The 229,010-nt window shown below is 41.3% G+C and overlaps 9 protein-coding genes and 1 long non-coding RNA gene across 15 annotated transcripts; 7 read left to right on the top strand and 3 right to left on the bottom strand.

Moving 5' to 3' along the window:
• Nucleotides 1–12,538: 12,538 nt before the first annotated feature.
• Nucleotides 12,539–50,994, bottom strand: EPRS1 (glutamyl-prolyl-tRNA synthetase 1). Of its 3 annotated transcripts, XM_058836146.1 has the most exons (34): nt 50,280–50,994; nt 47,892–47,976; nt 43,381–43,480; nt 41,497–41,653; nt 40,236–40,375; nt 39,511–39,611; nt 38,119–38,245; nt 37,727–37,919; nt 37,176–37,347; nt 36,432–36,665; nt 35,321–35,405; nt 34,913–34,972; nt 32,395–32,505; nt 30,740–30,876; nt 29,837–30,044; nt 29,245–29,357; nt 28,503–28,620; nt 28,030–28,401; nt 26,958–27,188; nt 26,037–26,285; nt 25,224–25,454; nt 24,617–24,882; nt 23,573–23,624; nt 22,532–22,741; nt 22,318–22,390; nt 21,479–21,558; nt 21,048–21,149; nt 20,270–20,425; nt 19,954–20,151; nt 19,429–19,602; nt 17,047–17,207; nt 15,537–15,615; nt 13,191–13,255; nt 12,539–12,912 (listed from the first exon to the last, which is right to left on the bottom strand). In XM_058836146.1, exons 1-34 carry the CDS (start codon nt 50,323–50,325, stop codon nt 12,762–12,764), a joined length of 5,037 nt encoding a protein of 1,678 aa, XP_058692129.1. In that variant the 5' UTR covers nt 50,326–50,994; the 3' UTR covers nt 12,539–12,761. The 3 variants fall into 3 exon arrangements, with proteins under 3 accessions (XP_058692129.1, XP_058692130.1, XP_058692131.1); XM_058836147.1 differs by lacking the exon at nt 26,037–26,285 and having other exon boundaries at nt 50,280–50,992; XM_058836148.1 differs by lacking the exons at nt 26,037–26,285; nt 26,958–27,188 and having other exon boundaries at nt 50,280–50,448.
• Nucleotides 50,995–53,613: 2,619 nt separating this feature from the next.
• Nucleotides 53,614–65,205, bottom strand: BPNT1 (3'(2'), 5'-bisphosphate nucleotidase 1). Its single transcript, XM_058836154.1, has 9 exons — nt 65,072–65,205; nt 61,787–61,911; nt 59,601–59,705; nt 59,238–59,345; nt 58,650–58,698; nt 57,564–57,655; nt 56,386–56,583; nt 55,417–55,522; nt 53,614–54,250 (listed from the first exon to the last, which is right to left on the bottom strand). The coding sequence occupies exons 2-9, from the start codon at nt 61,901–61,903 to the stop codon at nt 54,102–54,104; spliced, it is 924 nt and encodes a 307-aa protein (XP_058692137.1). The 5' UTR covers nt 61,904–61,911; nt 65,072–65,205; the 3' UTR covers nt 53,614–54,101.
• A 211-nt stretch (nt 65,206–65,416) lies between these two features.
• On the top strand, nt 65,417–91,853 carry IARS2 (isoleucyl-tRNA synthetase 2, mitochondrial). Its single transcript, XM_058836153.1, has 23 exons — nt 65,417–65,625; nt 66,105–66,227; nt 67,050–67,206; nt 68,182–68,330; nt 68,418–68,467; nt 68,564–68,673; nt 68,759–68,849; nt 69,185–69,300; nt 70,351–70,520; nt 71,272–71,362; nt 71,569–71,720; nt 72,665–72,825; nt 80,022–80,124; nt 80,696–80,789; nt 86,096–86,204; nt 86,989–87,091; nt 88,073–88,198; nt 88,565–88,696; nt 89,269–89,375; nt 90,167–90,312; nt 90,467–90,657; nt 91,232–91,376; nt 91,489–91,853. The coding sequence occupies exons 1-23, from the start codon at nt 65,422–65,424 to the stop codon at nt 91,641–91,643; spliced, it is 2,985 nt and encodes a 994-aa protein (XP_058692136.1). The 5' UTR covers nt 65,417–65,421; the 3' UTR covers nt 91,644–91,853.
• A 201-nt stretch (nt 91,854–92,054) lies between these two features.
• RAB3GAP2 (RAB3 GTPase activating non-catalytic protein subunit 2) lies at nt 92,055–134,339 on the bottom strand. Of its 4 annotated transcripts, none has more exons than XM_058836150.1 (35): nt 134,170–134,339; nt 125,400–125,464; nt 122,041–122,164; nt 120,422–120,503; nt 118,422–118,469; nt 118,245–118,320; nt 117,998–118,099; nt 116,831–116,930; nt 115,106–115,204; nt 114,154–114,302; nt 113,134–113,213; nt 112,930–113,019; nt 112,329–112,468; nt 111,950–112,166; nt 111,513–111,656; nt 111,198–111,280; nt 110,820–110,884; nt 110,394–110,484; nt 108,475–108,602; nt 107,535–107,748; nt 105,196–105,293; nt 104,532–104,637; nt 103,458–103,618; nt 101,475–101,691; nt 100,934–101,107; nt 100,709–100,815; nt 99,655–99,721; nt 98,958–99,028; nt 97,595–97,630; nt 96,950–97,024; nt 96,493–96,711; nt 95,309–95,398; nt 95,006–95,224; nt 94,200–94,358; nt 92,055–93,909 (listed from the first exon to the last, which is right to left on the bottom strand). In XM_058836150.1, exons 1-35 carry the CDS (start codon nt 134,276–134,278, stop codon nt 93,763–93,765), a joined length of 4,152 nt encoding a protein of 1,383 aa, XP_058692133.1. In that variant the 5' UTR covers nt 134,279–134,339; the 3' UTR covers nt 92,055–93,762. The 4 variants fall into 4 exon arrangements, with proteins under 4 accessions (XP_058692133.1, XP_058692134.1, XP_058692132.1 ...); XM_058836151.1 differs by having other exon boundaries at nt 115,106–115,198; nt 125,400–125,467; XM_058836149.1 differs by having other exon boundaries at nt 125,400–125,467.
• A 73-nt stretch (nt 134,340–134,412) lies between these two features.
• Nucleotides 134,413–136,412, top strand: LOC131578101 (uncharacterized). Its single transcript, XR_009277376.1, has 3 exons — nt 134,413–134,518; nt 135,893–136,004; nt 136,238–136,412. It is a non-coding gene; the product is annotated as an uncharacterized LOC131578101 (long non-coding RNA).
• A 2,501-nt stretch (nt 136,413–138,913) lies between these two features.
• On the top strand, nt 138,914–141,135 carry LOC131577691 (acrosin-like). The gene is made up of 5 exons (XM_058835736.1): nt 138,914–138,984; nt 139,264–139,479; nt 139,794–140,059; nt 140,338–140,483; nt 140,950–141,135. Exons 1-5 carry the CDS (start codon nt 138,914–138,916, stop codon nt 141,133–141,135), a joined length of 885 nt encoding a protein of 294 aa, XP_058691719.1.
• Nucleotides 141,136–142,839: 1,704 nt separating this feature from the next.
• LOC131577692 (acrosin-like) lies at nt 142,840–145,054 on the top strand. Its single transcript, XM_058835738.1, has 5 exons — nt 142,840–142,910; nt 143,190–143,411; nt 143,720–143,985; nt 144,257–144,402; nt 144,869–145,054. The coding sequence occupies exons 1-5, from the start codon at nt 142,840–142,842 to the stop codon at nt 145,052–145,054; spliced, it is 891 nt and encodes a 296-aa protein (XP_058691721.1).
• An 11,243-nt stretch (nt 145,055–156,297) lies between these two features.
• Nucleotides 156,298–158,497, top strand: LOC131577693 (acrosin-like). Its single transcript, XM_058835739.1, has 5 exons — nt 156,298–156,368; nt 156,648–156,869; nt 157,162–157,433; nt 157,700–157,845; nt 158,312–158,497. The coding sequence occupies exons 1-5, from the start codon at nt 156,298–156,300 to the stop codon at nt 158,495–158,497; spliced, it is 897 nt and encodes a 298-aa protein (XP_058691722.1).
• A 4,449-nt stretch (nt 158,498–162,946) lies between these two features.
• On the top strand, nt 162,947–165,154 carry LOC131577694 (acrosin-like). The gene is made up of 5 exons (XM_058835740.1): nt 162,947–163,017; nt 163,297–163,515; nt 163,829–164,094; nt 164,361–164,506; nt 164,969–165,154. Exons 1-5 carry the CDS (start codon nt 162,947–162,949, stop codon nt 165,152–165,154), a joined length of 888 nt encoding a protein of 295 aa, XP_058691723.1.
• A 5,809-nt stretch (nt 165,155–170,963) lies between these two features.
• LOC131577695 (acrosin-like) lies at nt 170,964–173,428 on the top strand. The gene is made up of 5 exons (XM_058835741.1): nt 170,964–171,034; nt 171,320–171,556; nt 171,868–172,133; nt 172,397–172,542; nt 173,009–173,428. Exons 1-5 carry the CDS (start codon nt 170,964–170,966, stop codon nt 173,426–173,428), a joined length of 1,140 nt encoding a protein of 379 aa, XP_058691724.1.
• Nucleotides 173,429–229,010: the final 55,582 nt, after the last annotated feature.

Genomic DNA, 229,010 nt, shown 5'->3' on the forward strand with positions numbered 1-229,010 from the left:
CACAGTCTTTAAAAGGCAGGGCAGATGCAGAGGAACAGGAGATACACAGATACACTGGCACAGAGGAGCAGCAAAAGTCCTGACTGTCTCCTTTGCCGGTGTGGTCTCACATTTGATTCACTTTTCTGTTCTGAACATTTAGCACACATTTTTATGGAACTAATCACTCGCTCCTGCTTTCTGCTTTCTCATCTTCTGTCACAATTTAAACCCAGCTGGCAACTCTGCCTGCCACTCAGCAACTTGGTCTCCCCCACCCCAGGGGGATGGGGAGAAGAATCAGAAAAAAAAAATTAAAAAAACTTATGGGTTGAGATAAGAACAGTTCAATATTTGAAACAAAGTAAAAACAAATTCAGAGAACCAAAACCAAACCAAAAATAAGCCAAAGAAACAAGTGATGGACAAACAGTTGCTCACCATCCTCTCCATCCTCTGACTGATGTCCAGCTGTAATCAATGACTTCTGACCAACTTCTCTCAGTTTATGTCCTGAGAATGACTCTGTGGTACAGAATACCCCTTTGACCAATTCAAGTCCTGCCTGTTCTGGCTGTGCTCCTTCTCAGCTTCTTAGGCAGCTCCTCGCTGGCAGAGCACGGAAAACTGAAAAGTCTTTGACTTAGAGTAAGCGCCACTCATCAACAACTAAAACACCAGAGTGCTAGCAATTCTTTTCTTATGCTGAATCCAAAATACAGTGCTATACCAGTTTCTATGAAGAAAATTAACTATCCCAGCCAAAACCAGGACATCTTCTGACCAGGTCTTCATCTATGCAAGGACTTTTGCACTATGGCTGCTTAAAATCCTCCTCAAAATCCAAGCTTTTGCTCTTCTCATTATGCATTCCTGTCCCTCTTCATCCAGGTGCCACAATCATTTCAAGACAAATGACACCTAAAACTGCCAGGTGAGTAAAGATACCCTAATCATTCTCATTCAATAAGTTGTTGCTTTCAATAACAATAATAATTAATTCAGGTGAATATCCAGAATAAAGTGTGTGTTATCCCTGCAGTTCTTTTGCACCTTGACCTCCTTCCACATAGTCCAAAAGAAAGCCATAATCATGAACATAGGAGTCACTGACCCCATTACCAGTGTTTTCACTCAGGATCTTCCCACTTTCTGGCACTTCCATTCTACAAGCACCAATCCCCCTGCGGTATCAGAGCATTTGGTCTCAAACCCTTTTAGAAAGGAACCTTGTGTATGATTGCTCTGCAGTGTGCTTGGCATCTGCCTGTGTTTCACACTGACTGGACATTCAACAGTAGAATATTATGATTTCACTTGCTCATCCAGTCCTGAGATGGCCTGAACAAGCTACGTATTATTAAACAAAGAAGAGGCTTAAATATGGAGTTTTCCTCCCTAATTTGCCCTAAACGATGACACCCAGGCTCTCCATTTCTGACTATGCTGAGTTGGAACAAGTTCTTAGGAGGTACAGAAAAGGTTGTCCAGCACCTCAGCACCATTTCCAGGTAGCATGGCACATTGCAAGAACATGACAATGAGAAAGCCACTCACTGATTTCACCACTGTAAATTGCATTGAGTCCTACTGCAAAAGCTTCATTTTCTATATCAGCGGCATTTATAGACTGAAACTGGTACCAGACTTATGCCTGTGTCAAACTGTCTGCAGAATGTCCAAATAAAGCAATTGCAGTTAATGTATACAACATGTCAGCCTTCATCACTCTATTGTATTGAAACAGTTTATGACTTTGAACTCAGTCATCTTGGAGTCCTTTTATTTCCTTACAGCTCACCCCAGATATATCACTCCTGTTATGTAACTCAGAGTCTGTCCATGCCCTTACTAAGAAATTGGTTCAAGGTTGAGAGTGAATGTAGGCACCCAAAGTTCAGCAGCGCTAGCACTGTTGGAATCTAGGTTCAGAGAGTTTAATATCACCTTTACGGTGTTGCATAAAACATCCAGGGATGCTTTGCTTGCTTTACCCAGAGACTTCACTTTTTCATTCTACACTTTCCATTCTGGACACAACATAGCCCTAAAACATTTCATTTTAATCACTTTGATGCACGTTTTTCTCATTGACAACTAGTCCTCAGATTCTCTTCTGAAATTTCTTTGAAGAGCACTCAAAATTCTGAAGGAAATTTAGTGAAGAACATTGCTAAATAAACTTTCACAGCTCTTGTCTTTTCTTTTTTTAAAGACTTTGTGTTAGAGCTGCACTGAATTTAAGTTAACACAAATCTGGTTACCTTTGCAGAGGCTGCTCAGAAAAGCTTTGGAAAATTTTGGTGAGCACTATTTGCCACACTATTAAACTAAAGAAGATCTTCAGATCAATATGTGTTCAGTCTTAGGCATTTGATAAACACTTAAAAATACTTTGAGAGTGTCCTTTGGCCTTTTTATTCCATTTGAGAGGACTACATCCAGCAAAGCCATAAAAGCTAAATATTTTGTTACAGTAGGCTCTGTTTATCTGCACATCAACACATTAACACCTCTGGGATTTATGGAAATAAATGCACAAAGAATACATTCCTTCATTTATGCATAACATAAATTTAGGAGTTGGATGTCACAGTGCACTACAAAGACAACATAAATCCTGTGGAAGAGGATGCACTGTGTGACAGAACTGTCTTTAGGCAAACTCTGGTGCTGTGCATTCTGCAATCATCTGTACGAATGCAGCCAGGGAATGAATCGGCATGAAGGGTTTCGTGGAGGGTTTGTGCTTTCAGGGAAAATAAAATCAACCTGATGAAAATACACTCAAAAGAGAGGAAGCACAGAATGATGCTGATCTCGAGGAAAGGATTTTAGGCTTTTCAGGTGTGAAAAGCAAAGCCAAAGAACAAAGAGTTTTGCTGTTACAGGTATTGCTTCTAGTTCCTTTGAAGGTGTCTGAGTCACCATCACCTGGCAAAGTCTGTCACACTTTCAGCAGTGCATTTGAGAAAGAAAGTTATTCCAAAGAGGGAGCTTATTTTGCTCTTTTAAATGGGGTTAAATTAAGAACAACTTAATTTAACAACTTAAGAAACTGAAATCCTTTGCCCTGGAAATTTAATTCCCAGGCCATTTTCGCCACCTGCAGTATGCATTTTTGCAACCGTTGAATCAGAGAGCACAGCTACAAGTACAATTGTTTTTTGATACCTGTACATTTTAGCTTGCCAGGTCTCCACAGGGAAGGTCTGTGACATTAAGATACAGATTAAGCAGCCATTTATTAACTTATTTTGTTCTATAAATGTTCTCTTTTCCCCTGCGATCCGCATGTTTTCACCAACAGATGTGAATATTTAGTTCAGAATACTACAGCAACAAAACCTTCCCAAATCACCCAGCCAGTAAGGGTGAGTAACTCTCTTCATTCACACGTCTGCCCCCAAATCTTTCCTACTTACAAAGCCTGGAAAAAAGATTTACCTCACAGCAATAATATACCTCAGCAATAATTTACCTCAGAATAAACAAACTCACTCTGCATAGGTCTGGAAGGAGAAAAGAAGGGATGTTTTCCACTTATGTGACTTCTAGCTTACTTTCCAGCTCTTATCTGAGAGGCAGGCTGCTGGTGCACACTGAAAGAGGAAAATCAAGATCCAGCAGTGATGCCACACCAAAAGCTCACATACCTGCTAAATTGCACAAATAGGGACATTAAAAGCAAAAGGCATTTGGTTGCTAACACAGAACGTGTTTTATTTAATGAGTTATGCAAAGGCCATGAGGTCTTTCATGAGAAGATGAGAGCTGTTTCTCCCAGTCTGAGACATTTTGTGAGTGGCTCAGTGTCAGGTGGGTTAGGCTGGGTGACATCTTTATTTCCTACTTCCCTCCCCACCTCCCTGTACAGATCACAAGACAACAGAACAAACGTTTTCTCCAGGTTAAACCTTTATTCATTTTCTCAAGACGAACAAGAGAGAATTACTATGATCAGACTAATATGGTGTTTTTTCAAACTTTGGTTCCTGTAACAGTTTAAAACTGTGTATAAATGAGCAGAAGAGACAATTGCACTGACCTAGATAGACTAATTGGGTCTCTGTGTGCAGTAAAACAGGCTTCTGTATTTTTATGACTGATTGTAAGGTGTATGGCCGGTATTAAAATTGTCTGGTATTTATTATGAGCGCATGATGGGTTTTTATTTTCATGTTTGTTACTCAGTCACGTTCTTCATCTTTGTGCCAGAACTTTCTGCATAAGATACAAGACCTCAAAAGTGTCAGAAAACCCTAGCTGAAGGTGCTGTTGGTTGTCCAACAACAACAGCAGGAAAAGTCTTCTGTGAATTTCAGTTTCTGGGAAAAGCTTCAATATTTCTGTGTTTTAACAAGAATTTCCTGGATTTTAAGCCAAAGCCCCAATTAGTCCATGATCCCCTTTGCCTTGGGTGGCCCAGCTGGCTCAAGCTCCCCTACACAGCACTTCCTTTAGAGGGTATAGAAATACTTTTATACCTGTAGTAGCTGGTCTGGGCCAGCATCAAAAGAAAGAACAGGGGCACAGGGGCAGGTTCTCCCTGTTCTCTTGCTGACCTCTCCTCTTAGTCCTGACTTGGTGTGGGGAACTGCACTTGTCTGAATCAAGTGCAAGGATGGGCCTAGAGGACAGAAAGACCTTAATTCAACCTGGTGGGAAGAGGGAGGTGTTTACAGCTGGGTAGCTGTAATTTGAACAACTGAGAGAGAAGCAAAGGGGAATGGCAGCAGAAGAAGACTTAGGGGGTAGGACACAGAGCAAAAGCGTAGCAAAAAACAGAAAAATGAAGGGTAAGGGATTGAAGAGTTAGGGGTGAGAAACAAGCCTAGAAAATGGGTGAAGGAGGAATATGGATCTGTCTGGGTAAGGAAGGATGGTAACTTGGAAAAAATAAATTTATACTTGCTCAACAAGAATATTCACAGTAAGATGAGCACTTGGGCGGTGGATGTTGCAATGAGTTAAATGGGGGGTACAGCTGTAAAGAAAGGGAAAACATGGAGAGCTGAGTTGGTCCCTGTAAACAGCACCTCCCTCAGAGTCCACTGGGCTCATTACAGACACATCTCACTCTGCCCCTGCTGTCAGCAGCACCCAGGAAACCCACCAGCTAATTTTTCCATCCCTGATGGTAGGACTTGCAACAGAGGAATGAGATGAGCTGCTGCCTGTGGTGATGAGTTGTGGCACTAATCCACACAGAAGAATTTGCTTCAGTGGATTCAGATGCTCCCATTGCCCTCAGCACACACAGTTCAGCACTGGAGCATGGATCCGCTCTCTTCAATTTTTGCTTTGGTTTTTTCAAAGTGGTGCAAACAAAGGAGAAGAGGGTGGTTTAAATCCATTCCCTACATGGGGAACAGAGATGTGAAGGCAATTATCCCCTTTCCCTAGAAAGCTTAAGAGGTAGAGAGCTACTCTACAGACCTTTACCTTCCAGCAAACCATAACTGGTGTCAGGAACCTGCCCAGGTGTCTCCAAAGGTGTTGCCTGTGGACAGCTGGAGAGCACCAGCAGCATGCAGAGACCATGTCCATCTGCTTGAATTTCTGCTAGTGGTGCTGACACACTGAAAAGTTCACCTTGCCTCCCAGCTCCAGGAAAGAGCATATTTTCCTCATGTGCAGGATGACAAGAGGCAGAGAGACGGAATCCCTCTTTTTTCATGTTTTTTAATATATCCTTAAAATACATGTAAAACATACAAGTATGCTTTTCAGACTACAGCTATCTGCTCTTTCTTTTGAAAGAAATGTTATAAAAATCCCACTCATGTTCAATTTAGAGAGGATTAGAGGAAATAAATGTGAAATTTTACCCAAGTGGGAATTGCAAAATTAAATCCAGAAGAAAAGAACATTCCCTCTACTGTATAAAAGAGCATTATCTTGCCTGCAGGCACTACTGGAAGCAGAGGAGTTTCACTGTACCAGAAACAGAGAGGCAAAACCACCAGAAAATCTACACCCTATATTTATGGGATAGTACAAAATTCTCCCCTGGCTCATGCAACTTAAATTCAGTTGAAAACAAAGTTGAGTTGCCAGGTCTTTGGACATGAGTCTATTGGAGGGAGAGGAATGGCTGTGTTGTCCCAGAAAGTCATTAGGTGCAGGATCCTGGAAATTGTCAGATCATCATTTAGCTACACAATTGCCATTAATTTTGGTTAATTCCTTTGTAAGTGCTGATGTGTTCCTCCCCTCTAACTTCACTCGGAAACACAATTTCAGAAGCTGCCTCCCGAGAAGTCATCATAGAGACTTTGTCAGGAGTTGCTGACAGTTCCCAGCACAAAAGCCAATCAAATCCCCCAGAAAATTACATATCACCAGAAATTCAGACTAAGAGCAGCTTCAGTTTTAAACAGGGAAGCATATAAACAAGCAGGCACCAAAATCAGTTATGCATCTGGCTTTAATGTTAAACTGCAATGAAGTTAAAGCTTCAATATGATCTGGAGATACCTTTAATAATGAACAGAAATATTTTCCAGTTTAAAAGTCCATCAGAAAATACATTAAACACTATAACAGAAACTAACAAAATTTTAATTTTTAGTTCCAAAGCCCTGTCCAGCCTGAAAGTCAAACACAAGACTTACCTCACCTAGAGCAGTATGTAACAGCAGCTGCTTTTTCAGACAGGCTCTCAGCTTCCCCCCCCAGCACATTCAGTTAACACTTTGCAAATACCTGGCTCCTATCTCAACTGAAATATTTCTAATTTTAAGAAATGCATTTGTATGTGTATATAAAAACATTCAGAGAGAGAAAAAGGCTTCACATGTATCTTACATCAAATAAAGAGAGTTTCTCCAGGAATAAAAAATCAGTCCCCGTCTCTCCTCCCAAATGTAGAAATTTTAAAATACTATGCTAAGAAAAATAAAGTGAAAGGTAAAAACTCTATGCATTGAAGAGAACCTCCTGCAAAATGTTTCTGTGGTCAAGTATGCCCATTTCTCCTCTGCATGCTCTCCCAAGCACGAGTTAATAAACATTAAAGAATTCTCAGCACTGTAGTCACAGGTTTTTTCAGTCAAATATTTTCACAACATATTCCCAAATCAAGAAAGGGTGAGACTCTCCTTTTGCCCTTACCAATTCTTTTTTCTCCTGCAAACAGTGAAGATAACCTGCTCTAAAGATAACCACGTCTCCGATAAAATTACAGCAGAATTACTAAAATATTGGGAGGTGGAGATTGGGGATGACTGGTATTTCAGGATTAGGTATTTCATAGCAAGTATCTCCTTAGGGTGGTAGCACACTTAGCCCTGTTTTTGGCCAGCCAGTGGATTAGGGAGGAAATTTCCCTTGAAGATCACTGTGTGCTTTTGGAAAGACAACACTTAAAATGCTTGGCAGTTACTTACTGATAAACCTCTGTGGCCATAGCTGGAAACATGCACAGGCTCAGGCATAAAATCCATCACCTTTGCTGACAAAAGAGTGAAGAAAACTACATTTCCTCGCCCATACCAGAGAAGCAGTAAAAAGTCTCTATAACCCAGCAGAAGTGTCGAGGGGCAGAGCAGCCACATGAGGTTATTTACCTGTTCCGGTGTCTCTGGGGGGTGCACGGCAATAGCAGCACTCCATGAAGATAACATAGTTCAACAGGTTGAAGAACAGACCTGCAACCCCAATAATGAGGACGAGCAGCGCTTTCTCAGTCTTCTGAGGGTTGATGAACCTCTTGACAGCCTCCACGAAGATGCTGAACATCAGCGCGGTGGCAAAGACAGAGTTGCCGAAAGCCCCCAGCACGTCTGCCCGGCTGAAGCCGAAGGTGCTGGCCTTGTGCCACCTGACGCGGCTGAAGCGGACGCCGAACAGCCCGATGATCATGGACACCAAGTGGGAGAGAACGGCGAAGGCGTCTGAGGCCAAGGAGAGAGAATTGCCCACGTAGGCAACCGAGATCTCAACGGCGAAAATGGCGAGGCTCAGCACGCACATGAGGACGAGGCGGCTGCTGCGGCCCGAGTAGCGGCCCATTCCTGCAGCTCCCTGCTCCTTGCTCCCGGGATCTGGGGAGACAGTGAGGAGCAGCTCCCTGCCCACGATCCTGCCCTTCAGCTGTCACTGCTGCTCACATGTGGGAGCCACTTTTATAGGAAGCAGTAAAACAATAAATCAGTTTAAAGGGCAGTTCAGCGAGATTTGTCATGTGAAGACACTGTGAGGGCTCCAGTCCTGCAGGTGTCCCACCCTCAGGAGGCATTTTTTCCCACAAAACACACAAAAATAAACCGAGGAAGACTACTGGGAGCAGCAGCACTTGCTACTCTACTCAGTGTCCTAAAAAACTGGATAAAGCCCAGACAGGAGAGCGTAAGAAGGTTGCTCAGAATTTTAAGTGATTAGAAAAGACCTCTCTTTTGCAAAAAGCTCTCCTCTCATGTCTGTTCCTGCCATTTGTTGCCAGTAATTTTAATACTGAAAAAAATCCTACTATATACCTGTGGAAAAAGCCATTTGAAATCCATGGGTGGACGTGATTTTTAAGAGCACAATCAACATGTACTGCTTGAAAGAGTCACTGAAGATGTTGTCTATAGAAAAAGCTTCAAAGATAACTGAATTGATCTTCCATTTTAGCAACTTCAAAACAACTGTACAACAACTTCTTGTAATTTTGGCACATTTTAACTCTGCTCATAGAAATGGAGAAAATTTGGAGGCCATTTTCTAAACAAACTGCCAGTAGACAAGGAAGCTGAGCCTTAGCAATAAACCCAAAGTACATTGTTTATTTGCCATTTTGAAAACCCTGTCTCAAAATCTCAAAGTAATTCTTATAGGCTTGCACATAAAAGTCAGAGTTGAGGAGAGCACAACAGGAAGTTCAAGCTGCTGAAGTCCTAGCTTGTACTTTGTGCCATTTCTGGAAAATGGATCCTGAATCAGTAACATTTTTTGTCACTCATTGCAGCACCTGTTGAGCTCTGAGTGTCCCCATAATTAACACAAACTCACAAAATACCGCTAATGGCACACCAGGCAGCACGGGTGTCTTCCTGGAAAAATTGATGATCCAGCTTTTTATTTAAAGTGCCCATCTGTGTACATAGATGCACACAGTTAGTTATGAGATAGGACAGAAGGAAATTACGTGCAATACAGCAATGGAGAGATAAGATAATATTGATAACCCGAGCTGACCAATTGTCCCTGCTGGCCTTAGGCTTCCCAAGGTGAATTAACTTTAGGTTAAAAACAAACACCGATCCCAACTTTTCATCTGGATTTTTGCTCACAGGGTTTCAACAGCCAAAATATTTATGTTTAAAGTCCAGTTTGCTAGAAGCCTTGCCTGCCAACATATATAATCTTTAACATTTGGTCATTTGCCTACCTACACACTGCAGCTGCAACTCAAGAGCTCCTCTCCTCCTGCCATTTTAACAACACCATTTAGCCTGGAAGGGTGGATTGCTTCAACTAATTACAACACTGAAAACACTTCTATCCCAGCTATTTCTACAGTGCTTTTTTGCTTCCTGAATTTAAGTGATGTTGAACTACTTATTTTAGTACCTGAACTACGGAGCATGAAAGATGAGAATTATTTTTCAAGTTATTCTCCTTTCAATGGGTACAAACCAAGGTCAAACTTCAGCGGTCTCAAAAGCCCTGCCTTACACAAGGTTGTGATTACCAAAACAATGGTAAATAAATTAAGCACTCCCTGTACAGCAGAGCTAAAATGTTCACCTGTGCTCTGTTTCCAATAAGGAGCTGCTAGCATGATGTTAAGGCACTTCCCTTATACCCCCCTTACAATTCAACCCAAATCTATCAGTATACAAGAACTAAAGAACACCAGGAAGTTTGCAGTGCATTATTCCAATTCATATGCCTATTTTTCTAACAGACAGAATCTACTCAGGGTCTGTAAGTTTTTTCTATATTGCTTCACAGATAGCTCAGATTGTGCTTTTGGCAAAAGGATGGCATGGATGTTGTCTCTCCCAGGCAAACATTAGCCTCTTTGTGGAAGATCATCACAGGGATATCTGCATGTGAGGTATTAATATTTCAGACCCTTCAAGCCTTATTATGACCAGTAAGAAATATGTTCAGGAAAAGTAAGAGATAAAAAAAAAAAAGAAAAAAATACGGCTGGCCTTCTGTGAAATCTGTTTTCAAACAAACCCATTTACAGGCTCAGAGCAACTCATTTCTAAGAAGTGTGTCAACATGTTTACTCGAGGATTTGATCCAGTCAACTGGTTGAAGGTTGGCTGTTTGTTCATACTGATAAGGTCAGAGGCTGCATTTAGTTTTGCCTTTCCTTTGTTCCGAGTACTAACAGCTTCCACATCTCATTTTTAAAATATGGGTGTTGTAGAGCATTTCAGTGGGAGCTGACAGTGCTCATCTATTCTTAAAAATCTGGTTTGCTCTGCCAAAAAATCTGGGCATGTTTCTGCCTCTTATATCTGAGGACATTGAAGCTGCTGGTTGCTGCTTTTCCCCTTCCCCAGCACCAGAGAGGTGCCATGGCCAATCCATCTCCAGACTACTCTTAGTCACCCACCATTTCAGGCTGTGAAAACATCACTCTGTTATTGCTCACCCTCCTTCTCAAAGTATAATCCCAGCCAGCATTAGAAGCAGCACACCAGGACAGAGACCTTAGGGCTGCTCATCTGGTTTGTCAGCTGAAGCCAAAGATAAATTCATGCACAGACACATCCTTCCCTAAATCCTTTGCTCATTACAGCACCTGAGAAAATACCTAAACAAATGCAAGATAGATGATTTTAAAATGCATTTGAAGCAACCCCTTCAGGACTAACCATAATCTAAAGAATATTACAGAGAATTTCCAAGTTTCAAGTATTCTGAGCATGCTGATCTGAAATATTTAATAATTTTTGCACTTTTCTGTGGAAAAACTGGGGTCTTATCAAAAGGTACATGATCCTAAACTGGATAGGCCAGGTTCAAATTTTAATGTTCAAAATTTTGACTAGGAAGGCTGACCATAGGAATCTGAGGAAAAGCAAACATTCTGCATGCCTTTGAAAAGCAGAGATCTGGCAATAGCACTCTAAGTCTTCTGCATACTTAAGACTATGGCTGCTATATAAAACCAGATTTTTGGGAACAGGCAGACATGTAGTGTTGGCCCAGGAAAAGTTTGGAGAGGATCTTACTGGTCCAACTTTTTAATTGCCAAGTTTTTACTATACTCTTTTCAGGGAAAGGTGTTCATGCAGACAGCCTTCAAACATACAGGAGGAAAAAAAATAAATAAATCAAGTGTACGTCATCTAACCACTGTTTTGCGCCAGGGCCACCTCTTTATTTTTTAAAGCCAATCTTGCACTCAGAGTGGAAGTAATGTTATTTTTAAAATGATTTCACAACTCTGTAACATCCATCCTCCTCTGCTAGAGCAACACTTAGTAGGTGTAGGAAAAGCAAAAAAGGTTTTATGAAACATGCTGTAGATATAACCAGAGGCTAAAATCTCTAGCACTGAGCTTAACCCTCTTCAGATTGCCTTTGCATTACTCACTGCAATATCACTGCCAGACACCCATAAAGGCCCGTTTGCAAAATATGAAAAACGGAACTTGGCAAAATAGCTGCAAAAACTGACCACCACCTGCACCTTGCTACAATGTAGCATTTAATCTTTCAAACTTGCTTTACAAGGGGGTGAAAATCTGGGAAGTGATTCCTTCCCTCTAGGTCTGCTCCGTGAGACTGGAGTGCTGCATCCAGCTCTGGGGCTATCAATGTAAGAACAACGTAGAGCTATTGGAATGAGTCCAGAGAAGGGTGATAAAGAGGCTCAGGGGGCTGCAGCACCTCTCCTGTGCAGACAGGCTGAGAGCTGGGGTTGCTCAGCCTGGAGCAGAGAAGGCTTCAGGGAGACCTTGGAGCACCTTCCAGTACCTAAAGGAGCCTACGAGAAACCTTAGAGGGACTTACAAGGGCAGGCAGTGATAGGACACGGGGGAATGGCTTTACAGTGGCAGAGGGCAGGTTCAGGTGAGATCTTAGGAGGAAGCTCTTGGCTGTGAGAGTGGTGAGGCACTGGAACAGATTGTCCTGGGAAGTTGTGGATCCTCCATACCTGGAAGTGTTTTAGGACAGGTTGGATGGGGCTCTGAGCAACCTGGTGTAGTGGAAGGTGTCCCTGTCATGACAGGGGAGCTGGAACGAGACGATCTTTAAGGTCTCTTCCAACCCTTCCAAGCTATTTATGGTTTTATGAAAATATTCCTTGAAAGACTGGGCTTCAGAGGGGAGTTTTCTAAAGGTAGTAATTGCTACACCTACAGGTTACCAGCAAGTTTCTACTGAAAAACTTGAAGGCAAAATTAAAAGCGGATGTTTTATCTAGAAAGTATATGTGAGCACACTAAAGTGTACTGTAGTTTTTATGACATTGTCTCCAATTTTTCAGGCATTTTCTCAATATACAAGGAAATACATGCACCAAATCAGAAAAAAAAGACATAAGCAAAGGATACCCATTCCTCCCTACTGAGCAATATGGAAAAAAACCCACCACAGCATGTTACAGCTCACAATACATCTTTATTATTGGAGATGTTTACAGAAAAGTCTGTGAATTACTGCTAGCCTAAGACTGACCATTGGGGAGCCAGGTTATGGTTTATGGCTTTGTCTTTGAATTATTTAAAAAGGTCACAAAACTGATTGAAATTTAAGGGGCTATTTCAGTCTTATTAAAAAAAGTTCAATTCACAGATAAAGGAGAAGGTTCTTTCACTAGTGATTTAGTAACTACGACCAAAGAGGGTGTAGAACTTGGCAGGGTTTTTGCCGCACACACATCTTGCTCCAGGCTGGAGTTCACGGAGAGGCTGGAAAGGTATGCAGAGGCTTTTTGCTCCCATGGATGGGGCACCAGGCTCAAGATCTTGATCCCTGAAATAAAAGGATATTAATAAATAAATATATTCATACCTAAATATTTCTATTAAAAAAATAAAAGCAAGATAAAATGTACTATACATGAAATTTCAAAACAGCATTAATTACTCTGAAAGTTCCAGAGCTAAGGGAAGTAAATATATTGAATTATGTAGGAGAGCAAGAGTCTGTAAGTAAGTGTTATACCCAAAGGCACATTGCATTCCTATTTTATATTCAAAGCATTTTGATTTTGATCTTGGTAAATACTCTCCAGTTCAGTTATATTTTACCTGGCAGTGGTCTTCTTGATCCAATCTTCACACTCAATTTCCCCACAGAAAGGGATTTGTACAATCTGAAGGGAGGGGAGGAGGGGAGAGAGAAAAACCCAACAGTTACACAACTAAAAAAATCATCTTTGTCTTTGGAAGTCTCCTAAACCTTCAGATCTCATATATAGATCTCAAATTGGGAAAAGTTCCAATTGCTCCAATTGAATTTCAATAGCTCTTTTTCATCAGACAAATACATAAGCACAGTCCATTCCTCCACAGTGCAGTATGGAAAATTCTACACAAACCCAAAGCAGCATTTAAATTTAAATAATTTTTTTTTAACCAAATACACCTTTCTTCTGTGTGAAGTATAAACACTGTTTTCTCATTATATGTTCTGTTCTTCAGGAAAAGTTTAAAATTTTCAAACTACTGAGCAAATGCTCACCTTACACACTGCAAGACAGTGCCCTAATTAAGTTCCCATTTTAATATTATTACTATGAATTTTCATTTTTTCTTAGCATACATTATTTTAAGAAAACAGAACTGCCAACAGCACATTTTTCGGGGGGCGTGAGGGTGGGTGTGCAGCCTCCTGCTGTTTCCTTCTCTTAACTGAAGAAAATTGAGAGAACAAGGCTGAAAAGATAATGTCACACAGTCCTCTCTGTACTACTCTTAGCCATTGCAGCAGATCTCTTGCCCCTAGTTTTATATTCAATTTTACTGACTTTTTTTTGTTTGTTTGTTTTTTAATGGAGTTCCACAAAGAAAATCCAGTTTGATACCAAGAGGTAGCATTACTGTTAAAAAGACACCCCCTACACACATTAGAACACTCATGAAATGCTGATGGCTGAGGGCAACCTCACCTACTAAATTCAGCCTTCATTCATTTTAATTCTATCCAAACTGTGAATAAGGTTTACTCAGTGCATCTTTCTTTCACCTAATTTACATTCTTACTGCAAAATTCTCCATTTTCAATTAACTGGAGCACACCTTTATTACACTTCTCTTCATAGCTTCACTTTCTTGCAACTGAAAAAAGGAACTATTACCACTCTACTACGCCATTCTTGCATTAATCTTTTGTAAGTGAAACAAAAAACAGTCCACATTTTTAAACAGCTAAGAGTCTGCAAATCCATTAAGGGAAAAACAGCAGCAGGAATTAAACAGGAGCACTTACTTAATCTTAAAAATATTCTTCTTAAACAGCAGTCAGTGCTAGCAGAGTGTAATTTCAAGTAATTCAGAATACATATGCTATAAAATTATGTTAATACAGCAAAAATAGGTAGAGTGAAACAAACACAAAATGGCATATTTTTTTCATTTTTTTTCAATTCAGATATGCAGCTCATAATAAATTCATACAACCTAAGTACCAAAACACTGGAAGTATCCAATGTGGAATGTAAAATTACTTGTTCACATTTCCAACCTTAACTACATTTTGATTACATTAGAATTCTAAGCATTATAAAACAGCCTAATTCTCTTTGTCATATCTAGAATCTAGCTGCACACAACAGTGAGTGCTGGACATTATTAAATCAGTCCCTCCTCTGAAGTTCATCATTATTCCTTTAAATTTTGTTCTAAATTGAATTTAAGTGCAATAGAAATACAAGAAAATAGCATAATGGAAGGTCAAGCCTAACCAGGAATAACTTAAAATTATTTTTGAAGTTTAACAGAATATTTATAGATTCTTGGCTCTTGTACATTTTTTGTCAGGAATCTTGAAATTTTCTGAGTGGATCTAATTGGTACACAACCCCCCAGTCTCTCTCTATAAAATACACAACCTTGCTAATTAAAGTTGGGGATCCTCTCTCTTGAACACACCAATCCAAACACATAAACAAGTTCCCAACCTGATCTGTGACAGAATTTCAGGGTTAAAAAATTCTGTCACCATTCTTTGTAAAAGAAACAGCAGCTCAATTCTGTGCTGAAGGCTTAATTTCTCATCAAAACTTCCATGTTTTTTCACAGATGTTGAGATCAGTAGAGCTCACTCATTCACATGATGGATTATTGTTACTATAAATCCAGGGAGGTTTCTGACTTGCAGTAATTCTTAATGAACCCAATGGCTTCTACTCTGGTCATAAAGGTAAAACTTCCTTGACGTAAATAGCTTGTACTTTAAACTCTTACCTGGACCTTTATATGAGACTTAATAAGTGTTTTGTCACTGCTTGCATTAGAATAATGACAGTGAGGTTATTGTAACCTGAATTAAATGTTTACATCACTCTCTCTTAAAAGCATTTCCTGATAAAACCATTATGTGTAAGGGATAAAAAGGGTGTGAAGCACAAGAATAGAAGTAGTAAATTCCCTCACCTTTCCTGAATCAAGCTCTTTTTGAAAGTCCTCCATATTACTGGCCACCACCATATGACTTTTTAGGTCCTCGGATGCTCTAAGAAAAGGAAAAAAAAAAATCAGCCAGGGCAGATTTATTCACATAAACTCACTGGCCCAATGAGCTGAGTTTTCAGAGCCAGTCAAAACAAAACATTACCAAAAGAACTATATATTCATTAGCATCTTCCTAATCAGGTTATGTCCTTCTACCACTGATCCTCATGGAGGTGAAACTTTGATTAATGGCTGAAGGGGTGTTCTCCAGGTTGCTGCACATTTCACCATGTTCATTCACCCTGTTGTGCTAAACACTGACCCAAAGCAGACAGAAATAAATACTACAGATGTATACTTTTCTTTTTAAATTATCCTCTAAATCTAAATCACAAGATGCTTTTGAACTAAATATTCTGCCTGTAAACAATTTCGATCACCAGAGAAGGAAGTAGAAAAGCTCATCTGCCACAGGGCTGTGCCAACACCCTGTTCTTGCTGGATTTATGAGCAACAATCTGCAGTGACAGACCTGTGAGGGATTTTGGTATTTGCAGTAAGGGCAAAAAACAGTTTCAAAAGTATTTGATTGCTTACAAGAAAACAATCCTATGAAGGTCAACAGGGTCTTAAAATACACTTCTGAACACAGAACTCCAGCTGCTGAAGTTTCTTGGACAGCTTTGTGTCTTTTAAAATTCTGCACCAAAAGCATCTTTCACAAATGAGTCCTGTACATAGGATCATGGAATTATTTAGGCTGGAGAAGACTTCAAAGATCATTGACTCCATCCACGAAGCCAATGCTGCCAGGCCCACCACTAAACCATGTCCATAAGCACAGTTATATGTTTTCTGAACACTTCCATGGATAGGTATTCCACTGCTGTGCTGGGCAGCCTGTTTCAATGCTCGACCACACCTGCAGTGAAGAAATTTTTTCCAATGTTCAATCTAAACTTCCCCTGGCTCAATCTGAGATAATTTCCTCTTATCCTGTCACTTGTTGCATGAGAGAGGACACCAACTCTCACCTGGCTCCAGCCTCCTTTCAGGCAGTTGTAGAGTGATAAGGTCTCCCCTGGGCTTCCTTTTTTCCAGGATAAATATCCCCTGCTCCCTCAGCCACTCCTCACAGGACTTGTGCTCTACACCCTTCACGAGCTCTGCTGCCCTTCCTTGGGCAGTGTTAAGGTCATTGGGATCTATTTACAGTGTGTCTATGGTGTATTTATTTATTAATAATACATGTGAACTCACTGAAGTATTTTTTAAAATAAGTTCACAACCTTTTACTTTCCATTTCACAAGAACAGGCAGCTTCTATTGCTGTACGTGAAGGAGTTTAAGAGGCAGAAAATTACATGACACAAACAGGAAGATAAGCCTAACCTGTCTTTCTCCACAGATAAACCATTAATGTGAGAAGTTCTTCTGACAGGAAAAGGGCCTCTGTGATTAGCAGAGCCATTTACTGCAACTCTCAGTTTACCTGCTGTAAAGGTTTGCATGGATCTCCTCCAAGATCTGCTTAAGTTTCTCTTCTGCTTCATGTTCAGACAATGTCAGCTTCTGCCCTGTGTCTCTTCTAACAGCTACAAACTGTTGGCTCTTCATGTCTCGTGGTCCCACTTCAACCCTGACTGGGACACCCTTAATGGAAAAAAAAATTTAGAAGTTATGATGAAGAAGTAATTCTCAGAAGAGTTCATTTTCTCTCTCTCTCTGGCATTTTGTTTGTTTTAAAGTCCAGTCTTAATATAGATTCTCTTTCTACATTTAAGTTTCTTGGAAAAAAAATCACCATAGATTCCAAATCTTTTATGCATTTCTGTGTTTCCCATCCACATTCTCTTCACTTGTGCTTTCCACCTTACTTCACTAGCTTGGAGACTGCATCAGTGCCCACACGCAAGTAATACTGAGGCACTGCTGAAACTGCACTAAGTTATCCCACATACTGCAAATCAGATTTTTTATGTCTGAATAATTAAGACTTCTATAGCAATTATGACATTCTAGTTCACCCAATAATCTATTTAATTCTGTTTTAACAGAATGTTTTCAATATCATTCAACAGGTATTGTTTTAAAGTTCTGTTAAATACAACCCTAATATCAAAATTAATTGCATAGGATATTTTGACTACAAACAGCTAGTTGCTTTAGCAAAGCTTTTATGCTTTATAAACTTTGGTGATAATATGTAATTTCTCATCCTCCCCATATACCATCAGACAAAAAGATTTTACATGTTACTGAAAAGAGTCAGTTAAGAGTCTACTGTGTAACATAATTTCTCTACATCCTAACATGTATCCCAGAGTGAACACATACACAGGAAATGAAACGAGCGAATGCAAATACATTTTGGAGGATTTCTTCCCCTCACTCCCAAGGAAATTGAATCAGTAACTTTATAAGCTAAAACCATTCCACAATGTTCAAGAGACAAAATTAAGAGAATTAAAACCTGTACCCAAGCTTTCTATGCATTGTGTACTCTGGGATCTCCTCAACTTCACAGCTTTCAAATGATTCCCTACACTCCCTCTGCCCTCACTACCTTAATTATGCTAAAAAGATATAATAATACCTTTTAATAATACAGTAAAATCCACCTGATCAATGAACTATTACTGCTGCAAAGTTACATAAAAAGCTATTCAAAACTGTTATTAACAAGCAATTCAAACTGAACATTCCAGTATATGACCCACAAAACATTGTCTCCATAATAAAAACTTGAGAGTATCCAGTACTTCTAGCTGTAATACTACTAAGTGAAAGAATACCTCATGGTCCCTCAGGAACATTTCCCAAGAAAGCAATGGAACTAATACCAGACAATACAAAAGAAGTACCAGTGACTTGTTTATTTTAGGAAATAACATCAGGAATCTGCTACACTGAAAAGTACATAAGGCAAAATATTTTCCAGTTAATTCTTGTACTTCTTATTCCAGCACCTTTGTATTTTTTACCCTATGAAATTCCGTATATACTCAATAAAAGGAGTGTATTGTTCCTGCAATGAGCCTGAAGATGCAGCTTAGGTATTATGCTGGACACATTAGTAAATTTTATGAAAAACATCAAGTTTACCCCATGCTGTGTGCCTCCTAGAAAAACCTAATTTTATTTAGGAAATTTTCCAACATGGCTTCATGTTACTAGAGCTCCATTTAAAAAAAAAAAAAAGGTTACACAAAGGGAAGAGAACTTTGAGACACTGGGAACTTTGAACAATCTGGGTCACTTTTATCGTGTTACTTTGAAGATTAACATATTGAAACTGATTTTAAATTCAGACTAAAAATATGATTCCATAGCAACACTCAACAAATCATTCAATTTTTAATTACCATTATTACCATTGTTCCATTCTGCTCACTATTTTTGTTTTATAAAAGCCTCTTATATTAGAGGAAGCAGAACTGTTCCTCTCAAGTGCTATATGAGGGGAACATGGAAATTTTGAAACAATAAAATCGCTCCTTTCTTTACTGACACTGCAGGTTTATCTTCTCTGTTCTGCTGTATGCACAGAAGGGTGTGTTGTGAGTCAGGACACACTGGAGTATTACTACATATTTTTAAAAATGCAAGTAATTTATGCTCCTAATTTAAATTTCTAGGTATATAAGTAGAGCCCTGGAGGTTTAAAAATCCCTAATGACATGCAAATCCTAGCAAACAGAACAAGTCTTGGAAAACATCTTTTCTTCATTTATTCACGAAAGTGATCGCTGATTATCAGGCAGCAATTCGTAATTTACAGAACACATTTGCCTTCAGAACACAGGGCACACATAGTATACCTCATATATACCCCTCACCTAGGCTTCAAAAATCCTCCTGGAAAGAAAAGTACCTTAAGTTCCCAGTGGTTGAACTTCCAGCCAGGTGAGTAGTTGTCTCTTAAATCAGCCCGGACACGGATGCTGACAGCAAGCAGCCTGCTACGATACTCATTACATTTCTTCAGTAGAGCCTCTCTGTCCTCTTCAGAAAGGGAGTTTGTGATACCACAGGGAATAATTACAACCTGCAATAGAACAGGACATGTACTTTATGCTGCAAAAAAAATTAGCTTACAGTTGTAAAAAACTTAAAACCGATATTGTGGCCCTATATTCAGGTAATTTCTTTCATGCTCTCAGAAATGAAGGACACGTTTCCCTTTTCATACTAATGACACAGGTAACATTACTTCAAATGGATGAAATAGCAAAAGGGTCTTGTCCACCACAAATATCCTAATGATTTGTATTAACACAGCTACGCTGTAACTAGACACCTCCATCCTATATTAAGTCTTCCAGCTGCCTGATATGAAATGCTCATGAATTCCAAGACAAGAAAGGAAACTAAGGCAGCTTAAGGCATTTTCACACACCTGAATACAGGCCACACGAGGTGGGAGTACCAATCCCATGTTATCTCCGTGAATCATTGTCATTACACCAATAGTCCGAGTTGTAATGCCCCAGGAATTCTGATAAGCAAACTGTTTTTCTCCTGGCTTCTTGGGATCTTCAAACACAATTTCAAACATCTTTGAGAAATTCTGCCCCAGATGATGTGATGTTGCTCCCTGAAAGAGATGCACACAGAAAATTCTATCAAATAGAAAGCTAATTCTATGAAGCATCAGTTTAAATATTCCATCTTGCTACATTCAATGAAAAATAATTATTTTAATAGGTAAATACCTGGATAGCTCTTCCACTGGCAGATATAAATGCCTCTAAAGTGGTTGTATAATCCCCCCCAGCAAACTTCTCCTTCTCTGTCTTCCTTCCTTTCACAACAGGTATTGCCAAGAGATCTTCATACACCCGAGCATAGAGATCAAGTATCTGCAGGACCTATGATGAACAAACTGTCTTCAGAATTACTCAGTATTTTTCATTTTTACCTGACAGAGTCTGAAATCTTAAAAATTGAATACTTTAACAAGATTTTGTTTAGAAACTAAGATTTCTTCAATTACTTTAAACTTTGGATGTTATTTTCTCTGAATCAAAAAGCAACAACTGTAAGTCATGAAAGAAAACAAGAGTTGCAGCAAAAATGACAGGCCAAGAGCTATATTGACTTCTAAATTCCACCTAAAAGTCTGAACATCTGCTACATAAATAAAGATATGCCACAACACTCAATGAAACATCTGCCTCGTGGGCAAAGAAAGTTTTAAAACTTCTAGCAGTAAACACGTGAATGCATTATTTAAATTTTTAAGAAAAAAAATTTTAAGGAAAGTACATCCTGTGTATCACACTCTGCAAACTCCACATATTGTTTGTAGAGACTGAAGCCTCAGAAATGAGTTACCTCTGACAAAAATGTGTGTTCTAATAAACTTGGCATTTTTCACAGAGGCTCCAAAAAACCCACATTTTTACGAGGTTTCAGTACAAAGATTTGTTTGTGCTGCTATGGAGTAAGGTAACTTCCTGAAAGGAGAAACACCAGTGCATTTGTTTTTACCTCCTCTGCTGCTTCTTCATATGTTGCAAATGCTGTGTGACCCTCTTGCCAAAGGAACTCACGAGTGCGAAGGAAAGGCTGGGGATGTTTGAACTCCCAGCGCTGGGGGGGCAGAAGTACAAAAATTTAACACTATGAAGTGTCAAATTATTGTTAAAAATAATGTTTATAAGCAACTATAAGAAAATTCTCAATAAAGATTAAAAAAGCCAACTATTCACAGATTTCTACTTCATAGAATCAACCACATACACATTGATAAAGAATGTTTTATTAGAAACACTGATAAAAACATACCATATAAACCATGGTAATAATTTTGCCTTGAAATATGTGCTGTGATCAGTATGATCATGCCAAGTCCACAGAGAATAACTGTCTTACACTGCACTTGTGATAAGAAGAGGTACTTAGAAATTATGTACACATACCACAACACTGCACCACTGATTAAGTTTGATTGGAAGATCCCTGTGTGACTGCACCCACTTTGCATAGGAAGGATACATGACTGTAAAAAGAAAGCAGCTTTGAGTCTCCACACAATAAAGACATTTATGGCAAACTTTTTTTTTGTTACATATAAGCTTAACATTCTCTGCTGTGACAATTATGCTTTTATGTTTAATTTCCTTTAAAATACATTTTTTGTCTTAACACATAATATTTTCACCAGAGTACTTCCACTTCATCCTGAGTCTCTGCAAAACAGCTTGGTTGCTGCTGGTCAAAATACAATCCAAAGCTTATTATTTAATGACACTGTGAGTCACTGGCTTACAGAATGGTAAATACACCTTGGAATAGGAATTCACTGACCTCAAGATTTCAGGATGCTGTACTAGACCTGACTCAATTAAAAACTTATCCAGCCTTAGGTCTTAAAATGATTATTTAAATTACACAGAGGAACAGTTACAGTCAAAACACATGCAAAACTGAAGTGAATTATGAGTTGAAAAAGATTTCTTATAAACACTATAACCAAATAAACAAATGTGTTTTTAGACAAAATAAGTTAGTCTTCAGGATATTAATGAAAAAAAATTACTAAAGTCTGCATTTCCTAAAAGTGTCTATTTAAGGAAACATATAATGTGAGATTTGCTATGAGCAGCAGCAAAATTAGGAAGTTTTCCTAAGGAGTTACAGAAAACATTCTGAAAAATGAGGGCTTCCGCTTTTCAGAAGGGACTCCTGTCTATCAGCTACACTATACGTAAAACTTCCCATAAAAGTTTACACCCAAACTACATGAAAAGAGGCCCACCTGTTTCACTTGTGGGACGTATAGCAATTGGTTCAGCCAGTTCTGTTTTCCCAGATCTTGTAACCCAAGCAACCTAAAAGAAGGAGAAAAGGGAAAAAAAAATCAAACAAAACAAGTTTGGAAAAAAATCCTCCAACCCCACACTTACTTTCACACCCAGCTGCAGTGGTTGGGTTTTGTCACAGTCAGATTAAAATAAAATTTTGAAGTGTACCTCAGGAGCAAAGTCAGCAATATGAGACTTCTCTGTCTCTAGGGCAGCCTGGGAAACAAACATGGGGAAGTAGCAGTTTTCCACTCCAAGTTTCTTGATCTCTGCATCGAAGAAGTCTTTGATGGCTTCCCAAATAGCGTGAGCCCAAGGACGAAGAATATAACAGCCACTCACATCATAGTATTCAATCATCTCTGACTTTGTGATCACCTTGCAAAAGAGTAATCAGATGCTGAAGTTTCAGTTTGAACACAGAGAACATTCAGTAATTCAAGTGTGTGTCATGCAATTCAAGAGAAGTCTCCTACTTAAAACTGCTCAAATTGTTAGCAGCTAAGATGTACTTTAGGGTCACTTGTGCTACCTAGAGAAGGTTAAACGGGAACAGTAAGTTTAATAATAGTTCTGAATAACATAAACAGTTAACTAAAATTGAATTTCATGAACTCAAGTAAGAGACTATAGCTATTTTCCAGGAACAAAAAAAAACTGCACTTCTGTAAGAAATGTATCTAGATAATGTCAGAAGAGACTTATATTTCTTAGAGTGCAGGCAAAAATTATACTACTGACAGGAAATGTACACCACTAACAGCTACTTACAGTCTCTCATAACACGACTAATCTAAACTAATCGTCTCTATTCGGGTTGTTTTCAGTCTCACAAGCCAGCAAAATTGTTCAGTATCAATAGATATTTACTTCTGTTATGCATCACCTTGAGGTGAAATAAAACTCTCAAGTCTGTGAAATTCCTATAATTTCAATTAAGTTTTGTACTCTTAACAAAAGAGGAATCCATGTATAACCCATGTCAACCACGGGTGGTTGACACTCATCTTTTTTACAGCTTTGTAAATTTATTCAGCTCTTTACTCCAAGGCACTTTTATTTAAGACTATGGTAACAACATAAGACATAAAAAGAGCCAATGCTTTGCTTTGTATAAAAAAAAAAAACTCAAACAGAAAGATGTAAATCCCAAACAGACATTGATTTATAACAGAATGAAACAATTAAATCAAACTGATGTACACTTACCTGAGAGAACCACTCTGACAGATTTTCTTCTTTTTTAGCTTCTAGACCCAGCCTATGGTATGACAAAAAACACAGATTTGTGCTGTTCAGCATTTAGCAATGAAACTTATCCTAACCCTTTTCTTCTCTTTTATTTTGGGGCAGGAGGTATGACATAATAAGGTGGAAGAGAATGTGTTTGTTTTACATCAAAAGTCTAAGTCTTGGCTGGTGGGTGTTGCTGGTATTCCTTTACCTTAACAAGAATATTTGATAATAACAGCTCTAATTTTTTAGTATGGTTTGAACCCTTCTAATTCTCACTATGGCTGTATGGAAGAACCTCACAACGACACATTAAAAAACCCAACCAGTAACCAGTCCAGTAAGAACCTAAGATTAACCAGACCTGTGTGTAGGCCATTTTACTCTTTATTTTAAACATTTCCTACCTAGCCAGTAGCTTCAATTTCAGGAAAGACAAGCAACTCGAATTCACCATTCATGTGAATGTCAGTCACATTGTTGGAGACAGAAAACTGACCCTACCTTAAAATAAAGATAACCAATAAAATGACAAGATTCTAAAGAAGGTTAAACATACTAAACTCAAATGACAGAACTCAAAAGCAAAGGTTTTACCTCTACAGAGAAGTTTTAAAGGTGGGAAATACATTTTTTCTGGCAATATTTCTATACAAAATAAACACATCTCTGTCTTTAATATATGATTTATGTATATGAAACAGGAAATACATAGTGCTGCATAGTACAGGCTGTAAAAAGACCTCTAAACTTTCAGCAAGACACAGCAGCAGATTTGCAGAAGCAAATAATAAGCACAAAAACTTCTCAGTGACAGTAATAATACAGGATGATGAAGTACAACTGACACTAAAACTCTGGTAACTTGCTTTTGGCTCAATCCTGAATATGAAAGTCAACACAGTTATTTTGCAAATGTCCACGCTTTCAAGTGAAATGGGACATGTATCATACTCTAAATCTGAACAGAGGTAGACAGTTGACATTTCTATACAGTAAGATTAAAGATTGCATCTTTACCTGGTTTGTTTCTTAGGGCCTTGGCCCTCTCCTGATCCATTTGAGGAGCGCTCATTACCACTCTGTCCTTGGAAGGGTTCTTTTTTGGGGCCATCATTTTGCTTCTGTTGCTTACTCTGCTTTTCAGACTTGTTCTCCTTCTCTTTCTTCTTTTTGTCTTTGTCATCTACACCACTATCAGACACTGGTTTATAGTCAACTCCTGTAAAAGACTTATACTGGGCCTTCAACTGAAGAAGTTCTTTAACAGCCACATCTATCTTTTCCTTGAAGAACAAAAAGAAAAAAAAATAAAAAGTAAATGTATAGAGAAATCACTGGAATAATATGGCTCTATAAAAAAAAATCTATATGGCATTATGGACATTCACAGACTGCTGGCAGAAAAATCTGCATAAGCCAGTATTTAACTTTAATGTGCTAACATTTTAAAGGACCATACCTGACAGTACATCTAATTTTAAAAGTATGTTTCAGATCTCAGAATTCAAATGCTGCCTATTCTATAGGTACATTTTTAATTTCCATAATCACATTGAATTTCAAAGAGATTTTTACATTTAAATACATATATTACATTTTTACACTACAGTGTATATGCAATTACCTTGTCTGCTTTTTCTGCTTTTAATTTCCTAACTTCATCTCCTTGAAGAGCTACTTTGCTAAACAGGGCTTTAGCTTCAGGAGTGTCTGGACCGCTGGGTTCTGTGTTTGATGCCTGAGGCAAAGCCCCCTGAGCTGCTGGTGGGTGTCCTGGCTTGTACTCCTGCCCAGTCTTCTCCTTGTAGTCAGCTTTTAAAGAAAGGAGGAGTTTTACTGCTTCATCTATTTGATCCTGTATGGAGGACAAATAGCAAGATTTACTGGTGAGAATTAAAGAGAGACCTGGCCAGAAGCATTGATTATCAGGCTACAAAACCAACCTAACCAACCAACAAAAAGTCCCCCAAAAAACAACCCAACACAAAACCAATTTTGCAAGGTAGAAATACAGGAAGAAAAAAACCAACCCAGAAGAACCTAAAAAGCTGCAGGTTTGTCTTGTGTTCTTTTCCACAACCATCACTGAATCTGTCTAGTTTTGAAAAAGTCTTGCTATTGCTGCAGCATACTAGATACTTAAACAGTCACTTGCCCCAAATAGAGCAAGAGATAGTAAAATACATTAAACACTTCTGCAACATCGACATCTTTCATGCTCATGCCTATTCACCTAGATATGAGAGGTTAAGTTTGACTTCATATATCTGAGTCAAGAGAGTATCCAGCACCAGAACGGTTTTGTTTGGCATTATCAGAGCATGCATGACCTGGACACAGGGGAGTTTGATCACTACTTGGTAAAAGATTTTCCCCCAGTGGCAAAATGTGGTCAGATTTACAATTGCTCACTCTATTGTACCTATGCCTATTGTACCTTGGAAGCTTTCTCTGCCTTGAGTCTGCGTACCACTTCCCCTTGCTCAGCTACAGTATGATAAAGTGCTTTGCCATCCACTAAGCCACAGCTTGCCAAGTTGCTGCAGCAGACAGGAGATGGAAGTGCAGCAGAAGATAGACAAGGAGGGGTTGAGGGTGGATTTCCAGGCTTGTACTCTTGACCTGTCTTTTGTTTATATTCTGCTTTTAGGCTTAAAAGAATTTTCACAGCCTCATCTATTTGTTCCTGAAGCAAGAGAGAAAAAACAGCCATTGCAGATAAGGGTAGAAATAACAGAGGTGTAACACAATAGCTGAGATAACACAAGTTTTACTAGAATGACACTAACACAGCTGTTGTAATAAAACTTCTAGAGCTATCCTGTTAGTATAAGTTGTTATCATTATTGAGTTATGTGGTAAAACTTTTTAGCCAGAATACCTACAAGTTGTACACCAAAGGACCAAATCAGGTAGTATAGGTAAGGGCTGATTTCTGTGCCACAAAAGCCTCCCATTTAGGTGGCTTAGCCCCCTCCAGTAATAGCAGTCCATGAGTTGCATGCTGGAGAACAGCAGCAAATACATAGACTCTGAATAAATAATGGCTCTTTTGTCATGATCAGGTAACTCCCAAATTCATTACTGCCAATCTGGCTCCAAGTTAAAGCTCTTCTTTCAAGTTACTGCCTATACTCTGCTTTGCTTATCTTGTGTGACTAAAAAAAGAACTTATTTATTTTCCATGCACTAATACAGAATTCATGCAGTCAGCCTATCATCAGCTCAAGAGAATTTGGGAAAGCACTTCATGGAACTTGCTCATGTTAGGCTGCTCAAATTTCACAAAACCTGCCATTGGGTTTTAGCCTAAACTGAAGACAACCATTCCACTCAGAAGTATCCTTTGATAGAACACCTTTGAAGCTTTCTCCGATTTGAGCTTGCGGACCACTTCTCCTTGTTGAGCTACTTTGCTGTACAGAGCCTTGCTGTCTACTGGACATGGGGATGGAGAAGTGGCAACAGGAGAACACTGAGGAGGGACAAAGACCACAGGTGGGCTTCCAGGCTTGTACTCCTGGCCTGTCTGTCGCTTATATTCTGCCTTTAGGGATAAAAGGACTTCCACAGCAGTACCTATCTCATCCTGAAAGAAGAAAGGGACAGAAAGAGGGAGGAACAAAGATATAGAGACATAAGACTCTCAAGAGTACCATAAATACTTTCATAAAAAGACCCACAGTCGATGTGCACCTATTCAATTTTCCTAAGTACTTAGTACAGTTATTCAGAGAAGTTTTCTCTACTACTTTCCTATTTTAACAAAGTAACTCCTCTTAAGGGATATACAACCCTAACTGTCCGAAGTAAAATTATAACAATAAATTAATTTAGATCTTCCCATTTATTTTGATTTTATGATGCCATCAAGACACTACTACTATCAACATTATTTAACCACCAGGAAAGCTATGTTATTTTCCCTCTCTTCTTGTTCTGCATTAGAAAGAAAGGAAATAACACAGCTAATAGTAGCTATGTTTGCTGTGTACAGTTACAGAGAGGAAGAAGTCTCAGAAACATCTGTGGTTTTTGGATCTTTCCTTTCTGGTTTTGGGGCTTTGGCAGCAATTCAAACCTATGAAGTCACATAATTTGACCATACTGAGTTAAACAAATGAAAAAACTTCCAGGGCATTTTAATCTCGACTTGATTTGGATACTTAATCAACTCTTGCTGTTGGGTTAATTCTGTCCATGTTTCAGAGCATCAGCCTAAGAAATACAGGAATTCACCAACACAAACTTGGCCATACAAATCTAACTAAAGAAGTATTGTAAAACACAAGTTTTGACAGAACAGAGCCCAGTCCAAATGATGAGCACTATAAAAACCCTGGATCCATAAGCACTCATTCACCTCCACAGACAGAGAACAATGGGCTATGCATACCCACACAAAACCAAAGGATTATTTTAATCATCACCTTAGATGCTTTCTCAGCTTTCAGTTTTCGGACCACTTCTCCTTGTGCTGCTACTTTATCATACAGAGCTTTACTATCCAGAGTACCAGAGGTCTCAAGCTTTGATGACTGTGCAGTTCCAGATACTGGAGGATTTCCTGGCTTATACTCCTGGCCTGTCTTGTCTTTGTATTCTGCTTTCAAGGCCAGCAGTTGTTTCACAGCTTTATCAATATCTTCCTTTGCTGCCTTCTTAGCCTTCAAGTCACGAACTACATCACCCTGTGCAGCCACCTTGTTGTAGATGATCAGGTGACCTTCAGATACAGTACAGGCTGGAGCAGAGGCATGACCAACAACTGGAGCAGATTTTCCTTTTACAGCTGAACTAGCCTTAAAATAAAATTTAAAAAAAAGCCAAGTATTCAACATGTAATCTTGGTACAGAAATAGATGCATACATTTTATGGTACTTCCCTAAACCACCAGTTTACCTCCTTCTTTGCAGTTTCAGCTTTGGTCTTCTCTTTTGACCCAGATGTTGGCATTTCTTTAGTGTGTCCATCAGGGATGTAAATCAAAATGCATGGGGCATCTTTGCAGCTGTAAGGACTATAAAAAGATTTATGGAAAACACAACAGTAAAGGAAATACAAGAGAAATATCAAACATTTATTGAAACAGACAAGCTACTCTTTCTAAAAGATGCTCTCACACAACTGCAGGTTCATCTTTGTACACAGCTGAAATTACCTAATTTTACATAATTGGGGGTCTGAAATTATTCGCCTTACATGCAAGTTTTACTTTTTTTATAGTATTTATATGTTTATGTTAAATTGTACATGGATGTTTTGTTAGCTTGCTAAAGAAGTGTTACAAACAAGTAGTATGTGCACACTCTAATTGGAAAAATGCCTGTTTTATTCTGTAGCACTGCTCCTTAATTTCTATACTTCAAATCACAATGAAGCCACGGCCTCACTACCAAGTCCAGGTTAGCTGGGATGCACTTCAAGTGCCATATACTTGGCTTAAGACAGTTTGAAGAGGCAGGAACACGCAAAATAAAAGCCATGCCAGTCCACAGAGATATTCCTCAGAAAGATAATGGTAAGGGGGAAAATATTTGCAGATGACATTATTTGTGCCAATGTGTGTGTGTGTGAAAACTAAAACACAGCAAGTTAGAGCAAATTCTGTGAAGTCTGTTTAGGCCATTCTCGGGTAACTTACCTCACTGGCTCATAGGGCTGATCACAAATAAAGAATCCTCTCCTCTGAAGTTGTATGATGTCTCCTTTTTTTAACTCCTTAAGGCACGGATCACCCAGCATCAGTTCTTCTTGCTGTAAGTGTTAAAAGAAATCATCCCATGTCTAACAGAGCAAAGGAACAGTAAGAAATAGAGCACAGATGTAGAAGGATAGTGGTGATTTTCTCCTTTTCAAAGTGTCAGAATGTTACTTAATTCCAGCAGCAGCAGAACAAGTACTAGAAAGAAGATGCCATACCATAAGAATGTATCAAGACAAAATCTTAAACTATTGGTCTCAGACATGTAAAAGCCTGAAAACAACTGACAATAAACAAGAGTCATATTTTAATTTTGAGACTATGACAGGTTACATGGAAATATGGAAACTAGATACACCAGCACAATTTATCTGTTTGACAAAAAAAAAAATTAAATTTTAAAAAGAGCAACTAGAAACAGTGAATATTAAAAAAAACCAAAAAAACCCAAACAAACAAAAAAATAAAACCCCAAATCAAACCAAGCAATACTAAGTTTTGTGAAATTAAAGGGGACAAAAATATAACTCACCTTGCTATTTCGGTTGATATATTGCTTGAAGTCTTCATCTTTACCTAGAACTGGCTTCGTGATCAGATGCTCATAATTAACACAGACAGTTGGGATGAGGGGTGCACGTGGAGTTTCTGCCAACCAAGTGATCTTAGTAGTTTTTTTGAAGTCCTTATTATCTAAGTTCAACTTGGCATTGATGGACACAATTTTTCCACTTGAACTTCTACAGGAAAACAGAAATTATAACGGTATAGCCTAAATGATCATTTCTGATTCAATACCACAAGAACAAATGTTCAGAGTTCATTTTTCAATTATGAATCCTAGAAAATGAAAGAGTGCATTCACTCCTGTTGAAGTTCTCCATTAATTTTGTTGTCTTAAATAAAATGCATGGGGAAAAAATCTTTGCATATTTATGTTCTCTATCAGAGCTCACCCCATTCTGGCACTACCTCAACACAACCACTTCAAAGATATTATGATGACATTAAATGGTCTCCTTCCCCACCTCAACAGCTGTGCAACTGAAACTGTGACAGGTTTAGTTTCTCAGTATGCAAAAGCAGTATTTTTTATGGGGTGAAACCTGTTAAAATTCCAGGTGATTTTTTTCTATCTGAAAAAGCTGTTTTACAGGGGCAATATTACCAAAGAATCATGGAGAGCACTGGATGAGAGAGACATGCAGTATCAGGACTGACTAATTATTTCAAACCTGAATATACACTAAAATACACTCTATGCTAAAATGCAGTTCCATGGCATATTTCAAAGTAGATTTATGAATACAGAATCATAGAAATGACATATATGGCCAACCATCAATTCTTTACAGTTACAAGCTTCCTGTTAAAAGAAAAAGCAACAAAAAGCTGAAAAGCAAAATTTAATCTCATCTGCCACTAAAAAGGTTACCTGTTTAATTTGGTTATGATGATATTGCCCCAATTTATGAATGTAACCACCTCTCCCTCCGCCAGGGTCTCTGCATCTGCGCCCTCGATGAGGACTCTGGAGCTGTACCACACAGGCTTCAACCCAACATCAGCATTCTGTGAATAATGGTTTACATTTCAAAGAAAACAGATGAAGACAGAAGATGGACAATGCACAGAAATGCAAAGCTACAATTTTTCCTCATCTCTCTCTAGCTTCTTGTTCACAGGTGTTGCCCATATTCCCCTGACAGTACACTCAAAAAATCCACTGACAGCATATTCCATTTCCTTAAGGTCCATATGTCTTTAAGATCCCACAGGTAAATATGAAGTTTTTCTCAAGTTTCCATTTTGCTATGCTAATTCTCTTCAAAACTAATTTCAGAACTCTCATTTTTGTTTTTTTATAAAGCTATTATGGAAATATATATGGAGCTTCTTTCAGCTACATAGATATATAAAAACAGAAACCAGAACTACATCACTTAAAAAATACTCAGCTTTAAAGAATCTCAAAAAGTTGAGATAAACTTTTATTTTCTAAAAAAGGCTGACAGCTGTGAGTTCAGACTTTTTCAGCTGGTCAGGAGTTTTCAATTTGTTTCTTCTGGTTGGTATTTATTTGATTACATATTGGAGGCAGTATTTACTGGTACTACCAATGTTTTAATATGCTGGCTTGTATCTGACCTAATTTCAGACTTTCTGAGCCTAGAAGAGTCACAATTCTCACTTGCATCTGCTCAAAACCTGTTTGCTCATCCTCAGCCAGGGGGATGAGGGGAAACCAAATTTCCACCTCTCACTTACAAGAAACAGCTATGGGAACACTCAGAACAACAAAATCAAAACAAAGAAATGAAGCAAAGTCTCAGCAATATTCACCCATTTCTCAGTGAAGTGTATGTAAGTATAATTAAGGGATGCTTTCTGTGAAGTTTAAGCACAATTTTAGACATCATACTCAAAGGAAAGCATCTTTGTTAATTGTAGAACCAAGAAAAGAGTTGTATCAGTAAAACACTCCCCTTTAAGGGATATTGCTCTGTTTACTGGATACTAAAAGTACCAAATCAGCAAGTTCTTAGCTTTTGATAAGAACTATTTGCTGTACAAATTTAAAAGGTGTATTAAAAATCCAGAGATTGACAGAATCAACAGGTTAATATTATCTCTCCACATAAAACCTGATTTTATAAACCACTTAAAAAAACACTTCACTGTTAATGGATAGAGTGTCTACTGTATTATAGCCATAAAGCTTGAATAAAATTTAATATTTAACTTCTCTGTGAAAGTTAGCATCAAACAATAGGAAAACCAGCTTGAGCAGCACTCCAGGCTTGTAATGCCTCACCTCTTCTGAACAATCGCAAAGAGGCCTTTTAGGGCACCTTTTATATGCACTCCATATATTTACAAAAACAGTTCCCTCTTAAAAAAACAAACATGTTTAGTAGTTGCACAGTTTTTGACAATTCTGAGGCAAAAAAAAAGGTATCCCTTGGATAGATCTCATGCTATCTTGAGAAAGCTAAAAGCAGAACTTTCCTTCCTGACTGTTTCATGCCAAGGTACTTCCCAACCTTACTGAGCTGCAGTACAAGAATATTAAGAGAGTAAAGCAAGAACCTTTGGATGTTTAGCCACTTCTTTCATCTCCTCTTGAGCTTCAGGAATATTTACTGGGACCACTGCATCTTTCAGTAAAGCAGTGTACCGAGGTGCTACTGGGTCTATAACCTACAGAAAACAAATGAGGTGAATCATGAATATATGCCACTGACAGACAAATAAGATGCTTTTACAAAACAATAACCACAAAAAAAAAAAAGAAGAAATATTAACTGGTATTCTTTATGTTACTGCATTTTTTCAAAATTTGCTTTAATGTCACTTTCATCCAAAGCTACAGGATAGAGAAAATAGTGGTAATACTTCACAATTTCCAATCTGTACTAAAATACTCTGACTAAAAAGTGGATTGGGTACTACTGACAGCAGAAGTAACTAAATTATGACCCAACGCCTTATAGGGAAGACACAAAAATGTAATCTGATACAGTTTTACTGTGCACATAGGCTATTACATCTGAACTGCTTTTTCTCTAGTTAACTAAATTTAAAGCAATAATTTTTAAGTGGAATTTGTTCTTTTTCCAGCAGCACAAGACCTGATCTCATTTTCCAGGCCAGTACTCCAGCAGAATCAGTGACAGAAGTGGCTGTAGAAGAGGCACCAGTAAGTCTGCAATTTTACTACAGACACATTAGATACTATAATAAGGCAATACCATAACATTGACTTCATTAGGATTTCTACAACATGAGTTTGGCAAGAAAAAGTTCTCTAATTTTAAAAAAAAATCTCTAATCTAAAAAAACATCACTAGGATGTCTTCCTGTATTTTTATTGCATATTAGGAAACTAAGCTACTTTAGTTTTTCACAGCATTTTTTATACTTTAAATACTGGTTTGTCAAACTGTTCAAGAGACACTTAAATACATATTTCAAGTAAAGCAGTCATCTAAGGCCAAAAGGAATATCCAAGATCTACCAGGTTAAGTGGAAACTAACACAAAGGAAAACACCTGCTTTTATTAATATAAAGTGACCTTTGCTCTCCTGGGTCTATTCCTGCTCAAGTGAAAAGCTACACAGCTATATATGTCTGTATTTTTGAGAAAAGTATTTAGCTTCTAATTGCTTGACAATAGCTAATAAAGTGATATGATGATATACTTTTAAGAAGACACAGTTCTAAAAGTTAGTAGCCACAGACTCCTAAATGTTAGACATACAATTTGAAAAAAGACTTGTGTATGTATCTCAAAATGTAGGGGTATTATATGATTTAATATCATAATTTTGTTAATTAAATGACCAGATTTTATAGTGTTGTTATAGTGTTATAGGCTCTTTATTTTATTCATTAAAACTCACAATCCCTCGTCAGGTGCTAAAAGTTACAGGATCATGTATAAAATATGAGGTGTCACACTGATAAAATCTTTGAGCTCAGAACTACCTGTAAGCAGCCAATTGGTTTTGCTCATATTGCAGATAGCTTACAATCCACACAGCCACACATAAACAAAATTGGCTAATAAATTTGGTGCTGTACAAGGAGCTGAGTCAGAGGTCTAAGAAACTCAGTTTAAAAGACAATTTTAAAAAATGAGCCTTGACAGTCTGTTGTGGATTCTTCCCCTCAAACCAGCTGTTAGTCATAAATACGTTTATGCAGCAACAGAAAGAACCAATTCATAAACCTACATGTATGTAGCAAATCAAATGCAAAATACATGAAGAAATACAAAACACATGCCAGACAAGCAAAAACTATTTAAATGAACAAATCTGGGTACTATCTAAGCAAAACCAAGCAGGAATCCCAATGCAAAATAACAGGTGTTTCCACAATCACACAAAATATGCAATCCTTATGAAAATAAATCGCCTTATTATAGTGTCCAAGCATCTGCTGCCAAAAAGCAACTCATCATGTCAAGATGCAATATTCCTGATTTGCCATTCAGTCAGAAACTCCAGCAGTGCTGGCTTGATCTCCCCAGGCAGAGCACGCAGTGCGTTCGTCCTTTTGCCACAGAAAGGAAAAGCGGCCAATGTGAACCAAATTGGGGAAAAATTTGTGTTTATGTTGACAAATCAGCCAAACCAGAGGTGGGCAGCCTTTGAAAACTAGGAATAATGCATTTTCAGTGGGTTTGTAGAGCTCCTGTTATACAAGCAAGTGTGACTGTGCTATGAAGCTGCAAAATGATAGCTATGCTTACAGCACTGTAAGCTATATGCTAAGGTAAAAAGCATTAAGTAATACCTTCTTACAGATAGCTCGCAGCTTGAAAGCAGAAAAATGAAATGCAGTTTTCAGATCAGGTTTACAGCAAATACCATTATCTTTTCCTACTAAGGAAGGCAAGTAAGTACTGGTATAGGAGAATCAATAGGATTAGTGCTTCTTCAGGTTAGAAGGGGGGGACATTCCATTTTCCTGAGTGTGCCAAATGATGCAGCATACTGCAACTGCTACTTGTTGTGATAAGCACTCCAATGAACGCTGGATTCTCTACATATCCTAGAAAGAGGATATCAGGAGTAGCATCAAATCCGAGTAAGCACATACCTTTTTGTTAAAGGACCAGATTTTATCCCACTCCATATTCACAACAGATCGAGAGGAGCCCTGGGGGGGGTGGAAAAAAAAAAGCCTGAAGCAACACCACATTAATATAAATATTCTAGCTCTTAGGCTAATTTCAAACGAAGTTCTTTAAACTGAAAACCCTCTATGGTTTGCTTTTATCAAAAACAGTTTTTGAGCTTGCAAAATAAATGCTTTGCAAGTAAGAAACCTGCAAGTCCATTTTGCCAACACCTACTCACAGGTGATACCATTGTTGAAGCAATACACCTCCAAGTAGCAAAGCTTCAAAAGAAGAAACCTCCCAGTGACAAGTACATTAACTGAAGCTTCACAAAAACTTGCGAAACTTATCGAGGGAGATTCAGAGAATCAGAAGAAAACACCCACCTGAGCAGCAATGAACTGTTTTAGCCCTTCAACTGTCATGCCTCTTCTCAGGACACCACGCACAGTGGGAAATCTTGGGTCATCCCTAGTGGAAAAAGGTATTCCATTAGTGTCATATACACTAAATTTTCTAAATCCTACACAGATCAAGAACTTTACTAATACTGGTACACATGAAAGGCACAGGCTCAGTGTATTTTACCTTGTAAACTCACAGCTAGGTGAGACATCTAACAGAGAAGACTGAGCTCTTATCCATACAAAATGTTTGGTGAAGGTTAGGTCTCTCAAAAACTAGAAAGTCAAAAATTATGTCTCTATTCATTATTTCCTTTCCAAGGGCACCCAGAAAATGTTACTGGAAAGAAGTGACAATGCTACCTTTTGATATAAGCGATAGAGTTCTATGATTTTTTTTTTTTTTTTTCTCTTACGAAAGAAATACAAAGGCCTCATCTGCAATGTAACATTTGAGTTTGGAATATGAATCAAACCCTGCTGAGGACCTAACAGGAGGCTTAGGGAAGGGAAAGTCTTCATAAGACCAGCTACACCTTTAGGGTTAAAAAAGACAGGCAGGGCAGGAAAGGATAAATTTGGCTCTAGCTAAGTGGCTCCACGCATAAACTAGGAATTTAAGCTTCCCACTAAATTGACAGCTAGTCCACCAAAAACTGTCTGCAGAAATCAAATTATCTGAAAAAAATTAACAGAAAGAAGGAGGGAGATGGAAGGTGGAAGAGAAGTGGGATGGATTTGACTAGATGGACAGGACCAGAAACACTTCGATCCAGGCCCTCTTCTGGTATTGTTTAGGAATGACTCCAATGACAACAACCCATGACTCAAGAGCGGAAAATGTGTAAATGCCACCCACAGCAAGAGCCAAAGTCCAAGAATAAGCTGCCTCATGTTTATTACAGGACATTAACATGTATGTACACAGCTACTGTAGAGTAAGAAAAAGACAAATTGTACATGCAGAAGCGAGTGTAATTAATCTATATTCTTTAATATTGTTTAAATATTCATTCAAACTGTCCTGAAACAAAAAAAGTGCCAGCTATGAGGATCTTAGGGAACAGTGCTGACCTACAGCCATGGAACATACCATCCATCCACAAGGCCTTCGTTGACAAACCACGTGAGTTTTCTCTTGGAGAGCACAGTGTTGTTGAGGTTTAGCCTGCTATACTCCCATATATAAGGTTTCCTTATGCCCAGAGCCTCAATTATCCAATAGAATTGTTCATCTCTGTCATGGTATTCAGTTGTTCTCAGTGCATGTGTGACACCTTCAATACTATCAACAATGGGGCAGGCAAAGTCGTACGTGGGATAAACCCTGACAAAAAAGATCTTTAATTAGCAGGGCAGAACAAAACACTTTTCTCCCACCTAAACATTTAAACTCAGAGTAGTTTATATTCATTTATTATAAATATTTATAACCTATGATCCTGAAAACTTTCAGATCAAATCTGAAATAAAGCATACACAACAAATTGTCTGTAAAAAGATCCAGAGGGCAATACATTTTTAAGACAAAGAAAGCCTTCAAGAAATTAACTGATCACAGCCTTAATATTCAAGCCTAAAAAAACAACCCTACACTGCTAATGTTTTTTCAAACACATCTAAGGACCAAAACTGAAATAATTTTCACTGTTGACCATGATGGCCATATCACAGGTTTTAAAAGCCATTTGCACAAGTTTCAGAAAGTCAAGAGACTCATTACATAATCTTGAAAAATGCTAGCAGGTTCCAAGTACTAGAAGAAATTTACTAAGGAATTGTAAAAGCCCTGAAAAGAGCAAAAGCTACAGGCCACACAAGAAGAAAGTGGACATACTTGTAGGTACTTCCAGTCCGAGGGTGAGGCTGGTTTTTACAACGATAAAGAGTTGGATCCCTCATACATCCATTATTACTACTCATATCTATTTTTGCTCGTAGACAACAAGTTTGTCCGTATTCTGTTCCCTTTTTCATTTCTTCCCACATTTGTAGATTCTTATTAACACCTAAGAACAATAAAAATAAACCATTTTCTAAGGTGTTACGAAGCTGATACAGAATCATGTTTTATTACTGCAGTAAGAAAAATCAGTGTCACCCCTCTCTTTGGACACTGGAATTCATTTTCACACATTTTACATTTTGAATTTTTTAAGTGGTAATGAATGGTGATGAATTCATACCTACACAAGTTCTCTGCCCTGGTCTAAATGTATGCTTAATCCATCCAGCCTTGTAGAAAAAAGCACTAAACACTTTCAAGTCCCTATAAGGACCTTGAACAGATGGAATTTAGTAATCTCACTCATGTTCATTGACAAAAATCAAGTTTTGATGCCAAATCAAAAAGGTAAGACAGCAAGACAAAAGCTTAAAACATCTTACAGTTATTTCTGTGCTTAGATTCCACTCTTTGCTCACGCTCTGCTTTCATTTGTTCCGCAGGAGTATCATCCACATACGCCTTCCCTTCTTGAATAAGCTTCTCAGCATATTTCATTATTGTTTCAAAGTGATCTGAGGTATATGTAAATTGATCTGGTTTGATGTGCAGCATGGCAACGTCTTCAAGAATAACCTGTAAAGTGTGAAAACGTACACTCTAATATTCAGGAAAGGTAGTTTTCTTACATCTTTATCCTCTTCATGTCAGATGTGGTGTCTTTAACGCTCCATTGTCCAGGAAGGATAAGCCATAAGAATAGGCATGAAAGAAAAGAGAGGCATGCACTTATCATTCTTTCACAGCCTATAATCACTCTGCTATCCTATCATACCTTTTCAAAGTCCTCTTTCTCTTTTTCTGGATTTGTGTCATCAAATCTCATAATAAGTTTTCCTTTGAAGTTAACTTGGTAGTGCTGATTTAGCAGGGCAGCTTTGGCATGACCAATATGCAGATATCTAAAAATGAAATTAAAAAATAAATATATACACCAGAACTACTTCAGCTAGACTTATTTATTTGTGAGGGAAGGAGAAAGAATGGAAAGCAAAGCCTAAGTGTAACAAACAAACAAACCTAGGATATTTGTTGAAATACTATGTTTATTAAATTTGATTATGTTTCTTCTACTACAAATTTAGCAGTTAACTGTTAAAAATATCTAAATCTGTAAATTGGAGTGTTGTTATGGATATAATGATTAGACTGCAGTTATCTCCATTTTTACAGACTAACTTAAACCAACTGTTGATGATATCCAGTAGCAGCTACCAGATAATCTGAACCTACCACATTTACAAGAGTGGAATTTTCTGATTGCTGTGTATTTTTTAATATAAGCTATAAAGGTACTGACATTTTAAACTAAATATAAATCCCCAAATCCATAGAATTAAAATCTCTTACAAAAAGAGAGTAACATGTCCCTGAAGACCAGTGTTTTAAAACACCAGGATTAAGACACTAAAAACTACTAAAGTAAGTTGAGAATCTATGTCACAGATGTACATGTACATAATATATTATTTACAATATTTGAGTAACAGTTTATATTGGACCAATAGAGTAAGAAAATAACTACAGAAGTCATGTGATGCTGAACAGCCAGTTTAATGAACAAATGCAATCATGGATATTTTATAGGTCATCAGTCAACTCCAAAAAAAAAAAAAGAAAATGAAAAGCAGGCTGAAAATTGTGTTTATTATACTGCCTCATCACATCTCCTGTCTGTGGTCTTTCTGGAGTATGTGCCTTGGTATTCCACACAATCTGGACCCTCGAGCCTCCATCATACATCTGGTGTCAAGCTTCCCCAAGGAAGGCTATGCCATACATCTTTCCTTTGTCAAACCTAAGCTTCCTTGGGAAGCACCAAGTCCCTTGACCCAATTCATTAGGACTGCACGTCCACACTATAGCCCCTGGCATGGCACACACATCCATTATCCATGCAAATGCCATCCTCATGCTTCTCCTCATCCCACTGCTGAGCAGCACAACATCACCTCACAAGTAAACTCCCTCCCTATTCCAAGTTCAGGCAACAGTGCAATGAAGTACAGAGGAGAAATGAACAAACAGCTCTAGTGGAGACAAAACTTTAAACTCATTTGGTTTAACAGCCTTGTCTGATAAGCTGATTAACACCCTCATCAAAGCACTTTTTTTTTTTAAGACAAAACACAAATAGAATTTTTCTCAAAGTATTCATGTTTCTTACCCACTTGCTTCAGGAGGAAACCTCACAATGACCTTTCCCATTTCTGCGCCAGGAAGTTCAACAAACTTCCCAACATCCGCTTTCTTTTCTTTTTCTGTTGCCTTGAAAAGAGACATAATTACAGATTGTATGAGCTGTAAAATCAGATCTAAAACTCTAGACAATAACTGTTGTATCAAAGTCTCCTTTCAAACCTACAAACTGCCATACTGGACCCCAAATTAATCTCTTCACAACTTTCATATTACTCAAGGCACTCCAAAACAAGATTAATTCTAGAGTTTTAAGTTATTTTGTCTTCGATTCTGGTCCAAGACTGAAAAGTCCCACCAAGTTGTCTAATTTATTCCACAGAAGAAAATAATTTCTAATTAAGGTTTTGTATCTTACTGTTCTTAACCTGAACATGATCAACAAATTCAGTCAGCTGAATAGAGCAATCTTTGCAGGTCTATCAGGATCTCAAACTCTCCTTAGAAAAAGGAAACAATATATCTAAAGCGCAGTGCTGATTAAAAGAAGAGGTTCCATATTTCCATGAAACAACTCATGCCTCTGTAAACTTGAAAGCAACAGCTTTAGCTGTAAACAAGAGTTTACAAAAGTTTAGTTCACTGTATGACTTCTTACTTTTAGTTTTTAACTCTCTAATTAAAAAAAAATAATTCTTGCAGTGTATTTGCAGAAAAAACCTACTCTCTCCAGAAGATCTGAGTAAATCTTACCATTTTAACTTTTGGTGTACCGGCAGCCCACTTGGCTCCTACTGACTGGAAAGCACGTTGTACCCCAAGGAAGCTGTACCATCGCTTTGCATGCACAGGAGCTTTGTTTTGTTCTAACTGCTCTTGCCAAGAGCTATTATCTGTTAGAAAACAAAGAAGTTTTAAGAAGTTAAGAAATTATTCAATTATAAAAATAAAATTATCAATGACTGCTTTTTAAGACTAAGAAAAGTTTATTTTAAAAATCTACTCTCTCTTCTAAAAAGATTTATTCATGGGGACACAAGCCATTCAAAAGCGAATTTAATAAGCAAATTCCCTTCAAACCCAAAACATACTGCATTCCTTCTTGGATTTATCAAGGCAGAAGGTAAGGGGGAACAATCAACATACATTTTTTCTGGTATCATCCACCTCAAAATTAGTAGCAACTTTGTCTCAAGACAGAAATATAGGATATCCTTTTATTGTGTTTACATTTGATGTTTTCTGAGATTTATCATAAGTGAAACATGTTTCAATATCCCCCTTTATTTCTGAGGGGCTGTTTTCCCACAATCTAATTTCCAAGGAACCCAACTCCACTAGAAAGATTCTGACAGAGAAAAGGAGAAAAAAAAAACAAAAAAGGACACTCCCTTCAGATTGCTCTTAAGAGCAACAACTTTGAAAAAATACCAAAACCTTGCTAGCTTTTAATTTTAATTATGCCCTTTCCTTTCAAGTGGAATTGGATTATACTGATTGCCACATATCCCTTTTAGATATAGAGCTAGGAGAAAATAAAAACCAAATCCATAAAAACTGATCATCAAAGCTTCTTTAACTTCTAAAGATGCTGAGTAACATCTACCTCTTTTAGTAATTCAAAATAAACACTGAAGAAATTTCCTCTGCTAAGATAATGTCACAAAAAGATCTGTGCATATAATATTACATTGCACATTTTCATATTGAGGTAGCATGTAATAAAAGATGTTCTTACAATTATTAATACAAAAGAAGTCAGAAAAAAACTCCACCTAGGTATTAAAGCTCATAAATTTCCAAATGCAACAATTTAAAAAAAAAAAACAAACCTAGGATTTCCTAAGTTATACTGTTGCCATCACAAGTGATGCACAGGTCACAGCATGTGCATGACAGTACTCAGTCTGTCATACAGTTAGGAGTCACTACTAGAATCCACAAAAAAGAAAAACTGGGGCTTCCTGCTGTATACTGGTTGCAAGCCAATGAAACAGAGAACATAAACCAATACCTTTTAGTACAGCCCAGACACACAAGTCTGCGAGACTCAGAGAGTTTCCCACCAAGTAGGTCCTTAGAGACAGACAGTGGTTGAGTTCTTGGATGGCTGAAGGGAATTGGCTGGCAGTGGATAACTTTGTAGCACTAAACTCCAGCCAATGATCAATCTTGTTTGAAAGGACAAAAGATAGTTAAAGTTACTAAAGAAATGAAAATAAAGCTTGTTAAATAATTGAATAATACACAATCAATCTATTAGCTGAACAGAAAATAGTAACAGGAACATTAGAATTAAATATATCAGATTGTAATATATCTTGAAGGAATATTTAAAACAAATCATTCTGAAAAATTCGCCCAGAACTATACTAAATGATGACATTTCATTTCTTCCTTCAGCAAGAATTCAAACTGCAGAAAACACCAACTTTAATGAAGTTATTCCCATTGGTAAAATAATAAGCAGTTCTTAGATACTTATCACATACTCTTCCTGGTGTTGATACTGGTTAGTATGCCATTTTCCCCTCAGTCCCTATCTTTTCTTCCTCATCTCCTTTTAGATTTGAAGAAATCAAACCCCTGCCCTTCACAAGCCCTATTCCGCTCTCCTGCAAAAGTCTCTTCCTGCAACTTGGCACATAAACATACCAAAAAAAATGTTAAGAATTAGGCTGGTTAATAATGTAGCCCTGTCTATAAACAGAATCCCTCAACCCTGCAAGAAACTAAGTGTCTCTTCTACTCCTCTGGTCCTGTTTCATGTGTAAGTGTTCTGCTGACTGCAGTGGGAATCCTTCCAACATTCAAGCCAACGTGGCAGAAACAGATGTAATTACAACTACCACAGAATTCAGTTCAGTCATTTGCAGTTGCACTCCAAAATATGTGCACCACAAACGCAGCTGTCCCTGTGCTTCTCCAAGTACAGTACTATTTCTGAAAGAAGCAGGAGTGAAAAGAAGTATTGTACCAGAAATAGCAGCCTTAAAAGTGTGTTTGCTGAGGTCTGGGCTTAACTTAAAAACAAGGAATTTGGACAGAAATTTTAGATAGCCACACGATAACTTACAACTTTTTAATGCCTCACAGGTACAGTACTAAGCCAACACTTCCCTTGAGACCAGCTATGAGGGTTGTAGAGTGATTGAAGAGTGATAACCACTGGCTTCAAGAAGAAAAGACCTGAATCAAGTCCTTCAGTCCCTCCCCAGATTTCAGAGGAAATAAATTTAAATTTGTCTGCTAGTTTCAGTTATCAATTTAAAATTCATCATATGATTGATTATTCTGGCCTAGAGCCAGGAAGAAACTAGGGTCAGGGTTTTGTCTATCATATACAGGAAGAACTACTGTAGGATTTCAATGCCACACAGTATTCCTTGGTGTTATACTGAAGTGTTACAAGATAGCAACTGATGGCAACAGAGCTGAGGAAAACGAGGAGGGAAAATCCCAGGTATATCACCTCCCAACCTGAATTACTTTATATTAGTGAGGCACCAGCTTATGAGTTGCTGTTGCAGGGGTGGACAAGGGCAACCCTTTCAAACCTCAGACTTTATATGAGGGAGGAAGCTTAGCAAAACAAAACCCTCAGCATTGCACATAGCTGGAACCTCAGTCTAACAGTAAAATGCAGAACAATGGACACAAGATAAAAAAAAAAAAACCAAACCCCCCTCCCCCCCCTCCCCCAAACTTAGAACAGACCAAAAGAGAAAAAGGGAAAAGAAAAAAAAAACAAACCAAGAGACAAGAATGTGATTCAAGGCCAAGGTGGATGGGGCTTTGAGCAACCTTGTTTAGTGGAAAGTATTCCTACCCATGGGAAATAGATGGTCTTTAAGGTCCCTTCATACCCAAACCATTTTATGATTCTGTGATTCCTCACCTCAGTGTGTTCCAACAGATTTGAGCCATACAACCCAGCAGAGGCAGCAACTCGAGCCAGGTACCGAGCTATTGTATTCACATCGGTAAATGAAACTTGCCTAAAAACAGAAAGAGGCAAGACAAAGGTATAGTAAATTACTACCTCCAGTCAGTTCGACTTTAATTGCACACACATAGTTGAAACATGTGCAAAGCAAACACAAAATAGATTCCGGGTGAACCAACAGGTACTAGGTCACCAGAAGGAAAAAAAACCCCAACAAACCAAAAACAAAACAAACAAAAAACCCCAACAACTAGCACAAGAAAAAATAAGTCCTTGCTTTTCTATCACCAGATGGAATAATAAGCTTCTAAATGTGAAAGAATTTTGGTTAGGCTGAAAATAAGAAAATAAGACTCTGATTATTCTTTCAAACACTAAAACTCTCTCTACATCTGACAGAATTCCCAAGTATAACCTGAGCTACAGATTTCCAGATTATAAGGAGCTAATCAATATTTGTTTTCTTTTCATAAAAGAAGGATGACTTTGAAGAGGATTCCCAGTGAATCAACAGAAGAATTGAGAGATCTTCATCATAGTTTTAAGGGATAGCATCAGGGGAAAAATCCTATTCATTTGTTAGTCACTTTATTCAATTCACACTTCACAGAGACCATCCCCAGTGAACAAACTTGCCTGCCTGTATTTGTTTTTTCACCCAGTCTTCTCCAGATAACACTAATTTGAATTTGTCCCCATTCCACTTATGAAAGTTCTCAATAGACCTGCAGAAGAAAGGCTCTCCAAAGGGAGTATTTTTTTCTTTGTTTTTGTGTCTCTTTTCTACAGTATATACAGTATCAAAAAGATAAATTAATATTTATCTGGTAAATAAAGAGCTTTGGAAGGAAGGTGCATCAGAAGCATCAGTTCTCCAGGTAATAGTCTTCCTACTCTACAGTCCCACAGAGATTGCAAAAACAGAGCTCCAATTGCTTCCAAATCAAGCATTGATATCAACAAAAAGAGTCCCTGTAAGTGCCCTTTTTATCATTTATTCACTTTAATGGACTGAATGCTACACTCCAGCTTGTCCAACCAAGGTTCCACTTCTGTCCTGTCATTGTTCTCTATTTCTTTTTTTACCTACTGTGTCCTCTATAAAATTAAAAGAATTCTGATAGCCCTCAAGCCTTGCAAACAACAACGAAAGTTCTGAAAATTATACGGAATGCACTTGATATATCAACAATTAGAATGTGTCCCATTTTTAGTACAAATGGACCAGCCAGCCTCATTAGCTTAATTGGAGTAAAATCTAAGGAATATAGTTCACTGGGAGTTTTTTTTGTTAGCTTGTTCTTAATTTTGCTTGCTTTCCAAGCATCTAGGGTCCAGTATATATATAGAATATCCATAAAATATAACTAAAACCAAAAGTCACAGTAGGGTGTTTGAATTATACAAAGTATAATTCTATTCTAATTTTCCACTATCAGATTTTAAGGAAGCTATTTTAAACTGAGAAAAAAAAATGAAAACATTTCAAATACATTTTAAATTGAAAAATCTGTGAAATGCACTTTTATTGTTTTCACTACTTCATACCAAAACAAATACCCCTTGATTACTCAAGCAAATGTTGGGGAAAATTGGAAAATGTTACTCTGAGTACTATCTTACTTCATGCTTTAAAAGTTGCTATTTTCTTCAGGAAAAGCAAAATACTCCCACCCAAACATCACTAATTGACCTCTTTGGAAAAGTTATAAAAGGCTCTTTGCAGCCAGTGCTTCCTAACTCCAGGGCTAAGGAAGGAAGAATTAAGAGAGACAATGTAATGTTACAGGCAAAGAGTGGCTATTAAAAGTGAAATTAAATGCCACATAATTAAACACCAGGGCAAATACTCAAGAAGACAAGATGGGAAAAACGGAAAAAAAAAAAAAAAACCAGCAAATACAAAATACAAAAGAAAGCCCCAAAACGCAAATTATTTCCAATCATAATAAATCTATATTAAATTGATTTGTAAAAAGCTTTGCAGAATGGTTGGATTGATCTGCCTAGGAGGAATAACTACTCTGAAATGTGCATGTGCTCACCACACAAAATACACAAGTTGTACTGCAGGTTGTTTTCTGACAAGACACAGGTACACCAAAACTCTCCATAAAGCCATCAGCACTTGGCAGAGTGGTTTGCTTAGGAGCTATTACTACGTGAAGTTTTGAAGCTAAGGCTTCAAAAATAACCTTTAAAATGAAATTCATCATCTTAAATGAGCGATAAACCTTTCAGGTAGCTAGCTGACAGCTCAGTTTCAGCTAGTTAGCTGAAAATTTTGTCACCAGTTTTTAACTGAGCTTCAAAACAAAACCTAGAAGAATCATACATAAAATGTTCTTTCTTATTCAACTGAAGTCATTAGAACTAATGCATTTAAAAAAAAAAAAAAATCTAAATCTGAGACATCCCAAGTGATTTTCATATCATGCCAATACAAGATGCTTCAGCAGAACTGATGCCATGAAATCCATTTACCAAAAGCATTAGTTGAGATACGAGTTCAGCTGATGCCTCTCACATTGCAGATATACTTTTAACAGACTTTAAGACAGAGAATCAATTTTTTAAATGATTGTACAACAAAGCAAGGGAAAATTAATGCAATAGTGAGGTCTGGAATAACTTCTTGAACATAAGCCAATGCCAGAGATGAGAGGACACTAACACAAAAATTTCCATCTGATGGGACCATGATTCTAGATATTATCTACCTGGGGCCAAAGTGCAGAAGAAGAGTGTTTGCTCAACATTTCTGACAAGCTGTATTACAACCAAAATTAGTGGTGGTTTTGCAACATAGTAGGAAGAAGGCATGGTAACATTAAATTATTTAATGAAATAAATATTATTTCAAAGCCAACTATATACATTTAAAATATTGCAAGATTGTTTCCATGTGTGTTCACATACACTCACAGGAGTGTATTCATATATTTTAATATATACACCCATACACTGCCTAAACTGTCAAAGTACAACAAAAACTAAATCTGACTAAGGCTACTTAAGGGGAAAACTTTCTTCTGCAACTAAAAAATATTCAATTAACTTTCTGTTATATAAGCTGTATCCCATTCGTGCAAATCCCACTGAAGATTATTAAAGCTGTACCAATTAAATCCCAATACAACATGTCACATTTCCCTTGCTTTAATTCAAAACCACAAATTCAATGCCATCACCAGGGATAGCAAAAGACAATATGCAATATCAAATTATGCAAGAACTCCTGAGTTCAGGTCTAACATTTTAAGCAGAAAGCAATGTTTGCAACCAGTAAAACAACCATGACTGAAGACTGTGAATCTTCCTGTGCTTTGATTTTCTGCAAATATATGTACATAGTGACAAACTCTTTATGTAAGGTTAGAAGACATGGAAATGCTCAGTTGGTGTTAATTCATGAGGAGCAAGTCAGTAACTGCAATGCAAGATGAAATATGCTGCTTCTATAGCCATTCTACAGCAGGTATTCCAGTTTATGATGCACTGGTGACTTTAATAGCATCTTCTACTGAATTAGCTCACAAATTGAGTTTGTCAGCAAGTCTGTGAACAATAGATTTCCCCTGATCTTAAAAAAAAAATATTTAAAAAAACTACAGTTATAATCAGTAATTCTAAATTCATCATGGTGTTACTATACTTCAAGTTACAACTGCAAAGCTCATGTGTACACATATGCTCCTTACTGTAGATACTAAATGCCAGAGTTTCCACTGGTCAGACAGAAGGATCTCTCCTCTTGATATATCCAGATGTCTTAACTGATATGGAATCGAAGACGACAATTCAGCTTCCCAAAACTAACAGTGTTAGTCCTGCATTTCTGATAGGCAATTGAACTTTCTCAGATTGTAAAAACCATTTTCGTGTCCCAAACTTGAAATTATCCATTCCAATGACAGAGTATTTTTAGAAGGACAGACAATAGATTACTACAAAAAATTCCAATATTCTTTTTACAGTGTGCAGATGGATACACTGGATAGCACAGCACATTTAATTAGCACTTTCCTGAGATAACATCATGCCTTTGCTTATACACACACAGGAAGGAGACTAAAATAATGTCATCTGAACATTCAAATTTCAGCCCACCACACATGTACAAGCTCAAGGAATCTTAAATATTGAACCTCTCTAATATAGAATGGCCTTGATGTTGGTGACCACAGCACCACAAAAAGTGCTAAACAGTAAAGTGACTGGTAAAGCATGAGTGATTACACATAGGTACACATAAATAAACAGAGTTTTTTCCATAAAGATCTAGTTCAGAATATACTGTAAATGTTTTGCCTGTGCTACAGAGACATCAGTAATGCAGTGATAAATAAAACTGTATTTTTCTTCTCTCCCTCCTACCTCAAAAGGTTACTGTCAATGTTACAACCATGTGATTTTTAAAACTGCTGACCCAAAGGTAGAAGGAGAGATGCAAAGTCACTTACTCAGACACAGAGAGGATGGTTTCTTTGCCTTCTTGCACTGAAATTTCAACATCATTCTTCACATGCTCCAGAGTCAGCAGAGCTCCTTAAAAAAACAAGAGAAAAAGATACTGAACTTCCTTCCAGAAGAGACACCTTTCACAGTCACAACCAACCAGTTACATCTCCTATCCACTAGGACCAGGTGACTGAACCAGCTCCTTCAAGTAAGAAAGCCCAGGGAAGCAAAAAATCAATGTTCAGTCTCACATGCAAGAGGTTTCTTCTTGGCAACCCTTACAGCTTCAAATTGATAATGTCCAGCACACAGTGATCTGCAGTCAGCTCAGCAAGTGTCAGCTGTAATGCATCTTTGCTTCCTAAGGGTGTGGTAGAAATTAGTCCTGTCCCCCAGTATATGAGGAGAATGTAATCAAAAAGCTCTTAATTATTGAACAGTATTACTAATGTACTTCATCCCAGCCCTGACACATGTATCAAAGGAGATCAATTACTGAATATACCAGCACTTTCTGAACAAGGATGAGACTATTTTTAACCTGATTTAAAGTTTATGAAAAGATCAGCCACTCAAAACCAAGAATCTTTATCCATGTAAAAGCGCAGGAAGCTTACACTGGGTTTTCAAAGTTGTCCACCAGTGACAGTGAAAAATGGTCTCCAGAAAGAAAAGAATTATTGAAGTTTTTAGGCTACACCATTGACTAGAGGACAGCTCTGCCCACATTCAAAGAGGATTGATGCAAACCTGCTGTGATCTCGAGGCTCTACAGCACAACACAGCAGCTCAAACAAAGCACCGAGCTCACTTGGCTGCGTTTCTGCACTGGCTCTGCTCCAGAGTCAGCCTGCTGAGCATTAGCAGAGGAGCTTGTGTTCTTCAACTTTGCTCAGAAGCACGTACAAAGGCAGCAAGCTTTTGCATAGGCAAACCAGCCAAAGGACGGTACTCTAGGTCTAGAAAGGCACCTAACCTGTTACAGCCTCCATAGCGTGCTGTGCACTTTATCTGCCCTAGGACAACGCTCCAGCTACTGAGGCAGATGATACTAAAGCTATTAATACACTGGCCTAAATACAAACCACTGGAGCTAGGAATTCCCTAGCTCTCACCTCTGCTCAGCTGAAAACCCTTCTGTGGAATTAAGAATAAGTCAAGGTTCTTCTTCTCATCCCTCAGCTATCCATCTGTGAAATTCAGCATGACATCCCTAATGCAATACGTTAGTAAGACACTTAAGTATTTTAATAACATGCATGGAAATGCTTTGAAAATGACAAGTATTATGTGCAACAAGCTATGTAATTAATACTGATGACATTCAAAACTACTACCCTTTTCCCACTGCACAGCAGACATGATGAAGAGTATGAAGTAGGGATGAGTAAGATGAGTAGAATTGTCTCCTTGATATAAATGTTTCATCTCTGTAATATGCAATGTTTCCAACGCAATCATGCACTCTCCTGAAATAAACCTCCAGTGCCACTCACCAGCTGTCAAAGAAAGTAAGTCCCCAAAGCCCCTAAACCTGATGTTAATCGTGATTCATATTGCATCATATTTTTTTTCTGGCAAGTCAGTATAAACAAGTATCAGGAGAAATTTTATTTAAAACTTCTATGTTTTTATACCTTGAATCAGTAGTCATACAAGTGGTATTCAACTCTGAAATGCATTTGGGAATAACAGCGAGAAAAAGAAATCAATAAAGTACGATGAAAAATAGGAAGAAAATTTATTTTGAAAAGCTATAACGAAATGGAGAAATTCTATGGAACGCATACAAAAGATTGGTTCCAGATGGGTGGAAGTGCAATGAAAGAGGTTCTCACATTTTTAAAAGCAAAATAATATCGAAGGGCAGCGAGCAACTGAGAAAGCAAGATTTCACAGCGCAACTTCGAGCCAGCTCCCCCCAGAGAGGAATTTTAGCAGCAAATTAGAACTGAAAATGAAAGATAGCAACACAGCGGCAGAGCTCACGAACAGGCAGTGTGAACTAGGGCTGCCTTGAACACTCAGCCTCAACGTGCCAAGTCACCCGAGGCTGCACCCGTGCCCGAGTCCCTGCAGCCCGAGTTATGCCCAGCGCCGGCCGCTCCGCCACGGCCCCAGCAGCTGCCCAGAGGGCCCCGCAGCGGGCACACGGCCCCGGGAAAGGCGGCAGGGATGGGAAGGACGGCAGGAACGGGAAGGGCGGCAGGAACGAGAAGGACGGACACGGGCCCCGGTGCCGCCTCGCCCGGCCCCGCACGCGGGCACGGCCGGCGCCGCATGATGCAACACGGGCGGGAGGGATGGAGGGAGGGAGGCAGGGAGGGCACAGAGCCCCGCCGGCAGAGAGGGAGCGGGGCGGCGCGGGGCGAGGCCTGGCCCGCACTTACCGAGCGGAGGGCTGCCCGCGTCCACGGTGAGGCTCAGCGCCGCCATTCCCGCCGCCAGCGCCGGAACCGAGGGAGGCAGCGGGGCGGGGCGCGCGGCGCTGCCAGCTCGGCAGGGGCCGGCGCGGCCCGGGCGGCCCGGCAGGACCCGCCCCGGGGCGGGGAAACCGTCCGTCACTTCCGCGGGAGAAGCGGTGGAGGCGGCGGAGCGGGAGGCGAGGGTGCCCGGTGGGTCTCTTCCCCGCTGGTTAGTGCCGCTGCCGCCGCCTGGAGCTGCTCGGAGGAGGCGGCGGGGCCCTCCCGGCCGCGCCGGTGGAGCCCTGGGGAGCCGGCCGGGATGAGGGGAGGGTGCTGGCTGAGGGCTGCCCTGCCCCTCAGCAAACCGGGCACCGGTGCTTCCCTTCTCACGGCTCCTCCGGCTGAGCCTGGCACAGGGCTTTGCGGGCGCTGCCTGCCGAAGACCTCAGCTGTAGCAGCAGCCGTGGAATGCCTCCAGCCCCTCTTCTAAGGGTGATGATCCAAATAAATCGGGCAGCGCAACACGCACCGACACGTTTGGGTCCGGTGGTTTCACTCCTGGTACTGTAGGATGGCGCTTGTTAAACTCCTGACAAACGTGCGGGTCAGCGTGCAGAGGGTCAAAAGAGTCCTAGAATATCCCGAGTGGGAAGGGACCCGCAAGGATCATTGAGTCCAACTCCTGGCCCTGCACACAGTGATCCAAATGCTTTTGAACTCTGGCAGGCTTGGCACTGTGACCACTTCACTGGAGAGCCTGTCCCAGTGCCCAGCCACCTTCTGGAGCCTTGGTATGAATTCCAAAATGCTGCGTCACCGAGTTTTTCACAGGAGACTGGCTCAAATTCACTTTGTTTCAAGGACAATGCAGTGTCACTGTGATTTTTATTTTTTTATTCCCCATCTATTTTATAGCTGTTACTGTAGCTCCTAATGTGCTAACAGAGACATTAGCAAATGCTTGATTGGTGAACCAGTGCTTTTTATGCAGTGGAGGTAGTGGTATAGCCAGAGCATGACTGCACATTACGTGCTGGTTCTTATGCTTGATTCTTGCTGCTGGATTTAATCTCAACTTTCCTTACTCTCCTCCTGTGTTAGCAGTTCTACAGTTTCTGTAAGAATGGAAAGCATTTTCACATGTTTCCCTACATAAGTATCTTTAAACATCATGCAGAAGCTGATACATGCTGTGTGTTCTACTCCCATTCAAGTAACTAAATGAGCAGACAGAAATTACAGTATGATTAGAGGCTTATGCTGAAGAGACTTTCAAACCTATTTCAAGTTTCAGATGAAAGTAAGGTTATAGAGTATAGTATAATATTACTAACAGTGACTTCTGTCCTTTGTTTTTTAATGATTGCATGGAAAGAATGATTAAAGCAGGCCTTTGTGTTGCCTGAGTTGTTTTACATTTTATCTTAGCATGTTTTGCAAATTCACATGCAGATTTTGATGGGAATGCTACAGCATGTATATCAAAGAATTCTGTATAAGATAAAAGTGAAAATTATGTCTAGCAAGCAGTGAAATCACTGTACTTCATATGTGGTTCAAAGTTCAGTCACAATCAGTACGTGGAGTGACTAAACTTATAATGGGCCAAAATATGAAGAAGGTTCTAATTAAAGCAGGCTGAATCTGCCTTGCATGCTCTTACCAGTTATGCAATTGAGGAAAGAGAAAAAGGTAGGCTTTAGATCAAAGGATTAGAAGCACACATTGTTCCTATATATGCAGCTCTAATCCAGTGTCATGATAGAATGAGGTAAATGCTAATCTTGCTAATTTATCTGTAAATGTTAGGCAATGACCTCACTAAGGAAGAGATCCCTTAGATTCTGTTCCACGTGTGCACATGGAGAAACAGGAACACTTTTGCAGGAGTTGCCTTGTTCATATCTTTTGGTAGCAAGATGTTCCTGCTTGTGGGAAATAGAGTCAGCTTTAAGCCAGTGAAGTCATATTGGTGGTACTCTACTGTGAGGAAAGGATCTATTCTAAGCACTCTAAATGAAGTAGAGTTGTTGAATATCTTGTGTGATGATAGGAGAAAGAAGTAACTTGAACACACCTTACAAAACTGAATTTCAAAACTTTCTTCTGTATGGAAAACAACTTTTTGTACTTTGAGGCACTCATTTAAAGATAATTTGTGTGGATGAAGAATGTAGTTATTTAGAAGACCTAATCCTGTGGGCAGAGAGGAGATGAGAAAGGGTGCAGTGCATCCTCTTGCAGGCTACTTTGGCATTCTTGGTGCCAGCAGAGGGTAAGGAAAAAAAATCATGTGGGAGAGCTTAGGGATTCAGTCTTTATGTAAGCAAGCAGCTGTGTTCAGACACCCTCCCTGCCACCACCTGAGAACCTGACATATGCCACTCTTTTGTCCACATGAAGAACAGAAAGAAAAGCAAACCTGTGTTGTCTGTTGAAACTGGCATCTCTCCATGGCATGCCTCAGTAGTGTCACATTGTTAGGGAAAAGGAGGCCCTAGGACTCCTTCATTTGAGAGTAAGGGGCTTGAGTCACAACATCTGGAGAAAAGAAGGGGCACAGATGCCTCACTGGTTCAGGAGTGTAATTCCAAAATCCTAAATTCAGCTTGAAGAGACTTCAAAAGAGTGTGGCTAAGTTTCCAATTTTATCTAGTTGTACATACTTTACTGCTGGTTCTCTTTTGTGTTCAAGTGGACTGGGAAGTTGAATCCTGCTTTCCTAACAGCCACTCCTATGGGAAAGCTGACTGAAACTGGATCTCCAGTTTAAAAGTCAATTTTAGGTGATCTTGGCCCCTAATTTTAGGTTAATTTTAGTAATTTTAGGTGATCTGTTCTCTCCCCTCCTCTAATATGCCTGTGTTCCACAGGAGGGGGAAGTGGTACGGTCAACATCCTCAACTCTGGGGCTGTTGGAAAGGTACCTGGTTTATCTCAGAATCTGGACATGGAAAATTTCAAGGTCTGGCATTTCTGTTATTCCCAAGTATGCCAAAGTGACCTTGACTTTGGATGCCCAAAGCGCTCCAAGACTGCAGTGGCATAAACCCTGACAAAGGCATTTCAAATCATCATAGAGGTGCTAGGAACTCCTGCCCCTGTCATGCTTCCTTGGGTTCCCACCTAAGCTGTCCTGAACCCAGCTGTATGTACACTTCGCTGATTCTCAATGAATCCAGTGATCCACGAACCCTTATTTGAGATTTCCAGGCCCAGCTGCATTGTGTCCCGCCTCTTGCAAAACTCAGACAATCCAACAAATAGCAGTCTTATCTATCCCAAAACTCAGTGCAGACCCAAAAAAATTCAGATGCTCTTCTAAGAATCAAAACTGGCAACTTTATAACAAATAGGCTCATCCACCCAGGCAAATCCTTAGTCCATTTGTATTTAACACAATAACCCTTATTGAAAATAAAAACCATTGAGCAAGATCAGGTACAAGACTAAACATGATTTTGTGCCCAGAATATGAAGATGATTTTTGGTCTGTACTGTCATGATTAGCAATATATGACACACAGTCATGAGGAAAGAAAACTCCCAAAGAATATAGAAAACAACTACTGAAGAAACGTGACTGCTTTGATGTCAAACACTCAACTGCTCAACACAGCCAAATAATCTGATCCAACTGATACTTGGAGATTCCGTATAATTTTGAAATTATTGAACACCTTACTGAAAGAATTCAGTTCAGATTCTATGAAACAGAATTTCAAGCTCAGTCATCTTCTTCCGTTTTTTTTTTTTTCCAAGTTCATTTTCTCAGCCTTCCAGACTAAGTGAAGATTCTTCTCTGCTTTAAGGCACAAGAGATTCTTTCACAGTGTTTGGAATACGACTGGCATAGTAGTCATAATTTCTCAAAGTTGCAAGGACTCCAGCCGAATTCATGTGTTTCACCTCCTTGTTATACTGAAATGAATTTCCGCGGATATCAGTTATCTTGCCTGCAAAACAAAGAAGAAAAGAAAAAAAATACTGCAGCAAAAAGGAGTTGGAATGTATTAGTTCAAGTGAAATAACTAAAAGCAGTCTTCACATGCCTGTCTTCAGATGTGAAGTATCTTTGCTTCCAGTTTAAGTACAACAGCTTTTATATTGACTGAAATCAAATAGCTAGTGAGTTTATTTCTTTGTTTTCAACAATACTTAGATTCTTTGTGTCTCAGAAAAAGGAAAACATCTCTCTTATGGATTACTTAAAATGCTTCCTGAGTAGCTTTTACATTGGCCATTGACAAGCAGCAAAGAAAAATCCTCAGTTCAAGTAAAAACCAGGGTATGTCTATACCACAAGCTCTAACATAATGTAGAAACACCCCAGCTGGTTTTAAATGAGATTTTAGAAATCACTTAGCAAGAGCAACACAGATCTTTACTCAAGCTAATTTAACTAGGAGATTCTTACCTACCAAAGAGGCTAAATACAGCACTGTGCTGCCCCAGATTGGTTGGGCTGCTTTGTGCTTGAGCTAACCCTGTTCAAAATTATCCCAGTTATGAACACTACAGGCTGCAAAGGAACTCAATAGTGTCATTATGAAGCTTATCCTTGCTTAACAAAATTTAGGAATCAAATCCCATAATTCTAGCATATGGTGGTAAAAGGCCAATTGTGAAAAGAAGAATTAAAAAAATTAATACTACTTCAAATCCTTGGTAGTGAGTCTTTTCATAACTTTTCAACCCCTTAGCCCCTACATAAGTGAAATGTCTCATGTTGGCTGGAGACCACTAATTCTATTGAATTACATGAATTACTCAATTTTGGAGTTTGTACACCCAGAGAACAAGTGCATGATTTGACCTGGTTTTGTTTGTTTAAAGAATTCAATGTCCACATATTACATAACATGTTACTAATAATAAACTACTATACTCAGTTAGTAGGACAGCAGATTTTACTGTGAGATAGTAGGCACCAGAAAAAAAATAAGAGCATTTGTTTTGAAAATATTAAAATGAATATACCCCAAATTTGGGGATTTGTCTTTTTTAATTATGTGACAATTATTGACACATGTATTGTCATTTTTCTTTCAATGGAAAGCATAACTAACTTCAAATTGATGCAGTTTGACTTATCCTGGAACTTTGAATGCTATGAACTTACCTCCCACAGCATGTAGGATAGCTTCAGGTGCACATGTATCCCACTTCTTGCACCCAGGACTGGCAAATACATAAGCAGATGCTTTGCCTTCTATGAGTTGAATGATCTGTTAAGAATACAGTTGCAATCATTGTAAAGGATCTAGACATTTAGAAATGGGTAGAAATAACACCAGGAAGTGGGGATTAAATCTGTTTATTTAAGTACTGATAGTCAGGAAAGGAACACCAGTCATTTCCTAATTGATATTACAAGTAATGTTATTAAGATTTAGAAGCTATACTGTATCACCATTCCCAATTCACTATTTTTGATTGTTATAAATACAGTCTATAAGATGAAAGTCTGCTCACAGTTTCAGAAACAAGAATCCACTTCTTGTGCAAGTACTAAAAGAATAAAGTGGAAATTATATACATATTGTGTTAGTGCTATTTTGGGCCTTGCCCATATTGGAGAAAAGAGATGAGAGGGTGTGGTTTTGACAGCTATGATAAAACTAAGATTTAAAACCTGTGTCAAATGAGTGTTCCCTGTACACAGAGAAATTTCTCAAAGGAAATATCACTGTGTGCTTATATTTTTATCCTTTCAAATGCTCTGCTGGATAATTGGAACAAAAACTGTATTACAAACAGGAGGACATGTCTAATAATTGAGATTAAACTGAATTTCCATTTAGTCTTTCTGGTCTTACAACCTTTTATTTTCACCCCTAAAAACAGAATACTGGGCAAGACAGACCTCAGCCATGATCAGCATGGCCACTGGTACAAATACACCTGTGCCAAATTCTCTCAACCTCACAGTAGACTGAATGCTAGGAAAAGAAGTTCTGCTGGAGAAGGTGGAGGAAGTCACTCTTGTATATTCATGCAAGTAAGCAAATGATTTCTTTAAAAAGACTTTTTGTTTTTTTTCCAAAGGTGCCACCTCCCAGTAAAAACAGAAGATTTGGGCTTTTCATACCTTGTTTCCTGCTCCTCCAACTCTGATGACATGGTCTGGGTTCAAGGCAGTGATGCACTCATTCACCAGGGCACTGCTGTGGGAGCGGGTGGTAATGACAATGTGTTTGCCAGCAGGTGCTTCTGTCAGCTGAAAGCCAAAGGCACCCATGCCCAGCACTCCCCAGATTGTCCTGCCCAGCACAGCATTAGCTCCTGCCTACAAAAAAGGCACAGAGTGATGGTTAATCACACTGATCAGCAGTTAAAGCATAAAGGTCTAAGGGTACCTAGAAGCATCTTGGCATATCAGAGAGTATACTATTAATATTGGGCTGTGCATTTAAACAGTGGCACTCAAAAAGAACTACTTGAGAGCCCAGAGTGAGAAATTGGCTCTCTTTCCCTCTAAGGCAATGACATCATTGACCCTTTTCTTATCTGTGACATTGTGGTGGTGCATTACATCCTGCTTCCAGTGACTGGCAGATTAATATTTGTATATTTCTGTACTTGGGGCACAATCTGTAATTGAACATATCTTGTAATTTGAAATATTTTGTGATACATGTCACACAGAACATGATAGCATTACATCAGCTCAAGGGCTTTTTCTTTAAACTCCAATAAGTTTAATTAATCAGGCTGTATCATGAGTTCCCCCCAATAATACTGAAATAATCTCCAAATGTGTAAATGCCTGTAGGTTGGCCATCCTGACTTTTACCTGCAGCCTGGCATGATACACTCTAACCCAGCTGTCACTGACAATTTATGCTTGGTTTATTTAGGACTGCAGATTTATGGCAGTTATCATGCATTACAAATGCACCCACTGCATAGATTTACTAAAGAATTTCTAGCAAAGACTGCAGCACCACTGATCTGTACTTGTTTTAAAGTAGGCACTTCATAAGGACTGTAGTAATTTGCACAGTATGTATGTAATATATCCTGTATTAGTGAAGTAACACCAGCCTCAGGATTCAGTATGGTTGTTAGTATGTTCCTGACATTCAGTCCCTGGAATCCAATGTTTAACATTATGTATATTTAATTAAAAAAGCCCAATACCTTACATTACAACATTAACTCCACTACACATCATTTTTCAGTTGAAAGTGTGCTAACTGAAATGGCTTAAGAGTCTTAGGATTTAAAAATCACACAATGCTTCTAAATAAATAAATGATTTAATACCTCGTAGTTGTAATATGGCTGGTTAATAACTCCTGCTATTGCTTTCCCTCCATAGGCAATTCCAATAAGAACCGTTACGTGGTCAAGGAGACCTGGACAGAAAAATCAGGAATGTAGTTATGCTTGAAAAAGAGAAAGATCTTAATAAAAACATAAATCCTCAGTAAAAGTCCACAAATCAATATGCAGGGTGCTATCTTAAAAATGCAAATACTAATCAGGATTTTCAGATGTTGATACAATCTTTTAGTCATTTAGCCTTGAGGTCTGCTAAAAAATGCCCCAGATAGAGTTCTTTTTATAGAGCTACGTTATAATTAACACATTATAAGGAAGTTTAAAGATACAACTACACAGCAGTATATAGTGACAGTCTTCTGTAATTGTGGTGTGAGTTCTTTAACACCACAAAAAACTAGCAGTTTGTTGACAGTTGTACATCTCTTTCCCCAAAAGGGGAAAAATCTCCCTAAAAGGTTTTACATTAATCAACTAAAAGATGCATTAGGAGGCAAAAGTGAGGTTTCAGCATATTGTTTCTTGGAAGCTTATCTTTTTCTTTTTTTCTTTTCTTTCATTTTAGGGTCTATTTCTATGGATAGAAATTAGGCTTGGCTGAAAACAGTTTCTTCCCACAACTGAGGAATTGTGGTTTATGGGAGGATGTCTGTTTTATTTTGAAAGGGCTACAAGGAAAGCTGCGGTATTTGGGTTGTTTGAGAGGAGTATGTAAACATAATCAAGCATATTCCCGTGTGAAGGGCAGATTTAGTCAGTTAATTCAAAGACATGCAAAACTGTAAATTTTACTAAAAACTTAAGACAACCTGCCAGCAGTCAAAGGCAGCTTTTTGCACTCTGAAATGATAAAAACTGGTCAACACTCAGTAGCCCACCAGGAATATTCAGTACTGGTAAGAACTGAATGGAATGAACAAATACATTCCAAGCACTCAAAAAGTACAGAAATATCAGCCTTATGAAACCATATTGTAAGTAGCTTTTATGATAAAACTATCTATATGTATATGCTACTTTACTAGATTGCTATATTTTTTTATCAACAGAATTAAAAGAAAATCCAACCTTCAGTGTACTCCTTGGTTCCATCCAAGGGATCAACCCATATTACAAGCTTTAAGAATAAAAAAATAAGAAAAATTAACAAATACAAATCATGTAAATTACCACACAAAGTATATATTTTACTTTAGTGCTTTTATTTCATTGTGGCAGTAAGGAAACAAAGAGATCCAAAGTTTTAACATTACTATATGACTGAAGCTTATAGTAGTATTTTACACATACAGACACCAAAAAAACCCCAAAAAACTGACTGAAATGTCTCAGTAAATCTCTTAATGGAAGTGTGAAGGATTAAACTCAACATGGAAATGAGATTACTTTCTTATGTCCAAACTAGATTCCTGCCAAAGTAATTTGAATCACAAATTGTGAGAAGCCAATTTCCATTTCCCGTTACTGGACACAGGAGCATGCAGTGTTTCCAGCTCTGGAGGTGTGATTCTCATGACTACACTTCAGTTTTCAAACAGAAAATAAAAGTTGGCAACATTGAGAAAACCTTTCTCCCTTATATACTCTTAACTAAAATCAGAAAATAGTACAGATATTGTAAAATATGAAGACATAGGCCTAACGTTACCACATTACCTCTTCCTCTTTGATTCCTGTGTACTGAGCAGGACAAGGTTTCTTCAGTATTTCTTCACAGTGACCATCTTCAATTAAATCCTCAGTTACATCATTAGCGGGCAGTTCCTAACAAAAAAAATCATAGAATTGTTAGAAAAATGTTTTGGGCTTACCTCAGTTTGCCTTAGAGCTGTGTAATTGACAGCAGCTTGATAAAGCTAATTAAATGAAAATGTGAAATGGGATGGAAATACCTTTGTTTGTTGCTTTTTGGGTTGTTTTTTTAATTAAAACCAATGTTTTCTTAAACCCAGCCAAAGTAAATTCTAGCACAAGCTACAGCAAGATCAACTGTTAGCATGAAATTGAGCAGGTACTTACTTCTTCTCCTATGATTGTCACCTTGGGAAACTTCCGTGCCAGGGAAGCACAAATGCTCATTTGTACCAATCGGTCAGCTTTGGTCTGCAAGTCATTGGGTCCAGCCTGTCCAGGAGTGGATAGGAATTTGTGTAATAAAAAAATACACCAGCACAGTGGCCCATACAGCACTCTGAATATATCTACTTGTAATGAAAAGGAAGTCTAATTTGGTAAATCTTCAACCCAGTAAGTGACCTTGCGAGAGGCAAGCTAAAAACTGCAAGAAGCAGAGTTTTCCTGTGTACTCCAGAGCTAAGACAGACTGGTCTGACAATAGAACAGTGCATTTGGTGCCCCAAGATGATATCAAAAAATGACTGCCAGCCTTCCCAATGTTGTGTAGCCAAACATACATTGCTACATGTGTTACAGTAATTTCTTAAATGTTTATAACCTGCTACATGTGAAAGTAGGTAGCTTAGCAACACTTTTTTAACCCTTTAGTCCAGAGACAGAATCCCAGTAAGAAATAATTCTGTTAGTGTTGGAATTTAGAAAGACAGTTCATCTAAGATTTGCATCTTAGTTGAATCAAACAAAAATTTTATCTGCTTGTGTCTTATTTGCTGACAATGTGAGAAATGTTTTATTCAGCTACAGAAATTAGCCATTGGAATGGGATATTCCATTTAGAACCATGTTATGGGTTAATTTTTGCATGCTCAAAACTAGTCTATCCCTTAGCCAAGTGCAAATTTTATGAAACTTGATATTTTTCTTTGAAATTTCCCTCTCATCCCCTAATTAATTTGGTTGAAATTGGTCCTGACTCAGTAAGGACTCGGTAAGACTACCTACTGAGTTTAGACTCAGTAAGTATATTGCAAAGAATGTCCTTTGTTCCAGGACATGAACCCAATAACACAGTATAAATAGTACTTCAGTGTAAGAATGGGTGGACAAGTGTCTGCTTACCGAGTGGGGGGAAAAAAAGTACAAGCACAAAGAGAAGCAATATAAATGGAGAGCTTAGAGCTGACTCAGGTGAAGAAAACTCTGGATATCAGGAGAGGAGATGGCTAAAAACTCAGCTGTCCTTGAACTAGATAAATGGATGGAAGGTCACTATGTTGAGGGAAAAGGTGTAAACACTGCCTTTCCAGATGTTCTAAAGCTTTCAGTAAGGCCAGTTGCAATTGGTCTTGGTTTTTGCTGGCTGCAGAAAGAGGATGAATGAAGAGTAGCAGCACTTTTGTTCTTTTCTGTTCTACATCTCTTCAGACTGCAAAACAGAGGGACAGGCAGAGGTTCTCTTGCATTCTTCCTCTTTCTTCAGCAACCACCTTTGGCAAGAAGCTTGTAAGAATTTCAAGATCTCTAGTCCCTCAAACAGGAACCTCTTCTGTTTGTCCTTGCTTTTGACCTAATATTGTGTGTTTGTAGTATTCATTCCTCAAAAAATTTCGATGTATAACTAGGTTTATTTAGAACCAATATCACCTGTTACTTTTGATCATTTTTAAATAATTTAAAACACCTCCAGTACAGTCAATATAAAGACCAAAAATGATATATATATTTAACAAAGCCCATAATATTGTTACGTGTCTGTAAAGCTAGAATTAACTTCAAAATTTAATTTCACCCATTCCAGTACTGTAGTCAAAACAAAGATCCTGGCTCATCAGTGCAACTTAATAAACTACAGCAAATTAAGAGTTTTAATACCTGTTTTCCTTTTAGAATTAAATATGAAGCTCTGAATTTCTTTTGAAAGCTGTGATTTACAATAAAATCTGAAATTCTTTTTTGTTTTAGGAAATCAAACACTGATTTATTGTAATCCAAAATTCATCAAGAGCACAGTATTTTAAGGAAGTTAGAACATAGGTATAGAAATTAACAGGAAATATACCTTATGAATTTTGAGGTGCTATGCAAACCTTGTGTTTTGTGAGGGAAATCAGGACAAAATTATGGTGTTTCTTTTCAATGTACAAATGTTGTTTAGAAGTACTGGTCAAAAGACACTTCTCTAGTACTGTTTTAATCCTTTAAAAGGAATATTTGTTGTAGGTGGTAGTGAGGGAAGTGAGAGCTGGATTTCATCCCACAGTTGCTGATTTTTAAGAATATCGCTTTGACTTGTATCTAACTCAAGATGAACAAGTGAAATTAAACTGGAACAAAGTAAAAGGTAATACCTTCTCCACTATGCCCAGATCTCCTGTAGACATCACATTTCTAACAATTGTTGCAGCTTTTTCTGCAACAGAATATGCCGAGGCCACCACACGCATGAGGAGAGCTGGAGAAGCCATGCTAAATGCTGAAAATAAACAAAAAGCAAACTTGAACATTTCTTTCTTCAAGAGAAGAAAAAAGCCTAAGTATTTTATCTAAGATTTCAAAGAGATACCATTTAAACTGAGTAGAAAGGGGAAAGTGGGTTACTGCCAGTGAGCGATAATGAGGTGAGCTTTGGCTTTTTTTTAAAAATACAAACACAAAGATGTAAAGCTATTGTAGACAAAACCTTGCAAATACACAAGTTCTGCCTGACAGTGAATCTGGTTCTCACTGAAATAGAATAACATTAAAAAAGAACAAAGGCAGCAGCAGAAACTCTTATCATAAGTATTAGGAAAAAGAAGAGTCTACACACAGTACTCATTTTTTGCACACTTTGAACATAAGTTCATTTTTTCAGAACCGAACCTGCAGTTGTTTGTACCCAGAACTCAAGCATAAGCATAAGACTACCAGACAGGATGACATCAGCAACTTCACTTACTATTCCCCCTTTGTTTAGCTATAAAATAGGGGTTTGTAGCTGGCCAATTGTGTACATAAAGTGGGTTAATGATACACAGATACTGCAAACTTGTATGCAGAAGTTAAATTTAAGCATCTGAATTTAGCCCTTTCTGTATTTAATTTCTCCTTATTTCTTTAAGGAAATCAATTTACATCTTCCTGCCTCTCCTCACTACTCCATCACCTGTCATTCTTCCTATTGCATTGTCTTCCTCATCTGTTCCTCAGCACAAACCAGTGCAATTCACTGGGTCTTCAGTTACCAAGTAGAATAACTATCACCCTTGGAAAGGCTGACACTCCTTCCAGCTTTTCTTTAACTCAGGAAAAAGAACTATTGATAACCACATTGCATTTTTTAAAATGCAAAGCTAATTGCTTTTTATGTTTTCCTATCAGTTGTTTCTGTCTGTGTAGATGACACACTTTTTGGCTTGGCCTCACATGTATGACACACTTCCAAGGAAACACTTGAGCACAGAGCCACAACAAAACACAGAGGAACTCACTGATCACCACACAGAAGAAGATATATTATGGGGGAAGTGTAATATGACAATCATATCATAAATATGGCAATTGTAGCAAGTACTGCTTAAGTAGCAATAGGTCATTATACATCACCTTTCATTTCTTCCTTGACAAATCAAGTTCATGGCTGTTCACAAAACAGCAATGTCAGAGGTATCAGAATCTCCAAGTTATTGATTTCTTGATTTAAGAGCTTTTTCAGCACTTTACTAACACCATACCTGTGCCAGTAAAGTCAGAAGCACTCTAAGGCTGAAAGAGTAACTGTGCAAGCATATTCAAAAAGCACAGTTGCTAAGGTTAATTAAGGTTAATTATTATTTCCAGCTGCTGGACGGGAACAAAGTGCTCTAGAGTTCTGTGAAACAGCCAAGGTCCATACCCAAAGTAACCCTGGACAGATAGCAATGGCTACAGAGGAAATTTTGGAAATGCAACCTGTGACAAAAAGCAGCTCTCAAACAATTGAAAGTTGCAGAGCAAATAAGTATAACACATGGAAAGCCACATACTATTTTAAGTCTATGCCATTGTGTGAAACAAATTAACAGGAAGGAATATAGTTAATTCCACAATAAAAATATTTGGAATATGAGAATTTCTGAGAAATGGTTAAAAAGTAGAATATTAGATGGGAAGCTTGGATTAAAGAATTGAATTATCAGATGAACATAATTAACATTTTTTATTCAGCTTCTCATAAAAAAGTCATTTGACCTTTTGCTGTACAGTTGATCCTGCTTCATAAAATGAGATGAAAACTTAAGTGTTTTAAAGTCTTGACTTACTTTATGTTTGCATAAAGTTTCAAAAGACTCAGAAAACAATACAGAAATACTATCTTGCATTCTTGAAGCCTGGCTCAAGGTGTTTCTTGGGTACATTTTTCTTGGCTATACTTAAGGCAAACAAATATACTTGCTGTGGGATACCCAGAGCCTCCTGACAAACCTTAATATTAAAATATTTTTATGAAAAAATAAGGTTTATTAAAGGAAACTGAAATGAGAGGTTCAACACTCCCCCTCCTCATGACTCTGGAGTAATTACCTGATGAATTTCAAAGTATTTTATTAGTGCAAAGGTACCTTAAATTTTTACAGGGCTGGATTTCCTGTGTGGCACATCTTCTGGTGTATTGGACCTTTTTGATTCAATAAGTGAGTGCAGTAGTTGCCTCTGAGTTCTTCACCTCTGTAACCTTTCAATCTCAAATTAACTTATTTATACATTTATGGCACATTCTTTCTGATGAGGGCAATGTCTAATGTATACTTTCCATAAGGCACTTAAGAATATCTTGATTGCTTTAGATAAAAATAGTTTGACTCCTGGAAAACTGTGCAGTTTACAAATACTGCTCAGCAATTATCCCTCAAGCTAAATTGGTATAATTTTCAAAACACACTTTGTCCTCTAAAGACTTTCCCTCCTTTCTTTTAGCCCAGCAACCAAACTGTTGAATGGTCTTGACAAATAAGCCTATTTTGGTACCTACTAAAACTAATGAAGTTCTCCAGTTCTTGTTCTACTTTTAAATTCTGATGTACGTAAGTACTACAGGCTGACAACAATTAGTTTGTCAAAGCACACTTGACAGATCTGTTGACCGTTCCCATTCAGTCTTTTTTTACGCACACTTCCATTTTCCAAATTTATGATTCTGCCTGATGAAAGGAGAAAGCGGACATCACACAGAGCATGTCCTTAAAACCAAGTGCTAAACCATGACTTTTTTCTTGGAACTCTTCTAGGACATCTTGGAATGTCTAAGCGACCAGAGCTCCTCATTTCTTTACAATAAACTTCGGCCCACACCTATTGAAAGATAAACTTTCCATTATGTAAAGGAGCAATATTTACCAGAATATTTAGCAGAAGCAGGCTAGGATTCGGGGTTGGGAATCCCACTGCTGTTCACCTACAGACTTCCAAGTGGGAAAGGGCTGCGCTACCTCATTTCACCAAAGAGAAAGAAAAGGGAAGCTTGGTCCCGATTCTCTTGCCGTGAGTATTCCGGGAGGCGAAGTGCCTGCAGGGCAGCGCAGTGCCTGCGAATGCACCCAGCGGAGCGTGGCCAGGCACACCGCGGGCGATCGGCGATGGCAGGAGCAGCTCTGCCGGCCCGCTAGCCAACTCACCGTGTCCAGCCTGGCTTTTCCCCGGATCTCCGCCGGCCCCCGCGGCCCGGCACCGATGTCCGGCAGCGGGCGGTGTGCTCCGAGTCGTCCGCGCCCGTCCCCTTGCCAAGGAGGGACCCGCGCCCCAGCACCGCCGCTCACCGAGGCCTCCGCGCCGGCTCCTTTAGGGAGGATCCGCCACCCCTATAAAACCACCTCGGAACGCCCCGAATCCTTCCGGCTCCGGGCGGGGCCCAAGCTCTCGCCCGGCCCGCCGGGAGCGCCGAGCAGCCTCCGTGCCGCCGTCCGGCGCGGCGTGTCCCCTGCCGCGGCCCGTCGTGCCGGCGGAAGCGCTGCCGCAGCCCGCGAGGATGCTTCGGGCCTGGCGGGCGCCGCCGCTGGCGCGGGCCCGGGCCGGCGCCGCCCGGGGCTGGGCGCGCTCCGCCGCCTCGGAGGCCGCGGCCGAGAGCCGGGAGGATTCTCGGTACCGGCACACGGTGCTGCTGCCGCGCAGCCGCTTCCCCGCGCAGCTCCCGGGGCGGCTGCAGCCCGAGACGGAGCTGGAGACGCAGCAGGTGCGGCCGGGGCCGGGCCGGTTCCCCGGGCGCGAGTCCCGGGAGGGACGTGGGGCTGCCCCGGGCGCTGCGAGCCCTGGGCCGCCAGGAGGGCGGGGGTGGCCGGCTGGCTTTGTGTTCGGTCCCGCCGCGCAGGGAGAACTTCTGGCGAGTCTGGGCTCTCGCCTGGCCCGGCCGTCCGAGGTCTTTTCTAGAAAAGCTCGGGCTCTTGATGTATTTACAGCTTGGATAGTCATAACTTTGATAGAGTTTATTTTGGAGGAGTGTAAAGACCGTCGGGATAGCGTAGTGCTAGTGCTTATAATCTTAGGACTAGTATTTCACCCTCTTCCGGCTTTTACGTACTTAAAACCCACTAAATGCCTTCTCTTGCAGAGTTGGAAAAGTGTATTTGTTTGTCTGTCTGCTTTATTTGTTAATTTTAAATCCAGACATTTTGGAAGTGCAGAGACTTGTGATGGTTTTGGTCTTTTCTACAGAAATGTGGTTTTTCAGAACTGTACTCATGGCAAAGGCAAAGGAAGACAAAACAGGAATTTTGTCTGCATGACGGACCACCCTATGCCAACGGAGACCCTCATGTTGGCCATGCATTAAACAAAGTAAGTATTTACTTATTCCTATTTTATTCTTGTGAAGTGGTAAAAACTTTACTGTCATGTGCTCTCCATTCCCATTTAAATCAATAACACTTTAAAGTGTTTGGGGTTTTGGTAGTTTGGGCTTTTAAAAATCAGTGTTGGGGTTATGTGGATGCCATATTTTGCCATGTTGATATAGATACCATACCCCAATATAAATACTGTGTACTGAATGCTCAGTGTTCATTTTGATTCAGCCCTGAGATTTACAACATTACACTGGCCACAAAGTGAGAAAGACTCAAATTGTGAGCTGTCACCCACAGCTTCTCAGAGTCCCAGTGAGAGATGCAGAGCTTGGTCTGCAGCAGTGTGCTCTAGGCCAGTGCTGTAAGTCCAGCTCAGTGTTTTAAAAGTGAGAGCAAGTCAGACTTGTTGACTTCAGGTCTTGTATCTCTCAGCTGCACTGGTTGTGAGCTCCTTGGATCAGAGGACCTCTAAGGTTCTGCCAATGTACAAAATTATAGGCAAAAAAAATTAAAAAATGCAGGGTCTTTGGATCACAGAGTGGTTTGAGTTGGAAGGGACCCTAAAGATGATGTAGTTCCAAACCCTCTGCCATGGGCAGGGACACTTTCCATTAGACCAGGTTGCTCAAAGCCTCATCCAGCCTGGCCTTGAACACTTCCAAGGATGAGGCACCCAGAGCTTCTCTGGTCTTAAATATAAATTTATCCTGCAGCTTTTTATATTTGCATTTTTTAAACAGGAGGAGCTTAATTACAATTGTGTCTGTTCCACATGGGGGAGCTAAAGTGATAACAGACCCTTATGGCTTTTCAGATTTTGAAAGACATCACCAATCGCTTCCATGTGATGAGAGGTTATAAAGTGCATTATGTGCCAGGGTGGGATTGCCATGGACTGCCAATTGAGTTGAAGGCACTGTCAGAAGTCAAAGGAGGTGAAAATCTTTCACCAATGGAAATTCGGCAGAGAGGTAAATAAAGGCTTTTAGGCTTTATTGTGGCCTTTTCTATTAGTTATTGGTGACATTTTCTGTGATCACTGGGTGTATTTGGCAAGCAGAGTAGAATGGAATCTGATGAAATGGGATAATTTCACATAGGCTTAATTTGTTGCTGTAATGGGCATGCAGAGCATTGACCCTCAGTTTAAAAAAACCAAAAGGAGGACAGGGGATTTAGATGTCTGCTTTGATTAACTGTATAGTGGCAGGAAGCTACCATTTATCAGATCAGCAGCCTTTTGGTTTTTAGAGGCTGAATTTGATTAGGAACTGAAAACATATGTGTAGAAGTCAGGCTCCTTCAGGGCAGCTTGGCTCAGTATCACAAGTAAAAATGTATTCGTTGACTGTTTTTAACAGCCCTACAAAACTATAGGGGGAATCCTTTTGAAGAAAGTCTGCATTATATGGAAACTTTTTTTACGAAATAATTTCAAATACAATATGTGTTGAAAGGCATCATCGTTCAACTGCGAAGCTTTTGTAATGAGCAATTGAAACTGCTTTAATTTGAAATTGTGGTAATGAAATGGACTAACTTATTTTCAAGTGTATTTACTTTGAAAATTTTGGATCAGCATCAATAGAGGGAGTTTACTTTCACTGTTACTAGTTTTATATTGAGAACTTATTTTGAGAAATTTTTCTACCTAACAAAACGTATTTCTCCCCCTTTCTTAAAAAGAAAATTTATAGCCTAAAGACTTGTGTCTACTGTTCCTGTGTTAGTGAAAAAGTGCCACTCCTGGATCTGTTTGTTCTTTGCAGTCATTTTTTGTAGCAACCAATCTGAAATATATGTATTTTGAACCATAATAATTAGGGCATAGGTTCACTACATTCAGCTCCGGCTTTTACTAAAAAAAAATCAATAGTGCATTTTAAGTGGTATTTTATTGATCTCAGTGTGCTAAACCATGTGCTTAATGGAACCTTTCCCTTCAGCCAGAGCATTTGCAGAAAGAGCAATTGAGAAACAGAAAACCGCCTTCATTCGTTGGGGTGTAATGGCAGATTGGGCTAACTGCTACCTTACATTTGATCCAAAGTATGAAGCAAACCAGCTGAGAGTCTTCTCCAAGATGTATGATAAGGTACTGTATTTCTGTGGATGTCTGTATTGATTTTTCATGAGTTTTGTTTCTCCTAACTTTCTCTTTTCTCCTCACTGTCTTTTCTAGGGTTTAATTTATCGGGACTATAAACCTGTGTTCTGGTCCCCTTCAACAAAGTAAGAACCAGCTTACTATTTTGTCTTCAAAATTTTAGCAAGGGTGCTAATAGCTTTTGGTGTTGCAGCATGTAACTTGTGTTTGATGTGTACCAGAACAGCCTTGGCTGAGGCAGAACTTGAGTACAACGAGCAGCACGTCAGTCGCTCTGTGTATGTGAAATTTCCGCTGCTGAAGTCACCACCTAAACTGGCTTCTGTGATAGGTACGACTTCTCTGTAGCTTTAGAGACTGACAGCTTTGATTTCTGTTATGATTGTGAGTAAAGTACTTCTAATTTATGTCTGTAGATGGATCATCCCCTGCTAATGTGCTAGTCTGGACCACGCAACCTTGGACTGTGCCAGCCAATCAAGCAGTTTGTTACATACCAGACTCAACGTAGGTGTCTTTCACTTGGTTCAGTTGTCTTTGTCAGCCCTTACTGGTATTTAGCAGCAAAATTACAACATTCTGGACTGCCATTACAGTTTACTTAAGGCATCTTTTTTGGGTTTTGTAAGCTTTGTTCTATATCTACAAATACATTAATTTCTGCCTAAATTTTTATTGAATTATTTCATGAGGCAAGGTTACCTTGAAACTTTTGAGATTTATGAGTGAATTGGGCAAGTAAAACATACTTGTCTGTCTTTTAGAGATGAAACATCTCACAGATTGATAGCTTTGTGGTGTTTGTAATTATTTAATATCACAAATGCACATTTCCATTGCAGATACTCAATTGTAAAATGTGCAACAACTGGACAACGCTTCATCCTTGCAGCAGATAGAGTTGAATCTACAGCTGCTGTTCTGGACACACAGTTTGAGGTTATATCAACATGTAAAGGTATATTTTAATATTGTTAATCTTAAATTGCTTAGAAATCTGTTGGTAGGTGTCTGAAAACCAGTTTTGATGGATTAAATGTGTTCATAATCTGAGAATTTGATTCACTAAAATAATACAAAGAGGAGGAGGTGTCTGTCAGATTTACTGTTGGTGCACTGGAGCTCAAATTATCATCCAGAGATTTCAAATGAATTTTTAAAATCTGGATTTATGCTTGGAAAAATTAAATGTAGAGTGAAAGTCTGTTCAGTATCAAAATCTTAATTACACTGAGTGCAGTTTTTCTTTCCATCTATTGTTGATGACAAGAGGTGGCTAATTACAAGTGAGACTGGTTGAGGCATTGCAGGTGGCTGTTGTCTGTCTGGACAAACTAAAGCAGTTGAGTTGACATCCTAACAAACTGCATAGTGGCATTTCCTAACAAGCAGGCTTGGGATTCAGAGTCATGAGTTGGGATTTAGTGTGTCATTTGTGAGCTTTGTTCATTTGCCTCTGTCGGTGATTCAGTGCTGGAAATACGCATTTGTGATAGAGGTGAGGAATGTGTTTCTATGACTTTTTGTTTTTCGGGGTTTTTTATGTCTTTCCGTGCCTTCTCTTTCAGAGGAAATCTTGGTTTTACCTAATGGTGAATTACTGTGTTTTTTCTCACAGCTTCCACCTTTTTGAATCATGTGATTTATAGATAACATCCAAGAGTAGTAGAATTGAACCTTCTTAAAAAGATATTTTGTATGGAACATGTTCTTTTGAACTTCCCATATATTCAGTAATTAAATGTATTTGTTACTTTTCTGTGTTTGTGTACATAACTGTGTGATGGCAGTTCTTAAACATGTTCCTTCTGGAGAAAATCATTCTGTGAACACCATTTTGTCATATGGCATATTTCTCAAGCTCTGTGATTCTTGACTTTCAGCAAGGCTTTAATAATAATATTTCTTCTGTGTGTTTTTTAACCATTTGTTCTTTTTCTGCTCTCTGGTAAAAGAAGCTGAATGCATGAATTGTTTTTCTATTTTATCTTTTGTTTGTATTTTTCAGGTGCAGATTTGGCAGATGGTTCTTGTGCTCATCCCACCATTCCTGGGAGAGTCTCTCCCCTGTTACCTGCAAATCATGTGACAATGACAAAAGGGACAGGATTAGTTCACACAGCCCCAGCTCATGGTATGGAAGATTACAACGTAGCTTCCCACCATCAGCTACCCACGGTACTTTATCTTTTCAGCTGTTGCTCTTGATTGCCTGCAACTGATTGACTGTGTGCCCCTAAAATGATTTGTTTTAATTTATGCATAAAACTTGAAAATGTTTTGAAGCATTCACAGAAGGGTGAGTATCACTAATGGCCTGCAGAAATGCAAAATTAATCTTAAAGAAATGTGTATCAGGAAAAAAGAATGAAGATTCCTTCTGCTAATTAAAACTTACAGGGAGGTGTTAGATTTTTCTGCTCTTTGTGTAGCTTTGTTTTTTAAAGGTGAGCACAGAGAATATTTGTCAGATACTGACTCTTGCTACTCAGAATTGTCTTAGATGCACATCAGTAAGTCCCCAGTTATGTAGGCTTTTCAGCAAAACTTGTTTCAAAACATACATAAATACAACTCATTTATGCATGGGCAGTTTGTGATTGATGAGAGTGAAGATTCAGGATATGGGGCATAGAGAGGGTTAGGTTTTGCACTGTTTATTTGAAAACTCACTGACATACCTGTGACTGTGATGTATGATAGTTGTGGTATGTGTGCAAATGCAATGGTGCCCATTTCTTCACCTAAAATTCACTTACCTGGTAGATTACTAAACTGCAGTTCTCTAAATCTGAAGTGTACTTAAATATTTTGTTACTCATCAGAAAATGAGTCACCCAGTAGAGTATTTAACACACTTTTGAATACCAAAAAGTTAATTAATTGTCACATGGTATTTTGTTGACATGACTAATTTATTTACTTTCAGGATTGCCTTGTGGATGAAAGTGGGTGTTTTACAGAAGCAGCAGGTCCTGAGCTTAAAAACAAGAATGTCCTTGAAGAAGGGAATGAAGCTGGTGAGCATTTGATGTTTGACCACTTGTTACTTCAACAGTTACAGTCCTGCAGGTATATTTCGAGAGTTTGTGTGAACTGGCCGCATTTCAAATATGGATGAGGTACAGGCATTTCTTGCTAAGTGTTGATAGAAAGGGCTGAGTTGAGGTTAACAGCAACCATATGTCCAAATTGAAATTTAATCTTGCTTCATTTTTTCTCTCAGTCATTAAGATGCTTCAAGCAGCTGGGAGTTTGTTAAAAGAGGAGAAATACGTGCACAGTTACCCCTATGACTGGAGGTCTAAAAAACCAATGATTATTCGTGCCAGCAAACAGTGGTTTGTAAACACAGCAGATGTGAAGGCTGCAGCACAGGTATGTAATTCTGCTTTCTTACATGACACTTGAAGACAACTGATGCTGTTTGGAATCAGCAAAAATACTCTTGCTGTAGCTCCCTCCAGGATATGTTCTTCCCTAGGGTTTATGAACAGTAGTTGAAAAGTGTTAATTACTTGTTGAAGTGAAATATGTTGTCAATTTTTTTGTCAATGTTGATATAATCCAGGGTAGCTACACTGACTGGTATATTTTCTCATTGTATTTACAGATGTAGAAGTTTCTTAGAGCTACTGATTTTTTTTCCCTAGAATATTTTTAAAAACATGATGTTTCAAGGAATTAAATTAGAAGAGAAAATTTTATCACTGTTAAATTTACCTTTTTTGTTAGGCTAGCCTCATGTGGCCAGACATCTTTGTTTGCTGCCCTGTTAATTTTGTCACAGTCCTATCTTAAATAACTTTAAAGCTTGGGGTCTTTTGCTCTTCGAAGTTATTTAAATTTTGTCACAGAAAATTCAGACCAGCACCTTAGAGTAACAGTGATTTTATTCTAACTAGGGCATGAGGTGTATATTCCATATTCATCTTTATCTAGGATGGATGAAAATGTTGTGGTTACTCAGCAGGGCTGGGTGTGAGTGGTAGCCCACTACGGTCAGTTTGTATCAAGGTGGGTTTTCAAAGCAGACAACAGTACAAGTTGCAGTTAGCTTTTAAACTTCAGATTAAGTCACTGATGCAATTTTTAACTCATTTTTAGGGTGTGTCTGCTAAAGAATCAGAGAACTGGGGTTTGGTCAGGAAATACACAGTATATGCAGTGTTCACATGAGTTACGGAGGAGCAGCAGGCAGTTGTCTGAAAATGTGTTGTTTTATACTGCAAGTGGGAGAGTAGATCTGTACCATATTTTACTGGCAAAAAACATTGTGGGCAAGCTGAAGCAAGTTCAGCAGTTCACTGTCTCCTTTCTAGGATGTGCTGAAGAAAGTGAAAGTGATCCCTACGTCTGCTGTGAACAGGATGCTGGAGATGCTGGATAGAAGGACATTCTGGTGCATATCACGGCAAAGATGCTGGGGCGTCCCAATTCCTGCTTTTTATCAGAAGAGCACAGGAGAATGCTTGATGAACAGGTACCTGTCTAGCCTTAGACACTGAGAAGTGACAGAAGGAGCACTGTCTATTGTGCTGCAGTTAATGGTATTATAAAACTCATTATTTCAAGTCGGAATACGTGCTTTTACTTGTAGTTTTTTATACACAGATCTAATTTACCTGTAAGTTATAACAATCAAAAACTTGTTGCTGGAAGTGACTTGTATGTAAATAATAGGAATCAATTTACTTAAACACTTAAGTTACCTAAAAACTCCACTTGAGATTAATTGCTGCTTTCATCCCTTGCCTTCAGTGAGTTGACAGTCATGATTGGCCTTTCCATTTAAGCAAGAAGTGAAAGAAGTGTTAGAACAGACAGTAGTTGTAATTGTAGCACTTTTTATTGAACATGCCAGGTACTGTGTCAAAATAGCTTTTTGGACTTAAGTGACAGTGAGATCTGAAGTGGAATAACCACACTGGTTACAGAATAAGTAAGTGCATTTTGTTTCAAAACAAAATTAGAGTGGTTTTGAAGACCAGCCTCAAGTGTAACTGACCTTAGCTATATGATTTGGTATATCCGGATCTTCAGATGCTAGCCTTATTCTGCTGTCTTTTGGTTAATAGTATCCAGATATTGCAAACAATGCATTTCAGGAATTCTAGACAACAAACATAATGCAGAGGAAATCCAAGCTATGCTTTAAAACAAAGAAGCTCAACCAAATATGATCCTTTTCTGTCCTGTAAGGACTAATAGAGTTCTGCTTTTACTTCTTTGAGGAAGAGTTTTCCAGTTGTGAATGCCCTCTAAGAGGTGATTTCATAAAAAGAGTATTGTGGAGTTCCACATTCATTGAATTAGTTCCATAATATTTTCTGCCTTGAGGTAAGCTGATGTTACTCTGTTTTGTACACCTTAACCTTACGACCTTTTGTGAAAATTCATTATAAGTTTTCACAGTTGGAGATGAACTTAAATCTGTTGCACAACTTTTTTTTTATCCTGATGTTGAATAAATGTGCTGGAGGAGTCCAGCATGTTTTCCAGAGGCTGTACTGAGCACACAAGCTGTAGATAGTAGACAGTAGTAGGTGAGGCTCAGGGTGTGGAGAGCAGGGAATGGACTTTAGACAGGTAGTCCTTAGCTTCACCTGGTGTGACTGGGTGTGTAGGTGCAGAGAGATGTACTTTGGCTCTCTCACTGTAGGCAATAACTGTGAGAAAAGACCACAATAGCCACAATGTCGTTTATAGTGCCTGGATAATGCTGGCACACATCAGGAAATAAATGTGGGGCGTAAAACCATTTTACCTGCAAAAAAGGATGTGTGTGTCTCTATAAAAAAATTACCATTTCTGAGGAATACTTTTTATGTTCCGGTTGAAGAGTAGGTTTGAGAATGTGTGTGTTGCTTAATAATTGTTAAATATGTAGTTTAACAAGAAAAAAAGTGTAATGAAAACCAGTCCAGCAGCGGGCACTCAAAAGTGAAGGGCACCATGAAGCAAAAGCTCCTTCTGAACACTGAGGAGCTGGGACAGAAAGCATTTGAAAGGAGGGATGTGTGGGAATTCCTTCAGGTTCTAGTAAAATCACCTTGAAAGGCAGTGGCCTGTATTAAAGCCCCTGCCTTTTGTGAGTGCTGGAGCTGTGTGATTATTCCTGGAATTGTGCAAAATGGGGCAGTTGTGGCATTTTGATGGGGTAAACTCTGCCATAGCTATAACACCTCCACCTTTGTGTATAGGTGTTGGCCCAGCAGTCAGACTTGTAGGGAGTGAACAAAGGGACAGCATGGCATGTTTGGGTAGAATTGATTTGGGGAATAAAGAGGAATGTTTGGGAAGAAACCAGACATACTCAATATGCTTGAAAAAAAATATTTATTTCATTTGACTCACAGCTTCAAACACGCATTTATAGCCAGTACTCTTTACTTCTAACTTTACTTACTCTAGGTGGAATTTTCAAAGGAAAGTGTAATAAAGCAGTCATTAAATATTCGAAAGTTAACTGGAGGATACTTCTGTAACTGGAGTAGGAGAGGTGCACAGAATATTGGCCTATAGAAATGACAGGCAAATTTAGAAGACAGTCTGTCAATTCATAGGTCATTTTCCTGGACACCAGTTCTTATTGAAATAAGCAGCTAAACCTGATTGTTTTGTTACATTTGCATTATAATTTTGAAAATTGTATTACAACAGGTTGCTGACGTATTTTTTATGGAGTTTCATACTTAGACGGTGTGAATAATAAAATTTAAACCCCAGTAAATAACTTGCATTTCAGAACATGAGCTGTTTTTAACTTGAATGCTGGATAAAAAACGTTTCAGTAGCAGCTGCTGTGGCGTTTTTGAGTGACTATCAAAAGTAACAGCATCTCCACTGGAAGTCAGTGTAGTCCACATGGAGTTGCTGTTACATATGAGAGCACCAGTGGTCGATCTTGAGTGATCCTGTTCATGTATCACCTGTAAAAAACTTCTAAAAAGAAGAAAAAAGGCCCTAAAATGAACTGCTCCCTCTGAGAGCTGCCCCTGAATTTATCACAGGGAAAAATGCTGAAACCCCTTCTTTCAAGGTGGAACTGCTTTCTCTAACAGTGTTTTTGCAATCCAGTCTTTCTAACTTAAAAGCCAAGAGGTAGTTGGTAATGTTTGATGCAGAATCTCCATGAGTCTCCCTGCTGCTGTGGCCTCTCCATAACACTAAAAGGTATTTGATTCAATGACATTGTCATTTATGATTAGAAATTTAACATACCAATGATGTTTAAATTCTTTTATGCAGAACATTCTGCATCATATTGTGACCAGGAGTATAAAAATTATTATTAAAAACCCCTTATAGGAGAGAAAAGAGCGAGCACAAGGACTTTTTTGTTATTACCATTTTCAGTAAGAATACAGAAGTGAGATTCTGTGGGATTTTTCTGCACAAATGGAAAAAAGGACTTTAAATAATTTAGAGTACATACACAAATAGATGCTTACGCTGCGTGACAGCTTTCAACATTTAATAGATTTCAAGAGAAGACATTCTAGGAAACTCTGTAACTCATGGTAAAGAAGAAAGAGCTCCAAAACTATGAGAGTTGTATTTCAGCCCAGATAATAAATGTGAGATACATACTTTAATCTGACTTCACGTAGTAACTGCTTTAAAAATTCGCTGTTCAGATATACAATATCTATATATTATATATCTGTATATATATCTGTATATATATCTGTAATAAATAGTAGTATTGCAAAGATTGTTCTAATGCCTCACAACTTTTATCCCCTTCCCTTTGACTTTGATTAACATGTAAATTAAATTTCTGAAAAACTCCACATGTTGTTGAAGGGGGTCTGTCCTGTGCTCTAATTTGTTTTTTAAAACAATAAGACATTTCAGTGAATTGCAATTAATAGCAGCTTACCATCCCCTGAATACTTACCACTGTAGTATCGACGTTCTTGTAAAGCAGAAGATAACTTTCCCTCTTTGTCACTGTTGGAAAGGAGATGGAGAGAACATCAGGCTCTGTATTCTGCTCCTGACTGTATCTTAATGCTGCCTAATTTCTGTTAACAGATTAAATAAGTGTGCAGCATAATCAATATCAGGCTCCCGGGTGATTGGCTGGAGCCGTGGTAGCGTGAATCGCCGTGGGGCTGTCAGAGCGTAGCAGGGACACGTAATGCAAGTTCTTCCAGATAGCCTCTGAATACAGGGCAAAGTTTTACAATGGCCTTTATGGCTCACTCGGGGAATTATCATGCTCACCTTGAAGGCTGCAGATTATAAAGTGATGAGTAGTTATTTGAGCAAGGTGGTTTTCACTTGCACCTTACAGAAAAGTACTTTGCAAAAATCCTGTTCCTTACAGTGCAGATACCTTAAATAAAGTTATTTCACTCTCGTAGTAAAATTAATCATAAAGATCCTGTGAGAAGAACAGAGACAAGTGCAGGGGCTGTGTTTGTTTGTCTTGTGTTTTTCAAACTGTAGGAGGAAAAAAGATTTGTTGACAAGGTACTCTGGATATTTTTCATCTAAACTACCTCCTCTTAAAAAATGCTTGTTAATGTTAATTTATATTCTATAGGGAAACACTGTATAGTGAAAAAAACTTGCACTGCTAAAATGTTATATTTTTTTAAAATGTGATTTGAAACTATTATAGAATTTTGAGAATATTGGTCAATAAAAAGTTGACTTCACAGTCCTTGACTCCTTATTTCTTCCTAAATGATTGATAACACAAATCTGACCTTCATTTACTTATCTGAAAACTTTTATCTGTAGCATAATTGTACCTGTTGGTTCTTGTGCAACAAAAATGTCTCTAAAAAACACAAAAGTGTAATCTTTACATTGAATAGCAATATACTCGATAAAAGGTTAGCCCATAGTATGTTTTGTGGGAATGGTGTATCTTCAAGGGTACACAACTCTTGTGTGATATTGGCAATACTTACTTTAAATGAAGGCAGGCATTGTATTATGGTTTCCCAAGGGAGAGTAATAGCAAGGTTTTATTTCCTTCTTGTCTCTCCCTTCCCCCACCTCTCATGGAAAGGAAAAAAATGTGTCTATTTCTATATGTTGTCCAAGATAGTTTTGGTCTATAGCTGGATTTATCACTTTTTATAAATCTCTCCAAATATTGGTATTGTGAAATACCTGTAGAATATTTTAAAAATGTTTAGGTTGAAAATTAATCACTGGAGTTTGTCTCTCCACTGAAGTGTATTTGCAATATGAAATAGTTATGTGGATGACAGGCTTAGTTCCTGTTTAAATTTTCTGCTTTACAGGATGCGTTGGTAGCTTTTCTGCACTAATTGTGGGTATGATTCCTGATCAGAGAATTTTTCTGGCTCTCATTGAGGCCATTGAGAGCCATTAGCTGAGCACTGGATTACTTCTTGCATGAATGACTCAACATACACAAGTATTTTACGTGGTAATAAACACATTTCAGGGTAAATAATCCTCTTTAATTTAGCTACTCTTGTCTTCTGCTGGTGACTTTCATGGGTAAGACTCGGCTAGTGAGAGGAAGGCATTGAAATTGTGGAGAGAGCTCTTGAAATCCTCAGGTGAAGACATGGTTATCTGTAACTGTCTTTGTATTTTACACTGATAGTGTAATGGAGAAGAATCCAAGGTAGAAAATTCTGTTGGCAAAGAGTGAAAAATAATATTGTGTATTGTTTTTTCTAAAATGTTCCTGGGTGCTGCAGTATCATCAGTAAAAGTCAAGATGTAAATCCAGCTTTGTCAGTGGAAGATATTGATCCTGCAAAAGACAAATTCAGTGGAAAAGTTTAGTCCAGGCTGATGCAGATTTCTTTTTTGTTTTTCTTGCAAGCTTCCTGAATTTGAAGATTTAGGGGTAAAGGAGGCAAGCCATAAGGGTTACACATCATCAGCTATCTGCCAGGAATTGTACCAGGACTGGGGTTGTTTGCTTTTGTCTTGGAGAAATTATACTCTGTCAACTGGAAGTATAGCCAAACAGGCCTCTGTGCAAATATTTCTGGAAAGAAGTGGTACCATTCAGAACTGGAGCTCCTCAGTGTTGTTCTAGCAAGATAAATGTTAGCAGATACATTACAAAGCCATAAATTGTGTCCTACCAGCATTTAAGTGGAAGGTGAAGGATGCCTGTACTGGTTTGAAAGGGGCAGAATGGTGGTGGTGCCAGCTGGATGTCCGTGTGTGAATGTTGCTGCTTAATGGCCTTTCCCTTCAGAGAACATGCTGGGATGTTCTACAGGAATTTATTTTGAGAAGTAAATTGATTGATTGATGGATTGATACAGAATTGATGTTCTGTCATTGCAAATTGAACAGTTGAGCAAAACTGCATTCTTTTTTCTTGCCGTTGCAGCTCATGTCATGAACTGAAGCCATTTGTTCTAAAGCTTCTTGGAGAACAAGCTTTTGTGCTTAAAGCCTGTGTGTAAGAGTCCATTAAGTGTTTTAGTGATGTAGCTCAGCTCATTAGCACTGCAGTAAAATACTGTGCTGAAAACCAAACACAAAACCGAGTGATGACTGAAGAAGATCATTTGCCTTCTGTGTTTTCAAGATAAATATGCCAGTGCCAGATCATCATTTTACTTTTTCCCCTTTTGCAATACTGCGTCAAGAAATTAGTTAACTGATGAAATCTTCATTTATCAACTTACAAACAAATCTCTGGTGGCCTGGGTAACACAGCAGGATTAGTTTGAAGTTGGCAGGTTATGATGATCTGCTGTACTCCTTAAATACAGCAGATGTCTTAAAAATCACCTCTTCAAGTGCTCTGTGAGTCAGCAAGACAAAGTGTGTGGGGTTCCTCTTTGGTTTTTTAATATACCTTAATTTATGTCTAGACTTGGCATTAAGCAATATTAAAAATCAATTCCTCGTAGCCTTACCTACTGGGGCCAAGGATTGAATGTGTCATAAATAGTGCACAGAACTGCACACCTTGAGGTTGCCTTATCTGTTCAGATCAGAAAAAACCGCTTAGGTAACTTCTTAATTTTTCTTATTTCCATAATATCTGTTTATTTCAGGACCTTTGTTCTGGCTGGTGCTATGTGTTATGAGCTCGTAGATTGCCTTCACAGTGTACATTGAATGGTTCATTATCACTTCTCTACTGGGTGCAGAATTTTCAGTTTCTTTCATTATTTGGATTAATATATTTCTATTTATTACAATTTTAAAAATATGTTGCTAAAATGGGGGAATTCAGGCAACTGGAAGCCTAATATACTTGAAAAGCTGTCATTTCATCACTCCTTTTCACATGAGTTCTCAAGATCTCTATATCCAGTAGGAAAAATAAATCTGTTGTCAAAAGAGGAGATATTTTAAGGGGAAATAGTTGTGTATTTTCTTTAAGTAAATAAATAGCAAATAAAATGGATTTTAGAAGTTTTCAAGCTTCTGGTATCTTTCCTGAGTGTCCCAATTATGGAGTATTTGCAGAAGAAGATATCTGGAATCCATGTGGGTTTTTATATGTTGTACAAATCCTCACATCTTGGAAGGCAAAAATAGAAAATCTCTAATGCAGGCAGGAAACCGAAGTCTTGCCTGGATTAGAAGCTGGAAAGTCACAGGTTCTAAATGGCTTGGTCTGTGTGTGACATCTCACTGCTTTGGGTCTGGGAAAGGTGTGATTAATTCCTCCATTCATAAGCCCCTTTTTTCTTTCTTCTAACCCAGTGAAACTATCGCAGATGTCATCAAAATAGTGGAGCAGCAAGGGACAGATGCATGGTGGGCCCTCCCTACCGAACAACTCCTGTCCAAAGAGGCTGTAGCAAAGGTAAACTTCTGACTTTAGGTACAGCAGGTGTTCAAGACAGTTGAGTGATGGGAAATAATAGAAAAACTTTGTTTATTCCTATGATCCTCTTTAGTCTTGTACCCTCATGAGAAGATATCTTGTGAAAGGAGTATTCAAAAAGTGAGATCTGAGTGGGGCAGTATACAAATGGATTTGGATCAGAAGGAAAGTGACATCCGAATTAACCAAATTATGCACCCAAATATGTATTAGGTTTTAGTCATTAAGATGGATTAGAATTTTTATTTAGTTTTTCCTAATTTTTTATTGTTCTTTAACAATACCTAAGATAGCACAAAGCTGTAATGTTTCTGTGCCATCTGAGGCTTTCTTTGTAATTTTTCCTTGCCCTACATTGGGTTTCCATCAGTAATTATCTGAAAACTCTCGTCAAAAATTATCTACATTATTCTGTGTTCACTCAGAAAGTTGGTAACAGAACCTATACAAAACTGGTCCAGAAACCAAATTTGCTTTATTTCTAGCTTTGAAAAGCATTGGTGGTATAGAGTATTCTATTTGCATTATTTAATAATTATTCTCTCAATAGGCTGGTGGTCATGATGTTTCGGATTATGTCAAGGGACAAGATATCCTAGACATTTGGTTTGACAGTGGAACTTCCTGGGCTCATGTTTTGGAAGGTAAAGAATTCCTACATGTTGATCCTTCTTTTAAAATACTTTGAGAACAAAATGTAACTGTTGTGTGTAACAGTGTTTGTGTCAGCAAAACTGAGGCAGATTATGCCAGCAGCAGTCTGGCTGTGACTTGTAGAGCTGCTTTTGCTTGTAAAGATAAGGATTTAATGTTGGCAGACTCATTTTCAGCATAATTAAAGTTCAGGTTTTTCTAATATTCTGCTCTAATGATTCTGCCATGTGTAGCAGTACTGTGTAACTGCTAATCACATGCTGCTTGTTTTGAGTGGAGAAGTGTCATGGCACAGACAGCCCAGGTACAGTGTTGCTAGTTGGTAACACTGAAATTGTTTTTCGTTAACAAATTTCAGTTTGTGCTCATCTGTGCTATTTGAAGCAGAACAAGACTAAGATCAGCTGCTGAGTCTAAGTTTTATAATTTAAAAGTGTAGGTGTGCTTTTTCACTTTTGATTACTTTCAGTAACCAAAGCAGTATATTGTGGCTTAAAATATTTATTCTTGCTATATGCTGTTTATGGTTCCTACTGCCAGTAGTTGCTACTCAGCAGGTAGCAGTTAGATATTTGTATAAAAAGATGTAAAATATACACTGTTTGCCTGGAGGATAGTGCAAAGTCAGGAGCTCTTTTTAAAGGAGGAGTCTGGTCCCATACATCAAGTCTGTTGGACTTTAAACTCTCTGTACACAATTGCATGATAACAATCTTGTTGAATTATAAAACACGTTAGTACCAGAGTTTTATTTCTTAGCAACGCGGTCAGGCTGCAGTACCATCAGCAAACATTAATTTTCTAGAAGACTTTTACATATATTGAGATTTATGCTCTTTAAAAATATTTCTGGCTTGATTTTGAAAGGTCTAACAAAGTAGCGGTATTTTATGCAGTTACAAACTTGCATTGTGTAAGGGCTGAACACCTCAGCCCTCTAATCCTGTGTAAAGGAGATAACTTTTCATAAGGAATAGCAGAATCAAGACTCTGGATTTTGTTGTTAATTTGTGTTAAGCTCCCATATGGATTCTATAGTGTCTAATAAATGTTTGGGTTATCACAGTACAGACTTATTCCTTCATGGAACAAGTTCCTCTTCTGTACCTAGTCCTCTCTTTTCATGAAATTTGCTGGAGCTTGGTGTGTGTAAGGCATCTTCTGCTGTGTGACACAACTGGAATGGCCCCACTGCTGTACAAGGTGGGGATTGGCTCACCAGCAGTGTAACCTGCTAACCCTGTTTATTCTCAGAAATGACACAAAAATTGCATTACCTTTTTTCTGTGTAATTGGGCCTTCCAGCCACTGCCACAAGAGAAGTACAGTCTGTGATTCATATCAAGCTGCTAGTTTAATTCACCTTTTATGAAACTTTGCAAGAGAAGTTGTTGAATTAAGCGTTTTGACATCTATTTCCCAAATACGCTCCAGTTTTTAAAGCTTTTTGCAGAACTTCTTCCAATATCAATGATAATCAGCAAGGTTTATAGACAGGGTAATGGGGTGAGGTTTTTACCAAAGTAAACTTGGAGAATAAAAAGATTAAATTAATGGAGAAATCAAAGATTGCTTGAAGAATGTCATAATGGGAAGAGGAACTAATTTTGTGGTAGGAGGTAAGTGATAGCAGATGTTGTTGCTGCCTTCTAATGTCAGTGCTGGTGGCAGAGGTTCTCAGAAGAAAGCAGGATTTACTTTCAGGGCAACTGCAGGATATAAAAGATGGCTAAAACGGAGACTAATGTTTGTTTCACTCAACCCTGAACTCAAGTTATTGAAAATTCTAAATCAATAATCTGTTAGTAACCAGCAGGAATAACAGATATTACAGATTTCCCTGTCAGTTCCAATCTTGTGAAAGTAATTCCTTCTCTCCAGCATTTCTGTGACTCAGGGAACTTGGGCCTGAGTTTTCAGTGCACTTGACCCAGCTGCGTCTGAGTTTACCAAAGGAGATGCAACTGTTACAAAATTAATCCCTTTAGCTGATGGCCACACAGATTGCTGTTGGGAAGGGGGTGAAGAGGGCCAAGAAGAGAGATTCTGCTGAATGAGGTTAAGGGAATTGTTCATTGACAGCCAAGCCCAATGTGTAAATCATAGGTTGCATTACCTTTTGCCCTTGCATAGTCCTATTTCTAATGCTTGCCCTGCTGCATCTCATTCCAGGGACTGGGCCTCTTTCTGATGGACATGGCTTAAAGTTACTCTTGTTCCATTAAATTATGGTTGGCTTCCTTTTTCCAGCCTGGGTGTGCCTCAGGTACCACTTGTAGCTAAATGACTGATTAACCAAACCGTTCTACATCAGCAGTGTGGCAGGTAGGAAGGTGCAACCCACACACTAAAATCAGAGATTTGGCTACTAGATTTGTAGTCACAAACCCAAAATTGTACAGATACAAGTAGACTGTGTGAAATAAACTGGCACCCTGGCACTGGCATCACTGAGAGCAGATCCACAAGTGCAACGTTCTCTGAAATCCCGCTGCCCCTAAAGTTTCCTGGGGATGCTGTTTGCTTTGTTAATGCTCTGTTTGCCTAACACTGTTTTCACTCAACAGTTTATTGTTGTGCCCTCTCATCCTGTTTGTTTCTTGCTACACATGCCTTAAATATTTTTTTTTTTTTTTGGAAGAGCTGTTCTATGCAATGTTAAAATTTAAGTCCAAATGCTTCATACTGCATTTTCACAAAATGCTGTGAGGTAGAAGAGTGTTAATCCACTGCTTTCAAAAAGAAAGTGGGGTAAAAGCAACATTTGGTTCAAAAGCATGTGCTGATTTTAAATACTTAATGCTGTGGTGCCTAGCACTTTTTCTGTTCTTTTGCTTTGAAGTTCAACCTTTTGACAGAGCTCATTTCAGTAGCTCCTTCTGGAGCATCCATTTAAGAGAACTCTTTAATGTCTTAAAATTCTCCTACGTTTTCCTCATGGGCAGAGTGCCATATTCACTACAACCCTGAGATAATTATTTTTTAATATTTCATCTAAATATTTTTAATATTTCATATAAAAATGCACACTGGGCTTTACTGTGATGTGATTTGCCACTGGTAAAAGTCACACAGCTTTTTACCCACAGTTTTGTGGGTATTGCAATGATGGTAGTTTTCAACATCGTAACTTTTTTTCCCTATCTTATTGGCTAATGTTTAACCAAATGAATGTGATTATTTTACAGCTTGACTATCTAAGTGTTTAAACTTTTGTGCTGACTGAGAGGTTTGAATTTATCTTAGCTGGTTCATTCCTGGCATTAAAATACAATACGTTTAATCTAAAAGTCAAAGTCTGTAAGATCAAAGATATGGAATCTTGAAATCCAAATCAGAAGGATCATAAATTATAATTCTCTTCAATGACCTATGTACTATACCTCAGTTAAAATAAACAACAGAAAAGTCTCTTTGGGATTGTTGGACATACTTCTCAATTGACCAAAAAAAAAAAAAAAAAAAAAAGCACTGTTGTATTTAATTTTTATATATATATATAATAATCACAACTTTAACAAAACTGAGGAAGGCGAGCTACTTATAAGGCAGGTTTTGCATATGCAAACCTCATGTTTGTATTTTACAGATAAAATGTTCAGGCCTCTGTTAACTTTGCAAGCACCAGTAGCCAACTTGCCAGATGTACTAGTTCCTGTCAGAAAAGCCCAATCCAGTTTGCTCTTTGCAATCAGTTGTTTGTTGAAATTCTTCTCTAACCACTGGCATTTCCATGAAAAGTTTCTCTAAAACCAGTGGCTAGTAAACTAGTTGTAAGTAACAAATGTGTTGTTACATATTTTCTAATGTTACTGTCTTCCTTACCACAAATATTCTTATTTTATCTTGTCCTCACAAGTATTTTTGCAGTCTCTTAATACAAAGGCTGCTCCTTACTTACTGTACTTCTAAACCCCAGACTCTTGGCAGGTTTCCTTGAATGAATAAGCAAATGTGTAAAAACTGTGATATCCACCCACACATTTTTCCTGTGCTACCTGGATCTGTGTGGCCTTGACCTTTGTAATGTTGAACTTCCCTTTATTGCAGGATGGATCTAAATATCGAAACTCCCATTAAGTTAGACAAATAAATCAAGTGTGTCAGTGGCAGAAAGAAGCATTGTCTAAGGGGTCCTAGGAAGAGTTAAAAAGGAGATAGTGAATAAAACTTGAGTAGAGGAACTTCTGTCCAAATACTGAGAAAGCAACACTATCAACTTGTAGAATCAAAACTGAATTCCTGACAAATATGTGTATGGTTTTGCACCTTTGTCAGCTTTAACTTGCATGTTCTTCTGTGTTCCACATTATTCTGTTCTCACTCTGGTGACCTGTCTGGGACTGCTTAGGACAAGGAGGAGCTTCTTGAGTCAACAAGTTTTGTACCTTTTTGTACAGTGACTGAATTCCACCAGTAAAGCCATTTAAACTGTGCTGTCCTCTCTCAACCCTGTGGAATAGCTGGCTTTGCTCTTCTGATTTTAATGTGTAGCTAATACCCTGTCTGCCTTGTAGCCCAATTTTCCTCTACAGTACTCATTAGCTCCACTTGCTCTTCCCTAGCATTCCTCTTTTTCTCCTGTGTGTGTATTTACAGGGAATAATATCTCTACTCAGCCTTCACAAAAATAAACTAAACAAACCAGGCTTTTCCAGATGCCTCTGTCCCCAACAAGCATTCTTGTTTCCCATGTTGTCCTAACTCTTTCCTGAAGTTTTTAATCTTCCTGGAACACCAGTGACCAAAGATGTAATTTCTGTCACAGATGAGCACTGGTCACTGCCAAAGCTTCCTGCTCTCCTCTGTAAATGCCTTTCATGAGCTGGTTGAGCACCTTACCTCTGTAAGGTGCCTTGTGCCCTGAGTAATTCCAAATGGGAAGGCTCCAGATGGTGGCATAGATTTCATTAATTCCAAAGTATATGAACTTTTCTTGGGTTTTCCAGTTTGTTTAGGAGTACTTGGAAAGTATTCTGAGAACTCTTGTGAAGCAATCTGAGCGTGACAGCTTCTTTTCATAATTTATTATTTAGTTTGGGAGAGAGCAAGCTTATTTGTTAAATTCTGGAGTGGAGCAAGTTTTGGATTATTTTAAAAATTGTGATACTAATGAATCCCTTGTATCATGGTTAAGTAACTATACACCATTTTGAAAATGAATGAATGAAAGAAAACTTACCTACTGAGTTTAAAAAGCAGAATAAATGTTACTAATCACTTTCAGAGATTTTGTGTGTTAATTGTTTTAAGATACAAGGTCTGATATTTCAAATAAAATGTTCTGGTTTTAAAGGTGCAGAGCAAAGAGCAGACACATACCTTGAAGGAAAAGACCAGCTGGGAGGTTGGTTTCAGTCCTCTCTCTTAACCAGTGTGGCAGCAAGGAAAAAGGCACCATACAAGTAAGTGTGTAGATTGCAAACACGTTTCTAGTCCATTTATTGAATGCTGGGCTTTTGGAAGTGTGCATAAAGTAGTGTATAAACAAGAGAAATCAAACCAGTGCCAAGTGTCTGAGATATGTTCTTATATTTTCAGTATAAAGTTTTTTTCATATTAGATAGTAATTAATTTACTGTTTAACTTTTTTCTGTCATAATTCTCATAATGTTTTCATTCTTAGTTATTTAGGAATTGCATTATCAGATACAAGTCTGGCTTTTTGCAATCTTTCCCACTCCCATAATTAAAGAAATTCTTTGGGAAGTGCAGTGTGCAAATCTCCCAAGATCGACTTGTGAATTCAACAGTAGGCTGTAGGGAATTTGGAATAGCTGTGTGCTTGTGTTCTGCTGGAGCTGTGGCACACCATTTATCTCCTGGAAGATGGAGAGCATAGGGAAGGGGAATGTCGCTCAGCTGCAAAGAGGCTGTGCAATTTTGGGAAATGTATCGGCTTAAAAAGTAAATAACACTTTAGTCTTTAATTAATCTGAAATACACGGGGATATCTAAACAATCTGTTGCTTGCACAACAAAATTAAATAAGGAAAATAAAATTGTTTGCTCTCTTTGGATGATAGTACAGGGCATATTCATGGTTGGTTGAACTTGGGGGATGAAGCCTCAGGCTCATCAAAACAGGGGGTTTCTGTCTGCTTTGTCTTAAGAGCATCCTCATTAGAAATCTATTCTTAGCACGGATTTTTCCCTGAGATTTTGTTTTCACTAAAATCTTTCCTGCAGGACTCTGGTGGTTCATGGCTTTACTCTTGGCGAGAAAGGGGAGAAGATGTCCAAATCTATTGGCAACGTGGTTGACCCTGATGTCGTCATCAATGGAGGCGAAGTAGGTCAAGCTCCTGAGTTTCTCAGAGCTGCCACTTACAACCTTTCACTGCCAGATTCTGCAGCTGTCTTGTGGCAGAACTCTGCCAGCAACAAGTACAGGCTCTTGGCTGTACTGAAGTTCCATTTGGCTGGACTGAAAACCTTGAGTTGTGTTGTTTCTGCTGTAGTGCAAGAAAAGCCCTCACCTTTCTTCTCTGCTAAGAGAAAAGAAAATTATGCAGAGGGTGTAGAATGGTTCTTTTTTACCAGTGTTGATGGAGTAATGGAGAAGAGGAATAATAAAAAACAAAAAAAGATTAAAATCATGAACCTGTGCTGTCAAAATGACTGAAGCCTACCATGTGTGGCTGGGAGTGGAGCAGTCAGATGTAGCAATTGCATCTCAACAATCTCTGCTCTCAGGCTGTTATTGACTCTGGAAACTTCATTCCATGGTCAGGGAGGTTACACTGCTGGTGCTTCTCTGAATTTCCTTTCCCCCCCCAAGTCCTGCTCTTGCTCTTTCTGAGGCTGCTGAGATGATTTTGCAACTCACTAGACAAAAGAATCAGTTCTTGAATGACTTTCTTACCTGATGAATTACAACACAAAATTGTTTCTCTTCTTTCAAAAGGAGAAAAGCTGTTTTCAGAGTTGAAAACAGTCTGAAGGGGAAGAAAAACCGATACAGTTTTAGATATTAACATTGCTATTTTGATGATAAGCATTCAAAGGATTTAAGACTGCAGATGAGCTTCTCTCAGCTTAACTGGGTTCTAGCACTGCCTGTACACAGAGTGCTGCAGGTGTGGGTTGTAGCCCTGCTCAGCAGTAACCCCTGCTAAAAGAGGGGGAAGCCTCCAACCACAGCGGCCTCTGGGCACATGGGACAGAGTTTTAAGTAGTCCTGCGAGGAGCAGGGAGTTGGACTGCATGATCCCTATGAATCCCTTCCAGCTGGAGATATTCTGCATCTCTGTGCTTTTCTGTCTGTCCTCAGGATCACACCAAGGATCCTCCATACGGTGCTGACGTTCTCCGCTGGTGGGTGGCAGAATCCAATGTTTTCACGGAGGTGCTGATTGGGCCTGTGGTGCTCAGCGCTGCCAGAGATGACATCAACAAGGTAAGAGCCACCAGTGCAAACACTGTTCATCCCAACAACGGGTCCTCTGTGTACTGCCTGCAAAGCTTTCCAGTCTTTAGACTAAAGAGAGCTTTTCCAAGCTTATTTTGGGATGTACTACTGCTTTTTACACCTGTGGGTCAAAAAACGTGCTGAGAAAAAGACTCATTTTGGAGATTTGTGTTCTGGTAACAGCCAGTCTTTCTTTTTCTGTAGGTCCTTTTGCCATGTGCTCTTCATGGTGCCTTTGTAAAAATTCAGTCATTTTGAAAAGTAGTTAGTTTTAGTTAATGATGGAATTATGAGCATTTTGTGTTTCATCTAAAGCATAGGCTAATAATGTTTAATTGCTCTGGGTTGTCCTAGCTCCGGAATACGTTACGTTTCATGCTGGGAAACGTGGAGGGCTTCAATCCAGAGACAGATTCCATCCCCCCTGCAGAGATGTACGTAGTGGATCAATACATGCTGCATTTACTGCACGAATATGGCAGCAAGGTAAGGGAGAATTGTGTTTAGATGAATATGTGTGTAATGTTTTCCTTTGGTTATATTTTCGTCAGGTGTGTGAGTAAAGTGTGTTTGTGTGTGTCAAGCAGGCACATTACAACCACAAAGGATCCTTCAATGCAATGTGCACTCCCTTAAGCCCATCTCAATTTTTGAGGAAAACTTTAACATTCTTAACTTGGTTTTCCCACTAACTGCCCAAGGCCTCAAATTAGAAGTCGTTAAAAATAGATATTAAAAGAAACAAACCCAAAAACTAGAGCTTTGAAAATTTTCTATTGTACAGAACTTTGTAATTTCTGTCACTCAGAACCATTTTGTTGAAACCATGGGCATAGTTTCTGGCGTTTCCCCTTTTCTTTCCACTCAAACTTGAATGGAAACTATTTCTTTGGCCTAACTATTAACTGACTTAACTTTTTTTCCCTCCAACAAACTTTCAAAGTTTCTGCCAGACTTTGTGCCACTCATTCCATTTTCTGTAAGTTTAGTTTATCAGGGGCTGTCATTGTACGCTGTGTGATGCAAACCAATGCACTGTTCTTACCTCCCTTTCCCAGGTTACAGAAGCTTACAAACAATATGATTATAGCAAAGTTGTTCGACTGCTGCAAGCATTCTGTTCCAGAAGTTTGTCTAACTTCTATTTCAGCATGATCAAGGACAGGTGAGTTCCTTCCTACTGCCTTTAAAAGGGAAGGAAGAAAGGACTGGGGCTGAAATGGAGGTAATAAGGTTCCAGGTGAATGCTGAGTGAACACAGGTGTCTCAGAGACCTGTCAGTGCATTCAGCTCTGTGGTTGTCATTGTTGTGCTCTCTTCTGTCCACTGGCGGTACTGAACACTAAAAGGTCATCAAACAAGCACAGTTAAAACCAAATAAATATTTAAAAACAGAGTCCTGGATCTATATTTCTATCTAGAAAGGGTGTGCATCTGAATTTGGAAGAGGAGGAAGGGCTTTGAGCAGTTAGCTGTGCAACTAAGTGTATTTATTTGTTTTTTTTAGATCAGTAAAAGAATCCCAAGGCTGTGACAGATACCTGTGCAAATGTACAAGGGCTGTTTCATGGGGCAGGAGGGGTGGGGGTTATGCTGATCTTTAGTTCCCAAAACATGAGTAAAGGAGGAGTGGGGCAAGAGAAAGAAGCCCTAATGCTAAGGTTTACAGATAACCAGAGCAAAGAGCTGACAGCTGCAGGCTCAGCTCCCTGAGGACAGATTCTCTCCCCAAATTAATATGTAGAGAATCTCCCTTCCTGTGACAAACTCCTGTGGCTGCAGATGGTCCTGCCTGTAGGCCACTGTGCTTGCCTAGGGAAGGGCACTCCAGAAAAGCTTTCCTGAGAAAGGCTGGCTGGGTCAGACTCCTGTACATCCAGTAGCAGTCCCAAGTGTGGCTGTTGAGCAGAAACTTCAACATAGAAATACTTTCCAGCTTTCCCTGCTGTCTTGCAGGCTCTACTGCGAAGAAGCAAAGGATCCTAAGCGTCGTTCATGTCAAACCGTGTTGGCAGAAGCTCTGGACATCGTAGTGCGCTCCTTTGCACCCATCCTGCCCCACTTGGCAGAGGAGGTTTTCCAGTACATCCCTTACAAGAAAGGTAAAGCACATACCACTGCTAAGCAACTCCTTTAGTGCACTGTTGAATTGCACAATTACAGGGAATGCAATTACAGAAATATGACATTCTTTTTTATTAATTTTATAGATACTCAAATAGACTAAAATAAGAATTATTTTGTTTTGCTTTCAAGATGCAGAGGGTGTGTTTCGTACTGGCTGGATTAATGCAAGCTCAGCATGGAAGAAGCCTGGCATTGAGGAAGCAATAGAAGGTGCATGTGCAATGAGAGATTCCTTCCTTGGGTCCATCTCTGGCAAGAACGCTTTGGAATATGAAGTCATCATTGTAATTGAGCCTGGATTGCTGTTTGAATTAATGGAGGTAAAAAATACAACTAAGAGTAGTGTTGTCTGTATGAAAACTTTCTTCTGCTTTGTACTTACCAGAGCATCACAGAACAGGGTGGAAGGCACTGCTGGAGCCTGTACAGCACAGCCCCGTGCTCAGGCAGGCTTAGCTAGAACAAGTTGTCCAGGCCTCTGTCCAGTTGGTTTTTGGATACTTCTGAGGATGGAGACCCTACCAGCTCTCTGGGCTACTTGTGCCAGTGTTTGACCACCCTGAAAATAAAAAATCAGCTTTGTGTTTTCTTGGAGAAGGATCACCATCACCCTGCTGTCAATGCTCTAATACAGCATCATATGGTGGGATCCTGCTGGCCTTGTCCCTTGGGAGAGCAGAACACTGGCTCATGGGCAGCTGCTTGGCCATCAGGCCCCTTTCTCTTGGACACTGCAGCTCAAGTCTGTCCTCCTGCTCCTGGCAGGAGTAAATCAGACTCTTGGTTCAAACCATCCACTCTGACTAGGAACCACAGTTCATTATTTATTTCATAGAATGGACAGTTCTGAGAAATAAAACCAAGTCCTGAGTCTGAAAGTTCTCTGTCCCCCAGGCCCTGCAGGCTGAAGAAACTTCCAGTGTTTCCCAGTTGAACGAGATAATGATGGCTTCCCAGACAACCCTGCTGAGTGAGCTCCCCAAAGAAACACCTTCAGATGCAAACATCATCAAAGGGACCTTTCTGATTAACTTGGAAGGTAAGATAACCATTGCAGACAGGCTCCTGCACTACAACACAGGGTTGTTTCATGGCTTGAGTCTTAGCTACAGCTCCAGCCTCTCTCTCAACAATGACACTTTCTTTGACAGGTGGTGACATCTGTGAACAATGTTCATACAAAGTTATAGCCAGACCCATTGCCAAAGCAAAATGCCCTCGCTGCAGGCGATACACAGCCGAGTCCTCAAGCACTCCCTGCCCACGGTGCCTCCAAGTCCTTGCTGCTGGAAAGGGGAGCACGTGAAGAAAAAATGCCTATGCAAAAGCTGCTCCAAAGTGGCTGAAGCAGCAGGTCTGCATACTGGAACCTGTAGAAGCAGATGCTTAAGCCCCAGCCTGAGCAGGAGTATCATATATTTTGGGGAACCTTATGTGTATGTATATATATACATATATATATACACTACTTCTGTATATCACTTTTCAGCTTAATAAAAAGGGTGGTTAAAAATAATTGACTGGTTTACTTGTTCTTAGCAACCTGTGTTTGTGGAAGTTCACTTCCATATAAGAGAAAATCCCCAGTGAAACAGCTCATGTTTAGTTTTTATACCGGCAGCTGGTAGTTCAGCATAACCCCAGAGAACCAATCCTCTCTACAAAACAGAAGAGAAAGCGATGACCACCATTCCCTAAAAGGAAGGAAAAGACGCAATGAAACCTCAAATTTTATTTAATCAATTTACACTGATCCACAGCAAGTTAAACACAAAATAGCACTATATACAGAGTATTACTTACAATACATTACAGATTTGATTGGTGTAGTGTGTCAGCTCTGACATGATACTCAGTTACAGTAAATTCCTTTACACAGCTGTACCAGGATAGAGGAATGTAATGCAGCTAAGGAACACTCAGCTTTCCTCAGGTTCCATGATGACCAAATTTCAAGCTCACTCATTTCTGCAGAAGTGTGAGGTGCTGTCAGGCAAGCTGGTCATGGCACCTGTATGATCCATTTCTCCTTTACAGCTGCTTTAACCTCAGTTATGGATGTCAATAGAGAAGTAGAATAGAACACAGACCAGGGTGTTTTACAAATTCTGACTATTCTTTGCTCCATCTGTAGGAAGTCAAACATTGAATATCAAAGCAGGAATCCCTCATCACCTGCCTTGGAGTGCAGGGATCAGGAACTGGGGCTGCAGAGCAGATGGAGGCTGTGTGGAGCAAGCCACCTGCATAATCTTTTTGGGGGGGGAAGTCAAACCCTTCAATGACAGCAGCACATACTTCAGAAAGACTCAATTCTAAATTCTGTCTCCAGCAAGGCAGAATGTTACAAATGTTTCTTACATATAATGCAGGAGGAGCAGGTTACAGGATGGAGCTGGTAATTTCAGCTGACAAAGATAAAAAGTGTACACCAGTTTAATTTTTCTCTCCTGGCTTCCTTCAGACAGGAGTCACCAATGCCAGTTAACCACGTTCAACACCATTCCAATAGTCAAGATACTCGCTATAGGATTCCCTGTAGGTACCATCAATAAAGTGGGAGTTTTAAGGCTAAAGTACTCAGTACTATTGATCTTCAGAGAGTTGGATAAACTTTTTAAGCATTTTTGACTACAAGTTAACATGTGCAGAGATTCATAGCATACTACATCTCCTACAGTGATAAGATGGAGGAACAATCTTACAGTAAGACATTCCTTGACCTGCTTAGATTCCTTGACTCTACTCAGCAGAGCTTAGTAATAATGGAGAGGGATGTAAATCCAGTTGTGGCTGAAGTCCAGCACCTCAGAGACAGCACGGGGAAGCTGGATTAAAAGTCCATACTCATGTCTGGAGAGTTGGGTTCTCCTTCCCAGACTATTCTCCTATTGCGTAAGACCCCAGCACATTTCATCCTACATTGAGTGCAGTTGTCATTGTCACATAATGCAGTTACAAGGCGTGAGCCCAACACCAGCTTGAGCTTCAGAAAAAGCAGTATTGGCTTTACATGGTAACTTCAGAGACTGAAGTTCCTCTTGGGTCTAATTCTATAGTTGCTTTTGGAAAACAAATTGTACGTGGAACATTGAAAGTGCAGCAGTTACTGCCAGCATGAAATACAGAATTTCACAAGATGTCATTGTGTTGAGAGACTAAAACTGCTGTCAACTATACCCAACTTAAACAACTGCATAAAGCACTCAAGTCAGAAATAAATAACGAAGTTCAGATACTGACAAGTGTACTAGAAACTAAACATATTCTTACTAGTGCAGAATTTAAAATATACTCCAATTTAAAATTACCTTCTGAAATTCTGGGATGGGGAGCACTGTTCTGTTTCTTAACCAGAGCCCCGTGGAATTTTCTTCTCATTAAGTTCAGGCTCTGTGTGAGAGCCTGCGCTGCTCTGCAAGTGCTCAGGCCGGGATGGCCTCGACAGCCTCGATGAGGTTGAGGGCCAGGCTGTACTGCCCGTGGTTCTCGGGCAGGTGCTCAATCACCTTGCTCACCAGCCGGGCTGTTGTTGCAATTGGCACTTCCACGTTCTGCACTTCCCGGGGGTCCTGCGTGAAACAACAAACTCAGCATCTCAGTCATTTCACAGGTAAGCCCTCCAGAACCTTTGTAAGGCAGATTGCTAATGTTTATGAACACAATCAGGCTGATGCATTGACCCATGGAACTGCTTTTCCCTCCATGAAACAAAACTACATTGAAGAAAAATGGGGGGCGGGGGGAGGGGGAAGGAATCTTACTTCCAGGAGTAAGAAAGGGCCATTCAGATGTAGTCTCTGCCTTGGTGAACAGAAGACTCCGAAAATCAAACTGTTTTCCAAACTGGAGCTTAACTTACCATAGCTTTGAGCCAAGTGCTCAGTGTTGGAGGAAGTCTGGTGAGGAGTTCCATGCCATCCTTGATCTGTCCGTGGAGCAGAGTGAAGGCCAGCCTCTGTCCAGCCAGCATGAGCAGCTGGGATGCCAACACTTCTTTGTCAGCCACCTGCAGGAATGCCTGAAAGCAGAGAAACCCAAGGGACTAGAAACAGTTTCAATGTGACACAGCTCGCTTACCTGGAAGCCTGAGCAGCTCTAACAAAAAAAATTTCTCAGTACTAAAAGGACAAATAGTCTTTGAGACTGTTTCTTGTATTACTTATTTACTGTAACAAAGCAGAGTATTGGGAGCATCAGAGAAGCACAAGGCAGAGAATTACTCTGTACTTGACAGTGATTAGCAGGAGCACAAGATCTGTCTTACAGTCCAGCAACATAATCCCCCCTCAAGAAAGGGAAGGGGTTCTTTTGTCCTGCTTTTTTTTTTTTTTTCATTCCTTAAAAACATCACAGGCAAGAGAAGCCAATTCCTGAAATAATCAAATATAAGAAAATTTAAAAGGCCATGCTAGTTATACCAGTACTTTAACTCCCTGTCACGTTGCCACTAGTTGCAATACACAGATTCTTACTGGGAAAATGGAAAAATAAAGGTAACTGTTAGTCCTGAAAAGGTTCTTTCATAATCTCTGACTTTTTAGCCTGGGGAATTTTTGAGCTTGATAAATCTTGCCTAACCCTTCCAGGCATCTTAAGTGGTAAGTAATTTTAGCAGAATACATGACAGTGTTGTATGGACTAAAAAACGTTAAAAGCTGTTCTTACCTCTTCACCAAGATGATCCATCCCATAACTGTACAGTTCACAGACATAATGCCTTCTGACCAGATCCTCAGAGATCTGAAGATATTGAGCCAGGTCTGCAGCCAAAGTTGGCCAATTCTTCCCCTTTTCAAAAGGAAAATATTCTTCTTCCGAGATTTCTCTGTCCTTCTGTGATGAACACAGTGTTTGAACCGCTGCACTCACAACTTTGAGCAAGAACTTTGAAGGAAAAATGACAGGTTACCTCAGGATTATCTGTAACTTCAGACGTTTAAGAACTTTCAGTACAAAACTCCTGCCTACCTGCTGTCGTACGGATAACACGTTTGGATCCATATCCCCACTAGGTAGCAGCTGAATTGATGTAAGGTCTTTGAAAAATGCATTTTTGCCCTAAAATTGAGAACCAAGGACAGGCCTCAGGAAACAGGGCAATACAATAAATCCACTCTGATCCAATACTAAGCAGCCCATTTATTTCTTAAACTTATTTTGTACTGCATCTTCTATTCTGCTCACAGAGCAAATTGGGACCTTGAGTAAATGAAGCAAAAAAAGAGTGGCTAATAGTAATAGTATGTACCTAAAAGAAATAGTAATAGTGTGTATGTAAAAGAATGGAGACACAGGAATAGGATCTGATTATACTCAAGACATCATATGCACTCTTAAATGCCAAAAGGTAGTATAATGCTTTCTGCTAACAGAAAAACCAATGGAATTTGATCTCTGGTAAAATGCTAAAATCAAATGCTTGATGAGAGGTTGCAGACAAGAGCCTACATCAAAAGAAAAGTAATATTTCTACATTTATAACATTCCAGTAAATAATTTAGAAAAAATCTGAACAGTGTTACAGCACAAAATTATTTTCTCCACAGCAGGAATTAAACCACAGTCTATACCAGTAGTTTGTGTTTAAATTCTCTTAGAATTGAAGTGTGGTTATGATAGGAGGAAGAAAGCTCAATTTCTGGTATCAGGATCAATCTCTGATTCTATTATACTGCATTTTAAATGCAATGACTTTTTAAAGTGGCTTATATAGGTTGAATAACAAATTGTTTATTCTTTTTTGAGATGCTGACAATTCTGGAATAATCATCAGCAATAATGGATACAACAATGACACTAACAACATTTCTAACCTTTAAATATTTATGGTCTGGCACTTCTCAACGTGACTAGAAAAACCTGTCATCCAGTGTTCTGACCATGCAGTATTTTCAGGCCAGCTAATAATTAAAGAGCTGATCTTCATGCAACTGAGGTCACTACTAATCTTTTATTCATAAGGAAGCTCACCAAGTTTGAGTCTCTGCCTGAATTTTGGTGAAAGTTTCGTTAATGCACCAGAGTGGACAAAAGGCTTTCATAAAATCATGCAGGAACGGTTTAAAGTGTGAAAGCCAGCAAATATCTCAAATGCCAAGAGGAAGGGAGTATTAATTAAGGTGATATTTCATTATCTGCTTCCAAAGCTATACCTTGCTGTCAAACAGTGACAGTGGCTTCACACTCTTGAGGGAGAGCCTCATGATGGCATAGAGGACGGTGCAGAGCACAAACTGGTGCTCCACCAGTGGGTAGTGGATGCGCTTCTGCTCCAGGGCCAGCTCCACGATGGACACCGGGCCTTCCACTGACACCCAGGCGTCCTCAGTGTCCAGCACAGGGGCCTGCATCTCATCACTGCTCACGTCTGCCTGCCAAGCAACACACGAGAGCAGTCACACACTGAATAGCTCCTGCACTGGCCTGCTCTGCAAAGCCTTCAGCCACAAGTGCTCTGCAGCGAAATGAAAAAGAAAACTCCATGTTGTTTACAGTATCATTAACATTTTTTCTGAACTGAACAGTACAGAAATTAGTATAACCACAATCTTCAGAAATAGATTTTAACCCATCAGTTCCTTATTTTCAATGGGAAAAATAAAAATATACCTCTAGCAAAGTTTGCAGAAGTTCTGAACAGCAGCCAAGAAAAGCTGTCATTGCTGTGTCACTCATTCCTACATCCTGGTAACAAACAGTAAGATTTAAATTGTTTCAGCTGGAATTGAAACAGGGTTTTATTAGCTCTTTATGTTTTAGAAGACAGTTGTTGACATAAAATATACAGTTCAGCTCAGTTTCTTAATATGTTATATTTAAATGTAAACAAATACTCACTGAAGTACAACAAAGAATTAACAGGAAAATTTGGAATAAAGTAAATGTAGCCATTTACAATACTGTATCTTCAATGAAGACTGAATCAAGTAATTCCACCTAGTAAATTTAATTTTCTGATCATATCAGTTGTCTTCCAAAAAAGTTTTAACTAATGACATTATGTATGAAAAATAATAGTAATTTGTCATCTTACAGTCTCAAAGCTACACCCTATATATTTGAAGTTATACTACTGTTCTAATCTGCTTTTTCATATAAAAAATAGTTTATACTTCTTAAAATTTACAACATTTTCTCTAGGGCTACATTTTCAATTTCTATTTTTAAACTTTCAAAAATAAATCACAAACCAGTATTAAATTTAAGGCATTTATAATTATTTCTTCCCACTCAGACAAAAGTAGTATTACTTGCCCGTCTGCATAATCTGTCCTTTGGAGCTTTTCCAACCTGTTTTTACAAAAAAAAGGTAAAATGTATCACAACTAAATAATTTTCATTATGATATCTGTTACCCACATTTTAACCTTTTATTACTATTTTTCCCCATATAAAATGAAAAAATAGCTCAATTACAGCTACATGATGCAGCACATTGCATATCTTGCTTTCAAAAAAAGACTTGATACAGTTTGTAGAGGAATGAACATCACTGATGCCCATATTTAGTTCATCCTTCTTAAAGCTTAGGATTAGAAATAAGGCCCCAAGGTCCTCATTCAAATCTCAGAGACAGGTGAGAAATTTCCAGTGATCTCTAGAATGCAGAACTAAAGCTGTAACACCAAGCATGATATTAGGAAGAAAACAGTTAATAAAAATCTTTCTCTCTGCTCCTGCATGTGTTAACTCAGGTAGAAGAGTTATGGTGAAGGATTTGCATAGATGCATGCAGGAAAACTGGAAAAGCATTTTTTGCAGAAGCAACACCTACTACAGCGTACACAACTGAGCCTATTTGCAGAAAGGAACAGGGAAGAAGATATTCTCCAGTTCTTAGAGAGCTAAACAAAAAGCAAAGGCAGAAAATGAGAGGAGCAAAGGAGAAGGAAGAGAAGACAGGAGAGCAAATTCTTGTAGGCTTTGTGTTGGAATTTTATTCTTTAAGTCACTATCCACTTACTAGGGGCACTCTTCCTAAACTGTCTTCCAGTAAACAGCCCTGCTGCACAGTTATAAGCCCAAAAAAACCCTGAAGCTTAGCAGGGACAAAAGACTGCTCAAATTCAAAGCGGACAGGCTAAATACTAAATCAAAAGATAATTTACAATAGTAGCAATAGTTAAAAGTGCTCAACAACACCCACAAAATCTTCTGTATTTTACAGAATAAGAGTTCATGTATAACAAATTTGGACTTGTGGTAGATCCTTGGTAATAACTTAGCAGGAAACAGGCACAGGCACTTTAAGATAGTTATTGCTTTCTAACTAAGTTTTATAAACACACACATAGATAGTTTAAAACTGTTTCATAAATAGTTCTTATTTAGCAATTACAAGCTAAAACTGCACTTAAGTCTTCAGAACACATCACCCAGTGTTGATCAGCTGCCTCTAGTTAGTCATCCAACAGATTTGATATTTTGAAATATGCACTCCATCATAATTTCCAAAAGTTAGCTATATAATAAGCCAAATAAACAGTGGTGATTTGCATAGTTAAATTAAAGATATTCCAAATACTTTTTAAGACAAAAAAATGAAATTAAATTGTTTATACATACTGGTTTCACTTTTCAGTTAGTAACAAAAGCAGCCTGAAGACACTGCACTCACCTTGTCCATAAGATATGTGGCAGAAGAAAGCCTTTTTACTATGAATGTATTCCACATCATCAGAGCAATACCTAGAACAATCAGAGACTTGTAAACTCCAGGTGAATAGAAAAGGAATCTTACAAGATGCTGAACAAAACAAAAAGAAATTGTGAGTTATCCTCACTGCTTTATATCTGGAGTTTAGATTTCTCAGGAGACTACACTGGTGATCAAATACAGACAAATGCAATTAATAACTAGTTAAAAATATTCTATTATGCAGACTGGGTTAAACGTTTTAAGCACACATCAAGAGAGCAACTTACTTACATACATAAACAGTCAACAAAAAAGAAAACGGTCATCACCTCCATAGAAACAGAGTATCAAGAAATGTATGAAAAGTAGTTGACTGAAATTGATGTTCCAATATTTAAATACAAGTAAAAAATAATTTCAGAGCAATTTTATTTTAAAATGCTTTTAGTTAAACACATCAACTTTATCTAACTTATTTTCACAGCTGTGATGGAAACTCAGTTTCACCATGGAAGAGAGAAGTGTGGATGTCAGCAGAAAGTTTTGGGGTGGTTTGATGGTTTTAAGACAAAATGGCCATCACTATTATGAACAGCATTCATTGATTTTAGTCAACAAACATCCATTCTGTTTTACAGTTTCAACAAAGAATTTTAACTAAGAGCTTTGTACTTACCATGCTGAATGTGAGAGTTGATAATGCATCTTAGATGATCTATAGACCTATTGAGAAAACATGCTTCCTTATGGGAAAAAAAAAAAAGTACAAGTTAATACATAATTCAAAACTTCAAACACAAATTACTAATTCTTAAAGGGCCCAGGTAGATTATCTTAAAGCTTCTACTTTGACAGTTGTAAAACTTAGGTTATTCTGCTGTTGCAATCTTCTCTACCAGTATCTGACAAACACACATGTGCATGGCAAAGTTTTTTTCAGTCATGAAACCAACTGTAGTTTCAGGAGTTTTTTTAGTATAAGTACTGCTAACATACTCTTTGCTGAAAGGCACCTTCACTGACTACAGTAATTTCTCAAATAAAAAATTAATTTCTGATAGAAAGAGTAATTTTTACTCAATTTTGCTATGATGGAGTGAGTTTTTGACAACCTCAGAGGAACCTTCTATTCTACATCAAGTTATGTGGCACAGCTCTAAAGACTGCTAATTTAAATTTTAACTTAGGAGAACATTTCCATTAGAGAAAATAAAGAACAGGAGAGGAAAAAAAGAATTTTTTTTTCTTTCTTTCTTATAGAAAGACTCCCAGCAGTGGCCAGGGAATCTGAGAACATTCAAGAAATCCCTCTTTCCTCCCATAATGGAATGAGTTCTAGTCTAAAAAATTTAGTATTGTGATTTGTTTAAGCATATTTAGAACAGAGAAAAATACACCTCTGTTTTGGAGTATTGAAACTGTTTTGTATCTGCAGTGCAAACAGCAAAAAGCCTTTTTCAAACTGAACCCAGTTTCCACACTCCCAGTATTGAGAATCTGATAGCTTTGAAATGTAGTCCTGGCCTTGTGAGGTGTCATTCAGCCTCAGGATATACTCTCATTTTCTCAATTCAATGTCCACTTGCCACTTATCACAGAAAAATTGCACCTAGTAACTGCTTTCAAAGTCAGTTTATTAACTGATGTTTTGATGAGCTACCAGAAACTTGTGAAGCTGCTTCTGTTGAGTTGGTCTTAACCATTATTCCCTGCAAAAGACATTTTCCTACCTCTGGGTCCTTATTCCACTGCACTACACATTCCCAAGAGCAATGTGCATGGAGTACATCCACTTCAAGACTACATGGAAATTGTTGATATGCTACTTGCAGCAGCTCTAGAAAAACAAAATCTCAAGTTAGAAGACAGACCTCTTCCCACTACAATTTCTGCTACTTCACCACAACAATCTCTGCAGACTTTTATAATTCAAAATATTCACATTATTTTCTTACCTAGGATTCTTTCCAAGCCTGTAGCTGCTTCTGGTTCCTCAAGAAAGAGATTATTATGCATTTCTGCAGATTCTTCAGTACTGTCTGTATTGTTTTTGTACTGGGCGACATTCAGTATAATTGGACTGAAGCCTTGCCTAAAAACCCATTTTGCAACAGTGTCAGCAATACCTCCTAGGATGTTGGAAAGAAAAGTATGAGGTAGAGTCAATGTATTACAGATTATTTATGGTTCACAATCTAAGGACAAGAAATAATACAGGGGTCTTAACTACTACCTTTAATTACATACAAGTAACTACCAATTAAAAAACTTCCTAATCAACTGATCAGAAGCTTACAACGCAGTCTTTAGCTTTTAACAATTTTAAAACACTGTCCTATATGATTTGCATTGGTTTTTAAATTAAGAATAGTGTCCAGCAAAACAATTTCCAGTGCAGAGTACACTACACAGTACTTAATTATTAAATAGGTTAGAATGGTTTAGAAGTCTGTTAAAAAGAAAATCAACAATGTCTCCAAGAAAAAAAATATGTACCTTTTCCAGCTTCAAGCAATTTCTTAACAGACAGTCTGCCCAAAGGCTCAGTCTGGAGTGATGAAACTCTTCTGGTTCTTTTGGCCACTTTGCTATGCAGTAGTGTTTGAAGTATCAGGCAATCCTCTAACTGTTTCAGCAGAAGTTTCCAGTATTCAGTATCAAGGGAAAGTGCTTCCCAAGATTCTGTGTCTGAACCTACAATTATTTGGGAAAACTAACAGAAGATATGAACTGGTTTAGGTCTGTTCATTTTAAAGCACCACAATTTTGTTAATAAAACATGCATAGCATTAAAATTCAAAGCTGTATCCCAAGAACTACTGCATTTTAAAGAATAGTTTACTTCAAAGTATTCATTAACTATTATGCAAAGATCATTTAATATCCCACACTGCTCACAAATTACACAGATCCTTAAATAAAAGCCTAAAGGAACTAAAAGGACCTGAAGGATCATATTACAGTCCCATTTTTAAGTCCATATTTAGCTGAAAAGTGGATTAGAATGCCTTAAAAATATTTAATTTTAAATCCTCCATGATACACATCTTCCCCAAATATATGATTAACCCACCTACATTTCCGTTTCCTATCATATTAAAAAATATGTACCCAGAAATACTGGATCACACCACATGGCAGTTCTGTGCAATATTTTGATAATTCTCATGTCTATCAGCAAATGCTCTTCCAGGAAGCCCAACAATCTTTCCAGATTAGTAGGGGAAAAAAAGAACGGGGAAAGATACATGGATTTATGGAAGCAAAATTCTGAAGGAAATAAATGTAACTTTTTTTTTTTAAAGCCGAACACAAGAAAAAGGGCCAAAGAGAGCACGTAAGTAAAGGATAATATGTTGCAACATATGAACATCTCTATTTTGCAACACTGACAATTTTGATAAACAATTGCAATAGTTAAGGTGAGTGTGCAAAAATAGTAAAACATTTCCTGGTGTTCTAGTTAAAATTTATAAGGCAGACATGATTAGGGGGCTGGAGCACCTCTCCTGTGAAGAGAGGCTGATAGAGTTGAGATTGCTCAGCCAGGAGGAGAAAAGGCTCCAGGGTGCCCTTACTGCAGCCTTCCCGAACCTAAAAGGGGTCTACAGGACAGGGACTTTTTACAAGGGCAGGTAGAGATAGGACACGAGAGAACAGCTTTAAAGACAAATAAGGAAGTTTAGACTGGCTATTAGGAAGAAATTCTTTACTGTGAGGGTAGTAGGCACAGACTGCCTGGAGAAGTTGTGGATTCCCCTTCTCTGTAAATGATCAGGGCCAGAATAATGATGCTCTTGAGCAACCTGGTCTAGTGGAAGGGATCTCTGCTCATGGCAGCAGGGGCTGAAATCAGACCATCTTTAAAGTGTCTTCCAAGCAAAACCATGTTCTGGTTCTATTTACAAGACTGAACATCTCTTACATCCCATCTAATCTGTTCAGATATATCTGCATGCTGCTATTTGGAAATGGAGTAATGTTTTCCATGTTGAATTGCAATGCTGTATGCAGTTTCACTGCCTTAATCATAACTTGGTAAAGGTATTTATTGCCAAGAAAACAAGCATCCATCAGGTTAAGAAGGGATAGTAACATAGGTACTACAAAAATTCAAGGGTATACTTGAGAAAAAAAATTGCAACTATGTTAAAACAGGTTTACCGTCCAAAGCTCAGTGGACTTCTCAAATTTATGTGGAAGGTATGTAGGCATTAAGTTTGTCAACACCACTTGCTATCGAGAGAGAAACTCAATGTACAGTTTCCATATTTAAATACATTCAGTAAATAATCCTGCCATATCATTAATTCATCTCAGCATAACATTCTTCAAATCTGAGTGCAAATTTTCAGGGTTGCAGGACGTCAGGCTTGTGCACAGGTTGGAATAAGGATAAATGCTGAGGATGTTACTGTTACCAGGACAGTTGCACGTAAGTGACACAGTAACTAGAAAGGGAGGTGCGGGATGAGTTACCTTTTTCTCGGTCACGCTGTCGATTATCTGCGCGGTGACAGAGTGTCCCACGTGAGCGGACAGCAGGGCAGCCGCGTTGTTCTCGGACTGAACGCAGGCCGTGCGCATCTGCTGCCACCAGGGGGACACCGACTGCGTGTCCCACGACTCGTCTATAGCGACTGGAGGCAAAGGGAGAGCGGGAGACTCAGCTTGGCTCACTGTGCAGGAGCAACCCCGGAACTAGCACGTGTGAACACAGTTTGTCCACGAAGAGCAATTTCTGATTACTCTCAGATGTGATCCTTTTCCAGATATTTAGCACATAGGTTCCGGATTGTAACTCAAGTTTAAAACAGAATGTGAATTACTCATTCTCAAAATTCATTTGTAGCAAACAGACAATAGATCTGAATCACCAGGTAGCAAACCTGCTGCACCCTTGAAAGATCTATGGGATGTTACACTTTACAGAGCAGACAGATTCATTTCTGATTTCAAGATGCCACACATATTCAATGCCCTCAAGCTATCTCCCTTCAGGCTACCCTGTGCTCAGCAGCATTAATTTACTCAGCAGCAGTAGTTTATTCAAGCTTCCTGTTTCAAGCTCAAAATGCTGCTCTGTGGTGAAGTAGACGATATGGGAACCTGGCACAGATTCATCCATAGCAGCTGTATGTAAGGTAGAATAATCAGCATTTATTCATATGTACAACATATGTACAACCTACTCATGATTATGGCAAACTGACTTTACGGAGTACTCAAGGTACAAATGCTGCTAAAGTAACAGTAGAGTAAAGGATGTCTGAGAACCAGTCAGCACAAATTAAAGAGATTGGACTACACATTCGAAAAACGTAAAGAAAGCAAGCTGGACAGCCACGTTCTGGTGCCAAATAGGAGTTGTGTCAACTTAGTGTAGAATAAGAGTGAAAACATGGCATGATTAGTTAGTCCATAAACATGCAGCATTAAGTTTTGCTGCATAATTTGTGAGGGGGGAAAACCCAAAGTGATAACTCTAGTCAGAGCAGCAAATTTCTAATAACAAAAACAGTTGCCTTCAATTATTTCAAATGCACATCTCACCTTTCATTTTGCTCAGAAGTAACAGCATAGTATGAAGGCAACTGACAGAATCTGGTTTGTCTACAATATCTTTTTCCTTGGAAAGCCATAAATTGAGAAGGAGTGACTGTAAAAAAAGACAATATGGAATTGAAGCAGCAAAATGAAAATCTAATATCTCAAGACACATAATGCAAACAGTTTCTCAAACCAGTTTTGTGTCACAGAGTAAAAATGTTATATCCATGAACCATTATACTAACAATGAGAATTAAAAATATACAGCACAAGCACTCTATGACAGATATTGAAATTAAATAATACAGTCAGTACATTTGATTAGGAAGATAGCCAGAAAACACTCCCTTTTGAAGGCTCAACTTGGTAAACATTAGGAGTTATTAATATTATAGTTGAAAACTTTACAACACTTATATTTCTTAATTAATGTTCTAGATATTCCCACTAGAACACCCACATTTTCTACTAGAATATTTTCTTTTTTCTCTGATATCTCTGAACTCGGAAATTAAAATACGAGCAACTAAAGAACTGAATATAGGGGTATTTGAACACAGCCTGAATACAGCAGTAATCCAAAGGTCAACATGCAGAAATTTTCTTTTCAACATTTTGTTTTCAAAATACTAAATCAAAGTTTTGAAGCATGTAGTAAACAACTTACCAACAAGGTTTGTGGGCTGAAACCTGCTGATTCCAATGCATGGCACATTTCCTCTGTGGAACTCTCCCCACACAAACACTTCCAAAAGAAAAAGCTGCCTGAAGCAAGAATTAGTTGACATCATGAATGGTATCTAAAACCACAATCCCTCTCCTTACCCTTAGACATAACACAATTTATTGATCAGGTCCCAGCAAGTGCAATACAAAAGAACAAGTTACATTCAGGACCACCTGGTGTTCACCCTCCTGCCAGGTTAAACCACCACAGTCTTTTCTGATGCCCAGCAAAGGGTACAGAGGGTTGAGATAATGACAGATCTAGCCAGAGCATGTTAAAACAAATTTGTCATAAGCATTCTCTACATTACTTTAATAGCTGGTGGTCACAAAGCTGACGGATTTGCTGCCAGAGCTGTGTTAAGTGATGTGTAAATTGCTGTAAACATTTTCTGTTGTGCTCTATCGCCCCTGGGGGTTTGGTTCGGGCTATCATGTCCCGTGTAACGCTGGCCAGCTCCGGCTCTTGGGCCCCGTGCAGTGGATACGATTCGCAATTACACCTTTGCTCCTTGAAGGGCCCATCCAGAGGGAAATGCCTTCCTTCACCTGCCCCTTCTCCAGCCGAATTACAATCGCTCTGCTCAGTACAGTCAAAGGGAAGAGAAGGCCTCTGGATCTGATGGCAAAGTGACAGGCACTGTGGCTACTCCAAGCCCAGCAACTGGCACCGTGGCTGAGCTACAGAACCACCCTGACACTGAACCACTGGCAACTCTACACAAGAAATACTGGAAGTGAAAGTCAGCTCACTCAGAAGGAGGAACAGGAGAAGGAGGTGGACGAGGCAGGCTACTCCAGAGCAAGGCCAGCATGAGAGCAGTAGAAAGAGGTGGTGACTACTCAGGAAGGAAGAAGAGTTTGTAAACAAGGCAGTAACCAAAAAATCCCTATCCCTGAGGAAGCTGTGAGATATCTGTGAAGATTTCAGCCAAAATCCAGGTGAGTATGCTGTCATTCAGCTACTCTTATGTTGGGATAACAGGGCCAGCAGCCTGAAATGTGAGGGTAAGGAAGCCAAAGAGCTGGGATCCCTTTCTAGGGAAGGGCATTGACAACAGAATTGGAAATCGGGCACAAATCCTCAGCCTCTAGAGGCAACTCCTCCCAGCTGTGAAGAGAAGGAATCCATTTAAGGAATGTATTACATGTCACCCAGGCAAGTGGACTGATCCAGACGGCACAAAACAGGGTGAAGCCAGCACTTGGGAAGACTGAAAGATGCAATGGGCTTTTAAAGGCTACATGGAATGCAGTGGGTGCTGGGACATTCAAACATTGGGATACAGAGGTAGCTAAGGTCACTTGGTTGCTCAGCACTATGGGATCTGCCAACCAGACTACCCCTGCCCAATCAAAACTCTACTGAACAACAGAAAGGATAAAAATACACTGGGGAACAGTTTATGTTATTCCTGCCTCAGGCAAAAGCAAGCCCATTTGTGGAACTGCTTTTGCTAAGGGACCTGGATGCACTTGGGGAAGTCTGACGTATACCTCAAGGGGATATGATTCTGGGTGAGAACAGCCAATGATTTGAATTGTATGTTAACTGCTATATAACATTGTATGGCATCACTACTACACATGCTACATGCCATAGCAATGGTATTACAATAAAAATTACCCAAAATAATGAGAATTTAATTTTGATGAATCTGGCAAAGTGCAGTGATGCTATAACATGACAAGCACAGCAATGATGGAACCAGAACTTGTTTCAGCATGCAACAATCCAACACACACACTTCTGCCCTAGAGGACTACTATGACAGAAGGAGCCCACAGACATGGATTAAATGAAATCAATGGACATTTTAGAGGGACCCTGTTGCAAACCTCAGCTCCACAAATTAGGGGTCCTTGTTGCCTTCCCTAATACCCTTGTGCTGCCTCTGGTCAGCTCCCCCACCTCTGCAGCTAAGTCAGTCCTGCCATTAACTCAATCTTTAAGGTGCTGCGACCATGAAAGAAACAGCAGGGTACACCTGCTCTGTCAAATATCCAGTTACCACTGCCCAATTTAGTGGTGCTAATATATGGATGAAGTGGTTACATGGCTTCAAGGTAATTGCATCCAGAGATGCAGTTCACTTGTATAAATATTCATTCAAGTATAAAGACTTGTCCCCCAGCTAAAGGTAAGAGTCTAAAAGGAGCAGTTAGATACTACTTCAAGGCAAGACAGGTTGCTAAGGCCCTCAAATTAAGGCTAAAAAATTTATACCATCTTAGAGTAAAACCAGTCTGAGTAATGTGACAGAGCTCAACAGCTCTTACCTAAAGCCACATATTCTCCATCTTCCAAATTTTTTACAGTAATCACATCCTTTTCATATTCCAGATATTCTAAGAACATTTTCACAGACAACACGTCATCCTTCTCATCAGTCAACTGAGTGGTAGTTTGAGTGTTTTCATTCTTGTAGTTCTCCAGTAAAATTTCAAGTCTATGAAAATCTCTTTCTTCAAGACGAAGCAGTTTAGCCAAGTCCTTAAAAACAAAAAAAAATTCTCATCTCACAAGACTTATACAAGCAGATAGTTTCCAAAACATAGCAAAAATGAAAAAAGTCATAAGAGTCAAAATATTCTATTTCGAACACTAAAAATGTCTTTAAGAAGGGCCAAAATGATCTCCAAATCAGTTTTTCACATTGCTCAAATGAAGAGCTTGTCTAGCTTCCTTTTCAAGGACCAGAACAGATGCATTTCCCATTTTTAGATTCTGCCCATTGCATAACAATTGCCCATCAAGTAAACAAGCCTATAAAATACCAGTTCGGTTTTGTAAATGTAGAAGCAGCTTTACAAATTATAGCAAAAGTAAGCCAAATTATGCTGCTATGCAAGCATCAAATTTTTTAACTTCTACAGCTCCCAAAATATCCCTCTAAAACCAAAGTTAAGAACATGCTATGTATTTTGAATAAAGGATTCAAAACAGGAGATTATGGCTTTCTTTTCATTTGTATCACAACTTCATGTGTCTATTACATCTATTACTTAGATGTCTATTCATCTATTACATAGATGAATTGCCAGACACTTGTATGAGCCTGGAGGGAAGGTATTATAAACAAGTAGTTCATTAAAAGCTGCAGGCCACAAAAATGGTAACTTCCTTACCTACTTATTTTATTTGAGGCTTTGAAAACATATTTTTATGCTTAAATCATCGCTTGAATTTAAAAGACAAATGGATTTTGAATTTACTCACAATATCTGAAGGTGAAGGCTCTTTCTGTATGCTCTGGGAATTTAGTTTGCTAACCAGTTCATAAAGATGCAACAGCTTTAACTTGTTTGTACAGAACTGCAGCAGTCCTTCGTCCACACACTCCAGCTCTGAGGAGAAATAAAATTACATTTGAGCTTGAATTATGTAGCCTGGAATAGTGAAACACACACACACAGAACTGGAGGATTTCTGAAACTCACTGTTTTTTTGATGCACTGCTGTTTGCAAGGATTACATTCAATTCAGAGCAGCATAAAATGTAAAGGAATTATTTTTACAAGAGGTACTGTAGGTATTAAGAAAGCTATCATATCAGGCTTTTTTTAAAGCTGCAGGTTGACAACATGGAACTGAACAAAGATAAATCTATTGTCTTCTCTGGGTTTAAGGCCAAACCAAATACTGTCAAAAACTGAAATACATCAAGAATAACAAGCTATAATATTTTATTCATTCTGACAACACTTTAAGCATATTCCTCTCATCTGAAGAAGGCTTGATAACTACTGACATGAATTAAATTTCACCTCAGCAGGACACTGCCTTCTGTATTTTTGCAATTTTAGTCTCAGAAATTTCCTACCTATTGACATTCAAATTCTGGTAACAATTAAAGCAAACAATATAGGACACTAACACCACCATGTCCAAAAAAAACCTTCTACTCCGATTTATTAGTCTTTAAAGAAAGCTGTTTTGAGAGATTCTAAAACAACCTTTTTATACAAAAGATTCCTCTGAATACATAATTTTCACCTGAAGCTACTTCTAAACGTGATTCTCACTTACAAACCCTTAAATACTTTTGATACAGTGCTATTATAATCCCACCAAAAAAAGAGAAAAACACAGAGAGCTTGTCACAGAACCACTTGACCTTGAATTCACAACCACAGCACTCTCAGAGCCCAGGATCTGCTTCATACTATCTTTTGCCTACTAGAGAGAAGAGGAGGAATATTACACTACTCTTGTGAAATTAGAAGGCTGGAACATCAGTCAGCTTTGCTGTACATTGTGACTGAGGGGAAATAATGTTATGTTTGACAAGAGATTAATGATGAAAAATGTACAAACACACAGACCTTAGGAAATATACTACTCTGTAAATTTCTCTTCAGAATTAAAAGTCATGTTTCTGTTTTCCTCTGGATGTTTGAGGAGTTCTAACAGAAATGGATAATACTATTGATTTAGAATGAGGTTGAGAATTTAGGTAGAGAACTGCATGTGTGAAGGTCTCAATCTCCTCTATGCACTTCAAGAAAACCATAAAAAAGTTTACACTGATAGAAATGAAGGAGAGATTTCTTTGATTCTCAGCAACAAGATTTTGAATTGGCAATGGCATTTCCTGAAATAAGCTCTGAAATCTCTACCAAAATATGAAGTATTTGGTAAATTTCAGCAAAGTTTACTGAAAAAAGATACTCAACGTGGTCACAGCTCAGATTCCCAGATTTTGTGCTTCAATTACATTAAAATTCACAGATCATGCCACTTCCTCCTTTAGAGAGAGAATAAATTAAAACATCTACAGGCAAAAGCCTATTAATCTTCTTAACACAATTAATTAAAAGCCTATTAATTTTCTGGACACAAGTATCCAGAGCAGTTGTTGGTAAGTTTATTTTCTTGTTTTTTGTTTTTTTTTTAAATATAATCACAAGTTACTAGGCACACAGAAAGCTTAGCCAAGCATATTTATTAGCAAGCTATTTGTAGTCTGCATTAAAGACATGGAAAAGCAACATCCTGTGATATCTATCACTGAAACTAAGCAAACCAAGCCTGGTCTCCCTGTGGAACAGAATATTTCTGCAACAGTCTTACTGTTGTCTGCACTACAGACGAAGTGCAAATGCCTCTCTATATTTGCAAAATAAATATACACCTACCCTGTTTTTTTAAATCATCCATTAATGTCTGAGTGATGTTTGTGAGAGATGAAAGTGGCACACGTTCACTTGTCAATATACTTTCCAAAGCCTGTTAAGCAGATATTCCAGAGAATTAAACATTCATTTAATCTCATTGTAAAAACAAGCAAGTTAAGCCAACAATAGCGCAACTGTGACCACGATTTTTCATCTGTATTTCACCTTTACATATACTTGTGGCATAATTTGTTCCTACAGAAAGGTCTTTTTATTATTCATAGACAATACCTTGGGGAAGTCACAAGTTCATTCTAGTCAATATATTAAAAAAACTACCCAGAAAAAAACCACACAGAAACCCTACACAGCTCAATTATTTGCTTCAAGTAATTCTAGGAAAAAAATAACTTATTTTGAAAGATTTAGCATACTCTAAATGTTCACCTGTTTTTTTGTAGCAGGATATTTGATATCAAGTATTAATTCCTTTGCTTCAGCTTCAATTAAATCTGCAAACAAAGACAATGACAATTTGAATTCATATTTCTCAAATGTCTTCTGAAGAGCAGGTCAACCTGCACCACAGTTAAGGTGCATATGGGTTCATGCTAAAGATGAAGACACTGTTGCAGAAGCTGCCAAAATAAGGTTCAGGAAAATGAAATAAAATTACAGAAACCCTGAGCTAGTGAAAGATCATAGCTCATAGCACATACGGCTGCTAGAATGCACCACAATCATACTTGTAGTTGCATACTTACAACACAGATAATCCAAGAACTCTTTGATAACAATCTTAAGAAATTTTACAAGAGAACCTACCTGGATCTGAAGTTTTGGCTTTGAGTAAAGCATTTAACTTCTTCACTAGATGCATATCCTTTGCTCGTTCACTCTTTTTATCACTGAAGGAAAATTTTAAATTGTATGAGTGAAGAAAACTAAAAGTAATGATTCAATAGAACTGAATTTTAAAAATTACTTATGCTACTTTAAGGTAACATCCCAATAATGAAAATCATGTTAAGCCATACAAACCAATGATACTATTATAGAGTACTACTACTCAGCTTGAAAAGGAATACTAAAAACAATAATGAAATTAATTCACTTAAACAGAGCAGAAAAAGCCCTTACCTCAGTGATAAATGGAAAGGTACATGGACAGTTTTTACACTTCCAGAGACTGGATCAAGAAGGCAGATCTGGTAGGTCTGGGGCTGCCACCCCTGACTGGTCACATTGTTTAGACCCATTATTTTATAACCAGGATACAACAACCTGAAATTTTAAAAAATGGCCAAAATTAGGAATCTTCCTGGACCACACACAAAATGAAAAGGCAACAAGTTTTATGAAGCTAAGGTTTAAGAACTGCTAAACACCTTCATCAGAAAAGACTGTAGAGTGATGAAATATTATAAAATCCCTACTTCTAGAACAACAAGCTGCATTCAGTGGAAACACTGGGCAGCACATGAAGTGCACCACTAGCACTTTTAGCCCTGGCATAGCCATATATCACTTTTTTGCAGCAGCACAGCCACCATGCCTATCTGCTACCTGTTTCTTACCTGCAGTATTTCCCCACATTGAAGGCTCCAACCCGAGGTCCTTGCTGTGTGCTCCACACTTCCAGAATGCCTCTTCTTGGAGCATAAATCACGAGGAACTGAGCTACTCTGCTTGGACCCTGTGCATTTCCAAAAGGAGAAGAATCCATCTTTTCTGTTTCCCTCTCCTGAAGGTCCTCTACAGTCTGTATCCAACCAATTTCTGCGTCACGGTATCCTTTGTAAGAGAAGACAGAAGGTCATTAGTGTGCAGAAATTAATACAGGATTAGCACATTAGTAAAGCTGTAATTTTTAGCTTTGTTTCAAATTGTGCAACTCCTGGCTCCTGTAGACTGCTTTGAAGAATATTATTTGCTATACTAATGTCACTACCATACCTTTCCACATGCGAACTGCAAGTCCTCTTGTAACATCCAGCAAAATAACCCTTCCAAATTCATCTGTTACTGCTGCCAAAGTGTTACATGGAGAAAGACATATCCTTTCACCATGGCGCCGGGAGTCGGGAAGTCCAAACCTAAGAAAAATAATGAAGCAAAGCCATTAGACACATCCTTTTCTTCAGAAATAGTTAGATTTTCTTCTAAGATTTCTTTTTTTAAGGTAACAGAAGGTATGGGTAAAATTAAGAGCAAATCATGAAAAATGTTACTGTTCTTTCTACCAAGATATATCATAGCTCTGCCTAGGTCCTACTGAAAAAGCAAAGTTCAGGAAGTAGGATATGTGATTGCTTTGTCATGTACTGTCAGGCAATAACTGTACAGTAACAATGAACCCATGCACTGGAAGAGAAAGATGAATAATTATTTGTCCAGAATGATAAAATGAAATGAAACAAAGCTTAAAACAAATGATATGCAAACTGCCATTACTGCTTAAAGTCACATGTTCATCAATTATACACCTTTCAAAATAATTTAAATAATTAAAAACACCAGACATCCAGAACAACTGACAATGAAAAAATCAACTTACCTCACTGCCAATGGGGTTGCAGGTTCCACTTTTGGTTTCTGTTTTTGGACAGGTTCTTCTTCATGTTTACTCTTCCAACCAAGCCAGCCACTTGAAACAGAAGAACATAACAAGAATTACACAATGGTCCTAAAAGATGCAAAATATTATGCAGCTACTAAAAAAAAGAAAAAAAAAAAAAAGACTTTTTTCAAATTTTATTACCTGGCAGCATTAAATAATGCTGAAGTCAGTTTGCTTGCAACTGCTAAGGCAACATGAGACAACAGGGGCTGTGAACTACCCTGAAATACAGGAATAAAGTGTTTAGAAAGTCAAGAAATAGTCAGCTGTGAACCACCCTAAAATGAAAGAACAAAGCCTTTAGAGAGTCAAGAAAGAGTTCTTACACTGAACTCAACTGCAGAATAGTTTCTCAGACTTCCTATGGACTTTCAGCTCAGAAAGCACAGCTTTAAGACTGCAAAATTTTAATTCATTGCCCCCAGAAAAGCCATTCTGACATCTCTTTACCATTTCAAAATCCTCCTGCGAGGCACTGGTGTGTTTGTCTGCAACAGAAGTTAAAAAAACCCTGTGTATGACATATCACAGAGAGCTGCCTGGCGTGTGGCTTTGGCACCCTTGCAAATACCAACGTAAGAAGTTTTTTTACAAACCTATTGGAAAGCAAGTACAAAAATCAAAATTCCAATTCTAGCATTTTCAATTAACTTTCGATCCTGGTAAGGACAGCATACAGGTAGGGTCTGAATGTACAGACACAGCTACACTGACATCCTTTTCCTCCCATACAAAAAAGATGATGTAAATATGCTACAGTTAAGCAAAAATTGCAGTTTTCTCCTACAAGAACTCACTACAATGTACTTAGGTGTACATCAAATCAAAGGCCAAAGACCTCCAAAAATCCGTAAGATGCATGTTTACACAATAACATAATTTTTCAAAAACATTATTAATTAATATAATAAATTAACAAATTCAAAAATTTTAAAAAAATACTTATCACATTCAATTTAAGATAGTAATGTCTAGCATGGGTTCCTGCTAATGAGAAATTTCATTTTCTACCACATCCACTCCAAATCATTCCAGTTCCAGAAGATCAAGAAGCGGAAATGTAAACAGAAAATGAATGTAAGAATACTTCAGAAATACTCATACAGAAAAAAGAATGGTTAATTATTCCAAGTTTCAGCAAGTCAGCTTTGTAGTACATACCTCCAGGGCAAAAAAGAATCCAGTGAAAGGATTGGCTCCAACAGTAACATACTGGGACATGGCAGGTGGACTGCTTTTTATGGCTGCATTATATCCTCCTATATTGGAGGCAGTCTTCATTTGATCAAAAGGACACAGTGTCATGATGCCTAACAAAAACATTAAAGTGAATGTCTTACACATTCAGAACAGAGGCATGCAATTAGTCTAAAAGTGTAAATATATTCCTGCCTTCTTGACTGGCTAGCCAGCATTCAGGGGAAAGGAAAAAGGAACAGCTTTAACCACAGAAATGCCAAACAACACGGCAGAAATAACCTATTGCACTCGGGTTAATTATAAAGCACACCTGTTTGTTCAGAAGAAAAAAAACTCAGCAGAGTTCAGCAGCAAAAATACATGTACTAAACTCACTTCACCTGCCTTGATAACAGTGTTCTGACCTCCTAGCTGCTTTTGTAGAAAGGGTGGACTGTCCCTCAGATATGCCTCTCAGACAAGATCTGAGGCTTCTGCAAACTCCTAACAGGTAAAAGTCTTTGAGAACCAATGAGTCAGTTTGTCCTTTTTGGAAAGGAACCATTTCAAATTTAATTTTCCTTATGTGCTAGATGCAGGAAAGACCCACACCAGTCTTTACCTGCCTGCCAGACAGTTCTTTCACCTGAGCAAAATGGGAATAACTGCATCTGATCTGGTCTCTCTCAGCTGTTTCTTACCAAGCAACAAAGAACAAGACAGCTACAGCTGCAAGAGGGAAGACTCAATCAGACTAGATAAGGAAGTAAAATATATTTTTGATAGTGGTTAGTGAGATCATTCACTATGACAGCCTTCTCTCACTATTTATTCTATCCAACCAGTATCAGTACGTCCTCTCAACCAGAATTTAAGTGCACAAAAACATTACTTTCATTTTCTTAAATATTTGAAATTAAACAGAAATGCTTACCAATACTAGCATGATCAACAATCGTATCCACATCTTGCAAACCCCATTTCTTATAAGCTAATGGTGGAGGCTGAACATTCTCATTGCCAGATGCTGCAGCTGACAAAAGTTGATAAAGCACAAAAAAATTTATACTGAGTCAAAGACAAAGGAATAGCATAACAGAGAAAGAAAAAAACACCTGATGCAATCTGAAGCCACAAAATAACCTAGTTTTTAGTTAACATGCATTAAAACATCTGTTAAAATGGCCTTTTGAAATATTTACCATCATCAAATTAAGAATTTTTTTTAAATTAACTGAATAGAGCTGCACATGATATTCCCTCATAAATACATTTTGTACTTGTAGATAGTGTATTCACTAGCTATTACGGTATAATATTCTGTACAGTTTTTAGAAGCTACTACCATTGATTTCTGTGGTTTGGGCATGTTTAAGTGGAAACTTTTCCACCCAAGTGCTTGCAAAGTCATTACAATCACTAGATATGTAACAGTGGGAGGTAAGAACAGTGGTAAGACTAAACCAGCAAGTGACATTTTTAAAATATCTATTACCCCAAATACAGAGAATCAAGAAGGAAGGAAGATACAGCACTCCAGCTGCAGATATTGCAACAAGCTTTGAGTCCTTCTCAACACCATCCTTGTGCCATCTATCACACAGTACTGTCACATAATTCTCCTCTACCCCTTGGAAACTGAGCTTGTTCCCAAATTAGAGTATGAACAGGCACCGTACTAAAGGAACAGGACCAAAGTCTGCACAATCAAACAAGGTATGAAAAGCTTTTAGATACCAACAAAAAGAGCAGTGACCACCTGTGCTATCATCACAGCACTACCACTTCCCATATAGTCTTTATTGGGAAGAAGAACATTCCACTGTCAATGACATGCTAAGAATCACCTTAGCAGTACGCAGTGGCTTAATGCCAGAGGGCAGCTGACCACAACACAGCAGCTCACTCACTCACTACTAGTGGGATGGGGAAGAGAGGCAGAAGAGTGAAAGTGGGAACATTTGTGGGCTGAGATAAAGACAGCATGCAAACAACAAAAAATAATGTATTTTCTTCACTACTTCACATCAGTGAGCAGGTATTTAGCTACTTCCAGGAATGCAGGGCTCTATCACTTGTAACAGCTACTTGGGAAGTCAAATGCTACAACTCTGAAGATTCCTCCTTCCTCCTTTTCTCTTCCCAGCTTTTATTTCCAGGAGTATCAAGATATGGCACAGGACATCTCTTTGGTCAGCTGGAGTCAGCTGTCCCAGCTGTGTCCTGCCCTATTTCTGGGAACCCCCAGCCTGCTCACCATCACAGCAGTGTGAAAAACAAAAAAAGCCTTAACTCTGAGCAAACACTGTTCCACAGCAGCTAAAACATTAGCATGCTATCAGTGTTGTTTTCATCACAAACCCAAAACAGCCCCATACCAGCTACTACAAAAAAAACTAACTCTATCCCAGGCAAAACCAGCGTACAGTATTATGGGGAGCACGTAGAAGACAGTCAATACTCCTTGGACAACTTGGGCTCTTAGAACATTTTCTGTAAAGGAAAAAACATCCCTGAATGCAGTAGGTGTCAATATATCAATGAACAAGCAAGGGAGATCTAAATTCCACCTTGATTTGATATTTAATCTAAGTAAATTTCCTAAATAGTAAAGAATTATTAACAGATTGAAAAAATAAACATTTCCCCTTACACATACCTCTTGCTACCTGATTGCGACATGCACGAAGGGACTGGAAGAGGCTGAAGCCATCAATTGTCACAATTGCTGCTGGGTACAAGATACTTAGTTCCTCATTCTGGGGAAAAAATAAGAAGGGGGAGACAGAAAACAGATCACTGCTACTGTTAGCACAGCTTATTTTCTGGCTTTTTATACTATTAACTACACAAAGATGAGGATTATATCCAGAGAGTTAATATCGAACAAGCACAGGCAACAGACTAAGGCAAAACTACAGAAATTCAGTATTAAACTGTCCCAAAAATTATTTTAGCCATATGGTTTTATATTTTTATCTTTTTTTAATAACTTCTTTGTTTGCTTAATATATCTTAAGGCTTATGAAAAAAATACATAAGTTGCAGAAGCTTTTGAAGGTGACAGAAAAACAGGTTCATCTAGAATGTAAATACCACGGTTTTAGGAAGTCAAATTCTGAAACTGGATTAATGCCTGCCTGAATTACCACTTGGGCACATAAATGCTAATCTGGTGATACAAACTCAAGACTCAAATTCCTTCATGCTTCTGTATTTCAAAACTGATTCCAAAAATGTCATACTAAATCACGAGTATTTCTACAAAGAAAACTTGAAAATTTCTGTGATTTTGTTCATTTTTCACATAAAGCTTGCCAACTCAGCCAAAAGCAAGGAAAGCTGCCTTCTTTCCTAAACAGTTCTGCAGAGTCTCCTCTGCAATAAATACTCATAATGACATGTAGGTTCCTAGCCCTATAAATATTCTTTTAACTTCCAGCTATCTTCTCTGTGAAATAATTAAGGTAAGTTCTTATGAATGAGTATGAATAGCTCTTGGCACCTGTCAAGTTACATTTTCTCCCTTCATCAATGCATTATCATGTTCTTTGCACGCAAATGAATAAACAAAAAATGAATGAACTATTCCTTTGCAAAAAGAGAAAAATAGAACAAATCTATAGAGCTAAAACTCCAAAAGACATTCTGAATCCTCAAACTATATAGGCATGAATAGATCTAGAACAAGAAATCAAGGGTCTCTTGTTCTAAGGAATCGTCCATCCCATCAAAAACTGGTAAAGGACACAGAGGATTCACAGAGGAGACTCCCTTCCATACCCCATAACACTGGCACTTCGCTTTTGAAATAATCTGACAAAACCTGTTCTGTGACACCAGGATGCCTGGGAATTTCATAGGTTCTGCACTTTAGCTGTAGGACAGGATCTTCATTCAAAAGCTGTGCAAGAAGCAGTACTCCACTCTGGAAGAGAAAGGATAAGAAGCATTAACATTTCCATCCATTTTCTTAGGGAAGACAAAAAGCACAATCTGTAGAGAATGGAAGTTTAAAACACCCAGATGTTTATGCCAAGAGCTCCCTTGCCCTGCCCTGCTGAGAGACGCACCTCAGTGTAAAACCGAACGTAGCCAGAGGTGAAGCCAACCACGATGCACGTCCAGTCAGGGCGGCCTGTGGAGCTCCTGTTTCACAAAGAGACACTCATTAAAAACAACTCCCATTCTAAGCTAGAGACACAGAAAAGTGTCATGTAAGGACATTAGTGATGCATATACATCCTTACCTCTTCTGACTTGCCAGTGGAATACACAATACACTACTCACACATTCACTAGAAACAGAAACACAAAATTAGTGGTTTTCTCTAGTTGTGAAATTTTACTGCATGCAAGAGAACTTGACATGTCAGAACTTTCAAAGTTTTAGTAATTTAATAATTTATTAATGCAGCACATCAAATTCACAGTAAGAATCAAAAAAAGTCTCTTCATTTTAAAGACATTTTCAATTACAAGTTCAAGAATGCCCAAACAGACCTTTTGTACTTGTTAATGCTGTCTTTCATAAATCACAGACTGATTATTCTGTCAGTACTGTTCAGCAGATTCAAGTTAAATTTCAGATGCCTACAGGCAAATGATTTTCTTCTGATCTATAATGATATGCCATGAACAACCCTTTTTTTTTTTTTTTTTAAGGAGCCAACTGAACCATACATATCAAAATAATTTTTTGAAATACGCAATTAGGTAGATTTTACATCCACTGCCTTTCAGCGCCTCATAATTTGAGAGCAATATGGTCTTCCCAGTTAATGCAATAACTGAGCATGCTCAATGACAGGCAAAGCATGCAAAGGGCAAGCAGATGAGCAGACCTCAATATCTCACATCAGAAGTTATTTAACTGTTACCATGATACAAAGTTTTACACTGTCTGGGGAAACAGAAGGAGTACAAAGGTTTTATGAGATAGCATAGAATTCAAGATGACATGGCAAACAGCACTCAAAGCATAAATGCCAGCAGTACTGTTTATTATTTACATTTCAGGTCACTTCCGTTTCCCAAAGAGTGACTAAATAAGCAAGGTAGACAATTAGTGAAGGAAAGCTTTCTAAATGCAAGGTTGAGAGGAGTTGTAATTTCATTACATCCTCAAAGAAACATTAAATATCTCAGTCACATCTCAACTTCCAATAGCAAAGCTTAGCCACCACAGAACATTTTCAGTTGAAGGCAACTTTGGGGAAAGAAAAAAAATCTAAAAACCACCAAAACCACTCAAATATTTTTATAATCTGACAGTAATTTACATATTAATACCTCCACAGAATAAAAAACCAAAATACATCAAAATGTATTGAATATATTAAATCTAATATATTCTAATCTGAATCTAATCTGCCCCTATCTAAACAGAGCTACCTGTTTCATAGGATACCATCCTTCAGGGCTGTAACAGTAGTACGAAACAAATCTCAAACAGAATTTCTCTCTTTTTTTTTAACAAAAGATATCAGGGTAGTATCAAATGCACAGCGACAGTAGTTTTATAAAAGGATTATGATTTTTACAGAAAAGCTGATGAAGTCAACACCTCCTGCAGCAAACAGAAGGCTGAAGGCAATAGGGAGCATATTCAAAGGCAGACAGCAACTTAAGGCTGCAAATGTAACAGCAAAGTGCAATATCTTATTCCATATGGGAGATTCAAAAAAAGCATCTGTCTGGTTATTTGAAGACAGATGAAGCAAAAACATTGTATAAATACCAAATGTATGACCAAAGCAAATTTTCCAAGTCCCCAAGTGACTCAGAGCCCGAAACCATATTTTGATCAGAGACAACTTTATGCTTGTTTGAATGAGGTTTTGAAAATTAAGTATATCTAGAACAGCTTCCTACATTTCCAATTGCAACATTCCCTAAGAAAGTTTCATCTTTACTACAAAAGATTTCTCAAAACAATACTTTTTTTTTCCCCCTTCTAGAACAAGATCTTATAAAAAGCATGTCTAAATTACACACAAATACACTGACTAGCCGAGAACCATTTTGTTCATTTGTAAGAACTTGTTCTGTGATAGCACACGATACACAGGAGTGAGATTTGCAGATACTGTTTCTCATCACCCATGTTAATCTATTTGTATCCAACACTAACATACATAAAACCACAAATGCACTCAGAAGAAAGGAAAACGAGCACAAGTAAAAAGCAGGTTATTAATTGCTAAACATGAAAATAACATCTAAATCACAGCTGCATTTCAACACCTACCCCTCTTCAACATTCAGAGAGCCACTCCAGCCAACAGCATATTGCATTTCCTCCTTTCCCTTGTCACTGTGCTTCCATTTAGCTGCCAAGAAGAATAAAGACACCATCTATAAAACTCCAATGTTTTGCATCTCACAAATGTAGCTCTATTTCTAATTTTCCTCTTTGGTACAATACATCCTGCCACACTAAGATTAAATGCCAATTACAAACTTTGAAGATCATAAAAATAAAAATATATTCTTAGTGACTTTTCTAAAGGACTCACATGTTTTCTTAGAAATTTACATGGAACAAGATTTTAAAACTAAAATTTTAAAGTCACTAGTTTTGTTTAAAAATATTTATACATTAATCCATCAAATTTTAAAAGGCTCAATTCAGGAAACAGGGATCCTTAGAAAATAATTATTAACCAAGGAAAAACTTCTGGGAATACTACTGAACATGAGCTATAATGAACAGAAAATTTTAATTTTAACTGCCAAGAAGCACACAAGTACTCACACTAATCTGACAATCTTTAATCAGTGCATCAGAATTCAAGGTTAGGAGACACCATACTTTGCTATTCACAGGGTGCTGTTACGGCTGGCACTTAATGGTTGAATCACCTTCCAGGTGTCAATGGATAACCCAAACTAAGTTAGTTCTGTGTGCCATTTGTCTGACACCTAAAACCTGAGGCACAGGGACACTTCCGCCCAGTGTGGGACAGTTGTCACTGTGCAGTTCATCAGAGGCAGCTCTCCAGCAGTGATTTAAACCACTTCTTTATGCTTGATCCAATAAGAACTTTATGAGGAGTACTGCTGTTTTTCCAGTTTTGATGACAAATTACCAACTGGTCTACAGCAGGTTTGGAATACACAGCTTTGCAGGGAATGACAAAGCAGTACAACAACTCAATACAATCTGCCCAATTACACAAATCTGAGTTTCAACACTCTGATTTTTAAAATGCCATAATAGTCCCCTTATCAGGATGCTTCCCTTCGTCTTCCTCACGTCACCCACTGCAGCCATCAAAAGACCAGAAGCCCAAACAAAAGCACATCTATAAACAGCAGTTGGCTGATCAGTGTTCATATATTACTAGTGAAAGCTTTAAAAGTTCCCAGAGCCCTACTTTGGAGTAAAATACAAAGCCACTCATTGTTCAAGATGGTATTCACCCATTATTCAAGAATTTTCTATCAAAGGGGAAATTTCAAGAAAAATTCACATTAATACTCATTTCGTAGAGTGATACTGGCTCAGGTAATTTTTTAAGGGAAAAGAAAACTAAGTTCAAGCATTTCTTAATGGCTAAAATAAATTCAAAACTTCTAATTTTCTTACTGAGAAAAAATAATGTCAATATCTCTGAGATTTTAAAACACAGTAGTTATAACACATATCCATTTTATGACCACAGGTCAAAACACAGCTGAGAAGTAAAGACAAAGCAATTTACTTGACAAGCAGCACCTAGAAAACACATGATATGTACTACAAAACACTTCAAAATTCTTGAAGGTATGACTTGGGGGATAAACAGAAGGGAGTGGGGCAAACAAATCTTGTTTTAGTTACTATAAAATGTCCTGGCACAAACACTCAGTGGAACATATACTTACGCACTAAAAAGACTGCTTTCTGTTCATTAGCTATTACCATCAGGTCATTGGTTGGTGACAAGGATAACACACAGTCCTGAAGCCAGTAATTTCGCTGGTTCTTGGAATTAGATTCCTCTTCTTCCTACAAGTAAAGCTTTAGTCAATGTATGCAACATTTTTTAGACACAGCAGAACTTGCAAGACTGATGAGAACAATCTGGCTTGCCCTCCATAGCAGGGCTAAATGGACTTTTTATTACTGACCACATCACTTCAGCTCCAACTTGCATGAAAAGCCCTGAGAAATGCATCAGCCTTGCACTAATTGTGTGTTTACAAAACAGAAAACAAAGAGGTACTCATCACTAGCTCTACTCAAAATCATCTCCATTTAAAGAGACACTAGGAGAATGAGATTTAAAGTTTTAAAATCATTGATTAGAGAGTGGAGAGAATCTCTTTAGCTATTCTCATTACAATCCATACTCAAAATGAAGAATTTATCCAAACTCATACGCTGACCAAGGTAAAGCAAATAACAGCACATAGGAAGAAAGTAACTAAGTTGGTATTCACTTGGCAACAAGTATCAGGTGCCTTTCCACAAAGTAACTTCACAATGAAACAATTCCAAACTAAGTGGTGCCAAGTTTAAGGGTATAAAGATGGGTAAGTAAAAACTTCGACACCATCCTCATGTATAAGAGTGAGAAATTTACATCTTTTTTCCTTGGGGCAACAAGCCAAGTATTTTATTGTGGCACACACGAAGTAGTTCCTGCTAATCATAGTTCAAAGTCAGGAAGGAACAGCCTCGGAATGAACTGCTGCAAAGTCTCAGAGTTGATATTCCTGGTTAGTTAGACCCATACTCTTATCCAATCACAGCAACACACTTTCCCTAGTCCACAGACTCCATTTGCACTTCCATATCCGACCCTACCTCCTTTTAGCACTCAAAAATATTACTCCATCCTCTAACATCTCAAAGCAGCTATGCACAAATAAAAAACCCAACAACTTCAGTGTGATCATTTTCTGATTCATTCTATTTATTCTGTTACAGTAAAGTTGCATCCGCTTGAAAATCTGCCCATTTACTCCCAGCAGAAAAACAAGCACTAAACTGTAGGAAGAATTTGCATATCATGCTCTTCATCAACTATTCATTGTATTTATTTCCTTGCATAAGCTTGTACCATAAAAATGGTCGCTGTGCACATAGCAATACACAGTGTACCCATGATAAAGTCTATATTAGCACAATACAAACATTGTGTGGACAACAGTAGTTAACAATCTCCTAATTTGTGTAAGAACCTATTTTCATGTGATTTTTGTCTGTTGATGGATGCCGAATTGTTTAGCAACAATTTTCCCCTATTTACTGGCACTTTTCAAGACTTCACAACAAGACAATGAAGTTATGAGATATTCATGACAATTTTAATTTCTCATGACAGAGATAAATGTGTCATGCAAAAACACTTAAGCAAAAGCCAAAGAAAAACCCTGTACTAATTTTTAACGTCATGATTTTCAGACTGAGGAAAAAGAAACTGAAATTAAAGGCTTATCAGAAGATTAAAAGGAATTACAACAGTATTTCAGGCAGAAAATTTAAAATTATCTATAACCATGAACAAAGAACTTGAAATACAAAGATATAAAACACGACGATTTCATATTAGCTACAAAAATGAGCTAAGGGTTAAAACAGGAAAAGCACTGAACTTGCCAAAACAAACTTAAGGGTAAAATACAGAATTATTAAAATCTGCATTTAAGAAAAGACATCATCCCTACAAAACAACTAATCAGATCCATAAAAGGGCACCTTATAAAAAACTGAACTTTTTATTTGTTTTCAATGCCTTCTCAGAAATTGCTATGTTCCATGAAATAGATATTTGTCCAGGGCACAAGTAATTCCAAGAAACAATTAATTTTTCACTATAATACAAATAATGAGTTAAAATCTTTAACGAGGGAATTGATTGTTATATTTTACTAATAACTCTCACTTCTGTGATTGACTCACGCACTCATTTTGCTGTGCCTTCAGACACACAGACTCCTGCATTTATATGCTCCTACACAGAACAACCTCTTTGCTGAGTATGACAGCAAACCCTTTCTGAAGTCTGGCCTGGAATCACTAGAAACTTTAGAGGAAAACATACAAGTAGAGGATGCAAAAAGGATGTAAACCACCTGGGAGAAAAATGTGACATTTTAAAGAAGAGAGTGAAAAATTAAACTATTTCAATTTAGAAATCCCTGCTGGTTCTATCAAATTACAACAAAAGTAGAAAAACAAATATTTGTTCCACTCATTCAGGAAGTTATAAACATTACAGCACATCTAATGAAGATGTGGCCTGGGAAACACACTCATTTCATGACAATTATAGTGGAGCTGAATACCCATCCTATTTAAAAGGTTTTATACCCTGTCATCCCTGACAGTGTCAGTGATTCATCCCTGGGAGACACCATGTTCATTTCAATTTGTCTGTCACCTCAGCTGAAAAATCTGTTTCTCTGCAGAATAGTCACAAAGATACTGTCCAATAACTTGGGCATCCTTCCTACACACCGAGAAAAAGATGGCAGATAAGGGGTTTGTTGGTAAGGTGAGGGTCTGGATTCCTCAGAACTGATTCTGTTGAGGTGATGCATTCAGGTGCAAAGGATTTCTACAAGTAGCCTCATTGACATCTCATCAAGTCAGCTGTCAGCTAGAAGGCTCAGCCTTACAAACAATTAACAGACCAGCTCTGCTATTCGCAGCTGAACGAGTTGTGCAGAGGAATGTTTTTCCTCCTTTAAAGGGCAACGGTGCTGTTCCATCCCATGCAGGTAGTTTAAATCCTCCTGTAACACCATCTACACATGACAACATAAAAGGAACACTAGTGACCCGTAGGAAGATGTCTATGCCAGTAATTCATGACTTAGGATTTTTTGATTTATATCAATTTATGATAATTATAACTTCACTGCCACGCCCTACTGTTCCTGACTAGCTACAGGACAAAAAGGATGCCCCCAGGTGTAGCAGCACAGGAAGATGTGTGTATACTTTGGTGAGAAAAGACCTACAGAACATAAGAATATGAGCAATTACCACAATAGGTAACATCCAAGTTATATTTAGAAAAAACTACAGGAGCAAGGGACAAAAGAGCAATCACATTTAAAACACAGGTCAAGACCTTTCTTGCCCAGGTGACAGTTATATAGGAGGAAAAAACCAAAACACCACACACATAAACTAGTGGAAAAGTCTTCTACAATAGGGAAGTTAGCAATATACATATATATACACATATAGATATAGATATATATATATATATATACACATACGAACTTACAGGTCCTTGTAATTCAGCATCATCCCAGGCTCCCCAGCCACCATCTTCCCAGCTTGTTGATTTACCTGCTTTAAATGAAATAAGACTTGTCACAGGAATATAGCATAGGCAACAAAATTATCATTTTCCTTTCCCCACTAATGCGTTACAACTTTTTTATGACACATACTACAAGAGGTCTACTGAAAGAACCCTGAAGTGTCTTATTTTTCTGTATTTTATTTACTTCCATTTCCAACACTATGGAAAAGTATTAAGAGAAGATGTACCCGACATACAAAAGGCAACAATAGTACATGGGAATTAATCTGTGATCACAAAGCATCTGAGCCCAGAATAATGCAGATCCCACCAGCAAAGCAGAAGCTGACAGTTTGGCCTCTGAGGAGAAAATGAGCACAAGGACCTTGGTCATTCACATCTTTTCAAGACAACAGAGAGGAAAATTAATGAGACACTGATCAGTTTCAATTATGTCATTCAGAAACCTCAGAGTAACCACAAGCTCACAAAATACCTCAAACACCTGAGAAACAGATTAGATTTGTAGAGACAGACCTACTTCTTTAGTTGTAAGAGTGAATGTGGAAGTTCTTTTTTTACCTAAAAATACAGAACTTGATATATAAATTGAAAAGCCACAGGCGTTTAGTACTAGCAGATGTACGACACTACCACCAACTGGGACTCTCGATAAATCAATAAACATCGTTGTAATTCAGTAGAAAAGCCAAGGACTGACTTCCATCCAAGCATGTACTAGAGTGAAATCTGAAGCAGTAACATCAATAAGACTTCAAGAGTTTTCCAAGGATTTCTTTCAAGATTTTCCATTAACTGCTGTCATGGCAAATTTGACCTTCAGAAGTAGTTAAAAAATTGTGCCTCAAATGAGTTTAAATGTAGTTTCAAGCAAGCAAGATTATGCCAAACAGTACATACAAGAAGGTTTTGTATCAAGAACAATTTTATTTGGTCTAAAAACTTGTAGTTCTGTTACCACCAAGCAAGGAAAGGCTGAACAATAAAACAGAAGTCTGTAATCTCTCTGTTTAGTTACATTTTAAACCTTCTGTATGGCTAATGAAGACAAAAACCTTCAAAAAAAATATTTTCATTTAAAATATAATTTTTTCCCCAATGCTGTTGAGAAGGTATTTTAGGAGAATGTAGAAGACAAAATGCTCACTCCATTTTACCTCTGTAAAATGCAAAGGTCTGTGTCATCTGCAAAATGGGCAAGTCAAACAGTTTTACTGCATCGTCATCAATGCAGATATAACTGCACAGTTATTTCGGACAACACTACAACAAGCTTCCATGGGTCACAGTCTCATCTTGTATTTGAGGTCAAAAATTTTGCAGTGTACAAACATAAAGGAAAATTATGGCACATACTGTTGAATAGAGTAACCACAAGAAGAAAACAATGTTTATTGTTCAGATTAAGATAACTAACAAAAATCTACTTTTGTTTGCATTTTATTATCTCAAAAGATAAAAAAAAAATCTCCTTCCTATAAAATTCATGGAGGAATGAAATCTGTCCATGTGCCATGGTCCGGAGAGAAACAGTACCATACCTAAGAAACACAGCTGGGGCTAATGCCTTCCCTGCAGCACAGAGCAGACCAACCTTCCTAAGAAACCTCAGCCACTTCAATTCTGAGACTGAACGCCCACAGTACAAAACTGCAGCTGTGAGGATTCTTGCTGCCTCTGTGAATAGCCACAATTTCATGGTAGCTGTCATCATGCTGGGATGATACTAGATAAATGAAAAAAGATGGGAAAATGATGTAATGGTGAGTCACCATTCCACTGACGAAACTGCAGAGATCCTTTAGAACTGTGGCCTGCTCTGCAAAGCCAGCACCTTCTCCAGCTGACACGCATTTACATGCCTGCTCTTTTCATATCCATCCTCCACACTGGATAGATCATCCCAGGATGTGCTATCATATGCATTTATCAAGGCCTGCATCCATCTTGCCTTTCTTCCACTCATTGTTTCTTTTTTTAAGAAAAAATGGAATTAAAACTGTTTTCTTATTCACATCATTCTTATAAATTTAGACATTTCACCTATGCAATGAATAGTGAAACAAGGCATTAAACAACAGACAACAACGCCTGGAACAACATACAGAGGACACACTCTCAAAGTAACTCAAAGCACCAGCTATTCACCTGTGCAAAAGAATTATAAAGTATTCCATGGAGGCTGCCAGCTTGCACAGCTTTTCCCATCCACCGTAACTTGATAAGGTTGGTCAAGTGAGAGTCCAAGTCCACAGGGTCCAAGCTGTGTTATGATGAAGATTTTAAGAAATCCCCCACCATTTCCTTTAGCAACATTACAGATCAGAACCAGCAACTGTGGAATGTAACAAATTCACTAGTAACTAATACCTAAGCAAGCCTAAACAGCAGCAACACGATCATTTTTTCCATACCTCTTAAGGAAAAAAAAAAAAAATAAAAAAAAAATCAAGCTTTCCTGCACAAACCTCTGTTTCCATTCAAACAGTTCTCCTTACTTGGATAAAACAGCAGCAAAATTCCAGATTTTGCTTAACTACGGAGATTGCAAAAATAAAAGTTCATCAACTGGATTTACATGAACCACTTAATTCTTTAATTTGAAGCATATAGCATCAGCACATTTGAAACTTTAGAGCTGGTTTAAATGCTGCACATGTGCAACACTGGTGTTAATGCATAAGAAAATTAATTTAAGCACAGTTATCATTAAACAAAACACCCACAAGAACAATTTCTACCTCTAAACATGTTTTGTTTAAAAGACAAGAGCAGAGAAGAGAGAAAAAATAGCAACAGATCTAGACCACTGAGGTCTAACCAGCATTTAACAGGTCAAATTCAATATGAAAGATGTTTTTACTCACTTCTCATAGTACAGAATAGACATTTGAGCACAGAGGATTGTCACTGCCCTTGCCTCCAGAGCAGCACTATGACCTGGGGCAGGCCGCTGAAGCCTTTCCTTCCTGCCCTCACATTTACATTCCAAATCTTCAAATGCAGGAGGTTATTGAAGGATGAGCTTAGACAGATGCAATGAAGTCCCATCCATGCTTTATGAATATAAAACATTACTAGATAATAGTGCACAAAACAACTGCTTAAGTGTGAGAGCTGTAGATTTTCTTCTATGCATGTTTACTGCAATTCTGATACCACTGGACTGCACATTTATGAAAGAAATAATCTCTCCAGGCCAAGGAATTTTAGAAATAGCTTAGAATCTTCTTGTTGTTCAGGAATCATAGGGCATTTATTCCCAAAGCTCCTCCAACATGAGGACTGACAAATATATAAGGCTAGTTTGCCAACACTACTAGGAAGCCTCTCTTGAGGCTATTTTTATATTTGCTCTCTCTTCTCACTTCAGGCATCCTTTAGTGGGGGGAAAAAAAACCTAAAGCACAACTAAGTTAGTCTCCTAATCACAAAAATAACCACTTGAGCATTTTTTCTCCCTTAAGGAGGTCACAATTGCTTTTGACAAACTAAAAGATAACCAAATTTAAAATAATCCAGGTACTACATAGATTTTTTTTTAAATTAATAGTGCAAAGTTCCATGGCCTACAATTATAACTTAACCCCAAAACCAAAATTTGAAATACCAGAGGAAAAAAAAAAAAAACAAAGGCCATAGGAAAAAAATGAAACAATCACATGCAAAACATAGTATTCCATAGTTTTCCTCAGATGCAAGTGAAGCCATAAATTAGAGCAAGAAAGAATGAAGGCTATGATGTAAAGGAGGTGTTGAAGCAGCAACAAAACTCAGGTGAGAAGAAAATTTGGATGAAGTATTCTGACAGCATTCTGTCACGTATGCTGAGAGCGTGTCATTTACTCTTCCCCATATCTGAAGTGTATTAACTGCTACAGATGTAACCCAATTCAGGCAGAGCGCGTATTTTAATGACACTTTACAGGAAAACTGAAAGAAAGGGATACTAAACATAAATACTACAATCTGGAAAGAGAGGATCTGATTAAAGAGGCAATGAAAAAGAGCTTGTCAGAAGAATATTCAATAAGAATATAACTGATTCAATAAGATTGATACAGAAGCAGTTAACAACCCTAATGCTAAAAGCAATCTAGAATTTTATTTTGTAATGTATTTTTTTCTTTGTAATCTTGTTGACCACTCTGAAATAAAAAGCCTGGCCCTCTGTATTTCTGAACTAAATCAGCCGATCCAAATAAAGCAAAGTGTACAAGTCCAAAGATGCTGTTTAGAGGAAATAAGATGGAGAACTTTTCAGGCTGCTGTTAATGTAACAGGGTGGGATTTTGGAAAGGAGTTTCTCTGACAGGCTTAAGCTACCACTTTTACTGCAAAAAGAAGCAGTAAAGTGATACCTCATAACTCTGAGGAAGTCCTCAGGTCAGGGGATCAATTTTTTTCTTCCCCTGAATAAGAACAAACTCACTATCATAACTGGAGATATCATTGATTGTGAACTCTGAAGGTCAAGTTTGGGTTTGTTGGCTTTTTTCCTTATTAAATTCATTTAGGTAACAGGAGATGAACACACCTGGGAACTAAAAATATCTGCACATCAAGAAAGTACTTATTTTTTTGTTTCACCTTAACACCCCCCCAGTTTATCTAGCAGAAGTCCTACCTGGCTATACCACTGAATTGCTGTCATCAAACCTATAAAATGTTTTAAAACACAGTTCAAGCTCTGTTTTGAGTGTACTAGAAGAACAGAAACACACCTTGCTCTAAATAAATTGCAGTTAAATTCTTCAATTTATAAAGGTTGTAGGAAATGTTATCTATCTTGCCCTACTTTCTGCTAAGGTAAACATCCATTAATTAATTTCTGAATGCTAAAATTCTGTCATGCTTGCAAAGCTTTATCACATATAGCAAATAAGATGGATTTTTTTACTTCATATGCATGCCTTTATTTTAGACAGCTTTATATGAGAGTTAACTGTTACAGCTGTTTTCTGATCCAGCCAACAGCAGCCCACAACCTCTTCAACACAGCAAGATGTCAAATTAAATGTGATGCAAACACTTCCTATTCCCAGTATTTGCACAGTTAGAACAGCAGTTTTCAGAGCCACTTAGACACCACTAGGCTCAGGCTCCACAGAGGATCTGTGCCTCATTAGCAGCATCGTTTTTCCCCAAGACTCTAAAATTCTCATGCTTAAGTTTTCCTCCTTAAAATATGAAAAGGCACTCAAGGCTTTTTTTTTTTCTCCTAAGAATAAAGATATAGCAACTCCATATGAAGCATCTTTAACCAGCTCACTCAGTAATACCAGGTTAATTTACTTAAAGCACATGAGCCAAGATCCAACCCTACACCTGTTATTCTATTCCAATACGGACAATAAAAAGTGGCTGTATTTTGCTTCACGGCAGATCAATGGTCAGCTCAAGCAGTCTATGAACATATCTTAAATTATTCCAGCATGGCATCAGTGGCAATTTTAACAGATGATTGCACAACACAAACACGAAGCACATGAACCCTTCCTTCCAGTGTTGACTAAGCCAGCAGGAAACAGGCTCATGCAGAAGTGACTTCACACAAGGCTCAGAGGAGGACAGCCTTCTCTTCCTCCCCCGTTTACCAGACAAGTGCATCCTTTGCACAAACAAGACAACCTGTTGGGCTACAGGAAAAACTTAAGTGAAGTTGTAGTTGATATGATGCTTTCCTTTATCTTGTTCTACTGCTGAATGTGTTTAAATGTTTACCTGTACAACGAAAGGGGAAAAAAAAAAAATCAAGTCCGCTTGGAATAAAAATCCAGACTTTTTTTTTTTTTAATTTACCTACACCTGTATTTTTAATATATGCAACACTTTGCTAAGCCTTTTCAAGTTCAATTTGAAATTGACAACCTAGATTAACTTTTATATAAACAAAATATACTATTTTAAATACAAGGTGACAAGCTACAGTTTTTTTACTCAAAGACAACTAACTTCAAAGCTGGATTAAAGCAATAGTATCACATTGTGATTTAGAAATGTATACTGCTTGCATTTTCTCAAGCATGCAAATTCTCTTCATTTAAAACATTACTTCAAAAATGCTTTTACAATAATAACGCTAGATTTTATTGCAGCAAATACACTCACAGAAAATATTTTGGTTAGTTCTGTTAGATTTAAAATATGGCCAAAGTTAAATAGCACTAAAAACTTCTTTGCTCTATAACAAGGAAACAAAGAAGACAGGGCCTATATCCTCCACTAAAAATCCTAAACCCCACACATCGAAGATGCCAGAGGCACCTTGCCAAAAGCCTTTGTTATCCAAAACCCGACAGAAATTCTTGAAAATTCTACTAAACATTAAGTTATGACTAAAATAATTAGTTAACTCAAATGTGCTTTGTTAAATGAAAATATTTAATACTTATTTCCTCAAGATAGCCATCATTTTAAACTACAATCTTTTAATACTAGCAAGAGTTTTCAGACAAATGAAGCATAGCTTTAAAAAAAGAAAGTAAATTAAAGGTTTTTATCCTCATGTTAAAAAAAAAATACTTAAGAGTTTTGATATGTGTTTGCTGCTATTTATATAACTGTCTGCATAAAAATTAAGACAGTTTAAGTTTAGCATTAAAGTTTGATTTGAGAGTAAATTAACATCTTCTCTGTTGAACTTATTAGTAAAAAAACCCTTTTTTTTCCTTACAGAGTAAAAATATTAAAACAGAGTAAAATCTAAGTAAAGATGCAACCTTATTAAACTGCTGTTTTAAAACAGTACATTTTACAACAGAAGAGTTTTTAGCAAAGCATTCCCTGATAAAAAGCACAATTTACTTCTAATTTAAGATACCTCCACAAGTCATAGCAAAACTTCTCCTTTGTCAAACACAAATGCACCAAGAATTTCGGCTTCAAAATCACTAAGTTACAATCTTATGTCTAAACCACTTTGGGAACTCTCACTAAACCACTTTGGGAACTCATTTATACTTATTTATCCTGAACCATGAAAACAGCTGTGGTAGAAAAAAATTACAGGCACAAATCCAAAAAATTTCAATGAATCTAAATGAGCATTATTTTGACAAACACTTGCTTCTGCCTCAATGACTGAATAAGCAAATATAAAAATAGTCCAGAAGACAGCCCACTCATTAAAATGGAACAGCAGCACATTTTGGAATATGCATCTTCTCTCCTTCTATTATTTTGGTAGTTTTACAACATACTAAATATTTTCTCTTTATGGCTGCCATTTGATAAATCCACTCCAATAAAATATTCAAGTTATTTTACACAAACACCTCTCATGTACCATCAAATTAGAAAAAAATATTTTCATTTCTTTCAACACCTACTTTTAGAAACACAAACAAACACATTTCAATCCTTCACTTCTATCTTCAGAATTCAAGAGATACTAACAGAAGCCGTCTCCCTCCAGAATCCCTCCTTTAGATACAGAAGATGCCAAAGAAAAGCCATGTGGATCTTGTTACGTCTTTTTCAAAACCTATTAGAGTTACAGAACAAGCAGCAGCAGAAAACTTTTCTACCAAAAGTTTTGCACACAGAAGTTTTTGTGGCAAAATTAACTAGCTGAATATATAACGTACTTTTAAACGTTTTTAACAATAGTTGTGTCATATTTTTAACAGGACAAGGACCAATGGTTTTAAAAAGGGAATGGATTTATATTGTATATTAGGAAGAATTATTTTTTTTTAATAATGAAGAAGATGAGGCACTAGAACAGGTTGCTCAGAGAAGCTGTGGATGCCCCATCTCTGGAAGTGTTCACAGACAGGCTAGATGGGACTTTGAGCAATCTGGTCTGGTGAAAAGTGTCCCTGCTCAAGGCAGGGGAGTTGGACTAGATTAGATTAACTTAAAAGTCACTTCAAACACAAACCATCCTATGATCTCCCTTCTTCTAATTCCCCCACAGGCATTTTAAGCTTTTAAAATAAGCACCGTGATGTTTTCTCTTAAAGCTTTGTCCACAGCTGTGAGGATTTTTACAAGCACCCTCATTAACCTCTTCAAACACTTTCCTTCCCTATTGTTGCCAGAAACCAAAAATCATCAGCCAGATATAGTCTGTATATACTGGGGGGTTTATATCTACATACACGCAGTGTAAATTTAACACAGCATGCAGTGACAAATACAAAACAGGGCTTCAATTCCCTGTGATTTCTTTCCTGGGCATAGATCTGTTCAGGACGCAGCTTCAGTGTCAGGCAGCCCAGCCTGCACTGTGCACTGCCTCACACGGCAGACACCTGGTCCGCAGCTTCACACTGTAATTGCTTTAAAATATGTTGTCTTTTCATTTAAGCTGCCAAGCTAAACCTTTAGTAGACTTTCAGCACGTTCTGCATCCCTAGATAACATTGCACGCACAATGTGTGATGTCTTTATGAGAGCGTCTTCAGACGACTACACTCCCAGCAAGAAACCTACAAACTTTTAAAGTTTGGGGCAAACAGGGTCAGTGGCCAAAGAACTTCACCTCCACACTACGAGGTAAGGAGTGACACCTGCGAACAGCTGGGCACCTGAAACTTCTGAACGCCAGGAAAGTCTGCCTTGGAAGGTGAAGATGTGGTAGCTACGGCCAGACACCCACCCCGCACCACAGGAGCGCCCCCGAGCACTCGGCTGGCACGGTCAGCGGGCAGGGGGGTGGCAGCGCGGCGCCCAGCGAGCGCAGGGCCCGCAGGGACAGCCCCGCACCGGGGGCCGGACTCACCGCTCTCCTTGCCGGCCGCGGCGCTGCCCTGGCGGCGGTGCGGGCTCAGGAAGTCGCGGGCTAATTCCAGGTCCTGGAAGTGGGCGAAGGGGACGAGGGCGCAGGACATACTCCCGGTGCCGGTGGTGCCGCCGCCACCCAACCCGGAAACGCTCGGGCACTTCCCTCAGGCCCGGAGCTGCCCCGCGCATGGCGCATGCGCCGCTCCCGCGGCACGGGGGGGGACGGCGGGCCGGGGCCGGGCCTGAAGGGGCGGTGCTGAGGAGGGAGCGCTGAATGCACCGCCCTCCTGGGCAGCCCGAAGGTAGTGTTTAATCTCGCTTTCTGTGAATTCCTCCCAATGTCCAACGTAAGTCTCCCCTGATGCAGCTTCAGGTTATTTACTCTTATCCTGTCGCTAGCTGCCCGGGGAAAGAGGCCATCGCCCACCTTCCCACAAGCTCCCCTCAGGTAGCTGCAGAGAACTATAAGGTCACCCCTGAACCTCCATTTTTCCAGGCTAAATAACCCCAGCTCCCTCAGCTGGATTTCATCATCCAGGCCTAATGAAAAACAGGCACGGCCCAAAATCCTCATGTTATGTTGATGAATAGAAAACACCTTTTATGGTTAGTTGAGAACAGGGTTTCTTTCAGTCTCGATTGCTCTTGCAAATACAAAGCTTTTATTTAGATGTAATATCGACCCATTTCTATTCCTCCTCTGGACACTGAGGAATCTGAGTGATAGCAGCAGTTATATTTGCTGTGGAGTGATATTGGTACAATACTGACAGCTGACTTGTGGCCTCCAAAACCTCCTCTTCGGGAAAACAGAAAGAAGAATGTGTGGGAAGAACACCAAAGGATGCTTTCTGGACCCTGAGGAAGCACAAATTCCCCTGTGCATAAGACTTGATGAATTTTTTTAATGGCTCTTACTTGACTAGCCTTTATATGTACACATATAAACACACACACATATATATGTATATAAGAATTCTATTTCTTGTTTTCTCACATGGCTCTTTTATGAGATAGTGATGTGTGTCTTATGTAGTTGTGTCTTATGTAGATGTGTCTTATGTAGCAGAAATAACAGAGAAAGTCCAAGTTATTCTGCAAGTTTGATTTGTGGTCTAGGTCTGTCTACAGGGTCTTTAAATACCTTCTAAGATTAAACAAGTTTCTACTAAGAGAAGTTTCATGCCAAAGAGGGCTCCAGTTGGATTGTCTTAAAGGCACAGACTGTAACAGTTTATAAACTCCAGAAAATCTCTTGTAAGATATGCAAAGAACCTGGCTTTAATTTATCCTGACAACTTTTTAATGTCTTCAGCTATTTTGTTGTATGATGTACTGGTTTTAAACCCAGCAGGAAAGTTAACCCCACTGAACTGCACCTCCTCCTCCACCCTCTTCCAACAAGTGACAAAACACTTGGAGAGACCACAAGAAGGAATCACAATTTTACTGAAAAACTTTGAGGCAATACCCACAAGAGGGTATTCAGCATGGGACAAACACACTTTCTGAAGAGAGCCTGGCATTGTATTGTTTTGATAGCTTGAACATAATTGATTTCATATAGTGCACTACCCTGTACTATACACTACTAGTAATTTTAACTTTTATGCTGGTTAAGATCTTCCATTTAATATGTCATAATGAATAATTCATTCTGTATAAATATAACTGAGGTGGCAGCAATGGGATTCTAAAGTGGCCATGGTGGCTTTATCTAGGTGCCAAGCAGCCACGCAGTCCCAACCCCTTCCACAAGCCCAGCAAAAAGATGAGGAGTTTTCTGCTTCCAGCACCCCAGATGTCCTGCTGAAACCACAGCCCTGCAATGAGGTAGGTGGTATTGAATTAGAGAGTGCTAGAAACTCCATCTGTCTTTTCCTCTGTACCTAGGACAAGTAGTATGGGCTCAGTGATTTTGCCCTTGGCAACTACAGAGATATTTTGTGTTTACATTTCAAATCTGTGGCTCCTCAGGCAATACACAGGTTAGACTTGAATTTAAACAAATGAATAATCTATTTCTTATTCACTAAAAAGTTGTTCAATCCTGTTTTTCCTAACAGGTGTAGAATTACATTATATGGAGTAATAAGAAGGATACTCTTTAAAAACAAGATCACAGTGTGGGAAAAGTTGAGACAAGAGGCTGGTAAATTTGGAGATGCACTAATTAAACCTGTAAAGTCTGTAAAGAAAATTATTTAATGACATTTTAGAATTGTAACATGCACAGTCACTAGTAATGTCAACTGAATTAATAAACAGAATGCAAGAAATTAAATTAACAACATGGTTTGTCATTCTTTAGTGAAGCTTTCATCACATTATGAAAATTCTCCTCATTAAAGAAAAGTGAGCAGTGTAAGACTGTCATATCTCTGCTTGGTTTGCTGTACAAAGTATTAACTTGAAGAAGTCAAGTTAATAACTACCAAGATACCAATGAAAGCATAAAGTAAGGAAATGAATACTCAGCAAATAACCTGATATTTCAAGACAGTCTTTAGTACAGAAAAACTCATATTAACACTTTGGCTACAGAATAAACCTTTGTGTGTTTATTATAACTTCAATAGTTCCTAATTTTTAATGATTCATTATACATATATAGAAGGCTACGGAAAACAAAACTACTTTGAAAAACATCTGCCATAACTTTAAGCAAAGTACATAAAGACATTCCGATAAACAATATGTCATGGGGTTACTTTACCTTTAAGAAGGTTAAAATTGCTGGGGACTGCCTGGAGTCTTTTCTCCTGACCAATTATCAGTCATTGCTGAGAATTGACAGCAGTTTTAGCCATTGAAAAGAGGGATCAACTTGTGAACACCACCTTAAAGTGTAAAACCAGAGCTTTCTTGCTCTCTTTGTTTTCTGGCTGTGAAAGGTAGCAGAGCTCCGGCCTTTCGCTCTCGGCCCGGCCGGGCAGGGGCCGGGCTGGGCCTGCCGCGTCTCCCGGCCGGGAGATGGGGCCTGCGGGAGCTTGCTCCGAGCCTTGGCCGGGCCAGGCCGGTTCCTGGCTCGGCTGCTGTTTTTGCCGTGATGAAATTCACCAGAAACTGCCGAGTGAAGAAAGAGAGAAGCTCTGGGCCTGCAGCAAGCAGAGACACCGACCACACTCTCCAGAGCAGCTATGAGGAACTTTCCATCGCAGACAGCTCCAGCTCCTGTTCAGCAGAGATCACCGAACCATCTACAAAAGCTTGGGCAGGATTTTAACTCTTTCTTATCCAGATGAGACTTGCGGATTAATCTTTTTATCCAGAGAGAGAAAAGGAGAGTGATCAACATGAAAAGAGACTTTATAAACTACCAGTGACAAGAAAGAAAAGAAGCTTCAAGAAAGGTAGAGAATTAAGAAGATGCTTTAATTAAGCTGAAATATCTTTCTGTTAAAACTATGGGGATGGACAATGAAGTCCTGAAAAGACCTCCTTTAATTCATGACGGAGTATGGGGAGGAATAGAGTGTTCAAAGTGTAAATTTGAGTAAAAAGTAGAGTAATTATGGTATAGTGAAGTGCTGGGAGATTTGAAGCCTTGAGAGGCAATGAAAAAACTGTTTTCTAGTGAAGCTCACAGAAACAAATGAAGAAGACTTTTTGCCTTTGAATAACTTATCCTTAAAAATGCTATCCCTAAACTCATGACGCATAACACACCTCAGGGTGATGTGAGATGGGAGGAGTGGGCTCTGATAACAGCAGCTCTGGGCAGCTGATATCAGGGAAAAGGAAAACTATAACAAAAGTAGTTTTCTTGTGAAAAACTCCATAAATTAACAGAAAGAAACTTCTGTTTCTCTACAGAGACTGGTAAAAAGACTGTAGAAAGAATTGGGACTGTTTAAACCATCAGAGTTCTAAAGTTTTTGTCTCTGTTGTCATGTGAACAAAAGAATGGTAGGCAGTAAGAAATGAAAAGGTTTTTTCTGGAAGTTTATTCTGGTGTACTTATTCTTGTAGTTTGTCAATAAACTTTCTTTATTCCTTTTAAGTTTTATGTCTGTTTTGCTCTTGTTTTAATCCATATCTCACAGCAAGAAATAAGTAATTTTTTTTCTTTCCCCTTTTATTAATTACTGGTTTTAAAACCACGACACAATAGCCAAAATTAACAACACATTTCCAGTAAGAAAAATTATTCGCATTAGCATACATCCTGCTGAACAAAGATCTTAATGCAGTTTACAAAAATATATAATTAGGCTACATATGGAATTCCACTTTATGAAATGCAAGTAATGATTTCTTTGGGGTCAACACAAGAAATGACAAGAGGGAAAGGCTTCAAAATGAGAGAGTAGGTTTAGATCAGGTATTAGTAATAAACTCTTAACTGTGGTTGCTGAGGCAACCAGCATAGGCTGCCCACAGCAGCTGACGGTACCCCATCCCTCAAACTGTGTGAGGACAAGTTTCAGAGCCAGGCTCTGAGCAATGGGGTCTCCTGCAAGCTCTCCATCTCTCCCAATGGCAAAGGGGGTCGGAGCAAGATGATCTCCAAGGTCCTTCCCACCACAAACTATTCTCTGGTTCCTTGAATCATGTTCCTCCTGCAGGGGACCCCCATGCCTTAGACTCCCCCAGTGCCCAGAAGATGGATCCCACCACTCTGTGACATCAGCCCCGGCAAGGGCACCACGGGCAGCATGGCTGCTGCGGGCATTGCGACTGTGGCTGTGCTGCTGCACAGAGCCCTCAGTGCTTGCTGCTGACACGGGCCTCTGGCAGCCATGAACTGGATCGGCCTCCTCGTCCTGCTGACCGTGGCCGGGCTGGCGCACGGGACATGGGACAACTGTGGGTAAGTGGCCCCAGGCCCTGGCAGGGAACCACAGCAACACCTGGGGCCTTCCCTGCAGGGCCCCGCCTGTTCCCCATGGCCGGGCCACAGCTTCCCACCCACCATGGGGCAGCCTCAGCTCCTTGCCAGCAGCCAGGTGCTGGCACGGACAGACACACACCCCATGGGCTTCCCTGGCCTGCTCTACCTGCACGCCCCTGTGGGGAGGGCAGAGGGCTGAGCTTCAGCCTGAGCCACAGCAGGTCATGGAGCAGCATGGAAATTACTTTCTGCTTGCAGATGGACTTGTGGACTCCGACCCATGGTGTCTGACTCTATACCTCATGACTACGGCATGACACGCATCGTGGGTGGCACAGGTGCCCTGCCAGGGGCCTGGCCATGGATGGTCAGCATCCAGTACCCCTGGCGTTCAGGCTTCGAACATTGGTGTGGAGGGTCTCTCATCACTGCAGACTGGGTCCTCACAGCAGCCCACTGCTTTGACAAGTTTAAGTAAGGAGGAGCAGGGAATGGGGACATCCCCACAACACCAGCAGGTGCCCTGCCAGCAGCACCACCTGCTACTCCCCTCCCCTTTCTTCTCAGGCAGCCCAGCTGCCACACTGCTCAGGAGAAGCCTGGACTTGTGCCAAGGCTCCCCAGCAGCTTCCAGCTTGACATTTCCCCAGCTTCAGGTGTACAAGGGCACTCACACCTGCCAGAGCACTGCTCCCTCTCTGCCTTGCCATGCAGAGGTCTGGCAACTGCTGGGCTTTTGTGGCACATGGCTCTGCTCCCTCTCAGCCCTCTCTCCATCTGCCTTCCAGGAAAATTGGCATCCTGAATGTGGTGATTGGGGTCACCCAGTTGACTAAGCCAGGACCTGAGGCACAAGTGCGCCGGATTAAGAAGCTACTTCGTCATGAAAACTATAGGAGAAGTGATATAACTAATGACATTGCCTTGCTGGAACTGGACGAGCATGTCCAGTGCAGCCCTTATATCCAGCTGGCCTGTGTAGCTGAACCTGCCCTAAGAGTCTCAGAACTGCAAAACTGCTGGATAGCTGGCTGGGGTTCAACCACAAAAGGAGGTGAGTTCCAAAGATGGACTCCTACCTGTAGAGCAAGCTCAGCACACTGGGGAGAGGGTTTGGGCTTCCCCACAGCAGAGGCCAAAGCCAGGTTGTTGGATGAACACCTTTGCAGAGATGGACCTGGCCTGCTCCCCAAAGGCAGGGAGTAGGGACACAGCACCCCAGTGCCTCTGCAGAGGGAAAGCCAAACCTGAGGGAAGGGGATCCCCTTCAGACAAGCGAGGGGGAGAACTGGCATGGACCTACTGAGGGCTCATTCCTTTCTCTGATCTTAGGTCAAGACTCAAGTGATCGCCTCCAGGAGGCCAAGGTCCAGCTCATCGATGTCCAACTCTGCAACAGCAGTGGCTGGTACGCAGGGAAAATCCATACCCACAATTTGTGTGCTGGTTACCCAGAGGGAAACATTGACACCTGCCAGGTAGGAGCGTGTCGTGAGCCACTCAGCCCCCAGCAGCACCGGCAGCACCACCCCAACACAGCCCAGGACCTGCTTTGCCCGGCCACTCAGTCGCCCTCCCAGCCCCGGCTACCCTCAACTGCTGTGGGGGCTTCCCACACACTCCCCATCCACACCTGCCTGCACAGGGCCCTCCTTGTGCCTGAAAGCCCAGAAAGCCCAGCGAGTGCTCTTGGCAGCCCAGAGGTGCAGGTGCCAAATGTCCATCCTCTGCACACGCAGAAGCCCTGTGCAGAGAGGACAGAGAGAGCCCTACCCTACAGGACCCCAAGCCATTCACAGCCAAGCCTCTGGAAGCTCCAGCCCCTGAGCAGAGCCTTCCTCTGCCCGGAATACAGCTCTGGCAGGGGCTGTGAGAGAGGAGGAGACAGCCCCAATGCTGGCAGTGGCCACCAACACCCCCTTAATCCTCTCTGCTCTGCTGCAGGGTGATAGTGGTGGTCCTCTCATGTGCCAGGACAACCACGCTGACACCTGGTGGGTTGTTGGAGTGACCAGCTGGGGAAAAGGCTGTGCCAGAGCAAAGCTGCCTGGAGTTTACACGTCCACTCAGTACTTCTATGACTGGATTCTGGCCCAGATGGGGCTGAGCCCATTTAGAAGTGCTTTCTGAACAGCAGGGTGAGTAGGATCCAGGGCACACTGCAGTGCACAGCAACTGTTTCCTGCTGTGGCAATGCCTGCTGATCTAAAGGCAGTCTCAGTGTCAAAAAACTGCAATGTCCTGACCACACTTCTCTCCTCTGTGCAGGCAGACAGTGGAGATGATTTAGGTGTTGAAGTAAAGTTGCTTATGGTCACAGGGAACCATCTTTTCAGTGCAGTTCCATCTCCTGGGCAAAACAAGGTCTGACAGAATTGGCACCTGCAGAATGAGCTGGAGGGCAGACCTGCCAAGCACAAAGGCTCCAAAGTGGCTCCAAAGGGCTGGAAAGTGCCTGGTCAGAGAGAAGAGTGATCTGAGCCACCTTGGACTAGTGGAACCCAGTACATCAAGCCAAGAACTGGATAGGAAAAAAAGCAGACACCATGGGGGCAGTGCTCAAAGCCCTTGGGCTAAGTGTGAGCCTGGGCTAAGGGAACAGATCTGGAAAAGTCCCAAACATGACAAGGGAAACTCCTGGCTCCTGACCGGAGTGCCAGTGCCCCAAGGCAGATCCAGATTTCACTGGTACTAAGCGGGGATTGATGTGCCAGGTGGTCACACTTCAGAGATATTCAAAGGAAGAGCTGGGGTCATTCTGGGGAGAGGATCCTGGCAGGAACAGTAGGAGAGCACACCAGGAATGCTATGAGAAGCAAAGGTGAGTGGGCCAACACCAACTGCAACACCAAGGCTGTGTAAAAATGCTCCAGCAGTAGTGCCCTAAGGTCCCATCTGTGCAGCTGTAGTGCTGAGGAAACCCTTCTGTGACCTGCATTCAGGAGGCACAGGTGACATCAAGTAGCTGATGGGTGCCCTCTGATTCCCTACCCATGCCACACTGGTTTCTGTACCCATTCAACCTCAGGATTCCCCCAGCAGACTTGTTGATGTCATGTTCAATAAAGAGCCACGGGCTCCTGCTGCCACACTCAGTGTCCATTTCAAACCCCTGGTCAGTGCCACAGCTCCCTGTGCCCTCTGTTATGCAAAGTGTGGGGATTTCACTGCCTCTGGTCCCGGGCTCCTGCCAGCCAGAGCTCAATCTGCAGCTGGCACTGCAGCTGCACAGCCAGCTCCCTGCCCCAAATGGATTCCTCAGCAGCTGCATTCCCTGGGGACTGCACAATCTCATCCCGCAGGAAGAGGGGCCTAAAGACAGCAGCAGCGAGCCTTCTTACAAGGGCAGGTCCTGACAGGACAAGGGGCAATGGCTTTACAGTGACAGAGGGTAGTTTTAGACGGGATCATAGGAAGGAATTCTTGATTGTGAGAGTTCTGAGGCAAAGGAAGAAGTTACCCAGAGCAGCTGTGAATGCTCCGTTCCTTGAAGTGTTCAAGGACAGCTTCTAAGCCAGGCTCTGGACAACTGGGTCTAGTGCAAGCTTTCCCTCCATGCCCAAGGCAAGGGGATTAACGCTGGATGATCTGCAAGCTCCCTTCTACCCCAAACCATTCTATAGCTCACCAATTATATGTTGCCCCTCCCCCAGTGGGCCCCCCAATGCCCCAGACCCCCCTCCAGCACTCAGAACATGGAACCCACCGCTCTGTGACATCAGCCCTGGCGCCAAGGGCACCAAGGGCACCGTAGTTGCTGTGGGCATTGCGGCTGTGGCTGTGCTGCTGCACGGAGCCCTCAGTGCTTGCTGCTGACACGGGCCTCTGGCAGCCATGAACTGGATCGGCCTCCTCGTCCTGCTGACCGTGGCCGGGCTGGCCCACAGCATGGAGTACACCTGTGGGTAAGTGGCCCCAGGCCCTGGCAGGAAGCCACGGCAACACTTGGGGCCTTCCCTGCAGGGCCCCGCCTGTTCCCCATGGCCGGGCCACAGCTTCCCACCCACCATGGGGCAGCCTCAGCTCCTTGCCAGCAGCCAGGTGCTGGCACGGACAGACACACACCCCATGGGCTTCCCTGGCCTGCTCTACCTGCAAGCCCTTGTGGGGAGGGCAGAGGGCTGAGCTTCAGCCTGAGCCACAGCAGGCCATGGAGCAGCATGGAAATTACTTTCTGCTTGCAGAGGGATTTGTGGGCTCCGACCCATGGTGTATGAGTATGAGTACATGGCTCATGATGACGACGCGACACGCGTTGTGGGTGGTGCAGATGCCATGCCAGGGGCCTGGCCCTGGATTGTCAGCCTAAAGCATCCTGCAATACCAGGTACAAGACATCTGTGTGGAGGGTCTCTCATCACTGCAGAGTGGGTCCTCACAGCAGCCCACTGCTTTGACCCCATCAGGTAAGGAGGAGCAGGTAATGGTCCCTACTATACCAAGAGGTGCCCTGCCAGCAGCACCACCTGCTACTCCCCTCCCCTTTCCTCTCAGGCAGCCCAGCTGCCACACTGCTCAGGAGAATCCTGGCCTTGTACCAAGGCTTCTTAGCAGCTTCCAGCTTGACATTCCCCAGCTTCAGGTGTACAAGGGCACTCACACCTGACAGAGCACTGCTCCCTCTCTGCCTTGCCATGCAGAGGTCTGGCAACTGCTGGGCTTTTGTGGCACATGGCTCTTCTCCCTCTCAGCCCTCTCTCCATCTGCCTTCCAGGAAAATTGGCATGGTGTATCTGGTGATTGGGGCCACCCAATTGACTAAGCCAGGACCTGGAGCACAACTGCGCCGGATTAAGAAGTTAGTGCGTCATGAAAACTATAATAAAAGTGACAAAAGTAATGACATTGCCTTGCTGGAACTGAACAAGCCTGTTGAGTGCAACCCCTACATTCAGCTGGCCTGTGTGGCTGACCCCACCCTAAGATTGTCAGAGCTGCAGAACTGCTGGGTTGCTGGCTGGGGTGCCACCACTGCAAGAGGTGAGTTCCCAAGAGATACTCTGTAGCCAGCTCAGCACAGTGGAGAGAGGGTTTGGGCTTCCCCACAGCAGAGGCCAAAGCCAGGTTGTTGGATGAACACCTTTGCAGAGAAGGGCCTGGCCTGCTCCCCAAAGGCAAGCAGCAGGGACACAGCACCCCAGTGCCTCTGCAGAGGGAAAGCCAAACCTGAGGGAAGGGGATCCCCTCCAGACAAGCGAGGGGGAGAACTGGCATGGAGCTACTGAGGGCTCATTCCTTCCTCTGCTCACAGCTCAAGAATCAAGTGATCGCCTGCAGGAGGCCATGGTCCAGCTCATTGATGTCCAGCTCTGCAACAGCAGCAGCTGGTATGCAGGGAAAATCCATACCCACAATTTGTGTGCTGGTTACCCAGAGGGAAACATTGACACCTGCCAGGTAGGAGTGTGTCGTGAGCCACTCAGCCCCCAGCAGCACCAGCAGCACCACCCCAACACAGCCCAGGACCTGCTTTGCCCGGCCACTCAGTTGCCCTCCCAACCCCAGCTACCCTCGACTGCTGTGGGGGCTTCCCACACACTCCCCATCCACACCTGCCTGCACAGGGCCCTCCTTGTGCCTGAAAGCCCAGAAAGCCCAGCTAGTGCTCTTGGCAGCCCAGAGCTGCAGGTGCCAAATGTCCATCCTCTGCACATGCAGAAGCCCTGTGCAGAGAGGACAGAGAGAGCCCTACCCTACAGGACCCCAAGCCATTCACAGCCAAGCCTCTAGAAGCTCCAGCCCCTGAGCAGAGCCATCCTCTGCCTGGAATACAGCTCTGGCAGGGGCTGTGAGAGAGGAGGAGACAGCCCCAATGCTGGCAGTGGCCACCAACACCCCCTTAATCCTCTCTGCTCTGCTGCAGGGTGATAGTGGTGGTCCTCTCATGTGCCAAGAGAAAAACAGTGACTACTTCTGGATTGTTGGAGTGACCAGCTGGGGAAAAGGCTGTGCCAGAGCAAAGCTGCCTGGAGTTTACACGTCCACTCAGTACTTCTATGACTGGATTCTGGCCCAGATGGGGCTGAGCCCATTTAGAAGTGCTTTCTGAACAGCAGAGTGAGTAGGATCCAGGGCACACTGCTGTGCACAGCAACTGTTTCCTGCTGTGGCAATGCCTGCTGATCTAAAGGCAGCCTCAGTGTCAAAAGCCTGCTCTGTCCTGCCCATGCTCCTCTCCTTTGTGCTCATAAACACTGGAGTTGATTTAGTTGTAGAAGTAAAGTTGCCTATCCTGACTGGGAACCATCTTTTTGATTGAATTCTGACTCCTGGACAAGTTAAGAAGTACCAAGTTCATCATCTGCAGAATGGGCCTGAGGGCACAAAGGCACAGAGTGGATCCAAAGAGCTCCAAAGGGCCTGGTGAGAGAGAAGAGTTCTCTGAACCACCAAGGGTTGGAGGAATCTGGTCTGTTGCTGTTGGACACAAAATAAGCCACACGGACACAGCTCAAGATATGATGAAGTAAAAGAGAGACCTTTATTTCTTCTCTCACAATTTATAGGTTTCTGACCACAGCCAGGGATTGGGTAGCACTTTTCCAACTGCACTGGCTGTGAGAGATGTCCATTAAGAGACGTGTAACAGAAGGAATGTACACATATCTATGTTTATAGTTACTGTCCTGGGAAAGTTCTTTAGAAACTATGTCAAGAAGTTCCAAAGCTGAGTTTTCAGGGTGACATCTCACCCTTTTTGGTTTTAACAAAAAGAAAAAAAGAAAAATGAACAAAGACACTAGCAACATTCCAAACAATCAAAGGGAAAATAATAAGAAAATAAACAATGCTCCATACAATCAGAAGGCTGTAATTTCAGGGTGCTATCTCACCCTTTTGTTATTACAAAAAAACCCACAAAAAAACCACAAAAATAAAGTGAAACAAATGTCTAGCATCAACACCCGCTCGTGGATGGGCCATTGGGATAAGCACTCATGTCATCTCCATCTGAGTCCTCACCCGATGGCCCACCCATCCGATGACTTCCAATTTGGTCACGGCCTCCAGCCTGCTCGCCAGCTGGATGCTGCCTCTGTGGTTGCAGGTCAGGACAAACGCACTTCGCAGGTACCCAGCGTATGCCAGTATCTGTGGATACACAAGCATACCTGCACCCCGAAGCGATGAGATCATAAGGACCCTCCCACTGTTTTGTGACTAGATTCAAACCTTCATCCGAGGCTGAGGCGTCTCATCCAAAGCCTGCAAGGAAAAGTGGTGGTTCAACATGACCGGGTTACTAGAGTTCTGCAGCACTGTGAGGTGATTGAGGGTATATAAAGCTTTTCCCAACTGTGCATTCCCCATTTCTGCTTCTGCAGAACTCGCTTTAGTGTACGATGAGTGCGTTCCACAATAGCCTGACCTGTCGGAGTGTTACCACTGAAGATGAATAGATCACACAGACACAGGTCGAGGTGTGGTGAAGAGAAAGTTTATTTTTCCCCCCAGGATTTATAGGCTTCTGACCACAGCCAGGGATTGGATGGTCAGGATAACACTTTCTCACTGCACTGGCTATGAGAGATGTCCATCACAAGACGTGTAACAGAAAGAATGTACACATATCTATGTTTACAGTTACTGTCCTGGGAAAGTCTTTAGAAAACCATGTCAGCAAGCTCAGAAGCTGAGTTTTCAGGGCGACATCGGAGAATGAGGGATACCAAACTTGTATGACACATCCCACAACTGCAGGAACTGCCGCACCTTCTGAGAGGCGTAAGCAGGACCATTATTGGTCTTCACAGCAGAAGGCATGCCCAAGACAGCAAAGGCCTGGCTCCAGTGGGCAATGACATCGCAGGTCTTTTCTCTCGTGTGAGCAGAAGCCCACATGGCAGAGGAGAAAGTGTCCACACTGACATGCACATACCAGAGCCGGCCAAACTTGGCAACTTGAGTGACATCTGTCTGCCAAAGCTCTAAGGCCCGAAGGCCTCTGGGGTTTACCCCTGCCGGCAAAGGTGCAGCAAGCGCATGACAATTGTCACAAGACTCAACAATGTCATGGGCGTCAGCTGACGTCAGCTGAAACTGTTTCTGCAAAGTATGTGCTTTCTGATGGAAGAATCCATGCGACCCCTTGGCCTGGCTGAGCGTATCAGGCTGAGGCGCAACCCATGCTGGGTTAGCCAATTTGTCAGCCCTCGCATTACCTTCTGCAATAAACCCCGGTAAATTGGTGTGACTCCTCACATGCAGAACGTAATATGGATGTACCCAGGCCTGAATGGCACTCCACAGGGCCTTCAGTAAACAGAACAAAGCAGGATTGCTGACCTCCCTCAAGACTGAATGACCCAACCTCTGGGCTATACCAGCCATGTAGGCAGAATCCATGACCAAATTGAAAGGTTCCTTGGAAAATTTCTGAAACGCTATGACAGCAGCCTGTAATTCCACCAACTGGGCTGACCCAGTCTCATGACTCTCCAAAACTTGCCACTCAGATCCATCCTTCCAGATAGCAATGGCCTTTCCAGTCCTCCCCGAACCGTCAGTAAAGACAGTAGGTCGTTGCACAGGCTCCTGACTATGTTTGGGCCGCAAAGAAAGTTCAGTGCAGTTTGCCACTTGCAATAACTTATGACTGGGCAGATGGTAGGTGACCTGCCCAGAAAAATTCTGCAGAGCACTTTGCATAGCAATACTGTTCACAAAGCTCCAGTCAAAGTCCTCTCGTGGTACCAGGAGCACAATCTTTGTGGGATCTGCACCCATCAACTGCAACCACCGTCGTCGGCATTTGATTATCAAACGAGCTATCAGCTCAAACATCGCAGTTGCTGTCTTCTGCGGCTGATGGGGCAGAAAAACCCATTCTAGGACATGCAAGGGATCAGACCACTCATCATTCCACTGGCCAAGGATACCTGCAGGATGCACATTTGGAGTAACAATGAAAAGAGTGACATCAATGGAAGGGTCAATGTGATAAACCCGACAAGCGGAAACTTCTCGCTGAACCTCCTCCAGCACCTGCCATGCCTCTGGGGTCAGTGTCCGAGGTGACTTTAAATCAGAGTCCCCCTTTAATAGACCAAACAAGGGGGACAGTTGTGCCATGGTCAGTCCCAAATAGGGACACAACCAGGTAACGACACCCACCAATTTCTGGGCATCATTCAGCATCTTCACTGAATGCACAAATTGCACCTCCTGATGTTGGACTGTTCGTTCCAAAATTTTCACCCCCAAATACTTCCAAGGAGGCCGTTGCTGCACCTTTTCTGGAGCCACTTGCTGCCCATGAGAATGCAAAGCAGTGATCAGCTGAGGCTGTATCCTCAGCAGTTCATCCTGGGTGGGCGCAGCCACCAAGATGTCATCCATATAATGATAAATATGAGCATCAGGAAACTGCTTGTGAACTCCAGACAGGGCTCGAGCCATGTACCATTGGCAAATGGCTGGAGAATTTTGCATGCCTTGTGGAAAAACCCTCCATTGATATCTCTGTGCAGGCTCAGCATTATTGATAGCTGGCACTGAGAAGGCAAATTTCGGTCTGTCATCGGGATGCAAAGGAATTGTAAAGAAACAATCCTTCAGATCCACAATGAGAACTGGCCAACCAGCGGGAAGCATGGTGGGTGATGGCATTCCAACCTGCATCGCCCCCATGCTTTCCATCACAGCATTAACTTTCCAGAGGTCTTGTAACAACCTCCATTTCCCAGGCTTCTTCTTGATGCAGAAAACAGGAGTGTTCCAGTGGTTGAAGGCTCCAGATGACCCTGGTCCAACTGTTCCTGCACCAATTCACGGAGGGAGACTAATTTTTCATGAGAGAGGGGCCACTGATTCTCCCAAACAGGTTTCTCCACCAACCAACGTATGGGAGGTGTAGGACAGTCTGCACCCTCCAACACAGTAGTCCCCATCAAAAATCCGTCCCCATATGCACCCCCCATGGAGCCAGAATGTCCCTCCCCCAGAGTGTTAACTGGGAATCCTTCGTGACATACAACCAAAGCATGGCCACATCTCCCTTGGGGTTCGTGACGAACACAGGTCTTCGGCTCACATAGCATTGTTCTGCTCCTGCCACCCCCATGACAGACATCTGCACCGGGTCCAAGGGCCCCTCCAGGGGCCAGTCGGCAAGCCTGACGATCGTGACGTCTACATCAGTGTCAAGAAGCCCATGAAGACTGACCTCTGACGGTGTCTCACCAGGGATGGACAGGGTGCAAAGCCGTTCAGGACAATCCTTGGCCGCCAGAACAGCAGTCCAGTGAACCTGAGGTGGCCCAGTGGATCCGAAGCCACCACCTCCCTGCTGCTGATCTTCCACTCTGCAAACACAAGACTTAAAAGGCACAAGTTGAGCAAGTCTGGTTCCCGCAGGGATAGTAACAGGAGGGGTGAGTGTGGAAACCATGGCATAAATCCACCCATGAAGTCCGAATCAATGATTCCTAGGTGCACAATGATGTCCTGAGCAGTGGCACTAGATCTCCCCACGAAAAGAGCACTCATGCCCTCACCCACTGGGCCTGAGGCATCCAAAAGAACTCTGTACATTCTACAAGAGTCCAAGACCACTGCGTCTGCTGTGCAGACATCAAAGCCTGCAGAGCTGGAGGTGCTGGCTACGAGCTGGCCAAGCAGACCTCCATTGGCTCCGGGGTGTGAAGAGAGGCTTGTGTCTGAACGTGTCTCCCCGTTGCATTTGGCTTCCCATTTCCCGAGCCCGACAGGGTCTGACCATTGACATAGACTGTTGCCCTGCGCACATTCGCCCCATGATTCACCCTACCTCATTGGGCACAGTAATACAGAGGAGCCGAGGCCCCCTGTGACTTCTTTTTCTGCTTCTTGCTGGCCTGAGCAGTCCTCTGTTGCTGCTGCCCACCCTCCGGCTTCACCCAAGGTGGCCGCAGCACAGCAGCCACAGTAGGGGTCCCTTCAGCATCGACACCAGCCTCTACACAAGCCTGTACCATCTGTGGCAGCGAGGGATCACCAGGGATCACACTAATGATCCTCCAACATGCGGCATTACAATTGGTCTTTGCGAGAGTCTTGAGCATAAGCTGCCTCGCCATACTATACTGCACTTGCTGCTCCACAGAAGCAGTCAGCCGATTCTCAAAACGCAGAAAAGACTTGTCATCATACTGGACAATAGTCACAAAAGGCTCCTTGGGGGCGGCCAGTTCTAAGGCCCGCACCAATGCTGCCATGCCTGTCTCCTTGCATTGCTCAAGTACAAGAGGGTCAAGGCCAACCTGCCTATTAACGTCAGCAAAGCCATCCTTACCCAGCAGAACATCAGAGCTGATCACACGCCTGGGATCCTGCTGATCCAAGGCAGTATTCTGCTGCACCACTTGACAGGCTATCTCAGCCCATACCCCCTCAAAAATGCCATACTCCACTGGCTGAAAAAGAACACGGACTATATTCCGGGTATCATAAGGTACCAGGACACCACTCACAAGGCCCCAAAGAGCCTGCATAACCTCATTCAACCCAAACCCATGTGTTTCAGCCGTCTCCCGGAGATCCGTCAGGGCCTTCCAGGATACCGGCTGGTAAGTCCTCTGAGCCGCATCCTGAAGCATAGGGAATGCCTGATACCGATCCAGAGGAGCGGCCTCACTTGCTGCATCCTGTCTCGGAGAGTCCCCTGAGACAGGACCAGGCACCTGGCCGGAAGACCCCACCACAGCATTCAGCGCCACAGCCACTGTAACGCCAGTGGAACCCAAGTGGAATCCTCACGGTCCAGGGGGCCCTCATCAACCTCATCAACCTTAGCCCTCACAGCTAAGCCCCAAAAGCACTTCTGATCCCGCGGCCGCACAGTTATCTGGCAGGGAGGCAAGGTCCACAGGCTAGCCAAAGAAGCTCTAGCATCCCAGGACCCTTTCCCCGTGGAGGACACCGGCTTTGTCCCCGTGGCATCACCACCCGAACCAATGGTAAACAGCGCAGGACCTTGCTCTGCCACGGCCGCAGGAGGCGACGGAGGGGCCCGTCTCCAGCTGCAGGCTCGGGCGATGCCTGGGAACCCAAGGCAGGGCGAGGTGAAGCTGGTGCAGTGCAGCCCGCCTCCACCATGGGGGAGGACTGTGGCACCAGTCGAGGCGTAGCCTGCGGGGCCACAGTACCGTCCCGCTCCACTGCCAGGCTCGCAGGAGGGTAAAACCGCACCATAGAGCTGGCGGTTGGCCCGGCATCAGCACCACTCGCAGCACCCTTCCCCACACCCCATGAATCCGGAGCGGGGGGGCAGCGTGCAGAATCGCCCATAACAGCATCTCGTCAGGAGCGCAAAAGCCAGGAATGGGCACCGGCCAGCCCTCCTTTGGAACAGTGTGTGCATGCACAGCCACAGAGTCCAGACCCATCCCATCCTCCACCATGGGGTACAGCACTGCCCAGCCACAGCAAGGACATGGGACTGTCCGTGACATCACCCCCAGGGGCAGCACCACCTCCTGTTCGGGCGGTCCCCCATCGGTCTGTGCCGTGAAGGCACACAAATGAGGCAGCCCCACCCCAGGTTTTCGCTGCTCGGGCGTCGGACGTGGCGGAGTTACATCCCCTGGTTCCACGGTGCCTCCGACGGCCTGCCGGCCGGGACCCAACCCCACCCCAGAGCTCCGCCGCCGGGGCACCGGGCAAGGCAGGGCTACATCCACCGGCTCCGCATCACCGGGGGGGAGGGAGAGCTCCGCCTCACTCCCACAACTGGCATCAGAGTCATCTCTCTCATCCAGGTCAGAGAGAGCAGCCACAGAACCAGCAGGAGAGGACGTGCAACTACTCAGAACGCAGTCGCACCGCCACCAGATCTGCAGCAGCCGGGCCAGGCGGGGGTCATAATCTACCACCATAGCCTCAATCAGGGAGTTACCTAATGCATCCCAGAGTGGCTTCAAATAAACCGCCTCAACCACAGAGAAAAACCCTTCAATTCTCCCCTACTCATACAATTGCTGAAAGTCAGCATCTGAAACATCAACCCCTTTCTGATCGAACACCGCATGCCATATTGCCATAACCAGGCCCTCCGTAGGAGAGAACCCAAAAGCAGCCATAACTACGGGCTAGACAGTACCCTGTGACCGTCACCTGCAACACACGTCGGGGTCACCAGATGATGCTGTTGGACATGAAATAAGCCACATGGACGCAGCTCAAGATATGATGAAGGAAAAGATAACTTTATTTCTTCTCTCACAATTTATAGGTTTCTGATCACGGCCAGGGATTGGGTAGTCAGGATAGCACCTTTCCAACTGCACTGGCTGTGAGAGATGTCCATCGAGAGACGTGTAACAGAAGGAATGTACACATATCTATGTTTATAGTTACTGTCCTGGGAAAGTTCTTTAGAAACTATGTCAACAAGTTCCAAACCTGAGTTTTCAGAGCAACACTGGTCCATCAAACCTAGGGAGAGAATAGGAAAAAAGCAGACACCTTTGGGATGGTGCTCAAAGGCCCATGGGCTGCTCATTAGGGCGTGATGTGAGCCTGGGCTAAGGAAACAGATCTGGAAAAGTCCCAAGCATGACAAGGGAAACTCCTGGCCCCTGACTGGAGTGCCAGTGCCCCAAGGCAGATCCAGATTTCACTGGTACTAAGCGGGAATTGATGTACCAAGAGGTCACACTTCAGAGATACTCAAAGGAAGAGCCGGGGTCATTGTGGGGAGAGGATCCTGGCAGGAACAGTAGGAGAGCACACCAGGAATGCCATGGGAGGCCAAGCTGAGTGGCCCAACAGCAGCTGCAACATCAAGGATGTTCACAGGCATGGCCAGCCTGTTAGCCAGGAGGAAAAGTTCCCTGGGCTCGGCTCTGTATTTGGGAGGAGACAAGGGCAGAGAAAGGAGTTGAGGAAGATGAGGGGACTGTATAAGCTTGACAAATGGAGAGATGGAGCAGTCACAGAGCCAGCTGCACAATCTGCAGCTTCCTGTGCTCGTTGCCTGAATGCTGCACATAATCACCACAGGGTGGGTAAGAAGCTTCTTTTCTGGACTCACTAATTAACAAATCTTCTACATACTGTACAATTTCTCCCCCTTATTTTATACCCACCCTTTCAATCAAACTTTGATACTGGGAGACAGGGAGGAAACAGTAGAGGATCCTGGAATGACTTGGGGAAGACATGAGACAAGTACTTTCTCTTGGGTTCCAGGCCAATGGAATCCTGTCTCATGGCAGGTGGCACTCTTCACATTGTGTTAATCAATATGGGCTTTGTTTGAGAACAATCACCCCACATCTATATTGGTCCCTGACACCCTGCCATAAGCTTCTTCAAATATTTCCTGAAGTAAATTTCAGAGGCTGCTTGCTCATTGGAGACACTGAGTGCAAGAGTGACACTCAAGGCTGGGGAAGGCTGTGGGAACTGATAGTGGTCAAATAAGAGATTTTTAGGCTTCAGGTGTTAGCTTGAGCCTGTATGAAACTAGGTCACACAGCTTTCTCACTCTGGCCTGAGAAATCACAAGGAGGAATCCAAACAGTCCTTGCAGAGGGAAAATAATCTTTGCAGGTGTTGTTTGTTGCCTTGTTGTTTACTTGCAAGAAACAGTCAAGGGGTGTTCCTAACTGTCCAGTGATGGTGATGTGTTGGTTTCATGACCAATGAGAGGTTTTACCTTTCTGGACCTTCTCGGAACTGTCTATAATGGATCTGAAAGAATAAAACTTGCTCTCTTTTGCAACCAAAGTTAGACAGTCGTCACTTCACCAGTCCTAATACAGTGCAACAGAAGGCCATTACCCTGCCCAGTGATCAGACCAGCTTAGAGTCACTCAATTGCCCTGGCACAACCTTATTGTGCTGTCCTGGTAAAATTCTGCTGCCAATAAGAATTTCTGTCAGTGTTGAACAACCTCAGCCATGGGCGCCTGTCTCCCTGAAAACTCAGCTTCTGAGCTTGCTGACATGGTTTTCTAAGGACTTTCCCAGGACAGTAACTGTAAACATAGATATGTGTACATTCTTTCTGTTACATGTCTTGTGATGGACATCTCTCATAGCCAGTACAGTGAGAAAGTGTTATCCTGACCATCCAATCCCTGGCCGTGGTAAGAAGCCTATAAATCCTGGGAGGAAAAATAAACTTTCTCTTCTTTTCACCACACCTCGACCTGTGTCCGTGTGATCTATTCATCTTCAGTGGCAACAGGCGTCCTCTGAACTACGACAGGGATATTTCCCATCACATCAAAAAGCACAAGGGACATGAAACTCCTTTTTGCATGCCAAGAAGGGACTTCAGCCCCTGTGCCTGGGGACCCTAGTACTCATTGTGTGGCACAAGGGACACAAAGCTCTCCCTGTGCCTGTCTCCAAAACTCTTCAAGCAGAGGCTCAAGCATCCTGGCAGAGACTTGAGCTCTCCCCCCCCACCTCTTGCACCTTGGGGGAGCCTCCGCAACTCCTCTGTGGCTGCCTTACACGGACCATGCTGCACACGCCTTCTCCGCCCTCTCTCTACCAGTGATTTCACCAAATCTGCACCAAATGCTGCAACAACAGAGAGGCTCAAATCCACCCTTATCATTTACAGAGAATCTATGCATGGAATTGTAACACTCCCCCTTTGGCTCCTTTCTGCTCTAAAAATCCCAGGTAAACTCACCTGCTGCACATTTGGAGGAGGGGGGCTCCAAGTGTACTTCTCTACAGTCCTGTCTGGGATGCCATAGTGCTGAGGAAACTCCTCTGTGTGACCATTCCAAGGCAAGGGTTGCTCCACTGAACTAATGAATGCCCCATTTAATTCCCTACCCATGCCACTGTCACCCAGACAGAGCAGATTTCCATACCCGTTCAGCCCCATGAATCCCCCAGCAGACTTATTGATGTCATGTTCAATAAAGAGCCACGGGCTCCTGCTGCCACACTCAGTGTCCATTTCAAACCCCTGGTCGGTGCCACAGCTCCCTGTGCCCTCTGTTATGCAAAGTGTGGGGATTTCACTGCCTCTGGTCCTGGGCTCCTGCCAGCCAGAGCTCAATCTGCAGCTGGCACTGCAGCTGCACAGCCAGCTCCCTGCCCCAAATGGATTCCTCAGCATCTGCATTCCCTGGGGACTGCACAATCTCATCCTGCAGAAAGAGGGGCTTAAAGAGAGCAGCAGAGAGCCTTCTTACAAAGGCAGGTCCTGACAGGACAAGGTATAAGGGACAGTCTGAAGATTCTCTCATCTGTCTCACAACCGTCTCGAGGACAGAGACTGCCACCCTGAATATCACAAGGGACTTGGTTTAGGAGTTTGGGCCTAGCTGAGGTGGATGTTTGCTAAGTAATTGTTTGCAGGTGGCTACGTGGTACACTGCCCTCGTTCCTGCTGGTGAGCAGAGGCTTGTGCATGGTACCCTGCACAATGGCTTTCCATGACACATTGCTCTCGTTCCTGCTGGTGAACAAACACTTGCAAGACGTGGTTTGGTCTGTATCCTACACCTGCGCCCTGCACAATGGTATTCATCACAGTGATCATCAACCTTCTCTGTTTTTGGCCCTGTGCCCCTTGCTTTGTAAAAGACTACAAAATCACACCCCAAATTTACCTTCCTTTGAGATCTCCCCAACAGACAGAAGACTCTGCGTTGTTGGACGGCTCAGTGGACTTCAACGTTGGTAGCTATAATCCCCTTACCCCCTCTTTTCCTTATGCTTTGCTTTCTCCTCTTTTCCCTCTATCACATGTTAGTGCTGATGAGCAATCAATAAAGTGTGTTTTGCATTTAAGTTCCTGGTTTGCTGATAATATTTTGTACTCTAAGATTGAATAAAAGAACCACATCAGGAATCCCATTTTGCAGATAGTGACACAAGGGGCAATGGCTTTACAGTGACAGAGGGTAGTTTTAGACAGGATCATATGAAGGAATTCTCTGAGGGTATTGGGTTGATGAAAGGGTTCATGCAAGGACTGCTCTCAAGTCAAGCTCTTGACACTGTAAAACCGGGTCTAGTGCAAGGCCCTCCCTATCCATTCCTGGGATCCCTAGTGTAATCCCTCAATGCCCATGGCAGATTTTTGGAGCTTCATGGTCTCCAAACTCCCTTCCAAGCCAAACCATTCTATTGCTCCTTGATTTTATGTTGCCCCTGCCCCAGTGGGCCCTCGTGCTACAGTCTTCCACAGTGCCCAGAACACAGAATCCTCTCCTCCGTGACATCAGCCCTGGGGCCAAGAGCACCACGGATGGTGTGGCTGCTGCAGGCATTGTGGCTGTGGCTGTGCTGCTGCACGGAGCCCTCAGTGCTTGCTGCTGACACGGGCCTCTGGCAGCCATGAACTGGATCGGCCTCCTCGTCCTGCTGACCGTGGCCGGGCTGGCACAGGGGACATGGGACAACTGTGGGTAAGTGGCCCCAGGCCCTGGCAGGAAGCCACAGCAACACTTGGGGCCTTCCCTGCAGGGCCCCGCCTGTTCCCCATGGCCGGGCCACAGCTTCCCACCCACCATGGGGCAGCCTCAGCTCCTTGCCAGCAGCCAGGTGCTGGCACGGACAGACAGACACCCCATGGGCTTCCCTGGCCTGCTGTGCCTGCAAGCCTTTGTGGGGAGGGCAGAGGGCTGAGCTTCAGCCTGAGCCACAGCAGGTCATGGAGCAGCATGGAAATTACTTTCTGCTTGCAGATGGACTTGTGGACTCCGACCCATGGTGTCTGACTCTGGGTACAAGAGTCATGACTACGGCATGACACGCATCGTGGGTGGCATAGATGCCAAGGCAGGGGCCTGGCCATGGATGGTCAGCATCCAGCATCCCAAGATACCAGGCACAAAGCATTTCTGTGGAGGGTCTCTCATCAGAGCAGAGTGGGTCCTCACAGCAGCCCACTGCTTCGACCTTATTTTGTAAGACGGGGCAGAAAATGGGGACATCTCCACGACACCAGCAGGTGCCCTGCCAGCAGCACTACCTGCTACTCCCCTCCCCTTTCCTCTCAGGCAGCTCAGCTGCCACACTGCTCAGGAGAATCCTGGCCTTGTGCCAAGGCTTCCCAGCAGCTTCCAACTTGACATTCCCTCAGTCTAACGTGTGCAAGGGCACTCAGACCTGTCAGAGCACACAGAGGTCTGGTAACAGCTGGGCTGCTGTGGCACATGGCTCTGCTCCCTCTCAGCCCTCTCTCCATCTCCTTTCCAGTAACACCAGCTTGATGTATGTGGTGATTGGTGCCACTCAATTGACTCAGCCAGGACCTGGAGCACAAGTGCGCCAAATTAAGAAGCTACTTCGTCACGAAAACTATAAGAGACGTGACATGAGCAACGACATTGCTTTGCTGGAATTGAGCCAGCCTGTCCAGTGCAGCCCCTACATCCAGCTGGCCTGTGTGGCCGATGCTATCCTAGGAATGTCAGTGTCACAGGAGCATAACTGCTGGGTTGCTGGCTGGGGTGCCACCACTGCAAAAGGTGAGTTCCCAAGAGAGTCCATAGCAAATTCATCACACTGTGGCATTAGTCTGGGCTTCTCCATGGTAGAGGCCAAAGCCAGGCTGTTGGACAAACACCTCTGCAGAGATGGACCTGGCCTGCTCCCCAAAGGCGGGGAGCAGAGACACAGCACCCCAGTGCCTCTGCAGAGGGAAAGCCATGCCCTAGAGAAACAGATTCCCCTCAGATGAGGGAGGAGAACAGGGAAGGAGCTGCTGGGGGCTCGTTTCTTTCTCTGCTCACAGCTCAAAACTCAAGTGATCACCTGCAGGAGGCCATGGTGCACCTCATCAATATCCAACTATGCAATAGTACCTTCTGGTACGCAGGGGAACTTCACCCGTACAACTTGTGTGCTGGTTACCCACAGGGAAACATCGATAGCTGCCAGGTAGGAGCATGTCATGAGCCACTCAGCCCCCAGCAGCATCAGCAGCACCACCCCAACACAGACCAGGGCCTGCTTTGCCCGGCCACTCAGTCGCTCTCCCAGCCCCGGCTACCCTCAACTGCTGTGGGGGCTTCCCACACACTCCCCATCCACACCTGCCTGCACAGGGCCCTCCTTGTGCCTGAAAGCCCAGAAAGCCCAGCTAGTGCTCTTGGCAGCCCAGAGCTGCAGGTGCCAAATGTCCATCCTCTGCACATGCAGAAGCCCTGTGCAGAGAGGACAGAGAGAGCCCTACCCTACAGGACCCCAAGCCATTCTCAGCCAAGCTTCTGGAGGCTCCAGCCCCTGAGCAGAGCCTTCCTCTGCCCGGAATACAGCTCTGGCAGGGGCTGTGAGAGAGGAAGAGACAGCCCCAATGCTGGCAGTGGCCACCAACACCCCCTTAATCCTCTCTGCTCTGCTGCAGGGTGATAGTGGTGGTCCTCTCATGTGCCAGGACAACAACGCTGAGTACTGGTGGGTTGTTGGAGTGACCAGCTGGGGAAAAAGCTGCGGCAGAGCAAGGCGGCCTGGAGTCTACACATCCACTCAGTACTTCTATGACTGGATCCTAGTCCACATGGGCAAAAAGAATATTCAAAGTGTTTCTTGAGCACCAGAGTGTGCATCATCTAGGATGTGCTGGAGTGCACAGCAACTGTTTCCCTCAGGGGCAATCAACCCTATTGATCCAAAGGCAGCCTCAGTGTCAGAAACCTGTTCTGTTCTGCCCACACTCTCCTGTGCACATGGACACTGGAGTTGATTTAGTTGTTTAAGTAAAGTTGCCTATCATCACTGGGAACCATCTTTTTGATTGAATTCTGACTCCGGGGCAGGGCAAGAATTGCCATGATTGGCACCTGCAGGATGAGCCTAAGGGCATACCTGCCAAAGACAAAGGGACAGAGTGGATACAAAGAGCTCCAGTGTACCTGGTCAGAGAGAAGAGTGCTCTGAACCACCAAGGCTTGGAGGAATCTGGTCCATCAAACCTAGGAAGGGAATAGGAAAAAAGCAGACACCTTTGGGGTGGTGCTCAAAGGCCCATGGGCTGCTCATTAGGGCGTGATGTGAGCCTGGGCTAAGGAAACAGATCTGGAAAAGTCCCAGGCATGACAAGGGAAACTCCTGGCTCCTGACTGAAGTGCCAGTGCCCCAAGGCAGAGCCAGATTTCACTGGTACTAAGCGGGAATTGATGTACCAAGAGGTCACACTTCAGAGATACTCAAAGGAAGAGCTGGGGTCATTGTGGGGAGAGGAACGTGGCAGGAACAGTAGGAGAGCACACCAGGAATGCCATGGGAGGCCAAGCTGAGTGGACCAACAGCAGCTGCAACACCAAGGCTGTTCACAGGCATGGCCAGCCTGGGAGGCAGGGGGAAAAGATTCCTGGGCTTGGCTCCATATTTGGGAGGAGGTGAGGGCAGAGAGAGGGAGGAGCTGAGGAAGATGAGAGGGCTGTATAAACCTGACAAATGGAGAGATGGAGCAATCAAAGAGCCCATGCACAAACTGAATCTTGCTGTGCTCATCTGCTTGAGTGCTGCACATAATCACCACAGGGTGGGTAAGAAACTTAACTTTGTAATTTACAGATCACCTACATACTGTAGAAATTCACCCCAAATAAAATCCCAATCCAGTGGGATTTTGTACCCATTTATTCAACCCCACAATATTCATGTGCGGGAGGAAAACAAATTGTAGGGTTTCATGTTGCACTATATGTTACACTAAGTGGTGTTTCCAAGTTGCGCCCCACCTGGGTGGTGTGTTAGATCTTTTCCCCTTGACCCTCTCTTTCAGTTTCACCCCATTGACTGTAACCTGCATTCCACTCCTCTTTTCCCCTCAGTTTAAAAATCTCCACGACTCCTTCCTCTGTCTTTTTTTCCCTGGAGCAGTTCCAGAATAAACCAAGGGGCAGTGATCCGGGAAGACACAGCCTCCTTCATCTTTTACCTGTGTCCTGCTGAAACCCTCCCACCCCTGGTGGACTGGAGCTAGTCGGACAATTTCCTGGGGCTGGGAGCAAAGGGATTATGGCAGTAGGTCATACTGCAGCGCTTCAGAGAAGATGTTTACAAAGCTACCCTCTGTCACTCTAAAGCCATTACCCCTTGTTCTGTCAGCATATCTCAAATCACGGATAACCTGGAAGACTGTGCCCATGGTTACATCCTTCTCTAGTCCTGGGCCAAATTATCGGTAGCCTCTCTGCCCTGCTGACCTGAGGTATCATGGGCCCATTGAGCTAGGAACAACTTGCCCTTGTGTTGCCAATCCGAACTTACCTGTAACACCTTGAATTTGTAGCCTGATCCACCTGTTCATTATTGCCCGAGTCCTGGACATGGGGACATCCACATGACAGACTTTAACAGTCAGCTCCTCTTCCCAGGCAGTGATGTCTTGCCTTTCTTCAGCAGCCCAGGCTGGTTTTCCTCTACACTGCATTTGGCCTTTTTCCACTGTAGTGGTTTAGATTTGCCAATTTCGTTTTCTCGGCCAATGCACCAAATAAATGTCATGGTTTTAAGGCAGTAACTAAAAAATTACTAGAAAACTTACTTATTTCTTGCTGTGAGATATGGATTAGAACAAGAGCAGAACAGGCTTAAAACTTAAAAGGAATAAAGAAAGTTTATTAACAAAACTACAAGAATAAGAACACAAGAATAAACTTCCAGAAAACCCTTTTATCCCCCACTACCCAACCATTCCTTTGTACACGTGACAACATAAAGACAAAAAACTTTGGAACTTTAGTGTTTAAAACAGTCCCAATTCTTGCTAGAGTCTTTTCATCAGCCTTTGTAGAGAAACAGAAGTCTTCTTCTGCTAATCTATGGAGTTTCTCATGAGAAAACTATTTTTGTTATAGTTTTCTATTTCTATGATGCCAGCTGCCCAGAAATCTGCCATAAGTTCACTCCTCTCATTTCACATCACTCTGAGGTGTGTATGGGCCATGATTCTAGGGATGTCATTTTTTAAAGATGAGTTATTCAAAGGCAAAAGTCCTTTTCATCTGTCTCTGTGAGCTTCACTGGAAAAACAGTTTTCTCATTGCCCTCAAGGCCTCAAATCTTCGCTTCACTCTGTTCTAGCACCTCACTGTATCACAATTACTCTCCCTTTTGCTCAAAATCCACACTTTGAACACTTCATTCTTCCCAATATACTCTGTCATGAATTAAAGGAGTTTTTTCAGAATACTATTGTCCATCTCTATAGCTTTAACAGAAAAATATTTCAGCTTATAAAGCATCTCCTTATTCTCTCTTCTCCATCTAAAACTTAACTTTTTTCCTCACTGTCTTTGATGGCTTTATGATGTCTTCTTCATGTTGATTGTCTCTCTCTCTGTCTCTCTGAGAAAAAGGAGTAATCTGTACGTTTTATCTAGGTAGTAAAAGAATAAGTAAAGTCTTGGAAAAGCTGCAAGTGTTCATAGTGTCAGGTTTCAGTCCAGCAGCAGAAACTACAAACTAAACTAGGTTGCCCAGCTCTGTTTCTCCGCCCTCCCCCCCCCCACCCTCTGCGGCCTTGTCCAGCCTGGAGAGGGGGGAGAGGAGGCTGAGATAGAGCCTTGTTACCTTGTCAGAGGCCGGAAACCTAGACAAAACAAGAGAGCTCTGGCTTTACATCTTAAAGTAGTGTTCACAAGTTAATCTCACTTTTCAATGATCAAAACTGCTGTCAATTCTTAGAAATGACCGATAATTGGTCAGGAGAAAAGACTCCCATCAGTCACCAGCACCTTCAACTTCCTTAGCTCTCAAAACTATCTTAAAAGTAAAGTCACCATGACACCCACCTTTCCAGACACTGCCAGACTATTTGCTACCATGCAGCAATCAGTGTAGAGTGTTGGTCACTTCAGAGAGCTTTTAAAAAACACCCACACAAGAGAAAACCACTCCTTTCCCCCAGCCTCCCATGCACAAGGTCCCGAGGTTACAGGGTCTTAATGATGCATTAACAATTTCTGGAAAGAGCAGAGGATATCTGAATACACTGCCATAGTAAATCACTCCAAGGCACTGAGGCACAGGCTGCCCAGAGCAGTGTGGAACCCTGCTTTTCCCACAGTCAGGGTCAGCACAGAAGACGCAGACACCAACCTCAGGAATAAGCATTAATTTACTGTCATTCAAAACTGCAAAGAATTGCAAAAGGATAAGCTAAGCAATGCATCCAATCATTACTGTAAAAGATTGCCTGCAGTGATGAAGAAAGCATAACATCACAAGTTACCCTAATCTTTACCATCATCCAGGTCTGCCCATCAGCTGGGGGAAGCCACTGTCACAATACTGGGGAAACACTCCTGGCAAGTGGGAAATTCTGCAGTTGCCTTCCCCTACAGACAACGAGGTTTCTGACTGCGCTGTGAGAGGGCCCTGCTTTTATACTGTTGAATAAACAAATTGCCATATCTTCTAGTGCAGGAACATCTGGTTTTGTTCTTGTATTGGGATGCTCCCAAGGCTTTGGAGGGCTCCAAGAGGAACCAAGGAAGTTGTCTGTGATCCTACAACCCAAAAGAAGGCCAGATGTGGCCTTGTCCAGTTCAAAACAGAGAAAGGTAAATCCATGTTTCTGCCAGTGAGTAGTTATGGATAATAATTAGTTAGAAGGTCAATCTAGAGGTCAGCAGTTGTTCCTGCCACAATTGGGGCCTGTTGACCACGACTTAGTACTGCAATGTTTCATCCCTCACAGAATTCAAGGACAGCTTCTGAACCAGGCTCTCAGTAGCCTTTTCCAGTGCAAGTTATCCATCCATGCCCAAAGCAAGGGGATCAATGCTGGATGATCTCCAAAGCTCCCTTCTACCCCAAACCATTCCATAGCTCCTCAATTAGTTGCTGCCCCTCCCCCAATGCCCCAGACCCCCCTCCAGCACTCAGAACATGGAACCCACCGCTCTGTGACATCAGCCCCGGCGCCAAGGGCACCAAGGGCACCGTAGCTGCTGTGGGCATTGCGGCTGTGGCTGTGCTGCTGCACGGAGCCCTCAGTGCTTGCTGCTGACTCGGGCCTCTGGCAGCCATGAACTGGATCGGCCTCCTCGTCCTGCTGACCATGGCCGGGCTGGCCCACAGCATGGAGTACACCTGTGGGTAAGTGGCCCCAGGCCCTGGCAGGGAGCCACGGCAACACTTGGGGCCTTCCCTGCAGGGCCCCGCCTGTTCCCCATGGCCGGGCCACAGCTTCCCACCCACCATGGGGCAGCCTCAGCTCCTTGCCAGCAGCCAGGTGCTGGCACGGACAGACACACACCCCATGGGCTTCCCTGGCCTGCTGTGTCTGCAAGCCCTTGTGGGGAGGGCAGAGGGCTGAGCTTCAGCCTGAGCCACAGCAGGTCATGGAGCAGCATGGAAATTACTTTCTGCTTGCAGAGGGTCCTGCGGGTTCCGAGCTCCTGTCTACAACCGCAACATTGCTTTTGACTACGGCATGACACGCATCGTGGGTGGCGCAGGTGCCGTGGAAGCATCCTGGCCATGGATCGTCAGCCTCCAGCATCCCTGGGCACCATACCTAGGGCATTTCTGTGGAGGGTCTCTCATCACTGCAGACTGGGTCCTCACAGCAGCCCACTGCTTCGATGAGTATAAGTAAGGAGGAGCAGGAAATGGGGACATCTCCACAACACCAGCAGGTGCCCTGCCAGCAGCACCACCTGCTACTCCCCTCCCCTTTCCTCTCAGGCAGCCCAGCTGCCACACTGCTCAGGAGAAGCCTGGACTTGTGCCAAGGCTCCCCAGCAGCTTTCAGCTTGACATTCCCCAGCTTCAGGTGTACAAGGGCACTCACACCTGCCAGAGCACTGCTCCCTCTCTGCCTTGCCATGCAGAGGTCTGGCAACTGCTGGGCTTTTGTGGCACATGGCTCTGCTCCCTCTCAGCCTTCTCTCCATCTCCTTTCCAGTAACATCACCATGATGTACGTGGTGATTGGAGCCACCCAGTTGTCTCAGCCGGGCCCTGGAGCCGTAGTGCGCAATGTCAAGCAGGTGGTGATACACCAGTACTACAGTTCTGCCGACTACAGCTACGACATCGCCCTGTTACAATTGGACTATCCTGTCCTGTGCAGCCCCTACATCCAGCTGGCCTGTGTGGCTGACCCTGCCCTAAGGGTCTCAGAGCTCTACAACTGCTGGATTGCTGGCTGGGGTTACACCACTGCAAGATGTGAGTTCCAAGAACGAGTCCTGAGCCAGTTAAGAGCACTGGGGAGAGGGTTTGGGCTTCCCCACAGCAGAGGCCAAAGCCAGGCTGTTGGACAAACACCTCTGCAGAGATGGACCTGGCCTGCTCCCCAAAGGCAGGGAGCAGGGACACAGCACCCCAGTGCCTCTGCAGAGGGAAAGCCATGCCCTAGGGAAAACCATCCCCCCCGACAGATCAGTAGAACTGGCATGGAGCTGCCAGAGACTTATTCCTTTCTCTACTCACAGCTCAACAGACAGCTGATCGCCTCCAGGAGGCCAAGGTCCAGCTCATCGATGTCCAGCTCTGCAACAGCAGTGGCTGGTATGCAGGGGAGGTGCACCCCTACAACTTGTGTGCTGGTTACCCACAGGGAAACATCGATAGCTGCCAGGTAGGAGCATGCCATGAGCCACTCAGCCCCCAGCAGCACTGGCAGCACCACCCCAACACAGCCCAGGACCTGCTTTGCCCAGCCACTTACTCTCCCAGCCCCAGCTACCCTCGACTGCTGTGGGGGCTTCCCACACACTCCCCATCCACACCTGCCTGCACAGGGCCCTCCTTGTGCCTGAAAGCCCAGAAAGCCCAGCTAGTGCTCTTGGCAGCCCAGAGCTGCAGGTGCCAAATGTCCATCCTCTGCACATGCAGGAGCCCTGTGCAGAGAGGACAGAGAGAGCCCTACCCTACAGGACCCCAAGCCATTCTCAGCCAAGCCTCTGGAGGCTCCAGCCCCTGAGCAGAGCCTTCCTCTGCCCAGAATACAGCTCTGGCAGGGGCTGTGAGAGAGGAGGAGACAGCCCCAATGCTGGCAGTGGCCACCAACACCACCTTAATCCTCTCTGCTCTGCTGCAGGGTGACAGTGGTGGTCCTCTCATGTGCCAGGACAACAACGCTGAGTACTGGTGGGTCATTGGAATAACCAGCTTTGGAAAAGGCTGCGCCAGACCAAAGCGGCCTGGAGTCTACATGTCCACTCAGGACTTCTATGACTGGATCGAGTACAACATACATGCTTACGCAATTGAAAGTACTTCTTGAGCAGCAGGACAAGCAGGATCCAGAGCAGGCTGCAGAGTACCCAAACCATTTCCTCCTGGGGCAATGCCTGCTGATCCAAAGGTAGCCTCAGGGTCAAAAACCTGCTCTGTCCTGCCCACACTCCTCTGTGCACAAAGACACTGGAGTTGATTTAGTTGTTTAAATAAAGTTCCCTTTGTTCACAACAAACCATCTTTTCAGTGCAATTACAGCTCCTGGACAAGGCAGAATGGGCCTGATGGCACAAACGCACAGAGTGGATCCAAAGAGCTCCACAGTGCCTGGTCAGAGAGAAGAGTGCTCTGAACCACCAAGGCTTGGAGGAATTTGATGGTCCATCAAACCTAGGAAGAGAGTAGGAAAAAAGCAGACACCTTTGGGGTGGTGCTTAAATGCCCATGGGCTGCTCATTAGGGCCTGGTGTGAGCCTGGGCTAAGGAAACAGATCTGGAAAAGTCCCAAGCATGACAAGGGAAACTCCTGGCTCCTGACTGGAGTGCCAGTGCCCCAAGGCAGATCCTGATTTCACTGGTACTAAGCGGGAATTGATGTGCCAGGTGGTCACACTTCAGAGATACTCAAAGGAAGAGCTGGGGTCATTGTGGGGAGAGGAACGTGGCAGGAACAGTAGGAGAGCACACCAGGAATGCCATGGGAGGCCAAGCTGAGTGGGCCAAGAGCAGCTGCAACACCAAGGCTGTTCACAGGCATGGCCAGCCTGGGAGCCAGGGGTAAAAGATCCCTGGGCTTGTCTCTGTATTTGAGAGGAAATGAGGGCAGAGTGAGGGAGGAGCTGAGGAAGATGAGAGGGCTGTATAAACCTGGCAAATGAAGAGATGGAGCAATCAAAGAGCCAGCTGCACATACACAAATTGAATCTTGCTGTGCTTCTTTGCCTGAGTGCTGTACATAATCACCACAGGATGGGCAACAAACTTCCTAACTTGCTAATTAAAAAGTCACCTACATACTGTAGAAATAATCCCCAAGGTTTTATACCCACTTATTCAACTCCAAAATATTCACATCAGGGGAAAAATATAAATGGTAGGCCATCCTGCAACTCCTCAGGGAAGGATCTAAAGCCATTGCCCCTTGTTCTATCAGCATATCTCAAATCACGGATAACCTGGAAGACTGTGTCCATGGTTACATCCTTCTCTAGTTTTGGGCCCACTTATAGGTAGCCTCTCTGCCCTGCTGACCTAAGGTATCATGGGCCCATTGAGCTAGGAACAACTTGCCCTTGTGTTGCCAATCCAAACTTACCTGTAACACCTTGAATTTGTAGCCTGATCCACCTGTTCATTATTGCCCGAGTCCTGGACATGGGTACATCCACATGACAGACTTTAACAGTCAGCTCCTCTTCCCAGGCAGTGATGTCTTGCCTTTCTTCAGCAGCCCAGGCTGGTTTTCCTCTACACTGCATTTGGCCTTTTTCCACCTTTCCAGACGCTGACAGACCATTTGCTACCATGCAGCAGTCAGTGTAGAGGTAGGGTGTTGGCCACTTCTCTTACACAGCAATGGCCAAAGCCAGAACTTTCAGCTCTGCAATCTGACTGGATCCACTTCATCCTTCAGTAGCTTCTGCAACTCCCAGCATAGGGCTCCATACAGCTCTTTTCCATTTCCTACTGGTCCCTACAATACAGCAGGATCCATCAGTGAAGAGGGTGTACCATCCTTCACCCTCCAGAAGCTGGATATATGGTGGGGCTTTCTCATCACATGTCACCTCTTCTTCCTCTTCTGAAGAAAATCAAAAGCTCTCACCTTTGGACCAGTTTGTGGTGACTTCCAAGATCCCAGAGCAACTTGGATTTCCTATTTGACATCACTGTGATGAGGGTCATCCATTTCCTCCAGGTAGCATTGGTGGCATGATGTATTGCAGGGAACTTTCCTTTAAATATCCAGCCCAGCACTGGTGGTCAGGGTACCAGAAGGAGCTGTGCTTCAGTGCCAGTCCCTTCTGAGGCAGCTCAAACCCCTTCATAGCCAGCAAGAATCTCTTCCTCTGTTGGGGTGCAGCTGGCCTCAGATTCTGTATGCATGGCTCCAAAACCCAAGAGGCGAGCCTCAGGTCTCCCCAGTTCTCTTCTGCCAGAGGCTCCAGGATGGACCATTCTCCATGGCTGTAGTGTAGAGCACATTCTTCACATCCTGTCCTGTCCTGACAGGCCCAAGTGCTGCTGCATAGGCAATCTCATGCTTGATCTGCTCAAAAGCTTGCTGTTGCTCAGGGCTCCAGTCAAAATCCTTCTTCTCTCATGTCATGAGGTAATGAGGTCTTACAATCTGTCTGTATTCCAGGATGTGCATTCTCCAAAAGTCCACGGTGCCTAGAAAAGCTTGTGTCTCTTTTTGCTTGTCATGGGGACATAGCACTTATCTTAGTAACCTTATCTGTTGGCACCTGTCTGCATCCAGCTTGCCATTTTGTCCCTAGGAAATTATTTTCTTGGGCAGGTCCCTTGACTTCATTTGATAGCAAACCTGCTTTCAGGAGACTGGATTATTCTCTCTCCTTTCCCATAAACCTCCCCTGCCATGTTCCCTCATACAATGATGTCATCCATCTACTGCAAATATTCTGGAGCCTCACTCTTTTCCAGGGCAGCCTGGATCAGTCCATGGCAGATGGTGGGGCTGTGCTTCCACCCCTGGGGCAGTCAGTTCCAGGTGTACTGCACACCCCTCCAGGTGAAGGCAAACTGAGGCCTGCACTCTTCTGCCAGAGGAATGGAGAAAAACACATTGGCAATATCAATAAAGGCATATCACTTTGCTGCCTGACTCCAACTTGTACTGGAGCTCCAGCATGTCTGGCACAGCAGCACTCAGTGACAGCTCATTTAGGCTACAATAGTCCACAGTCAATGTCCATTCCCCCACCAGACTTGTGCAAAGGCCAGATGGGACTGTTGAACCGTGAATGGGTCTTACTGACCACTCCCTGGCTCCCCTGTTCATGGATCATATCATGTATGGGAATCACGGAGTCTCAGTTTGTTTGTTGGTGGCATAGGCTCCCCACCTGGTTTAGCTGCAGCTGGAGTGCCTGGGGTGTGTCTGCTGATTCATCCTCCAGCCCTTCTGTCTGTATTTGCTGCCCTACAGTGTCTAGCAGTGTGCGATAAGCATTAGCCAGATCCCAGCACATTGCTATGAGCTGCTTCTCTTTAGCGCTGTCACTGCAATTTTCTTTCAGATATTTCCCCACCTCAGCTGGATTCTGAATTTGTTCAGGGGGAAAGTTCCAAAGTATTGGGGCAGAGAATTCCTTCAGGCTTTGGCCAATGTCCTCCCACATCACACACGACTCAGGATTTTCCCGCACTGGGGCAGATGTCTTGACCACCTGTCTGAAAATCTCAGCCCTGATTCTGAATGTGCTGTAGGTCTTATGGAGGAGAGCTAGCAGAATCTTAAAAAGGAAAATATGGTATCTTTAACATCCAGAGTAAACAGAATCTTCTCAAAAGATTACGTGCCAGATATGAAGAGGAAGAAGGAAGGAAAAGGCTGGGAAAAATCATCCCCTACTTTCCTCTCAGCAGACTGAGAGCAATTGTTAATAAATCTCAAAAAAATACTGCCGAGACCATCACAGGGAAACAGCAGAGAATACACATCTCAAATAACTCTCATTCCCTCTGATGTTATCTTTCCATAAATTATTAGCACAGGGAATATCAACACAGCGATTTTGGTTTGTGTCCCTGATATGAAGAAGATATATACCAGGGCCAGGATTGCCAATACACGTGGATAAGCAGCCATGCCTCGGTGCCAGGAGGTCGTGATTGAGCCAGGCAGCATGGTGACCACTGACTGTTGTACCCAATACAAAGTCTTTCAGACAGGAATGTGATTTTTTTCTTTTTCATTTTCTGTTGCCCCCTTAAGTTGGGCAACAAATTTTGTATCATTTTGAGGCAATTTAAAAGAGAACCATAAGGGATATCTCCTTTAGACTTCCAAGAATCCCTTTCTGCCAGGAAGGAATGAATACTAATAAATTATATTGAAAAAAAACCAAACAACTAAACCTCAATGTTTTATTAACAAACCAAATGCCAACAGGCAGGAAAAAATAAAAAGTAAATAACTTGTACATATCAAAGTGTTAGACCTCACCACCCCACCAGAACAAAAGGAAACCCAAAATGCTGGAGAATACCCATTTCTGGTATGTGATACAAGATGGCATCAACTTCTCCCCCTTTGGAAGGCAGCAGCCTCACGGGGCAGACAAAGGCCCAGCAGCAGACAAAGGTCTCATGGCTCATCTGACACCAACCTCCTCCCCACAGCAAAGAACAGCAGAACAGTGGTGTCAGGCAAAATAGCTGGGCTGGAGCCCCTTGGTGTGTCCTCACCACAGCTTGGCGCAGTTCTCAGTGGTTTGGGTCAGAGCGGGGAAGCTCCGCTCCTGCCGGTGTGATGTCCCTGGTCTTGAACAAGCAGCTGCTCAGCTTGCCTCAAGGCAGCCCAAAATCACTACTGCGGATTCCCTGAGACAAGGAAAGGAAAATATTTTGCCCAGGCAAACACCAAACCAGGCAGGATAAAATCATGCCACACCAGCCCTGAAAAGCCTGGACAGAGAGCTTTTAAAAAACACCCACACAAAAGAAAACCACTCCTTTCCCCCAGCCTCCCATGCACAAGGTCCCGAGGTTACAGGGTCTTAATGATGCAGTAACAATTTCTGGAAAGAGCAGAGGATATCTGAATACTCTGCCATAGTAAATCACTCCAAGGCACTGAGGCACAGGCTGCCCAGAGCAGTGTGGAACCCTGCTTTTCCCACAGTCAGGGTCAGCACAGAAGACGCAGACACCAACCTCAGGAATAAGCATTAATTTACTGTCATTCAAAACTGCAAAGAATTGCAAAAGGATAAGCTAAGCAATGCATCCAATCATTACTGTAGAAGATTGCCTGCAGTGATGAAGAAAACATAACATCACAAGTTACCCTAATCCTTTACCATCATCCAGATCTGCCCATCAGCTGGGGGAAGCCACTGTCACAATACTGGGGAAACACTCCTGGCAAGTGGGAAATTCTGCAGTTGCCTTCCCCTACAGACAACGAGGTTTCTGACTGTGCTGTGAGAGGGCCCTGCTTTTATACTGTTGAATAAACAAATTGCCATATCTTCTAGTGCAGGAACATCTGGTTTTGTTCTTGTATTGGGATTCTCCCAAGGCTTTGGAGGGCTCCAAGAGGAACCAAGGAAGTTGTCTGTGATCCTACAACCCAAAAGAAGGCCAGATGTGGCCTTGTCCAGTTCTAAACAGAGAAGGATAAATCCATGTTTCTGCCAGTGAGTGGATATCAATAACAATTGGTTCGAGGGTCAATCTGAGGCCAGCATTTGGTCAAGAGCTGTTCTTCATCCTTTGGTCAAATTTGGTTGTTTAAGGACTTAGTACTTCAATGTATCATCCCTTGAAGAATTCAAGGACAGCTTTTGAGCCAGGCATGTACACTGTGGACAACCGGGTCTAGCGCAAGCCATCCCTCCCTGCCCATGGTAGCAAGTTGGAACTATGTGATCTTCAAGGATCACCTTTCCAACCTAAACCATTCTATTGCTTCTTGATTTGATGTGGCTCCTCCCACATGGGTCTCCCATGCCACAGGCAGCAGTGCCCAGAACACGGAACCCACCCCTCCGTGACATCAGCTCTGGGACCAAGGGCACTGTGGCTGTGCTGCGGGCATTGCAGCTGTGGCTGTGCTGCTGCACGGAGCCCTCAGTGCTTGCTGCTGCCTCCAGCCTCTGGCAGCCATGAACTGGATCGGCCTCCTCGTCCTGCTGACCGTGGCCGGGCTGGCCCACAGCATGGAGTACACCTGCAGGTAAGTGGCCCCAGGCCCTGGCAGGGAACCACGGCAACACTTGGGGCCTTCCCTGCAGGGCCCCGCCTATCGCCCATGGCCGGGCCACAGCTTCCCACCCACCATGGGGCAGCCTCAGCTCCTTGCCAGCAGCCAGGTGCTGGCACGGACAGACGCACACCCCATGGGCTTCCCTGGCCTGCTGTGTCTGCAAGCCCTTGTGGGGAGGGCAGAGGGCTGAGCTTCAGCCTGAGCCACAGGTCCAGCAGGTCATGGAGCAGCATGGAAATTACTTTCTGCTTGCAGAGGAACCTGCGGACTCCAAGCTGTGTCATCTGTTTACCATCCTATGACTTATTCCTACGGCAGCCTGGATTATGGCATGACACGCGTTGTGGGTGGCGCAGATGCTCTGCCAGGGGCCTGGCCATGGATCGTCAGTATCCGGCATCCCTGGGTACCAGGCTTGAGACATCTGTGTGGAGGGTCTCTCATCAGGGCAGAGTGGGTCCTCACAGCAGCCCACTGCTTCGACCAGGTCACGTAAGGAGGAGCAGGGAATGGGGACATCTCCACAACACCAGCAGGTGCCCTGCCAGCAGCACCACCTGCTACTCCACTCCCCTTTCCTCTCAGGCAGCCCAGCTGCCACACTGCTCAGGAGAAGCCTGGCCTTGTGCCAAGGCTTCCCAGCAGCTTCCAGCTTGACATTCCCCAGCCTCAGGTGTACAAGGGCACTCACACCTGCCAGAGCACTGCTCCCTCTCTGCCTTGCCATGCAGAGGTCTGGCAACTGCTGGGCTTTTGTTGCACATGGCTCTGCTCCCTCTCAGTGCTCACTCCATGCCTTTTAGGGATATCGGCATGGTGTATCTGGTGATTGGGGCCACCCAATTGAGTCAGCCAGGCCCTGGGGCACAACTGCGCCGTGTAAAGCAGGTGGTGATACACCAGTACTACAATCCTGCCGACTATAGCTATGACATTGCTCTGCTGGAATTGGACCAGCCTGTCCTGTGCAGCCCCTACATCCAGCTGGCCTGTGTGCCCGATGCCACACTGAGATTGTCAGAGCTGCAGAACTGCTGGGTTGCTGGCTGGGGTTCCACTGCTCCAAGAGGTGAGTTCCAAAGAGAGACTTCTGGGCCAGCTCAGCACATTGGGGAGAGGGTTTGGGCTTCCTCACAGCAGAGACCAAAGCCAAACTGCAGTGTGTTCACCTCTGCAGAGATGGGGCTGGTCTACTACCCAAAGGCAGGCAGCAGCTCCAGTTCCTCTGCAGAGGGAAAGCCAAGCCCTAGGGAAATGGATCCCCCACATGTCAGCCTTGGGAGGACAACTGGGAAGGAGCTACGGGGGGTTCATTCCTTTCTCTGCTCACAGCACAGACATCAAGTGATCGCCTGCAGGAGGCCACAGTCCAGCTCATCAATCTCAAGATCTGCAACAGCAGCCGCTGGTACGCAGGGAAAATCCATACCCACAATTTGTGTGCTGGTTACCCGCAGGGCCTCATCGACACCTGCCAGGTAGGAGCGTGTCATGAGCCACTCAGCCCCCAGCAGCACCAGCAGCACCACCCCAACACAGCCCAGGACCTGCTTTGCCCGGCCACTCAGTTGCCCTCCCAGCCCCAGCTACCCTCGACTGCTGTGGGGGCTTCCCACACACTCCCCATCCACACCTGCCTGCACAGGGCCCTCCTTGTGCCTGAAAGCCCAGAAAGCCCAGCTAGTGCTCTTGGCAACCCAGAGGTCCAGGTGCCAAATGTCCATCCTCTGCACACGCAGAAGCCCTGTGCAGAGAGGACAGAGAGAGCCCTACCCTACAGGACCCCAAGCCATTCACAGCCAAGCCTCTGGAGGCTCCAGCCCCTGAGCAGAGCCTTCCTCTGCCCAGAATACAGCTCTGGCAGGGGCTGTGAGAGAGGAGGAGACAGCCCCAATGCTGGCAGTGGCCACCAACACCACCTTAATCCTCTCTGCTCTGCTGCAGGGTGACAGTGGTGGTCCTCTCATGTGCCAAGAGAAAAACAGTGACTACTGGTGGGTCATTGGATTGACCAGTTGGGGAAAAGGCTGTGCCAGAGCAAGGCGGCCTGGAGTCTACACATCCACTCTGTACTTCTCTGACTGGATCCTATTCCAGATGCGCCTGAGCCCAGATGGAAGTCCCTCTCCAACATCACGGGCATGTAGTCATTTTTTAACCACTTCAAACCCCTGGATTCATTATATTACCACCCCACAACCCCCTCTGAAGCCATGGCCAAGAGCAACCCCCTTTCCAAAACCAATGCCAGTACCGACATTGGGCAAAGTTAACTCCTGCCCATTTCCCATCAAGATTCTGGTGGAATTCTTTATTAGAGTGAAGGAACTCCTCCAACAAATCTTTGGGCAAAACACATCTTGAGCAACAGGACACCCACAATCCAGGGAACACTGCAGTGCACAGCAACTGTTTCCTGCTGGGGCAATGCCTGCTGATCCAAGGACAGCCTCAGTGTCAAAAACCTGCCTTTTCCTGCTCACTCTCCTCTGTTCAGGCAGACACTGCAGTTGACTTACATGAAGTAAAGTTGCCTATGGTCACAGGAAACCATCTTTTTGGTCCAATTTCTACTCCTGGGCAAGGCAAGGATTGCCATGATTGGCACCTGCATCTGTGGAATGAGCCGGAGGGCAGACCTGCCAAACACAAAGGGACAGAGTGGATACAAAGAGCTCCAAAGTGCCTGGTCAGAGAGAAGAGTGCTCTGAACCACCAAGGCTTGGAGGAATCTGGTCCATCAAACCTAGGAAGGGAATAGGAAAAAAGCAGACACCTTTGGGGTGGTGCTCAAAGGCCCGTGGGCTGCTCATTAGGGTGTGATGTGAGCCTGGGCTAAGGAAACAGATCTGGAAAAGTCCATGACAAGGGAAACTCCTGGCCCCTGACTGGAGTGCCAGTGCCCCAAGGCAGATCCAGATTTCACTGGTACTAAGCGGGAATTGATGTACCAAGAGGTCACACCTCAGAGATACTCAAAGGAAGAGCTGGGGTCATTGTGGGGAGAGGATCCTGGCAGGAACAGTAGGAGAGCACACCAGGAATGCCATGGGAGGCCAAGCTGAGTGGGCCAAGAGCAGCTGCAACACCAAGGCTGTTCACAGGCATGGCCAGCCTGGGAGGCAGGGGGAAAAGATTCCTGGGCTTGGCTCCGTATTTGGGAGGAGGTGAGGGCAGAGAGAGGGAGGAGCTGAGGAAGATGAGAGGGCTGTATAAGCCTGACAAATGGAGAGATGGAGCAATCAAAGAGCCAGCTGCACATACACAAATTGAATCTTGCTGTGCTCATTTGCCTAAGTGCTGCACGTAATCACCACAGGATGCAGAAAAAAACTCTTTTGCCCTTAATTTCCCACAGCTGAATAGCATGGACAACAGCAGGTGGCTTAGAGCAAGGGCATCCTCCTGTGTCTACAGCTTTCAATTGCTGTATGTCACTGGCTAACCTGGTTTGAGTGTGCCACAATCTCACTCACTATTTTGAGCCTAGAACCTCAATAGAACTCTCTCACAGCAAGGGCATAGAGCCTGCCAGAGGGCATTTCTTTGGCTGATGTGGCCAGCACAGACTGTGCTAAACCCACATTTCACTGGACCTTCTGCAGGAAGGGTGGTGCAGCTTGGGCGCTTCACTGCTCATCCACTGTGGCTATGACTGGATTGGCTCCTGGCCCAAGCACACCTGTGCTTCCTGCAGGAGCCCTGTTCTAGAGTGATTCTGTTTTGGGAAGAATCTTGTGGGGAAAAGGCTGCAGAGAGCAGGATACTGGTGAAATTCCTCAGGGCCTGCGCAGCCTCATCCTGCAAGAAGAGTGGCCTAAAGAAAGCTGCCAAGAGCCTTCTTACAAGTGCAGGTCCTGATAGGACAAGGGGCAATGGCTTTACAGTGACAGAGGGTAGCTTTAGATGCCATCATAGGAAGGAATTCCTGATTGTGAGGGGGGCTGAGGCACTGGCATGTGTTGGAGTCTGAGACACAGATTGTGTGCCCTTGTCTCTGATGCCTGGCTCTGAGATCCAGGAGAACACTGAATTTCATATAACATGAAATTTATGGGCATGTTTTCATGGTGTTACATGAAAACAACTGTTAAAGTTAGAAAAGCTAAAAGTGTGAGTGTGTAGATTAGAGACTTCTTAAGTCACTGAGTGAAAAAGTTAGCTTAGGGTATAAACTAGTTTAGAAAACAGAAGACAAGATGGAAGATTTAGGGTGTTGTCTCTTTTCCTTCTTCTTTCTTCTTCATTTTCTTCTTCTAGAGGTTTTTGTGTAATAGTAGGTGATTGGATAGGAAATGCCCAGTGACACAGGTGATGGGTCATTGGGTCATTAAGAAAAATAATATACATGTCTATTGTTAATTGGATAAAGATAAGTATAAAGATAAAAAAGGCTGTGCCGTTCGAGGCCATTTTGTGCCATCAGAGCCAAAATGTGCCAGGTTGTAGTGATTTGAACTTGTGCAGAAAGTCTGGAGACACCTGCCACGTTTTGTGATAACATCCTAATAAACATGAGAAACAAGATCCTAACGAGCTTTGGAGTTTTCTTCCTGACCCAGAGAACTGAGATAAACAGAACTTCCTGTGAGGAAGTATTCTGAAGGAGCTCGGCTCAGAAGAGACTGAGAAATCCAGATGCGAGAAGTGCAAGCAGAATCAGAAAAACAGATTAAAAAGTTACAGCATGAGTTCCCCAGAGTAGCTGTGGATGCCCCATCCCTGGAAGAATTCAATGACAGGTTTTGAGCTAGGCTCTGAGTAACTGGGTCTAGAGCAAGGTGTTCCTGCCCATAGGAACTAGATGACCCTTAAGATTCCTTCCAATCCAAACCATCCTACGATTCTAATATCTGTGGAGTACATTGAGTAAAACTCCGCCTTCTTCAGCAGCACTGTTGATCTCCAGCTGTAATTCATTAATTAGCATAAATGAGTGTCAATATAGTGTCATATGCAGATTTCCACATTTGGTCTTTGATAATAAATGAAAATGAAACCAGCAATTTAGTAATAGTTACAACAGATACCTCTATACCGTAATGTCAAATTGATACAAACAATCACTTTATTAAATACATGCATTAGTGCCTTCTGAATAATGTGGCTAGTACTCATGGGGAGAGAGCAAGTACTGTATACAAAGTATAAATATATATCTGAAAATATAAAAATATAAAAATATAAAAATATAAAAATGGCTGTCATAAAGTATTCTGTCTTGGAGTATCTGTGACAGCTGGCAAGGCATTGAACTCTTTGTTGCAAGCTCTTCACTTCTTACATATAGAAGAAGAATTCTAAGCCTTTCTTTTGGAGAAAAAAACAATATACTGTAGAAATTCCTTCCATTTTTTACCTAGACTGCGTGTTCTGACTCACAGCAAAGGCAGGATTGGGTGAAGATGGAATGGGCCAGACAGCATACCTCATTTGATCACTCTGAGTTGGATTAAGTCTGGATTTAAGCAACCTTTTCTCCTCTCTACATAGGGCTACTTCAGGCATCTCCAGCTGAAATTAATCTACAGCAGCCTGTAAGGCTTAACAAAATTCTGGCTATGCCTTGTTCCAAATTCATTCTTTGCAACTTGAGGTAATGTGGAAGGCATGAAGACTACTGTCTCAATCTGATTATTCTTGAGATTTTTACAAAGCCTACTGGAGTGTTTACTATCCTGGTTAAAATATAAGAATATTTTAACCCAATCTCTAGATAACCTGAATCCTAAAGTCATCTTACAGGTTTATGTTTTTGAAGTAATAAGATTTTTAAGATAACCTGGATCTTTTTCAAACATTGACTATTTGTTATTAATGCTGTTCCCTCAGAGCCCTACCATTTGCATTTCTTGATTTTCACCCAAGGATGTGATGTAAACAGAGTTTTAACAGAGAGACAAGGTACACTCCCACATACACATACTTAGAGAAGATGGTAAAAGACAGCATTTTTACTTCCCACAGTTTTGTCTGCATTTTTGGAAGTCTGTCTGGGGAGAGATCTACACCATAAAACACTCATATCTATCTTGAAAGTGCCAGACCTCCTGTTTTGAGATTGCAACACTTATTCCCCCAAATTCTGTGTAATAAAGCTCCCCACATTCCTCCTTGGTACATTTCAGGCTTATGTGAGGTTGTCAGTATTGGGATTTGAGTAATTGTAAACTGTGCCTAATGCTTCATAAAGGAATGGTTTAGATCACCCATACACGCATCCAGAACATACCAGAGTTGTGCGTACTTGATTCCTTTCATGTGTTGAGACAGGATTTTTTATTTGAAAAGCCATTTCTGGTAATGAAAGCAAACCCTACCCCTCTGACATTTCTACCAGTGTGTAGCAGTAGGATGTGCAGCACTAAAGCCCAGAGGGAGACAATCTGTCTTATTCCTGTTTTTTCACACCTTGGTAGATCAGAATTCCAGGCTGGCATCCCTGCCTGCCCTTATCCCTGCACACAGAGGGGAGTTGTTGCTAAGCAGCTGTGGACCATGCACCACAACCTAGTTTGAAAACGAAGAATTAACTAGATTAGTTTTGATGAAGACAAGGTACAGCTGAAGAACAGGCAGGAGAAAGGAAAAAAGTATAATAAAAGGCAGCTAGCTGTGATTTGCACCAGAGAACAGTAAGTGTCCAAACAGAAGAGGGAATTTTGGAAGCAAAGAGAAAATTATGTGTGTGGCCTACATGGAAGAGATACATAGAGGATGAGGTGTTCTTCAGGGCAAGTGCTGTCTCTATGCTTATATATCACCTAATACTGCAAAGCTCCAATCCAGAGGTCTTCAAGGAAAATTTCATAATAGAAACAAGTGAACAAAAAGTGCTGCCATAAAACTGTTCACTTCAGCTTCTCACTGCTCCCAACTTAAACACAACCTCACAGCCACCTTTAGTGGAAGACAAAGAACATGGAAGGAAAAGGACTGGAAATTAATACTTAAATGTTTTGTCCTGGGAAATTTTTACCTCCATTAATTCCTCAAGCCATGCTGATTTGAGGGATATCAAGGTTACAGCCACTCAGGTGACTGTGTAGTGACTGGGGAATCACCATATATTTTTTGTAACTCTAACAATGTCACTCAGCATTCATGCAAAGCTCATAGAGAATTTTTCTTCCAACAAGACCTTCTATGCTAATTAAGCATGGCCAAATCCCACTCTTTTGTATTGCCTGAATTCCTGGGCTTGAGAATCTGAATTGTAGCATTCCATGACAAAGCATGCTGGCTATTTGGCTTGACATCTTACATTATTATTCTAGAGATATGAAGGCCGAGCTAAAACTATGCAAGTTTTTCTGAGCATATTAATTTTTTGTCCTTAATTCATTGTGATAATATTTATTCCCATCTATGTTCACTATTCATTAATATTTCATAAACCTGTTTCACAGGCTGAAGCAGTCTCAGTAAAAAAACCATGCAAATATTGAAGAACATTGTCTAAAAAACCCCCTGCGATATAAATGGGATTCTACTAGTTATGGCCCCACCAGTCATGTAGCATATGTGTACCCCACTGAACTTTTGGTCTAGTTATCACAAATCAATATAAATGAGAATTCAAATATCGTATATTTAGACTGGAAAATGTACAGGCCAAGAACTGTTTGTTGCAATTAAAATGTGAGTGAATCTGAACAAACATATCACTGTCTCCTGGTGTTCATCACAGTCAAACAAAAGCTGAGAGAAATAAGTAAAGGTGATTGCTTTGCACCAGTGCAGCTTTGCTTGTAGTGGGTATCAGTCAATCATTTTTCTGTTTCTTCCCTGCTTTTAGAGGTCTGCAATAGATTCCTAGAAATCTTAATTCACCTTCAGAATATACCTTCAGACAACTCTCAGATACTAACTAGAGTGTTAAATAATGAAAAATATATAAATCTCATAGGCTTATTTGGTGACAGAGTCAAACTGGATGATTTCTTTCACAACTCATATCTCTGAAGTACTTTTTTGAAAAATAAGTGATTGTTTCAATAAATATGGATTTTCAGCATGTAAGCTAGACCTCTCTAGAGAGGTGCTTAAAATTTAGGGTCCTCTCTTTTGGTTTTGCTTAGGAATGAAGCTGACATATCCATGGATGCAATATCATTCCTGCTTTGCTACCATGCTACCAATCAGCCAAAATAATATTAATTTTCTGTATTTGAAGTTCATCTTTTCAAATTCTTTATTCATTTCAGTAAGACTTTGATGTCACAGATCTGAGAGAAGTATCAGGGAGAGTTATGGAAAAGAAAGGATGCCTGATCTTCATGATCCTTAATGAGAGAAAACCTGATTGTCAGCAGAGCAAATCTGCCATCTCAGAGAATGAGTTCAGACTGCCATCTGGGGGATTAGGGCTGAAAAATCAGCATATATAGTGGATCTAATGGGATACCTTCCAGTAGTCAAAGCATTCCCTGCAAAAAATCTTATCCAGTTAAATTTTTATTTAGTTGTTCAGTTAACAAATTATTTGCAAACCCGGCCTCATTTCTGAGTACTTGCAGAATTGTTTGTATGAATAATTTTTGTCCTAGTATTTTTCGTCTAACCTCTCTTCAATCTCTTCTGATCTGTGACTAGTTACTTAACATGGGAGTTTTGCTCAGTTTTGATTGGGTGGGGCTTTTCCCCTTGGCTTCTTTTTAAAGTGGGAAGTAATACTGCATAATAAAGAGTGGTTAATTAACAAAAATTCTGTCATAGTTAATATGGTCATATAGGTCATATCACCTGTCTGCGAGGGTCACCAGAAAAAAAGAGGACCAGTCTCTACCCAATCTCTACCCAGACATTCAGAAGTTGGGGAAATGCTTCCCTAAAGTTTGTGTGTACAATACTGGCTTTGTGCAAAAGTTTTATGACCAATGTAACAAAAAACATCTAATGTAACAGCTGGCTAGAGAGAGAACTTCCACCCACAAAGGCTTGCAGGGAAATCTACACTTGAGTGCAAAGTAGCAAGGGGGCCAGAGCTGCCAAACTACAGCTTGACATGGCTGGTTTTCTGGTTTTCTGTAGCCATGAATAAAATGGAATTCCCTATCAACTATCAGCCGAAAAGGTGACTCTAGTTACAGACCTGTAAGAGCTGAATATAGTTATTTTCTGCAGTAACTTTCACATGAACTGAACAATATATGAAAATACTTGTGATTGCATATCCACTCTACACAGAGGTAAGTAGCCCACAACAGAGTAAAAAGCAAATCCTGTACAAATACTTTTATATAGTGCCTTTTCACATTTTTGGCTGAAATAAATTTTCAGCAGTCATTGGACAAGTTTTTGTACCCACAGAGAGAAGTTCCCATTTCATCTGTGCTGCACAGCCAGGCATTCTGTTTGGTTTTTGTCCATAGCTTAAGAACAGAAGACCTCAGCACTGCCCCTCAGCAGGACACCTCGGTGGTTTTTGAGAACCATGAAATTTGTTGTTTGCAAGCCATGCTGCCCTTTCCTGCTGAGGAAAGTGGTAGTACCTGAAACCTTTGTACAAAACTGCAGCTTGTGAACTACTATTCTTTCCTTGGCACATTCAATTTGTTATTTCACACATTCAGGAGCAGGAAAGGAGAGGAGGTCACAAGTAAAACTAATAGAAATAAATCCTAGAGATATACGCAGATACGTAAGGTTGTCTGTAATTTGTCTTTCATGTTTCTGCATCAATCTCTAAATTATTTCATTTTTTTCATATGGAGGAAAAAAACCCATAGAAGGAAACAACTCATTTTCTCACAGTCAGAAGATGTTTTATTCCTAACAGTTATTCAGGCAGCAAGAAGCTTATCCACACATGTAAAGAAAGTTACAGATCTCCTGGAGCTCCTGGAAAAGCATGAAGGATTTCATGGAAGGAAATGAAATATCAAAAATTGAAATGGAATTAAATGAACTCTCAAGATTTCATTTCCTTTCATGAAATGATGGATATTTTAGAAAGGAAAAGGTTTTCCTAGTCCTCTTGGCTCTATAATCCATGGCAGTGATTATTCATGGCCAGAGCAGAAATGTAATTGGCACTAGCTATTATTTTAAATATTGTGGATGTGGTCAGTGTGACTGGACTTGTAAACTGGATTAAGCTTTCAGGCATAATATTTCTCCTAAAGTGCTTTCTCTATCACCTTCACACCTAACCATGGTAATGAATCATACCAAAATCAGAGTGCCATTTATTAAGGTGTATTTAAAGATCTGTGAATGTGGGTTTTTCTCAAATGCTGAGCAAATAGTAATTTGTCTTTAGATCCCGAATTATAATAATGGAGAATTAATGTCAGCTAAGATATTACTCATCTGTACATTTCTGCAGGATTTTACTTTTATTATTTCTATGTATAACTCCAGAGAAGCAGAGAGACCAGAGTCATTCTCTCATTGTTAGAAGACATAAGGAAAGGGAACATCCATAAATGCCTCTGAGATGATGCACTGCATGCACAAAGCAAGCAGCTGTGTACTGCTGAGGTGGATGACATGGTTAGGGGTCCAGATCTCAGCTATAACTATGAAAATGGCATGATTTGTTCTCCTGAGAGGAATAAACAATGTCTAGATAAAGAAGGAGGACAGAGCAGCTGCTAGCTTTAAGCTCTATGTAATTTATTTACCTTCATTGCACCATGGGCTCATTAGATTGGCCAGTGTCACAATCACCAAGTGTGCCAGTGGGCTAACAGTTAATCCCATTAGCGTTAGCTGCTTAGTTTCTAAAACTGGAACCAAAATACTGGATGACAGTCTTGCTCAGCTTCATTATTTTAGCTAGACTTCTCCTTCAGATTTGAAGAACTACACAGCATGAAAAATAAATTCTCAAAAGAAATTAGGTTGGCAGGGAAAGAGTTTCTCTTCACCCTTTCAAACTGCCTGCACAGAACAGCACATGTTTACCATGAAGAACAAGAGTGCAATTACAGTACTTACACATATGGCTTTCAAATTGGCATTTTAAGCAAACATTTCAAGAGTGTCCTGCTTGAATACATCTGTTATATTAGTTTCAAACCATAAAAAAATACTAACCCCCTTTTTATGCTACTGTATTTGTGTAAGTTTCAGGAAGAAAACTTTGTTTCCTGTGTTTCTTTTTATGCTCCCACCCTTTCAAGAGTCAATCCGAGTATTGCAATCATAAAGTGGAAGAAAAATGAGTAGCTAACACAGCCCCCTCTTCACAAGCTCATCACAGAAATGGTATAAATTCTTTTTATACATCGTTCACAGGGTTCTAGGGAGAAGATATCCTGAGTTCTGTAGCACAGACATCAGCTCCAGCTGATGTACAGCTACCTTAGCCTCTACACTGTTTTTTCACAGCTTCAGGAAGATAACATGCCTTTGAATTTTAGTTTGGAGAGATTTTTTTTAACAAATGCAATTACAATTCACTCAGTCGCAGTCAGGCTTCATGTGCAGGAGCCAGAGCTACTGAGGGAGGGGGTATAAAAAGCCAATCCAGAAGACCCTTTGCTCTCTGCAATGGTTGGTTTTGGTTTAAAATGTGGTGTTGGGGAGAAGGCTCCAAGCTGTGCATCTACATATAGTCCTTTTATGTTCCTGAGGGCTGATTAAAATCAGAGGAGTATGTGTGACAGGCAAAAGCCATGTACAGGTTGTCACTAAAGCTGTAGTGAAACAGAGGCAGCACACACTTCTGCAGGTACAGGGCACAGGATGGGGTGCAGATCAGAGCAGGAGCTGGTCCTGTGTTTTCCAGTTCGCTAGCAAAAACAATTTGTGGTTCCTATATTTTGCTGTTAGAGGGCAGCAAATATCCTAAGTTAGGTCTGCAGACATCATGACCTAGATCTGCCGGGGCTCCGTGGCACCTGCAATGGCCAAGAGATGTTGCCAACACTCCTTTCAATCTCTGGGTCTGGCCAGCTCAGAGCATTCAAAGTTGTCATTTTTCAGGTTAGTATTTTCCATGTCCTATCTTTCTCAACTAAGCCTTTTGTCAGAATTCGAACCATTTTACAACCATCCACAATTAATCTAAAATGTATCACTCTGCTAATGTCAGAAATAATCATAGCAAGCATGTCTTCAAACCACCTGATGTTTCTAACACTTGGAAGTGAGATTTTTAGAAAAATGCAGTGCTGGACTCTAGACCTATTTTAATTTTTGGAAACATACTGAATTCACAGAATCACAAAATCCTTAGGGTTGGAAGGGACTTCTGGAGATCACCCAGTCCAACCCCCATCTCGAGGCAGGGGGGCAACCCACCTGGAGCAGATGACACAGGCATGGAGTCTGAATGTCCCCAGAGAGGGAGACTCCACAATCCCCTCAGGCAGCCTGTTTCAGTGCTCTGCCACTATCAATGTAAAGAAGTTCTTCCTCATGCTGAGGTAGGACTTCTTGTGCTTTGGGTTATGACCACTGCTCCTCGTCCTGTCACTGGGCATCACTGAATTCTATGATAAAATTCTGATAAAACTACTTAAGCTTATTGAATATGTGTTTTTAAAGCTTGCAGTATTCCATCAATACTGTGCTTTTTCTCTCTTTAGCAGGATACCACCATGACCTTCTCCTCCTTCGGCTCTCATCATACATCCTTATGTTACCTTAGGAGTGGAGAGAAAGGGAGAAAACAATAAAAAAATAGGCTAAGGTTTCTGGAAACCTTTTAAATTTCAACTCTTTCAATGGTGGTAATTTAACAGTTAATAGAAATATTAATCAAACCTGCATACCCTGACCTAGGATCCCGTGGCAGCTAAGTCCTGCAGATTCAGTTCTACAGTATAGGAAATTTATCTTCAATTTAATTTTTGTCCATTTGACTATGGTGACTTCCAAAGGAAAACTGTCTGTATGCTTAACTCTGATACCTATAAGTATTGCTCTAGAAAAATAGCATTTAATTGGTTCTTCTGGATTTTTTATATAAGAAGCAGAAAGTTCAGACCCAAGTCTTCAAAACAGAAACTCTCTGGGGAAGTGTAAGCTCTCCCTCTAAAGGTGGCATGCAGAAAAAAGGGAACAGCGTAATTGTTTACTAACTGCTTGAACTCAACAGCCCAAGAAATCTAATAAATGAATCTAAGAGTCACTGCTGTCATTCCACACCAGCATCATAGGGGCAAATGTGCTTTCAAAAATTTGAAAAATTGAATTTCAAAAATTCAAAAATGCAGGCAACAGCATCAAGATCAATCTGAGTTAATTTGTTATTACTTTACCTAAATAGCCAGACACGAGATACCTGGAAATGACACAATTAGGATCATCGCCAAGACCTGCAAGCACATTTCTCCCCATATCTCATGACTGATCCTCTGCCAGCCAACCTTTATGTGTGAGGTAAGAAAGATTCTATAGAAACCAGGTAATCCCAAACACATTTCTGCCATATTCTCCATCTGTCCTGTACGTCTCTGGAGAAAGCAGAACATCAGTCTATAGGCCATATTGCAATGCACACATGTAAAGGAGAATGGAAGCTGTGCACAGAGCTTTAATTTTGACATTTCTGAATCCAGTTGTTTAACTTTTAAAGTGCTGGAGTTTTACATTGCTTTGAAAAGTACATCGCTTCACCTTGTTGAACCTGAATTGACCCAAAACCTCACCGGCCCTGATTCCTTTTCAATAGACTTCAGAAATTCCCACTGATTTGAGGAGAAGCAGGACCAAGCCTGGTATAATGATATCAGAGATACAAAGAAAACAGAGATGAAGATAACAGACGTAAAGATAACAGAGTGCCTGGGCCACTTTGGAAGGAGCTTCTCAAAGCTGGTGGGGAAGTCACAGTCCCCATAGAATCTCCTCTGGCCACAGCAGTACTTTGATGGCAAGGCCAGCAGCATCTCCCCTGTCTTAAAAAATGGAAAGCATTACTGGTATTGCAGCCAAAATCATGCATATAAAAACCACAGATATTTTATTCCCTTCTGGCTTCCTGTCCTCTAGAAAGTATCACTAAACAGCTTACAGTGAGAGTTTAAACAAGTCTGAGTTGTATTAAAAACTCAAGGGATTTTTTTACTGCACAACAACTTAGTGGTAAACACTCTACATAAAACAGAAAATCAAGCTCTAACTTGCTATTTTAATAAATTATTTTTTTTTTCATCCAGACAATGAAGACAAAAGCCCTTTTAACAATGCAGAGATTTAAAAGTTTAGGTCTCATTAAAATTTTGAAAGACGTGTGCATAAATAAATCTAATCAAGTTGACTGATGAAATAAAATGTCTTGCTTCAGTGTAAATTTCAGTGAAATTTAGAAATTTCAGTTTTCAGCTAAAGGAGAACATTTTTCATGAGAAGGACTTTACCTACCACCCCTCATTATCCATTGCTGGATTTATTTATATAAAAAAATTAGTACCTCTTGTGGGATATGGGGCATCTGTCTGATTAAAAAGTTATATAAAAGGAATGCTGTTGGACTACTTTTCCTTGTTTTTGTGAAGAGAAAGAAAATTCAGCAATGAACAACAATAGAAAACTTTGCTTTATTCAGGCCATGTTTTAATCTGGAGAAAGTAGATGCAAATCCTTTGAAAATCTGTGCCCAGCAGGATTGGTTAAGCAAAGCAACTATGGCAAAGGAGTAACCCATTTTGGTACAGGTGGGTATTTGATAACCTCACCTGGGCACTTGCCACCTGAGGCCAAGGGGAGTAGTTCCAGCACCTCAGCTGATTTTGCTGCACCCCACAGGTTATTCCTGCTCTGGGGCTTTCACACAAAGGTATTGAGGAGAGAGCTTCTGCTGATCTGCACAGCCAGGCCAGTGTAAAGAACTAAGATAAGGTAATGAACGTCTTCATTATTCCATATTTAGCTCTTTAAGTTCAGAATGTTACCTCACCAGATTTTGGGGGTATTTTTATTTGTTTTATTAATGCAAACACTGCCTACAAGTTGAGCATCATCATTAAATATTGGATAGAATTGTGTGTGTTTAAGAGTAATTTTTTCTTTCTACTCTTTCCTTGTGAGTATATTTTGAATACAGGTATTGCTTCTTCCTGTGATTTTGCACTTCATAGATTGCTATTGCTTTGGAGGAATTATTCAGAAGCTTTTTGCTATACAAATAATTAGTGATCTGCCCAAAAAAGAAACCTTCTACAGTTACCTTGTTTTGGATTGCTTCTCTTGGAAATCCTGCCCAAATATATCAGCCTGATTAAACATACTGAATATAAATGTTTCCTTATAAATAAAGAAAATTAAGAAAGTCAGAGGTGCAACATCCACACACAAATCCAATATTTAATATAATCCTCTCAAGAGGGATGTTACTGAAGTGTAGTCAGCAGAGAGGACTATCCCTTGAGAAATTTTTCATCTGGACCATAAGTGGGGGCCCTTCTTACAGGCTCAGCTTAAGTAAAAATTAGGTTTGGGCTTGAGGGAAAGAGACAACCTGGAGAGCTGCAGCTGGAATGGGGCTGGAAGTGTGGAGAGACATGGGTTATAAAAGCCTTGTTCCTTGGTAATGACTAGTTGCCATTACCATTGCCATGTGTGGAAGGATAATCCTCAGATTATGGTTATTTTTAGTGGTAGGATTCAGGTTTGGGCTGAGTGTAAGCCTAGAGCTGCAGTTGGAGTGGTTCTGCAAAGGGGCTGCCAAAGGCTGTAAAGAGAACAGGCTGGGAGAAGTTTTCTAATGGAAAAAGTAACATGGGTGAACATCAGCCAGGACAGTGAAATTGTCTGCTCTCCTGTTGAATGAAGATAATGCTTAGGCTCAGTGAATTGTAATCTAGCACTGTCCTCATTCCTTTCTGACATTTCTCCAGATGGTTAATAAGAATATCATATCATATGATAAATATGCCAGCATCCTGAAGACCCAGGCCCTTGTACCAGTTTTATTCTAACCAGTTAAAAGAATTAATGATTACTTCACTAAGTATCTTACTTTTCTCTTAAGTATTTCTGCCTGACCTACTAATTCAAGAACTCATTCAATTTTCCTAGTCTCCTATTTTTCAAGTCCTTTCCTAATCCACTTCTTTTTTTCCTGATGCACAGGTGTTACACCAAGGTCGGTGAGAGCAACAGCTGAGCTGTATTTTTGGTATGTATATAGTGTTATTAAAGAAATTAGTTCACAACTGCAGAAACAACTCTTTTACTAATAGCAGGAGTAATTTGTTTCATCTGCAAGCAGAAGAGAAAATGTCAGTGTGCTGACTGGTTTGGATTTTGGGTTTTGCTTGTTTGATTGGCTTGTTTTGGCTTTGTTCAAACTGGAAGAACCAGGTTGTTCTAGAAAAGAAACAAAAAGGTTTCTTTGAACCAGTTTCTCTTTAGAGTCTGAGATTGTCCAAGAATAATTCTATACTACCAGCCTGCAGGTGGGGAATTAACAGCGATGCTTTCTCGAATAAAAGCTTCCACTTGTGATACAGATACAAATACCCTTGGATTTTCATAGTGCATAGAGCTACACCCAGATGTGAATATCACTGTTGGTACTTACCCCCTGTGAAAATAAAGCTTAAATCTGAATACAGTAGATAGCAATAATTTACTTTCATGCTTTTTAGGCAGTGGACACACAAACAGAAAGCTTTGGAGACATGTGCAGGTGCCTGTGGGCATTTGTGGAACACAGCAGACCTTCAGGAAGCAGAATCATACAAAGCAGCAGCACGGGCACTTCATTTTCAGAATGATAGGAATTAAAGAATAATATGAAATAAGGAAAAATATTAAATAAACAGAAAAGAAAGAAACATCCGTTGCTTTGTGACAGATCCTCCTCCAGAGGAGTCCTTTCTCCATGCAATCTAAGCTTCCACACATCTTCTGTTGCAAGCATAAGGGGCTGCAGCAGACACAGGGATGATTTTTCCCTGGGCAAAACTTTCTGTGAAGTGTTTTAGGCTTGGTTGTGCATCGCAGACAGTACAGAATGAAAGCCTGAAACATGCAACTGCTCTTGGAATATGCAGGGGCACATTGGTTCAGGAGAAAGAGTGGGTCCTGGCCTGAGGCTGCTCCCCGGAGGTGTCCACCCACACCTCTCACCACAAAATGTGCTCAAGTAATTTCTGAAAAGTGGATGCAGTGAGGATAAATGAGCAGTTCATCATGACTTTTAGAAGGTATTTTTATTGTTTGGATACCCTGACCTAGCTGAATGCCGAAATATAATTTGAGCAGACAGCCAAAATAACAACTAATTAACTTTAACTTCCTCCAGTGTCACCCTAGGAGCCGGCTGTAGCTGGAAATAATTAGTTACAGGAGACCTCTAAAACTTTAGTTTCTTTTTGTAACTACTTTGTCCTAGTTGACTACAGCTTGGAGCCAAGGGAATGAGCCTGTTTGCGTTTAGCTGCTAACACTGGCCTGCCTGGAAGAGCCTTCTACAGCTGCAGATGGGAGGAATGTGACTCAAATGTCAAGTCATTACACCAGATTAAAATGAGAGACACGGAGTTTTACAGACCACCAGCAGAATAAAAGCCTACAGCACACAAATGTAAACCAGTGGATGAAGAACATTCCCTCAACCCAGGGAGCAGAGACTGAACCCCTGCAAGAGAAGGCTGGAAAACACTTTTCATCTGGAGTCAGAAAAGGAACAGAGATGGCAAAGCTCTTTTGCCTCTGTACAAGGCTGTTCCAGGTACCCCATAATCCCTCCAGAAACCAAGGACAGTTTTGCTAATGTTCCTTAGAGGTGGCAAGCTGGGCTTTTATTTTCACAAGGGGAAGATTAAAAGATTCAATACAGGTATACTAAGATCAGGCAGCTGCACTTACTCTCCTTCCTGGGGAGACAGGAGCTCCCCCAACAACAACCACTGCCAGCTCCTACAGAGGAGATTTCCTTTCTCTGTTTCTTTTGGTGGCTGAACAAAAGGGAGGAAAAGAAACCCAGGGCAAATAGACTAATTTAGGTAAACCAGAGGTGTCCTGGCTGAGCAGCGAAGCAAACTTGCACCAGTATTCCAATTGAGAATGGTGTCGTTCTTCAGAGTCCAGAACATGTCCATTGAACTAACTGCACTTTTCTTATGATTTGGGGTTTTTAATTGTTCTAAATGTCTAATTCTGCATGTTCTCCACACACTCATGTAGCCCATGTCCCAGCTACCTGCAAAGACTGCAAACATGAGTTTTCTAGAGCTCTCAATGCCTCCCATGTCTCTTAACAATGGAGTTGTTGCCAACAGGCACTTCCATCACAAGGGAACCTGGCACATAACTGTGCAAACCCCTTAGCTTTGGACATGTTTTACTGTTTCTCTTTCTGCCACATGGAAGAAAGTCCTGCTCAAGCAACTCCTAAATGCTTAAGATCTTTTTCATTTTACTAGCCTGTATATGCATTTCTCTTCACGAAGCAAACTCCTCAGCACGGTTATAGTGTTTTACACTGTCCTGGCTCCAGATCAGGTCACTGTGCAAAGGGACTGGGCAGCTGGCTCAGCAGGCCTTGGACTAACAAACATGTCTCTACTGTTTTCTAAACATTAATTTTCAGTCCACCTGAACTTGTTTGAACCACAAACCTCACCTCCCCTGTAGAGGAGACAGCCCTTATCCTCCTTCTTTCTTACCACCTCTACAACTGCACTGCCCTCCTAAAGAGGAGGCAAGCCTCAAGTGTTGCTCTTTTAATACCTAAACCACATCCCTATCCCTCCCAAAAGCACAGCTTCCCTCTTCCAAAGAGAATTCCCTTCTCAATTGTAACATTTTCCACTCCCACTTTCAAGCCCCCACCTTTCTCTCAGGTGGGTGTAATTTAGATTTAACACCAGCTTTGTTTGATTTCTTTTGGGTTTAGGTGAGATTTTCTTTGAACTTTGAATCTCCATTATTCAAAAGTAAATTAGTAGGCAAGGCAGTGCTGTAAAACCCTCCTCCATGAAAAGTAGGTTTTATTTCAATTTCACTACAAAGCTGACAGTTGTGTTGCCTTTCCTATTCTTTAATCAAATCTAGAGTCTTCCTGAACTTTATTTAATTATATCATAACAACACTATAGGAAGTGATTTTTTTTTTTGGATAATTTAGAGTGACCTCTCTTGAAATTATCTTCAATATGTTTTGAAATTCTCCCTTGAAATAAACAGTGTCACTGTATCCAAATCTACCCCATACAGAGTTCATTGTCTGTTTAATAGAAGTTATGTCATGGAAACAGGTTTTTCCTCAAACTGGGAAAACACTTCAGCTCCACAGGCCTTTCTCATCCCTGGCAGAAGGGGCTGCAGTAGACAGCTTTTCTTCACCTCTCTTCACTTTTGGAGAAGAACCTTCATTAGCTCTCTCCTCCTCTGCACTGCACAAGAAACCTCAGGTCTGCTCATGTCCTCTGCACTGTACCCACAGGATTCTGGTTCCCACAAACTAATGCCAAACCATTGTTGTACTCTCCAATGTTGCACATCAAAATAAATCCAGAAGTCCTTCAGCAGTGGTGCTCCACCATCAACAAACATGAAAACTCCCACAGAAGCCCTCTACCACCAACAAACTCCTACAAGAAAAATGCCACAACAGAATTACCCCATCAGCAAATTCTACTTGAAGATTTCCACAGGAATACTCCACCATCAGCAAGGTCCTACATGAGAACATTTATGTTACCACGAAGATTTCCATGAGATACTATCAAGAAATTATTCTGTAGCACCCCAAGTACACGAGTGCCACCTTGCTCGGACTGCCAGGAGGTGCTGAGAGTCCTCTCCTGCTCTCAGGGAACAGGGTCTGGAGAGCTCAAGTCCCCTCACTGGTGAGGAGAAAGTAGCTCTCACCTTCCTTACATCACCTCAAGCAGCCACCTGGTAGATCAGGGGTATGAAAACCAAAAGAAAAGCAGTTTTTTCCCCCCAGGCTAAGGAAATGAAACTGGCTGCAACCTGCCATGGCCAGCCCTGTGAGCCACACCAGTTCTGCGCCCAGTGAAGGCAGAAGCTGCCCCATCCTGCAGGGGGAATGTCCTGCAGAAGTGTGAGCATGCCACACACTGTGGTTACTGATGCTGAAAATTGTTTAAGGCACAGAGGGCAGCGACAGAATAATTTCTGGAGTGAGCTGTCAGTGCTCACACGGCTGTTTTGCTTGCCCAGTGGATTAATAGGAGGGGGTAGGATTCAATCTCAGCTGTTAATCCTTTCAATGTCACAGGAAGCAAACATATCTATTTTCTATTTAGACTGGTTGTAAGGTCGTGTGGGCCTACCCTTTTTCAAATTATACATAATACCCTGTTTCCAAAGTACCCTGGGACAAGCATTGATCCCAGGAAGAGCCGAGAGACATCGCTGCCCCACAGAAAAGGTGCATTCCTATTCTCAGAGAAAAGATCCTCTTCCCTTATTGCACAATTGCAGGCTCAGGCAATTGATGGATATGAAGCAGCATTACAGAAATATGTTGTCTAAGCCAATACTATGTCTTTATTGTTATTTATAAAGGCAAATGTTGCTGCTCTGTAGCACTATGCCAAAAAAAAAAAATAAAAAAATCAGTAATTCTGCATTTAAAAGTCAAGACTTCACTCATCAGATTTCCAGCTGGTGACGGTGAGAGAAATTCTCTCTTCAAAAACATGCTCAAAGCATTCAGAGGCATTTCTGTCAATGATTGACTAATGAATAAAGTACCTTTCTCTAACATTTTTGCAAATAAAATAATTACTTTTAATTACTTTTTTCTTCTTTCTACTTTTTTTCACTTAGGTTATCCATCACTATTACATTTTAATTTATCGTTTAAGCATTTTTTCCTGAGTATGAATTAATTTAGTTGCCCTGTATAAATTAATAAAGACACAATCTGCTCTCTTAGCCCAAAACAGTTCATTGCTTTTGTCCATGTTGAATTTTGATAATTTTTCCTTATTTTTCCATGCACATCAATGTATTTCATTGCTATAATTTGTGGTACTTTATTACTGACAGATTGAAATTCCATTTGACAAATACCAAAACTAAACAACCCACCCATCAACTTACACATTAAGTCCATTTATTGATGTGCATCAAGTTTGACATATTACCTATGATTCACTAAGCTGCAGTTAGGAGGACAAATCTGCTATTTATTCTGTAATCCCTTCATCTGGAGATCAGACATCTGTTTGTTAAGCAATTTTTTACAGAAGCATGGAGAAGTCTTCCTGGCACCCATGTGGTTAAAATATATTCCCAGCTAAATTTGCCTTTTTCTGGTAAAGTAATTTATCCCCTTGCTCTGTGACTTAAAATACTTTGCAGTGGTCACTGACAACAAATCATGCATCACACGTGTCTTATTTCAGAGCTCCACTTTGCCTGATTTATTGTGAAAGGCAAGGAAGGAATTATTGTAGCTATGGGCTTGAATAAGGTACAGCCTTGTCTCACTTAAATAGCTAGTGAACTGAGGGCTAAAGTAAATATCAACTATATCTAAGATTCAATAGTTATTAACTTTGTTTTATAAAAAAAAAAAGTTGTATACATTTATCTTCGGTCAACAATTTGGCTTATCTCAATTTTTAATTTTTTTGTTTTGAAGAATCAGCTGCAGAAGACAAGTGCCAACATTGCTGAGATGAACCTTGAGAACTCTGTGTGTTTGGATCCTGCTTGAAAGGGCTGTTACAATAGAACATTGCCCAAGACCTGAATTATCAAACCTTCAGGTGGCTTTTTAGGTATCTAACCAGTATCTACCAGTGCCATGACAGGAACAGAAGCAAGTCACAGTGAGTTCTTAAGCAGGCTCCCTGACCCCCATGTTCCCAGGCTCTGGGGACAGCATCCTCTGCACCTCTGAATGGGGTCTGAGAGGGGAGAAGGACACTGTCAGCAGTAGCTGACTATAAGCTGTTTTAATTCCCTTGGAAATTGGACTCCTGGTTTTTGGAGGAAGAGCACACCAAGGAGTGAAGCAACTGACTGCAGGGACAGTCCCTGTGGTCAGGGGTTAATGTGAGCAGGGAGTTTTTATAAGAAAAAACTTGATCTTCATCATTTTAATTCAAGGCATGATCATGACATTCTGATTAACTAGTAATAACAGAACTGAAGAATGTACTATATCCTTTTGCCTTTGTGGTTTACAGGTTTGGGGGATTTTTTTGTTGGTATTTTTCTTCTTGTTGTTCTTGTTTGTTTGGGTTTTTGCATTTGTTTGGGGATTTTTTATTGGTTGATAGTTTTTTTGGGTTTTCCACTTAAGGCTTCACAAAAATTAATTGCATAAGTTTTAAAATTTAAAGTTTAAACTTTCAAAAATACATGGCTACTTATAAAAAAAATACTTATACACATGTGCCTTATGCATTAGCATATTTGCAGTAGAACTATGACCACTACTAAAAAATTCTGGCCAGATCCTCAAGAGGTTTTATGTCTGTGGAGCTACACCCGTGTACATTGCTTTTGGGTGGAGACCAAAGAATCCAATGACTTCGGAAATTAATCTGGTGGTGATACAGCAACCATATGAGAAATAAACAAACAGCTCCCCTGCCAGGTGCTGTTTAATCTTGGAATGTTTTATCAGTCTCAACAGAGGCCAAAGAATGAGTGAACTAAAACCTTATTCCTAAGTATAGGCTTGTAAATTCCAGGCTAAGAAGCACTAGAAGAGACAGAGAAACTTCAGCTTGTGAGAGATGATAAGATGAGCTTTCAGAATTTCCTCTCAATTGGATAAAATCTTATCTGTGAACCAAGCACTTCACAGAGGAATTTAATTCACACACAGATGTGGACAACACAAGGCAATTCAGCTGGGTTGTTTTGTTGTTTGAGCAAAGACAAAGTGTCAGTCCAGAAAACTGGAGACTTCCTGAAAATTACTCTTCCCATTTTTTGGCCCAATTTAACTCAGGACTGAAGCTGTGAAGCTGTATGGGAGTATTTCTATAAACTTATCTGAGAGCATGATGTGGGTTTCTACATACAATTATGCAGAACATCTTGCATAGTTCTCTACAAACAATGACTTAGATCATGCACTAGCTATGTAAGCAAATGTGGCAGCAGCTCTATTTCAGCAATAGCTGGCACCAAGTTCATCTCAGCTAATGGAGAAAGGAATGTTGGCCAGGCTATCAGAAGGAGAATTATTCCCCAGCCTGTTTCTAGTCACAGAGTCATGGAATAGTTTGGGTTGGATGGGACCTTCAAACATCATCCTGAAATGAGCAGGGATGTGTTCAAATAGAACAGGTTGCCCAGATCCCTGTCCAGCCTGGCCTTGAATGTGTCCAGGGCATCTACCACCTCTCTGGGCAACTTGATCCAATGTTTTAGCACTCATTATAAAAAAAAAAAATTCTTCCTTATAGTTAATCTTAATCACCCCTCCTTCAATTTAAAACTGTTACCTTCTGTTCTATCACAACAGGTCCCTAAAAGTTTGTCCCCAACTTTCTTGCAGCCTCCCTTAGGTACTGGAAGGTGCTCTAAGGTCTCCCTGGAGCCTTCTCTTCTCCAAGCTGAACAACCCCAACTCTCTTGGCCTGTCTTCATAGGAGAGGTGCTCCAGGCCACTGTGCATTTTTGTAGTTTCCTCTGAAACCACTCCAACAGGTCCATGTCCATGTCCACAGGCTTTTTTTGTCAGCAAAGTTGTGTCTGCACTCTTGTTTTATAGTGATCAGTCTCCTCAGGTGAGAAAAGCAAAAGACTTACAAAGTTTCCACAGTAGAAAAGGCCAATTGGTTTAATTAATGGTAATGCCACAAGATGGTGCTGGACATTTCATTGACACAGGTCCTTGAAGCTTTTCCTTTATTGCCTTTGTATGCTCCCTGACTAAGCCTTTCCCCAGTTGGAAGTTTACTCTGAAAATCAAGGGTGGCTGGCTGCATGGGGATACACAAACAGGCTGGCATCTCACACATGCTGGATAAGAGACATGTGTGTTTTATATAATTCCTGGTTTATACTTTTCTGAAAACATTGCTGGTGTTGCTTTGCAGTTGTGCATCCCAAGATGCTTTCATGGCAGGTCAGGAAAGCTTTTATCCTTCTGTGGAAAAGCCTTCCAGATTAATAGCATTTTCCAAAACCCTCTGTTGGTCACAGCAGCCCAGGATGGTGACCTGACAGCACAATGCAATTTTCATGGCAATTATGGTGCTTTTTTGTTTTTAAAGAGAAAAAAATCATACAAGCAGGACCTATGTAATTTCATACAACTTTATAAAAGCTCTAGAAAAAAAGGCATCTTGGTAAAAAGATTACCTGCCTGTTACAGATTATAATACACCTATGAATGGAACAATATGGTCATTATTTTTTTCCACTAATGCATTTCTAAAATTAAATCTTTGGCATTGGGAGGTTTAATGAACCATTTCTGACATTTCCAATCCAGTGACAATGCTGCTAATATTTCCTAAACAAATGTTTAGGAAAAAATAAAGAGAATGTTAAAACTTTTAGATCAGATTCTCTGTGAGATTAATGGGCCTACAAAGATTTAACATGACTGCAGATTACACCCTGAAGTACAAATAGCATTTCATTCATACTCCTGTGAGCTTGATGGAGTTTGGATTTGGATTTTGAAAAAACACTCTGTATTTTATAATGGAAATAATCCAGATCTGGAGTCTTGAAGTCCAGAGTGTTTATGTTACTGCCTGAGTTTGAGGAGCACTGCCTATCTTTAACCTGTGGTGCCTCTGTGCTCTACAGAATTTTCAGTCTCCTTTCCCACAGTCAGTACCTCCTACAGGCTCTATTTCAGCTGCTCTCCCAATTTTGTAACCTGTTGACCCAGGACAACACAACAGACACAGTCTTTTAATATCCAGCATCGCCCCTTATTGTTTTGTTTTTTTTTCTTTAATAATGGAGATGGGTGGCTTCAGTGGCAAAAAATGATCCAGTTCCACTTTCACCTCCACTTTGGAATATGGTACTCATCTCCTCCCCTACTTCAGTTTTACATCTCTTCACTGTCACAGGGTCTTTTCCCCAAACTCCATGCCATCCACTAAGGTGTACGATGGAAGCAGAAAGGGTGTGACCTCTTGTTTATAGTCAGCAGTGCTCCCAGGACAGTGCTAGTGATGTTACAGAGGGAAGATTAAAACCCGGTGGTCAGTATTCAATGCAAATGTTGTCTTTTCTATCTAAAAGATTGTATTTTCTATCTGTGAAGCTACAATGGTTTGTATTTATGAATAAAATTGTATATGACAGCCTCAGAATGTTTTATTAAGATAAAAACACATTATATTCTCAGATGGAAAGAGAAATTAGGACATAGAAAATTCAAGAAAATCATAAAAAACTGAACTGGGCCCAGTGTCACACCTAAATTTCTGGATTTCTAATTGTCTGTCCATTCCTTTCACAATTTGCACACACTGCATAGTATCAAATGAAATTACTTAGTGTTTAACATTCCGTTTTAAACAATTCAGTCAATAGAAAAATCAGCAGCTCCCAAACTAGTAATTCCAGATCTATTTTCAATACAACCATTGAAATATTTTGCCATAACTACTTATTACTGATTTATTACTACTTGGTAATTTTTCACTAGTTAATGCAACATTTTTTTTGTTTTAAAAATCTGTTAGGTAAATGCAGTATCAGTTAAACTTACTGCAACCAGAAATACTGGTAAGAATACAAATGTTCCTAAAATGGCATAAATAAATAGTAAATGATAAATGGTAAATCGTATGTTTTCCCAGGCATTCTGCTGTGCATGTGTTGCAGGGTGTGAGGTTGGTTTTCCTCCCTTTGCTCCTCAGTGTGGATGGCAGAATGCATTACTTGGTTTCCTACGGTTATTCTAAAAGACAATGGAAACATGGCAGATTGCTACACAAATAAAACTAAATTTCTAATCTTAAGAATTATGTGTTTTCCTAAGAACATTCAAGTTTAAAGCATTACTTGGATTGTAACAGATTCTTAATGGGAGTGAGAAGCTTGGTGTTTGCATAATGTCTTCTGTACCAACTGTCTGGCTTCTGGAAAATGTGGTGGAATATTCATACTCCCCACCCTCTGTGAGTGATATAGTTATTGTAGCCTTCTGACTAGTGTAAATTACAGAATAAAATCTGCATTCAAAGTCATTCACAGCACTCTCACACTGTCTGTCAATGCTGGAATATCTGCTTGGTTTAGGATTTCTTGGCTCTACAGAAGCCTAAGGTGGCCTTAATGAAAATTAAACTCTTGGCCTGATGCTTTGATCATCTCACCAGCGTCTCCACTACATCATCCTTCCAATTACCTAACCAAAGCCAATGGGAGGGGAAAAATCTAGGTTTTAGCACGCTAATGAATTTATCATGACACTTGTCACAAAGCTATTGTTACAATACTTCCTAAATAGACCTGGCTATAAGTGAGGAAATAATCACTTATAAAGCTGTGACACTTCCTGCCTCATCCTTGGGATGTTTAGAAATATGGAGAAGCCACGTCTCCTTGTGATTTCCATGGGAATGACCAAACCGACACCATCCTGCCTGCCCAGGTCTGTGGCATCAGGCAAGGGAGCGCTAGGAGATGTAGAAGAGAATTCATGTTCTGGGCTGGATTTTCTGTTGTACTCAAACATGTAAATTTCTCATACCTAAGCAAAACAGGTAAAAACCCTGTACATATGGGTGAGATGTAGAGTCACTTTCTACCACCACACTTGTTGGCTTGATCCTTCCTTGGCTGGTTGTCCTTGTGTGAGTTTTTTGTGTCCCTGCGAGTTTGCTCATGGACCATTACGTACCATAATGTACCATTCTCAGGGAACACACTCAGTGAAAAAGCATGCTGAGAACGAGGTTTGGGTCTACAAGGGAACATTCACAGAACTTTGGGGAGAGTTTATTAGACCCTGTTCCTAATTAGGTGCAACCACCACTGAGGCTGTATAAATTCTGGCCTGTGTGTATGTGCGCTAAAGGAATAAGGGTAATACTTTATACGGCTGGGGTTATTGTTGCTACACAAGATAATGTGCACCATCACAAGACTTAAAACTTGTCTTAGCAGAGTGTAATATATGACTTGGAGCAGTCATTGAAAACTCTTTGTGAATACTGTGGCAAAGGCTAATGTAAATAAAGGAAGATCAAAGTAAACTTTGAAGTAGGAATGGAGCCTGACATAGCTTAGCAAGACGTACTGTACTTAGGCATAACCCAACAAACTGGAAAGATTTCATTTTCAATTTCCTGTCCAAGATATAAGTCTTAATTTTTTAAAAAAATCATTATTTTTATGGTCCATTTTGGTTCTCACTGCCATTAAGTACAAGCTGTGCTGGCAAATTCTTTTACAAGTTTTCCATAAACATATGGACTATATTTTTTTTTTGTGAACACTGTTGAAAGTGCTTTATCATACAGCAGAACAGTGCAGCTAACCAGCTCCTCTACACATGGAGAATACTGTCATTCCCCCCACCAAACCATGGTGCAACAAACAGCTGAATAAAGGCCCAAGAGATGGTGGTGGGATATAAATGAATCAGCATTCTCATCTCCTCTCATCCACCCCTATTTCCATCTTTGTGTAGCACCTCTCTTGCAAGCTACACTGCTGCAAGCAGCTCTGCCAAGTCCCATTCTCCAGACCTGTCAGATATCCTTAGCTGGGGCTTATCCCATGTTTCCAGCCATATATGTTGAATCAGGCTCTTGAGGGAAGCCATACCTTTGAGTCTGACCCACACAGGTCTTCCTAATTCTCAGTCTCCAGTGCTGGAGGCTCCGTGGGACAATGCTTCTGCCACTATAGCTATTCAATGCCTATGGATTAGATTGGGTATTTTTTTCCTGCTTTTCAGTCTGCAGGGGAAGGTGAATGAGCATCATCTGCAAGTGCCTACCATCCTTACACACAGTCCCAGACCCAAAGACATGTTCCAGCCCAGGTGACTCCTCACTAACCTGTGCGGCGCAGCCTGCTGACCACTGGGCTATAGCAATGAGGTAGAGTAAAGGCAGAGTCACTCAGGGGGAAGCAATGTCTGCTATGTCTGCTGGAGACAATTCTGAGCAGGCAACTCCAAATACTAACCTGGGTTTCTCCAGGACCTTCCTGTATCACATCTGACAGGGTAATGGACACGTTTTATTATTGCATGATAGAGAAAATACAAGTGACTTTGATTTATTGCTTATTGGGCTGTTAAAAATTACTTCTGATAATTTTATCCTTTGCACAGAGAGTGCTGGCTCCACTCTCCTTCTCTGGCAGTGTGAAAGTGGCAGAGATGTCCTGCTCTGTCCATTCCTGGAGTCCTTGAAGGACGTGGGAGAGTGGCATGGCTGCCCTGGACTGAGGAAGATGATAAAAAGCAGCCTGGCAACCACTTGCTTCCCGCTCTCCTGGCTGCCCTCCCAGTTGAAAGCAGAAGCCACAAGGTAAGAGAAAACTCCTTTACGTTCCCAACACCTCACTCAGTTGCAGATGGCAAAACACCTGGAAATGGAGACCCCATTTTGAATAGTTTCTGACCATAACATGAGTGCAACCGCCACAAAAAAGCTCTGGGTCTAAGTGATTGACCCAGTAGATCAGCTATAGCATACACACTGACATTTCCAAACAAACCTAGCCTCTTGTGGAGATTAAAGTAAATCCCACAGTATTTCATTCTAGTTATAATCCTAAATAACAACAAATCTGGATCTGCTGTATAATATTAAATAACTCCCCCCTTACTTTTTGTCTTCCCTGTGTCAAAGAACATCATAAGCTTTGACAGTCAAGTGCTCAGGAATAAGGAAATACTAGAATGCCAGCTGCTCTGTTCATACAGAAGAATGGCCAGCCCCTAGCACACTGTACCAGTAGCTGGATTAATTGCATTACATGCTTTCTTCTAGAGAGAGAAACTACACCCAGCTGAGCAATCTCAGGGCCTGCACACAAAATGCTGATTGCTGGGTCAGTGCTTTCATTATTAGGGGTTCATGGTGGAAACACAAACCACAAGAGCAGAGAGCTCTCGTGGTTTGTACAGCTCAGCAGAACATACAAACCGTTCAGTTGGAATGTATTTTATTAACATTGATCATCCACTTCACGCACAGATAGCTTTGACAGTGTTGGCACTTAAGCAACAATAAAGCCCTTGTTATCCAGTGGGGTTTTTTTTTGTTTTTAAAGTGTTTTTCAAAGGCATCTCCCTTTGCAATGTGAGGTGTTTCTGTATCATCTCTCTGCCTTAAGGGATGTGGTCTGATTGGTGTATCACTGCTCGAAGGAAGCCTGGCTCTGGGGATGCATCTGTGTTGCCAGAAAGTCTGCACACTGTAGACAGATCTTTTGTGCATTGCCAGTAACTTGTGGCTGTGACTGTCCCCAAGGGGTCCCAGAAGGTTTGGAACTGTAGGTGTATCTCTGTGCTGCCAGAAAGAATGTGGTTGTGGGTGTCTTTGTCTACAGGGATGAAAAGTTGTGGGTTGCTGATATATCAGTATGTGTTCTAATAAAGCCTCTGCACAGAAGGTGTATCCCTCTCTTCTGCAAGAGGTCTTCAGGCAATTACAGAGCTGTTTGTCTCCACAGCATCTGAGGCATTCACTGCTCTATTTGCCCTGGCATATCCACATGGTAATAAAGTTGTAGGTGTGATAATACATTTGTGCCAAATTACTCACTGTATCAGCATATGTGCTATCCCTCTGAGGAGCTCAAGATAACTTGAAATTCCTAATTAAGCTTCCTACACTGGAGACAATTAAGGATTATGATGCCCATTTTATAGACATTGTTGCCATGTTCCCTGGAAGGCCTGTGTGCTGCCTGCCAGGGGTGCACGTAAAATGCACTGTGCTCATTCTGGGTACCCAATTCTCTCTTTACCGTGACACCGAAGTTGATAGCCATCACAACTAGCACTCTGCACAAGGAACAAACCTTGAGGCTCAGGGCACAGGGAGCTTAGCTGGCCTGTATACAGCAAACAGAAAATACCTCATGCATTCATTTTCTTGTCTTCAGGAACAGCGACTTTTGCCTCAAGGACAAACCCCAAGAGACTGCCCAGACTCTTGCAGAGCCTGGGTAGTCTCAACACTCCAAAATATCAACTTCAGTGTGACTTTGTAGCACAGGATAGCAATCTGTACTTAGACATATCCCCAAAGGAAAGAATTATCCAGCAGGATACAGTGTGCAAACATATAGCAATGTTCCCATCAGAACCTTTGTATCTGTGCCTGCTGTGTATTTCCCCTTGAACAGTTAATCATCTATAGAGATAAGTCTAGACAACACTCTCTCCTTCTTTCCCAAGCTAAAAATAAAAAAGTGTGAAAAAGTTCTGAATCCAGACAGACATATTACAGACTAAAATTTTCAGAAGAGTGTGCAGATTCCACTTATTGTTCAGTCACTACAGTTCCACCTTATTTTATCCTCAGCATGAGAAGAAACACTGATCACATTCAATAGTAACACAAAGCTGACTGTATTTTTCTCTGAATACTCAAACAATAGATATATAGAAATGTGTTTAGTCAGGAAAGCCATCTGATCACATATCCAGATGAAAAAACAGGCCTCAAATACCCATCTGGATTCAGAAATAAACTCAGCACCTCAGGCTCATCACTAATGGAAAAAATGACACACACAGGCATGACTTCATGGTCTTAAGGCCTTGAAAATTTACATCCAAAATGTATATTGGAGCACTATATATTTTATCACTTTTGGAAGCTGCTAAAAAAGAAAGAGCCAGATGATTGAAGCAATGTAGACTATCTGCAGGGAAAAGATGTTTTGTGCCAGTAAGTCAGGGATATTACCTTTGGCTCATGAATCTGCATTATTTTTTTGGCCATACATTCAAACTTGACTCATGCCGACCCTACAAAAATGTAAGAGAAGCAGAAGATGTCACTTGCTTCCTTAGGTTCAACCCCCACATTTTAAAAACTATATTGAACATTACACACAATAGGGTTTTCTACCTGTTTTTGTTCCCTTGCAATAAATACAGAAAAATGGCCCTGGAATTGTGTGAATATGGCAAGAAGTTTTTTGCATAAATATTTCCCAGTTTGAATGTTTAAGTGAACATGCTCCAGGCACAGCTGCTGAGCATGCTCCTGTACCAAACTTGACAAGCTGGAGAAGCCCAGGAGGTGAGTTGTGAAGGAAAAGTGAGCAATGGCTTTTGTACCACTCATAGCTGAGCATGGGCTCTACTTCCACCACCAAAGGTCCAGATGAACCCTGTTATCCCACTGGTTTGCTTTGCTTTGAATGTGTTTCTACGCATTTTGTAATTCCACTTTGTAAAGACTCCAGTAAAATAATTTACTGGTGATGGTGTGTGGTAATAATGGTATTGTAAGGATTTGTCAAAGGTTTGGTTTTTGAAGCTGCTCCCTGAAGATTTACATTGCAAAGGTATTTCCAAGAGCTGCCTTCCTCCTGTCAAAGAGCAGAGCAGCACCTTGTGAGCTGTGAGTGAAGGCAGCTTGAGATGGGAGATGCAAACATCCCAGTGAGCTGTGGATACCCCTTATCTTGCACAGACAGTGTTCAGCCCAGTGGAGGGGACCCTCAGCTCCACCTTCAGCTGCTTCAACAAACATGGCTATTTCCAACTCCACCTATTTGGGAAAGCTGGCAGCAGTCCCAAACCTATCCTAGCTCTCTCCCAAGGCTGCTCTGGGTGACCTGCTGGCTGGGCTGACAGCCAGGATAAGTGGTAAGTGCCAGATTGCAATGCTTTTCCCTCAGGCAACAACCAGTCAACCCAGAGTAAAATGGGTGAGATGCTTGGGGCTGAGCTGGAGGTGGTTGGGGTTTTGGGATTTTTTTACTCATAGAATAGGCTAGAATATCTAAAAAAAGTATAAGGACATGCTATCAGGAAGGAAAGTCTGCAGCTTGTAGGATATACCAAGCAGAACCGTATTCCAGGTCACCCAAGGGATGTGGTAAGGAATAAAGTGGGGAGAGGATGGGGGAGGAAATAGCTTGGAGGATCCTGTGTGTCTTTCAGTTAGGGAACACCACTAGGTGGTGGCCAGAGAAGCTTGGACTTGCTGCTGCTTCCCAGACCTGTTGCTCCATCTGCTCCAGCAGTTTCCAAGCACTGCCAGTGCCACATTGCTTTTTACAGCTGCCCTTGGTGGTATGTGAATCCCTCTCTTAAGAATATTTGCAACCAGACACAATGTGATATGCTGCTAATACTTTTTCTTTCAGCAATTCCTCCAGGAGTGGGGAAATGGTAAATGTTCAATCATTTCTATTATGGAAACACCTGAAGAGAAATTCGCAGAAGAAAAATGAGGTCTTTTCTGTGCTGATCACTTGCTTCCTGCCAGATTTCAAAGCTGCCAGAATTTTATTCTCAGCATGAAAAAAATAATTGAAAGAATGAGGGTGAAACAATTAACAAACATGAAACAATTAATAAACAATTAATAAAGGTGCTAGAACTTCTCAAAAGAGGTGGTAGGAACATTTCACTATGTGAAGTTCCAGTGAAAAGCATCTCAGTGCATTGTCTAGCTCTATAAACTGGCAGGTGAATTTGGCCCATGTGGATTAAACAGATTTACCGACGGTGATAAAGGAAATTCAACCCTAGATAAACAAAATAAAGATGCAAATCTCTCAAAATCAAACTCCCTTTTGTGAGGAAAAATCATCCATCACAATGGTAATCTCAGTCTTCCCCTCCTCCCCCTGTCCCAGGGAGGTGTCTGTGGCAAGAGCAGGGGAGCTGCTCTGTTTCTGTGACACCCTCTCGCCTACAGATAAAGCTCACGGGAGCTGACAGCGCATCAGAATTTTATTTGCAATTTTCCATTGCATCACACCAGGCAACTACAAACACAATACCCAAAGTTAGCTGAGCTGGTGTGACATTGTTCTAACTCAAAAGTGTGTCTAAACCCGTTCCATCAACACTTTTTGTCAGGTATGAGACATGCAATGATTAATAGAGTGAGACTTCACCAAGAAAGGCCATTCCACGCCCTCATCTAGGTATTACCAATTCCCACCTATAGAAAACATGCCTGGGCAAGACTCCACTGTATTTGCTAGGTGAGATGCTTTCTCAGGAAAATAATGGGATTATTCATCCAGAGATTAGGGAGTTTGATTTAACCTTTCCTTTGAAGGAGCAGACTCCTTAATGACACAGCGCTCTCCTGGCAGCACCACAGAGCTGTAGTTTACATGTTGGACTTAGACCTGACTCGGGTGTATGGGTTGTGCTAACTGTGTCATAACTCCTAAGAACTGCATAAATTGGAGTCCTGGGCTTCTTTTTAATTTTTTTTTTCCTTAAACTGAATAATCAGGTATAATCACTGCTGCAGGTGCTTCTTACCAGGGAACAAGCCATATGCTGTGGAAATGCTTGAGTACTACAGTTGTTTTTTATTGGTTTGTTTGTTCTACTCTTTCAGTTTTACCAAAGTAGTTCAAGCATTTTCATAGGGACAAAGGTTTTAGGATTTGATGGCTACTTCACTGAAGCTGCTATCACATGTTTATAAATTATGGTTCAGACATTTGTAAACATTTATTTCCTGGATGCCATCAGTTAACTCAGCCCAAACTCTAGCAGGGAGATATTTTTACAGTGAGAATGTAGCTATTTTCACTATATGTGTTTATTCTGACAATTCTTCATGTGCCCTTGCCCAACTCCTCACTTGGGGGCACCTTCACAAGCATTTCTGTGCAAATGTTTGAAGTCCAAGCACAAAAAGCAGAGCAGTATGCTTTCAGTTGGAATTTTACAAAAACAAGCACATATTTGTTAATTTTTTTCCACCTTAATTGTCTATAATTTGTAGTTTTGTTTAGCTTTTTTTTTTGAGGATTGTTACTAGAGAACAGCAAACAAATAAAATGTAGTATGGCTTGAAGCAGATTGACTGCCAACTAGATTTTTTAAAAAGGCTGTAAAAAAATCAGTGAGTCATCTGACATTCACAGGAAAAATGTGGGATGAGCAGTAGGAAGGGAAAGTATAGAATGGGAAGGGTTGCTGTGGCTTGCCCTGTTCTCCTGCCGTGCCTGTGTTACCGACTGCTGGAGACTGGATTTTAACCAGCACGGCCGTTCCATATCAGAGAGAAGCTGCCTCACAAGCACTTCACAGGAGCAAGGGCAAGAGTTGAGTTCATACCTTGCATCAAGGGAACGGCCAGAAAGAAAAGGTCATGGAAGAAAAAAAATACAAATTACCTCTGGATATTTTTAAGCATGGGGTAGGTTGATGGAGAGCAGAAAACCTTTCAGAAAGCCAAGTGAAAGTCATTAGTGCCTGGGACTATGGGGAGATTGTAGGGCAGGAAGAAAAAATGTATTCTGTATTAATTACACTGTAGACTTTTTCCCTTGGGTTCTCTCCCAGTTGCTGTATTAATGCTTTGTAGTTAATTAGCTTTTTCTTACTTCAAAATGATTTTATAATATTAATTAATATGGTATTGTAAACCAATTAATCCTGCCAATTGGCTTGAGGTATTGCACAAATGGTTAAAAACAAACAGCAACTAAAACAGAGACGTTATTAATCAAAGTTTGGTTTTTTTTAACTTGACATGGGCTGCTCAGCCCTATAATGCAGAGACTCCAGGATCTCTGCCTGTAGGAAATTTTACACAAAAGGCCATATAGAAACACAGGTGCCAATTCTGAGATACTATCCCAGGTCAACCACAAGTCCTGACCCAGGAAGACTTTTCTAGTCATACTTAGGTGTAAAGATGTGAACAGTCTAACAGAAATTTAAAAAGATTTCAAAGAACTAAGTGGTGCATTAAACCCCAGTGGAGCTGGTCCACTGTCAAGATTCATTTCAGGGAGAGTTTCACAGGGGTGTGGAGCTGCAGCACGAAGACCACTTACAAGAGCAGATGCCAAAACACTTACAAATTTTTGAAGCCAAGCTGCAGAGGTAATTATAAATGTCTTTAGGGAAGATGTGAGAGAGAGTAAAGAAGGAGGAAGGGTTGCTTTTGAGACGAGCAGTAATTTAATGTCTTGTAAAGGGGTCATCGGTGAAATATGGTGAGTACTGAGGTTGAGTTTAGACAGCACTTGTACTGAGCTATACTCATGGTATAACACACTGGCATCTCTCATGAACTGCTAATTTATTCTGCAGAATTCCAAGTTTATTTAAAAGAAATGGAGAAAGGTAGGAAAAAAGTGGATATAAATAAAAATGCATAGAGGCAGGGTGGAGAGCAGAGCACAGCCTCCACAGAGCTTGGAACCCAGCCAGAGAGAGGTCAGAGGAGTTAAATCATCATGAATATCAATATCTCAGTTGCTGGGTTTGCTTGTGTAGTAGCTGGATGAATGGGCTGGGCACACCCTGCAGTTACACTGCTGGCTGACAGGGAACAAAACATCTCCGGTAGCTTTTGACCAGGCGCACACAGTGGCAAAGCTCTCCTTTTTATAGCAAAATCCAGGAGAGAGGGGTAGCTGTGGCCATGGCATCAGCACATTTTTACCACACAAAAGAGGTGGCACAGGGTTACAGGTCTACCCTCTCACTGCAATTTGCCATTATGTAGAAATGTGCTTTGGGGTTTTTTCTTTCCTGTAAAGATGTGACCATTCCTTCAACATCTACTAAAGTTCCCAGATGTATTTGATATATGATGCAAAAGCATAATTCTCCCTTCCTAAGCCTTCCTTCCTCCCAGGTGAGGATAAACCAGGGAAAATTGTGGGAGTTACTTGGATGGGTCAGTTCCAGGTGGAATTTTATTTGGAAGAAAAGCACAATTCACACAGAATACAGGCAGCACTACTTCTTGTATTATTAGACAATAAACTATAATGCATTGCATCCCAGTTTTAACAGAGTCATATCATAAACAAGAACATTAGGAGTTTTATCATCTTGTTCCAGGTAATCATCTTGTTCCATATAATTATTTAGCTTTCGCTTCTTGGATGAAGCAATCTTTGAAAATCTGTTCATATTTAATTAGGCACATTCCCTACTGACTGCCACAGGCATCTCCTGTGCAGGTGTAGTCTTGAAGCTGTAAATTCATTTTCAGGAGCGATTCCAGGAAGGAGCTGCTCAGGGTGGAATCTGCAGCAAAAACCTTCTTCAGCATTGGTCTTACCATATAAGACAAGAAGACAACCTGCTCTGAGGATCACCTCTGAGCAAGGACACAACCAAGCAATGAAACCTGTTATGGGGTAGGTTCTCTTGTTATTCTTTTGTGCTCAGTGCTTGGAAACCTTGGTCTTAGCTTCCTTGAATTTACCTGGAGTTTAGATGTACTCAGAATCATCCAAAAGTAGGTCCTAATTAACTGATCCAAAGGCAGGACGTTGAATGAATAATGGCCTGGGGATGGGCTTTGTGTTCCCACTGACTGAGGGATAAGTCCTGTGATTGCACATGCATGTTCATACCCTGCCCTCAGTCTGTGATGATCAGCTCCACGTGATCCCAAGTTTTAATGGCAGTGAAAAGGATGTGCACTAAAGCTGACAGCAGCATATGGCCACTCCCAGATCTGTCTCCTTCATGACTGGCTGGGAATTTCTCTTTAGGCAAAGAGTAGTGGCAGCTCTGATTGTTGTGGAAATAAGAGGCTGGGAAAATGAATAAAGGGGGAGAAAAAATGGGGCTTCAGTGTATTCCACAGTAAACCAGCAATCAGTGAGCACCTCTGTCACCCTATAGGGCACAATCAAAACAGGGTGACTGTGCCATAGCCTAGTGACTAACAACAGCAAAGAATGAAAGTTTCTGTCCTTCTTTCACTTGCAAACACTACTCTGTCCACCTGTCTGGGACCAAAGATTGTACAAGCTTTGAACATCTCCATTAGAAACCAAAAAAGGCACGTACTGAGTTCTACCAGCCTTGGGGATCCAGCAGCCTCCATCATTAATGAAATGAGGGAATGGAGAGAAAAAAGGAATAGAGACACTCTATTGAGGCTGGACCCTCTGAAGAGGTCCTGATGGCACTGGTAGTGTCCCCATATGGAACACCATCCTGAGGAATTTACCATTTGTTGCCTCAGTACAACTGCACATACTCTGGAGCACCCATAACTTCATTATAGGCAGAAGAAAGTTTAACTCTCCTGCCTGATCTTGAGATGATGTCTGATTTAGGGAAAGTAATAACCATCTGCCAAAAAATATAAATAATTTTTAAAAAGGAAGGCTGGGACTATCAAAAGAGTGGATGGGGTGTTTGCCTTAGACCAGAGATTTCAGAGAAACAAAATAAAAATCCCCTTTTTAACTTCTCAGTTTATCTGTTAAGTTCTTAAAAATAGATCTCTCTAATCTTGTCTCAGAGTTTCACATGAAGCTTTGAAAATCAGTTCCTGGCTTCTCTCTCCTGGTGCAGCTCCTAAAGGAGCACAAATTCCCTCTGACATTGGCCCATCCTTTTCCCTTTACAGTGTTAACACAATGTGCTTTGGGTAGTGGCAAATTCAGCTCTAATCTTTTCATCTCCAGAAGCAGATGATTTTCTTTAGGTGCTGTAAGAAGAGACTTTGGGGATCCTCTGGATGGGACAGACTAGTAAGTCCAATTCTGCACTGTGTTCACAGTATAGAACAAATAGCCTGAGGTAAAGGGAATCCTCCTCTGCTTCAGAAGGTTTATTCCCCTGGCCTCAGGCCATAGCAGTAAAGAAGTCCTTTGAAATTATTCCCCAGTCCATGATAACCTTTGTAAATCCCACATCAGGATGGGATTTGGCAGAGTTATAGCTGCTGGTGTTGCCATTATTCTTTTCTTTGTCCATCATCCAAAGCATGCTTGTGCTGCAAAAGACAGTGAGTTTTTTCTTGAGTGCCTGTGAAGAGCATGGACAGGGGAAAGCTAAGTCTCTGTCTCCTCTATCCTTTCTTTTCTCCATGCTGCTGTGCTGGGCTCTGGTAAGGGTAAAAGCCAGCCTTCATGTGATAGTATCATAGTTATTATTAGTCTTGGATGATATCCCGAAGTGACATCAAACTCACTAGAATATATAATAAGTGATTAAGAGGATTAAAATGAATTTAAGCTCTTTCTTGCTGTCAATATGTATTGCCTACCTAATGGCACCTGAAACTGAGGAGTCTCAGTCAGAGCCTATTTTTCATTTCCACTGAAGGAATTTCACAGAGGCAAATCCATCAGTTTTAGAAGAGATGCTCTTGGTTTAAATGAGCATAAAAAAGGAAGAGAATCAGGCTCCTATTATTAATATATTAACCTTCTGCTTGGCTACCCACCATCATTCCTTATTCCTGCTACAAAGAAATAGATGCTGGTGTGATTTCTGGATATATTTAAACAGGACCCTACTGAAGAGACTTTTTGGGGGAATGGGAAGTTGATAGCTCTGTGCCTGCAGTCAGCACTACTGAAGGCTCATCCGTGCCCTGCTCTGTTTATTCCATATATTGTCTTTGATGGAGACCAGAGAGTGTCTGAGCACTTCCAAAGCCTCACAGTGGCCTGGTGTGATGGGACAACATCCCAATTCACAGGGGATTACATATTCACTCTGCCAACCTTTAAGCTTTTGGCTTGGCAGATAGGAGCCTTAGGCTCCTTACAGAGCCAGTTAAGTCCCCCTGCCACCTAAAGTAGGTATTCTGAGTTATCACAAGAGATTAAAAACGTGACTTTCAAGCATGGCTTCTAATTTGGGAATATGCCACTCCCAGTTGTTCTGGGAGCACCTTGACCTTGATTAACAAATGGCAAAAACTGCAGGTCCCACAGATTTCTCATTGAGCTGGTGGCATTAAAGGCCTCCAACTGGACAAGCAAAACCAAACACAACAAAAATCAAAGCCAGTTTTGAAAACAAGACCTTTAGCTCTCTGCCAAAGGAGGACTGGAATAACTTTTAGGGGATTGCTTCCCTACATTTTGAGTTCAAATGCAGTACCTTTAACCACAGTACCATCCTTTACTCTTAATTATAAAAATTACAGAAAAGTCTAGAAACTACAGGTCAAGCCAAAGCATTTCTTCTGGGTTTTTTAAGCAGTAATGAAAACCTCAGGAAAAGAATGTATGGGAAGGTACTAGCTCTTTAAAGAGGGGAAAAATAATTTATTGTGAGGAGGGGACTATGTTTTACCCACAATCTGCCTTGTTTACTCAGAATGCAAGGAAAACAGGGCCCAGAGAATGAAATTCCACATAATTTTGGTGGTCAATACTGCTGAGCCAATAGGCAGAAATGAGCCCTAACTAGAAATGCAGATGAAATACCATAAAAAGTGAGAAACAAAAAGCTATGTGATGTGCTCAGACAAAGTTAAGAGAAATGATCCTATTTTGCTATTGCTCTACTCTCTCTCTGTGACTTTATTCCCATGCTACATAAAACAAAATCAAAACCAGTGGGGAAATCTGAAGTTGCAGCCGGAATTACTGGATAGTGCAGAAACAAAAGTCTTTTGAAAAGACTTCTACAAATCCTCAGTAAGTCCCTATATCTTAGGCAATCCACAGTTGACTGACTGAATGATAAAAATGCAAACTTTCATGTTTGGGGTCAAAGGTAAAGAAGTCTCCAAATGAGCCTCAAGTTCTCTTGTAAATCAAGTCCAATTTTCTTAATCTTGCTTCCTGACCAAGCAGAAGACTACAAAGGTTACATAAAAATCTATGAACAGATTTCACAAGCCCCAAACCAGCAGGTTTCTTCTCTGTATTTTTAAGGTTATCCATCTTGAAAGAAATACTTTTAAACTGAGTTGTTCTTTTTCTCTCTCTTGTCCTCTCTATGATGCTGAAAACCATCCTGAGTGCTAAAATTCTCCCTAAAAAACATTGCCTTGCTTTCCTTTCACCTCGTATCATCTGGATTGCCTGTTCTGGCTCTTCACTACTTTTGCATGAACATCTGCTAGCATCCTGTAAGGTTGTGTGTTAATACGTCTCAGGCGCTGGTTAAAATCACCAGGAGGTGGTGAAGTGAGGGGAAAGACAGTACTGGACAGTTTTGGAACTGAGGTTTCCTTCTTCCAGCACATCATCTAAAATCCAAACAGCCAAGTGTTTTTTAGGAGAATATGTGGATGGAAACACAGAGCTATCATTTCCTGACTCCTTGTAAGCTACCACTGGTGAGTGAATGATGTCTTGTCATCAGAGGATGCCAGGGCAAACCCAGTCACCTTCTTTATTCTAGGGCTATGTCCAGGCCTGGATTAGGACAAAATGTTAGAGAGCAAATTTAGGGTATACACAAATCAGAAATCTATCTCTTAAAGTTTGTTTTTGTTTCTATGTGGCTGGTCATTTTCAGCTGTTATTCCATGAGCAGCACAGTAACCTGCCCTGCGTGCTCACCTTTAGGCATATTTGGACTTTCTGAAGAAGGCTGTGCTGCTTGTGTCTGTCATCACTTGTTGGTGCAACTTTTTAATTAAAAACTGACAAGACCAAAGACTGACTGTGCAGTTGTCAGTGATTGATTTACAAGAAGTTTCTTGAAAGATCCCTTTATGAGTGGAGGTTCTTTGTTATTCAACCCAAAGAGGAGCACGCAGACCATGGACGTGTTCTTGGAATCTGAGAAGGCATTTGTCATGACTGAATGAGAGTATTCATTTGAAGTTCTTAGGAAATTTGGCACGATAGGTCCCATTTAAAATCAATCCATTTTCTCAGCCTTGGGGGCACAAAGTGAGACACAGAGGAGAAATCTGACATCATCCAGTTGTCTGACAAATCAGATGACTGGTAGAGTTGTTGTTCTAACAAAACATTGGGATGGGCAAATGATTCACCACACTATCCAGGGAATGATCTGTGTGGACTCTCTGGAACGCAAAGTCAGCCAGTGGTGTATTTAAAAGACTGATCTGTTGCTCACCTCTATCAGTGACTGCTTATATTGGCTTTCATTTCTTAGGTTGCAGTCCTGCAATGGTGTTGAGGAGCAAAGCTCAATTGTGTCATGATGTCTTTGAATTTGAAATCAATTTTCAGACGTAAAATGAAAACCAGTAGAGTAGCAAGCAGATGTAGCATGCAAGGTTTCTAAGAAGGTTACTGTCAGAAATAACTTTGCAAAAGAAAGGAAATCTTAATGGTCTTGCAGAATTCTCAGTACTTAGAACCATAGTCTCCATATCTCTGCTTCCTACAACTGTTGCTGCAGCTTGAGGGCTCAAGTACAGGCCAGGGCCACTGCCACTTTATGCCATGCAGCTCTGGGCTGGGTAAGTGCTGGCAAGCTGAGTTTACTGCTGGGACTTGCCAAGTTTCCCAGGCTAGGCTTAGACTAGGAGCCAGCAGGTTTGGGGCCAGCACTTCATATGAGGCTAGTTTGGGGGTTTATGCAGACCCCAGGCTGGAATATTATGTGTGAATTTGTTACTACTCAAAATTTTAAAGAGTTGCTACCTGCACCCTGTGGTTTTTCTGAGAGATGAAGTTTCACTGGCACTCCTACAGACTTTGTAGTCTCTCCCAGAAGAAACACCAGAATGCAGACACCTTTAGAGAACACTTTTAAGACAAATAGGGAATAACAAACACACCACACAGGCCCCCTACGAAGGCAGAGTTGGAGAGCTCTAGGTGAGTTAATTAGCAAAGGACAAGCTGGACCACCTTATTGCAGGTATTGCAGGCAGAGGCTCTGAATGTTCCAGGTGTACTTGCAAAGTGCCCAAGGCTGCAACACAGGCACTGAAGACAACCAAGCAAACTGCAGAAACCCCTCTGCAAGCTCCTTTGATCTTGTGTATGAATTAGGACTCAGTCAGGAGATTTATGAAAGCAGCCAGTGCTGCACAAACCAGCAGGGCTGAAAATTGCACAAGAACCCAGCACAGAGAGGAATACCGAAGAACCCACTGGACCACTGTTGTGACAAAGTCCTTTCTCTTGCACAGGCCTCTTACAAAGCTCTTTCTGATCCCTGAGGCTGTAATACCCTCCTGTGCAAACTGAACTGGGGGTACAGTGGGATTGCCAACCTCCTAATTGATGTGCACTATTTATATGTGCCACCACAGCCCCCCACCTTCTCCAGCTAATTTCCCCATCTTGCCATGCTCCAGAGCATTCATGATTGCTACATGAAGACTGACAGCAAGCAAAAGCAATTTGGATTGAGCTCTGCTGCCCTGCCTAGACTCCAGAGCATGAACTGAAATGGGGCAGTGTTAAGGGAGCAGTTTTGTTTCATTTAGCATGAGGATTGATTTTAAGAAAGTGTAACTTTAAACCCTTTCCTCTTTTCTAAAATTTGTTTTAGGGTTTCTGATCCCATAACTGAAGAGTAAGTACTGCATACAGACAGAATGACCACCATGTAGTTCAAAAAGAAAAAGGAGCAGGAGAGAGATCTGTTCCAGCAACTACTGGAGCTAATCCAAGAGAAGGCCCTAAAGCATTTCCTGGAGAATCCTCAGAGGACTGAAATGGAGCTCATTGCCCTGGAAAGAGCCCTGACACAGGCATTGCAGGGAGGAATGTCATGGATTAACTTCCTTTGTGATTGGCTCTAATGACTGCACCCCGGAGCGCTGCACTCTGGAGAAGTTACACATTTGGGGAGGCTGGAGGGCCACCCCACAGCATGGAGTGCACAATCCCACCACCAGAAGATGGATGAGAACAAAGGCGTTACTTACACTGGTCATTCTTAAGTTGTGGCGTATGCTTTGCAGAACCCTAGCACTTTTCCAGTGGAGGTCCTGACTTATATCCAATTAACTTCCAGTCTGCTTGCCTTGTTACTTACCTGCCTCATTACCAAAAGGTCAGTTCACTGGGGGCTTGCTATTCAAGAAAAAATCTGATACCTCTGTTTTTGCATTTATTTTCTGTTATTGCATATCACAAAATAAACTTATTTGGATGCCACTCAGCTGCCAAATTTCATTGGAGTACTACCTTTTGAAAGCATAATATCCTTCCATGCTGTTAACTCCAAGCGTGAGTAAATGCTAACACATATTCTTGGTTTCACGACATTCCTTCCCTCCAACTATTTTCTGGTCTCTAAATGGGAGCATAATGCCTCCCTGATCCTGTTTCCCTGACCACACGAGGCAGCCTGCCAGCATATCCTCTTTGGCTTACACATGTCCAGAGGATCTCTTGACCTCCTGATCCCCACAGTCCTTCAGCATCTTTCTCGTACACTCACAAATGTGCAAAAGCCATCAGACAGCATGAAAAACTCACCATGCTAAGAACCATCAGCTTTTACACAGGCATTGCTACTGAGTTCAGCTGTTCTGGAGAATATTCATAGCACTCTGCAAACCCATAGTTCAGAATTAGATCACTATTTTCTTCTGTACCATCACCATGATGAAAGGTTTTAGGAAGCAGAGAAGCATCAGTGAAGGTGTTCTTTTCTGTAATGGTCTGAAGCACTGAACTGACATATGTCAAAATCCACTCACAATAACTGTTCTCACTGGTGATGTCCTTGCATGAAGGGCATGAAAGGAATTCGGGTTTGCATAAATTACCTCTGCACCAAAGCAGGAACCTGTAACTGGGGCATGTGACTTAATTTTGAGTGGTCATCTAATGTTTTATGTTATTATAAATAATCAAAGCATTAATGTGTCAGCTGGTACAGATACCTGAGAAAGCCAGTTTGTCAGAAGGGACCTTTTCTAAACTGTTTGAAATGCAGTGCAACTAATAAACCCCTTTGCATTGCTGTGTTGTATTAAGTGATACAGCAGCGTCGCAGAAATCACAAATGCCTGTGGCACAGCAACCTCCACAGCTGAACAGTCATTGCAAAACTGGATCTGGAGAGAAGCTCTGTGTGTTTGCTGATGCAAACAGAACTGGAACCTCTGGCAACAGAGGTTGGTGGCCCTGGGATGGCGTCAGCTTTCTGCTGCACCTAAAGTGCTGCTGCACTGAGCAGAGCTGTGACAGATAAGTGTTCTGCTGAACTACTCACTCAGTTTCCTCCTCCTCATCATTATCAATACCACAGGAGGAAGCAGGAACACTGATTTCCAAGCCCCATTTACTTCATGGTGGCCATCCCAAGGTGTGCTGCCAGAGAAACCACCAGGTGCAGAATGAAGGGGCACAGCATCACAAGAGGGACTCTCTTCCCACAATACCACACCATCCCACCAGACAAGGTCATAGCTACATCAACACAGCGGTCAACAAGGAGGGTACTATAAACCAGCATGGTTGGTGTATTTAAATGCCACACAGTTTCATGGTGTTTTGGCAAACAAAGTAACAAAAGACAATATCTGTGTGTGAACTCACAGCTGTCACAGAAAATAATACAGTGTTAGTTCTGCAGAAGGGATGTCTCTGCCTTATGTGCTTCCCCAGGGGACTGTGAGCCAGCCCAGCAGCTCTCCTGCAAGTCATCCTCCCATTAGAAAGAGCTGTGTGAATGCACAGGCAACATACATTAGAACATAGCCCAAGGAAATGGCTCAGGGCTCAGGAACCTTTTGGCTGAGGTCCAGCCTCAAGTCAGCTGAGCATCTGCGGGAATGCTGAGCTCCTCACTGCAGGCATTGTCTTCGGGCTGACAGCAGCACAGCTGTGAGAAAGCACACCGAGGAGCCTTGGCAGAAGTCTCCACTCAGTGCAAAATATTGGTGTAACATACTGTGTTTGGAGTAACTATAGGAGCTATCATTAAAACCCTATAAATGTGATGATGTTCTTCCAGTGTCTCAGGCTCACAGAGCCATCAGTTTATCATATATGAATGCAAGAGACTGGATCGCTCTAGAAATTTCTTATGTTTTCCCAGTATAGGCTGTCCTTTAAAAAAAAAAAAAAAAGAGAGAGAGAAATTGAAAAGGAAATTCCTGAATAAAGGCAAAAAATTCATACCATATATGGCTAGGAATATTTGAGGAAGATGTCCTGATTATAAAAAAAAAAAAAAATACTAAAAAAAAATATTATAGCTAAACAGAAGATTATTGCCAATTTGTTCTGACAAACACTTTTGGCATATCTCATCTGATGGTGTCCAGTACTTCTCAGGCACTAAAAAGAACTGATGTAGAAACAATTAAAATAAATGGAATCTGTTTTTTGATCCCATTGGGAACTGGAATTGAAGTGCCAGAAAGCTATCAGTATTTTATGCTTATGCACTTCCTAGGGGTCTTTCTGTCTCTTAGATTTGAAGATCACACCCCCTGGCAAGATCACAAAACTCCAGAAAGGCAAGCAGGGAAATATTTATAAATATTTAGTGAGGGAAATGGATAGATGCAGTAGACTAAAAACATGACAAGCATGTGCATGAATAAAGAGGATAAAATTACTGTATGGTCAGAATCAGAGCTGTTGTGGGGTGTTTTTTTCTGCAGGTAACCTCTAGAATACATTCTTACCCCTCTGAAACCAGTGGAGTTTGTGCCATTGACTTCAAGACAGCTAGGATTTTCCCCCATGTAATGAGCTATGTAACCAAGCCAAAAGACTCCCAAGTGTTCCTTGAACTCTGATGAACTGGAAATCCAGTTTCAAACTGCAGAGCTCATGTTCAGCTCTGTATGTAACAGATGCAAAGCAGAAACTGTCATCTTCAGAAATACATCTGCAGGGGAGCTAGTCCCACAGACAATTTTTGTGAAAAAAGAAAACCAAGCCCCCAAAAAATCTGTTTTTCATGTTGGTCTAGCTACTGCAGCTATGTTCCAGTCAGTGTGTCTCTCCAGTCCAGGATTTTTTTCCCCCTTTCTCTTGAAGGAAAGCATTTGAAGCATGAAAAGCTATTGCTAAAATTTTGCCTGTTAATGTCCTGATCTAAACTGGTGAACTACTACTAACAAAACGGAAAATATTATTTATTACTCTGTTTAGAAGATAACCAGGTTCATTATCATTTTATGGCATATGGTAGTTATTTATGGCATATGGGAGATCCCCATAGAAAATTTTCCCATATCCAGGTCCCTGTACAACAGAAGAAAGATTCCTCTGTTGGTGATTCTGTAACACAGAAGAACTTGGGGTTTAAAGATCACATTTACAATATGCCATGTGTGGCTTTATCTGCCAGGGTACACGAAGAAAGGGCTGCATTGCCTCACTGGCAATACACAATAAATTATTGACAGAAAGAGTATGTGCCCAGTGGCTGCAAATTCCTTTCTAGAGGGAGCCTGGAAGGACCTCAGTTTCTGGAGGCAAATCCCCAAGTGCAGTAGTTAATAGGCTGTTTTCACTGTCCCCTCCCTTTGCTATCATGAATGTGTCCTCTCATGGCCGCATTCGTTGGATATTGATCTCAGTGGACTCCAAACTCAAAGAGCTGAGCGTCGTGTGATGACACTCTGCCATGGGAAAAGGAGAAAAATATGCTGCAATCAGAAACTAATATCTGATTTGATGGCTTGCCTTGCTCTATTTCCTTTCCCTGCCTCCTGTACAAGGGAGTTTTTATGTCTCCCCTGAGCAGGCATTAGCAGCAAGGAGATTATCTGCCTCAGAGCATCCAATGTGTGGAAAAATAAGACAGAGCTAGCCCTGAGGGTGGTTGAGGTGGCATGAGGTGGCTGTCCCTTGCACAGACTTGTCCATCTCTCTAAGTGACTAACAGAAGAACTGACAGCGCGAGGAACAGTCTGAAATTTGGGATGTATCCTGGATGCCCTCCTGACTGAGAATGTTGAGAAATGCAGGCAGCCAGGGAGAAGAAGACTTGCAGAAGGCTCCTCACCTAGATTGCTGACTGAAGTTAAGAAACCTTGTTACAGTCAGGCCTCAACAGCAACATCCTGCAAACACTGAACAATAACATCTCCATTTTATTCACAATATATTCTAAGACAGCTATCCACACACTTTTGGCCATTAGGAGCATAAGATTATTAATATCCTTTCCCACAAGAGCACAGACAAGAGCAGAGACAGCAACTTCCACCTAAATGCCAGTCCTGTAGGTTTTAGCAGCTAGATGTTTCTGTTTAGCCTTTCTTTGTATTTTGTTAAAATTACAGTGGTAAAAGAGGTCAGTGAAATTTATATTCTGTATTATACAGCTTGACAAAGTGTTTCGCAAGCAGGAAAATACAAGTGAGGTTTTAATGGAAGCAAAAAGCTGTATCCTGGATACTGTATGGTCCATTTACCTGTATCAAGGAGAAATGTCACAGTGCAATATGTGTGTGTGTGCTACCATGAGATAACACATGCCTTCTGGGAATTAGGAAACACTTTGCCTTGCTTGAGCCTTCAGCAGAACGGCAGGAATTATCTCATGGTAATAAGTAACCTAAAATGTTTAATTCTTGCAAGAAAATGGCAAGGAGAAACAAACAATTACTTCATTGTTATGAAAGATCATGTTCCTTCCCAATTACAAAGAAGGCAGTGATTGAAGATGCCTTGGGAATGTATCTGAGCTCTCTATATGCCTCTACCTAATGAATCTATGGGTCTGCAGTTTATTATGCATTGAGATATAAACATATGTAGGGATAGACACCATTTTAAGATGTACATAGACATTTGAAAAAACCTTTATGCCTATACTTAATAAATTATGCACATATATTTAACTTTATAGCTGTTTAACATGATGTTACTCTTTAATTGGGATTTGGAATTGCTTTGAACATGTGGCACTATCACACCTTTTTAAACGCTCTAAATGCTAATGCTACAAGATGAAAATGGAGCTTTTAATACAAGAATTTATGTACAGGTTCATAAGTCAGCTTTAGAAACATCTAACTAGATTTAATTTTGAAAAGAATGAAATGTGCATGTTTAAAAGTATTATTTTTTAGCAATTAGTTTTTAATATACTTTTAGAAAGAAGCAGCTGCAATCCAGAAAAGAATACTTTTTGTCCCCAAAATTTATTGTTTTATAGGTATCAAAGCTTCTCTTGATTAGAGCTAACTGCAAGATTATGACACATTATAAAGCACTTCTCTGCATACTTAACTTTTGATATTACTGCAGACTTACATGCCTGAAATCTGCCACAGGCAGGCAGGCACATGGCTGTCTCATTATTTTCATCATCTCTGGCAAAATTCTACCACTCTCAGCCTTGGGTTCTTTAGGAATTTGCCAGAAGCCAAAGAAAAAAAAAAAAAAAGAAGAAAAAAGTAAGGGAGGATGTTAATATTTGACTTTAGGATTAGAAGGGGTTTATGTTAATTATTGATATGTCCCCTTTAATGTATATGACATGTCCCTTGAGACTGATGAGATAGCTACAGAATATTAACGACCTTTCCCTAGACTAATGTTAAGCAAAATATTAACAACAAAAATTGCATTCCTTTAGCCTTATTATTGGGAAGAGATCAAAGAACAAATTTGTAGCTCCATAAACATGGGCCTCAAGACACATTCCTCATACCAAGGTGAGGGAGTCAGCCCCATTCGTTCATTTGCAGAATCTACTCTTCAGCACTCATTATTATTTGATACATGACCAACACCAACATATTGCAGCCAATGGCTTGTTCATGAACTATGCATTAGGACAACTGCTTAGCCCAGCTGCCTAGAGCTTGGCCTGGTTTTCTGGATGGCACCGTTTCTGACCCCTGTCTGTGCAGCTCTCCAACACATAGGAAGATTTCAGCATGGTTAATTCATGCACCTTGTGAACTAGGTGAACACTTCCACAAATATTTGCAAAACTTTCTTGCTAACTACCTTGAAAGGGAAATTCTGTTTATCAGCATTGTCAGACGAAGCAAAACTGCATTATTATTGAATTCAAAAGACCCAAAAATATGAGAAAAAGGAGGGAAACATGGATTAACACATAAAAAATATCGTTCCACATAAAGATATTAGCCAGGGTAACATACTGCATGTGAGAACATTAACTTTGGTGGGGGGGTCTCTTCCGGCTGCAGACTTTATAGATAGACTGGTTTATTCTTCCATGCTTCTGCTGCCATTAGTATGAAGGGCACAAGATTCCCCAAGAATCCCAAGATAGATGGGTAAAAGTGAATTTCGTAGTTACACTGAACAAGTCTGAAGGGAGGAAGACGGGTAAGATCCATGAAATACAGATGGAGACAGGAAGAGTAATAATTTACTTTTTTTCCCCACTCCCAAAAGCAACAGCTCTCTCTTTTTTTCTGAGAAGCAGTAGTCCCAGCCTTCTCTCCTGTGTCTCACAGGCTGCTGGGAATAGAGGGAAAGAAGAACGACATAGTGGCACAGTCATGCTGCAAGAAACCAAGAGATGCAGGAAACCAAGAGCAAGGGTGAAGAGAAGGATGGGATGGGATAGGGAAGGCTTGGAGAGCTACTGCTAGGTGGTGATGCCAGCAGCTGTGCCATCAGCAGGTAGGGCTCAGGCTACAACAACCTACGCTGGCTGTGCCATCCCTGGAAGCCTGCCACCCTCCCAGGGATGCCAGCTGCTGAGGGCCCGCTCCAAAGCTTCCCAGCTGCAGGTGATATGAGGACTGTAATGAGAAAGATGTACAGGTGTCACAGTAAAACAGGTTTTATAAGTAACAGAGATAGAAATATCATAGAATCATAGAATGGTTTGGGTTGGAAGGGACCTTAAAGATCATCTCATTCCAACCCCTCTGCCGTGGGCAGGGACACCTTCCACTAGACCAAGTTCCTCAGAATCCCATTCAACCTACCTTGCCAGGACCCATGACCCTCACAGTCGAGAATTTCTTCCTAATATCTCATCTAAACCTGCTCTCTGACAGTTTGAATCCATTCCCCCTTGTCCCATCACTACACACCCTTGTGAAAAGTCATTCTTCAGCTTTCTAGCAGACTCCCTTTAGGTACTGGAAGGTGGTCTACAGTATCGTCAGAGCCTTCTCTTCTCCGGGCTGAACAGCCTCAATTCACAGCCTGTCTTTTTGTCTTGTTCCATTTTCATTTATGGCATTGGTTTAGATGTATATTAAGTATCCCAACCTGTACATTTCTGTAGTCATTCATTAGTGATTTTCTTATTGCTGTTACAACAAATTACAGTGAGTATATGGTTGTTAAATATTAGTTAATTTTGTTGGATCACCTTCCCTAAATGGAACAATATTTTATTGATATTCCATTCCGACCCTGCTATTTACTATGCTCATTTATTGCTTAATTTGAATTTTAGTCTCCTCTGCCATTTGTCCTCCACATCTCAGCATGTTATGTACTGGTAATAATAATAACCAAGATCCATATTCTGAGCTTATTAACGGAAGAATAAATTTGAAACTTCTGTGTAGGCTTCACCAGAGGTCTAGAGAGCTTACAAGCACCATGATCTTTACACTGAAATTGCACATATATGCACTGCTTTTGGCACAGATCAAGGCTTTTGTATGAAGCCTTACATTCACTAACATCATGATTTCTCTCAGAATACTAAAACAAATGAGTCTTACAAACAGTCTTACAAAGAGTAACTAGCACTTGTAATTAGTAGCACAATTACAATGAGAGTGGAATCTATCACCATGCACTATTTTGATATAATTATTAAGCATTAACATTTGCTTTGGCCCACAAGAGGAGTCACTGCATTAATGGGGACCAGCTTGTCTGCTGGTATATACTGGGATAGCCCTAGTGGGGTGACCAGAGAGGAGCTGTCTTACAGCCCTTGGGATTATGGTCCTTGCAGCTCCACCACGAGCCTCACTGGAAGCCAGATCCAGTCTCTGGTGCATTTTCTCTAGGAGGTAAATAAAATGAATAACTAATTAGGAATGAAAATGAGGGAAAGAAAAAATACTCGCACAAATGCGTGGCTCCCTTTCAATGATCCAAGTTTACTGTACATGCTACATCAAAACAAATCTTTGCAATTACATTTTTCTTGGGGGAAGGGAGGTGGTGTTTTTTTTCTGAACTCCTACACCCTGGTTAAAAGCTTAAAGCAGGCTGAGTTGTGCAAGGCTGTGTTGAGACTGATTAGACAGGAAAGGGAGCTGTGACACTCCCATCCGTGTGAAAGAAGAACGAAGCAGGTCCTGAAGTCCGTCCTTGCCGGAGCTTGATCTTCCTCCCACTTGTTCATGTCAGCAGTCCTGAAGCAGGAGCAGGAGATGCATCCAGTTCTTACTCAGCAACAACTGCTATGGAAATCAGAGGGAAGGGTGTGGGCTCAGCTGTTTTTTATCCATCAGGATTTGAACTACCAAAAGTTCTTTTCTAGTAAAAGCTCAATAACAAAACTGACCAGAAGACATTAAGATTTCTTCCAGTGGATTTCTATACACTTCTTCAGGGTAAATAGTGGCAATACAGGAGCACTTCCAAAAGTAAGGCTTGAGAAACCAATCTAAACTAAAGAATATATATCTATATATATCTATATATATGTATGTCTGTATGTCTGTATGCATGTATTTAGTTTTGCAATGGAAATAAACTTTGTTGTTGTCAAGACATCTTGCAAACCACACTGGAAAGTGCTCTGGGACCCCAGTTACATCTTCTGTCCTGTACTTTATTGCAACCACATCACACCCATGTGAAAAATGATACTGTTCTCTTAAGCAAACCATTAGCTTACTAAACCTGTTCTCAAATATTTTACTTAGATTTTTAGTACTCCTAAAAGACTCTGGACTTCAGTGTTTCAGCTAAATGTCCTTAATTCATTTTACATCACTACCAACAACACTGAGTAGCTGAGTTATGAATATCCTGGAATAAAGGCTGGCATTTTCTTCCATCCCTGTAAGCACTGGCACCGTCACAGAGCATTTTTGCTAACTTTAAACTAAGCTGATGAGTTACAGAGGGGAACAACTTTCCCTGTAGCAACAGAGGGCCAGATAGCAATGACTGGCCACAGTTAACCCCTGACAGATTTGAACAGTGACCTAGATACCAGAAGCAGTACAGCACCTAACAACATGAAACAGAAACAAAATCCATAACCTTTATTAAATATAGTGTTGCATTTCATCCCACTGCAGAGACGTCATTATCATGCTGTTGGCAAAGATGAGAATAGCATGCCTGATACTATGCATTTATATAATGCATAAGAATGCTTAGCAGACATAGACCACTGTTCATTCTCAAAACACAATCATTTAAACCTCAATAAAACTGTGAGGTGGAGCAGTGTGTTGCTTCTTTTTATTTTTTTAATCATTATTTTCCCCCTAAAACCTATTCAGCAAGTGCATCACATCAAGGAACAATAGATCTATGGCCGAAATCTGATCAAATTACTTTGGTGAAACTATTAATTATCTTTGAAGCCAATTGAAAACTTCCAGAAATATAACCAAAATCAGAATCTGGATCCTATCTGTACATGCCGTAAAGATGAATTGTTATTGGATAGCTTGGTACATCTAAAAATAACCCCTTTGGTTTATTTTTATCTCATTTTGGAAATCAGGTTCACATTGTTTCTTACTTCTCTGGCAAACTTAAAAAGTAGAATCTGACAATGTGCTTCTTTTCTTGTTTGCTGTGTTCTCCTATGTGTTTCCAGGCACCCTCCTTTCCCAGCTAGGAGAGCAAAATGGTGTGGTTTTGCAAGGGCATGGTTCTGCTGGCAGACTAAGGCCCTGTGTAGTCAGTTATCCCACCTCAGACGTGGCCAGGTAATTCAGATTAAGGTTCCCTTCCCTCTCCCTGTACCTGACTTTGGGGTGCTGGTTTTGTGCAGAGACTTAGTCAATTCAAAGTGAACCCTACTGCCTAGAATACTCATCTGGTTGTTTCACACCCTCTTGGGATCTTTAAAGGAGACTTCTAGAATCCGTCCACTGTTAAATCCATGGCTACTGCAGTCCAGGTTACTGCCAGCTCTGGCTCAGCAGCTGTTACAGGAGGCCCAGATGGCCTTCCTTTGCTCCTGATAACCTTGGAGAAGGTGGGGTGGATTTCACCTTAGCCTTCAGTCCACTGTAAGATGTGATCAGGACAACTCATGGCAGTCAGCAGCTGTTGGCCATTTTGTTCCTCATGCAAATTCTGGGAGGGATAAAATTTACTTTCCCTTGTGGAAGTAATGAATTCATTTGAACAGGCCACTGTGGTTGAACTGTTAAAAAGTTCAGGAATGCCTGTGTCAGTTTTTTCCTTCCAACATTTTATTCTATCCTGTCATTTTGTCAATTAAGGCTATTCTGCCAGTTCAGTGCAGTCAGCAGAAAACAAAATAAGGCGACTGCATTTTTTGGGGGGGATGTGGAGGAGGGGCTAGGGAAAAGATGGGAAAAAAAGTACCACACAACCCAAGTCATTTTAAGCCTCTAAAGTGGTAGAGTGACTCAATAAAAAATGAAACCTAGTACACTCAACAAGGTATTTTAACCAAATAAGGCATTACAAAAATAAGTCCTAAATAAGTAAAAAAATACACAGAGAGACATACACAGGCATGCTTAAACTCTGCAGTCAGGAGTTTAGCTCAAATCTTTCTTCCCTTGGTCACCTTAAAATGGGCAGAGGAAAGATTTCAAATTGACCCCAAGCTCCCTGAGGATTACATAGAGTTTTTGCCACAGTTAGAGACCTTCCTTTTACAAATCATTTATTGGATCAGCTCATAACAAATCTCGCAGCTGTTCCTGGATCAAAAGCTGTTCTTCCTTGGATCAGAATATGCAATACTGCTGCAGGATAGCTCTGCACCTTTCTGCATCAAGTAGTGCTTGTTGTGCTACTGTAGAATACATCTTCGGGAAAATTAGATCCTGCCAGGGATAGCAGCTCCATTTAGCACAGTTTCTGTTTCCACAGAAACCAGCACCACTGAACTCTGCAGAGGGCAGATGTGGAGTGAGAACATCTGTGACCACTTAGGTTAATTGCCTTTCTCAACTCTTCCCCCACTTCTGGTCTCTGGTGGCCCTCTGAAGATCAATGGCAGATCACCAGGAGTCTTGTTGCAGGCTTTCTGCCATCCTGCCCCATCTCCTGGGGTTATCTAAAGCTGGTTTTAAAACTGTATCCAGAAGGTCCCTGAGCACTGCTTCTAGTGAGTCTGCTGTCTCCTTTGTCCCTGGCTATCTCTCTGCTCCTGGACAGACCATTTAGACCCTCTGCTCCTCAGATCTACAGCTTAGCAGCAGCTCAGGAAGCTTCCCAGCTCAAATGTAGAGGTGCATTATGTTTCATGTGATAGCTCAGATACGACTATGATAGGAATCATGAAGATTTAAATAGTTATTTTACTCTTTAACATGCTTACATAACAAATATTTTCAGATAAAAGGAATACCAAGATATTGCATATTCATTACAGATATTTCCAACATACTACATTGTTTTCATTATTACTCTCTGCTAGTCTTTTCTAAGAATGTTAATGTTGGTCAAAAAATGAACAGCAAAAAAGATATTGTCAGTGCTGATGCATGAAAATGATTCAAGCCTTACCTCCTCTGCCAAGACACTAATCTAAATTCAAGCTACAAAAAAAAAAAAGAGAAAAGAAAGAAAATTAAACTTTTTTTAAAAGTAAGTTTGAAACCACTACTAAAAGCCACAACAGTCAAAAAATGCTGCAGCAAGAGAAAACAAGGGGTGAAATTCACAGAGTTGCTATTGCCTCAGGTTTCATTGTGGTTCTACCTCAGTGCTATGGCGGATAGCTAGTTTCCTTTTGAATCTCTTCAGATGTGGGAAGAAGTTGGCTGTATGGCTGAAGAGACTGGGGGCATCAAAAGAAAGACATCAAAGCTGAAGGAAACAATCAAAACTTAGCTATTTTTAGCTATGATTATTAAGAGACAGTGCAGAGATCTTTGACATAGTGGGACCAGTTTACAAGACCCTTCTGGTTTTTTAGGCCATCAGAGACATGCCCAGGGACAGAGCAACTGCCCCTACAAGCTTCTTCAGACCACTGGCAACCCACATGTTTAAGAGATAATTCTCTCTTCTCTGGAGTAAATTTTCTGATACCATTTTAGAGGCCTTGGGGATGTGCAAGAAATTTCTGCAACTATAAAGTTGTACTGTGATTTTATTATCCTTCTTCCAGATGTCCAGGCTAATCAGTGACAAATGCTGCTTTTATTTACCATTTTCATACGAAGTTCTTACATGGATATCCTTAGGGCGGTTCTTTGGAATGAAGCAACAAAGTTACCCAAAGAAAGTGAAGACACAAACTTAACTACTTAATTTAAGTACAACTGACCTTGAGACAAATTCTGGCCTGTTAAATGTATTTAAACATTTTGGGGAGGTTTTTGCACATACATGATAAGAGTATTCCCAAAAGGTATGGCTTGGTATTAAAACCCCCCCTCATTTACTTGCAGGTTTAAAGTATTAGGGCAAATTATAAGTTACTTAACTTTTCACTAAGACTTCCTAATGATTCTTAAACAAAATCAGAATCTTGATTGTAACTATTAACATATTTTCCAAGTCTACGCTTATTCAGAGTATGTGTCATTTTTTCCGGTGTCCCTCATGAAAGTAAACAATCCATGGAGCCCTGTACCTGTAGTTTGTAATGACCTCAGGACTCTTTCATGCTATTGAAGCCTTATTGCATGCAGCTGGAGATATTTTACTCTTTCATATTTGCCAGGTCTTTCATTTAGTTTTCCACACTACAGTAGATGTCTTAGTGTAATGAAAGGCAATAAAGAGCATGATTTTGCTCTGTTTTATTCACATCTCAGTGGTGACCTGTTCCTGTGTTACTTCTGAACCTCTCACCCTTCTGCTGTTGAGAACTGAGTTTGAAAATTGTGGGAGAAGGTTTCATTCAACGCAGGGTCTGAAATCACTACTACAGTACTGGATGGGATCTGTGTCCTGGTAAGGTGGTGGAATATCCAGGTTTTCAGTGCCAAAGCTGAAGCTACTCACTAAATATACACTGTTCCTGCTGGGCACGAAGCAGACCTTAATGCTACTTGAAGCAGCAATAACTTTTGGCATATTTTAGTTGCAGGTCTCAGATAGTTCAAAGCTTTCTCCTTCCAGGCCATTTTTAGGCTCAGCCCACTGCCTTTCTTCTGCTTTGTCTCTTTGTAGAGTGACTGAATTATGACAGGACCATCTCTCTGGTCACCTTCTCTTCCATGCAGCTCTTCAGTCATTGCCCCTGCATTTTCCCACCTGGGGGAAACATGAAGCCTGTAGTAATAACACAGCAAAATTAAATAGAGCTATTAAATGAATGACTGACCTTGGTAACATGAAAGAAGATAACAGTAACAACCATGGCCAAAACAACTGCAAAGCAGATCTTCAGATAACAAGAATTATTACACTATTACACTTTGAATTTCTGATGAAATTTTCCTATGAAATACTGACCAAAGCTTATTCAAATTGTAAGGCAGGAAGTCACTCTAAGCTTTGCCTTAGTTAATGGGGCCATTAAACACATGTAGAAGACATTGGAGCTTACATTTCTTTCTTCTCTGACCACAGGTACATACACAAATCCATACCTGGATGAGTTTGCACCAGTGGGAGCTTTGGCCAAGTAAGGATTGCACACTCAGGCCCCACACAGAGCCCTAGACACAGTCTTGTTCTTGGGATAAAAGTGAGTGCATTTTAATGAGCTAAGCAACTAAACTGGGTTAATATCCAGTTTGTCGACAAACTTGTTTTGACATGCCGGCTAGACCATGGCTGCTTACCTCGAATAAACCCAATCTTGGATTATTTCGTTCCCAGAAAAATTAAGGACTCTAAATTTGCCTTTGCAGTTGGTAGTTCCACCTATGTGGGGAGAGAGCTAGGAATTCACAGAAGCCCCTGCCATGGTTTGGGAGGCTTTGGTCCAAGGACGAGCTGGGAACCTCTATCATTTCCAGACTGACAAATGATGCATGCTCAGAGCAACAGGTTGCTGAATGTGCAAACAGCAGGTCCAGTTACACTGCTCCTACAACATGGGGATGTTCTCTGCCTATGCATGCATCAGCTGTTTTCTCAGATATGTAGGAAACTCCACTGTGGGCTGACCAGTGCTGAGGAGCTGGGGGTACCTCTTGAATGACACCAGAATTAGTATAGCCAGAATTAAACATACACTACTAATGTGTTTACCTATACATACAGATGCATATATATGTTATTTTTAAGTAATGTATAACAGTCAGTGCTCTTTCACGAGCACAGAAGAGCTTCCTGAAGACAGATACACAACCCATGAAGTGCCCTCCCAAGTGTTTTCCTAAGGAAGGTTTTCTGGAACAAGGATTGTGTTTACAGAATTTATGAAGATGTTTACAGCCTCAGCTACACAAATCTGTCAAAATATTGCAATGGAAATTCAGACCCACTGTTTTGCTTCTGGTGCAGGGGAAGTTGGGGGGTTTCTTGCATTTTTTGCAGATTATTTTTAGAATTTGGTGAAGGGTTTGGCTGGTTTTCCAGCAAAAGCTGCTGTTGTGTAAACACTAGTAACTTCTCAGAGACAAAAATGCGTGTATGGTTCTAATTTTAAGCACATGAGGTCACTGGTTAAGTGTTCAAGGACTGTGAGCTGATCGGACATGAGCGGAGGGATGCGCTGAACAGTCTTGTTGATCCCATTTCAGCTTCAAGCAGGTAAAGGAGGCTGGCGGGCTGGGTGAGGTGCACAAATAAACAGTTTGATTTACACAGACGCTCTGATGCCGACACAAGGCTTTACAAACCTCCAGAGAATCCATGAAATGCAGACGAAGCCGTGCAAGACGCAGAAGGGCGGGCCCACTGCCCTTCTTCAGGCTCCTAGTTACCAGAGACAACGGAGAGCCAAGGAGGGACAGCTGCTGGCAATCCACTAGCCAACATCAGCGGCCCCAGCACGCCATGGGCTCTGTCCCACGGCACACTCGCAGGGGGTTTGGGGTTCCCCAGGCCACCGACTGGCCGAGCTCCGCTGGCTTTCTCCGAGACCTCTCCATCCTGCCAGGCTGAGGGACACGCCCGGTCCTCCGGCGGCCCCTGAGCCCGGGGCACTGCGACACGCCATCCCCTCGGCCGAGCATCGCACCTGGCTCCCACAGAGGCACAGGCTATCCCGAGCTGGAAGGGACCCACCAGGACAGTCGAGTCCCACTCCTGGACCTGCACAGGACAA

Source organism: Poecile atricapillus, chromosome 3, assembly GCF_030490865.1.
Source record: "Poecile atricapillus isolate bPoeAtr1 chromosome 3, bPoeAtr1.hap1, whole genome shotgun sequence".
In the NCBI taxonomy this organism is placed as follows: Eukaryota; Metazoa; Chordata; class Aves; order Passeriformes; family Paridae; genus Poecile; species Poecile atricapillus.

Bases quoted from the DNA above. Each gene is read 5' to 3' on its own strand.
- LOC131577692 (XM_058835738.1), top strand. From the start codon at position 142,840: ATGAACTGGATCGGCCTCCTCGTCCTGCTGACCGTGGCCGGGCTGGCC. The intron at 143,412-143,719 runs GTAAGGAGGAGC...TCTGCCTTCCAG, and splicing joins CACTGCTTTGACCCCATCAG to GAAAATTGGCATGGTGTATC. The intron at 144,403-144,868 runs GTAGGAGTGTGT...GCTCTGCTGCAG, and splicing joins GAAACATTGACACCTGCCAG to GGTGATAGTGGTGGTCCTCT.
- BPNT1 (XM_058836154.1), bottom strand. From the start codon at position 61,903: ATGGCTTCTCCAGCTCTCCTCATGCGTGTGGTGGCCTCGGCATATTCT. The intron at 59,706-61,786 runs GTATTACCTTTT...ACTCCTGGACAG, and splicing joins ATCTGGGCATAGTGGAGAAG to GCTGGACCCAATGACTTGCA. The intron at 57,656-58,649 runs GTTGGATTTTCT...TTTTCTGTCCAG, and splicing joins AACCAAGGAGTACACTGAAG to GTCTCCTTGACCACGTAACG.
- LOC131577694 (XM_058835740.1), top strand. From the start codon at position 162,947: ATGAACTGGATCGGCCTCCTCGTCCTGCTGACCATGGCCGGGCTGGCC. The intron at 163,516-163,828 runs GTAAGGAGGAGC...TCTCCTTTCCAG, and splicing joins CACTGCTTCGATGAGTATAA to TAACATCACCATGATGTACG. The intron at 164,095-164,360 runs GTGAGTTCCAAG...CTCTACTCACAG, and splicing joins GGGTTACACCACTGCAAGAT to CTCAACAGACAGCTGATCGC.
- IARS2 (XM_058836153.1), top strand. From the start codon at position 65,422: ATGCTTCGGGCCTGGCGGGCGCCGCCGCTGGCGCGGGCCCGGGCCGGC. The intron at 68,674-68,758 runs GTACGACTTCTC...TTATGTCTGTAG, and splicing joins TAAACTGGCTTCTGTGATAG to ATGGATCATCCCCTGCTAAT. The intron at 70,521-71,271 runs GTACTTTATCTT...ATTTACTTTCAG, and splicing joins CCCACCATCAGCTACCCACG to GATTGCCTTGTGGATGAAAG.
- RAB3GAP2 (XM_058836149.1), bottom strand. From the start codon at position 134,278: ATGTCCTGCGCCCTCGTCCCCTTCGCCCACTTCCAGGACCTGGAATTA. The intron at 118,321-118,421 runs GTAAGGATGTAT...TTTGTGAAACAG, and splicing joins CCACTGGCAAGTCAGAAGAG to GAGCTCCACAGGCCGCCCTG. The intron at 105,294-107,534 runs GTAAGAGCTGTT...TTCTTGCTTCAG, and splicing joins TGGAGAATATGTGGCTTTAG to GCAGCTTTTTCTTTTGGAAG.
- LOC131577695 (XM_058835741.1), top strand. From the start codon at position 170,964: ATGAACTGGATCGGCCTCCTCGTCCTGCTGACCGTGGCCGGGCTGGCC. The intron at 171,035-171,319 runs GTAAGTGGCCCC...TTCTGCTTGCAG, and splicing joins AGCATGGAGTACACCTGCAG to AGGAACCTGCGGACTCCAAG. The intron at 171,557-171,867 runs GTAAGGAGGAGC...CATGCCTTTTAG, and splicing joins CACTGCTTCGACCAGGTCAC to GGATATCGGCATGGTGTATC.
- LOC131577693 (XM_058835739.1), top strand. From the start codon at position 156,298: ATGAACTGGATCGGCCTCCTCGTCCTGCTGACCGTGGCCGGGCTGGCA. The intron at 156,369-156,647 runs GTAAGTGGCCCC...TTCTGCTTGCAG, and splicing joins GGGACATGGGACAACTGTGG to ATGGACTTGTGGACTCCGAC. The intron at 156,870-157,161 runs GTAAGACGGGGC...TCTCCTTTCCAG, and splicing joins CACTGCTTCGACCTTATTTT to TAACACCAGCTTGATGTATG.
- LOC131577691 (XM_058835736.1), top strand. From the start codon at position 138,914: ATGAACTGGATCGGCCTCCTCGTCCTGCTGACCGTGGCCGGGCTGGCG. The intron at 138,985-139,263 runs GTAAGTGGCCCC...TTCTGCTTGCAG, and splicing joins GGGACATGGGACAACTGTGG to ATGGACTTGTGGACTCCGAC. The intron at 139,480-139,793 runs GTAAGGAGGAGC...TCTGCCTTCCAG, and splicing joins CACTGCTTTGACAAGTTTAA to GAAAATTGGCATCCTGAATG.
- EPRS1 (XM_058836146.1), bottom strand. From the start codon at position 50,325: ATGGCGGCGCTGAGCCTCACCGTGGACGCGGGCAGCCCTCCGCTCG. The intron at 47,977-50,279 runs GTAAGTGCGGGC...TGTTTTTTTAAG, and splicing joins CGCGGGCAGCCCTCCGCTCG to GAGCTCTGCTGACTCTGGAG. The intron at 20,426-21,047 runs GTAAAAACAAAT...TGTTCATCATAG, and splicing joins ATGAAGAAGCAGCAGAGGAG to GTCCTGCAGATACTTGATCT.